The following is a 288,358-nucleotide window of genomic DNA, read 5'->3' as shown; positions in this document are numbered from 1 at the left end:
CTTTGTAAGAGACGGCCCCAGCCGGTCAGTTTGATTCTGGATGCTTGGCACCAAATAAAGCTTTGCTTGACTTAAGCTTTTTGTTGGTCTCGTTCCTTTGATCACGGACCCTAACACTGCCTACTTGTGATCTCTGTCTGTCAAATAAATAAATGAAATCTTCAAAGGAGAGTACATTTTCTAGAGTAAAAATATAAAAAACAAAAAACAAAACAAAACAAAACAAAACCTTACTGGAAGCTTAAATTTATCCAAACACAAGTGTATAATTTGTTGTTCTCACTTATGCTCATTCAGAATATTACAATGGACATCAAGATAGAAAGAGATATTATAACAGTCACTGAGTCCACATCTTAATGGACATTTCTCTACCCTCACACCCTGGCTTTAACATATATAAAAAATTTCCCCAAATGGTCCAGACATATCACAGCCAAAGTCTACAGGTAAGAAACAGCAACCCTCTGTGCAAAGCTTGATGTCATAACAACACCATGGCAACAAAATCCCTGTAGAGAGGAGATGCAAATTTTGTCCTGAAAATTAATCAGCTGCAGTAACAATCTTATTTACTGTCTCTGGCAAGTGGTGCAAATCTACATAAGACCTGTGACAATCTTTCAGCACTCATTCCTATTAAATAAGAACACAGATCTTAATAAGAAAATAATTTTCCCCAAACCAAAATCACAAAACTATTCCTAGGGCATCTTGTGGAAAGTACCCAGCTATCACAGGTACTATAAACTTTTTAAAATTAAATACAGTAGGTAAACTTTCCACATACTGGTTCTCAGCTATCTTATTTTTTGACCTGACTTTTTAAACGTCTATTAGTTGCCTCCAGATTTATGCATAATAAAAAATGAGAAATAGGATGTGAAGTGAGTACAGAATAAGAAAATCCATCCACAATATATTTTAAAGAAAGAAAAATGCATGTTTTCCAGTCTAACCATGGTTGGAGCTGTCAAGACCCAGTTGAAAAGAACAGGAGTTCATTTCACTGAGAGATGATGATAGAAAGGCTGTAGTGAAAAAAGCAGATGCTGTGGTAAAATAAACTAGTATTTAAACCCAAGTTCTACTGATGGATAGATGTAAAATGATCAAGTCTCTTAAGCTTTTTCAGTTTCTTCATATAGAATAGGGATTGGAAATACCCCAGTTTCCTAAGATTCTTGAGCACATTAGAAATAATATATATGAATTACTTGGCATGCACTAGGTCGTCAAAAAAAGGCAATGGAAAGCAAACCATCTATACTTTTCACCAACACCTGAGCTCCTGGATTTCTTGCATACTTCTGATGGCTTGACCCTGGACTGACCCTCTGAATCTCACACTTAAGATTATTGCACTGGAATACTGGCATCTAGAAATACATTTTGCTGGACCAGGCTATGCCCCCTACTCTACTCTGCTCACAGATTATGGATCCTGCTCATTCAAATCTGTTCCTCCTTGTCCTCCCATCTCAGCCTTGAGGGCTCACACTGATATTTCCTTAACGCCTTGATCCATAGCCAAAATGGGACCCATAAGGCAGATGGAAGAATCACACAAGCACTGTAAGACCTGGTCATCAAGGCAGAATGAGGTTATGTTAACCATTTGCTTCTCACCACCATTTTGAATCCTGTCCTCAGGGTCCACCTCTGGTGCCCAGTACTTTGAGTTACGGCTGTTCAAGTCTCACAGGTTTCTATTCCTGGCTTTCTCTTCTCCATGCTGCTTCTCAGTGTGACTCTAGATCGACAGTTCACTTGGTCAGAAGCAGATCTCACTTTATGGCTTTCCATAGAATACTGATAAACTCCTTCACAGCAAGCTATCAATGAATTACTTAGTTCAACACATCATCTTTCTTTGGTGGAGCTGAAATTCTAATGAGAGAATTCTCTGAAATTTAGAGTAACAGGAAAATGTTCTCAGCATATTGTTGGTATAGCTAAAATACTGAACATGCATTCTCTTTCCTCTGAGTATAATTTCATTAGGCAAAACCAATTCTGTATGCCTAATAATAAAAATAATAATATCAATTACTGGTTTTTACATAGTGTTGAGGGAGTGGGATCTTAGCTGAGACACCCAATTTGCGAAGTTGGACAAGCTGCTCTTTCATACTTTAAAAGTTCATATGGTTGCAAGAAACAAATCATAGGAAATACTTCAAATTTTCATAAACCTAGAGATATGAGTCTTAATGGGTGGGAGAAAACAGTGAAAGACAGGGCAGAAATAAAATACTTGCTAGCAATACCATTTTAGAATGAGAAGCTCCTGGGGAGCCTGGGTGGCTCAGTGGGTTAAAGCCTCTGCCTTCAGCTCAGGTCATGATCCCAGGGTCCTGGGATCGAGCCCCGCATCGGGCTCTCTGCTCAGCAGGGAACCTGCTTCCCTTCCTCTCTCTGCCTGCCTTTCTGCCTACTTGTGATCTCTGTCTTTCAAATAAATAAATAAATTCTTTAAAAAAAAAAAAAAGAATGAAAAGCTCCTGATTAGAGTTAAGTGTTCTGAAGTTCTCATATAGGGTTATTAATTAATATTAGATATTAATAAACTACATATGTATATCAAAATTTACTAGTAGTCTTTAAAAAACAAAATTTAAAAAAACATAATACATATTTAACTTCCAAACAAGAAAGCAAAAAATGTATCAATTCAATGAAGGCAAGATAGGAGTGGGAGAAGTGAAAGAAAGAAAAAAAAATAGGCATCATCATAAGCACTATATAATTACTAGAAATATTAGAAATAATCCCAAATACCTGACCCAATAATCATAATGAATTAAATGAGGTAAAATAACAGGTTCAAAAGAGAGACTGTCACAACAGATAAAATTCAAAAGCTATTCATAGGAGTCAAAGCTAAAACATAGACACTGAAAGGGTGAGGGGAAAAGGATAAAAGAAAAGCTGGTGAATCTATATTTTTGTCAGACAAAACCATATTTTTAATATTGTATTTATTTGAGAGAAAGAGAGAGAGAGAGAGAATGAGCAGGAGTGCAGGGGCAGAGCGAGAGGGAGAAGCAGACTCAAGGCTGAGCAGGAAGACTGATGCTGGACTTGATCCCAGGGCCCTGGGATCATGAACTGAGCTGAAGGCAAATGCTTAACCAACTGAGCCACACAGGCACCCCCAGACAAAACCAACTTTAGGAACAAAAGCATTCTTACTAATAAGAATAATTGTCACTGGAGAGTATAGTGAAGCAGTTCTAATATTACTTTAGATGTATTATAGAATTGAACAAATAGGTAAATGTGGTATTGTTGAGAGCCAGGTTTTTCAAGTAAAAGAAGACATATCATTTTAACTGGTGTAAGGTGGTATCTTAGTGTGGTTTTGATCTGAACTCTCCTTGATGGCTAGTGATGATGAATGAACATTTTTTCATGCATCTGTTAGCCATTTGTAGGTCTTCATTGGAGAAGTGTCTGTTCATGTACTGCGTTTGAGGAGTTCTTTATAGATCTTGGATATCAGCCCTTTGTCTGTACTGTCATTTGCGAATATCTTCTCCCATTGCGTGGGTTGCCTCTTTGTTTTATTGACTGTTTCCTTTGCTGTGCAGAAGCTTTTGATCTTGATGAAGATGGTAAACAACATGTGTTGGAGAGGATGTGGAGAAAGGGGAACCCTCTTATACTGTTGGTGGGAATGCAAGTTGGTGCAGCCACGTTGGAAAACAGTGTGGAGATCCCTTAAGAAATTAAAAATAGAACTTCCCTATGACCCTGCAATTGCACTCCTGGGTATTTACCCCAAAGATACAGATGTCGTGAAAAGAAGGGCCATCTGTACCCCAATGTTTATAGCAGCAATGGCCATGGTCGCCAAACTGTGGAAAGAACCAAGATGCTCTTCAACAGATAAATGGATAAGGAAAATGTGGTCCATATACACTATGGAGTATTATGCCTCCATCAGAAAGGATGACTACCCAACTTTTGTAGCAACATGGACAGGACTGGAAGAGATTATGCTGAGTGAAATAAGTCAAGCAGAGAGAGTCAATTATCATATGGTTTCACTTATTTGTGGAGCATAACAAATAGCATGGAGGACATGGGGGGTTAGACAGGAGAAGGGAGTTGGGGGAAATTGGAAGGGGAGGTGAATCATGAGAGACTATGGACTCTGAAAAACAATCTGAGGGGTTTGAAGTGGTGGGGGGGTGGGAGGTTGGGGTAACAGGTGGTGGGTATTATAGAGGGCACAGATTGCATGGCGCACTGGGTGTGGTGAAAAAATAATGAATACTGTTATGCTGAAAATAAATAAAAATAAATAAATTAATTAATTAAATTTAAAAAAAAAAAGAAATTAAAAATAGAGCTTCCCTATAACCTTGCAATTGCACTGCACAGTATTTACCCCAAGGATGTAGTGAAAAGAAGGGCCATCTGTACCCCAATGTTCATAGCAGCAATGGCCACAGTTGCCAAACTGTGGAAAGAACCAATATGTACTTCAATGGACAAATGGATAAGGAAGATGTGGTCCATATATATTATGGAGTATTATGCTTCCATCAGAAAGGATGAATACCCAACTTTTGTATCAACATGGATGGGACTGGAAGAGATTATGCTGAGTGAAATAAGTCAAGTAGAGAGAGTCAATTATATGGTTTTGCTTATTTGTGGAAAATAAGGAATAACACGGAGGACATGGGGAGATGGAGAGGAGAAGGGAGTTGGGGAAAATTGGAGGGAAAGACAGACCATGAGAGACTGTGGACTCTGAAGAACTAACTGAGAGTTTTGGGGGGGTGGGCGGGAGGTTCAGTGAGCCTGGTGGTAGGTATTGTCGAGGGCAGTATTGCATGGAGCACTGGATGTGTATAAACAATGAATTCTGGAACACTGAAAAGAAATTAAAAAAAATAAAAATTAAAAAAATAATCCCGCATACCCCCACACAGAAACCATACACACATACACAACTATACATATACATATGCCCATATATACATGCATATATACATATCATACATATTTTAGAAATCATGGAAAAAAGAGAGGACACATATAAAATACTTGGAATTAAAAAAGGTCATAGCAGAGATATAATCAGGTTTTTAAGATAGCAAGAGGATGTTTTTAATTACTATGCCAATGAATTTGAAAACCTAGACAACTTTAAAGTTCCTATAAATTACTTACTAGTAATTTATACCAAATGTTCAAATGTTTTTATAAACTTTTCCAAAGAACAAAGAATGAGCAAATCTTTATTAAATTATTTTATTTATAATTTATAATTTATTAAATTATTCTATGAGGGTAGCAAAACTTGACCTAAAATCAGATAAGAACAGTATGAAAATGAAAAAGTACAGACTAATCCCTCTCACAAAGTAATGCACATATCTGAAATAAAATATCAAGACAAACATAAATATATAAAAACAGTTCATCATCATCAACTTAAATGTATATTAGAGATGTCAGAATAGTTTTTTAGAAAATCAGTTATTAAGGATGCCTGGGTGGCTCAGTCGTTAAGCGTCTGCCTTCAGCTTGGGTCATGATCCCAGGGTCCTGGGATGGAGCCCCACATCTGGTTCTATGCTCAGCGGGAAGCCTGCTTCTCCCTCTCCCATTCCCCCTGCCTGTGTTCCCTCTCTCACTGTGTCTCTCTCTGTCAAATAAATTTAAAAAAAAAAATCTTAAAAACAATCAGTTATTAGCCTAATTTCCAAATGATGAAGAAAACCATACAGCCAACTCAATAGATGAATTAAAGCATTCAATAACATTTAACATCTATCCATAGTAAAAATTAAGTCTAAAAGGGAACTTTACTTAACCTATTAAAACATACCTTAAAAAACCTAGAGTAAACATCACTAGTAATGACTTAAAAAAAAAAACCCACATTTCTTTAAAATCAAAAATGATACAAGTATGCTAGCAAATATTGTAGCTTGAAAAATAAGCCTTCTTAAAAAAATAAGTAAATGAATGAATGACATATGTGGATAATTTTACAAAAATTATAAAAATTTTGAAAGTATTGAAAAAGACAAATGATGGATAAATATATCATGCTTATATTAAGAAGATACTGTAAGGCTATTGAGATTTTCAATAAATGTGTGTAATTTGATGAAAAGCCTAAAACTATTTTTCATGGAAAATTATAAGCCAATTTAATAATTCTTTAGAACAGCCCAAAAAATGAAAAAATGTTACAAAAACCTGATGATTAAAGGAGGAAACATTACCTAACAAAATAGCAAGGTTTATTAAGCTAAATTAGTTTAGAGAGCTAATAGGAATGCATTGATGTAGAAATAAAATGACCAGTAGAACAGAGTCCAGAGCTCAGAATCTTACCAGCAAATATAAAGAAAAGTGATCCCTAAAAAGTGGCACTGCAAATCCATGTGAAAGGTGCTGAGGGAAATTTTCATATAAAAGAAAATGAAATAAGATCCCTACCTCACATTGTACACAAAGCCCAGTGACATTAAGTAAATTTTCTTTTATAAAAGTAAAATGTTAAAACTTTCAGCAGAGATTGTCACCTCCTTCTCCCACGGTCTCCTAATGGTCTCTGTGTGCTAGGTGGTGTTGCCTCGCACCTCTTTTGTAGAACAGGGCAGCTAAAACTACAGCATCCACCTCAGCCAGTGAAAATCCCAGACTTAGGACTGAGAACAAGAATGAGGTTCATTTGGGGCGCCTGGGTGGTTCAGTGGGTTGAAGCCTCTGCCTTCGGCTCAGGTCATGATCTCAGGGTCCTGGGATCGAGCCCCACATCGGGCTCTCTGCTCAGCGGGGAGCCTGCTTCCTCCTCTCTCTCTCTGCCTGCCTCTCTGCCTACTTGTCATCACTGTCTGTCAAATAAATAAATAAAATCTTTAAAAAAAAAAAAGAATGAGGTTCATTTGAAGTAGGAGGGCAGGCACAGTAGTGCTGTTTAAGATTAAAATGTTTATACTGCTTAGTAAACCAGTGAAAACTTACCATGAACAACTGGGTTTTTCAAGAAGGCACATCAGCTCCTGGCTGGGTGGGCAGCCAATCCATAAGGCAGACACATAGCTGAGCTGGAAACAGAGAATGAAGATGCCATTGGTGCTTTCCAGCAGTGGACAGGTGCGCATGGAGGCAGAAAGAACTTGCTGCTTTTCTCCAGAACTGTGCTCTCAGAGAAGGCACAGTATTCTAAACTGAAGAGCCACAATTTGGATTTGGTTACAAACACATGATGACTGCCATGATAGGTTTTCTTCAGTGTTTTCTACTCCTTGATTCATTTTTAATTGTATGTAAGATAACTGGCATATGCACACAGGTTCATTGCATTTTATGTTCCAAATAGACAATGATATGCAAAGCTGGGCATGAAAGGACTTACCAGCTCTTAGAAAATTCTATATGACTTTCAGTCCTTTGAACTTTGATAATTAGGCCCTCAAAAATAAACCCTTGTCAAATAATCCTAATTTGAATTGTGACTTCTGTTTTCTAGGACTCTGATTCATATACATTTTTCCCCCCCAGGCCTGACACCAAATCAGAATGTTTGATGGCAAAATCTCTGACTGTCCATTGGTTGGTATAACCTATTCTGGACAAGGTCTTAAATTCTGAATCCAAGAAGGGTCCAGAAGAATTAGATAGCCGGCAGGAGGGACCAGAATTAGATAGCCAGCAGTCTCACATCACAGTCAATATAAACCCAAATGTGTTTTCCTAGAAATTAGGATGACAGGTAATGAAATGAGTTCCTGGGAAGCACAGTTCTACACTCAGGAATATGTAACATGCAATCCATAGACCATGGAATGGAAGCAAGCATATTAAGCCCCTATCTATTTCAGTAACAGATTTCTTACTTCCTTGCACAAACTTGAAAGTTTATACAAATAAACTTCCGAAGCTCTTGGTGTATGAAGAAATGTGTTAATAATGAGGAATTTATTCATGAAGTCATGTTAAACACCTTACTGTTTATGTATTTTAAAAATAAAGATGCAAAAACTAACCACAAATCAAAAAATAAGATGCAATATTTCTCAGGTCTAAAGATCCCCTTTATATTCACCCACTGAAGATGATATTAACTCTGGGATCATGGGAGTTTTAGTTCCTGAGGGGCTTGTGAAGTTCAAGATCCTCAAGCATGCTAGTGACCGTTGGGAGGATTTGTTTTGCTCTGTTATTTTTCTATGCGGTCAGATAATTAGCAGTACTTAAATTCTATCTTTTTAAAGCTCTCCGCTTTTCTCTACCCTGTTATTTAAAAAACTGTTTCTGATATTAATGACAGAAGGCATTTCAGAACTCAGCTCCAACTACTTTTCCAGTGTTATCTTCTATTGATCTATCTAACAGACTCTCCCCAGCCTCTCCCTGCTCCTGGCACAGCCGTAAAGTGATACTCCTATTGCAGACAATGTTGTACATCCTTTCTTCCCTATGTACTTCACGTATTCTCTTCCCATCTGGAATTCCCTCTCCACCTTTCTCACTGAACCCTTTCTAGCAGCTGCCTCTTCATAGTGTCCTTCTACTCCTTTTCACACTGAATTGTCTTAGGGCTCTATTATATTCAGGGACCAGAAGTCCCTTCTCTCCTCCCTACATCTTCCTGAGCAGGTGTGGTCTTTCCTGCCCTGAAATATTACATTAGATTTAAGTCAACCTGCTCTGCATGTGGTGAGAAACTATTGTGTGTCAGGTACCCTGCAAAGCCCTGGCTATACAAAGACTGCCAGGGCGGCACACTGAAGAAGTTGGAAGACAACAGACCTTGGTCAAAGGAGCATATTAACAATGGTCCACCCTGGAGGCACATGCTATGTGAGGCAAAGGCTAGGTGAGCACAAATGCTATACACTGGAGAGATGATGAAAGGCTGGTGTGCCTGGGTGGCTCAGTTGTTAAATGTCTGCCTTCGGCTCAGGTCAGGATCCACAAGATCCCCGCATTGTGCTCCCTATTTAGGGGGAAGCCTGCTTCTCCCTCTCCCACTCTCCCTGCTTGTGTCTCCTCTCTCGCTGTGTTTTTCTCTGTCAAATAATACATAAAATCTTTTAAAAACAATCATAAAAGGCTATGCACAGTGGGCAGGAAAGAGTTAAAGACATGTCCCATGGCTTCCGGTCTGCAGCGTTTCATTGCAAAGTCACATTCATTGAGTTTCTGTTCCTGTGAGAGTGAAGACCAAAAAAAAAAAAAAAAAAAATCATAGACCAGCTACTGTGTCTTCCAACCTTCCTGCAGCACCCTCTTCTTGTCCAGAATCACAGGGCAAAGACTAAAACGCCTTTGAGAACACAAGGCCCCTCTCTGACTACATCGAATCCCCTCGGACAGGTACTCATTGCACCAATTCTCTCTCTCTCTATCTGGGCATTTGGCATAGCAGCAATTTTGAATTTTTAAAAATATGCCCATTTGGTGATTTTCTATGATGCAATAGTGTAAAGCCACAGGCCAGGGCTCCCTCATTTCTCCCATCCTTGCATCTTCAGTACCTATCACAATGCCTGCCACATTAAAACACTCAATAAAGAAATGTCAAAGAAGAGCCAATAAATGATAATACTATTATCAACTAAGCAACTCCGTAAGTTCAGATCCAATGTCTCACGTAATTCTTCTAGTAACCCTATTTTCAATATAAGATAACTGAGTCTTTGAGAGCTAAAAAATAGGTTTATGATTTGAACCTGGTCCAACTGTCCACCTGTCCTTGCTGCAGCCACACTCTTAGCTACACTGCCATATAGTAAGGTCTATGCCCTAATGGACAAACGGGAGGAGGCTGTCTACAGCAAGTTTCCAGAAACAGCAAGGGCTGGAAGCAACAGACAGAATGCAAAGTCATTCTTAGCAAGTTCATCTGACACTGAATGTGGAAGTGCCAAATTCCTGCTGATTTCCACTCCACAAAGACAAACTGGAAATCACTTAAATATCCAGAATAAGAAAATGGTTAAATCAGTTAGGGCACACCTATGTGGTAGAATACAATTTAATCATCAAGTTATATTTTATAAGAATATGGGGAAATGTTCAACGTACAGCATTAGATAGAAAAGGCAGATTATAAAAAAGCCAACATACCATAAATGAATTTTATTTTGTTTTTATATATTCTTTTTAATTTTTATTTTTGGAAGTAATATATGTATAGAACTTAAAAAGTAATATACTAGTACAAGATCTGTTATGAAAACCAGTGATCCTTCCTCCCTAGCTCTTCTCTAAGTATAAATTAGAAATAAAGAATACTCACATTCCTTAACTGTTTCTTCTTGCATTTGCCTTCATGTTTCAGAACACTGCCACCATTAGACCAGGCATGGATCTAGTTCCAGGACAGTGGCCTAATATCAGATCATTCTTGCTAGACAACACAAGTATTTCTTTCTTGGGATCTTCTAAGACTGAACCATCAGGATGGTACTTACTTGCTGATTTGGGGGTGACTCTTTCATTTCTTTCAGATACAGGATGAGTTCAGACCCTGGACTACCAACTTTCTACTGTTGAACTTTGGCCTAGAGCCACAAACACAGGTTCATGCCAGGGATCTCAGCCATCCATGTTCTGATTATCCAACCCTTCAGGAATATAGCATGAATATGGGGTGTGTGGTGTTGGTGGTGATGGCAGGAATTCTTTAGCCTGGATGCCCTTGCCACTGGTGCTGTCCACTGTCAGGCAGCCCTGCAGAACTGCTGGGCCATCTCCTTCAGAGTTCCTGAGTCTCTTGCTCCACACTACCATCAGGCCCCTCTCATCCCTTTTCACTAATTGTGTCCAGTGGATGAAGAGGTAGCATGCTCCAGGGTCAGGCTTCAGCTGTGCCAGACAAGAGGCAGACAGTCCTTTTATGAATGGGGCTATTCTTCGTCCTCCATGTAACTTCCCTTATTTACTTTTGCTGGTGATGGTGGATAGAAAATAGAGATGTGGCCGTCAAAATAGATCACATCCTAGGAAGAGGGGCACTGTAGTTTAAAGCATTCCAGAGAAGACAGGTGGAAGGATGTTGTTAAACCGTTATATTATGAAATTCTGATTTGTAAATTTAACAAGACCAGAAAACTACTTTTCATTCCCATATTCCTGTGTACTTTAGGTAAGACTTGCATTTGTGATCATTATCAATATAAGACACTAGCAGCTTCTCAGAGTCTCTGGAAACCAGTATTCACAGAGGTAACAATTTAACCGTCATTAAATAAGTGGAATTAGAGAACTGCAGAGCAAGATTTATATTATTTCAATACAAATAGATTTTGAAGAAATAATTGCATTACGAGTAATAAAACCCTTGCTATCTTTTTTTCTCAGGGGGGTGGGGAGATCTAAAATTAGGCAAGGATGTCATGGTTGACAATAAAGAACACAATACTAAATGTAAAGCTCTCTTTTCTCTACATCTGCAGTTAATCAAATCCAGATGTTTTACATGGGCCCGTGAACTTTATCACATGTTTTAAATTGAATTATTTATGTAAAAAAAAAAGACACCATGGAAGTATTATCCTGCATTCTACATACCTTAGGGGAGGCTCTATTTATAACTCACAGTGCCGCTACTTCTTGATTTCATAATTTTGGACATTATCTATTGAGCTCCTTCCCTAGAAGATCAGAAATTATCTTTCTTAAACTTCTTTGACTTCATATATATATAAACTTATGCGTGTGTGTGTGTGTGTGTGTGTTTGTATATATACACATACATAAATTCAGACCCCAAAATAAATAACGGGTTTGTTTCTATAACACTGTTAACATACTAGAGTCCCCAGGGAAGTACTAGGTTTATTTTCACGGCCAATTTTTGCCTTTTTTTGGATGTCCTAGGTCCTGATTTCATTCCCAGGTTAGGTCTTGGCTCCTTCTAGGAGTCAACCAACTGCTGAAAATGCAGAGACTTAGAAGCCAAAGGACTGGAAGAGAAGAGCTTGAAGAATGAGCCAGCCTGTCAGCTATCCAACAGGCTGTATCGGGTAGAGGGGGGCTCCTGCCAACCATCACAGGGATTCCAAGGTAGACCACAGAACATCTGGGACAAGCTCCAGGGAGTTCAAGGGTGGAACTGTTCTAAACCTAAGTCCCAACATAACCTAACTCCGTTCAATTATGTTCCATGAGGGTCTTGCTTTTTATCTCTTCCTGTCATAATGTTTTCTCCTTTTCTACACCTTTCAACAATAACTCCCACTATTAACAGATAATAAAATTCCTTTCTGCCTTCTTTAAAAGCCCCAGTAGAACGTGAGTTCGCCTTATTAGTTACGCCTTATGAGTTGCCCAAAAAGTCTATATCCAGGGTACAGTGTGAGCCTGAGAAGTTTATAGGTCCTCATAAGATTAGCAGGTGGTGCTCAACCTTTCTATAAACTCTATAGAAAGCAGGGCTCCCAGGAAGCCCAAGAGCTTAGCTGAAATATGAGGGTTCTACAGTGTCAGCTTTCATGTGTTCATGGACAAAAGTACTGAGCAATAAAGAACAAGAGGGGGGCGCCTGGGTGGCTCAGTAGGTTAAGCTTCTGGCTTTGTCTCAGGTCGTGATCTCAGGATCCTGGGATCCAGCCCTGCGTTGGGCTCTCTGTTCAGCAGGGAGCCTGCTTCCCCCTCTCTTTCTGTCTACTTGTGATCTGTCTCTCTCTGAAAATAAATAAATAAAATCTTAAAAAAAAAAAAAAAGAACAAATGGAATGTTGAGCAAACAATATGCAGATAGGGGTTGTTAAGCAATAAGGAATTGAGAAAGAGCCTGGCCTAAGAATCAGAGGCAGCAGTTTCAAGCACATCTTTCTCACAATTCCATTCTAAATGCAGGTGGGAGAAAAACCTCTCCTAATGGAATGATGGGGTTAATAGTAGCATTTTGTCTCAGGAAGCGTTTTCCTTTTCAGAAGTGTTCTCCATTGTGATCTATTACATATTCTTACTTTAGCCTAGACCAAATATTTAATTTTAATACACTTCCCCTCATTTGTTGGGACATTCTACCTGTTTTTATATTTAGAAGTAATAAATCCACAAGGAGTCCTTGTGATATGACAAGTGTATTGACTATGGTAGCAAATACATAGACCTAGGTAAGTGATAAAATGTATAGAACCTAATACACACACACATAACAATGAGTACAGGTAAATCTGGGGAAATCAAAATACGATCTTTGGATTGTATAAATGCTAATATCTTGGTTGTGGTGATAACATGCTATGTTTTGCAAAATGTTACCTTTTGGGGGAAACTAGGCAAAGTGTACAAGAGATCCCTCTGTATTATCTCTCTCTTTTAAAAAAAATTTATTTATTTATTTTTAATTTATTTTTAAATAAATAAATTATTTATTTATTGCTACAAAAGTTGGGTATTCATCCCTTCTGATGGAGGCATAATACTCCATAGTGTATATGGACCACATCTTCCTTATCCATTCGTCCATTAAAGGGCATCTTGGTTCTTTCCACAGTTTGGCTACCATGGCCATTGCTGCTATAAACACTGGGATACAGATGGCTCTTCTTTTCACGACATCTGTATCTTTGGGGTAAATACCCAGTAATGCAATTGCAGGGTCATAGGGAAGTTCTATTTTTAATTTCTTGAGGAATCTCCACACTGTTCTCCAACGAGGATACACCAACTTGCATTCCCACCAACAGTGTAAGAGGGTTCCCCTTTCTCCACATCCTCTCCAACACATGTTGTTTCCTGTCTTGCTAATTTTGGTCATTCTAACTGGTATAAGGTGATATCTCAATGTGGTTTTAATTTGAATCTCCCTGATGGCTAGTAATAATGAACATTTTTTCATGTGTCTGATAGCCATTTGTATGTCTTCACTGGAGAAGTGTCTGTTCATATCTTCAGCCCATTTGTTTTATATGATTTTCTGTTTTGTGTGTGTTGAGTTTGAGTTCTTTATAGATCCTGGATATCAACGTTTTGTCTGTACTGTCATTTGCAAATATCTTCTCCCATTCCATGGGTTGCCTCTTTGTTTTGTTGACTGTTTCCTTTGCTGTGCAGAAGCTTTTGATTTTGATGAAGTCCCAGAAGTTTATTTTGGCTTTGGTTTCCTTTGCCTTTGGAGACATATCTTGAAAGAAGTTGCTGTGGCTGATATCAAAGAGATTACTGCCTATGTTCTCCTCTAAGATTCTGATGGATTCCTGTCTCACGTTGAGGTCTTTTATCCATTTTGAGTTTATCTTTGTGTACGGTGTAAGAGAATGGTCAAGTTTCATTCTTCTACATATAGCTGTCCAGTTTTCCCAGCACCATTTATTGAAGAGACTGTCTTTTTTCCACTGTATATTTTTTCCTATTTTGTCGAAGATTATTTGACCATAGAGTTGAGGGTCCATATCTGGGCTCTCTACTCTGTTCCACTGTCTATGTGTCTGTTTTTATGCCAGTACCATGCTGTCTTGGTGATCACAGTGTTCTAGTAAATAAAAGGTATCCAAATTGGCAATGACGAAGCCAAACCCTTTCTCTTCGTAGATGACATGATTATAGGAAAACCCAAAAGACTCCACCTCCAAACTACTAGAACTCATACAGCAATTCAGCAATGTGGCAGGATACAAAGTCAATGCACATTCTTATACACTAACAATGAAAATACAGAAAGGGAAATTAGAGAATTGATTCCATTTACTAGATAGAGCACCAAGAACCATAAGATACCTGGGAAGGAACTGTACTCGAAGAACTACAGAACTCATGAAAGAAATTGAAGAAGACACAAAAAGATGGAAGACCATTCCATGCTCTTGGATCAGAAGAATAAACATTGTTAAAATGTCTATACTGCCTAGAGCAACCTATACTTTTAATGCCATTCCAATAAGAATTCCACCAGTATTTTTCAAAGAGCTGGAGCAAATAATCCTAAAATTTGTATGGAATCAGAAGACACCCCGAATCGCTAAAGAAATGTTGAAAAACAAAAATAAAATTGGGGGCATCATGTTACTCTTGGGGTTTTTTACCCTAGAGTACCCATGCCAGGTACACCCCTCTTTTCGTACCTCAGGCTCCACATACCCTGCACAAGACACCTGAAATGCACATTGTGGATCCCCAGTAGAACATATCTCTTCCACCTCTGAAGCAGCCCCTCCTTAGTCATCTCAGGCAGGCTCAGAGCCCCACAAGCCTAAAATTCTGGAGGCCTCAATGCTCAGGGCTGGGCTATGGGAAAGAGCTGCAGCACTGCAGCCTCTTATCTCCTTGGCCCTGCTAACTCTTCACACTTTGTGGAGGGCCATAGTCAGAAAAGGACCAGGGTAGCACTTAGGCCAGGGATCTCTCTTGTCAAAGTGTGACAGGGGTGCCAATCATTATAACTATTTTATAGATAAAATAGAGACTTAGGAAAATTATGCCTCATGCAGCTGATAACTGGTAATAGCAAGTTTCAAGCCAGATCTCTCCAAGTTTAGGGGTCTCTGTATTGTTTGCATGGAGGTTTCTGTGATTTCTCCTGTATAACCGACCACCTAAACCTGCACTTGTGAGGCTTAAGAATGTTGTTTGTGAGACTTCTGCTGCATAAGGGATGTTGGGAGCTGTTAGTTGACATTAGCTGGCCTCCTGGTCAGAATTGGCCCTTCTGGTCTGGATGCTAAGAGCAGTAAATTTTGCCTTGCATCCTCCTGGCTCCAGGTTGGGCTGGCCCCCTGAATGGAATCTGGGAGGAGAGGAAAGACCACCTAGCCCAGGCTTGCATATGTAAAAAGACATGATAACATAGGAATGCAGCTTGCTCCAAACTGCACATAGGCAAATAAATGTTTAACTTCAGACCCCCATCCCTGGCCCTATAAATATGGCCCTTATGGGGATGGTCAGTTGGAAATCTCACTTGAGGTGAGGACACTGCCCAGTCCTCTCAAATGGGACTCCAACCAGGTTGCCTTCATCGGGCTTCCCTAGCTAATGAGGCTGCATGTTATAAGTACAACAATTTGATGTAACTCTGACTTCCTGTCCCTCAGTGCTTACTGTGGCCTTCACCTACATGCAGATTTCCTTTTCTTCTTCCTGTTTCTGTTGGCTTTTTATATCAATAAAGTGCCCCCCCCCCCCCCCCCCCCGCTTCAAAACTGACAGTAGAGACTTGAATCTTTTGTTTGGAACAGCCTCTTGGAAACCTGAGTAAAAGATCCATTTCACTGTTTTTAAGGAGTCAACCAAGTCCTTCCTATGTTTTCATAGCTGACATAATTATGAGCTGGGTTTACAAGTTGTCTTTCTCCGGATTTATATATTCATTTAATGGGACGGATTAGTATTGAAATTGCAACTCTTTTCAGGAGACATTCATTGAAAACCTATTTCATAGCTGTTTAGACACTGCTCATTATTTTCAGGGCCAGCTCATTATTCTTGAATTAACTCAAGTACTAACTCTACAACACAAGAAATAGATGCCAAACTTAAATAAATGTATTATGCAATCGCCATTAAAAAGACTAATGCGGGGAGCCTGGGTGGCTCAGTGGGTTAAGCCGCTGCCTTCGGCTCAGGTCATGATCTCGGGGTCCTGGGATCGAGTTCCGCACACAGAGAAAGCTGCACAGTCATGCTAGGTCACAGATAAGTGATCAATTGAATAACAATTTACCCTATAGTAGATATTTGAACTAGCCTATCACCTTCGTCAGAATTGGCGTCCAAAAGGCACCCAAAGGGTGGGGCCCATACTCCTTGGGTGTCTCCATCTGGCCGGACCCACCCTTGTATTTGGGCTTTGTTACCTGGGACTGGTTTCCGGGACTTGTTTTTAAGTAAGTCCCCTGGGGGGAAAGAGGGGCAGCGACAGTTTGAGTTTTACTGTATAAACAACAAAGTCATTGTTTAACTGGATGGAATTGCTCTGGCTAAATAGGCCCTTACAGTAGGAAACTGTTGGATCACTATATTGTACAATCCAAACTAATATTATGTTGTATGTGAACTAACAGGAATTTAAATAAAAACTTTTTTAAAAAGGGAATTAATTTAAGTGCAATGGAAAGCTCTTAAAAGTTTATCATAAAATTACCAAAGTAATAAGACCACGCTCAAAAGATCATGGTGGCTGATATATGGGAGAAGAGGTTAAACCAGTTTTTCATTCTTTCCTGAGAAAGGATGGTACATGAACTGGGGTTGGAGGCTATAGGAATTGAGAGAGGAAGTGAATATAAAATGTATTTTATTTTATTATTATTTTAAAAATATTTTATTATTTATTTGACAGAGAGATAGAGAGTACAAGTAGAGTGGCAGGCAGAGAGGGCAAACCAAGCTCCCCACTGAGCAGGGAGCCTGATGTGGGGCTTGATCCCAGCACCCAGAGGTCATGACCCCCAAGCCAAAGGAAGCTGCTCAACTGGCTGAGCCACCCAGACCACCCTAAAACGTATTTTAGAAGTATAATTAACAAAGCTTAGGATAAATCATGTAGGTCAGTGGACTGACTCTTAGGTCTTTGTTTTGTTTTTTGTTTTGCTTGACCAGTTGAATGAAAATTGGTGTTTGTTATTGAATTAAGAAGGCCAGAGGAATGGAGAAATCAAGATTCTACTTCTACATATAAAGTCTGGGCTGCTTTTCAGCTATTTGATCAAGTTTTCAAGTACTCTATTGGGTATAAAGCTTTGGAACTAATAGGAAATATAAAAGTTGGAGATATAAACTTAGACTCATCAATATCAGATGAATTAAACCCATGAGTTGAGAAGAAACCACCTATGGAGTGAACAAAGAGAACATGAGACTCTATTCAGATGCTCTCCTTCGTTTGGGGGTCAAGTAGAGAAAAAATAGCCTGTAAGGAGACCAAGAAGTTGTAGCCAGTGACACAAGAGGAAAACCAGAAGAGTGCAACATTGCAGGATGAAGAGAAGAAAGCTTTTTCAAACACATTCACTAACATGACTATCTGATCCATGCCTTTTAGCGGCTCATACCACCAATGCAAACAAGTTTTAAATAAGCAATATAAAGAATGATTTTGTAAAAGGAGGGCAAAATGGAAAAAAAAAAAGAGAGAAATAATCTGGATAATGATAAGAGACAATTTAATCTTTTTATTTACTAAGCTGGCTATTATTAACCACAGGTTGATTTGGGGGCTTCAAAATCTGAGACCAAGGAAGAGGAAGTTGAGAAAGCTGTTCCCAAAAATGTCAGCATGCCAGGATCTTGAGGAGAAAACTTAGAGAAACCTTTTTCATTTGCAGGGCTATAATTACTTCAAGTCATGGCTTGGTCAAAAAGTGCAAAGTTTAACACTCCAAACATGAGAAAAAGGACAAGCAAACAAGCAAAAGCAAACAAAGCAAGATATGAGAGAGACGAGGATAGTGTTCCTTCCCTCTCTTCACCACCCCACTCACCTGCCATAAACACCTGCATCAAATAGCCAGAGAGTAAGTATTAGACGGACAAATACAAATGAAAAATAGAGGCTTAATTCTCTCTGTTGAGAATAAAGGAAGAGATTTCCCTCTCCTCTTTTTTCTTTGAGCATTTACTTTAGAAAATTATGACTTTAAGTACCATCTACTTTGAAAGGTATAAATCCGTTTTAACTTTACATCACCATTTGCCAGCTTTATGATCTAGGAATGCCTTTCTCGAAGACTTGGAGCCATCTGTTTGAAATGTAAAAATCAAGGAAGATAGCACCAGCATCTGGTGAGTTTCTGTAGAAGGGTAACATCCCTGTAGGGGATGCTTCACATTGCAAAACTCTCTCTTGCTATAAAGACATGAAAAGTTTGGTTTTCCTCTGGATAAGGCTAAGCAGTTATCACAAATGGTCACCCCAACACCATGTAAGGTTAGGATGAATTGTGTGTGACAAATTGCATTGTCAAGTTCGCCTACTTGAGGATTAGCTATTGTTTATCCTGAGAACTTGTATGTAATGGGTTGTGCCTGCTTAGCTGTATAAAGGTGGGGTGGGGATGCAGGTTTCCCATCTTTGCAGCCTCTTACTTGATCACCTAAGATGCACATCACATTCTGTTTTAACGTTTACTCAACAGTAAATTATCTTCTTTTTCAACTAACTCTATGAAGAGGATTTCTGGGTTGGAGGAGACTGTGTTTATATTACCACTTAAATTAACCACCTTCCTTAATTAAAATTAGTAACAAAAATGCTCCTGTTCTTACCAAAGGATAAAGGGAAAAAAAATTTAAAACTGTTAGAAAAAGTGGATTATCTACAAGGAAACTCTGTGGATTTGTAATGCATCAATCCTGACGAGATAGCTATCTTATTTTTCCCCCAAATAATACATTATGTAACATGTTAATTAATATCTATTCTATATAATGAAATAAATTATATAGCAGAATAAAGGTTTTTAAATTAGAGGAAAAGTACATTTTAAATAAAGTCAATTTTACTCTACAATTAAACAAATAGTACTTTCTGTGTTTCACTTGCTGAGTAGGCAACGGGCTAATAAAACATAATGACAGCTACCATTTCAAAGATCCTCAGAGTCCAGCTAGGAAGACTCTTCCATCTTTAATCAATTTTGTATACACAAATAGCAAGAAGTGGAAATGTCTTAATTCCAAGTAAAAATGTCTTAATTAATTCTTAAATAGATAATTTCTAATTCTGATAGCTTCATTATGTTTTCCTTTCATATTCTATGTATTTTTCCAATTATGATAAGGGAAGTCAAACACTAAGCTGTGTTTCAGTTTAATATATAAAAAGAATTTAAAATATAAAAGTTGCTTTGTATCTAAGTTTTGGAGGAGAATATTTTTTTAATATGTGACAACCCTGGGTAAGAGTCAGAAAGGTTGTCCTATGGAAAGAATGAAAAAAAATTAATTCCAAGGCAAGTCAAATTCAATCTGTAGCCCATAAATTATGGTTAGAAATGAAAGGAAATAAAACAAAAGTACTATCTGGTTCTTTTATTTGTCCTCCTGGCCCCAAAATGTAACCAACCAAGTTGAATTCCTATTCCGAACAGGATTTTCTTGGCGGGGAGAAGGGTAGAGGGAGAAGGAGGGAGAGAATCTTAAGCAGGCTCAACATCCAGCACAGAGGCCCAGGTGGGACTCAGTCTCACGACACTGACATAATGACCTGAGCCCAAACCAAGAGTTGGATGATTAACAAACTGAGCCACCCACATGCTGCTCCAACAAGATTTTTTTTAACTCAAGAATGCAAACTGGTGCAGCCACTCTGGAAAACAGTATGGAGGTTCCTCAAAAAGATAAAAAATATAACTACCCTATCATCCAACAATTGTACTACTTGGTAATTACCCAAAGGATACAAAAATATGGATTTGAAGAGATTCATACACCCCAATGTTTATAGCAGCATTATCAACAATAGCCAAATTACAGAAAGAACCCAGATGTCCACTGACTGATACATGGAATAAGAAGATAAAACACACACACACACACACACACACAGAGAGGAATATTATTCAGCCATAAAAAAGAATGAAATCTTGTTATTTGCAATGACATGGATGGAGCTAGAGTGTACTATGCTAAGTGAAATAAGTCAGAGAAAGACAAATACCCCATGATTTCCCTGATATGTGGAATTTAAGAGATAAAACAAATGAATATAGGGGGCAAAAAAAAGAGAGCCAAACCAGAAAGCAGACTCTTAACTATCGAGAAAAAACTGAAGGTTACTGAGGAGAGGAGGATTGGGGGGATGGGTTGAATGTGTGAGTATTGGTATTGGTATTGGGTATTGGGCAGGTCACTTGTTGTGATGGGCACTGGGTAGTGTATGTAACTGATAAATCACTAAATTCTATACCTGAAACTAAAATTACACTGTATGTTAACTAACTGGTATTTATTTATTTATTTATTTTTAAACTAACTGGAATTTAAATAAAAACTAGAAAAAGAAAAAAAGAATAGAGGCATATGTGAAAATATGTCAGCTTTCAGAGAGTCATTATTTTTTGACTGCTGGAAAACCCTATTTCAATATTGATGGCTGCTGACTGATTAGGGTCTGGTTGCTGAAGATCAAGAGGGCTGTAGCAATTTGTTAAAGTAAAACAAAAATGAACTTCATTGTGTGGATTGACTTTTCCTTTCATGAACAATTTCTCTGTGGCATATGGCACTGTTTCATGACATTTTATCCACAGTAGAACTTTCAATATTGGAGTTAATTCCATCAACCTTGCTGCTATTTTATTGACTAAGTTTATATAATATTCTAAATCCTCTGGTGTCATTTCAACAATCTTCACAGCAGCTTTACCAGGAATAGCTGCCATCTCAAGAAACCACTTTCCTTGTCCAGCTGTTAAGTAAGAGTTCCTTATTCATTTAAGTTATCATAAGCTTGTAGCAATTTGATCCCATCTTCTGCCTCCATTTATAATTCTAGTTCTCCAGCTATTTCCTCCAAATCTGCAAACCAAGGCCATGCATTTTTGAAAACTTAAATGGAAATGAAACAAATATCCTTTGGCCTGCCTTTCTAGGTGATAGTAATGCAGCCTTTCTTCTTTAATGCCCATTGTGTTTCTGTGCTATTAGCAATGAGGAAAAAAAAGTCAAGTTCTTGATATTTTATTTTATTTTAAGTCTCGATCCCAGGACCCTGAGATCATGACCTTAGCCGAAGGGAGAGGCTTAAACCACTGAGCAACCCAGGTGCCTCCAAAATTGACATTTTATTATACAATAAAACAAACCATATTTGTTATAGAAAAGGATCTCATTAAAGAAAAAAACTAGATTATGGGAAGCTGTCAAGTTCATGTGACACATGTCACAAAGTACTAGTACAGATTAATAAACTAAAGATCTATAGAAACATATTACTTTATGTGTTGAGGTCTACTAATGTTAGATCTAGTACTTAGATGCATCCATTTTATAATAATAGGAATAACAGGAATAGCTATAATAGCTATAGCTATATATATATAGCTATAAAGATCCTAATAATATATAAGCTAACTTTAAATGATGTCTGTGATTTGCTTCAAAAAATTCAGAGTAGGGGACATGGAGGTCAGTATAGATAAAACAAATTAGACATGGGTTGAAAATTATTATTCATATTATTCCCTTTACTTGTACACATGTTTGAAATTTACCATAATAAATATTAATATATTATTTGAACTCTTCAATGGCCTTACTGGCTCTCTCCTTTCTGGATGCTAAATATGGTTAAGAACCAAATTTTTTAATTTGATGGATTAGATAACTAAAAATGATCTGTCTTATGATGTTCAGGGATTGCACAGGAGTACTTAACACACTGATTTCTCACACTCTCCTAAAAGAGCAATTTTCTTCCACAAATATCATCTAACAAATTTGTCCTTACCTCAAGTTACAGGCAAAAATATCAGGTAATACCGTCTGCAGTTTAACAAACAAATAATACATGCTCAAATTATTTTCCAGTAATGGATTTTAACTTCCAACTTTACATAGAAACACATTTTTTTCACTTGAGGAAAGTAAAAAAACGTTTGCAGGTACTTTCCTTAAAGTAACTAATGTGTTGTTTCCTACAACCCAGGCACCTCTTTTCTCAGTTTAAGCAATAATTCCAATATGATTTTTACGTTTAGCTGAAGCGAAGTGCCTTATAAAAATTAGGTTAATCTACTGAATTTCAAAGATTTGAGATCAAATTTGAAAAGAGGACATGATGCATCTCACAGCAATAGGAAGCTTTTTTTTCCTTCTTTTTTATATTGGAGGATTATTTTCCATGTCTTCTAATTATTACAGAACTGATGACTACTCAAAAGTATCAAAATGAGGTGGGACAGAGAAGGTTACAGATGCTCCTTCACAGTGTTCTCTGGAGGCGTCATAGAGGCTGAAGACTTTTAAAGTTGAAGTTTCACTTAAGTGCAAACATCAAAAGTGCTTGGCTTTTCGTTATAACTCCTGCACTTAAAAAAAAAAAAAAGTTATTTAGTTTCCTTTAAGCTAGAATAGTTCCCCAACTATTTTTGTCTCTTATGACATTACTATTTTTACAGGCCAGAGCAATTGTTTTGCAAAAATTTGGTCAAAGGCCAAAACTATATTAAAAAAAGGGGGGGGGGTAACAGAGAGAAGTTTCATCCTGTTCCCACTCTACCCATTTAAGTAACCATTTTTCAAGAGTTTCTGGTTCATAATTCCTGTATTATTATTCCTACCCCCTTAACAAAAAATAGTTGTATTTATCTTTATATCCCCTTCTTTCTTATACAACAGTTAGTATGTTGTATATACTCTTTTATACCTCCTTTTCCAACTTAAAAATATATCTGGAAACACTCCATATCAGAGATCTTCCATTTCGAAGTATCCTCCCCGTTTTATTTTTTGGCCACAAATTTTTTGGCATTGTGTGGATGTGCTATACTTTATTTAGTCATTCTCCTGAGGAGGGACATTAAAGTTATTTCCAATCTCTGTGCTTAGAAGTAAAAATGCTGCAACAAGTAGCCATGGGTCTGTTTTGTTTCGTATTAATAGATAGGCACTTCAGGGTAAATTTCTTCAGGGTAGTTTTCTACCTACTATTTTATTCTAACTTAAACTTTCCTTCTAAGCTATATGATATTTTTACATTGATACCTTTGATCCATTTGGAGTTCATTCTTGGTATTATCTAGGGTGATCCAATGACTTTCAAGTTGCCAAGCTGTCATTTATTTAAAAGCTCATCTTTCCCCCCCAGGGATTTGAGAAGCCACATGTAATACATAATATACTTCTACATATACTTTGGTATATTTCTAGACTTGTTATTTATCCACTAGTCTCTCTTATCCACCAATACCATGCTGCCTTAATTACAGAGGGTTTATAGTATGTTTTAATATCTGGTGGGGCTAGACCTACTTTTTCCTCCTCATTTTATTTAAACCAGACTTTTACAACTATTCTTGCAAACTTATTTTCTTATATGAACCTTAAAATCAATTTCTCTTGCTTTAGAAATACTTGTGATATTTTATTTGGGACAGCACTAAATTTAAGTGCTAACTTGAGGAAAATTGACGTCTACATGTCACTGACACATCCTATCCAGAAAGAAGGGATGCCTTTGAGCAAACTTGAGCAAGTCTTTTGACTTGCTCAAACTTTGCTCAAGTCTATTGTGTCTTTCAAGACTGCTATAAAGTTTTTCTCATATAGGTTTTGCACACTGTTGTCAGGTTTACTCCTTAGTGTACTGTATTTTTTGTTACTACTCTAAAAGAGATTTTTCTTTATTATTACACCTGTTAGGACTAACCCTACTTTGACTATCAAAAGCTACTATTACATTTCTTTTGGCAATAAAATAATTTTACTTCAGTGAAATAATTTTAATCTTTCCCTAGCACAGATGGATATCCAGGGTTGAGTGGACATAAAATTCATGTACCATACTTGAAAGGGCAAAATAGAGCATCTTTCTACCTTGCAAGTGAGCTCATTTTTTTCTGAGGGCCTTTTAGATCATTTCTGTGCCAGAATGACACCTAGTGGCCCATTCGGGTATAGTCACTGGTAGAGAGGTGACAGGTTCTTATAGAATTAGGGAATGCAGAATTTCTTTGCACATGTTAGAATGTTAGATTATTTCATATATAATTAACTATTACAAAACCTATGGTAAGAATAACCACACCAATTAATGAATACTGATATAAGAATCATTGCCTTAAACAACAGAAATTTTCCTTCCAAATTAAAATTTATATGGGTGCTTGGGTAGCTCACTCAGCTAAGCATCTGACACTTGATTCTCAGAGTCAGGAGTTCAAGTCCCATGTAGGACTACATGCTAGATATGGAACCCACTTAAAAAATAAATACATATGTAAATCTCATCATTTCATGAGGCTTCCTATCTAACGATAAGTCAAATACACTTTATGTTAGTAGTTTCCCTGCCCACCGTATGTAGTTGGCAAATATTACAGAAAGAAAAGTAAACAGAAATAGCTCTGGTTTTGAAGGCAAACAACCTTGAAGATATGTCTCTGTGCTATTACTGTATGTTAAGCAAATTATTAAACTTTCTGAATTTCTGTATGACTAGCATTTGAAGGGAAATAAAAGGAAACATTTTATATTTCATACTGGGTCTTTAAACAGCATAGAGAAGGATAATCCTAGAAAGAAAAATACAAGGAAGGTCAAGAATTCAGGAACATTTGGTGTTGTATCTAAGTGTTGAATACATTATACACAATATTACACTGTATGTTAACTAACTGTAACTCAAATAAAAGTGTAACTTAAGAAAAAAAAAAAAGAGAGAGAAAAAGAATTGAGGATGATAGATCCAGAGATAAAGAAACGAAAAATGAGACACCTTGGACCCTCCCCCACCAAGGTGGTATGGCACAGGGTTTTCTAACATCTTACGCAAATCTCAAAAAACTCTAGAGAGGGGTGCCTGGGTGACTCAGTGGGTTAAGCCTCTGCCTTCAGCTCAGGTCATGGTCGCAGGGTCCCAAGATCGAGCCCCGCATCAGGCTTTTTTGCTCAGCAGGGAGCCTGCTTCCCCCCTCCCCCCTCTTGCCTCTCTGGCTACTTGTGATCTCTCTCTCTGTCAAATAAATAAATAAAATCTTAAAAAAAAAAAACCTCCAGAGAATTTAACTAACATATAACTTACACATGTAAAGTTTCTGACATATAGTAAATGCTAAAGAAATTTTGGTTCTCTGTCCTTGTGTACTTCCTTTTTTCCTAATAAATGAATCCTAATAAATAAATGGATTAGTTGTCTTTGGTATCATTTGCCTTGAAAAGCCAGAAAATTAATGTAAAAAATTAAAATGCTGAAATGCAAATTTTGGAAGATGATGGAAAGTGTCTGATGAGTAAGGCCCATCGTAGGTTCTCATTACAGACCACACACATTTTTTTTTTTAAAGATTTTATTTATTTATTTGACAGAGAGAAATCACAAGTAGACGGAGAGGCAGGCAGAGAGAGAGAGGGAAGCAGGCTCCCTGCCAAGCAGAGAGCCCGATGCGGGACTCGATCCCAGGACCCTGAGATCATGACCTGAGCCGAAGGCAGCGGCTTAACCCACTAAGCCACCCAGGCGCCCCAAGACCACACACATTTTTAACAAGATTTCACTCAGCACTATTGCAATAGGTGTCAACACTGTAACAAAATGGGAGATTGGGCTCTACTCCAAATATAGCAAAGAAAACTGGAAATTTATAGCAAAGTAGGAGAGTGAGGTGTCAGTGGGTAAAAAATTACAAAAAGGAGGCATCATGGGTAGAGAGATTTTTGCTAAACCAACTAAGAGGATTCTTGCTGAAGGCAAGTCAAGGTGATCAGATATAAAGGGTGGGGGATTCTCGCTGAACTGAGTTTGCAAGATTCTTTTTTTTTTTTTTTTAAAGGATTTTATTTATTTATTTGTCAAAGAAAAGAGAGAGAGAAAGCACAAGCAGAAAGATTGGCAGGCAGAGGGAGAAGCAGGCTCATTGCTGAGTAAGGGGCCCAATGCAGGACTCAATCCCAGGACCCTGGGATCATGACCAGAGCTGAAGACAGATGCTTAACCAACTGAGTCACCCAGGCATCCCAAGTTTGCAGGATTCTTACTACAAATGGACTAGATGGGACAAAGACAAAACCCCAGGACAAGACCTAAGTGAAAAGATGGCTCAGAGGAGTCTGACTAACATTTGATCCAGAAGAGAGTCTTTGTCATAATCCTCAAAGACTGTTACTATGGATGATGTTTGAATGGATACCACTCTAGAATTAAGAGAACTCTTACATGATCCAGAAAGTAACCATGAATTTTAGGCTTATTTGTAAATAACCACATGTTAATTATTGAAAGATTATATCTTTTTATATAATTATATATTTTATATAATTATAAAAAGGTATATCATAGCTAAGTAGTGAGAGAAAAATTTGCAATGTTATATGGGAAAGTGTCTGTCAGGTAAGCAGGAATGTGGAGAAGCATGAAGACGGGAATTTTGTCTCCAATCCTGCCCATCTCAGCCATCAGTATATTAGAAAATTAAATACCACCAGTTTATATATGCACTATCAAAAAAATAACCTACTTGGGAAAGTTAGCTTTTGTTTTCTATGGAGCCCAAGACGTAAGGGTGACATCTGGTGGACAGAGTCCTAACATGTTTAGCAAGGTAGTATAAATTTCTATCGGGACTCCCTACTTGTTTAAAAATTGTGGAAGGGCTAAAATTTAAAAAGGGCGTGCCTCAACTAGGCAAAAACACAATGCTTAACCCCAAACAAACTACTCAAGGTGGGTCCTCATAATTGAATGAGTGGATCTAGAGATATCAAAAACTATTTCTCATTTCTAAGAAGAAATGTGGCTGTGAATGAAAACAAAACAAAACAAAAACAAAAACAAAAAGCAAATTGTGTGTTTTGTCTTGTTAAAGGATAGTTGCTAAAAGAGGGTATAATTATGACTCATAAACAGATATAAAATGACCCTGTGCCAAAGATCTTACTTAACTCATTAATTAAGAGAAGACCAGTTAAGTTCTTGTAACCTGTACAAAGGAAAATTCAAAGAACAAATGTGTATAGTCAGATAAGGAATGCCAAAATAAAATGGATCAACACTTAATTACATTCCACCAGATACAACTAATTTTCATTTCTATGGACAAAATAATTTGTATTACTATTAATTTTATATAACTCATTGAGTTGTAAAATAGCCAAATAACATTGAAAGGCAGAGACAACTGGAATGAGTGCCCATTTCAAAGTCTTTCATTAATTTTTCTGACACTGCAGACAGTCAATAATTACTTATTAAACACTGATTATAGACAGTGCCAGAATAACTGAGAGGAAAAGAAAGTCATACACACATAAGAAACTTAAAATACACTTGAAAAAATGAGGGTAATGCCTAAAATAGATCTTTTGGAATTCTGATAGATCCTTTGAAGTTCCTTTCTTCCTTACTTCTTTCCATAAATATTTATGGAGCACCTACTATTGATATATTGTTCGTAGGTACTTTCTAGGCATTAGGTATGACATGTGAAAGAGAGATAGGTTCTTCTCTCCAGGGTGATTTCCCTCTAGCAGGGAATGTAGACAATTAACAGGCAATTACAAAATCCAGGCTAAAGGGTGCCTGGGTGACTCAGTCCGTTAAGTATCTGCCTTTGGCTCAGGTCATGATCTCAGGGTCCTGGGATCAAGCCCCAAGTTGGGCTCCTTAATCAGTGGGGAGCCTGCTTCTCCCTTTCTCTCTGCCTGCTATTCTCCCTGCTTCTCTTTCTCTGTCAAACAGATAAGCAAAATCTTTTTTAAAAAAAATTCCACGTGAGGGGCGCCTGGGTGGCTCAGTGGGTTAAGCCACTGCCTTCGGCTCGGGTCATGATCCCAGGGTCCTGGGATCGAGTCCCGCATCGGGCTCTCTGCTCAGCGGGGAGCCTGCTTCCTCCTTTCTCTCTCTGCCTGCCTCTCTGCCTACTTGTGATCTCTCTCTGTCAAATAAATAAATAAATTCTTAAAAAAAAAAATTCCACGTGATTGGGGCGCCTGGGTGGCTCAGTGGGTTAAAGCCTCTGCCTTCAGCTCAGGTCCTAATCCCAGGGATCAAGCCCTGCATCCAGCTCCTTGCTCAGCGGGGAGCCTGCTTCATCTCCTTCTCTCTCTGCCTGCCTCTCTGCCTGCTTGTGATCTCCGTCCGTCAAATAAATAAATAAAAATCTTTAAAAAAAAAATTCCACGTGAATATTCCTTTTATCACCTTGACATTACAATTCTTCAAAATTCTCAAAACCAATGACCTTTACCTTCATGCCACAGAAGTTCTACACCTATGGTATACTCCAGAGTAGTATACCATGCAGGTTCTGGTGTCAGGTGGATGACACTGTCTTCCGATCTTTTGGGATACACTGCTAGCGTTAAATTTACTACCACTCCACTTTATAGATAAGAAAACTGGGGCTGAGAGATAAGAAACATGATATATCAAAGTCATGTGTAAAATTAATGCAAGAACCAGCCCCTACAATCAGGGTATCTTGATATAGGCTTCTATTTTATTTACGCCCATAAATTATAAAGGGCAGCATGATAGCATGATTTGAGGGGCATTCAGAATCCCTGCATCAACCTTTTTTTTTTTTTTTTTTTAACCTTTGTTTTTTTTAAAGGAGAAGAAGAATGAGCTCTGGCTAAATAGTGGGCTGGGTTCAGCAATTAGCCCATTTGCCAGCTGGGTAAACATTGGCAAGTAACAACCTCTCTTTACTTCAATTTTTCTGTTGGTGAATGGGAATAATAGCAGTTTCCACAGGGCTGGTCTATAAGAAATAAATGAGTTCGTATTTGCAAAGAACTCAGAAAAGTTCCTGGTACTTAACACTAAATAAATACTTACGGAATAAAAATAAGCAAGAAATAGGGCAGACAGAGTTCTCATTTTAAAGTTAGCTAAACTTTGCTGAACCTCCAAAAGGAGTTCATGGACTGGTTCTTCAATCTGATAATGATAGAGCAGCTTGGACCGAATGGACCACATACTAAAGTTTTAAAATTTGAACAAAATTATTTAAGAAGAAAATCCATTTGGAGACACTAAAGACCAACCAAAAGCAGGTAGAAACTGGAAGAAAATCTACTCCGGTAAAACAGGAATTGCACCTGGTGACAATGGGGAATTTGCAGTTTCTTGCCTGAGGAAAATTCCCAAATTGCACAGCAGCTTAAGGCAGCAGAATGCCAAAGCCTTAGGGCTCTGAAGGACAGGAGATCAGTGTTCAGGGACGGAGGAGCAAACAAAAAGCTATAGAAGAGAGTTTGAAAGGGAAGAACCATATAGGGAATGAGTCCCCAGATATGCACCCAATATTAACCTGAAAGTGTTGGCCAACCACTAAACTAACATTCACAGGAGAGACCACAGAGGAACTAATAAAAACAAAAACTCCCCTGAAACAAAACAAAACCAGAGTCTGAAAATCACAGATCTGAGGGAAATGTCAGCTACTGACTGCAGAGAGGAAAGAGTATGAGTTTGAGTCTGGAGCCAAGGTTAAGTGTTGACTAGAACAAAAATCACTCTATGTCTACTAGAGAAGGAATCCAGTCAAAACCTGGTAGACATGCAAAGAAACAGAAACATGTGACCTATACTTAAGAACAAAAGTCAAGTCCAAATTGAAATGACATGAACAGTTTCATTAGGAGAAATAATTTTTTTGAAGTAACACATATAAATAAAAGGCAACACTTAACAAAAATTGCTCCCTGTTTCTCAGGCTTTCCTTGTTTTTAAAATTTTGCTAATTTTGAGGAGTACTGGTCAGATATTGCAGGATGCCCCTCTATTAGAAATTAAGTTTTAGGGGCACCTGGTTGGCTCAGTGGATTAAGCCTCTGCCTTCGGCTCAGGTCATGATCTCAGGGTCCTGGGATAGAGCCCTGCGTCGGGCTCTCTGCTTGGCTGGGAGGGAGCCTGCTTCCCCCTCTCTCTCTGCCTGCCTCTCTGCCTACTTGTGATCTCTCTCTCTGTGTCAAATAAATAAAATAATAAAAAATCTTAAAAAAAAAAGAAATTAAGTTTTAATCATGATAAGGCAAGGGTTATGGGCTTTGAGGAGAAAAACTGCCCAGACATTTTCTAGTTTTGTTTTACATTTAGGTCTATGATCCATTTTGAAATGTGCAAGGTCTGTGTCTAGATTATTTTGCATGTGAATGTCTACTTGTCCCACTACCATTTTTTGAAAAGACTACCCTTTATCCCTTGAATTGTCTTTGCCCCTTTGTAAAAGATCAGCTGACAACATTTGTGTGGGTCTATTTCTTGGCTGTCTATACTCACCCATTGATCTATTTATGCTTTCACTGATACTATACATAGTCTTGATTATTGTCGGTTTATAGTAAGTCTTCATGTTGGATGGTATCAGTTCTCCAATTTTATTCTTCTTTGGTACTATAGTGGCTATTCTGGGTCTTTGTCTTTCAATATAAACTTTAGAATCATTTTGCCAGTGTCCACAAAATAACATACTAATACTTCAATTGGGATTAAATTCAATCTATAGATCAAGTTGAGAACTGACATCTTAACAGTATTAAGCCTTCTTATTCATAAACATGAAATATCTCTCCATTTATTTAGATCTTTGATATCTTTCTTTCTTTCTTTCTTTTTAAATTTTATTTGTCAGAGAGAAAGAGAGCACATGAGCACAAGCAGGGGGAGCGGCAGGTAGAGCAGGCAGAGGGAGAAGCAGGTTCCCTGCTGAGCAGTGACAGCCTGATGCAGGACTCCATCCCAGGACCCTGAGATCATGACCAGAGTCAAAGGCAGATGCTTAATCAACTGAGTCACCCTGGCATCCCCGAATTCTTTCTTAAGAGTTTTGTAGTTTTTCTCATTTAGACATTTTGTTATCACATATTTTGTTATTTGTATGCCAAGTACTTCATTTTATTTATTTATTTTGGTGCTAATGGAAATGGAACTGTTTTTAAATTTCAAAGTCCACCTATTTGTTGCTGGTATATAGGACAGCAACTGGCTTCATGATTAGCCTTATGTCCTATGATCTTGTTATAATCACTTAGTTCCAGGATTGTTTGATTTTTAATTGTTTTTTAATTCATTGTGACTTTTTAGGCAGACAATTATATTATCTGCAAACCAGAACTGTTTTTATTCCCTCCTTCTAATCTATATAGTGCCTATCTCCTTTCCTTTTCTTATTGTACTTGTTATGACAAGGTAGTTGTCTGTCAACTAGGGTTGAGGGAGTTTTTTAATGAATGGGTTTAAGATTTTGTCAATTGTTTCTTCTGCATCATCAATATAACATTTTTCTTCCTTTGCCTAATGATGTGGTGGACTACATTAACTGATATTTGAGTTGAGCTGGCCTTAAATAACTAGAATACATTCTGCTTAGTTACGGTGTACAATTCTTTTTAAACACTGTTAGATCCCTTTTGCTAATACTTTGTTGAGAATTTTTGCATCTATGTTTATGAGAGATATTGGTCAGCAATCTTCTTTTTGTAATGCCATTATGTGGTTTTGATATCAGGATAATGCTGGCCTTTAGAATAAACTAAGAACTATTCCTTCTGCTGCTTATTTCTAAAAGAGAATGTAGAGCCTTGGTATCCTTTCTCCCTTAAATAGTTGGCAGAATTCATCAGTGAAACCAACTGGGCCTGGTACTTTCCTTTTTGAAGGTTATAAATTCTTGATACAATTTCTTTAACATAGGCCTATTTAGATGATCTATTCTCCTTGTAACGCATTTTGATAGTTTGTATTGAAGACAATTAGAATATGTCACCCTAAAACACGCCTCTTTGACATACAGATTATTTTGAGATGAAGGCAAATAAGAAGCAGTAAACATAGGAAAAGCTCTCTCTATGCTTTTTTCTCCCTAAAGGCAGGGTATATATCTGCCTTTTTTGAAGATGAACCTAGACTCTGATCAGCCCAAAATGGCACCATAGGAGTCAGAAGAAAAACCCTACTCCATTAGTTTCCTCCCATGTCTTTACCTTCCCACAGTTTGCCACATGGGAAGCCTAAAACTGTTTTCCTTTGTCTTACCACTCCTCTAAAGATGTATTGTTCTTTGGTTATGGTGCTATATAAGTCAGAGCTATATTAACTACTTCTTTAAGTTACTGATCTCTGAATTTTTCCCCTGTAAATATGAGGTACACATGTGAAAAAACTTACTGCTTTTCTCTTATTAATCTGTGTTTTTGTTACAGTTGAGAAGCTAAAATGAGTAAATGTTTTTCCTCCCCTACAGTATTTTTCAAGTGATTGGTCAATTTTATCTACGTTATCAAAATTAGGGCACAGAGTTGTTCATTATATTTGTTTATTATCCATGTAATGTCCATGATATCAGTAGTGATACCCCCTCTTTCATTGTGTTATTAGTAATTTTCATCATCTCTCTTTTCATGTTTACTCTGGCTAGAGGTTTATCAATCTTATTGCTCTTTTCAAAGAATCAGCTTTTATTTTATTTACAAGAACCTTCTTTATTAAACCACCATTTTCAATTTCAATTTGATATCTCCTTTAATTTTGATTATTTCTGGTCCTTATTTGGATTAGGCTGATTATTATTATTCTTTCTATATCTTCCTAATGTGGAAGTTTAAAATGATTTTAGATGTATCTTATTTTCAAAAATACATGCATTCAGTGCTATAAATTTCCTTTTATGCACTGTTTTTCCTATAACCACAAATTTTGAAAAGATGTATTTTTATTTTCATTTAGTTTAAGATATTTTAATATCTCTAAGTCACTTCTTTGATATGTTATTTATTTAGAAATATGTTGTTGAATATATTTGTATTGCTTTGATTGATTTCCAGTTTGATTCCATTTGGTCTGAGAACATAATTTGAATGACTTCAATTGTTTAAAAATTTAAGGTGTGGTTTATGGTCTAGAACATGACCTATTATGATGGATGTTCCATCAGATTGAGAACATGTACAATGCTGTTATTGGAGAAAATATTCTATAAATATCAATTAGATGCAGTTCAATCTATTAGATGCAATCAATTAGATTGATGGTGCTGTTCAGTTCAATTATATCCTTATCGATTTTCTATAGGATCTATCAATTACTGAAAAAGGGATGTTGACGTTTCCAATCATAATTATGGATATCTATATTTCCTTGCAATCGTGTCAGTTTTGCTTTATGTATTTTAATGTTCTAAGAAGCAAACATGTTAAGCATTATTATGTCTTCTTAGAGAACTGAATGATTTATCATTATGTAATATCCTCTTTATTTCTGGTAATTTTCCATGTTCTTAAGTCTGAATTGTCTGAAATTAACAATAACTACTCCATCTTTTTTTTTTTTTTTTGGATTAGTGTTATCATGGTATGTCCTTTCATGTTCTTTAACTTATCTGTGTCTCTAATCAAAGTTGAGTTTCTTGTAGACAACATGGTTGGGCCTCGTGCTTTTATCTATTATAACAATCTCCATCATTTATTTGGTGTATTAAGTGACTACTGATATAGGTGAATTAATACATACCAGGTTTTTAACTGTTTTCTATATATTACATCTGTTCTTTGCTCCTTTCTTAAAAATCTTTTTCTTCCTTCTGCTTTTAATTGAGCATTTCACATGATTTCATTTTTCTCTCTGTTAGCAAATAAATTACACTACTTTTCCCCCCGTTTTTTGTGGTTCCCCTACAGTGTACACTATTTACAGCTCATCTAATTTTACTTTTCAAATAACACTATTCCACTTCACAGGTTGCAGAGGTACCTTACAAGAATATTTCTGAATCCTCCCTCCCATGCCTTAGAACACTGCTGTGATTCACTTTACTTATCCACTTGCCATAATCATCTGTTACAATTACTATGTTGAATAATAGAAAAAGAGAAAAAATTATATATTTTCATTTATTTCTTCTCTGTTGCACAGGCCCTTCATGTAGATCTGAGTTTCTGTCCTATATCCTATTTCCTTTCCTCTTAAGGACTTCCTTAACAGTTCTTGCTGGGCAAATGTGTTGTTGATAAATTTCCTCAGCTTTTAGTTTTCTAAGTACTTATTTCTCTTTCACTTTTGAAGGAAAAGTTTGATGAATACGGTATTTTAAGTTGGTGTTTTTTATTCACTCAACATGTTAAATATTTTACTCCAATCTCTTTTTTCCTTGTATGGTTCCTGGTTTATGCCACTGTAATTCTTATCACTGTTTATTTAGTGGTAACGTGTTTTGCTTTCCTCTGACTTCTTTCAAAATGTTCTCATTTTTTTTAATTAATTTTTTATTTTTTATAAACATATATTTTTATCCCCAGGGGTACAGGTCTGTGAATAACCAGGTTTACACACTTCACAGCACTCACCAAAGCACATACCCTCCCCAATGTCCATAATCCCACCCTCTTCTCCCAAATCCCCTTCCCCCAGCAACCCTGTTTGTTTTGTGAGATTAAGAGTCACTTATGGTTTGTCTCCCTCCCAATCCCATCTTGTTTCATTGATTCTTCTCCTACCCACTTAAGCCCCCATGTTGCATCACCACTTCCTCATATCAGGGAGATCATATGATAGTTGTCTTTCTCTGCGTGACTTATTTCACTAAGCATGATACGCTCTAGTTCCATCCATGTTGTCGCAAATGGCAAGATTTCGTTTCTTTTGATGGCTGCATAGTATTCCATTGTGTATATGTACCACATCTTCTTGATCCATTCATCTGTTGATGGACATCTAGGTTCTTTCCATAGTTTGGCTATTGTGGACATTGCTGCTATAAACATTCGGGTGCACGTGCCCCTTTGGATCACTACGTTTGTATCTTTAGGGTAAATACCCAATAGTGCAATTGCTGGGTCATAGGGCAGTTCTATTTTCAACATTTTGAGGAACCTCCATGCTGTTTTCCAGAGTGGCTGCACCAGTTTGCATTCCCACCAACAGTGTAGGAGGGTTCCCCTTTCTCCGCATCCTCGCCAGCATCTGTCATTTCCTGACTTGTTGATTTTAGCCATTCTGACTGGTGTGAGGTGATATCTCATTGTGGTTTTGATTTGTATTTCCCTGATGCCGAGTGATATGGAGCACTTTTTCATGTGTCTGTTGGCCATCTGGATGTCTTCTTTGCAGAAATGTCTGTTCATGTCCTCTGCCCATTTCTTGATTGGATTATTTGTTCTTTGGGTGTTGAGTTTGCTAAGTTCTTTATAGATTCTGGACACTAGTCCTTTATCTGATATGTCGTTTGCAAATATCTTCTCCCATTCTGTCAGTTGTCTTTTGATTTTGTGAACTGTTTCCTTTGCTGTGCAAAAGCTTTTGATCTTGATGAAATCCCAATAGTTTATTTTTGCCCTTGCTTCCCTTGCCTTTGGCGTTGTTCCTAGGAAGATGTTTCTGCGGCTGAGGTCGAAGAGGTTGCTGCCTGTGTTCTCCTCAAGGATTTTGATGGATTCCTTTCTCACATTGAGGTCCTTCATCCATTTTGAGTCTATTTTTGTGTGTGGTGTAAGGAAAATTTCATTTTTCTGCATGTGGCTGTCCAATTTTCCCAGCACCATTTATTGAAGTGGCTGTCTTTTTTCCATTGGACATTCTTTCCTGCTTTGTCGAAGATTAGTTGACTGCAGAGTTGAGGGTCTATTTCTGGGCTCTCTATTCTGTTCCATTGATCTATGTGTCTGTTTTTGTGCCAGTACCATGCTGTCTTGATGATGACAGCTTTGTAATAGAGCTTGAAGTCCGGAATTGTGATGCCACCAACGTTGGCTTTCTTTGTCAATATCCCTTTGGCTATTCGAGGTCTTTTCTGGTTCCATATAAATTTTAGAATTATTTGTTCCATTTCTTTGAAAAAGATGGATGGTACTTTGATAGGAATTGCATTAAATGTGTAGATTGCTTTAGGTAGCATAGACATTTTCACAATATTTATTCTTCCAATCCAGGAGCATGGAACATTTTTCCATTTCTTTGTGTCTTCCTCAATTTCTTTCATGAGTACTTTATAGTTTTCTGAGTATAGATTCTGTGCCTCTTTGGTTAGGTTTATTCCTAGGTATCTTATGGTTTGGGGTGCAATTGTAAATGGGATTGACTCCTTAATTTCTCTTTCTTCTGTCTTGCTGTTGGTGTAGAGAAATGCAACTGATTTCTGTGCATTGATTTTATATCCTATGTTCTCATCTTTGATTTCATGTCACTTGATATGTCTTTTGTGTCTGTGTGTGTGTGTGTGTGTGCGCGCGCGCACGCATCCTGCTTATTGTTCTCTAAGTTTCCTGGATCTATAGTGGTTTTTCTGTCATTAATGTCAAAAATTTCAAAAACAAAACAAAACAAAAAATACCTCACGAGAAGTGAATTGGGGGAAACCGGAGGGGGAGACAAACCATAAGAGACTTTGGACTTAGAGAAACAAACTGAGGGTTTTGGAGGGGAGAGGAGTGGGGGGTTATGTGAGGCTGGTGGTGGATATTATGGAGGGCACGTATTGTATGGGGCACTGGGTGTGGTACATAAACAATGAATTTTGGAACATTGAAAAAGATTAAATTAAATTAAAACAAACAAACAAACAAAAAAACCTCAGCCATTACTTCAAATATTTCTTCCGCTCTTTTATCTCTTCTTTTTAAGTATTCCAATTAGGCATATGTTCTATAACTTGTAATTGTCCCATAGTTCTTTGATATTCTGTTCTTTTATTACTCTTTTCTTATTTGTATTTTAATTTGGGAAATTTTACTGATTTATCTCCAAGGACACTGATTCTTTCCTTGGCTATGCCCACTCTGATGAGCACAGATGGGTATTCTTCATTTCTCTCATTGTTTTTGATTTCTAACATACCCTTTCAATTTTTACTTAGAGTTTCTATCTCTCAATTTACATTACTTATCTTTTCTTTCATGCTATCTTCTGCTCCCACTGGATCACTTCATATATTAATCAATGAATCATAGTTATTTTAAATTCCCTGTCTGATATTTCTAACATCTGTGCCGTATGAGTCTAGTTCTGAAGCTTGCTTTGTTTCTTCAGACCGTTCTTTTTCTTGCCTTTTAGAATACCTTGCAATTCCTTGCTGAAAACAGGTCACGATATACTGAGAAACAGGAATTGTGAAATAAACAGGCCTGTAGTGTGAGGCTTTATGTTGATCTAACAAGGAATTGGACTGTGCTGAAAGTTTACTATTGCTGTAGGTGACAAAGGCTTTGGTTTCTTCTAGTGTCTTCTAAGATACTCTCTTCTCTTTTTTGAGTGGGGGGTGGTTCTTTAAATGCAATTTATTTCTTTTTTTAAAATTATGTTTTATTATGTTATGTTAGTCACCATACAGTACATCATTAGTTTCTGATGTAGTGTTGCAAGATTCATTGTTTATGTATAACACCCAGTGCTCCATGCAATACATGCCCTCTTAATACCCATTTCTTAAATTAAGTCTGTGTCTTTCAGCTTTCTCATTTGTAATCCACTGTTAATATACCAATGCCCTGTTGATGTGATGGTAAGGTATGGGAAGGGGAAGTGTTCTATAATCTTCTGATTTTATCTCAGGCTTTTAGTCCTTCTAGGGTCTTTTTAGAATATATGTCCCTGGGCTGTGACCTTCATAAATGTTTCTTAGTCTCTTTTTTCTTGTTTTAGGTAAGACAAGAAAGCTAGAGAGGCTAAAGTTGGCTTATTGCTTTGTCTCTGGGTCAAATGAGGGTCTGATAAAGTATTTTCACTTAAGGTAAGTAAGAACGACAGCCCTTTGTCATGGAGTCCACTCTGGGAGTATTTCAAGTGGTTACTTTTCCCATGGGCATAATTCAAAATCATTAATTTTCCCTCTTCCTACACCCCAAATTTTTTTTTTCCCAGATCTATACCTAGAAAACCTGGTAGATTTCTGGAACTAAAACTCCCAAATTTGGGGGACTCCCTAAACCTGTACCAGTAGTTTCTCACTCTGGACCTTGTCCACAATAAGCCTCCAGGAATTCATCAAAATTACCATTTAAGTGCTTTTATCATTGGATCCAGTGGCTTCTGCTCCATGTAAGCTGCTTCTGGCCAAGATTCTCTGGTTCACCTGTTTCTCCAGATTTGGGGGTGTAACCTCAGTTCTCTAATGGGTCTTTTTTCAGCATTTTTGTCTTGTTGTAAGAATGAAAGTGATGATTTCTCAGTTCTCTGCTTGTCAGAACTGGAACCCAAAATGTACGACTTATATATATTTTAATCTGTACATTCTCCCTCAGTTTTTCTTCTTTCATAAATTTGTTGAAGGAAGTAGACTTCCACCTTCTATACTTTGCTGATTGTCTCCCTCTGGGGTTTTTTCATACATTTTTCTGGCTCTTATATTTTCTGAGAATCTAAAGGCTTGATCAGATTCAGCCTGGACTTATGGCAAGACTATTTTAGAGGAGTGTTGTGTAGTTCCATTAGGAGACACATAATACCTAGTAGTTTTTTAATTTTGTGACATTAGGACTGGACAGTGGGTTTGCAGTTATCAGCCCGCTCCACCATTACAAAGCTCCCCATAAGCAAATCACCGAATAGTTTTAATAGCCACTGATGATCATGGCCCAAATCCATTATTTCTTTAGAAGTTCAATGGTAATATTCTAATTCTGCCACTGCTTCCATATTCAATGAAATTCTTTCAGAAAGTCCTTCCTTAATTAATTATTTGGCACCTTTAAATACTATTTTACAAGAAATGTGATATAAATGCTTGTTTCACTTCATTTACCAGTTTTCAGAATAAAGTGTTGATTCCATAGCATATTCAAAGGTGACTAATGAGAGTTTTTGTGTACAAATACCATTAAGAACTAATGGATTTTAAGATACTTGATGTGTCTCAATCCATTATCATTATTATTCTTTTCATTGCAAATACCATCCCATCTTGGGCAACTGCAACCCTCTATTAGACATGAACCCACCTGTTACAATAATCCACTTGTCTTTCAATATGACAAGATATTCCAGACATATTTTATGCATTTCCTGGCCCAAAATTGGGCCATTTCTCCAAGGATCTCTACACTCTGTAAGCTCTACACTCTCACTACAAACCACAGTTTGAAATATCAGTGATGATGGACTGAAATTTGCTAATATTTGATACCATTCTGCTGGCTGTCTGTCCTTAACTATATATATAGGATGTTTATAAAGATAATAAATGTCATTACTGAAGATATTTCTGTAAAACAAAGGTTATGCCTCACTCAGTAACCTACTTGCTTCAAGTAACATTTCATATAACACAATTTCAGTGCACCAAAATAATATTTATCTATCTCTGAAAACTAACTTGGTATCTTCCCTTTCTGGCTGCCATTTATTTAAGTTAACACTATTTATACTTCTGCAACAGTATTTCAGCTTTCATCCTCCATAACTGCACCCCTCTTTCCCCAATCCATTTAGATCTTATTCCCGTTTCAGTTCCACCCAAATACCTAACATTCACCCTACACACAATGGTCAATGAATGTGTGGAATTCTCAAATATGACTTCTATTTAGTACTTTTTTATCCCACTCATATTCTATTATTGTCCCACTAAGGATGATGCACAGCCCACTCTTAGTATGTACACAGGAATAACCTGTGCTCCCCATGACCCAACGATTCTACTGGACCTCTTGAGCAGTACTTTTCAAACTTTACTCTAGGGGCGCCTGGGTGACTCAGTGGGTTAAAGCCTCTGCCTTCCAATTGGGGTTGTGATCCCAGAGTCCTGGGATCAAGTCCCGCATAGGGCTCTCTTCTCAGCAGGGAGCCTGCTTCCCCCTCTCTCTTTCTGCCTACCTCTCTGTCTACTTGTGATCTTTGTCAAATAAATAAATAAAATCTTTAAAAAAACAAAATAAAACAAAACACAACAACTTTATCCCCTGCATCTTGTTCAGATGCAATTCTGGTTCAGTAGGTCTGAGGTAGGGGCCAAGATTCTGCATTTCAAACAAGTTCTAGGTGTGCGGATGCTACTGGTCCTAGACCATGCTCTGAGAAGCAAGGTACTACTATGCTGGGGTCACATGCTCCTACATAGAGAAATTCCAAACACACACCTTTCTCCTTAATGTTACTCTTTGTTCATCTCTACTCTTAACCACTGGTGATCTTCCCCCTTACTTTGTCTAAAACAGACTGACAACATCAGGTGTGAACTTGGATAACTGACACACTACTGCTTTTTGAACAATGAGAAGCTGTTGCATCACGTGGTAGTTTTAAAACACACTACAAATTATTTGGCGTTTCCTCTCTTCACAAAGGTAAGTCTAACTTCCCCCTACTCAAGCATGGATCAGCTTTAGATGCTTGCTTCTAAAGAACTGCAGAGAAAGTGACACTGAGTGACTTCCAGTGCTAGGTCACAAAGGAAATAAATACAGCTTCTGCTTGCCTTTTTTTGGACCACGTACCTTTGGAAGTATCCTGAAGCTGCCATGCTAGAGAGACCACATAAATATGAAGACACCTGAGGAGCCTTAGCTATTCCATCCTAACTGTTTGAGTCTTCCAGCTCAGGTACCAGACATGTGAACAAGCAAGTCTTCAGATTATGCAAACCCCAGGCCACTGACTACAACTGCATGAGAGACCAAAAGCCAGAAACTCCATGCTGAACTACAAGCAACCCACAGAACTATAAGAGATAATCATAAATGATCATTAATGTTATAAGTCACTGATGTGAGGTAGCTTGTTATATGTAACTGGAAGCATATCACTTTTGCCTTTTCTTCAACTGCCAAAAACTTCAAAGCCAAATATGATACTCAATTGCTTGAACTATATTAAACCTCATGATATCATACTTGTTTCTTCCTCCTTTCTGAGTCCTCAGTTTTTTTTTTAATTTGTTAACTTTATTATTCCCATGTCCTTTTTTTATAAGCTGCCTCAAAATCAAATTCTTTTAGAAAACAGAGGAGGCTATTAATAAACAATAATTTTCTGTTTCTCACCCATTTCCCTGTATGTTCTTGTGTCTCAATTCATTTTCTTTCATTCCTTTATGTTGTCTTAGAGAAAAACAAATGTCCCATTTCTTTTCCTTTCTCTAGTATCTTTAATCTCTTGCCACCTGTCTTCTTGCTGTCTGATTTTAAGTGAATACAAGTCTTCAATCTTGAGAAAACCTTTTGTCTTTCACTCCTACCATGTTAATTACTTTTTTCACAGTCAATCTTCTGAAGAATGTTTTACTTAAATTTTATTGCCATTTAAACTGAATTTTCACTTGTATATCAGCATGTGAAATTTAGTAACTTCTACAAAGTAAACATGTGAGTAAGGTTGGGGCTTTAATTTCATGTAGAAAAAAGTCAATAAAGTGCTACTATTGTTGCACTTAAAAAAAAGTTTCTTGGTCAACATTCAAATTACTTCTGTCATTACTGCATTTATATATAGTGGACACTTTTTGCCTACCTATTCTTTAGCGATTTGTGAAAACACATTTTTTAAAAGAAATTGTTAATTACATCTCCAACATTCATTCAGATAGAAGTAATTCTATATATCTTCCACCTTTTGATCTAGTAGATTATCTTTGCAAAACAAAAGCCTGGTAATGACAGGAAACGTACCGTTTTTCATTAATATTTAATTGCATTGTATGTACAATAATGTAATTCTCCCTCTTTGACACTGTTTTTGTGCACTCTGTACTAACGTCTCCTCATTCTTTACTGTGACATTTGTCCCCAGCACTAATGTGCACTAATTAGGAGTTCTGGTTGGGAACAGAGACTTGTTACTTAGCGTAGAAGATAGGATCTGAGCCAAACTTACTCCAGGATCGGAAATGTTTTACAACATCAATGAGAGTGGTGAAGATGATTTCCACAAGAATGTCAACAAGAATATATCATATCTAATAAGTGTATCCTATGAACCTCTGACTTTTAGAAGCTAATGATTTTTTGAAAATTCTATTTTTATAATTATCAATTCTCTTTTTAAAACCATTCAGTGGTTACTTATTTCCCTCAAAATAGAACCCAAACTCCTTGGCTTGGTTTATCTGTCCCATCCAGTCTCATCTTTGCCTCTTTATCCCTTTCATTCCATTTCTCAACTGACAGACAAGCTTATCTATGTTTCTGCCAAAGTAAGCTATTTGCTTTTCTACAGTTGCAACACATTGTTTAACCCTTTCCAGATGCTATTCTTTGTCTAGATTTCCATCTTCTATTCTTCCTACTCCAACCCTCTTCTTCCTACCACTTGTCTGATTATCATCTGCTACCACTCATTTCTCAACTGGGACATCAACCCTCCAGAAGGCCTATCTGACTGCCAACATCGGGCTTCAAGTGCCCTTTCTCAACATTCATACAGCATCCCATGACGTCACTATAACCACTATATTAAACTCATCTTCTCACATGTCTGAGGGAGAAATTATGCTTTTCTTTTCTGCTCACAGTGTATCTCCTGCACCCACAGAAACTAACATAACATCTGGGAATGCTACTCTTGTAATGAATGCCATGTGCTGAATGAAAACTGAACGTTCATTCCTTTCAATGTTTAAAAACAACACATTATATATACATTTGAAGATAGGTTTGATTTCCTAAACTGGTCAAAATTTACCTGGACTAAGTAGAGAAAAAAGCAAATAATCAAGTTTTAATAAAAGCACTTTTGAGGATATAAACAATGTAACTTACCTTCCCTCTCCAAAAATGTATTTTTTTAAAAAGTCACTACAACAGAATGAGATTGGTTTTCTTATGTAGTTTTTGAAATGTCACTGAAAAATCATCCCAAAGGATTTAGAGTGGGAGGAATACATCTAAGGAGAATGAGATTACACCTTAAAGAAATTCTTTTGGGGGTGTCTAGGTGGCTCAGTGGGTTAAGCCTCTGACTTCGACTCAGGTCATGATCTCGGGGTCCTGGGATCGAGGCCCGCCTAGAGCTCTCTGCTCGGCCGGGGAGCCTGTTCCCCACCCTCTCTACCTGCCTCTCTGCCTACTTGTGATCTCTCTATCAAATAAATAAATAAAAATCTTTAAAAAAAGGGGCACCTGGGTGGCTCAGTGGGTTAGGCCGTTGCCTTCGGCTCAGGTCATGATCTCAGGGTCCTGGGATCAAGTCCCGCATCGGGCTCTCTGCTCAGCAGGGAGCCTGCTTCCTCCTCTCTCTCTGCCTGCCTCTATGCCTACTTGTGATCTCTCTCTCTCTCTCTGTCAAATAAATAAATAAATAAAATCTTTAAAAAAAAAAAGATTTAAAAAAAAAATAAACTCTTTGAATGGAACAATTTTCCTTTGGCTGTATAGAGAACAGTCATGTACAAAAGTTGGTCTAGTGGGAAAAATCCCAGAATGGAGTTCTAAGCTATCTGTAGCTATGCACTAGCTGGGTATATGACCTTGGGGCAACTATTCCACCATGTATTTCCTTCCCCTTGGCAAAGAAATGAACTAACAGTGTTGCTTATATTCTGGGTAAGCAATGTGCTGCGGGCATTCTGGGCCCCTGGCACTAAGCGCCAGAAGCAACCCCAGGCATGGGGGGTCGCAACTAAAAATGTCCCCAAGTGGCGTTACTGCTCCCAGCAGAGGACTACTGCTGCCTTATGATCTTTCCAGGTCCTTTGCTGTGTTATCATCGTATAAAAGAAGCAGAGGCTTCTTAACTTCTCTAGTCTTTTATAGCCACTACTTTTATTTGTTTCCAGGAAAGGTTTTAGGAGGTTAAGCCAACTGGATTCCTTTTCTGAACATGAATCTTTCTCATTATTTGGCTCTGTTAGGATATCTGAAATTTTACCAATGCATTCTTAACCTAGTTTTAAAAAATGACATTTTAGGACTCTTGCACATACACTAGGTCCCTGAGACACACAAAATGTCTTAAGTAAGGTTTAGCTGTTATCTGGAAATGAGTGGAGAAGAAAGGACTAATCAATAATGAATATAGGCTAAATTGGGAAGATCTTGATAAGGTTTTGGGAATTAAAATATTTCCCTCTAAGGAAGAGAGATAAAGGTAGTAAGCACAGTGATCAATTAGTGTACAAGCTAAAAATACCTTAATCCACTGCTAAGGGAGACAAAAAACTTCAATACCTCTGGCCTTTCCTATGACACACAACGGAGAATTAATAATAAAAAGAGAGGGAGGGAGAGCAACTACTGGGGAGAAAAAAAAAGAAGCACTAGAATCAAGAAGTTGATGGAGGAGAAATTCTTCCTAGGTGTTCACAATGCCTATCTGAAAAAATGCATCAAAGTCTACAACATAGCACTAAAGTCTTATGGATTGCTCATTGCTTTTTTCCCCCCCAAGAACCTAAAGTATAATAGATGTTCACTGCATATTTACTGAATGAACAATAAGAGCCTAAACATTTCCTGATTGTTTTATTTGAATGCACAACGACATGAGATAGCCCATTAGCACCATTGACTCATCAGCACAGGTTAATTTGATAAACTTGGTCACAATACCCTTTCCAATGAAATGAGGTTTAGGCGAGGGAAGATGAGGAGTAAGTATGCTCTGAGGGAGTTAACAAGTTGATGTGAACAAATAAACTGGCCAAAAGCTCCCAAATTAGGCTCCCCAACTTTACCCACTTGATAAGTCTATCAGCAGCCAGACCTGTTAGTAAACCATTTTGGGCAGCATCACTTTGCAGTAACCAAGGAGATCTGAGATGCTCATTAATGTTATCTTCGGAATTCTAAATCAACAGGAGCAATGCATTTTAACAGAAGAAAAAGCCTATAAATCAATGGACTAAGCATAAACTTTAGAGTTAGGCAGATGAGATATTAAATGAGATATTAAATCCCGCAGGAGGAGTATACATCACCATGTTTCCTTCCCCATTTTAAATTCATCCCTCCTCCCCCCACTTCAGGAATAGACACATTCCATTGGAACGAGCGAATCAGATAGATTAGGTAAAACACTTCAGGATACAGAACACTTAGTTTATCTTTGTACTTAGTTTTCACTTTGATGAAAAATAAATAATATATACAATCATCTCAAAAAAGCAGAACTCCACTCATGTCTTATATATCTTCCCATACCTGGAATCAAGTACCGTCATGACTTGTAAGTACCGTCATGACTTATTATCACATCTTTAACATAGCTGCTTTCCCTTTGGGATACTAATTAGTGATGTAGAGAGCCATACTATAACCCCGGGAACATGTGATCATTCCACCTCATCATCAACTGAAGTTACACCACTACTGCAAAATTACAGTTGTATGGTCTTGAGCAAGTTATTTATTTATTTATTTATAAAGATTTTAGTTATTTATTTGACAGAGAGAGATCACAAGTAGGCAGAGAGGCAGGCGGAGTGAGAGAGGGAAGCAAGCTCCCTGCTGAGCAGAGAGCCTGTTGTGGGACTGGATCCTAGACCCTGAGATCATGACCTGAGCAGAAGGCAGTGGCTTAACCCACTGAGCCACCCAGGCACCCGAGCAAGTTATTTAATTTCTGCAAGTCTCCTTATTTTAAAAGTCAGGGGTGGGGTGGGAGGTTACAGTAGTATATAGAGCTTAGTAGGTGTTAAGTCCTACTCTGAACACTTTCTAATGTATTACTTAATCTTCATAACCTTCCTGGGAGATAATCACTATTATCCTCATTCTATAGAAGAGGAAACCTGGGGTCTAGAGGGATTAAATCTATTGTCCAAAGCTACATGGCTTTTAAGTGGGGTAGCTTGGATTCAACTCCAGACTGTCTTGTTGCGGGGTCGAAGTTCTTAGTCACTGAGTTACAGCTGTTTTTTTGTTTTTTGGGTTTTTGGGATTTTTTTGTTTTGTTTTGTTTGGGTTTTTTTTTTTTGCTTACTTCCAATATTCCATACAACAACCTTTATAACCAGATCTGTTAATGTGCTTTAAAATCTTAACAATGGCTCCATCCTGCTGTTGGGAAAGTAACCAAATTTGTATTAGCAACTAAAAGCTCTGAATGATACCTGCATGCTTCTCCAGCCTCACTTACACTGCACAGTCTACTTGTTAACACTCCCTCAGATGCTTTCTCTGACTTTTTTCACATATATGATATATGGAATATATCACATATCATAATATGTATCACATACATGAAGTCATATATATGACATATGGTATCTATCTCATATGTATGAAAAATTTTAAATTATATGTTTTATATTATATATTATATAATCTTTCAGTAATAATCAAATCATACCAAACCCTTCATTTATGTGACCTGCTTTTTTTAAACTCAGAAATGTATCATGAGGAATGCCTGAGTGGCTTAGTCAGTTGAGGGGCTGACTCTTGGCTTCAGCTCAGGTTATGATCTAAGGGTCCTAGGACAGAGCCCTGAATCAGGCTCCGTGCTCAGCAGGGATTCTGTTTAAGGATTCTCTCCCTGTCTCCCTTTGCTCCTCCCCTCACTCATGCTTTTTCTCCTTCTCCAAAAGAAATAAATAAGTCTTTAAGGGGAAAAAAAAATGTATCATGAACAGCTTTTCAAGCCAATAATATAATTTTGCAATATCATTTTTGCTACACCACAATTTACTTCATCTCAAGTCAGAGAGTCATAAACAAATTTTTATTATGATAAAAAATGCTGCATTGAGATGTTTATGGTTAAAGCTTTGTACAATTCTTAGTCTCTTAGGAAATTTTAAAAAATTAAGTTGGTGGTTCAAAGAGCATATGCATTTTTGAAGCATACTGTGCCTATTGCTAACTGCTCTCCAAAAATACACATCAATATCTGCTAACACTACAAATATAAGAGCACATGTCTTCCTAGTATAATATATTTTATTTTGGTCAGGTTGATTGGCAAAACAAACACCCAGCTAGAATACTATTCCAACTTGCATATCTTTAAATATTAATGGAATTGAGGAAGTTTTCATGTACCTACTGGATATCTGTACTCTGGGTAAAATGCCTATTTATTCACTTTGCCCATTTTTAAAATTGGAGTATTTGTTTTACTTGTTTATAGCCCCTCATTTGTTTACCATCAGATGTATGTTTAGCAACTATACAATTTTCTGAACACTATGCTATATGTGGGAATATAATTCAGTTTATGATCAACCAACTTTTATAATCTCCTTGAGGTCAATCCAGCTTTGGTCTCTAATCCAGGCTCAAGGCCAATATTACACATTTTAGATTTTTTTCATTCAGTAGCATTTTTAGCTACTGCTACGGACTACACGTTTGTTTCCTTTACAAATTCATATGTTGATACCTAATGCCCAAATCAATGGTCTCTGGGATGTGATTAAGTCATAAGGGTGCAGCTCATGAACAGAATTTGTACTCATAAAGGAGACCCAGTAGAAATTCCTAACACTTTCTACCATGTGAGGTTACAGCTAAAAGGCAAGGCTTTTAGGAAGTGAGCCCTCACATGGCACTGAATGTGCCAACACCATGATCTTGGATCTTCCAATCTCCTGAACTGTGAGAAATAAATGTCTGTTGTTTATAAGCCACATAGTCATGGGTATTTCTTATAGGAGCCCAAGTAGACTAAGAGAGATACCAACAACATTTCTGTTGTTTATTGCTGCCTTAAATATCAATCATTTTATTATGGTCCTGAATTTAGGGTTGACTGGGCTCGGAAGGATAATTCTACTGCTTTTGCTTGTGATCCCTCACAAGGATGCCATCAGATGTTGTGTCCAGTTGGAGTCATTTAGAGAGTGGAATTGGCCCTCTCTTCCTCTCACTATAGCATCAGATCTCAGAGCCTCTCCTTTCCACATGGCTTCTCCAGGTGGTCTCTTCATGTAGCTCTCCAGAAAAGTAATTATACTGCTTCCACAGAAGCTCAGTATTCTCCAAAGCACAGTAAGTGGAAGTTTCTTAAGGCTTGGTGGGCTTCCTCTTAAGGTTTAGGTCAAAACTGACACAGCAGCACTTCTGCCACCTTCTATTAGTTAAAAAATCAGAGTTGGGCCATATTCAAGAGGGTGGGAAATATATATACTCTGGCTCAAAGGAGGAGTGACAGAATGTGCTGCCATATTTAGTCCATTGTAGATCATAATGGTTTTAACATGACTTGAAAGTACTTTTCCAAGTTTGCATTTGCCTTTTAAGTTTGCTTATAAAAGGTTTGATGCATAGTTGATTTTAAATTTTATACACAGTAAAATTTAGCAGTATTTTTCATCAGTATGATTTCAGCTTCTGGTCCATTTACAGAATGCTTTTCTCAAATGAAAAACAAATAAAAATATTATCTTGGTTTGTGTGGGGCATGGAAGTAAATGGGTAGATGGAATACAAATGAACTTTCATTGTTTGGACAGTATTTTTGTATTCTTTAAAAATACTAAATGAGGGGCGCCTGGGTGGCTCAGTGGGTTAAGCCGCTGCCTTCGGCTCAGGTCATGATCTCAGGGTCCTGGGATCGAGTCCCGCATCAGGCTCTCTGCTCAGCAGGGAGCCTGCTTCCTTCTTTCTCTCTGCCTGCCTCTCTGCCTATTTGTGATCTCTCTCTGTCAAATAAATAAAAATCTTAAAAAAAAAAAAGATACTAAATGAGTATGATTTTAATGTCTCCATCCTAAAAATAGAACAAAAAGAAGAAGGTATATAAAGAGAAGGAGGAGAAGATGAAAAAGTAGAAGAGGTGGAAGAGGAAGAAATCTGACAAAGAAAAGCCACACCAAAGTTTTTAAATATTTACTACTATCTAACTCAGAAAATTCTGCAGCTACATTGTTCTAACTTCTAAATTTTTAGTTCACTGAGAATTTACTTTGTAAGATGTGAGTTAGGATCCATCTTTAATATTTCTACAAGTGGCTAACTAGTAATATATGTTTATTTATTCATTTTATTATTCAATAGATTTTATTAAGTACCTACTATGTGCTAAGTACTCTGGTTGTAACTGAATGTGTTGTTAGTGAAAGAAACTGATTGAGTTACTACCATTATAGATCTTATAATAACCCAACGAGGAGAAACAAGTAAATAAAGAAATGGATGTATAATTACAGTTTTGGCATGTGCCATTAAGGAAAAAAATGGGACAACCATGTCTTAACTAAATAGAATTTAAATAAGAAGAAGAAGAAGAAAAAAAAAAAAAACCTAGCCATGGAATAAATAGTAGATTAGAGGAAAAGAAGAGCAGATAGGTGACCTGGAGGAAAAAGTAATGGAAAGCCATCAAGATGAACAGAAGGAAGAAAAAAAAATAAAAAATAAATGAAAATAGACCTAAAGACACTATCAAGTGTCGTAATATTTGCATTATAGTGTTCCCAGAAGGAGAAGAGAGAGAAAAGGTAGAAGAAAGTTTATTTGAAGAAATAATAACTGAAAACTGCCTGAATCTGGGGAAGGAAACAGAAATCTAGATCCAGGAAGCACAGACAGCCCCCAAACAAAATCAACTGAAGGAGGTCCACACCAAGCCATACAGTTATTAAAATGGCAGAAAGTAGTGATAAAGAGAGAATTTTAAAAGCAACAGGGGTGCCTGGGTGGCTTAGTTGGTTAAGTGTCTGCCTTCAGCTCTGGTCTTGATCCCCCAGTCCTGGGATTGAGTTCAGAGTCAGACTCTCTGCTCAGCAGAGTCTGCTTTTCCCACTCCCTCTGTCTCTCTCCCGCCTCTGCTCTCTTTCCCTCTCCGTCATGCACTCAAATAAATAAATAAAATCTTTTAAAAAATCAACAAAAGAAAAGGAAACACTATACGCTAACTATGTTCAAATTAGAACTTTTAAAATATACACTTTTTAACATTGGTTTAATTTAAACAAACTTTTTCATTCTCTCTTTGTTTCTTTATTAAATATAGTATCTTAAAGGTCACCTGAGCAGCTCAGTTGATTGAGCAGCTGGCTCTTGACTTTGGCTCGGATCATAATCTCAAGGTCCTGGGATAAAGCCTTGGGTCGGGGTCCACACTCAGTAGGGAAGGAGTCTGCCTAAGGTTTCTATCTCCCTCTCCCTCTGCCCCTCCCTCCACTTGTGTTCTCTATCTCTCTCTCTCTCAAATAAATAAATCTTTAAAAATAAATTAATTAAATAAATAAATATAGTATCTCAATCTTCCTTAATGGATTCAGTTCCTCCTCCCCCGAGAATATTTTATTTGAAATTTTATTCTATCCCCTGAATTGTCTGTTTCTTCCTTTTCCCTTTTCCATTTGGTATGTTTTAATCTCTTTCATGTTCAAGGCTTTCTATAGAACTCTGATGATCTTTTGTTTTCCATTAAAAAGTGAAAGATACTAAAATCTAACTGGACACGGTGCATAAGGTTTGGATTTGTCAAGTCCTGACGTTAATAGTCAGATGGGTACTCACTGATTTACTTGAGAAACTTGCACGTGTCATTTTCTTACAGTCTTTTTATAGAATCATTCAATTTTATTTCGAGACAATGTTTCTAGTGTTCTGCATGAAGTTACATACCTAACAGTCACCATTCTTACCCTTGATGGCATTAAAGCACTGGGATCCCATTCAATAAGCAGATTTTGTCCTAAGCCCCTTATTTTTCAGGACTCGTCTTTTAGTTGGGCAGAGTCTGGAATCGTTCTTTTTCTTGTGTTTGGATGGGGTTGGGTTGTTCAGACAGGTAAACAAACTTAATGAGAAATTTATCATGGATAGAAACAGAACCCTGGGAAAACATTAAAAGTGGGTGAGGAGAATAACCTCTTCTTGAGGGCTCAGATGAGGGTGCAAAGAGGAATAATCACTAAATCTGGGTTTCGAAGTAAGAAGAGGCAAATTGATCGAAATGTGTGGAGGCAGGGATGGACAGAAAAGTATTTACAAGAAGTGTCTGTACAATATCAAGGAAATTTGGAAGAACATGATCCATTTGTATAGAGGTTCAACACTATAATGTTGGGTCAGGGTGGAGAGCCAGCTTTTCATCTGGTTTAAAGAAAAACTTTTTTTTTTTTTTTTTTTTTTAGTATCTAAGCCCTTTATCTTTTAAATGCTAAATTTAAATGTTTGTTTGCTTAACTCGATCTGTACTAACCAATTTATTTCACTGGTTATTTATTCAACTCCTCATATCTAATGACATATCATTTAATGACTCTGCTCCTCAATGTTCTCATCTATAAAGTAGATACAGTATCTGCCTGCATCAGTCAGGGTTTTCTGTTGTGTGTAAGAGAGCAATAACTGGTAATCCACACAGAAAAGGATTTTTTTTTCCAAAGATTTTATTTATTTATTTAACAGACAGAGATCACAAGTAGGCAGAGAGGCAGGCAGAGAGAGAGAGGAGGAAGCAGCCTCCCCGCAGAGCAGAGAGCCCGATGTGGGGCTCAATCCCAGGACCTTGAGATCATGACCTGAGCCGAAGGCAGAGGCTTTAACCCACTGAGCCACCCAGGTGCCCCCAGAAAAGGATTTTGTAAAAGGATATCAGCTCTCTCTCAGAAAATGAAAAACTAAGGTTAGATATTATGTAGTCCTGATAAAACCCAAAGTCACACTGCAGCACTTTCCCATGAAAGCATCACTGCCACCAGCACTAGGCACAGACCTTGATGACTGCATCGCTGGTCACTGGATGGTACTGTGAGAAGCCCTGCCCTGCTGCCACCTCCTGCATCAGGATGTATCTTGTCTGGGCCATGAATCTGTCTGGCCCAGCCAAAGGCATGTGTCCATGCCAATGTATAATGGAGAACCAAATGGTATGGAATGGCCCTGTTTTACAGCTTCTTCAGAAAGACATAGGCTCAGGGCACCTGGGTGGCTCAGTCAGTTAAGTGTCTGCCTTCGGCTGAGCTCATGATCCCAGGGTTCTGGGATAGAGCCCCACATTGGGTTCCATGCTCAGCTGGGAGCCTGCTTCTCTCTCTGCCCTCTCCCCTGCTGGTGCTCTCTCTCTCTCTCTTTCTCCGTCTGTCTGAAATAAATAAATAAAATCTAAAAAATAGAAAAAGAAAGATATAGGCTCTGCCTCATAAGGAGGGTGGGATTCTTCAAACATAGGAAACAGGACAAATACTAGATAGGTAAGAAGAAACACAAATGTTCACATAGTTTAGGCTATCAAATGGTTTTGGAAGATGTACACATTATAATGAAAAAAAATCACACAACTCTAAATAAATGCCTGATCTAAAGATGCTAACTCTAAAAATGGCTTCAGCTCTTCAATGGCTATTTGCAGAAGACCTTAGTCCTTAACCACATGGACCTTTCTATAGAGTTGCTTGAATATCCTAACAAAATGTTAGCTGGCTTCTTCCAGAAAGTGATCCAAGGGACTATGAGAATAAGGTGAAAATTACAACATCATTTTGTGATTTACATTTGACATTTACTCTCCATCATTCCTAGCACGTTCTATTTGTTAGAAGCCTGTCACTAAATACAGCCAAAACTCAAGCGGAGGGTAATTAGGATCCACCAAAGAGAGGAATATCATAGAAGTTTCAAACATGTATTAAAGCCATCACAGGTATTTTTTATTACTTCACAGACTTAGCCAAACAAATTTCTTTACACATTCTTTCTATTTATATTCATATTCATATTATAATATGTCAGAGAATCTATTCTGATCTGAAGTTAAATTACCACAGACCCACCAGGGACATTCATTTTACCTAGTAAAAAATCTTTCAGTGCTTAAAAAAGAGAGAGTGTTGCACTAGATAGCATCTTATCACCAAAGAAACACATTTCAACTGTAAATGAAATATTTTTCCTTTCATTCAAACACCTAAATCCTACAGTATAAAGATTAACAGACATTAGTGCCTGGCTATTCTTACTGATGTGGTGGGAGAAAAGGGAATTTTGTAATTCTCACTTTTCTGAGGGCACAAAAATCTTCTAGGGACACAAATTTAAATGTTTTTGGTGGGCAAACAGTTAATTAAAAGGAGAAGTCTATAGGGAATAGTGAGGACCAAGACATTAAAATTCAGCTAAAAACAAACAAAACAACAACAATATCAGGCTAGCTGAAGAAAATACCTTAAGTCCTCAGTATGGCTCTTCCTCTTCCTGCTGATTCTATAAGGTCTGACTTACTTTTTTTTTTTTTTTTTTTTTTTTTTTTTTTTAAGAAATTCTCCTTCTGAATTCATTAGTTTTGGGGCCGAAAAAGATCTTGGTCTATCTAATCCAACTTCTCCATTCTACAGACAGAAAGCTAAGGAAGGGCACTTTTACTTTTAGGACCCCTTTCTTCATAAACAATATTAAAAATTATATTTTACAAGATCAAATAAAAAATTAGACTGAGGTAAGGAGACTTCATCCAAAATGATGTTATAAGGGACAACTGCAATAGGGAGAAATGCTTTAACCCTTAGATTGGCAAGCCTTTCCAAAGTTAGATGAAAAATGTCTTTTTTGTTCTCCTAAGAGAGGGATGAATAATGCTGGAAAGAACAGGAAGTGGGGAAGTGGGATGAGCCAGAGTGGCATGATCTTGTAGTGAAAAAGAGAAAGTTTTACCCAGAAGTCGGCATATTTTCAAGCGGGTAAGCAGAATTTTATGCTGGTTCAGGCTGAGAGTAGGTCAAAGTTTAGGGCCTGGGAGAAAAAGAGAAGACTAACCGAAACTTGATCAAATCAAGGTAGTAGGTAGTTTGCCCAGACTGGTTAGTGAACACAAACAGTGCAGCAAATCACTTGCAATGCAAAGAATGGGAATTTGGAGGACCTGCGTCCAGCCTCGTCATAGATAAACAAGGAAGTCTTATCAGTAAGGTAAGTCTTAAAAGTCATTGGGAAAGGAAGAGTTTTTGCAGTAAACCATCTCCCATTTTCTGGAAAATAAAGACGTGGGGAAGGGTACTTGTACTTTTTTCCAGGGTTATAGATTTTGAGAAGTTCAACACTGTCAATGATAACATTGGCCTGAAGATCAATAAATTAATATTATAGGGAGCCTGGGTGGCTCAGTGGGTTAAGCCGCTGCCTTCGGCTCAGGTCATGATCTCAGGGTCCTGGGATCGAGTCCCGCATCGGGCTCTCTGCTCAGCAGGGAGCCTGCTTCCCCCTCTCTCTCTCTGCCTGCCTCTATGCCTACTTGTGATCTCTCTCTGTCAAATAAAAAAAAAAAAAAAAAAAAATCTAATAAAAAAAAAATAAATAAATAAATTAATATTATATATTCTTAGAACTTTATTTAAAGTTATTTTTTCCTTTTTTTTTTTTTTTTCCATTTTCACAGGTCCTAAAAATATCAAGTGCCCTTATTTGAGACTTAGCATGGTTGAGGGCCTTTTAAAACCACTGAGCTAGTTACAGCAGAGCTGATAAGAGGAACCATACCTGCACCTCTATGAAAACTGCAGAAGGTTCCCTTCAAGAGAGAAAATGAAAGACTCTTGGATAGTGATAAGGATGGGGATATTAACTCTGAAGTAGAATCCTGCAGACTTAGAAGGTAAGGATAGGGAAGAAAAGTTTAAGAACTGGGGTGTCGGGGTGCCTGGGTGGCTCAGTGGGTTAAAGCCTCTGCAGGGAGCCTGCTTCCTCCTCTCTCTCTGCCTGCCTCTCTGCCTACTTGTGATCTCTGTCAAATAAATAAATAAAATCTTAAAAAAAAAAAAAAAAGAACTGGGGTCTGCGGGCACCTTAACATTCAACTATTAGATGCATGTCATCAGCCCCCAATATTTATTTATTTTAAAAAATTAAAGTATAATTGCCATACTAGTGTCTTATTAGCTTCAGGTGTACATACAGTGATTTGATATTTTTATACATTACAAAATGATGTCCACAAGTCCAGTCACCAAGTGCATCATACACAGTTATTGCAATATTACGGACTATATTCTCTATGGGGCACATTACATCCCCACGACTTATTAATTTTATAACACAAGTTTGTACCTTTAAATCCCTTTCATCTATTTCTTTCAACACCTAATCCCTCCCTGCTCTGGTAACCAAGAGTTTCCTGTATCTATGACCTGTTCGTTTATGTTTGATCATTGGTTTTTAAGATTCCACGTACAAGTGAAAGCAAACAGTATTTGCCTCTGACTTACTTTACTTATAATGTATTAACCATACCGCCTTTCCTGTCCCCACCGACCGTCCCCATCTTTATTGAGCTTACAGTCAAGCAGGGGAGGCCAACACAGCCAACAATCCCAGTAAGTTGGGCCACGTGTTGTGACAGCGGAAGTGAGGTGTCTTGGGAAGGAACAGCTGGAACACCTAACCTGCACGCGGGAAGGGACACTCCAGATGAACCAAGAATAGGAACCAACCGGGCACAGATGACGGAGGGGAGAGGACCGCCCCAGGCACAGGCGCTTCACACAGGAAGATCCAGGGAATGTGCAGTTTGCCCTCCAAGAAGGCCTCCCACCTGTGGTCTCAAGAAATCCTCTCAGTTCTTGGGAAGCCAGTATCAGTGAAAAGGGAGTGTGTTCAAAATCTCTCCCCGCCTGCTTCCAGGAGTCTTAGAATCCAGGGGATTTCGTAAGGAAAATCAAATCACTGAGACACCTCAGAAAAACAAAACGCCCCTCCCAATTTTCCAAACCATCCAGTCCGTTGCGGTACTTGGTCCACTCCCAGCAGGTTAGAACGCTGGTTTCATGTTTAACTGCTGATTTTCAATGAAAAAGTGGATCTTCCCCCCCATTCTCGACACCTGGACTGTCTCTCCCCTGCTGGGAGGGGACTTCCTCTCACCGCTCCTCAAAGGTCTTGCGGCTCCCAGTCCCGGCCAGGGCAGGGGCTCAGGGTCCACGCCACGTGACCTACCTTAATTTTCCTCGCTTCAGCTGAACTCCCTCCAGCCCTGGAAGGACTGGGCCCGTCGGAGGCTGCGGGCGGGCCTGTTCCAGCCGCCGCCGCCAGTGAGCTGGGGAGGGGCGGCGGGACCACAAGGCGGGAGCGCGGCACTGGCGGGGCAGCCGCGGCCGGAGGGATCCGGAGCCCGGCGGGAGCGGGGCGGGGACCCGGAGGCCGGGGCGGGGCCGGGGCCGGGGCCGGGGCGGGGCCGGGCAGTCTCCCGGGCCGCCCAGCGGTTCCACCGCTCGGCTACCTGGCTACCCCGACACCTGCGGCTTCGCCACCCGGCGGCTCTGGTAGGTTGGGCGTCCCCCGGGCTCGGCTCAGGCTCCCTTGTCCTACGCGGTGGGTGTCTGACTGCTGTTGTGGGGTTGTACTGCCGCTAGGCTTCCCGCCCTAAGAGTCCGCGCGACGTAAGCTTGGATCCTGAGGGGCTGGGAAGGAAGGTGAGCGCGCGAAGTTGCTAAAACCTCTTCTTTTGCTCCAAGTTCTTGCACGTGGAAAATTCTCTGTTCAAACTTTAGTCCAGATGGCGCATCAGTAGTGACCGAAGCCACGCAACTGTCAGATTGGTCCTTTCGGGGGTGTGTGTGTGTGTGTGTATGTGTTTGTGTAGGGGAGCAGGGGAGGCGGGAAGGTTGGTGAGGGCCTTCCTTGTACAAGTGGCCCTGGGAGAGACGTCTGCTCCCAGAGACCTGAAGGGGCCCACCGTTCACTAAGAGTTTCTTGGGACTTGCAAGTCGGACTTGCATGGAACAGCAGTTGGTCGGAGCAATTTAAAACACACACACACACCCCACACGCCCCCGAGTCTGGGATCTGGGGAAAAGCCGGTAGACTCGGGCCAACGCCAGAACGACCCCTTAGAGGCTACCGGGAACGGGACATCCGCCAAAAACTTCCTTGCTATGCACCTACTGCTGAGCTAGTAGTAAAGACTGAAGGCACAAGACTTTGCCACTTGTGGAGTTGGACAAGGGGCAGGAAAATAAAGGGGCGAAGGAAGGTGTCCGCACTGACAAGAATCTGGAAAAGTTGAAGTAGTAGGAATACTTCCTTTAGGGACAGGTGCTTCCTCATTGAGCCCTCCTCATTCATGATAGCATTATAGCATTATAGCATTCATTATTAGCATTTTTGTGTGCATTTTTAAACAGTTAACTAAATGCAGACAGAACACTGTGGTACAGTAGCGTGGACTTTTCTTCCTTCCCCTCCCAGTTTTATTCTAAATGAGTTCAAGGTCACCTTTTGGAGACTAGGTACCTGAAGAAAGGGTTAGAAAGTTTTTTTCCTTTCACACTCCTTACCCCTCCATCCCTACCTACAATTCCCAGCCCCCACCTTTCCCCCCAAAACATAATGCACTCACTAACTCTCTACTCTCCTTAATTCTTACCACCTAAACACCAGGGGAGAAGAAAGCAACCACATTCGTCATGCAAGTACTTGTGGTTAATTTGGTCTTGTGACTGATTCCTTGTTCCTTTGCCCTCTAGTTCCTTCAGTATTAAAATGCACCAATGGTGTTTTCTGTAAAGAATACAAAGGACTGGAGGAGAAAAGGAAACTGTCCCTGAAGTGATCTAGTAAAGTAATTATTATTTTTTCAAACCACAAAAATTATGTGTTGAGTTCCAGTATTTTTACCTCCAGTATTTTTTTAAGCTATAATTATTTTGTCAATAAAAATATGTTGTTAAGCCTCTCCCTACATGGAAAATCTTACATTAAACAATCTCCACCCAACAGAGTGAATACTTTAGAAATCTGAAGTTCCAGTTTATAGGGGCAGACTGGAATGGAAGTGTATTTAGGTTATGAAATAATATCATGGGACCTTGAAAATAATGGTATTGCAAATATTTCAAGATTGCTACATTCAGCTATCTTCATGGCTTGACAACTCACTATTCTTTCTCTTATTTAATGTTACTCACAATATATGGCATCTCTTACTAGTAATTTCATCAGTGCATTATAAAGGACACTTCTGGAGCACCGTTCTGAATGTATAGTTGTAATTTCCCAGTTGTTAACATTTTTAGATTCAGGTCTGCTCTAGACTCGAATGGAGGCTGGGAAATGAGATGGGGATCAGGAATGAAAGAATCTGTGCACTGATTTCTAGCAACAGATCATCTCTGAAGTCCTGGCAGACCCTCAAATTAACTCTGGGGTCTCATCAAACCCTATCAAACCCTATCACTGTTATCTTCCAAATAAGATTGTCTTTGGTCTTAAAAGATATTCAGGTCTCTGAACTCTTCTATAAAAGGCAAATCCTCATTCTTAGAGCAAGGTATCACTGTTCTTAGAGGAGTATCTCTTCTAGAGTTTACTTACATTTCCAGAAAGTGTCCTAATCTGCTAGGCACCCTGCCTGCCCCACTTGAGCAGTGTAGTATAGTGGTCAAGGGCGTGAGTTTTGGAGACTGATTTATCTGTTTCTGTTTTCTAGCTCTGATCTTGAGCGAGCTACTTCTGTTCTCCCAGCCTCATTTTCTTCATGTTTAGAATAAAAATAATAGTAAGGCTTGAGTCATTATGAAGAACAGATGAAGTGATGCATATCATAGAAGTAGCAAAGTGTCTACAATTTAAGACACTGACTTCCCTCCTCTTTCTTTCTTTCATTCTTTCTTTCTTTCTTTTTTTTTTTTTAGTGAAATGAAATTTAACCTGGGGAAAATCTGAAGTCCTACACACGGGTGTTTAACAAGTAAGAAAGTATATAGGATGAGGGAGTCATAATTAATTGAACCAGTCAACCTCAAGTTAGTTGACTGTATGTTTTCTCTGAGTCAGTGGTGAGTCGTGAGGGCCCAGAAAACTGATGTGATTTTAGGCTGCTTTGGGTAGAAGTTGGAATGAACATCTATAGTCATGGATATTTTTGTACATCTGCCTTTTGCTTTTTGTACAGGCTTTAGAGTTATACAAGATGATAATTTACACACTGACTTGTCTGGGGGAACAAAGGGAGAAAAGAGGGACAACACTTGAATCCATAAGTTATGAATCCATTCATTCATAACCAAATAACATTAATTCTTTGACCTCCCCTTTGACATTTTTTTGATCTTGTGTTATATGTAAAGCTTCTTGCCAAGTAGATTGCATGGGGGGAAAAAGACAATTTTCTGCCTTCCAAGCATTCACAATATAGCTTAGGGTAAGAGACACAGCAGTAATTGTAGCAGAGTAATAAATGGTCTGATAAAGGTAGAAAAGGGAATGCTGGGGGAAGGGGTGTGCTAAAAGGCAGCCAAAGGATGCTCAAAGAAGTTAAAATTTAGTTCCAGTTCAGAAGAGTCCAGTTTTGTGCAAGTTTGCCAGGTAGAAATGCTGAGGAAGAGTTTTTTGGGCCAAGGGAAAATTGTGTTTGAAAGTAGGACAGGGTGAGAGAGCATGACAAACACAAATCATGGCACACTGTTCCCATGTTCCCCATCCTCTCCTGGCTACAGGACACTGGCAAATTATTTTGTCTATCTGAGCTTTAGTTTCCTCAAATGTGAGATAAAGATCATGTATTATTTTACACAATTGGGCACTGATTTAATCTTCAAGTCTCTCCTACAGGGTGTCTATCTTAACAACTTTGTTGGAAGACTTAGTTGTGTATAAAACATAAGCCTGTCTGATGTACAGGTGACAGTCAATCATTGTGGTTCTGTCTACCATCTCATTCTCTAGAAAATACTACTCTAATCTAGCCTTGAGTGTAGATGGGATTTATGACTTTCACGCATATTCTAACTGTGCTTACTGTTCAGAATAAAGTATGAAGTCCTGTGTACTTCCACTACCCCTAACTAACCCATTCCCCAACCACTGTAGGCTTTTCTTCATCACATCAATCTGTGTTGCTAGCCTACTTTTAGGGTCTGGCTCTGTAAAAGGAGTTCCGCCCATTGAGAGTTCTTTGCTGGCAAAGGTTAGCATTCCCACGTTTACAGGATAGGATCTCTGACCATGCGCTTTATTTAGCCCTTCCTTGAGGCTCATTATTTCCCTCCAAGCTATTGCAATGCATCTTAACAAAAATTTACATGGGGAGGGGATTTTGAAAATTGGTTATTTATTTAGAAGTACCCAAATGCAAACTGATCATTTTGAGAGGAATTCTTTTTAGGATTTTATCCTCCTGTGACTTTTCCTTGGTATTGTTAGCTTTAAAATCCTTTTAAATTTGGTAGACTTTGGTTCAAAATCCAAGTTGATCATGCATGAGTTATCCCTCTTGCAAAAGTACAAATTTGCTGAACAATTGAATATCTAGAGTGAACCCATTTAGACCCTTTCAAAAGGAAAACTTGAGGCTATTTTGTTGCAAAGCCTTGCAAAGCAGGCAAAATTTCCACAAGCCATTTAGACAACAGAAGAATTTAAGTACTTTCAGTCATTATGGGGAAAAATAGTTGCCAGGCACAGGCCAAGCCTGTTTGCTATGGAAGGCCTACATCAGGCCAGGGACTGGCATTCTGTCTAGGCCAAGCAGACTAGGCCCTAAATAAGACCTTTTTGAGGGAATTGTTGTTTCTGGTCATTCATTTAACGAATATTACTTTAATTCATCGGTTATTTTCAGAATTTCATTATCTGTGCTCTGCATGCAGAATGCTGAGTTTGATTCAAGATCCTTAGCCTTAAGCATAATAAGAACATGTTGGAGAGCTAGTTAAAATGTGAATTTCTGGGTGGTGCCTGGGTGGCTCAGTTAAGTAAGGTCTGCCTTTGGCTTAGGTCATGATCCCAGGGTTCTGGGATCTAGCCCCAGATGGGGCTCTCTGTTCAGCAGGGAGTCTCCTTCTCCCTTTCCCCTGTTGCCCTCTCCTGCTCATGCTTGTGCGCGCTCTCTCTCTCTGAAATAAATAAAATCTTTAAAAAAATTCAAATTTCTGGACCCCATGCCTTAGAGATTCTGATGTATTACATTCATCCCGAAGCCCAGGAATCTGCATTTTATTAAGTCCCATGGTGCTGCTGATGTTGATGGATGTTTTTTCTTTTTTAATCAATGTTTTTTCCAACATTGGTATACATACACATCTGTATACACTCTTTGGTGAATGATGTAGTCTGTCTAGGCCTTATCATTATTGTTCAAGTGTCTAAGCAAATCCAAACTCTTTTCCACTCCCTGCTTTTAACCAAGTGAACTTACCTTTTTGTTGTTGTTTTTAGATCACAAAATAGGGACTTGCATTTCTATAGATTTCTACTCTGTTCCTTAATTTGATGCTTTTCTCTCTTTGGATGTGACATCCAAATTAAGAGCATGATGGATAAAGATATTTTTTAGCAGAAATGGATTGAGTGAGATCTACCCCAAGTCCTCTGAAATCCTTAGACTCCTTGGAGTATCAGTATATCCACTCTCTAGGTTAAGTATAATGGATTGGTGATTTCAAGAGTATGAAGGTGAGAAGATTTGGATTAGAGAAAGCTGGTTAGATACTAAGCTTCCTTTTTAAAAAATTATTAAACTATGGATGTTAATTATCAGCTGAATATTTCAGTAATTGAACTTCTCTTTGAGAAGCCTTCCTGGATTCCTTCCCCAGACAGGGTTAACTTTAGCCTTTCCTGTGAAAGGGAATATGCCTGTGAAACACAGGGACTATTTCCTGTGAAAGGGAATATGCCTGGTGGGAACCAGGCCTCAGCCCTACTCAGTCTATGGTGATGGAGGTTCCATGGTCTGTCCACATGGCAGGCCAGAAGTAAAGCCTTCTTCCCAGTCTCAAGTGGTGACCAGTAGGTGTTTCATAAATATTTGTTAAGTGAACTAACTACAACTTGCAAAACTACTGTCAAAACAGTTCATTTATTTTCTATAACCCATTTCATAATTTTCTTCCCTTTTTTAAATGTGAAAACATTTATGCTAATTCTGTATGTTTATTTTTGAGAAATACAATGTAGTCAGTTGTGATCATTATTTAGAAATTGAAAATAAAAGTAAATGTTCATAGCATTGTATTTATTTATATTTTTATTTATGTATTTGTTTTTAGTTAGGAGAAGCAGTGACTGTGATTCCTAGTAACCCATCATTCCACATGGGCACACAGACACTTATTTTTCTACTACTTGAGGTAATGAAAGGTGTGCATGTGAAGCAACATTTTCATGTGTATTTTGATTTCCTTTTGAACAAAAAATGCAAACAGGAAGAGTTTCAATTTTTTTTTTTTCCAGTGAGATCATAGAGATAAACCAAGTCTGTGCAACTCTCTTGAATAGCTAATGTGTGTCGCCTGGAGAAAGAGAAAATTATTTTCTGCCCTCTATGTTGATGTGTATAGAACATGTGTTCTGAGTAGCTGCTATTTTCACTGCCTCTTTTTCCAGTTGAAGTGCAACATAAACTATTTTAATTAATATTGTGTCACCAAAAGGGATTGAAATAGCCAATTGAATTCTACCAAGATAGAGTCTTTTGATGAAAACATATCTTTATTGATTGCGGATGAAAAAAAAATCATTCTTAAAATGAAATCCAGAGAAAAATCATATCCCTCAGAGAAAATTTCTGAGTGGCAGGCTGAGATTAACATCATAAAATTGAATTTGTGCTGCAAGCCTTTGATGTAATCAGCAGCTGGGAGATGGTGTTGCCCTTGCTGTGCTCCCTCTGATTGTGGTGAATTATTGTGTAGAATGAAATAAGTGTTTCTGGTGTCCCTCCTCCAAGAAATACAAACAAGGTATTACTAGGTAGTTTCTTGCTAGTTAAAATAGGTTGGATCGATTCCAGGCCTCTTGGGCTCTCATACACCCATGAACTATAGGAGTTGGGCATTTATTTATGGCCTAGGGACAGAATTTCTTGATGCCCCTGGACAGTGACTTCTTTGGTCAGTAAAAACCCAGCAGAGCAGAGACCATGAGAGGAATCCCCCTTGCCAAGGATTTTTTTTTAGAGTAAGCAGAGGTTGGAAAGTGCTGTAGCTGCATGGAGATCCAGCCTAACCCTTCCCTGTCTCCCTCAGCTACCTCTTTTAACATACACTACATTGAAATAATTGCAGTATGGTAATCTCGCTGTGTACTAAGAGTCCTTTTCCATGATACCAGGGTTACAGTGGGCTTTTATTTTGCTTTTGTATTAAGTCCTCATGCTTAGAAAACATGCTTGCCTGTGCATGTACCCCCACACATGTAATGAATAGGTTTTGCAGATTAAGCAGAGAAACTGTACTCATGTATTTACCTCTGGATTAAGGAGTGATTTGGCCCCTTAACCACTCCTGTGGTTGAACCTAAGTTGTTTTTGTTTTGTTTTGTCTTCAAAAAAAAAAAAAAAGGAGGACTGGTTTGTCTATAAACAGAAGCCATAAACTAAACCATCAGTAAGTAGTGGTGCCTTTGTGTGTCAGCTCACTCTCAAGCCCTATGAGAAGTGAGATAGGCCTTGCAGTCAGACAGATCCAGTGATGTAATCCTAGCCTAGGGATTTAGATTCACCGGGCCTCCTTATCCTAATAACATCAATGGTGAGTGTGACAGAAAATCTTCAAAAATGAGAAGACTGGCTACAAATGGCTCACCTCCTGTGTCTTGAATTAATGCTAGAATGGGCTGGGAGTCCCAGGAAATAGCTGTTTTTAAAAACTGAATCTTTCAGTAAGGCTAAAGTCCCTTTGTATAATGAGCCTCAACTTGGGTCCCTCCTCAACCACTCTCTCCAAACCACCATGGAATTCTGCTTTCGTAAGCCTTTTTAAAAAATCTATCCATCCATCTATCCATCCTAAGCCTTTTTGATGTCATTCTGTTTTGCCTGAGCTTCTGCTGGGATTCTGGAATGCAAAAGGATGGGTTTGCAGTCTTCCCTAGCTGAGGCATTCTTGTTTTGTGGGCAAAGTCAAAAAACACCAGAATCATGGGCCTTAGGGAGGCTTCTCCAAACTGGATTCAACTATAAAGCTCATGTTCCTGCCAGTGGAAGTGCCTTCCATCTGTTTTTCTGGGACGAAAGGATCGTCATAATGGCAGTGGACTGACTTCTGATGTCAGCTTGTGCTGAAGTTGGGAGAAGCAAAGTAAATATCAGGACCAAAGAAGGAGGCAACTGGCCCGCAGGAAAACACACAATTTTTCCAAGAGAGAACTCTTTGCCGTCGACTGCTATGGGATTAAGGTGTGGTTTGGTCTTGTACCTGGGGAATACTTGTCCCAGTAAACTTTGCATCAGTTATTTACATGTGTATGACTTGACTCATAGGTTGTGAATTTTTAGAGGTCAGGAATCTGTTTTGTTTTGTTTTGTTTCTTTTTAAATTTATTTGGGCTTTCAGTAAATACGTGTGGAATGAATAAAATGAATATATGACTTTCTCAGGGAACCTATAATATGAATCGAAAGGTGATCCTTTTCTAATTCTTACAAGAGAATTAGAAAAGAAAATTTGGTGTATGACCGATTATGTGATTTAGACTGAAATTTAAGAGTTTAAGAGAATAGTTGTGTGTAAGTTTAAGAGTTTAAGAGAATAGTTGTATGTATTGTTATGAATTATTATATGTATTGTTAAGATCTATGTTTTGACTTGAAAGAAACAAAATCGGGGGCTCCTGGATGGCTCAGTTGGTTAAGCGTCTGCCTTGGGTTCAGGTCATGATCTTGGGGTCCTAGGATCGAGCCCCATGTCAGCTCTCTGCTCAGCAGAGAGCCTGCTTCTCCATCTCCCTCTGCTCCTACCCCTGCTGTGCTCTCCTCTCTCTCTCTCTCAAATAAATAAAATCCTAAAAAAAAAGAAAAGAAACAAAATCTATCAGTCAGATGGTATATTAGTTGCTAAGACAGTCATAACACAGTACCACAAATTAAGTGGTTTAAGTGACAGAAATTTATTATCTCACAGTTTAAGAGGCTGAGTGTCTGAAATAAGGTGTCGGCAGAGTTTTTTCCTTCTGAGGGCTGTGAGGAACAATTTCCTCACTTAAGACCTCCACAGTAGCTTCTGATGGTTTGCTGGCAATCATTGCCATTCCTTAGCTTGTAGAAGTATCACCCCATTTCTGCACTCATCTTCACGTCTCTCTCCCTGTGTGTGTCTGACACCAAAGGTCCTAGTGTTATGGATGCCAGTCTTACTGGATTCTGTCTCCACCCTAATCCAGTATGACCTCATTCTTCACTTAAGTAATTGTATCTGTAATGACCCCGTTTCCAAATAAGGTCACATTCTCAGGTACTGGAGATTATGTACTTCAATGTGTAAATGTTGGGGTGGGCTCAATTCAACTTATAATGGATGGAAAGATGATAGATTTTGTTCTACTTTGACAATTTGGTACCTTTAGAGTTTTATCTTCATCTTTCCTGCTTAGTTCACTTACTAGATGGAATCTACTGTAAATTATGAATAATAAAATAAAGGATTATAAATGACAAGGATTTTGCTTATCATTTTACTATTTACTTAGCAAGATTTACACACAGATTTTGAGGTTGGAAAAAGTCTTTTAATAATAGCAGCTAACATATATTGAATGCTTACAATGGAATGTAATGATTTCCATGGATCATTCCATTTTACTTTCATATCAACCCTATTATTTATTTATTTATTTATTTTTATAGATTTTATTTATTTACTTGAGAGAGAGAGAGAGAGCAAGCAGAAGCAGGGAGAGCATCAGGCAGAGGGAGAGGGAGAGGGAGAAGCAGGCCCCCCGAGGAGCAGGGAGCCTGATTCAGGGCTCAATCCCAGGACCCCAGGGTCATGACCTGAGCCAAAGGCAGAGGCTTAACCAACTGAGCCACTCAGGCTCAGCCTATTAGATTGATATTATTATTTTCATTTTACTGGTGAAGACTCCAATACCAACAGGTGTAAAGTAGCTTACCCGAGGACATAACGGTAGTAGAGTCAGCATTCAAATCTAGGCTGACTACTTCTAGAGCCTCAGTGCTTGGCGAATGCTGTCCCCTTAGTCTCACTACAACCAGGCAAGGTAGGTATTATTCCCATTTCATGGATGAGGAAAGTTTAAAGTAACTAAGAACTTGCCCAGCGCACAAAACCAGCGAGTGTATAACATTTAGGATTTGAACTTAGGTGTTATTTCCCTGGGGAAATCCTTCCCACAGTTGATTTCAAGCTCCACTTGTATTTCCTCTACAAACACACTTGCATTTACCTTACATAGCACTCATTATACTGTTGATGATGCCAAACATGCCTGTGTCCTCAGACGCCCTTGAGCGTCTTGAGATACGTGACTTTGTCTTTTTGGTCTATATCCCTAGAATCTTACATAGTCTCTGACACAGAGCAGACATTCAATAAATATTTGTTAACTCAGTGTATATTAAGTAAATGCCAAGGGGCCAAGAAAAAAGGAAACCAGTTGAGGATATAAGAAATAAGGGTTAATGAAAGGAGTAACTGAGGTGACAGAAGATGAAAATTGGAATAGGGATTAAAATGTTGGGTGCCTGGGTGGCTCAGTTGGTTAAGCGACTGCCTCGGGCTCAGGTCATGATCCTGGAGTCCCGGGATGGAGTTCTGCATGGGGCTCTCTGCTCCGCAGGGAGACTTCTTCTCCCTCCCCGCTCTCATGTTCTCTCTCTCTCTCAAATAAATAAATAAAATCTTTAAAAAAATAAAAAAATGAAAAAAAAATGTTATTATAGGAGCTTAGTACGGATATCTTAGAAAAGTTAGCTAAAACTAAGGAAAAGATGCAAGATGTTAACATGATGAAAGGAAGCTCATGTTTAAGTGCCTTGATTTTCTTGGTTAATTGGAAGGAAAGACCAAGCTCACAGTATTGGGGTCTAAACAATTGCCTCTGTGAGTGTGAGGTTTTGAAGGGGTAGAAGATAAAACTACAGTATGATAATGGATAGGAGATATATTTCCCAATATGAGTTTAGGTAGTACAGGGCAAATATTTATGTTCATGGACAAGTATCTGTTTTCATGTGCATCATGCCAAAAAAGAAAAAAAAATCTAACCAGCACATCAAACTCCTTGATTTTATGTATACTAGTGATAAAATAATTTTAGAGGGACTCTTAAATCACTTGATTTATTCCTAAATAAGTTAATTTGATACTAAAAATGAAGTGAATTAACTTAAAGAAATATATTAGTCAAATAGTTTTACAGATTGTATTTAGCAAAACAAACAAAAAACCGCTCACGATTGGAAATAGGTTTTCAGAATTTGCACACTGACACATACACACAAATTATTCTATCTAATAGCAGAAATAGTTAAAATTAACCACAAGATGTCTCAGTGAAAAATACTTTGAGGTCAAGGACTGTGTTTTTCTATCTTTGTGTTCTCTGCAGTCCAACCCATCACTTAACCACATACAGTTCTCAATAAATATTTGTTGAATTTATTTAATAGTACAGTGGCATTTCTTTTTCTTCATGTTAGGTACTCATAGGTGTAAAATAAGAGAGTTTGACTGTAAATATTCAGAGAGTTAAATATAGAATAAACTAAAGGGGGGAAAAATCCACTTCGTTTAGCCTAGAACTAAGGTTTTAGACAGGAGTATTGGAATTCCATGAAGTTGTTACTGATTGAATATAAATAAAAGTGAAGGAGTCACCAGGAAAGAAATGAGTTGTCTTTCTCATGTTTATTTTACCAGCCTAATGCTCACCTCTCTGACAATGACTATAAATGGAACACTCGTGGCATTAATTTGGCTGTGTTAGCTCTGTTTCATTACAGCTAAATGAGCAAGCAGGTGAAGATGGAAGGTAATATTTTGTGAAAACCTTTGACCCACAAGGCTGAGAGAGTCTAAGCTATGATGGAAACTTCGTCAGTATAGTGATAGGAATGTGATTTCTTGGCTGGTTTGTTTTTCAAAAGTTCTAGATCATGCGTGCTTAAAGTTCAGAGATTTTGCATTATCTATTTACTTCATTCCTTGATCCCTGGGTTATTTTACTGTTGACTTTATCTGCTAAGGCATTCCCAACTAGAACACATTACTTTCTAGAATTTCCTAGGTAGCTGTTAATCACTCAATAATAACATTTTTGGAGGAACTTGGCTTTGATGTTGGTTAGGGGTTAATTCTGAAATAGTCAAGCTCCACTGGGTAGACCAAGTAGAATTTTATGTGTTATTTAAATACGCCTGGGGCAGTCTTTGACTTAGTAGAAACATTTTTTTTAACCTTTTCTAAGGAGTGATCTGATTACAGTCTGTTGATAAAATAAGACCTTTTGCTTCAGGAACATCTGCAAACAGACAGGTTTTGGCAGACAAGGCTTCTGCTGAGACCAGCTGTGCAGGAACCCTTTGGTTCCTGTGGACTCCTGAGCTGCTTGCTTCATGTTCCTGGGGGTCAAAGTAGCTCTAACTGTGGCCTACCATGACACCCAGATATTTTCTCTCTAGTCTACATTTACTCCTTGTCCCTTCTTAAAGCCCTGTTTTCCCTCCCCCATTTATTGTCACTTACTAGCTGTCTGTGTGATGTTGGCCAAACTACTTTATTTTGATCTCTAAGCTCTCTATTTTTTTTTTAAACTTTATTAGGGTAAAAATTTGCATACAATAAATTGCATTCACTTCAAGTGTACAATTTGATGGATTTTCAAGTACTATTCCAAGTACTTTAATTCAAGCCCTAAAATTAGAAGCAAAACTCCCTCTGGCCTAAAATGAAGGAAAGAATCATGAAATAATTTATTTAAGTTCTTTAGCTCCCATATATTGAGTTTTGAAGGAAGCCATTGGGCTCTCCCTCTGCTTTGGAGATGGGATTCTGGGAGGTCATAAAACTGTATAAGCAGCAGATCTGAGATTCAAACCCACATCTGCTTTATCCCAAAGCTTAGATTGCTAACTACTATACTATTTTTATTTTCTTCACATATGTTTACTTTGGTCAGGAGATTATTTTCAGAATTCATGCATGGTAACTGAGGACTTTAAAATTTGTATATTTTGGGTTGGCAATCCTCAGTCAAGTGGTTCGAGATTTGCATCTATCTTTGAGGCTAGTGAGGCAGAGACTCAGTATCTGGGCGTGTCTCTGAAGTTATTTATGACAAGGTAAACAATTCCAGTGTCCAGAAGACACCAGCCACAAAACCACATTTGCATCATACTCATTATCTTGCTAGCCCCAGAGAAGTCAGAGAAATAAAAACAAATTGTTACGGGGAAGAAGATGATGGTGAGAAGGAAGGGGGATATAATAGTGTGTTGTCTTTTCTTACACTTGCTAGGTATCATATTTATGGAGAAAAGCCCAGCTTTGAAAGGCGGTCGAGGCCAAGATTTATCTGACTTTATTTTCTTGCCTCTTTTCTTCACAATAAACCATTTTAAACTAAGTTAATGGAGATAATGGTGTGCTAAATATAACCTAACGATGAACCTGTACTGAGGAATTGTATTATTTCCATCCATTTGGTAGTGAAGAAAGAGGGATGCCAGGGTGATTACTTTCCCCAAAATATAAGTTCTACCAGAATAAGAAGACTGGTTCTAAGAAAGTCACGTCACCTTTCCTCTGCTTCCTCATCAGCAAAATACTCCACATCCTTTAATTTTCTTCTAGTTACAGTAAAATATTGCTCCAGTTTTTTTTTTTAATATTTTATTTATTTGACAGAGAGAGATCACAAGTGGGCAGAGAGGCAAGCAGAGAGAAAGAGAGAGGAGGAAGCAGGCTCCCTGCAGAGCAGAGAGCCCGATGTGGGGCTCGATCCCAGGACCCTGAGATCATGACCTGAGCCGAAGGCAGAGGCTTAACCCACAGAGCCACCCAGGTGCCCCAAATCTTGCTCCAGTTTTAAGATGAAACACAGTCATTTAAGGATTATTTATTTGTTGAATGTCACATATGAGACCAGCATTGTGCCAGGGACTAGGGATCAAACAATGAAAAGACATACCCTTCCTTTGTCATCTTTAATTTGTACATTTGCAGATGTTCTACCCCCTGGTGATTTAAGAGCCCCAGTGCGTTTGGGAGCTGTTTAGGAAGCTCATGTTGTTGGAGTGAGAATGTGAAAAAAATAGCACCCTTTGCTATTTTTACCTAAAACGATATCACTTAAAAACATTTTCCCTTGAAAAATGAAACAACTTGGGAGTTCCCAGGTACTTAAGCATCATGTGAATTCGTGCCATGGTTAGTGGCCATCAGCATGGCTTCATCCATCAAATAGGCTTATTTCTTAATTATGAGTATGGCTTTCCAAACTCTGTAATGCCTTGGACCTTCTACAGCTTTAAATCATTTATGTTATTTGACAAATTTTCCTTAATTCAGTGTTTCTCACCCTTTTTCATGTCAAAGCATAAACACAGAAAATGATTATCTTTGTACACATACTGGGTTGAGGGTTTCAATTTCCCTTGCCCCTCCTTATCAAATATTCACAACCCAGTATGGGTCATCATATATAGCTGGAAAGTTCTGATTTATTTAGTTTCTGTCATGGTTACAGAAAAGAAGCACAGAGAATTCTACTATTGAAATCCTGTGTCAATAAGAATGAAAACAGTAGCAATTCTGCATATTCACTACAAAGTATTCCTTGACTCTGCTGGGTGCATTCATCTGATAAAGATTCTTCTCTAAAACATCCCCTGTTAGTAGGACTTTAAAAATCAGTATTATGTTAATATTAATTGATATTAAAGGTGGTAACAAATATAAAAGGAGGAAATTACAATGATTTCACTGAGTATGTTTTTTTTTTCTAGAAATAACATAGTCACAAACATCATGTGTTTCCAATGACTAAAAACCATTTATAAGTAACAGTCTGAAATCTCTCTTATTTAGAAATAAAATGTTCTTGAAATTATAAAAAACAAACAGTTTGACTTTATTAACCATACAAGGTAGGAAATCTAAATATGTCACAAAAGTAGTTTTGGTCTTGTTTGACATATACCTAGAGTTTAATGTATTAAATATTATATATGTAAATAACATGTTTAAATTTAATATTATGTTCTTTTTCAGTTAGCTATAAATTGAATGTGTCTTTGTATATATTTAAACTGTATCAAAACCAGCTTTATAATACACATTTTGATAATTACTAGATTCCTCAAAATTATGTTTTTCATTATACTATTCAGAAATGACAATATTTTATATATATATATACATATACACACATACACACACATATATATATAAAACAGGGGTTTTGAGAGACTATATGTTATTGAAGAAGGGGACAAAAATCAAAAGGAAGGGGAAGTTGAAACATCAACTCTGTCTATAGGTCACGACTCAGGCTCTGTGTTCTCATAAGGGGAAGTTGAAACATCAACTCTGTCTATAGGTCACGACTCAGGCTCTGTGTTCTCATAAGCAATTGGATGTGTCTAGAGTGCTTGTTACAAAGTATTGAAGCCACTTTATGACATTGGTGGGATATATATATACATATATATATATATATACACACATATATATATACACACACATATATATATCACATATATATATACACACATATATATAAAGAGAAAGAGAGAGTCATTTACATGTGTTTTGTTTTTCCAAAGAATTTAAAACTGTGGGTTGTGAACTTCTTAAAGGCCATTCATCTTCTCATCCTGAAAATCCATTGTGATAACTGGGTAGGCTGCTGTTAAAATTTGTGTAGAAATTATTTGAGATCACTGGAGATTAGAGTTTGGTGTACGTTTGTGTGTGTGTGTGTGTGTGTGTGTTTATGTGATTATTTTCATACTATACTGATTATAGATGAAATATTGATCATATGGCTTTATATGCATTGAAAATACAGTGTCAAAATATAAAATGTTGTACTTGGTACTGTGACTAGATCCAAATGAAGGACATTTATTTACCCTTTAGAACAGTCTGTAACTTAATCCCTGACAGTGGAAGTGTTTTTTGTTCTGTTTTGTTTTGTTTTTGAAGTCACTTTTTTTTTCTTCCAATGGAATTGTTTATTTTAAATTGCTTTTAAATAGATCAGATCAGATTTAAAAGTCATTAAATGCTTGTAAACATCTTTACGTAGTCATGATTTAGACATTCCGAACTATCATTCAGGCACTCAAATTTGGAATATGACAGTTATAAATTGAGGGCTGTGATAGAGATTTGTAATCCCTTTTCAAAGCTTTTAAAAACTCATGTAGACACGTAATTATTTGCAATAGGGCAATATTGTCCTCTATAGCAGAGTATCCCTTAGAGACTCTACAATATACTGTTTTTTTCCTTTGAGGTTTATTTTTGATTACCAATTTCTGGGGAATTGCAGAGGGTCTCAAGTTGTGGATTTGCTCTCCCTCCTGTTGATAACAAGGCACTAAGTTTCTGGAGTTACTTTTTAAATTTTTTTTTTCAAAAAAAAAAAAAATTTGGGAAAAAGTGACTTCTGAGATACACAACCTTTAATCAGTTACTTACTCTCACTGTACAATTTGCTTAGACTCAGAATCTCTGGGTTAGAAGTGATCTGAAGAGTTATCTAGACCACATTTCTCATTGCTGACTTGTAAATGAGAGGGATTAGATGAATGATCCATAAGACCCATATGCTTTTATTTATATCACTGAATTTATTCTTTATAAGAATACTGAAACAGGGGGTGCCTGGGTGGCTCAGTCGCTTAAACGTCTGCCTTCAGCTCAGGTCATGATCCTAGGGTCCTGGGATTGAGTCCCACATTGCGCTCTCTGCTCAGTGGGGAGCCTGCTTCTCCTTCTCCCTCTGCCTGCTGCTCTACCTACTCATGCTCTCTCTGTCAAATAAATAAATAAAATCTTTAAAAAAAAATAAGAATACTGAAATGTAGGCAGTGCAAGTGATAGTGTCATTTTACTACATATTAACTTTATAATCTGGAAATAAAGATAATTACCTATTCTAAATCCTTTTCTGGGCCCTGAAAATATGGCAATGGATAAAGCAGACAGAGGTCCTAGCCTTGGGAGGATTTAGAATCTAGTGAATTTGAAATGAATTTAATTTGAATAAAAGTAAAACAAAAGTGTAATGGTGAAAAAGTTTGATACATGGGTAACTCTGCCATGATCCAGATGTGTGGTGCTAAAGTAACAATAATAGTAATTTACTGAATACCACTCTGTTGTCCACATTATAAACATGATCTCATTTCACCCTGACAATAACCCTGATTGAGGCATCATTGTCATTTTTCCAGGTTAGAGATGAGAAAACAGGAGCCAGAGTGATTAAGTGACTCACATTTAAGTCTAACCTGACTTGAAGTTTTTTAAAAACTTCTTAATAAAGTTTAATATCTTAATAAACTTAATCTTAATAAACTCTGCTTTTGAAATATAAAGCTGAAAAATGATAAAGAAAATAATTTATTCAAGCAAGATTTATTGTTTTCTGATGTTCAAAGCACTGTGATTCAGGCACTGCAGGGATTGAGGGATGATTGAGGAATGATTCCCATGTTCACAAAGAGTATCGGAGAAAGAAGCATCAAAATCATATAATACAATATAATATTATTTAAATTTAAAAAATGACATTTTTCGAGTACCCACTATGGGTTAGGCACTGTACTAACAAGGCCTGCTCTGCCTCCTTGCAGTAGTATTTCATTTCATTAGGGAGACATCACTGCACAGCAGATAATGTTAGGGGAAATTAGGAAACCAGACTAATACAATGTGACTGGTTATTGAGTAGACAACATTGCAATGATTCAAGTAAGAGAAGCTAATTTTCCAGAGTTAACTGAGGTATAAATAACTCACCCCAGGAATTATTTATTGTCAGCATAATGATGGTTAATCATTACAAATGTATTAATTCCCTGGCTAATATTACCCAAATTTGTTTCTGCTACAGTTCTGCTTAGCAGTCAAGACAGATTTCCTTGACTCCAGTTTTGCAAGTGAGATTGAAAAGGTGACAAGAGAGTCCTTTAGACAAGAGCTTAGCACACATTGTCTGTGGACACAAAATGCCCAGTTTCCTTTGGAACAGTGTGACCCTGAGGACTCCCTCTTCTACCACTTCTTAGTTCTCGGAAGCACATGATAGTAAGCTAAGAGTGAGGCCAAAGGGCAAATGATTTTCAGAGGGTGATTTTTGTTGTAATACTAGAAGCCATGCCGCAAATACTAACACAGAGTTAGGAGTAGTGTTTCTTAGGAACAGAATGTTAAAACACACCCCTGCAGTTCTTCTCACTACTAGCTTTGTGATTGTCATGTGTATCACATTTACCTCCTGTTCAGGGGAATGAGCTGTGCTCCCACAGTGAATTTCCCTGATAGGTGAAACTTATTATTTAACCCTTTGTCTTCAAATTATTAAAACTACTCTTTCCTGCTTTTCTGCCTTTTTAAAAAAGATTTATTTATCTGAGAGAAAGTCTTGGTGGGGGGACAGAGGGAGAGAGAGTCTCATGCAGCCTCCATGCTGAGCAAAGAGCCCGACCTGGGGCTCGATGTCACGACCCTGAGACCATGACTAGTGCTCAACCCATGCACCATCCAGGCACCCTGCTCTTCTGCCTTCTTAAGCAGAGTATATTGACCATCTCATCATCTTTTATTCAGCCAGTCATTGCCATGATGGGTAATAACTGTCCTGGGAGTGATGGAGATTTGGGCCCATGATTTTGCAGCTTGAATAACAGGTTTTGGGGGGGGATTTGGTCTTCTTTATCTTTGCTGTGATCTTTTTTTCTGTGCCTTTTTTTTTTTTTTAAGTTGGGAATCATTATGCTCCCACTTTCTTTGCTTCTTGCTCACTCATTCTCTAATCTGCTGATGTGAACACAAGTGAGCTGTTAGGTGATCTGTCATTTTACTCAGGAGAATTTAGAGAGCTTAGACGATGTACCCTCTGTGTTTTCATATGTATGAATGTGCCTTCTAATTCCCGAAGATTACAGTCTAATAAAAAGTTTTTGCTAAAATCGGTAAGTGTGTGTGTGTGTGTGTGTGTGTGTGTGTGTGTAATTTAACCCCTCCCCTGCCATTTCTAAGGTCATGGATTTATTTGTGTTTTCTGTTTCATGTCCATTTAGTTCCAGTGATCTATATTTCTATAAAAATTATTTGACTTAATCTTTCTAAATTTTTAGTATATAGTTATACTTTCATTTAAAATATTAATTTTACTATAATCATTTTCTCTTTACTTTATATATATATATATTTTTGGAGTTTTTAATTTCTTCTTTATCAAATGTGCCATAGATTTATTCATATTATTTCGCCTTTCATAGAACTGTGTTTTGCTTTTGTAGATTATTTCCTTTTACAAAAAATATTATTATAGGGGCACCTGGGTGGCTCAGTGGGTTAAGCCTCTGCCTTCAGCTCAGGTCATGATCCCAGGGTCCTGAGATCTAGCCCTGCATTGGGCTCTCTGCTCAGCGGGAAGCCTGCTTCCTCTTCTCTCTCTCTCTGCCTGCCTCTCTGCCTACTTGTAATCTCTGTCAAATAAATAAATAAAATCTTAAAAAATATATTATTATATTATGTATGGTATTGTCTGTCTTGCTTTCTTTGTATTTACCTTGATCTTTTATATAAAATTTTAATTTGGATGTTTAGCTCATTAATTTTTCATACTAATATATGCATTTAAGGCTATAATTTCACTTCAAATCTAAAACATATATCTGGAAAGATTTACTATACAAAGTTTTCTCTGTGTTTGGGTCTTAATAATATTTAATTTGTATTGGGGCACCTGGGTGACTCAACTGATTAAAGCCTCTGCCTTCGGCTCGGGTCATGATCTCAGGGTCCTGGAGCCCTGCATCAGGCTCTCACTCAGCGGGGAGCCTGCTTGCCCCCCCGCCCTGCCTGCCTCTCTGCCTACTTGTGATCTCTCTCTGTCAAATAAATAAATAAAATCTTAAAAAATAATAATATTTAATTTGTATTATGTTTTCTTGGTAGCCCAATGTACATTTAGAATATATATGGATATAAATGTATGGAGCAGGGACGCCTGGGTGGCTCAGTTGGTTGGACGACTGCCTTCGGCTCAGGTCATGATCCTGGAGTCCCGGGATCGAGTCCCACATCGGGCTCCCAGCTCCACCGGGAGACTGCTTCTCTCTCTGACCTTCTCCTCGCTCATGATCTCTCTCACTGTCTCTCTCTCAAATAAATAAATTAAAAATCTTAAAAATAAATAAATAAATGTATGGAGCATATATATGTGAACATATATACAAACATATATGAACATATATATGGAAATATATATGAACATATATAATATAATTTAGTTCCCAAATATTTAGAAAGGGAGCATTTGAAACATTTGTCTGTATGTGTATGTGTTGAGGAGGGAAGGTTCAGATTTGTATTCATTTTGGTCAGGTAATGTTGCCTATATAATATTAATCATTTGGGATTTGTTGACATGTTTCATGGTCTGACATGAGGAGTTTTGTAAATGTCATGTGCATAATTTAATAAAATATGCTTTTATTTAATATCTGGGTACAGGAATCTATATATGTCCATGATGTTACAAATGCAAATTCAAGTATTTTATACCCTTTCTCTTTTTTTTTTGTCTGCTTGATCTGTTTGTTACTGATGGTGATATATGACATCTTCCTCTTTGATAGTAAATCTATCTGATTTTTCTTTGTAGTTTGGCAAGATTGTGTTTTATGTATTTTGGCATCAACCGGTTTCCCAAGAAAGACTGGTTCCTTTCAATAAAGAATAGTATTTAGAAGATGCTAAGTGAGCTTGTTGCTATGGGAGTGTTGGTGCCCCTAAGCCATCAGGGAACAGAGATTAGAAGTGTGTACAGGGTGTGTGTATGTGTGTGTTCATACCAATACCTGATTCCATTGCGACACAACAGGGATTGTTCTAATTTTCTTCCTTTCTATATTTCCAACTCTCTTTTTTGATAGTAAGAAACCTGGTTCCTGTTATCCTATTCACATAGTAATTATTTAATCAATTACTCTGAATGGAACCAATTTTCTATCAATGCTGCTGCCCTACCCTCTGTTTGGATGTCCTTCTGATCCTTACATGGCTTCCTCATCCCTCATAGAGCTGTCTACTGACCCTAGCTGTGAATACTCTGCTCAGCCACCGTATTGCCTGTGCTTGGTCACACTTTCCGGTAGTACCCCTCCTCATACCACCAGGACATGCTGAACGTCCCCTGAAGGCATGCCTTCCTTATCCTTCCTGGGCTCCCACACTCTATTCCAAGGCATCCCTGTAAATGTATGTTCACCTTACCTGGTCCATCCTCTGACTCCTCTATGCCAGTACCTCATTATCCAACCTAAACTCCACTGTTACCCTGCTTGGGCTCTAGCCCTCCACACTGGCTCTCCCTTCCATACAAACACACTTCTCACCTTGCACTGGTTTCTGATTTGCCACACCAGGCCACTTCCATTATCATCCTCATGGTGTGAACTCCTTCCTTCTTGTTCAGGCTCCAATACCCAGTATGTGACAGCCTTGCACGGGTTGTCCTTTTTCTCTCTGCTTGGGCTGTGCATCTCCCACGGGGATGTCCACATTTGGGCATCTTATTCATCCTCTCTGGGCTCCAGCTCCACGTGTTCTCCTCTACAGAGGCCCTCCTCACATTACTGAGCTCTGACACTGCAGTCATATTTTCTCTGCCTAATGGTTTTAGGACTGAACTAACCAGGAAGGGAAAGGGCACTACCTTTTTTGCAGCTTGTGTTAGATAAATGTTGGATGTTCTCATTCTATCATCTCTAGCCCTTAATATGTCTCATTGGTCTTAACTCTGATTTTTTCACTCAGCATATATTTCTTAATCACTCCTTACTTTTTTAATTCTGTGTAATTTCTTTTTTTTTAAGGTTTTATTTATTTATTTGACAGAGAGAGAGAGAGATCACAAGTAGGCAGAGAGGCAGGCAGAGAGTAAGGGGGAAGCAGGCTCCCTGCTGAGCAGAGAACCCGATGTGAGGACCCTGAGATCCCAGGACCCTGAGACCATGACCTGAACTGAAGGCAGAGGCTTAACCCACTAAGCCACCCAGGTGCCCCCTAATTCTGTGTAATTTTTTGAGAATTATCTATTAAGTCCATTGATTCTCTCTTCACTTGAGTCTCTTTTGATCTATTCCCTTGACATTTGTTATAGTCCAATGATTATATTTTATTTTAGAAGTAGTACTTGTTTCTTTTAAAATTCTACCTGTTTATATTTCTATAGACTTTCCTTTCTCCTAAGATTTCAAGTTTCTTCTTCTGTCTCTTTAATAGTGGTTTGTTTGTTTTTTTTTAAGATTTTATTTATTTATTTGACAGAAGGAGAGAGAGAGAGCACATACAGTGGGAGTGGCAGGCAGAGGGAGAGGGAGAAGTAGGCTCCCTGCTGAGCAGAGAGCCTGACATGAAACTTGATTCCAGGACCTGGGATCATGACTTGAGCCGAAGTCAGACGCTTAACCGACTAAGACACCCAGGTGCCCCTCTTTCATAGTTTATCGCAATTTAGAATATTTGTTCTTCTTTCACAGTAAGTTTTATACTGTTCTCTTATTTATTAGTTCTGGCAGAACTGATTGTTCTGTTTGTAATGGTTTGTCATCTTCTTGAATGATTTGTAATTTCTTTTTTAAAAATTTTTTTATTTATTTCTTTTCAGCATAACAGAATTCATTGTTTATGTACCACACCCAGTGCTCCATGCAATACGTGTCCTCCATAATACCCACGATCTGACTCCCCCCAACCTCCCACTCCACCCCCCAGCCCCTTTAAACCCCTCAGATTGTTTATCAGAGTCCATAGTCTCTCATGGTTCACCTCCCCTTCCAATTTCCCTCAACTCCCTCCTCTCCTCTCCATCTCCCCATGTCCTCCATGATATTTGTTATGCTCCACAAATAAGTGAAACCATATGAAAATTGACTCTCTCTGCTTGACTGATTTCACTCAGCATAATCTCTTCCAGTCCCGTCCATGTTGCTACAAAAGTTGGGTATTCATCCTTTCTGATGGAGGCATAATACTCCATAGTGTATATGGACCACATCTTCCTTACCCATTTGTCCGTTGAAGGGCATCTTGGTTCTTTCCACAGTTTGGCGACTGTGGCCATTGCTGCTATAAACATTGGGGTACAGATGGCCCTTCTTTTCACTACATCTGTATCTTTGGAGTAAATACCCAGTAGTGCAATGGCAGGGTCATAGGGAAGCTCTATTTTTAATTGCTTGAGGAATCTCCACACTGTTCTCCAACAACAGTGTAAGAGGGTTCCCCTTTCTCCACATCCCCTCCAACACATGTTGTTTCCTGTCTTGCTAATTTTGGCCATTCTAACTGGTGTAAGGTGGTATCTCAATGTGGTTTTAATTTGAATCTCCCTGATGGCTAGAGATGATGAACATTTTTTCATGTGTCTGATAGCCATTTGTACGTCTTCATTGGAGAAGTGTCTGTTCATGTCTTCAGCCCATTTTTTGACATGATTATCTGTTTTGTGTGTGTTGAGTTTGAGGAGTTCTTTATAGATCCTGGATATCAACGTTTTGTCTGTACTGTCATTTGCAAATATCTTCTCCCATTCCATGGGTTGCCTCTTTGTTTTGTTGACTGTTTCCTTTGCTGTGCAGAAGCTTTAGATCTTGATGAAGTCCCAAAGGTTCATTTTTGCTTTTGTTTCCTTTGCCTTTGGAGACATATCTTGAAAGAAGTTGCTGTGGCTGATAGCGAAGAGATTACTGCCTATGTTCTCCTCCAGGATTCTGATGGATTCCTATCTCATGTTGAGGTCTTTATCCATTTCTAGTTTATCTTTGTGTACGGTGTAAGAGAATGGTCGAGTTTCATTCTTCTATACATAGCTGTCCAATTTTCCCAGCACCATTTATTGAAGAGACTGTCTTTTTTCAACTGTATATTTTTTCCTGCTTTTTCAAAGATTATTTGACCATAGAGTTGAGGGTCCATATCTGGGCTCTCTACTCTGTTCCACTGGTCTGTGTGTCTGTTTTTATGGCAGTACCATGCTGATTTGTAATTTCTTATTGCAAGCTTAATTGCCATTGTAGTTGTTTCTATGAAAACCATATTCAATCTTGGTTGTGAAAGTATCTTCCAAATGCCTTTAAAAAATATTTATTAAAGTGTAATAGACATGCAGTGTATTTATATGTGTACACGTATGTATTGAAAGTATACTGTTGTATGTGTTTTAACGGATGTGTTCATTTGTGAGACAATCACAGCAGTCAAAATAATGAACGTGTCTACCATCCTCAGAAGTTTCTTTATTCTCCTTTGCAATCTCTGTGATCCCTGTCCCTTTCTCCTGTCCACAGACAATTACTAACCTGCTTCCTGTTGTCCTAAAGTAATTTGAATTTCCTAGAATTTTATACAAATGAAGTCGTACTATATTTATTCCTTTTAGCTACTGTTTTCATTCAGTATAATTGTTTTCAGTTTCATCTATATTGTGCAAATTAAGAGTTTATTCCTTTTTATAGCTGAATTGTATCCAAATGTGAGGCTATACCACAATTTATCCATTCACCCCATGGGATGGACATGAGTTTTTTTTTCTAGTTTTTAGCTATTGTAAATGTTATAAATATTTTATTTATAGTAAATAAATAATTTATTTTATTATATATTATATATTTTTTGTAAATAAAATATTTCATATTTTATTATAAATAAAACCTTACATGTAGAAATCTTTGTATAAATATTTGCTTTCTTTTCTCTTGGGTGAGACCTAGGAGTGGATTGACTGGGTAATGTACTGAGTACATGTTTTCACTTTATGAAAAAACTGCAAAACTATTTTTCATTGTGCATTTCCAACAGCTGTGTATGAATTCTAATCATTTTATATTCTTAACACTTAGTATGATTTTTTAAAAAATTTGAAATTCTAGATATTTCAGTATTTAAAATATTAGAAAATATTCTAATAGGCATGTAGTTTTTTTGAGAGGTCTCCCACTGGTATCATTGACCTGAGAACAATTATTTACTTGTATTTCTGCATGTAGGGATTCTGGCAATATATAAAAATATAGAACAATATTTTTTATTCCAAACCTGTTTTGTGTTTGAGATTTGGCATATTTTTCTGGGGAGATTGGGAAATGGTCTTCCTTATCTTTCTGAGTAGTGTTGGAGTTGTTCTAGATTCCTTTTCATTGAGTAAGGAAGGCTTCGTGTCTATAAGTGGGGATTAACATGTAAACTGACTCAGCTCCTATTTCAGATTTTTCTTAGATTCGTATTGCTTGGAATTCCCTAGACCTATTTACAAGCATGGCATGAGGCAACAATTAAAATACACACACACACATGCATAAATGTGCATACACAGTATTGATTCTCTGTGTTTGAAGTAGAAGTCCGAGTTATTGAAACCACCATTCTTTGGTTAGCTTAGTAATGTGATTAATATGTGTGGTCCTGATAGTCTGAAGTGCAAAGCTCCAAATAGTTCTCATAGAAATCTTGGTTTCGTGGTACCTGGGGACCACTTGTGTACTGAGCCAAGAAATGAAACATAGGAACTGGTACTGAATACCAAACAATGGAATGACAAATAAAATTTTGAAAGCAACCAGTTTATGGGTTAAGCTCTGCCTACATCGAATTTGGTCTAATAGTGTCAATGCATATTCGTGTGTGTGTGTGTGTGTGTGTGTATAATCAAACCTTATAAATAATACGTACCATAAAATTTAATAACTTATTTTGGTACTTTGGTGTTTATCCTTTTTATGCTTCAGAACGAGAAGTCCCTTAGGACAGAAGTTTTTCATTTTGTTAACTTTCTCAAGCCAAATGTGGGAAGTAAGCTAAATGTGGGAAGTAAGCTTGGTATCTTCCCCCCTCTCTTATCTTTTGACATTTTTTTTTTAAAGATTTTATTTATTTATTTGACAGACAGAGATCTCACGTTGGGGCAGAGAGAGAGAGAGGAGGAAGCAGGCTCCCTGCTGAGCAGAGAGCCCGATGTGGGGCTCTATCCCAGGACCCTGGGATCATGACCTGAGCCAAAGGCAGAGGCTTTAACCCACTGAGCCACCCAGGCGCCCCTCTTTTGACATTTTTAATGAGACTAAATATATACCCTTAAGTCATAAAAGGAAATTTAATAATCTACTCTAAAGACTTAAAGCATTATTCATCACAGAATTATTTTTATTTCAGAAAAGAATGGGGGAAATATTTAACTTAGTGTGTCACAGACTGTAACCCACATGTCACTAGGTGTGTTTCAGATCATTGTGGGTGGGACACAGGCAAGCATTTTTTGACAGGTATGTATTCATCTTCACCCTTGTAACTAACACATGAAGGTAGTAATTTCATGAAAATTCGTGTTCAGGAAGAGATCAAATACAAACACAGGTGAAACAAAAATTATTACTAGAAGTAGTTTGGGTGGTGGGGTGCTTGGGTGGCTCAGTGAGTTGAGCCTCTACCTTTGGCTCAGGTCTTGATCTCGGGGTCCTGGGATGGAGCTCTCCCGCATGGGGCTCTCTGCTCGGCAGGAAGCCTGCTTCTCCCTCTCTCTTTGCCTGTCTCTCTGCCTACTTGTGATCTCTCTGACAAATAAATAAAATCTTTAAAGAAAAAAAGAAAAGGTAGTATGGGTGGAACAAGAGTATGGCAGATATCAGGAGAGTCCCACGTGGATCTTTCAAGACTAGGAAACATGGTTTTTATGGAAAAGATTTATTTCTTCACCACAAAGTTTACATATTTGCTACTCAGGTGAGGTGATGACATTTTTTGGGAGAGAGAGTATGCAGAGCTGTCTTCAGATTATAGTGTGTAGCTAGCTCTGTTGTTCTTGAGAGGCCTCGCTGGACTTTGGAGCAAGTCAGGACCACCTGTAGTCACAGCTGTGCATGCAGTGGGTATACTGTTCCTACCCTTGCCTTTGTCAGCATGAATAATCACAAATTGGGCTAAAAGTCATTGCCGTTGGATGGATTAACACTGGGTGTGATAATTTCAACGTCTCCTGATTGCCTTCTCCTCTAATTGGCAGGGAAGCATCCTTTTCCCCTTCTCTGAGAGGATACATCCCAGCGTTTAGATCTTGGCAGATCTATCTGTGACATGATCAGTACCCCCACATTTATGAATGATGTCCACTTCCTTCTCTGTTCTTTTCTGTGTCCACTTTCTTCTTTGTTCAGGATCCTCTCAGCATGAGGTCCTCCTTGCAGGCAGTAGCGCTCTGGGGGAAGAAGGCCCCTCCGCACAGCATCACTGCCATCATGATCACTGATGACCAGCAAACCATTGTGACTGGAAGTCAAGAAGGTCAGCTCTGCCTTTGGAATCTCTCACCTGAGCTAAAGGTTAGTGAAAATGATTCATACCGAAGCAGACAGCACTCACAAAATAAGCACGACTTGGTTCTACCTGCCATGATGGTGGGAGTTTTGCATGATTGTTAAAAAGGTACTCACTGAAGCAATAAATTGGTTTTACTTCTGAATCTGGAGAAAATGAAGTACTATATGATGGATCAAGATCATATTTAAAAATCAGATTATGAATATTGCTAATCTTAGCTACCAACTAAGTGTTATCACCTTTTAAGCTATGCTGAGTTTTACCATTTTACATCCTGAATTATATGTTTAAGTAACTGAACTACAGACATGTAAGTATAATTCTAAAAATTATGGCTCATTAATCTAAACAAAGGGCACCCTTGAAAACTGCTATTAGCTAAATGAGTAATATCTTAATTATCTGGGTGTTTCTGTCAGTTTGGCCTTCTTGCTATTCTTTTGGTCTCTGCTTGCACGTGATTTTTAAAGATCACATCAAAAAGCTCTAAATCCAATTTACTATTGTCGTCTTCCTATCTCAGAACCTGACCTCACCTAGGATTTGGCCCATTGATTAGCAATTACTTGTCCCTGTCCCAAGTCATAAACATTTAACATATTGGAATAGATATTTGCTTAGTGCTAGCAGCCTCTGGACCCAATTTGAACATTTAAACTAATGATGTACTTAAAGTATACTGCCCTCATTAAGAAGCCTTTTAAAGATCAAAGACTATTTTTAGCCTTTAAAGTTTGTCACTTTAAAACCTAAATTAACAATTAATTGTAATTCTATTTTATAGTGTAATTAATTAACATCTCCCATCACAGAAGAGTTACACTACAGGACTGCCAAGAACTGCCTAGCAGACTGGCTCAGCTCAGTGTTTATGAACATTCCTGAAAGAAGGCACTGGTATTATTGCAAGAGCTGAGCTTTGAAAAGTGGCCCTCACATTTATTATCTCTTAGAGTTTAAACTCAGGCTTCTAAATGGCTTAAGTGGTCTTGCTACTCTTTTTAATGTTTCAAATATGTGTTTTCCCAGCTGGAGTAGTTGTATTATACTATGTAGGTTGCAATAAGCTTAAGAAATTTGGATCCTAGCATCTGTATCTTTTTACATATGTTCCTACTGTTTATTTGCATTTGTTCAACATGCATTTATTGACCAAATATTATAAGTTAAGGCAGAATGCTAGGTACCTGCATTCAAACACAGATGAGAAGACTTGGTGCTGGCTGTCCCAAGGACTGCACCATAGTAGAGGAAGGGCATAGGCTGATGCAGTGCACTGATCATACAAGGTATTCCGAGTACCTGAGGTGCTGAGGGATTTAGATTAAAAAACAAAAGAATTAACTAGCAAGAGCTAATGTCACATGCTAATTAAAAGCAGTGACAGTATCAAGGGATTTTGAGATGATTTATGCAAGGAGATGACATAATCTTATATTAGTATATTTGTGACTGAGACTATCATTTGGTATTAATGTTAAGGGCTTACCGAAGGGAGGGGGAGAAGAGATAAGGGCCAGTGACTATGGTAGGAGCTTCTACATTAGTTTAGTCAGGAAAGATTTTGAGTACAAACCAAATCATTGACAGAAGGGGTTAAAAGGAGATGAAAAATGAAAAGATGTTAAGAAGAAAGTATGTATAGAACTGAGCAACTGATTGGAGTATGGGTAGAGGGGCAGGAATAGTTAAGGATACCTTACAGATTTGGGGTTTGGGTGATGGATGAGGCTGGTGGTATGATGGTGTCACGATCTGTAGAAGTAATAGAGGGAAAAGACTAGGAAGGGAACAGAGGCGATTTAAGTTCCGGACATCTCAGAGTACCCAAGTATTTATCAGGGGATTGGGAACACAATCTCATTTTTTCCCTGTCCATGGGGCGTGGGACTGCAGGCTGCAAGGGAGTGGAGCATAAGCTTCTCATCAATGCCCAGTGTTATGCATGCTGCTTCCAGTCTCAGGCTCTGACACCCCAAAGACCTCTCAGTGAGGTCTGCCAGTGAGGAGCTTCTCCAAGTTTCAGGATAGGAACTACCTCACTTGTCTTTCCTGGTATTGATTGCTGGTATTTCTAACACCTTTAAGCATAGCAAAAGCTGAGCTGAATAACCTCCCAGATATATACCCTTAGTATTGCTATGTTCTGTCTTTCTTCCTATTTAATACTCAGAGGGAAACACAACAATGGCAAGATGAAGAATAGCAAGAAGAGCAATATTGTGCACAGGAAAAGAATGGAGAGCTTGGTCAATTCTAACTTTGATATTTACCAAACTTTCCTATGGAGCAAATGACATATTATTTGAGCCTCAGTTTCTTCATCTGTGAAATAGGCATTAAACCCTGTTCACGGTTGCACCAGTGCCTGGAGATGGTAAATGCTCATCAAGTTGCATGCTCCCATTTGTGCTATTGGAAGTTCCTGAAGTAGTGGTGGTGGGGGGCGGGGATGAGTCATAGAGGTAGAGCCATTGAACAGAGATAAAGATCTGGATCTCATCATGACTTCATGACAGCAAGTAGGTGTGATTATGGATTTTTTTGTTTTCTTTATTCCTTCCAGCAGTTCCAAAATATGATAAAATGAAGAGATTATAATGAATTGTCACAGTTTATTTAAGTACATGTAGGGATTTAGTAGTAGAATGAGGATTCCATTTGCAAAGCAATGGAGTACCATTATGATATTTTGTCCATAGCATATTTTCTCCAGGGGAAGACATCTGCTTGATTAGCCCTGACTTCTTTCTTAATTTAGCCTGTAATATATGGAAAGGTATTAAATTCATAGGGGTATATATTTCATAATGTAATGTTGAGGAAAGATAGTATGTTGTTTCCTGAGATGGAACCATCTGGATTTCCCAGAAAAAAGGTAGAATAAGGTAAATGGTTCTAATTAACCACAAAACTTCTTTGTAGCACTGGAAATTTAGTCTAACAACAGATCTTTAGAGAAGCATTTCTGATTGTGATAGAAATAAGATGAAGGCAGAGAATGATTATAATTTGTCCTCATCGGTATGACTTGATTATCATGTATGGATATGTTTGCATAGTTCAGAAAAAGCATAATGCATATTAGTTCATTTGAAAATAGATTTTTATTACCTTCAAGACAAGTTTTATTACTTATAAATTGTCTAGTCATTCAAATTAATTTTTTTAAAAAGATTTTATTTATTTATTTGACAGAGATCATAAGTAGGCAGAGAGGCAGGCAGAGAGAGAGGTGGGAAAGCAGGCTCCCCACTGAGCGAAGAGCCTGATGGAGAGCTCGATTCCAGGACCTCGGGATCATGACCCGAGCTGAAGGCAGAGGCTTTAACCTACTGAGCCACCCAGGTGCCCCTCAAATTAAATTTTTAGTCCCTATTGACAACCTCTCCTCCATTTGAGGGGATCCTGCTTATCTTTTGTTTTATAGTTTGATTTTCATAATCTTGTTATGAAATAAAATATTGTTTTATAAAATAATGAGCAATACATGTCTTTCACACATGAGATAATGGAAGAATTAGTCCTTAGTGCCATATTTTTAAATTCATGTACAGGAGAAAGACATTGGCATTTTCAGTAAGTTTAGTTAAAATTTTATTTTTAATGTGGAAAAATTAATTTTTACTATTTCTGAAGCAGGAAGCCAAATAAGGTCACTATAAGGTTATAATGGTTACCAAAAAGGTAATTTTTCCTTGTATTATTTTGTAAATTCATTTCTGAATTCTGAAATTTGCTCATTAATATGCTACTATCCATTGAGGCACATTTTGTGCATGATAAACATCAACACTGACTTATTTGTGTTCAAAACCTAAATGTTGTAAAACAGGTCTGGTGATTATTTAGGTTTCATGATGGATACAAAACCAAAAGCAAGAAAAATGTGTACAGCATGTCTACTGTATCTAGATGTTCATTACGTTTTTTTTCTTTTTTTTAAATTTATTTGAGAGAGAGAGAGAAAGCGAGCATGAATGGTGGGGAGAGGCCAAGGGAGAGGGAGAATCAGACTCCCCGCTGAGCCAGGAGCCAGATGCCAGGACCCCAAGACCATGACCTGAGCTGAAGCAGACACTTAACCAACTGAGCCACCCAAGCGCCCCTGTATCTATATGGTTATTATTCTGTGAATTTTGATATGGCACAGATAGTTTTTCTGAAAGCTACGTAGAACAAAAACATAATGGAATAGGATTTTCTAATAAGAATTATAAATACTGCATAATGTGATGTTCGTTTTCTTCAAAAATTTATAGCTGTTTAAAAGCTTATCCTCGTCATTTTCAGATTTCAGCTAAAGAACTTCTGTTTGGTCATTCGGCTTCAGTAACATGTTTGGCAAGAGCGAGGGATTTCTCGAAACAGCCCTACATTGTTAGCGCTGCTGAAAATGGGTACGTAAGATGTGCGCAACTTGGTGACCATCTCTGTTGCCTCTCCCTTTTTAAAACCAATGATGGGGTACAGAATTCTGGGGCTGAAGGAAATCTTAGTGATTATCATGTTCCTTTTAAGTAGAGGAAAATTTGGACTGTGGATGGTAGAGTAATTTGTATGATGATCCCAAGGAATGTGATCAGTGCTATGTCTCCCAATTTTACCCTTTTTTTTTCCCTTTCTGGATTAAGACCATAAACACACCAACTGTGTATTGGGGCTTGTGTCAGCCTCACTGTGTAAAGGATAATGACAAATGCCACCTGTTGTAGAATTGAAAACGGAAAATTCTAGGCGCTTGTCTTTTTTCATGTAATAACTCACTTTGAGCTCTTCAGCAAACCTATCCAAGCCTTCATTGTTGTAGGACAACTCAGCAGTTATAATCTTCATATTATACACTTGTCTGATATCATTATCGGAGAAACAGAGGAGAGGGCTCAAAGGTAAGAGGGATGGCAGGGGGTGGCAGAGAGAAGGGAAAACATAGGCTGTGATTTGGACGCAGTTTCATGGAAGCAAGGTTTATTCCAATGAAATAGGACTAAACTGTAAGAAAAAGCCTGGCCGATGGAAGAAGTACTATGAACCAGACTGTGCTGATGAGTTCTTTGCCAAAGGAGACTCAGGAATGCGGAATTGATGCGGCCGTGCATTTGTGAATCAGGGATCGGATTACTGGTTGAAACAAGAGAACCCCCTCCTTTTTTTTTTTTGTTTTTAACCTGAGGAGAAAGTACCTGGCCCTGAACTCTGAGAACCAAAAGAATAATGAGTGTCCAACCTGGAGAAACTGAATAGTTTAACAAAATGCTAATGAAATGGATATCAAAGAGGTACCTATTCTCATGGCTTTCAGCAAAGCCATGATTGTACTGTACTGTGGATGAGGCTAGAGTGAGATGCCCTGGTACATTCTTTTCTTAACAATTGCTAGGTGTGCTGGGGGTGCTGTAGCTCTTGCTACACAAGCTGAGATATTTACTGCCAGTCTAGAGAATTTGGAAGATGGTGATTTTTTTTTTCCCCTGAGACTATCTGGAGAACTGAGCAAAATTAATTGCTAAATGAGAAGTAGCTCTGGAAAGTAACTGAATTCCAACCTGAGGATTTTACCCATGGTAGTGTAGCTCCGAGGTTAATGGACATGTTCTTGATGATCAATGAATTAAACTGTATGACCCTGCATATATGATTATTAAAGAGCCAAGGAGTCTAGTTTGAATTCTGATTATTTGAATTTTCTAGAATTCTGTTCCTTCAAGATGCAAAACTTGCCCTGCATCTCTAAGATACTTTTAAGGCAACATCTACATTTTAGCTACTGCGTATTTAACACATCCTAGTTTAGTCTACTGGAAGTTATTAAACTTACTAGGCTTGGTCCATTATGTCCCAAATAATAATGATTTTTTAGCTTTGAAAAGACTCAGGAAGTGACTGTAGACTTAACATTTCTGCTTCTAAAATGTTCAGAGGAGACCCAAAATTACTGTGATTCAGGTTTTCTTTCTTTTTTTTTTTTTTTTTAAGATTTTATTTATTTATTTGACAGACCGAGACCACAAGTAGGCAAAGAGGCAGGCAGAGAGAGAGGGGAAGCAGGCTCCCTGCTGAGCAGAGAGCCTGATGTGGGGCCTGATCCCAGGACCCCGAGATCATGACCTGAGCCAAAGACAGAGGCTCAACCCACTGAGCCATCCAGATGCCCCTCAGGTTTTCATTTTTTTTCTCTAAGTATTAGTTCATCAGTAGGCATAAGTCATAAATTCAGGAATCCTAGTGAATTCCAGGATGACTGAAAGGAAATGCATACCTGGAAACCTGAGGTTGAAGCAACAGAACACCAAAGAAAAAGAAGATCCTGAAAGTGGTTAGTGGGGAAAAAGCAGATTATTTATAATGGAATATAATTAAGCTGCCTTCTCAGCAGTAAAATGAAAACTGGACAGCAATGAAATATTTTCAAAAAGTTGAGAGAAAATATCTGTCAACTTTCTAACAAAAATATGTTTCTAAAAACGAGGTCAAAATAATAATGTTTAAGACAAACACTGAGAATGCTCAGTCCCAATAGATACTCTATTAGCAGCAGAATTCTGAATGATATTCTTCATTAAGAAAAGCAGTGATTTGAGAAGGAAGAGCAGAGATGGAAAAAGGAATATTGAACAAAACCAGCAAATTTTTAGAAAGTGTAAATAAATACAGACTAGTAGGCAACAAGGTTTATATTTCTCCCATGCCCTGCTCCCATGCATATACACACAATCCTCGTCAGCAATTGCATAGGATAGGGTAGTGACTAGATTCCACATGTTCTGGTGTTCTCGAGGTGGGTAAAGCTGTTAATTAACTTTAGACTTTAAGCTTGATGTGCACGTTGCTATTTCCAGGGTAGCTGCTAAAAGAACAGACAGAAGAAATAAATATAACAGAAATAGAATACAGAACTTCCAACTTGGAAAAGAAAAAAGATAATGTTATTTAATCCAAAGGAGACAAAAATAAATGGGGTAATGGAAAGTGAAAAATAAGGTAGTTGAGCTAAACCTGACTAAAACCATAATCTTCCCAATTATGTAGAGGGACTGAGCCCTCTAGTTAAATCACAAAGATTGTCATACAATTTAAAAAACAAGGGGCGCCTGGGTGGCTCAGTGGGTTAAGCCGCTGCCTTCGGCTCAGGTCATGATCTCAGGGTCCTGGGATCAAGTCCCGCATCGGGCTCTCTGCTCAGCAGGGAGCCTGCTTCCTCCTCTCTCTCTGCCTGCCTCTCTGCCTACTTGTGATCTCTGTCTGTCAAATAAATAAATAAAAATCTTTAAAAAAAAAAAAAACAAAACAGCAAAAGGACATAAAAAGGTTAAAAGTAAATGGATGGAAAAAGATTTATCAGATGAATACTGACCAAAATAATGTTGATATGGCTCTATAAATATTTTATATTAATAAATACACATAGTTAATAAAACCTTAAGGCACAAAAGCCTTGGCATTGATAAAGAGGGTTATTACTTATTAATAAAACTTTCAATCAGCAGCAGGAGATGAGACCAGAGAGTTAGGCAGGCACCCAGTCTCAGAGTCTTCTAGAACAGTGTTCCTCCAACCTGAGCTTGCGTCAGGACCACCTATAGAGCTTGTGCGAACACAGATTTCTGGGCCCCACTCCCAGAGGTTTGGGTTCAGTAGATCCTGGTTGGGTTTAAGAACCTGCATTTCTAACACGCTCCTTGACAAAGCTGAGACTGATTGTTCAGAGAACATACCTGGGGTAGTGAGTATCCTACAATGGGGGCCAGGAGAGAAAGTGTGATGTGAAGAATGACTTGGGAAACTCATTGGTGATGATACCAGTTATGAGGATAGGAAACTAAGGTGGACAGGTGTTAGGCTTTATTATGAATATGAGGAATGTGGAGACTCCCACATCACCCACACAGAGAGATATCTATTAGCTAGTTACATATGGAAGTCTAGAGCTCAGTGAACAGGTCTGGGCTTCCAACATCACATACATGGTACCTGAAGTGATGGATAATTCACCCAGAGGGAGTATGGAATATGAGAATGTAAGAAAGCCTAAGACAAAAGTCTTAAGGAAAATCAGCATTGAACGAAGCAGAAAAATGGAGCCTGAGAAGGCTGATGAAATCCCAAAAGTATAATGGAAGATCGGAGAAAAGAGAGTTTGAAGAATATAAGGGACTTGGAATTAAAGATGACAAACCATGTTTATCCTCTCTCCTTCTAGATATTGCATTAAAAGAGAAATCATAACAGTTTTCTTAAGCACACGAATATAAGAATAGGAAGGGGGCCAAGAGGAAATAGTGTATTTCTGAAAGTAGAAAAATAGACGGAAGAATGGTGACTGATCTGTTTATCCACTGGATGAATTTTTTATTGAGGTGCCAAGGTGGGGATGTAGAATTGAATAAGGGGGAAAAAAGGGGAATTGAATAAGGGGAAATTTAGTGGAATTTTAAAATTTTGTAACTCTATATGTTGTAGGTATTTTCTCCTGTGTTCTTAAGGAAATTAAAAAATCAAGAATTTAAAATTTTGGAAATTGTTAAAATTTTTTATAATTAAGGGTGACAATCTCTGTAGAAATGTTGGGAATAGCATTTCAAAAGGAAAAGAAGAATGTACATTTTAATAGTCAACTTTCCTGTGTTCTTATTAAGTATGTATCTTGCCAGTTTCAGCTAAAATGTCAGTGCTACTTTTGATACACAACACATTTGCTTTCTTTCCTTAAAAAGAATTGATAGGCAGGATCAGTTTTTGCTTTTTATATTTCTTTGTCTTGTCTTGTCTTGTCTTTTCTTTCTTTACTTTAAGATAGAAAATAAGATGATAAGAAAACAAATAGGGAAAGCATTAGAATCCAAGAGAATTTAGAAACATAAGCATCACCAAGAGAGCTTTTACTGATGCCCAGGCTCCAACCTTTGAAAATGTGATTTAATTAGCAGGACTTAATGTCTGGGTTGGGTCCCAGATGTCAGTATTTTTCAAAAGTTCACAGATAATTCTTATGTATAGCCAGTTTAGAACCACTGGTTTAGAGATAGACTTATCTAGCTAACCAACCAAGAGCTTTGCAAAACCCATATCCCATGTCCCAGGACCTTAACACAGAGCTGTGGAATTAATCTCTCTATGGACTATTTTTGAAATACACACAGGTGATACACAGCTAGAGTTGAGAATCATGCTAATAAACTCCAGTTCCTTGTGAAGCTAAAATTTTATATTAAGATCAAATTAAGGTTCTTTTTTTTTTTTTTACCTTTGACACTATTTTCTTACCTTTGAGATATAGTATTTCAATTTCTACGTCTTCCCAGTTTTATTTTTTATACACACACACATACACACACATCTCCCCCTTGTTTTATTGAGTTTTCATATTACCTCAAATCCTTTTTTGGAATACGGTCAGATATAAACAGAGAAAAAAAATCATGAATACTTTGTTTTTATATCCAGAATAGGGTTTCTCAACCTGAGTACTAATGACACTTTAGAGCACCAGAGAATTCTTTGTTGAGCATTTGAGGTTATTAGCAGCATTCCTGTCCTTTCCCCACTAGATGCCAGTAGTGTGTTCCTGGTTGTGACAATCAAAAATAACTCTTGTCATTGTCGAATGTTCTTTGGGAGGCAAAATCGCCCCAGGTTGAGAACTACTGATTTAAAGATTGGTTTCCAGTGCTTGACCAGAAAAACAATAAAAGTCCAGCAAACACTAAGTCCATCCAGCATTTACTATCATTAATTCATATCTTTTGCTGCTTAATAGGAGATTCTCCCTTAAAGCCATTAAAGCTCTCACTTATTCTTTCATGGGAAGTTTTGCTTATTTGTTGAAAGTGACAAAACTGAAAGATATTATTACCAAACAACTCTGAAACAGCCATTCTGGTTTTTGAGAACTGAAATCATGTAGGTTTAAATTGCCGTATGCTGGACAAAGTATTTTGTTACTGTATTTCATAATTTTATGTACATCCTTGTAACATATGGGAAAGCAAGCCAGAGTTGTCTAAACAATGAGAATTTTCTATACATGTAGTGACAAGGGTGATTCCAGCATTTCAGGGTAAGCAAAGAAATAAACCCTATCAATGATAGACCAAACGTAGCCTCTTGGTGGCACTGTTTATTTTTATAAAAATGATACCTCAGCTCCAGAAGAGGCAGCCCTCGATGCATTATGCTTTTCAGAATATGTAGTTTAAGTTCAGTGAAATAAGCCATTTTCAAGAGGATGCGGTTTCCATAGAAAGATCGTGGCACTGTTTCTCTAACAGACTGTGATAACTGGATCCACACAATTTGTTTTAGGTCAGGTTGGCGCTAAAGTAAGGTTTGTAGGCGGGCAGCAGGGTGTAATTACCCAAACAAAAAGACACAGATACAGTATGTCATCCCTGTTAATGACCACAACATTTTCTTGCTCAGTAATCTGTAACAAAAAGCCACATAAACGATCAGGTTGCATTTAAGTGCAGCACTAAAGAAAAACTTGGTGACACAAAAATTATTTCAGCCAATTGAGTAGAAATGACAGAGAATAATACAAAGTTATCTCTCCTAGGGAGATGTGTGTTTGGAATGTCACCAACGGACAGTGCGTGGAGAAGGCCATACTTCCTTACAGGCACACTGCAATTTGTGTAAGTACCTTCACTTCCTTCAGAGCATTTTTGGACTTTCAGGAATTCATTTAGAGCATTTGCTACGCACACATTTAAAGAAATGACTTTTCTTTGATTTTTATTTTGTCCCTGGAGTAGAATAGTGTCAGTTATCATCTGTTATTTTGTCATTTTTCTTCCCCAAAAGTTACTGTTCAAGATTGGTTTTTTGTGTTTTTTGTGGTTTTTTTTTTTTTTTTTTTCCTGATTCGTTCTTTATTTCAGTATCTTTCTAACAGGGACAAATTTGAAAGACAATTTTTAATTTTTTCTTAGTTATACTCACAACACACACACAGAGACACACCCATAGAAAGATTTGCTTTAATGACATGCTATTTAATAAAGCAAAAAAGTTTTTTTTCTTTAATTTTAACCTTTTTTGAGTGGATACTTTCTTAATTCCTGTATTTCTTATTTATGAAAAGATAACAGAGAGTATCACTGTACCTTTATAATCATTTCCCAATATTTAGAACAGATTCTGGCTTTTGGTAGATGGACTCCAAGCATATGGGTGAGGCAGTTGTGTTTTACCAATGGTGCTCACAGTGTTTTATTTGTTTGTTTGTTTGTTTGTTTTTATTTTACTCATTGCTTTTGGCATTGATGACTTGCCCTGCAATATTCACAAACTCCTTTCTGGAACCAGAACTTGCCCAGTGAGATAATTTGTCAAGGGCACAATATATTACTCAATCTTTGATAAAAGCTATTCTTAAAACTTATTTGGCACAAGAATTCCTCACACTTCAAACACTTTTATTTCTTTTTAACGTATAATAATGTTGCTAGGAGAAGGAACCTGATTTTTTTGTTGTTATTGTTTAATTCTACATAGCATTCTGGAAATTAAACAATTTTGAACTTTCCATAACTGGGAATAAGATTCTTTCTTCCTAAAAGATCCCCCTTCCTCCAGAAAAATGGTGAATTACAAACAAGATTAAAGTCCTGAATCAATGCTTCAAAAATATGGAATAACTGAACTAAAAGAAATTTTATTGCTATTCAGTAGCAAGTAAATGCTTTAACTGAATAGATGCTAAAACTGAAATCTAGAGAAGTCTTCACCGTAGCCCAAATTATATTAATTGCTAGTGATAATTAACTTTTTGCTTTGAATTCCATTTTCATAGTATTACCACTGCTCATTCCGGATGACAGGGGAAGGCTGGCTTTTGTGTTGTGGAGAATATCAGGATGTTCTTATCATTGATGCCAAAAGTTTGGCTGTTATTCACACTTTCATATCATCTCAGTCTCCTGATTGGATCAACTGCATGTGCATTGTTCACTCCATGAGAATTCAAGGTAATACTTGGGTGTTATATAATGCTAAGAGAGTGTCTATAAAAATACCACCTTTGAACGATTTTTTAAACAAATGGGCAAGAATTCAGAATACTTCTTTAAGTTTACCTGTTCGTGGGGACAGTTCTCTAAGCCAGACCAAGTAAACTGAGAACACCCATGACAGTGGTTCAAGTCATTAGAGAGTCAGCAAGAGGTCAAGATGAAATGAAAAGAGGAGACTATTTCCATGACCGAGTTCATTGGTACATTTCAAGAGTGACAAGAAGGCATCTGTTGTGGATTAATAAGACTCTTGGAACTGTTGCCTTGCTGTGTCTTCCCGCGTGTAGTAGAGAATTCAGATTCTTTTGAGGGAAAGCTGGCTCCTTACTTGTTTCTGAAACAGGAAGGTGTGATATTGACAACATAATGATTTTCAATGTAGTTCTGCTCTTAGTGGTGTTCTTCTAATACATCTGGGTCACTTTGATATTTTAAAACAAATTTAAAACATGATCTAAAGTGTTTATTTATAAAAATGTGTTTTTTATAAAAATAAAAAACCCAAGGCTGAATAATTTCAACCTATGTAATCTTGCATAATCCTTAAATGATTTTGCTACAATCTTTACAACAACCAGTTACAACAGCAGTCAGCTTTTATAGTACTTTTCTTGTTTTTACAGAAGATTCTCTCTTGGTGGTATCAGTAGCTGGTGAGCTCAAAGTCTGGGATCTCTCTTCATCGATCAACAGCATTCAGGTTGGCTTTTGAAACTATTTTTTATTCTCTGAATTCAAACATATTTATTGAAACTTTTTTAATTATAAGGAGGTTACCCATTCATTGTTAAGAGTTCAAATAATATTGAGGCACCTGGGTGGCTCAGTTGGTTAAGCATTTGCCTTCAACTCAGGTCATGATCCTAAGTCCTGGGATGGAGCCCCAAGTAGGGCTCCCCACTCATCAGGGAGTCTGCTTCTCCCTCTCTCCGCCTCCCCTCTGCATCACCCCTGCCACCTCGTGGTGTGTGCATGTGCTCTCTCTCTCCTTCTCTCTCAAATAAATAAATAAAATTTTTTAAAAAATTCAAATAATGTAGAAGTCTATAAATTTTATCTCCATTTACTTCCCCATCACTCCTCCAAGGGGTGGGCATTGGTAATAATTAGAGTGTGTCTTTCCAGTCTGTTGTCAGGGCATATACCAATATTTTTATTTACACACACACACACACACACACAAACACACACACACACACACACATCACACACACGTTTTGCAGGCACCTGGGTGCACACACACATTGGTTATGTTTTAAAAGAAATAAATAAATCTGTCATAGAGGAATATCTTCCTGACCCTGACAGCAGAAAGAAAGATGCCTTTCTGCTGAGTGTATGTGAATGGTTGTTGGGAGATGACTTTGAATGTCTGGCGGGTCATGTGCACTGAGAGTCCAGTACGTTTACCTGCCTCCACCTTCAGCATCAGGCTACAAGTTGAGGTGGGGGATGAGAAAACAGTCATAGTATTTATGCTATTGATAACATTGTTTCAGCTGCCCCATGCTCTGAACTGTCTTTTGGAATGTCTTGGTTGGGGAAGCCTAGGAATTGTGGTAGCATAATGAACCCAAAAAGTACACACCAGCACTATCAGAAACTTAATACGAATATAGTATTCTAGGTGGCCACTCTTTTGTGTTTTGTTCTGTTTTTTTTTTTCAAAGCATTTTATTCATCTTTCTGTTTTAGCAATTAAGGTACTGCAGGTTTTCTCTTCAATATATATTTTTTTGTTTTGTTTTATCTTTCTGCCATGTCTGAAAATTAGAAACTTAACTCGTATCTTTACATTCTCAGAACCCAACTCAATCTCCACTGAATGTTTGTTGAATGATTATATGAGGAATCCTGCTCATAGTTTCCTTTCCAAGTAACTTCTTAGTTCAGAAAACTCGAAACTGGGGTAGTTTTTATAAAAATGATGTAGTCTATTTTAGGTGTATATTGGGGCAAGTCTTCTCATAACAGTCATGAATAAATTACCTAGAACTAGTACTAAAATGTTCTCACTCCTTTTGAAGGAAAAACAAGATGTCTACGAAAAGGAATCCAAATTTCTCGACTCCTTGAACTGCCGGACAATACGATTTTGCACATATACGGAGAGACTTTTACTGGTGGTATTTTCTAAATGTTGGAAGGTATTACAAAATAACAAAATAAATACCAGTGATATACAAATGTATATACAAAAGTAATTTTTTTTTGCTCAATGTAATAATTTTAAGAATTTGATTTAATATGATACAAACTCTGTCGTAATATCAGAGCATTTTTTTTTATCAATTTTCTTCTTGCACTCAGCTGTTTTGCTACTCAGGAGATTATATATCTAAAATATATCCTAATTTTATTAAGAACAAACTATTACGATAGTGATCATTTATCTTTAGATTATTTGTAAAATTAGAACTTTAGAAGTAAAAGTTTAGAACTTTTGGACTAAAGAGAACTGCACTTTAGAACTAAAAAGAAAACTAATACTTTTCACCTACATACATTGATTTTATTTTTAGACTTTTTTTCTTTTTCCATTTAGTCACTCCATTCATCTTTAAGGAATAGAGAGTCCTTTCTTGTGAATATAGTCACTGATATCTCCAATAAGAAAGAAAAACTGAGTCATTATATCATCCAATGGCATCCCTTTTTTCTCTAATGTTCCATATTAAAGAAACCGACCTTAATATAAATAAAAAAAATAGGTACCAGTAAAATATCTTGATACAGGAGTCCAGTGTGTCCTGTTATTAATATTTAATATATTGTTGCGTTAATACTACCATCTATATGATCATGATAAGCATACTTTAACTTTCATCTCATTGGCAGGTTAGATTAGGAGTTTTTGTTAATGTGTGTCATTAATTTTGTATTTTAGGTTTATGATTATTGTGATTTTTCCCTCCTGCGGACAGAAGTTAGCAGAAGTGGGCAGTTTTTTGCTGGAGGAGAAGTGCTTGCTGCTCACAGAATCATCATCTGGACAGAAGATGGTCACAGTTACATCTATCAGCTGCTGAACAGGTGGGCTCAGATGGGAGCGGCATACAAAACATTCAGGTAGAAAATGAACTTTGGGAGGTTTATTATGGAAAACTCCCCGCATGCCGCCCATGATCAAAAACCAGAACAAAACAACTTTGGCACTCGAAGATTTACTCTGGGCTTGGTAGGCTTCAGCCTTTGTATAAAACAGCAGGGGACGAAGGAATGAGATTAACCATGTATAACTTGTACAGCTGGTGCTGGGTTTTCAAAAAGTCACTTGTAATTATTAACCCAACAATTTCTAACTAGAGTTTAGAAACTTGAATGGTACCATCCGGCTTTTGAAAGTGGGAGGAGGAAAAAAAAACAACAACAACAACAAAAAAAACGAATAAAGAACCCCAAAGTTCTAAACTCTGCTTTTTATTTTTCTCCATGCAGTGGGCTTTCCAAAAGCATATCTCCTGCTGATGGAAGAGTGCTTAAAGAGACCATTTATCCTCATTTACTGTGCTCTACTTCTGTGCAGGAAAATAAGGTAATGCAAGGGGAGAGTAACTGTCTCAAAACTGTTTCAGTCCGCATCTTAGATAAGTGTTGCTTTGTAACAGAGTCGGACTTGAAAAAGTTGAATTGAAGAATCACAGCAAGTATCAACGAGAAAATCAAATCTGTTAATGGTACTGAAGAGAAAATGTTGCCTTTGAGAAATGTATTTTTTAAAGTCTGATTAAACAATATATATTTATTATAGAAAAAATTACCAACGTTAACAAAGGAGGAATGTAAATTCTTAATTTTGCCACCATAAATATTCACAAGGGGTATTTTTATGTGTTTATGTATTTTAATCAGGAAAATTTCAAATATTTAAAAAGTGACAAGAATAATACAATGATCACTTATCTACCCTCTCCCTAGATTCCCGAATTATCAACATTTTGCTGTATTTATTCTCTCTCTTTCTACACACACACACACACACACACACACACATTTTTCACTGACCTTTGGATAAATGGCTTGATACAAAGTTATTATCATTTTCATTTGTCTATTCCAATTTTTAAACTTTATCAAATGGTTTATATCCTGCTTTTTTTAAACTCAATATTATCATTTTTTGCATATATTTAGCTCTTCTTCTGAATAAATTTTCTTGCTCAAACAATATATTTGTGATTCCTGGCAGAGCTGAGGTTATAATTGTGTGTATTCTAAATTTTATATATATATATATAGATAGATTCAATATATATATATAATTTTATATATATATATATATATAAATTATATATCTATGAAGGCTGAAGATTTAAAGTTATTTTATTTTAGTAATGCTAACCAAAATGAGATTTTTGTTGTTATTGTTGTTGTTGTTTTTGTTGTTAACCTATGGACTTGGTCATCAGTTAATTATCCAAAGAACTATTTTGTGGAGAATGGAGGAGTTTTGGATTACTGATGTGTCAACCAAGGAAGCATGTTATTTTTTACAAGTGAGGGTTTGTTTAATTAGGTAGCATTGCTGTTGGAGATCCTGTGGTTCCGTGATTGTCCCTTTAATATATCTGTAAGGTTTTGTTGCAAAAACTTGATTAAGCAGGTGCCCGCCAGAAAGCAAAACTCTAAGTGACACCGAGGTATAGGCAAACTTTAGAATTGTGGCATCCGGGTGCTATTTCTAAAGTCATTTGTCAGTGGCAATCAAGTCTTGTTTTGCTTTGGTCATAAAAGCAGTATTGTGGCTTACTCAGAGAAGCATTTTTAGTTATTTTTTAAAGGACCTGCCTGCCCATTCTTTTAGTTCCAGAATGCATTTCTTATAAGGCAGTTTTCCCTAAAAGCTAAAATATGAGTAGTGTCCTTTAAGAGCTTCTAGTTGACTCCAAATATCAATGCTATACATAGCTATGCAGAAAAAGTACAGCAATAACAAAATAACTTAAAAATACTAATCTTAGGGGAAGCCATCTTATTTACGTCTTTGTAAAGACGTAGATTTATGGGTCTTCTATCAACAATTCTGTGAAAATTGAAAATTAGAAAACCTTTCTTTATCTTAAAAGTGATAAGTACTTAAAAGCCAATGAAATGTGAGACTAGAATAATCAGAATCTTAAAGAAGCTGGTCTGGGGGCTCCTGGGTGACTCAGTGGGTTAAAGCCTGTGCCTTTGGCTTACGTACGTCATGGTCTCAGGGTCCTGGGATTGAGCCCAGCATCGGGCTCTCTGCTCAGTGGGGAGCCTGCGTCCCCCTCCTCTCTGTCTGCCTCTCTGCCTGCTTGTGATCTCTGTTAAATAAATAAAAAAAATCTTAAAAAAATAAAAAAAGAAGAAGCTGGTCTGCCCATCCTTCTGCCCTTGCTTGCCCTTTGTCTAGCCAAGAAACTGAAGTCTGCCATTATTCTCCTTATTCAAAGTATCCCCAAGTTTCACTAAATATAAAACTTCTGAGTCTCTCCTGCAGTTAGAAGGTTAACAATTTGGTGGAGGGGTGGGGGGAGTTGAGTTTGATAAGTACAATGAGCTTAGAAAAGGGGATTCTATAAATATATAGTATTAACCAGACTCTTCTTTTGGAAATGATACCAGAGAATTAAATCTCAATGTTTGACAGTAACGGGTTTTCAGAGTTAACATTGGTGGTGCTAGGAACCTGTCTGCTGATGGGTTTGTAGTAACAAAATGAGACTTCCCCTTCCTTTCAGTAGTTTGTAAGAGTCTCCGTAGCTTCAAACCACAGCTGACGATCCCTGAGACCCATGACAGGCGTCCAGGTTGTTGAGATGAGGTACTGGGCTTTCCAGGGTCTTGACTATGGAGTTACTCTGCAGTGCTGAGGTGGGAGTAGCTGGGATAGAAACAGCGGAGGCTTGCAGAAAAGGAATATGGGTGCATGAACTAATAGTAATAACAACGATAACGATGTTGGGTAACTTTTTGTCCGAGGCCTTATTATTGTCAAACAGCAGACTCCTTCATTTACATGCATTCCCACCATGACCTCACTCTGAAACGGATGTTCAGAGAGGATAATTCCTAGGATTTGAACCTGTTTTGTCCAGAGTCTGGCAATGGGACTTTGGAGCAAGTTTCTCGGTTGTCCTGAAAAGTGGGTAATAAGAATGGTTAATATTCACTGAGTATGTACCAAAGGCATGGCACCATTCTAAGTGCCTCACCTTTAGCCACTCATTAATCCTGACAGCAATCCCATATAATAGGTGCTTTTATTAGCCTTCTTTCACAGTTAAGGAGAATGAGACACAGAGAGGTTAAGTGAATTGTCTAAATCAAGTAATTGGCTCTTTTAATAGAGTTAGTATGTGCTAAACCGGGATTTGAATCCAGGCAGTTAACTCAAGAGAACACACTCTTTTTTTTTTTTTTTTTTTTTTTTAAGATTTATTTATTTATTTGACAGACAGAGATCACAAGTAGGCAGAGAGGCAGACAGAGAGAGAGGAGGAAGCAGGCTCCCTGAGGAGCAGAGAGCCCGATGTGGGGCTCAATCCCAGGACGATGGGATCATGACCTGAGCCGAAAGCAGAGGCTTTAACCCACTGAGCCACCCAGGCGCCCCAAGAGAACTTACTCTTAAAGACTATTTTATTACCTCTTGGAGGTACTCCCTCTCAGACTATGAGTGTTTCTTGGGATGTGCATGGGGTACTGTGATGAAAAATTGGAATTCATATGGTAAGGGGCTCTGAAGAGGTTTTCAGGTGAATAGCAGAACTGGAGAAAGAAACTCTGGGAAGGTTGAGAGCGGAAGTGATAAGGAATGGGTGTGATCATGTGAGGGCAGAGGGGGTGACAACAGCCCGGGAGTGTGAGCCACAGGGGCAGTGCCCCGAGCTGGGAAGGCAGATGCCTGCTGCCTGCGACCAACCTGAGTAACTGGGCTCCCTCTCTGGAACTTCTTTCTCATATCAAAAGCCTGAGGGAGTTGGACTAGTCATTGCTAAGGTTCCTCAAGGTCAAGGGCGCCTAAGAAGCCAGTTTACCCAAATTTTATCAACAGCGTTTCTAACACCCACAAAAGTGATAGCCTGAGAGGTAAAAGATTCCAAAGTGCCTTCTGAATCTTAAAAAAAAAGACATTAGGAAAGAAAGAAAGAAAAAGGAAGAAAGAAAGAAAGAAAAAGAAAGAAAAGAAAAGGAAAAAGAAAAAGATTTATTCAGAGAACTGATTTCATAGGAACCCTTTTCTCTTGCGCAGGACATTCATTTGGGTAGACAATAGAGGATTACAATTCTTGCTTGCATGGTCTTGGATTCCTTTCTTTTCCTCTTCCCGCCTTGGTTTTCTTATCTCCACAACAGGAGTAATAATAATGTTTACTTACTTTGTAGCTTTGTTGTGAGGATTAAATAGAGCAGTGTTATGACCTTTATTATTCTCTACAGATATATTATAGAATTTTTCCAATAATACTTCAAAGTCCTGACCTTCAAGCCTATTTTTTGACTAGGAACTATCACTTTCCTAGACTTCTTTAATTCTAGCACCAGCAGTTGGCTTTCTTTCTAGGGTGCCTTTTATACGTAGATCAAAAGAAGGGTTTGTTTTGTTTTTATTACTTAATCATTTTGATCCCTGGTGCAGAATCTTTGTATGCAAGTCTGCCCAAAGACATGTATACTGCACCAAACTACTAGAAAGATTCTAGACTCCTTCACTAGTAAATGCATATCTTCAAGAACTCTAGAGCCGACACTATTCATACTATGCCTCAGCAAAGTTATAATTCTATGTGCATAAATATACAACATATATTAATATAAACTATGACTATATTTATTTATATTAATATAATAATTATTTCTTTGTTTACTTATTTATTTATATGTTATGGACTCATTTTTATGTGTGCCCACTTAGTTAGGTATTTACAATCAAATATATTAAATCTGAAAAATAGCCAAAATAAGACAAAATTACCATACAAGCATTAGTTGTTGCTATTTTAATTGACAACTGGAACACAAGGGGCCATGAAGAAATCAGGCCTCCTTAGTGGGCAGTAGAATATGGTCATGAAGATGTGGACTCTTGAGTCAAAATTACTGGCTTCAAAGCAAGATGCCATCTGTATCACTTTGAGTAAATCAACGTCTTCACTCCCAGTTTATTCATCTGTGAACTGGAGACAATGATAGTACCAACTTCACAGTATTATTGCAAGGATTATTAGTAACTGAATGGATGGAAAGGCCCTAACAGTATGGGTCATACATACACAGAATATGTTCAGTAAATGTTAAATATTCTTATTAACAATCTGAAGTCTAGCTGATGATTTTGCTTCTATTTTATAAAAACTTTTTGTCTTGAGTAAGAGATTATTTCACTTAAGTTACTTAGAATTCTTGAAAGACCAGGAAACAAATGGAGACAGTTTTGTTACTCTATGAAGTCTTATCCCTCCATGTTAAACCAGTGGTTGTCATTTTATGTTTAAATGATTTTTCTACAAAAAAGCTAACTTTTTTTTTTTTTTTTTGGACCAGAGTCTTTCCTTTGTTATGGGCTACGTGAATGAACGGAAAGAACCTTTTTATAAGGTACTTTTCTCTGGAGAAGTCTCAGGAAGGATTACTTTGTGGCATATCCCTGATGTTCCTGTATCCAAGTTTGATGGTTCTCCTAGAGGTAAGGCAATTTCCCATCTACTTCTAATCTCATGTCTTCTGAGAACGAGTTCATAATTAATTCAATGTTTTTCTCATTTGAGAAATAAGACAAATTTTCTCATGTACTGCTATGCATTAGAGTCAACACAAAGGTAGGTATAAACGCTTTTTGTTTTTGCTTTTAGAAAGAGAGTGGGAGGGGCAGAGGGAGACTGATAGAGAGAGAGAGGGAGAATCCCAAACAGGCTCCACACCGAGTGCAGAGCCCAACTAGAGCTTCATCTCAGACCTTGATCTCAGACCTTGATCTCATGACCCTGAGACCATGACTGGAGCCAAAATCAAGAGTCAGGCACTTAACCCACTGAGCAGTTAAGAGTTGGATGCTTAACTGACTGAGGCACCCAAAACATGATGTTCAAAGATCTTGTACAATACTACAACCAATATAATTCAAATTAACATCAACTTCACAGGAATTATGTTTTACTGAAATGAAATGAATGCTTGCAATATCACTGTAGGACAGGCTGATACACTATACTCGTTTTTGAATTTGTCAAGCCCATATCCTATACATTTTCAACCAATTTCTCTATTGGTATTATTATAGCTGCTTGGAATTATAGGCACAGATATAAACATGGCCACTAAAACATTTAACATTTGCTTATTTTAATTTTTCTTAGAATACAAAATGGAGATTATTCGAGTAAACATTATTGTGGAGAACCTTCAAACTCCTGAGACCATCTATCCCAAATTGAGGAAGCCTCTCTTACTCTTTTTCCCTTTTTCCCCAAATCATTAAGTCATGTCTGTGAATGCTTGACTGGGGCACGGCAGAAACAAGGTCCTCAATACTTGAATTTCTAAGTGCAAGTTTCCACTGTTTAACAAATTCACTGGTATAACTTTTAGTGTCTTTGTCCCAAATGCTTTCAACATGGTTCATGTTAGTCCTAGGTTAATAAGAAATGGATCAAAAAATAGATGTAGAACTTGGTACAATGTATGCAGAAGTTTCTTACAAGTTCAATTTTAAGAGTTAAAATAATACCACACCCCCGCTAAGGTCACCTGAGGGTGAGCCTAGGATTTCTCACATAGGTTCCACTGCCAGCAGCAGAATTAAGTAAGCATCTACTTAATCTTCTTTATAATTAGAACCACAGATATCTATGACAGCACTCGGTGCTTGTCTCATGTTTGGGCTCTAGGTTTTCACAGTCACTGTAGCATGTGTGCTGCAAGGCCAGGGGTCTCTTTCATAGAGAGATAAATTGGCTTTGACCTGCCCTCTTTGCTCCTGAATCCAAGCTTCTCTCCCTATCTGAGCCTACATGAGGCCCAGTTCAAATGGTTGGGTGGCAAGGTATACAAAAATGATAACCCATGTTCTTGGTACTAATAGATAATTTCCTGGGGGTCTAGTATGATTTTGTGATATTCATACTCTTGATATTTAAAGAATACATTTCTTCCATTTTCCTCACATAACTAAGAGACCCCCAGTTTTCCTTCTTAATGTTGCTGAGACACATAGAGAACCTGTGACATTGGATCACCACTTTACATCACTGCAAGACTTTCTCAGTTCTGTTCAGTTGACCTAAGTCTAAAATGAATGCACCTAAAATGAATACACACCTATTCTTCTGAGGCTCCTTGAAGGACAGACGACCAGTGAAATAGCATTTGGAATAAAGGCGGCAGATGACGGGAGACCTCTTCTGTGGATGGCCAAGTCACTGTTAGGATGGAGAAAGAACCTCTAGGTACCCCCAAGGGATGATACCTTGAGAACATTTTCATAATCAGTGTTGAGTTTATAAACCCAAATTTCCCTTTTTTGTGTGTTTTCCTTTTAGAAATACCCATCTCGGCCACCTGGACCCTTCAAGATAATTTTGATAAGCATCATATCATGTCACAAAGTATTATTGACCGTGTCTCTGGGACTGGAACAGTGGGAGTCACTTCATCAGAGTATGTTCCAAGTCTTGATAAACTAATATGTGGCTGTGAAGACGGGACAATTTTCATTATACAGGCTTTGAATGCTGCCAAAGCAGGACTTCTAGAAGGCGGTTCTTTATTAAAAGGTCGTTGAATTTTATTTAACCCTATTTATTTAATTTACTTAAGATTCAACTTTAACAAGCTGTACTAAGAAGATTGCCAAGCTTAAAAAATTTGCTGACATTTGCTAATTAATGTGTACATATTTTAATATTTAAGTAAAAACATCTAGTTTTTTAAGTCAAGGTTATACAACAAGAAATAATGTTTCTCTTCTTCCTTGATCTTCCAGCTCCCTTCAACAAAGACAACTGCTAATAAGTTTCTTTATACCCTCCTTGAAATTTTCTATGCATAGACAAATATATACCAACATAGCAATATGCATTCTTTTAATGATACTATACAAATGGAGGCATAGTTTATACACTTCACTGAAATCTCCTAAAACGTATCTTAATAAAATATTTTGGAACACATTCTCTATGAGTTCCATATTCCACACCCACATTCTCTATGAGTACCCTTTAAATAACTAATAATGATCAAATTTTAATTTTTAAAACATCTCCGTTAATGGGTATTTCATTTTTTCCTAGTCTTTGGCTACTGGAGGCAATGCTGAATTTACCATCTTTGCACATATATACATGTGGGAATATCTATAGTATTAATTCTCAGGAGTAGAATTACTGGATCGACAATGAGTATTTTTAATTTTGAAAATATATCTAACATTGTTTTCTGCATATGTGTGTCCAGTAACAGCCTACAAAAATGCCTTTTTCCCTCACACCTGAGCCAACTTTATGTGCTATTAAACTTTTTAGTTTTTGCCAATTAGGAGAAAATGGTATCTTCCTGTTCTAATTTTTTATTTTTTTATTAATGAAATGTAAATATGCTCTTATACATTTTTGTGCATTGCATCAGTGAATACCTATTAAATAAATACTGTTGTGCAGTAAGTTGTCTCATGTAAATGAAGGAATGTACAGGAAGCGATTGAGATTTGGGGATGTGTAGATACGTCTAGTATTTTTCAATGCATGGATCCTACTAGACTGCAAGGTCCTTAAGAGTAAAAGCCAAATCTCACTTTTTAAGACACATCTTGTTATTGTTCTCAGCTTACTTTGGCTACTTACTAAATGTTACTCTCTTATATTCAGTGATTACCTAAGAGAGAGGAGTGAATGGCAAAGAACAGAGGACAGGTCATATACTGCTACACAGCTCAATGGCTGCTATTAAAAGTTAGTGAAAAGCTTAAGGCTGTAGTACTTTTTATCTAGGCCAATTTTTTCTTATCTGTAAAACTAGCACCAACGTACATTTGACTGGAGCATTTTAATTAATATTCATCTTGGTTTGCTTAGGGATGTAAAGTGAGGATGTGCCTCTCTGAATAGAAATAACTAATGATTCTTTAAAGGAAGTAATAATGATTCTTTGGGACTCTTTTTCAATTTGAGTAAAGGTTTGTGGTCTATGGTTTTCTTTTCCTTTTTTTTTTTTTTTAAGTTTTAGCTAATGATAATATAAGAAGCAGTATGGGAACTGGGCATCAGTAGCCCTGTGTTCTAGTACAAGTATGGTATGCAATGCCCACATTCCCACCAAGTTCCACACACCAGTCTTGTGTGAAGTGCTATTATTATTCCAAGTTTTTCATGCACAGTACCTGTGACTTAGAGGGGAAAAGCAATTTGTCATGGTGACCCACCTGGTAAGGGACATACCTAGAAGACCAAAGCTGGATTCATGTAAGAGCAGAACTCTGCTCTCAAACATTATGCTGTGCTTTTTTACACTTGTATTCCGGTTGCTTAACTTTTCTGCACCTCCGGTACTTTTTCTGTAAAACACAGAGATCGAACAAAGTGATCTCTAATATTTTCAAGGCAGAAAGTGTTCTGTGAAACTTTGCTTTTCTTTTATACTAGCCTTGGTTATGTGTATTGAAAGGGCAGCAGTGAAGTCCTGAGATGAATTTTTGTAGATGCAAAATGTATGAATTGTTTGTTCTTTTAAAGTAGCCTTTGCTGTTTGATGGCACTGGAATTGGTGCTAGCTAATTTTGGTGCTTGTTAACTTGCTAGCTAAACTAACATTGGTGCTAGCTAACTTGCTAACATCCTTAAAGAATGGGCAGACTTCGAACAACCAGTCTTCATCAAAAGCTTGACCTAGCTTATGAGGATGTTCTTGCCTTTTGAGATGGCCCAAGGGTTGTTCATTCGTTTTTGTTTTTGTTTTTAAACCAACTGCCTAGCTTTAATTATTTATATATTTTCTTTGCATTTATATTTTATAAAAGAAAATGTTAGCGCTATTTCTTGAGCACAACATTTTTTTTATTAGTTGCTGTTTGATTGTTTTCCAGAGTCCCTTCCTTACAAAGTTCTCAAAGGCCATCACCAAAGTGTTACTTCATTACTTTACCCACATGGTCTCTCTTCAAAATTAGACCAAAGCTGGCTTGTGTCTGGGGACCAGGACTCATGTGTCATCTTATGGAACATCTTTACTGAAGAAATTTTGCATAAATTCTTTTTGGAAGCTGGTCCAGTAACAAGTCTTTTGATGTCGCCAGATAATTTCAGAGTAAGTTAAGACAAAGAGTAAAACATACCATAAATTGAAGTTATATAACATTACAGAATGTTTTTTAAAAATTGGGGAAATTAACCCATATTCCCACAGAAAAAAGTTCTATGTATGCATAATACAACTGGATAATTTTTATGAATTCCTTTCTAATTTTTATATGCATTACTATTATTATAATTTATGCAAGCAAGTTGATTCTCAGTCAAAGATTTTGTGTTTTCAAAAACCAGTTAATTCTTTTACTTTTTTTCCCCCTAATTTTATATCTTAATCTTAATGGAATTTTCTTTTTTATTTTTTGAATAATATTTTAATAAAAATAATAAACAGTGTAAGAAGAATTTAAATTTATAGGAATCTATAAATTAGAAAATAACATTTGTCTTGAATAATTTACTTTTACTTGAATAATATACTTTTATAATAATAGTTTATATTTTCTTTTTCTTAAATTGATGTTTGTTTGCTCTTTCATTTGTTTAACATATTTCTGAGCATCTACCTTGTGCAAGACAAAAGGAAATACTTTCAGATATAATTTTCGCATGTCATATAAACTTAATTTCAGCTTCCACAAAGCTGACATCTTTGTTTAAAATATGAACAATCAACTTCTGATTTTCCTGAGTTTGTCAGTCAGTTGATTGACTTGTCAAAAGTATTTCTCTGTAATAGCAACATAAAAATAAATCAGTTGCAAGGTAAACTCAGAGAAAACTTACACTGTATTTTTGTAATAAGACATAATGAAAGAAATACTTCAGTAACACAAATGATGAAACAAATCAGCCTTTAAAAAAAGGCTTCCATATGGTGATTTGGGATACTTTGATATGTCTTTTATTCCTGATTTTTTAAATCATTTCTCCCCCCCAAAGCTCCAGGACAATAGTTAAATCCTGACCCATTTTCCTTCTGCCTCGGTTATAAATGACTTAACTCCAAACCAAACCAAATAAAAAAGGAGTTTATTGAAAGGGCATAAGAAGCAATATTTTAGACATACAAAACAAAACACTACAGCAAAGGCCCCGTGGAATTTGAACTTAAATTCAGGAACGAAGGTTACTTACTCTTCAAGTCCCTACATCAAGAGTCTGTTTTCTGTGATTTCTCCTTTCTCTTGCTTCTACCTATGACCTCTTTTAGCTTTTCAGTTTTCAAATGCATGGAAAAGAGAATCTGATTGACCGAGTGTTGATCTCTACTATATGTCAACCTCTGGCTGTAGGTTCTGTGTTCACGTGTTACGTGTATGTTCACAAGTTGTATGTATGCATATGTTTCCTTAAGTACATTGGGCTTTCTGTTCCAGAGGCTGTGGGTTGTGCATGTTCTCTAAGAGGTAATAATGGGGAGGCAACGCCATCTGCCCGATTCTACAAGTGCAGGCTCCCCGTATAGCACACCTGCCATTTTGTGATTTTTTTTTCTTCCCTCAGGATTTCTGTAGTCTTCTTAGAATGAATTAGGAAAAATAACTTGCTCCCCAGCACCCCATAGAAAGAGGTCAGTAATGGGCACAGGGAGATTCTCAAGGGATCCCAACTGATGCTTTAAACACAGCAGCTGAAATTCTGGCTCACTGCCTTTGTGAAAGTAGGAACATCCACATAGGGAAGGGGTTAGAAAAGAAACAAAGAGGTGGAAAAGCCACTACCCAGCCAACCCTCCTCCCTTCAGCCACCCCAGCCACCCCCTTCACCAGCTGACTAACACAGGGTCCTCTTGGTGAGGCACAGACCTGCCCTGTAAACTCCTCCCAGATTAGCCTCTCAGCACCCAGCGTGGATGGTCTTTGTCCTAAACTGTGTTCAAGGTAACCACATGCTGACTTTTTAAAAAAGTATCTTAATCTTTGTCCTGAGAGCCTATTTTTGGTCCTTGTATCTTTGAAGCTGTGCATTCAGTCAGAACTATCTAATGCTTACCTCTTTTAGATTGTGTCTACACTGGGTTTCCTGTTTGGATTAGAATCTGAATAGTTCTGGGAACAGCACCAAATCACATTCTGAGGCTCTAAGTGGAAAATATCAGCTCATGATACCCTTGGGCCTAAGCTTGTGTCTACAAATAGCTTCTTTTTGTGGCAACAAATTAGTTCTGGGGTTTATTTTATTCTGCATTATTTCCGATGGCTGCCTCACTGCCTGAATTTGCTGAGTGACGGTGAAGTCCTTCATTTATCTTATAAGTAGATTTGGCTTGGAATTCTCCTTTTTCACTTGTTGTCTCTTGACTTTTCCTAATAAGTTGTTGAATTTCAAATCTACGCTGTATTTAAAGCTCGTGTTCACAGTGTTCTGTGAAGAGATCCTGTAGAAAGCAAAAATGTCCTTTTGTAAATGCTGTTTAAACAAAATATTTTTATGTTACTAGGGGGAAAAAATCAGACTTAGTGTTAAGGAAAGCATTTGATTATTTACTTACAAATAATGCCAATTTTGTGTTTTTTTTTTTTTCCCCCAACAGCTAAGAACTGATCAGGTAATTTGCTGTGTGTGCAGTGACCATTCCGTGGCTCTCCTTCACCTTGAGGGAAAGAAGTGTCTCCTTCATGCCCGCAAGCACCTTTTCCCTGTGAGGCTGATAAAATGGCACCCAGTTGAGAATTTTTTAATTGTTGGATGTGCAGATGACTCCGTTTACATCTGGGAAATTGAAACAGGTAAATTGGAATTTTACCCCTTTCATTCTTTCTATACTTATGCATCAAAGCATTTGGCTAGGCAGAGGGTTCCAGAGAACTCTGTTTTAACCTTTGGTTGGGCTGCATTTAATGGCTTCGGTTGAAGGTGTGTGTGGAAAACAAAACACAACAGCCCAAGTCAGATCTTGACCAACTGATGGTTCGCTGACAGAGCAGTGTGCAGGAATGAGCCGGATATTTCTGGAAGCTATAAATAAAAACATAAGTTATCTACGTTAATTATTAACAAGAGAGAAATTTAGTGTCCTACCAGTCTCAAATTATCATTAAATTCTGCCTTCTTCAGCATACTCACCATCTCAGCAACATTTTGAGCTAATTGATGATCAGTAATAATGGAATATAATTAATTACCAAACTCCAAAAAGTTGAGTCAGGGAAACTGAAAACTGAGTGGCTCAATTGAACTTTTGATGTCATAGTGTAGACAATGTACAGTGTGAACCTTAAGGTTTTCAAAAAAGTTTTACTCTATAACTTAAGATTGAGAGTAACACATTTCAGGCAGATGCTTGGAACTTATCAAATACAGCAAGGTAATTAATGAATGTGAGTCGGGAGTGCACCTAAGAGTACATTTTACTGAACCCATTGCATGATTTTTATTGATTAATTAGTGGTGGTTTTATGTTGGATATTATTAACAGACTGGATTGTTTATAGTATGCTAGTTTAGAGTCATACTTCACCAAAATAATTGCTATTTTCTTACATTTGACTTTGGTGTATTAATGTGCTGGTGGATGGAGGGTACAGTGTAATTCTGCCTTACATTTGTACCTTGCTTTACAGCTTAGATGGCCTCCCATGTTCATTTCCCATTAGATTATCACAACTGCTAGGGTGGTGGAGGAGACTTTATTCCCCATCTTATTGATGAGGAATTTGTAACTGATTTGTAGGTGCACAAGATTACATTGCTAATAAGCAGTGAACCAATCTGAGGGTCCCATCTTTCTTTGCAAAATGTGCACAAAATTAGGAGAGTTTTAGAATTCTTAGTTAATCTATCAACCTGAGTGACACTTGAGTATAATAGATAAAATGAGCTCTAAAGCCTGGGCTTGTTTCCAGGACCTGCTAACAAAGACTGGCCTCAGGCAAGCAACTTGACTTCACAGCATGTCCATCTCTTCATCTATAAAATGGGAATAATGATACCACCTTCCTGTCAGAATTAAATTAACTAATACTGACCATGCTTGTAAACAGTACCTATAGGTGCTATACCTTTAATAATAGTAAACTATTATTAATATGATCAAAGAACACAGCAAAATCTTGACTTCTTCTTGTGAAATCTAAGCCTGTAGAACAGGTAAATGTGTGCTGTTGCATTGTTTTCAATTGTGAAATTGTGAAGGCTTGGTAATCAAGCATTTTTTTCCTAGAAAGTAGAATCTAGTGAGAATAAAGAAATAGCTGAGAACTGACAAGTGTTTACAGTTCCATTTTCCCATCAGGACACATTTCAGCCCATGCATCTTTTTACTTACATAGTTTTTGGTGGGGTGGGCAGTAAAGGAGGGAAGCCAAAACACAGTACTTTTTTTTTTTTTTAAGTTTATTTATTTGGGAGAGAGAGCAAGAGTGTACAAATGGTGGGGAGGGGCAGGGGGAGAGGAAGAAGGAGAGTCCTCTGAGCAGGGAGTCTGACACAGGGCCGAATCCCAGGACCCTGGGATTGTGACCTGAGCCGGAGGCAGACACTTAACCGACTGAGCCATCTAAGAGCCCCAACTTCTAGTACTTCTTGAAACTGTATTTATTCCCACATTTTGTTTTAATTTTATCATTTTTTTATACTCCCCAATCCATAACCGAATATTATAGAACATTTGAAAAATACAGAGAAAAATAAAGAAAAACCAATAATCCGGTCCCACTTCCTAAAGATAACTGCTATTAATATTTTAATCTACTTTCTGCCAGACATCTTTCTATGTCAATAAATAGATGCCAAAATTGTGTTTCAGCCATGGTCATGGCAGAAAATTGAATTTAACCCAGATGGGTCAAATGAGGAGACTTCAATGAAAGGGCTATTTATAAGGGTGTGGATAGGACTTCGGGAACTGAGAAGGAATGGATAGTGAGGCCCCCATCACCCAGATGCTGGAAGAATCAGGAAGCTCCTACCACTTGCCCAGGGCTGAAGCAACAAGAGGAGAAAATAGTGTCAGTGGCCCCGTGTGAGAGTGGAAACCATGGAGGAATGGTCACTCTCTGAAGTCATGGAAGAGTAACAGCTCCTCCCAAAGATGCAGGACTGAGACAAAGAAAGAGTTGGAAGAAATAGTTTTCTCTGTCCTTCTGCAATCACCTTTCTTAGTTTGATCCAAGTAGTAGTCAAAGAGGGAGGACATTCAGTTCTAGGCATTAGCCCGGGGCCCAATAACAGGTGCAGAGGAGCAGGGAAGGGGTGGAGGGAGTGGTCAAATGGCCAATAATTGATATCCCGGCCATTATGAACACATCATACTTAAACTCAGGGATCTTCTATGGCTGGTTCTACATATTTTTTCCTATAAGAAAGTGTTTTTTTAGAATTTTCATATCAAATGTGTCCACATTTAGTGCTAAATATAAAATATTTATTTCAAATGAGGCTGTGAGGTTGTTTATCTCATGGTCATCTACATTAATACTTTATAAACAACCTTACTTCAACCTAAGATGGAACTTAAAATGGTGAAAATATTACTAATAATTATGGAAATGCCTTCCCATTTGTGATGTGGCTCTTCAGTTTTTCAAAACGTCATCCCATTAACAATTTTACTTGAGCCCCCACAACACTATGCCCATGGCTGATACCCTGGCTTCCCTCATCATTTACCATGCTTATCCTGTTTGGATAAATTTATGCTGTTCCTTTTAGTTTGTGTCTGTCAGCCGCTGCTTAGATTTAGTTTGCTTTGTTTTGGGTTGCCATTAACCTCTGCAATTCCATTTTTTTTTTTAAGATTTTTATTATTTATTTGACAGACAGAGATCACAAGTAGGCAGAGAGGCAGGCAGAGAGAGAGGAGGAAGCAGGCTCCCCGCCGAGAAGAGAGCCCGATGTGGGGCTCGATCCCAGGACCCTGAGATCATGACCTGAGCCAAAAGCAGAGGCCTAAACCACTGAGCCACCCAGGCGCCCCTGCAATTCCAATTTTGTTTGAAATTGAATGAACCACTTTCTTTTGCCCTAGTTGGATTTCATCTGGCTAAGATACTTCCATCTCATTTACTGTGCTAGATTTTGGTTTTATCCTCTTCTTGTAAAAGTGGGAAAGTCTTTTCCATTTGTAGTTTCATACAGTTAGAGGAAAAATACCAACAAAGACCAAAACGATTGGACTGAAAAGAGGCTGTGAGGCTCTAGCATGTCTTGCTCCCTGACGTACCTGACACGTGGACCAATAAATGAATGAATGAATGAAGACTAATTTTCTTGGACCTTAGTAGACTCAGTTCGAATGAGTTGACCTTAATATTGGCCCATGTTGTGGCTCTTAGATCATGGCTGGCCACCTGTAGGTAGAGCCTTACTTTCTCCTCCAAGTCTACCCTAGGATTTCTAGAGTTCATGTGACCTGCCTCATTTCCTCGGGTATGAGTCTGTGGATTTTCTACTCCAAGCAATTTTTCTGGGGTTTTTCCTTTTAGCTTTGCTAGAAGGTTCAAACCTCAATCCATATGTGAACAGACCCACTCCCTGCTCTGTTTCTCCAGTACTCTGCTTCCTCTAAATATCTGAAGGAGGGATAAGTTGACACAAAGGCATCTTTTAGCACCAGAGCAACCCCAGAGCTCATACAGAGAAAACAGGAGGAGTGAGTGGGATCCCGATTTGTGGGAAAGGAGCCTAGAAAGAAAAGGCGAAGGAAGGAAAATGAAGCTAAAAAGCAATTAATTCTCAATTGTGCCAGAAACCCCGCTTTGCTTCAAGGTGGGGGATTAGGGTATAAGTCAGTCCCTGCGCCACCTTCTCCGAGTGTGGAAGATAGGAGACTTCATCAGTTTTCCACCACACTTTAAAGCACCCCGTTTTCACTTTATTGATGAGATTTATTTACTCATTTTTTTATTCTTTTGGGTAGAATGTACAGCATATTCTAGAGCCACGTACCCCCTTGCCTATTTTATCTTGAAGTTGTAGGAAGTGTTTCTCATGGTGACAGGTGGCACGGTCAGATGCATGCTAGCATAAAGTCTGGGGTCACTGGTGGGCATGTTCCTCTCCTGGGAGAGGTGGACAATCAAAGCAGAGAAGTATTTATGTAACAGCAAAGGCCTTCGTCTTCGGCTAAAAATGCAGCACTGCCAGGTTGGGAATGATGAGGGCATCTAGTTTCTCTTATTGATTTGCCGGATGTCCCATGATGTCTAGGCCTGATTAGGAAGGGAAAAAATTGGAGATGTCATTTTGATTAATATTTGAGTTCCCGCAATGTGTTTGGCACTGACAACTTTGGGCAGCTTTGTCACCCTCCTTGCTGTTGAGACACAATAGGGATAATGTAATACTGATTTTTTCCCCCCTAAAATACACACCAGAAATAAATCTCAGCTCTGAGCTCATTATTCTTTTAAGAATTGAATTTAAAATAATTCTGAGGACTTTTCTGTTCACTCTGCCAGATTTACATAGCAGAAAACTCATGTAATGAATTTCTCATGTGTTACTGATATAACAGTTGTTAATACTGAAGGTCTTCTGTTAAGCTTAGGACCTGCGTTGTGAAATATGCCATATTAAGCAATTTGTGTGTGTGGTTTGTGTGTGTGCACGCATACGTGTGTGTATGTAAAAATGAAACCTTACTTGCTTGAAATGAAACTCTTGATAAGATAGATCAGAAAAACTTCTTCTATAAAGAACTGGAGACTAAAGTTTTTAAGCTTTGCAGGCCACGTGATCTCTTTTGCAGCTACGGAGCTCTGCCCTTCGTGGCACAGGAGAAGCCATAGATAATATAGAAAGGAGTTAGTGAGGCTGTGTTTCAATAAAACTTTATTTACAAAAGCAGGGAGCTGGCTGGGTTTGCCCTGCAGTATGCTTTACAGACTTCTAAGAAGGATGGCAGTTCTTTCTAAAGATCATGATTTTCATAATAAGTCATACTACAGCAGTGTACAATTTTTAATCCGTTACACCATCCTGACTGTATAGTTATACCCAGTTTGCTAGTGAGGAGATGTTTTTGAGTCTGAAGGCGCCCAGGTTAGGTAGAAGGTGCCCTCACTAGGATGCATGTGTCTTTCTGGTTTGTTCTCCGCATTGTACACAGGAATACTTCTTGTAGATGGAGGTCATCTTTTTGAGACTGTCAAACAGGGAATTAGATAAGGAAAGCTCTGAGAAGAAAAGAAATGGCTGCTAATGCTCTCCTGAAGGAGAGGGCCTCGGGCTATCTCTCAGAGCTTGGCTCTCAGTTTACCCACAGTTCTGGGCATCTGATTTCTCAGATGACAGATTTGAAACAGCAGATGGCAAGGAAGGAGACTGTTATTGGCAGGCACTCCCGACAACAGTAGCAATAGCTGATGGAAAGGAAGGAGAGGCGAACCTGTGAATCACTGCTTCAGACAGTCTTTCCTGAGCCCCTGGAGATGCTGAAATGGTTTCCCCTGTTTAGGAAGCTCTTAGATGTGCCTGCACAGGTTATGGGCAGCTGCCAGTCCATTTCCCACACCTCCTACCTGGGAGGGGGGCACTCCTTACTTCAGGAAGACTATTGAAAGGTATTACATCTATGGTGGGGTTGTGGTCCTCAGGAAATCTAAGCAGCGGCTGACAGCCTGGAGTTTAAGGGGAACCAAAGTCTTTGGCCAATAACTGGGTAGAACTCAGGATCCATGTGAGTCTATTTTTATTCATTTCTTCCTGTTTCTGCTCAGGTAATGTGAGCTGTGTGACCTTGAGCAGGAAGCTTCACTCCAGTAGCCTGGCCTGAGGACCTAGCCTCTGGTCATGACTTGGTTTCTGTGGGAAAACAAATTCTGCATTTTAAAACAACTCTCTTATAAACAGACCATTGGAACAAAGCCTCTGCATATGAAATTAAGGAAGTCAGGAAGAAGAAAAATACATTCCAGAGTTATTTTTGCCACAGGTGTTGAATTTTCTCTCTTAATTTTATTTTCTTACTGCAATTAGTACCAGTTAGTTAGAAAATTATTTAGTCTATATGGTACCATGTAAATGAAGCATTTATTCTTTTGTGGCTTTAAAATACATAGTCTTAAAAAGAAAATTTTAAAAATAAAACTATTAAGAAAGGTAAGATAAGGTTTTTGCCGAGTAATAGCCATATAATAGGTCATATTTTTAGAAAATCTAGCATTTAATCCTCTACTATAGATTGGAGTTTGCTTTAATTGTTTAGGGTGAGGGATATATAGATTAATGCTAGACACAGCTTCTCAGAAATGTGCAGTCAAATTTTACCCAAGAGAATAGAATCATGTGATTAAATTCTTATTTTGCTATGCCAAAATATCACACAAGGTCACTACCTGGAGAAGTCATTTTCCAGGCCACAAGTATTATCTTGTTGCCTTTATTTGTAGTATATACTGTATAAAATAAAAAATTTTTAGTTCCTCTGGTTACCAACCACACCATTCTGAAGGACAGCTTTGCTTGATTTTCTCATCAAGGTCACCCCTCTGTAGGTACAGGTGCCTTGTCAGCACAACCAGAGGATGACCTTCATTATGTGCGTGTCAAAGGTAGATTTTGGGTATGCAGCATCCGCAAGTAATTGTCTTCCCAGTATGTTATTTTCTCAAAGCCACGTTATTTTGTTGTGGGAGATTACAGATGGAACCCTCTTGGGATGATTGTTTTTAGAAAAGAAAAATAGGGTACATTAAAGCACAGGATGGGATTTTTCCTACATCACCTTTTCCAAGCCCTTTTCTTCTTTATTATAATAATTACTGGTGTTATTACTCAACACGTATTCTCAGTTTGCTGCCTATTTTTTGAATTCTTCCTCTTTGGCCCTGTTATCACAGCTACACTGTAATTTGAGATTTTGATTCATGTGATACTGTGTGTGTGTATGTGCATGGGTATGTACATGTGTATTTACACATTTGTGTAGATGAACTTTGTTTGCAGGTTAACTACTAAATATTTGCTCAGTTATCAACGTTTAATGTCTCAAGTGGGAATTAGCATCCAGGGCGGTTAGGATCATGAACCCTGGGATTCAGACTGCTACATTTGAATCCTTGTTCTACTCTCTCCAATCTCTATTATCTCAGTTCACTTTGAATTCCTCAAAGACTCACCATCTCTTCTCCACAGTTAACACTTGATAAATATTATCTGTACTTATTACAGATCCTTAATATATTACCACAGCAGTTTATGTTAATAACTCATTATTCACTCCTAATGTATCAAATGGATGTTATTGCCTAATATTTAGAGACAATAGATTCTGCCTCTATTCATTTGTTCACTGTTCGGCAAATCACTAAATTAAATTGATCAGAGCCTTAGTTTCCTCATGGTGGTGGTGATGATGATGATGAAGATGGTGATGACACTTAACACAATGTTGCAGGAAAGAGGTAAGACATTCCTTATGAGAGAATATTGGCTTTATTTTTATTAATTTTATTTATTATTTTCATTAATTATATATATGTTAATATATTAACACATATATCTGCATACATATGTATGTATATACATATACAAATATATGTGCCTCTCTATAACCATATATGTATATATACATGTACAAATATATATGCATACATGTAAGCATATATGTGTGTATGCATACACACCTACATACACACATGCCACATGGTTGCTCTAATAAAAAAAAACTACAGCAACAAATGAAAAATAATAAATGAGACTTCATTAAAATTAAAACTTTTGTGCATCAAAGGACATTATCAAGAATGTGAAAAGATAGTGACTCATCGGTGGTTCAGTCGGTTAAGTATTTGCCTTTGGCTCAGGTCATGAGGTCGAGTCCCTCATTGGCTCCTTGCTCAGCAGAGAGCCTGCTTCTCCCTCTGCCTACTGCTCCTCTGCTTGTGCTCTCTCTCTTTCTCTGACAAATAAATAAATAAAATCTTAAAAATAAAAAAGAATGTGAAAAGACAGCCTGTAGAATGGGGAAAATTATTTTCAAATTATATTTGATAAAGGTTTAATATCCAGAATATTAAAAGAACTCTTAAAACAAAACAAAAAGACAAGCAGCCCAATTTTAAAAAGGAAAAAGAACCCGAATAAATATTTCTTTAAAGAAGCTATACGAATGATTGACAAGCACATACAAAGATTTCAACATCATTAGCTATCAGGGAAATGCAAATCAAAATCACAATGAGGTATCACTTTAACTTACAAGGATACCTATAATTTTAAAAAAAGGAAATGAAAAAGAACAAGGTTTCCCAAGGTGGGAATATAAAATGGTGCAACCCCTGTAGAAAACAGTTGGGCAGTATTTTGAAAAGTTCAACATAGAATTACTATATGAACCAGAAATCCCACTCCTGGGTATACCCCCAAGAGAAATGAAAATATATGTTCACACAGAAACTTGAGCATAAATGTTCATAAGATCAGTATTTGTAATGGCCAAAAAGGTGGAAATAACCCACATGTCCATCAATGGATGAATGGATAAACAAATTATGGTGTACACATATAATGAAATATTATTCCACCCTAAGAAGGAATGAAGTCCTGACACATGCCACAATTTGGATGAACCTCAGAAACATTATGCTAAGTGAAAGAAGCCAGACACAAAAGATCACATATTATGTGGTTCATTTTATATGAAATATCCTGAATAAGCAAATCCATAGAGATAGAAAGCAGATTAATGATTGCCAGGAGTTGAAGGGGAGGGGCTCCTGGGGAGGGAAGGATTACATAATGGGTAGGCGATATTTCTCAGAGGTGATGAAAAGTCTTGAAACTCGAGGGAGTCGCTGTTTGCACAACATTGGGAATGCACTAAATGCGACCGACTTGTATGCTTTGAAACTTTTCACTGTATGTGACGTCAATTTCAACTCAATCGAAAGAAAAAACAAAGAATGTCTGAAGAAGACATCTTGAAAAAGCAATAGAATCCCAACACTTACAGATAATCATTCTGAATGGCTAATATATTATACTTCCAGTATTCTATTCCTTCACATATTAATATATACTGAGACATACTCATATTTATTTGTATATCATGTAAGTCTCTTGGAAGGCCTAATCCACTTCTTAGTTCATTATTTTCATTTTTAATGTTAACACTCTGAGAGGTGTAGCAGGGAGCTTCAGAAATCCACAAATCCCTTTTTTAAAGGAATGCTAAATGAAGTGAAGCATTTCTTTCCACTTTGAATGGAGGAAACGCTTCACAGCAGTATTAGCAGTACCTGTGACATTGTCAACAATAGACATGACAGATATTTTCATATCACATCACAATTGTCCCCAGTATCTCAAAGTTCCATCTATGTTTACCACTGCGATAAACTTTAGGCATATCACTAGCTCTTGTCATTATATGCATGAATAAATAAGCATATAAGCTTGGTTTTTAATATATTTTGCTAATTGTATTTCAATGTAATCGATATCCTTGATAATCCTATGTATTTTATTTTTGACATTATAAACCAATATTGTAAAAAAGGTTTGGCTCACTGGTTTTCCCCAGACTGCTGAAAAGGTTCATGGCATGTAAAAAGTTAAGGCTTTCTGTTAGTTTGAAAGATTTTTAATGTGGGGTGCACTGAAGTTACTCAATGGTAGCAGTACAATTGGGAAGCATAGGTCGATATCTATTTATATACTTATATAAGATAAATATATATCTTAAATATATAATATGTCTGATATATTTATATATCATATTTACATAATATAAAATATATATTAAATATATGCATGCACACACATCAGAACAAAAGTATAATAATTTAATTTAACCTTATTACATTAAATCTGACAACACTGTATCACTGAAGAGAGGCATAGGAGTCTCATTGTATATATTTTTTTACATTGATATAAAGCCTCATTAAACACCCTTACATGCATGTGTGTGGATACACAAATACACACAGAGTAGTCTTCTAGAATTCCATCTAGTGAACGTAGACCTCTAGTTTGGTCAAATCATATCAATGTTAATATGCTCTTGTAAGTGCACAATCTTTTCAAAGTGAGGCAATTCCACGATGTAGAAAATTTCAAGAGTAAAATTATCTACATGAGGTAGTTTCTGCTGTGCCCTTTAAAATCTGAATATCACATTGAAAGGCTACTAACAAAAGAACACAAGTATTTTTCCCCAAATTTGGATTTGCTTCTTTCTCAATCCTAATTAGCTATAAATGTTTGAACAATTATCTAATTTTATTACAGAATTATACTTCACATGAACATGGTCCTATATTATTTTGAGACATCCTGACTTATTTTTTAAATTCTACATTATATAATTAATGGTTATCTGATGAAACACATACACAGGTGTTTGTGTGAATGTGTGTGTGTGTGTGTCTGCGCGCGTGTGTGTGGCGTGTGTGTGTGTGTGTGTGTGTATTTTAATTAAGGTATTACCCCACTTTTTAAAAAAATCTGGCATGTTAATATGTATTAGGCATATTGTGATATTTGAAGGATAACTTTAGAACATTATGTATGCTCAGAAACAAATATGAAAATCAATAGATACTCATCCAAATGATAAAACTAAATATTTTTTTCTTTTAAAGTTACTTTCACCAGTTGGGTCCCACCCTTATTGTCTTATTGTTTCCCTTGTCAATTACTATCTTCCTGGATTTTACTTAAATAAAGGAAGTACTTGCTGTCATCACTTTTAACTGATTCCTGCAGTCTGATTACACTGTTAGATCACATGCTCATTGGATATGTTTGTTACATATCTGAATTAAATCTCAGGAGCTTATTCAATAGCAGCAGAAAGAGGAACATCCCAGGATGACTGCTCTGTGGTCCCTCGTTAGCTAGGCCCCTTTTTATATGGACACTTGGAACGTTAGTGGATTTCACAGCTCCCATATTTGGCAAAATAAACCCAAAGGAGCCATCTGCCCCTCCTCACGCTGCCTCTTTTCAATTCCCTAGTAACTTCCCAGTAGCCAGCTGCCACAGAAATGATTGGAAAAGCGAGACTCAGTGGACTGTAATGATTGTTATTCTCTGGGAAAGTAGGTTCTCTGATTTGGCTGACAGATAAAAGATATCAGATGCACTTTATTCATCTGACTGTATCAATAATATCCAACTTCTACCACTAACTTACTTGGTAGGATTTGATGGGATGGGTCTTTCATGTTTCTAGGGATGAATCAGATGAAAACAAATTCAAAGGTCAAGTCCTTGGCCAGGAGTGGCGAGCAGAGATTTTGACTGCAGGAATGTCAGATCTTATATCCTGTGCTACAAAAAAGGTTGGTTGATAATGTCAGCCTGTCGAAAACGCCCTGGCGTGGATTGGTCCACTATTTTCCCCAGTCCTGTTCACATTCACGTGCCTGTGGATTCCATTCCCCTCTAGGTCTCTGTGCTGAGAAGACAAAGGGCTTTTTGCAGCCACTTGGAAGCTTCAGAGTAACAGAAGTTCCACTGAGGGACACAGGATGTCATCTTAGAGTTAGTTCATCATTTAAGTGGATAGCAAATTGTTTTTGTAAATTTAGTTAAATGATTTGGATAAAGTCTTTTATTTATCCATTTGGATAAAGACTTTATCCAAATCATTTAACTAAATGATAGATCAGAACTGAGAACATTTATGGGCTGGGAGTTCAGGAAAATAATGCGAATAAGAAAATTTAAGAAAACAATTTACTTTTAATCCATGATTTGCAGTGGAGGTTTAACTTTTTTAATCACCACATTTTTCTTACTTTCAGAAGCATCATTTTTAAGTCTAGTTTGAAAACCCCATTGTTATACTGTTTCTTATTTTATGTTTGTCATTTAAAATAAAATTTTATTATCTTCATTTCTTACAACCATGATCATTTTCCCAAGATTGCTTTATTAGTGAAGCTATCCATCATTAATGATTTTATAAAGGAAGTTGTGTTTTCTTTAAAGCACTGTTTTTAAAGGAATCCTTAGCACCTTACAATTTAATTATAGATGGCATAAACAAAACAATCAGTACAACTTGGGGTTTGGAAATAGGTGACTTAACTTACCTGTGTAGATATAAGGAGAAGTTAAATTCATGATGTGATATAATATCTTATATTAGCAATGCTCTCTAGAAACTCATCTCAGAGATTATCACTTTTATTACTTCTGACCTCCTAGCTACCAATTATTTTGAATACAGCTCCCTATAATTTTTGCCACAATTTAAAATCTAAAAAGCTCTGAAAACAAAAGGGATTTTTTTATTAGTTTGTGGTAAAGCAACAAAACCAAAACTTGACTCATATGAGGTTATTTACTCCACTGAGTATAAATATTCTTTATTTTTAACCTGCAGTTAAATGACTTATTTGATCACTGTCTGTTCTCCTAGGCTCTCCTATAGCTGTTGTACAATATACATATGTGCATTATCTTCTCTCTCCAAAATATGAAAAATCCTGAATTGTAAAGCCTTGTGGACCCCAATTTTTGGATAAGGAATTTTGAGCTTCTATTATCTTCTATTATCTTTGTCATTCTGCCCAAAGTAATTGATAGTTTTCTACAAAATTCCTTCTATACGCTTTGTTTTCTTGTCTCCCATTTACTGAATATATTTTAATCCGTGCAATCTGGGTTTTGTCTACAATAGTCCAATGAAACTGTTTTTCCTGAGGTCCCCTACCTCCTAAGATGAGTTGTCTTCCTTTGGGTGGCAGGTACTTGGCTTGTCTGCAGTCACTGTCACCAATGGCCTTCTTGTCTCTCCTTCAGCCTTACATGGCATGCTCGTCCCCCGATGGCCAACAGCCCCTCTTTCTCATTGTGCTCATTCTGCAATCCCTCTTTATATTAATCCCTGGGTCTCTTCTCAGAGTACTTCTCTTTTTGTTTGTATTTTCCTTGGGCTATCGTATCAACACAGATGCCTTTTTGTGTGTGGTAAATTCTTGTAACATAAAATTTGCCATCTTAACAGTTTTTCAGTGCAAGGTTTAGTGGGATGAAGTACATACATGTTATTGTGAGACTATGACCACCATCTATTTCCAGAACTTTTTCATCTTCCCCAAATGAAACTCTGTACCCATGAAAAAATTACGTTCCCATTCCTTTCTCCCCTCAGCTCTTGGCAACCATCATTATACTTTCTGCTTTGTAAATTTAACTATTCATATAAGTGGAATCATACAATATTTGTGTTTTTTTGTGTGTGTGACTGGGTAATGTCACTTAGCATGGTGTCCTCAGGGTTCGCCCATGCTATCTATACCACCTGTCAGAACACTCTCTTTTTTTAAGGCTGCATAATGTTCCATCATTGTTTTTTAATTTAGACTCTAATAGCTAATGCCAGAAGACCTATCTATATTCTGTAAGACTCCTTCCATGGTTTATATATATAACGGAATACTACAAAACCATAAAAAGGATGAGATCAAGCTATTTGTCACAACATGGATGGACACAGAAGGTATTATGCTAAGTGAAATAAGTCAGACTGAGAAAAACAAATACCACACGATTTCACTCATATGTGGAATCTGAAAAAAATTCAACCAACAAAAAGCAGAATCAGGTGTATAAATACACAGAACAAACTGATAGTTGCCTCGGAGAGGGAGGTGGGGAGATGAGCAAAATGGGCAAAAGGAAATGGGAGGTCCAGGCCTCCAGTTATGGAATAAATAAGTCATGGAATAAAAGGCACAACACGGAGAATATAGTCAATGATATTGTAATAGTGCTGTATGGTGTCGGACGGTAGCTACACTTGTAGTGAGCTTAGCCTAATGTATACTGTTGTCTAATCACTATGCTATAGACCTGAAACTAATGTAACATTGTAGGTAAAATCTAGTCAAATTAAAAAAAAAATGCTCTGGCTAAAGAAGGAGAAGGAATTGGTTCTCAAGAGTTAGGAACCAACCAAAGACCCCTGGCTACATAAGAAACCTAAACAACCTATTCTATAAAAGTCCTAGTCAGTCATCCCAGATGGTAGTACTGTTTTCTGGGCCCAATACTATTGACAGTGCCTAGTGATGAACTTGGGTCATTGAAAGATAAACTATGTACTGCATTTATAAGCCTCCACTAAGACATGGAATTATATATTTCAGAGGTGCCAAAAACATTTAAAAATATGGGGCACCTGCGGGTTAAGCCTCTGCCTTCCACTCATGTCATGATCTCAGGGTCCTGGGATTGAGCCCCGCATACGGCTCTCTGCTCAGCAGGGAGCCTGTTTTCTCCTGTCTTTCTGCCTGCTCTGCCTGCTTGTGATCTCTCTCTCTCTCTGTCGAATAAATAAAATCTTTTAAAAAAATTAAAAATAAAATGGTTTAGAAACAGATTGGTTGGTATCTTTATTATCGTTTACATAAACTGTTGAAAATTTCTTAACTGATTACCTTGCCAGACTCTTCAGTTCTCTCCTCCATATTGCCAGCCAAACATTATCTACTTTAAACTCAACACTGAACAAACCAGTCCTCTGGGTCTGTGGTGGAAATGTAACTGCACTCCCTAGCATTACTGGTCCTTCCTAGCTTTTAGTTCAAGTGCCTGTCCTAACTCATCCTCCCAACCAGGGGACACAAATAGCCTGAGACATACAGGGCATTTGATACACACAAATATCCTTTCTGAGTCTCAGAGGTTTTTTGTTTGTTTGTTTGTTTGTTTTATAATCCTCCGAATTGTTTTAAAAACTAAATAAGATGTAAGCTAAGTGCTAAACAAAGCACTTCAACACTTAAACTTAACATTAGCTAATGAAAATTTTGCTAATGACGAAGATGATAAAGAGGAAGGGAAAAATATGAATCTTACATACAATTTTTCCCAAAATAATTGAGTGCTTTAGAAGTCTTGTGTGTGTGTGTGTGTGTGTGTGTGTGTGTGTGTGTGTGGTTGTGGTATATGACTGCTTAATCACCAGCTCTGTAGCACATATCTTTATGGCTCCTAATAGAGCACGAGGTTGGGAAAAGGGCTATTAAAAAACAATTAAGGGGCCAGTGCCGGGGTGGCTCAGTTGGTTCAGCCTCTGCCTTCAGCTCAGGTCATGATCCCAGGGTCCTGGGATTGAGTCCAAGAGCAGGGAGATTGCTTCTCCTTCTGCTATTCCCTCTGCTTGTCTTCTCTCTGTCAAATAAATAAATAGAATCTTTATAGAAGAATTAAGGGGCATCTGGGTGGCTCAGTCATTAGGCATCTGTCTTTGGCTCAGGTCATGATACCAGAGTCCTGGGATTGAGCCCTACATTGGACTCTTTCCTTGGCAGGAAGCCTGCTTCTCCCTCTCCCACTCCTCCTGTTTGTGCCCCCTCTCTCGCTGTGTCTCTCTCTGTCAAATAAATAAATAAAATCTCTTAAAAAAAAAGAAAGAAAGAAAGAAAGAAAGAAAGAAAGAAAGAAAGAAAAAATTAAATATCTAACCAGTCCTCACATTTGTTTTTATGACTTTATGCATCTATGTAATTAGTTACTTTATGGGGCAGGAATCTCATATATAAAATAATGAAAAAAATATATAAAAATTGAGGTCTAAAATTGGTTCAAAGTAAAAATGCTTCTACAAGTCCTAATTGTATTAGTTTTCTGTTGTTGTGTAGCAAATCACCACAAATTGCCCCCTTAAAGCAACATCCATTTACTTTCTCAGTTCTGTAAGAAGTCTAAGTGAGCTAACTAGGTTCACTGCTTAGTCTCGTTCTTAGAGAACGAATTCATGGTTTTGCCCACTGAGCTCTCAACTGGAGGCTCTGGGAAACAATTCACTTCCAAGCATATTCAGGTCCTTGGCAGGGTCTAGTTCTTTGTGGTTGTAGGTCTGAGGTCCTTGCTAGCTGTTCACCAGCTGTCACTCTCAGCTACAAGAGGCCACTCTTACACTTGTATGTGGCCTTCTCCATCTTCAAAGCCATTAGTGACACTTTGGATCCTTGTGCTTTAAATCTATCTGACTTCGCCTTGTTCCACGAGCTAGAAAAAAATGTTCTGCTTTTTTTTATTTTTTAAGTTTATTTATTTGAGAGAGAAAAAAAGAGTGAGCACAAAGGGGTACAGAGAGAAAGGGAGAGAGAATCTGAAGGAGACTCCATGCTGAGCACAGAGCCTGAAGTAGACCCAGAGATCACAACCTAAGCCAAAACCAAGAGTTGGTTGCTTAACTGACTGTACCACCCAGGTGCCCCCAAAGCTCTCTGCTTTTAACAGGCTCACCTAATTAGGCCTGACCCACTTGAATGATCTCCCTATTTTAAGGTCAGCTAAGTTATAAACCTTGATTTAACTGCCAGGTCCCTTTTTTGGACATATAACAACATAATCATTGTAGTGCTGTTCCATCATATCCACTAGGGAAGGCATCCCATGAAGATGACGGCTATTGGGGATCTTAGAATTCTGCCTGTTGTATTGGCGTGCAGGTAGGATCCTTTCTGGAGGCTCTTATTTCTGAGTAAGTCCGTGGGATAGAAGATTAAAGAAATTGGAAAGGATTTTTGGGTCACTGGCTGCAGAAACATGGAATGAAATTTTATAGATAACTTGGGGAGCCACAACTACAGTGAGGGTACACAGAGCATTGGTGCTTTCAGACTAAACCCTGACATGTCTGCTGGAGCTTTGATCACTTATTATGTGCCTGAGGGAAAGACTGTCATGTCCCAAAAGGGAAATTGATTGTAATTAAAGTGTCTGGGGGCGCCTGGGTGGCTCAGTGGGTTGAGCCTCTGCCTTCAGCTCAGATCATGATCTCAGGGTCCTGGGATCAAGCCCCACATCGGGCTCTCTGCACAGCGGGGAGCCTGCTTTCCCTCTCTCTCTGCTTGCCTCTCTCCCTACTTGTGATCTCTCTCTGTCAAATAAATAAATACAATCATAAATAAACAAACAAACAAATAAATAAATAAATAAAGTGTCTGTGCCCTGCGCACTCCACTGTACCCACCCCCAAAAAGGAGACTTTGGATATGCCCTCAGCTGTTATCCAGAACCTTATTTCAGGAGACTGTGTCCTATGTTTTTCTTTCCCAATACCATTCCTCTATGCAGGCAAAATTCGAGACCAACTCAGCAAGATATTTACCTAAGTGAATAAATGATAGCGTCACATTTTATTGAGGATATTGTAACCTCCAACTAATTTAACCTTCAACCTAAAGCATGAGGGGAAATAAAGGACTATTCTTGAAATATTTTAAATTGACAGCATGAGCCTATCTGGTGTAAAAAAAATCAAACAGTACAAAATGAATGACATTTCGCGGTGCTCAGAAGCAGTATAATTTTAATGTTTTGTATATAATAGGTCATTATATAATTAATTAGATATATTCTTCACATCATAATACAGAAACACTTTTTCCTGTGTTCACCCCTTCAATTGATTGTAAATTGTATTAAAGTTTTAGAGTGAGGTGAAAAATTAATTCCTAGTGGATTCTATGGTGTTCGCACGTGTTTAAGAAGATGGAATATTTAATGAGTACATACCTTGTAAAAAGAAACTTAGTTTAAAATTTATTTAAAATGAATGCATTATTTGTATTCCTTTTACATCTCAGCAACTATAAACCTTTAGGTATTTCGATCCCTTTTTTTCTTTAACCCCACCCCGGCCCCTTTATTCTGTTTTTCTGGAGGTCAGCGGTCAGAATTAGATGTGAGGGTTGAGTGTGGCCCAGCTGATAAGTCCCAAGGTTGCTCTGAATGTGCTGGAGGCAGTGGCAGAACTGGGGTTAAGGTCGTGGTGGTCAGGGACTTTGTAAAAATGTATTCTATATGCCCTAAAGGAATAGAAGGTGATGTGAAGCCAATCACGAGTTTGTTATCATATTAGAACCTTTGTATAGAACAAAATGAGCCACATCCTTGACAATCTGTTTTACAGCTGAATATACTATATTCAAACGTATTAAGGAATGAAGGCATGTACCTTCATGCCTGATTTAATATTTTCGGAACCATTCCCCTTCCTTCAATTACTTTCTAGTTAGCTAGGTTTGATAACTCCAGTTTCCCTCCCTCTGGTCAGAACCCCCGTCAGTTATACATTTTCTGGAGTAAGATGCAGTAAATGTGATGGTTTTGTTAGGAAGGGGGCACTAGGTCAATCTCCATACACTTCTGTGCACAAGGCAATGAATTTCATGTGTAGCTGAAGGTAAATGATCAATCTTACAACAGACCCAGTGGTCAAATGCCTTGATTTGTGGAGTTTAATGACAGCTGTCAGTCAGCTGTTTTGCTGAAACCTGTTTCATGAATTTGACTACAAAATTTAATAGTGAGGCCATTTTTTTTTTAAGCCTATTCTGTTTTAGAGATAGTCACTCTGAAACATAACTGTCCACTCTCTCACAGCCCATTACTGTGCTGGAATCAGTTAGAAAATGGCCACCTGAAAAAAAAAGATGTAATTCTAAAAGGTATACACTTACATGTTTTTGTTGTTGTTAAGCTTTGTTCAAATAAGTATAGTTTCTTTTCATTACCAATTATGTAATTGGAATTACTTACCAAATTTTGATTTTTTATAATCCCACAATAAGCAGAATCCTTAATTGAAAATGCTTTTAGCTTTTGATAAAACAAATTGTTTAAAATTTGTAAGTCTAACTACAAATTTACCAGAGGGGGGTAGTGAACGGGGTATGGGTGAAGTAGATGAAGGGGATTAAGAACACTCCTATTCTGATGAGCCCTGAGAAATATACAGAATTGTTGAATCACTATGTTGTACACCTGAAACTAATATAACATGTGTGTTAATTATGCTGGTATTAAAATAAGAGATAAAAAATATTGTAGGCTTACAATATATGTGATTTTAGTGGCCTGGGAGGATTTATGTTCCTATGGTAATGTTTTTCTAAGGAAGATCTACATTCTTCTGAGGAAAAGCACCGTGAGTGATAGTAAGTCAATCACTGTGTCATATTTATTTATTTGTAATTTTAAATAAAAATGTTACTCAAGCTGGATATTTTTGAATCTTATTGTTTCTTATCATTTGCAGATGGATTCATCAAGTGACTACGATTTCTTTTTTAACCATTTCTGTCCCTTTTGGGATAGTAACTATTCCTTTCCCCACAGATTTAGCAGACCTAATTATTGAGTATTAGGATAGGATTGGTCTGGCTGGGGATTTAACATAAGCAATTTAAGGAGCACCTGGATGGTGCCATTGGTTAAGCGTCCCACTCTTGGTTTTGGCTCAGGCTGTGATCCTATGGTCTTGATACTGAGCCCCACATCAGGCTCTGTGCTCTCCCTCCCTCTCCCTCTCTTCTTTCTCTCTCCTTCTCCTTCTTCCCCTCCCGCTTGTGTGCTCTCTTTCTCTCTCTCTCTCTCATAAATAAATCATTTTAAAAATATTTTTTTAATTAATTAAATTTTTTTTAAATTTATTTGACAGACAGAGATCACAAGTAGGCAGAGAGGCAGGCAGAGAGAGAGGAGGGGAAGCAGACTCCCCAACAAGCAGAGAGCCCGATGCAGGGCACGATCCCAGGACCCTGGGATCATGACCTGAGCTGAAGGCAGAGGCTTTAACCTACTGAGCCACCCAGGCACCCCAATAAATAATTTCTTAATTAAAAAAAATAAAATAAGCAATTTAAAACTATTCATTAATTGATAATGGGCCATGATAATTTTGTTGATTTTGGAAATTAAATATTAGTGGGAGTTGAAAAAAATTTTAGATAGAAGATAGCAAATACTAAAAATATGAGCCAATTACAAGAGACATAAAATCAAGGGAGCAAGCTTTTGCTATTTGGAAGGGAATTAAAGTGTGGAATATTACTACTCCTTCTTTCCTTTCTTTACGTAGACATTCAGGTCTCTTTTATCTGTAAGGCATATTTGATCACCTGAGCGGGTGCTCTTTACTGTGCCTTGCTCTTCTACCGCAACTGAAACAGCATCCTTCATGGTAATATGTCTTGCTTTAGGATAACTTGATACTTCAAAATTAGATTTCATAACAGGCACATCACAAAGTGATTATTTGCCCTATTTAAAAACAAAACAAGCAAAAAGCTGTAAATATCCTATAAATATTGACAATCCTAATGCATTTAAAATACAGCTATATTTTAGCAACATACCAATTTACAACAGTTTCTGAATCTTTCTCTTTTCCTTCCCTTTCCTCTTTATGTGCAGAAATTGCTAAAAGGTTTTGTGCTGGTGGTGTCTTGACACTTGCTCTCACTCCAAACTCTCCTGGAGATGGCATTCTTTCCTTAGGATTTAGTCCCCACCCATCTGCTGCTAAAGCCCAAGCCTTTGTCTCCATGCTTCTACCTCTACCTGGAACTCTACATTGTTAACTTTGCCTATCTGTTTGGCTGTTCTGAAACTTGGCTTTTTCGACAATGGAAACATCTCTGTCCCTTCTTTGTTAGCCCCTTCGGGTAGCTAAGAAACAGAAGATAAATTAAAGTGGTTTCAGGGGCCCCTGGGTGGCTCAGTCGGTTAAGTATCCGACTCTGGATTTCGGGTCAGGCCAAGATCTCAGGGTCGTGAGATCGAGTCCCTCTAAGGCTTTGAGCTCACAGCACAGTCGGCTTGCCCCTCTCTTTCTGCTCCTCTCTCTCAAATATATAAATAAATAAATAAAATCTAAAAAGTTAAAATTAAAAAAAGATAAGTTGGTTTATCAGAAAGAAGTACTTATTGTAAGGACTCAGTGAGACATTGCAGAGACTTCAGGAGCAGTAGTCCTTAGAAAGGGACTAAAAACAGAACTAGAAAGTTAAAGGTCTGTCTCTTTCCCTCCCTTCCTCTGTCTCTATCTTCTTCCTTCTTTGTGCATTTTCTGTGTCTCTGTGCATTTTCCTTTTCTTTTCTCTCTGTAGACTAACATATCCTGCTCCCTAGTTCTTGGAGCAAGAAATGACTACTCCAGAAGTCAACATGTTTTATTCAGAGGCTGATTTGCTGTTTCCAGTTCCAAATTCTTGGGGCATCAGGACGACCCAGCAGCATAGTGGTGAGGTAGGACAGGCACCTGTCACGTGAATGTACCATTCCCAGTGTTGGCAGCCTGCTGACTTGGAGGTTGAAGTTTGTAATGAGTATACTTTGGTGTTAACACGTGTCACACTGAGACCCCGGTATGCTCTGATGCCTTCATAGACTTCTCCCTTCACTGCTACAGGGAAAAAGGTAACATTTAATTTACTCATTCAGTGAACAAGTAGGTGTTGAGCCCTGCTTTGTTCCAAGCTCATAGAATACATACTTACAATTAAAAAAAAAGAAAAAGCATCTGGAAGGGAGGCAGCCCTAGAATTTAAGCAAGCAAATCAAATATACCGATTATAAATGTGTTAAGTTCTATAAAATTAAGGAAAGAAGTTAAGGTAGAAAATAATTCAAGAGAGGATAAGAATTTGCTTTAGAAAGTCCTCTCTGAGGCGGTGAGATATTAAGCTAATACTTAAAGAGTGAGACAGAGCTAGCAGGAAAGGATGTGTTTATTTCAAGGATTTTTTTTTTTAAATCTGATTTGTGAGCAAGGGGAGGATGACATGAGAGGAAGCAGAGGCAAGAATAGGACTTGTAGGTCAAGGAGTTTGGATTTAATCCCAAGTGTAGCCCCAGTAAAAAAAAAAAAAAAAAAAAAAAAATCATTAGCCAGGTTGCTGATGTCATATAATCCATTAAGAAGTATTTATCTAGCCTTTAATTTATGCCAGACTTCAGCCTGGTTTACTAAAGAGGATTAAAAAATAAGTCAAATATATAATCCTACTGATTCTGATTATAACAAGCCTGAGAGTCAAGGCTGATTGAGAAGATTTGAGTCTCAGGTAGGAGACGGCAGGGGCTCACTCTGGTTCTATGTGTAGTGACCCCAGGCCCGGGTGTCAGACAGACCCCAGAGCCACAGAGCCAAGGAGGTTTGTTAAACTGTTCACAAGGGGCTGAGTGAGGACTTGTCATGTGGTGCTGTCATATAGCACAGCACATACTGCGTGCCAGAAGCTTCTAAGCCTTTTAAAATACCTACTCAGTGCAATCCACATAGTAACCCGGTGAGGTCAGAGTTATTATTAACACCATTGCACGCACAGATGAGGACACGGAGGCACAGAAATGTAAAATGACCTGTCCAGAGCCCCACGACAGGTCAGGGTAAAACCAGGGTTCATGCACAGGGCAGCCTGGTGTCAGGTCTCCTCTTAGCCACCATCCAGTGATGTCTGCAGGCTGTCATCCCTGGAAAGTAGAGAGGGTGATAGCTAGACACAGTTGCAAAGACGGAACATAGGGAACATTTTGGTGGGGGAAAAATGTGATTAGGTATGCAATGTTGACTTGGCGGTGAAAGCAGGGTATACAGTGGAAATACTGTCAATACGGGCCTGGGCTCTGCACAGAGGATCTTGCTACTCCTTATATTTCTGTGCACTGGCTTTTTGAGGAATAAGCAGTTAGTTTGGGATCAGTGAAAAGTGCTTCTGATGCTTGCCGGTGTCATCTTTCCTTCAGTCTGTTAGGACACTAATTGTTCCAAGCTCTCTTTTCTCAGGATTGATTCCATCCCTCTTCAGAAGGATAATAATTAGTTTATGATTAAACAAATTGTATTAAAACTCATGTCAATGAAAAAGCAATAGGAAAACAGCAAGATATTTACATAGAAGGCATTTTTATACAATACAATTTTCCACATAATATCTACTTTGAGGGAGGAAATAGTATTATCACATAAAATCATAAGTAATTCACACATATGTTTCCTTATCAGGTTCAAGTGGATTCAAATCAAGAGTTAAATGTGAGTTAGCTTGTGTTCTTGATTTAGCACAGAGCAAAAGAAAAAAAAAAAGATCTAATTATCATGGAGTTCACTTTGGAAAGCAAAAGTTCTCTTGAAATTGGATGTTGAATTAAGCAAGTTTGTAAACCCTCAGTTTCTAGTATTTCTATAATATCAGGAAGCAGTGATTATTCTGTCTGCTGCCAAAGACTATTATTAGCATTACAAAGACACTGCTTGTTGGACCTCCTGGGAGTCATGCCATCCCTCTTAGTTTACTGTTTTTGCTATAGGCTCTTCTAACAATTTAACTATATCCCTGAAGTTATATGAATCCCTTAATTTCAGGATATATTTAAAAGAACATTTTGCATCAGAGGTGTTTCATTGTATATCAATCTGTCTAATCAGGAGAGAGAAATGACAAGGTCATTTCACCAGAGAAGATTGAAAATAAACAACTATTAACCATCACAAAGAATTTGATACGAGGAACTAGTTGGTGAGAACTAAAGAAAACTCTGGAGAATACAGGAATAGCAGATTTAAGGAGCAGCCACTGCCCGTAGAGCTGAGATAGGCTCCCCAAGGGTGAGACACACCACCCCTAGGGCTAAGATCGTGACTTTACAGGAAGCCTCCTAGCTGTGGTCACTGGATGGTAGCGAAGCTGCTATGGTGTGGTGTGGTGTAGTGTGGTGTGGCGTGATGTGGTGGAACTTGCCAGAAATATGCTCCCTGAGCTGCTACAGAAAATCATTCTGCTACAGAAAACCATTCACAGAGAGATGTCTCACTAGAAGTCTCTGTCCTACAACCACACAGAAAGTGTGCGCACACTAGCTGCTACCTGCTGGGTGCTGCCAGCTGCCCCACATTGCAGGACCATTGTGCTGGAGAAGCCCCCCCCGCCCCCACGCTGCTGCAACAGAACACACCAGAACTGAGAAGGAAGTCTTCTACTACACTTTTCTTTTTTTAAAGATTTTATTTATTTATTTGAGAGAGAGAGATAGTAGGAGTGCATGAGCAGGGGGAGGAGGTGAGGGAGAAACAGACCCCCTGCTGAGCAGGAGCACGACAGGGGGCTAGGATCATACCCTGAGCTCAAGGTCAGCTTAACCAACTGAGCCACCCAGGTGTCCTTTTTTTTTTTTAATCACCTTTTATCCACAAAAGTTAACATTGTACCATCTATTGAACGAAAAATATTTAAAGAGCATGGATCTATTTTCATAGAGCCGGCAATGAAGGGTGAATTTGGAACTAAGCAACAATGAATTGTGACCGGCATACCTGGGATTCGCTATTTATCCACTCTTAGCGTTTTGACCAAGGCCTTTTAAAAGCTGTTGTCCTAAACTCATAATGAAATCACATCTTTGTTTTGAACATGTAATTTACTTGTCTATGATAACTTTAAATGGACTCACTTTAATGATTCCTTAATGTCACATTTGTGATTCACCCAGTTCTTTAAACAAAATAATTATTTTCACATATTTTACAGCTAATCATGATGGAAATTATTGTTCACAAAACCAGATGTCCGACATTCTGTAAGAATGGGAGATTTTTAGGTTGGAGTACAAATAACTTTGTGTTACTTTATATATTACAGCAGATTAGTTTTCAGACACTTCTTGCCTCTACACAACCAGGAGAAGTTAAGCTCAAGAGGGACAGAATTGAGTTATTCTTGTTTAGCATAAATTTCCAGCATCTGGTACTGTGAATGAGTGTCCCATAGTAGATGCTAAGTTGATTATCTATGTGTGAATAAAAGTAGATTACAGCTGCCCAAGTTCATGGGTAAACTATTTTCATCACTGAGAAATGCAAGAAATACTTATGTCTGCATAAGACATTAGGTATAGAATAACATATGTGTATATGTAAAGGTATATACATATATACAACGTATAGTATGACACATATTGTACTGCATTAAAGTACAGTAAGTTTTTTCCCAGTAATTCTCAAAATCTTTTTAAAAAATCACAGTTTGGGGAACCACAGAAAACCTATGAGAAAAAAATATCCATGGTGATACCATATTCAAAGAGAGATATTTCAGAAAGTCAGTGAGGTTTGCTAGGGGACACAGTTACAAGTTCTGGAATGCAGTCGTTTTCAGAAAGGAGTCATAACTATTATCTTTGGTTTGAGAAACTTTTGTTATTATCGTCCTTGAGAAAAGGGCTTTTCTTGCTGCTGCCAGCTTTATTTTTTCAAGACATATCAATCTTGGCGGGGAAAAAATAAGCCTAGAGAAATAACATGTTTATGAGTTTATATGCTAAAGGTGTTAAATTATGAATGCAGAAATGTTAGAATGGAAAAATATATATATGTCATTGTTCAGAGATTAGAGACAAAACTTCCACCAAATATTTTAGCATAGTAGCTGTTGCTGATTTAGAATCCGAAGTGCCAACTAATGCTGGTTTATTTGCTGTAAAGAAATGATATGGAAGAGAAGGGGAAAATTGAGAAAAAACTGGAGAGTCTTAATCTTTGAATCTACTTATCTAAAGACAGTAGTATAAAATTCTTTTTATTTCCTTACTGTAATTCCTTTAAATTTATATTTTCTTAATACTGTTAATAAGAGGGGCACCTGGGTGGCTCAGTCAGTTGAGCATCCGGCTCTTGGTTCTGGCTGAGGTGCTAATCTCAGTGTCCTGAGATCAGTTTCCGAGCTCAGCTGAGAGTCTGCTTGGGTTCCTCTCCCTTTCTCTCTCCCTCCCCTACTTTCCTTCCCCTTGCTCGTGCACACTCTGTCTCTCTCTCTCTCTTTCTCTCTCTCAAATAAATAAATGAAATCTTAAAAAAAAAACACTACTAGTAAGAATTACCTTTCTCCTTAACAATTGTACAATTACTTTCTCACCGATGGGGAAGGATTAATATGATATGAAATCTGTATTAAGTTTAAATGGCAAGTTAATTTTCCTCAGCATCTTTACTTAGTAGGATATAGGTTTTATATTTAATATAGTATGAATAATGTAAATGAACTCATAAGAGACAATGGTCATAATTAATTCATATTTATTAAGATTTCAGTTGGAGTTTGGACTCATATTTTATAAAAGCATTGACTCCTTGTGAGTTGTTCCCTGATACTTTTTCTCTATTTTGTACTTGTTTCTTTTAAGTTGGAATTGAACTTACAAGGATCTTGAAATTGTGGAACTGAAGGGATGGCAGAGAAGAGGGCAAAGGATTGTTTGTGGGCTTTTTTTCCCCTTCTTCTGATAACATAAATAAAAACCAGAGGCTATAATTGCAACAATAACAAAATTCTAGAGTGGTTTGCATTCCTGAAGCAGTGAGGGCTCTTGGGGAAAGGAGGTAGCAATACAAAGTATGTGTATTCTTACTTGTCTTATCCACTTAAATTATGTACATAGATTGCCAACAGAAACTTCTCTTTTTTTTAGCAAAAAGCACTGCTGTTCTCTGTTGTTTGTGAGTTGAAACACTAGGGGACAGCACTAAAATATTCCATAGTTGGTTGTTATTGATCACTTGCATACTGTATAATAAGTAAGAGATTTTACTGTTAAAGACTATTGAATGCCCTGTTGATTTCAGTGGATAAAAAAGCACAAAGAGGAAGATGAGGTTTTCAAGCCCATAATGTCAGCCTTTGTAAGACGATGATTTGAATAATTTAGAGAAAGCTCCCAGGCTGCTTTTTCAGTTGTAAGAAGGCATGTTCATTTAAAGAATTGTGATTTTTCTGATGATAAAAGTGTTTTGTTCTTTTCATTCTTTTGGAGTAAATAGTGTGCGTAATTTTTTTTTTTTTTAAATTTCTAATCTTGTTTTCCAGGCACTTTGGAAAGACATGAAACAGGCGAAAGAGCAAGAACTATTCTCAATTGTTGTGATGATTCACAGCTTCTAAAGCCTGAATCTGTTCTTCCACTTGCTTCAGAGACACATAAACACAAAAGTGTAGAACAGAGATCCTCCAGCTCCTATCAGTTTGGGCCAATACCTTGCCCTGGTCTGCAGGTGGAGTCTTCATGTAAGGTAAGTTCAAACCAAGTTGCTGCTCCCAGAGAACATGATCAACATCGAGTAAGAGGTGATATACCTTCATGGATACGTGACAATTTAATGTCAGCGCAGAAACAGAACTGAGAGGTGACTGCGTCTCCAGACATATCTACCAAGTGATCTTGAGTGAATCAGGATAATTTCTTAAGTGATTATTATTACAGCATTCTTTTTGATAAGATAGGTTCTGGCTGTCGTAATTGGGTCAATCTTATATTAACTTTTGAGTTCTGGATGGTGGGGGAGGGCATATACTCTGTATTCTGAATCCATTTTTGTTTTTCAGTTGAGTGTATATGACCTCTTCTTTAAAATGCTTATTATAGATAAACCAAAAAGGTATCACAAAAACTGGATCATGGTATGGACAGGTCTTTAGGATTCCAAATCTTATTTAATACACAGTGATGGAGATTGCATTTAGTTTCATAAACCAAGTCAACCACCTTCATAGAGATTTGGATAAGCTTTCCTATTTTTGGTTGTAAAATAATATGGTAATTTAATCTGATTTCTTTAAGGGACTCTTCCATCATTTTGTCATCTATATTTCTAAGTTATCCCCTCATCATGTTGTTGTAACTATGCCATTTATATGTATATATCTAATGGAGTATTTTCTATGTAAACCTATTTTCACAGTACTATATGACTTTTTAATGACTACATCACACTCTATGCTTTGCATATACTATTTCTGATTAAATTATTCTCCCAAGGCTTAATATGGGGATTTTTTTTTTATGTTTCACTTTCATGAATAACATATCTATGAACCTTAAAGGCTTTTTTTTCCATATTCAGTATTATTTAATGGGCTGTATTTCCAAAAGTGGGATTTCTAAATCAAAATTTCATTAATGTGGTAACATTTTCCGTTATTTTAATGGTAGTACAAAGACTTAAAATACCATCAGTAAGGACTTTAAATAATTATCTCGTGTGCATGTATATGGTTTGAGGCAAAAGGATACGTCATCTTGAAGAAAGCTTCATGAGCTGTTTAAGCTGTGCCTCAGAGCTTCAGGGTGGGGAAAAAAAAGGGGTTGTGGGGCACCTGACTGGCTCAGTGAGTAGGGCATGTGACTCTTGATCTCAGGGTCATGAGTTCCAGCTTCACATTGGATATGGAGCCTACTTAATAAATTTAAAAAACAAAAACAAAAACAAAACAAACAGACAAAAACCACAAAAAACTGCAGGTTGGGGTTGGAGGCACCAGTGTGCAATCTTTAGCTTTTTGGGTTTAAAGACTTGATTGAGATTATATCAGTGAGGCCAAGCTTCATCAAACTTTTGAGAACTGGGCCACACTAACCAAACACCCAGGATATGCAGGTATAATGCTCTAGTTTGACTAGATATTATCTAGTTTGACTAGAGCATTATACCTAAATTGACATGCTAGAATGACAATGCTCTAGTTCACGATGACAGATTCATCACTCAACACATTGTCACTGTAGTGAAGCCACAGGTCAGAGGTTGGGGGGTGGTGTTGGGGGCAAGGGAGGTGGAGTTGAGGGAGGTGAAGTTTTCACAGAGGGAGTTGGGGCAGGGGGTACTCATTCTCCGAGCTCTGAGAGCCCAATGCAAGGTACTGCATTTCTTGGTCAAGGCTGATCTACTTTGACAAATCCCTAAATTTTGAATCTTTATTTTTTTTTAATTTTATTTATTTATTTGACAGACAGAGATTCCAAGCAGGCAGAGAGGCAGTCAGAGAGAGGAAGAAGCAGGCTCCCTGCTGAGCAGCGAGCCTGATGTGGGGTTCAATCCCACGACCCTGGTATCATGACCTGAGCCGAAGGCAGAGGCTTTAACCCACTGAGCCATCCAGGCGCCCCGAATCTTTATTTTTTAAGACTGCATTTGAGCCACTCACTTCTGTTCATACTCTCCTTCAGATGTTAAAACCGGTCATTGGGCTACAGCTTGTTGTTACTGTTTGTTGTTTTTCCTTTCTCATTTAGTCCAATTGGTTTTAGATTCCGCAAACTGCTTTTCACGTTCTTGAAATAGGTCCTATTTTATAAAGGAAAATTATGTTAGTATGATGAAACTTGAACACTCACAACCAAAAATGGCAGTCATAAGGTCTTGGACTCTACAGGTGGTAAGTCAAATCATGTGTGTTATAAGATTGAGGGGAATAAAGCCCGGTGAGTGAGCCCCGATGCCTACCACCCACTCCCACCTTAATGTGGCTTTGCGGTTCTCTGTGCATAATCGAGTATGCTTCTTATCGCGGGAATTATATGCTAGAATAGCAGACGAGAACTTGGAGATGTGTCTTGACTCGTGCATGTCAGATGCCTAGGGTCTGCAGGAGCAAATCTCATTCATCAAATGCCTATTTTACTACTTTAATTCCCAGAAGGTAAACTGATTACTATTTCTTTCAGTTTCTTGGAGGACCTCAGAGCTACCCTTTAGGTAGTGGTAATAGTATATATAGATTTCATTTTCTTTATGTAATTTTGTTTCTTTCTTGACTCCAGGAAGCAATAAAATGCCAGGGTCTTGTTTTCCTACTCTTAGGCTTATTCCAGCTTTATTTCCTTACTAGTGCCTTTTGCCTTAGATGACTATGATTTCTAACCTTTGCTCTCTTCAAAGCTAGTGAGTTTAATCAAACAGGACTATGACCTCGTTTGTTCTAGACACCATACTTCTATTATTATTGAACTTACTGCTAATTAGAGCTATTTTTAATCTGTGCTCCCCTAAGTTCTCTCTTCTTCAGTTATGTGCTACATATCTTCCTTTCATCCTCTTTGATTTAAGCTCTTGAGATTGTTTTATCTTAATCTTTTATTTACAAATTTAATATGCATGAAATTTCAAGATGCTTGGAAATTCTCCATTCTCTTTATTGTTAATATAATAAAATGCTTCATAGGTTTTTGTTTTTGTTTTTAAAGATTTTATTTATTTGAGAGAGAGGGAGAATAAGAGAGAGAGAGCATGAGAAGAGAGAGGTCAGCGGGAGAAGCAGACTCCCTGCCCAGCAGGGAGCCCAATGTGGGACTCAATCCTGGGACTCCAGGATCATGACCTGAGCTGAAGGCAGTTGCTTAACGAACTGAGCCACACAGGCACCTGCTTCATGGGTTTTTGTAAGGAAAAAAAAAAAAAAAAGTTTTAAAGAAGAGGTTTTGAATCACACTCATTTTAGAGGTAGGAAAATGAGGGACAGTAACCCTATAAACTGTAGAAATGTCTAAAGTTACTTTGTGTCTCAGAACTCTTTTATGTGGAATTTAGTGACATGTAGTGAAATAGTTTCAAAGGGTAGAGTGAATTGTTTAAACGGAACAAAAGCATGTTATATCTGTGTGGTGAGCCACTTGTGTTTCAAAATATTTGGAATTTATTTGAATGCTATCTTCAAGTTTTCTTCTTGCATTTGAAGAGTGCATATAGCTTTGGGAACAGATTCTACAGAGAATGGCAAATACAATACGACACTTTCAAAATGGGCCCAATTTGAAATGCTAGAGTTGTTGAATTTGTGCAGCTAGACAAAGAAAAATCTTTGGAGTAGCAGAGGGCCAGAGTCTTAAAGGATTTAAAGGAATACGATATCATATTAGTGATGGGGAACTGCTTTTCTCAGATTCTGCTGAGGATAAAACAAGTTAGAAACTGTTTAAATTGCAGTGGGAGGAATTTAGCTCCAAAGTAGGAAATAAACAACCTTACTAAAATCATCTCTACATGGCAGAAATCTTTGTAGCTGCATCTTATTTTAAAGAGAAAAGTCCTGTTTTGTCTGTTGCTTGGTTGCTTGGTTTTAAACTCTTTTTTTTTCTTTTTCTGCATTTCTTGTCTATAAATGAGTAATAAACAGAATTATTTTAACTGTCACAATTTAGACTCATTGTAGCGTCCTGTACAAGCCCTCTCTTTTTCTATGGGGTGGGGCCCCTATAGCCCCTCCCCCCCCACAGGTTGATTGTTTAGTGCTGCTCTGTTTAATATAGTAGATGCTGTTTATATATGGCTATTGAATACTTGAAATGTGGCTATCACCACATGTTAAAATGATCTTTTTACATATAGGGTTAAATAAAATATGTCATTAAAATGAACTTTACCTGCTTCTTTTTATGTTTTTTTTAATTATTATTATGACTACTAGGCAGTTTAAAATTTCTATGTGGTTTGCATTTTATTTGTATTGGTCAAGGTTGAACGCAGCCAGATAAGCAAACTGTTTTTGTAAGGAATTCAATGAGAAACATTTTACACTTTAAGTGCCAGATTTCCGCTATTATAACTATTCAACTCTGCTGTTGGAGCACAGGAGTTTCCATAAACAATTCTTAAGCAAACAAATGTCGTTGTGCTCCAATAAAACTTTATTTACAAACACAGACAGTGGACCAGAATTGATGTTCACTGGCTATTGTTTGCAGATTTCTGATCTAAACAGTCCTCTGTAGACTTCAAGATCATAAGGCACTAGGAGGACCTGGCAAAAGAGCCAACACCTCTTCTCTCCCTAGATATCTGAATTTTTAGTAAAACAACATACTCCAACTTCTTCTGCACTATGTGGAATGCAATCCCAAAGACCTTGTATCAAGTCTGTTCCCTGACAGAAATCATGAAATGCATATGTGTTTGGAAATCTTCCTTTTGATGAAAATAAATGTACACATGATAGCTCCTAGTCCAAGCAAGATTTTTTAATGACATTTCCTTTAAATAATGTACTTCGTTTTCCAAACATATGAATACCTACATATACATACATCTTTTTCCAAACATATAAAATTGATTATAAAGAATTCATTTACATTTATCTATATTCCAGTGAGCTTTCTAGAAATATGTATTTTTTTTAACCTTCACTTCACCATGAGTGACGTCTATTTGGTACCATTTGCTGAAAAATCTTACTAGGGCTTTATTCCTGCTACCTCTTGTAAAACACAGATGGTGCACTGGTAGGCCACCAGTAAAGAATTGGACCCCACTACTAATTACTTTATCAAAATGAAATGTTAGTTCTTTCATATTTCATGACACAAAAACATAACCAGAATAGAATTAGAGTAGTTTCTAAATGATAATGCTTTAAAATGTCACCTGTAAATTTATATGTATAAATATGAAATAACAATTCATGTGGCAACATTACATTTTGTACCTTAACTCAGTCTGAGTTATTTATATTTTACTACCAAAATTTAATCACTGTAGGAAAGAACTAATAACATTATTTGAAAACAATTAATTGCATTATGTAGGGATAAATCCTTAATAAAGAATGATAATTTTCACCTTCTTGATGAGTAGTTAATTTTTAGTATATTTTTTAAATGTAATGAAGAGCATATAGCTATTTTGCCTCAGTTTTGTGTAATTTTAAAAGATAATAAATCTTTGTTATTAGACACTCAAGCACCTCACTGAAATATAAGTATTTCTCTCTGTATACATTGGATTAAGATTTTTGTTCTGAGTATTTTGATCTAGTGAATGTCAGTTTAAAACCTGAGTTCCTAAATTACAGCTCTCTTCCTAATAAGATAGAGAAATGTAGGATAACAGAGAAATATGCAAGCCAATTTGCTTTTTTGAGCAAGCAAAGTGATACAACTTTTCAACAGAGTATATGTAACCACTCCTATGACATATAATAGTTAAACATCTCCATAATACTTAATTAATACCTTTTTTGATGGCTCTCCTTTATGAAGAATGTTTCTTTCTCACTTTGTGGCATAAATTTAAACTTTGTGATGCAGTCACCTTAGTGTTGAGGAAAAGTATGAAAAGCATATCACAGCTTTCTTTCAAAACTGATTCAGGTCTCAGAGTCACTGTGGAAAGTACGAAACACACCGTTAAATGACTCCAGCTGTCCCTCTGCACACAGAGCAACCATGAATTTCCTCACAGGACTTCAAAGCACTGCTTATATCTAAACACTCGTTGGCCATGTAAATTCGAGGCACAAAAGGAGAATGCTCATATGTCATGGTGCGTGGCCGGTTGAAGTCCCGCATTGTGCTGCACGTGTCGGTGGGGAGTGCCAGGAACAGAAGGGCACTGTTCTGACTCGTGTGACAAATGTAGTTAACACCAGATCCATATTAATGTTGTCAAGTTCCCTTGATGTATTTAAACAGATTTTAATTATTTTCAGCTTCCAAAGGCCTGAAATATATAGCCTAATAGTTCTTCAAAGAAAGCTTACTTAATGTGTGAATGTAAAGCCTCTCATAAAAATGAAACTTTTATATTGGCCTTAGTCATTGACATAGGTTATTCATCAAGTCAGCAATTTGTGTGGCAAAGTGCCATTTGAATAGTGTATTGTTAGGATACTTATGGTCCACTTGACAAGGGCTCTTGCTGTAAATAGTGCAATTTGACTCCAGCTGTTAAAGAGTGGCTTTGACAGCAGCCAGATAGAATGGAGATGCCTTACTGCACTGCCGAAAAATCAATATTGGGTTCTTGTTCATGGTAACCTGTTCTTTTCTCTTCTGTAGATTTATAAACGACTATCAAGGGTTTATAAGTGGAAGTTTAAATATTATTTTAAATGCAATTCACTTCGAGTTTTAAATTAAGACTTGCGATAAATGGTATGAGTGCAGAGTTTCAGGATATTATCTCCACCCCCTGGTTCATGTTTAGTCACAATTACAGTTACGTTGAATTTGGATTCCCTAGCTTCATTTGGAAGAGAATTAGTGTAAAACGTAGTCCTAAAATGGTGTGCCTATTGTATATTGCCAGCGCGATTGTTTCTTCTTTTTGTTTTTTCTTATCAATTTATCTGTGTCCCTCCCACCTTCTCTGCCTGTATACGTTTTTGTGTAGATGGCGGGGTTCTTTGTGAATGTGCCCATAGCAACACCCACAGACGCTGACAGCCGGTAATGTCCCCAGTGCTGTCAAAGATTTCCCTAAAGCAGAGTCTGGCTGGTTTTGAAGAGTTTTCTAGCAGTTTTCAGCAATCCAAGGTTGCTATGATACCTGGCTGGTGGTAAAATGTACTGAATCGCTTAATATCGGTAACTACACACGCAGGCTATTTTGCTTTAGGTCTCTGTGCTGTTGCTGACTGTTAGGTTTAAGATTACAGAAGAGGAAGTGAAATTATAAACTCAAGATGAGGAAAAAAAATGTTTCAGGAATTTACTTTGAATGCTAATATTGCATCAAAGAAAAATTTTCTAGGTTTAAAAACCATTTAGCTGACTCTTGATTTCCTAGGATTCCAGATATTACTTACTTAAATCATTTCTGTTTTTGTTTTTGTCTGAATATGATTTTAATTTTTATTGTTCTTTACCTGTGATGTCGTAAGTCTGTCGTAAGTCTTCATCAAAGGTGTGCTGAGCAGGACTTGAAAGAGCTGTCAATTTTTAACGGGAAAAAATGCTGGTATAACGCCTACTTTCTCAAATGCCTTTTTCAGTGAAGGCTATTAAAATAGCCATCTTCCTATTACTGACCAACTCTGCATTTATTGAATTTGTGGCTGAGATAGCAACTGAAAATTCATAAAGCTGATAATATAATTGTATACAAAGACCTTTAAGGTTGATTCAAGGTCAGCATTATTGTTTTTATAATTGCTGATAGACGTGATTTCTAGAGAAAGGGTTTGCTCTGCATTGGTGTTGCCTGGTTCCAAAAAAGGTTATTTCTTTTGTTAATTCTAAAGTAAACCCATTCAGTGAATAAATGTTTATATTATCTCTTTCGTGCTAGACTTTTTCATAGATTTAGCTCAGTTTCTTTCCGTCCCCTCCCTCAAGTATTCATCAACCCTGTAAGAAACACCGAAATCTAAGATTATGATTCTTTTTGGTTAAATAGTCTGGTTATCATCATTAGTTCACTTGTAGGGTGGATATGCTAGCATAGAAACCTGAGTAAAAGTTAAACATACCAGGCATTTTACTTTTTAGTTTAACCTAGGGAATGTAGCATAATTATTATAGCATGGCTATAAATTGCCTCCATTTACATCAATAATTTCATAGATATTGTAGAAACTCTGAATTCTGTAATCTTGTCCATATCGTAGATATTACTGCCCAAGACTGTTTAGGGACTTTGTCCTCCCTCATTTCTTCTTTCCTTTCTTATATTCTTCTCAGTTGTAAATTGCTTTTGCTTTTTAAAAACCTGTGATTTCCCAAATTTGTTAAGAGCCTGCTTCTTGTAGGACTCAAAGGCCTTGAGCCTACTGAAAGAGGTCTATACGTGCTGGAATGCAAATTCACTTCAGTGGATTTGGGTGTTCTGTTGTTAGACAGTTTGCTAGTTCTGATGACAAAGCAATGGTAAATGTTACCTTTTGGTAAGAACCTTGGAGCTTCCTCAATGACCAAGGTATCATCCTGTATCAGGAGTATCTTGTGTTTATATCCTATTGTTTATGACTACCACAGTGGGTGATATTTTCAGGTGTAAAAAATGATGTTTCTAGAAATTCAGATGTTGAGTTAACTAAAAGGGTTAGTGGCTTGTAACAGGAAAGAAAAGAAGGAGAATAAAATCTTTCTTCTTGAAAGCTGGTAATATCACTTATTGACTGGGAGTACCATCTGAACCCATTTAAAGGAGTCCCAACAGGAACACTACTTCTGTACCAATGACTTATGTTGAAACTGGTCCTAAGAGAGCTGCAAATGCAAAACTGTAACAGGAAGCAATTCTCAGAAAAGAAAGCATTTATCCTCATGGAATGTTTCCCCTATGTTGGTAAAAACAAAATGTATTAAGACTTTAGCTTTATTCATTGGAACTAAAAGAGCATGAACTTATTGAAGAATATATCCAGTTAATACCCATCTGTTTTTCTGAATTGCATTTTAATAGTGACATCCTGGAGGCACAACTAGTTCTCTGCATCCCTAAATGGCATTCATGACCTTAAACGCAAATAATGATATAAATGACATTATTTGCAATTCTCTATATACAGTGAAACTCGTATTACTCTGGAAACAGATGTTTTGGTCCTAAATTAAAATATCCTGCATAAGCTTTGGGTCCAAGTATGATCATTCCACCAGATACAAAAAAGGGTCATAAGAAACTATGTGAACGGCAGGCACTTCTTATGCACATACTTAACTCCATGCAAATTCACATAGGAATGAAAATTTTAGGTTTGGGGATTTTCTTCTGGTCTTCACATGTTGTCTGAGACCGGATGGTGTCTAGAAAGCTGATATGAAAGCTCACAAAATACAAAGTCGTACTCACCTTTATTACTTTATTTCTGCTTACACGAGAGCTCTCTGGTCATTACAGAGAAGTTGGTCTTTTCTGTTTACTCTCTGGTAGCAAATGTTTTGTTTTCCATTTTTCTCCTTGAAGTAAAATTTTAATCTGGATGCATAAAGAGTGATCATAGGGGAGCACGAGGTCACCAGAGCCTTTTATTTCCACTTCCGGCACTGTGGTGCATTAAAACTGAAAATGATCGGGTTACCTGTTTTCTCCTCTCCTTTTTTTCAATAGGGGGATTTTAGAGCTTAGTCTTGATTGAATCATCCAGTAAATTAGGTTTCGATTCAGTACTGGGCCTGTTGGTTCCTGTCTCTCCCCTCTCAGTCCCAGTGTAGCTGCATGCACTGACGCACTGACGGATGGAGCCTGCAGCCAGGCTCTGACCTGCCGAATTCTGCTCGCTTCTGGGCTCCCACGTTGTCCTGTCTTCACTTGCCGACCCGTTTCCTTCAATAAACATTCATGGCTAAATGAGGAGGGGATCCAGTAGACTAAAAGTCAGTTTGGAGTTGGTCTTCTAGTCCTAGAATTCCAGAATTCCCTGATTTGCTGTGATTGGATTTAATTTAGCTGATAGGATTTAATTTTTCCTTAGATCTCTGATTTTTCTTTTCTTTAATCAATGCTGCTTAGTGTACCGCTTTCTTCCAGGTTGACTTTCCAGGAACCAGAAGCCTCGATCTCCACTCTCCTGGATGGCCACTCTGGCTTTTTCTGCCCGAACCCTTCAAAATGATGATGTTTTAATTTTTTATTGCTATGTAACAAATTATTATGATGGTAAAGGCTTAGGGCTGTACACATCTATTATAGACCAACTTCTCATGTCCCAAGAGTCTGGCATGGCCAGGTTGGATTCTCTGTGCACGGTCTCCCATGGCTGAAATCTAGGTAGCCTGAGGTTGCTGTGTCATATGAGGCTGGGGGCCCTTTGCCAAGCTTATTCAGGTTATTGGCAGAGTTCAGTTACCTGTGGTTGTAGGACTGGGGTCCTTGTTTTCTTGCCGGCTCTCAACCCCAGACCACTCATAGCTTGCCAAGTAGCCCTCTTAATTTTGAAGCCAGCAGCAGAGAAATTGTTTTGTATCAAGTCCCCATATACTTTGAATCTCTGACTTCTTCCTGTGCCAACGACTATTTTAAAACTCTCTCCTTTTAGAAATCTATGTGAATAAATCAGGATGACTCAAATACTCTGTCCATTTTAAAGTTAACTGATTTGAAACCTTAATTACATTGGTACAGTACCTAGATTTGTGTTTGGTTGAATAACTGGAAGAAGGTACATTTCACAAGGGGCTAAGAATCTTGAGGGGCATTTGTACAATGCTGCCTACAGATAGGAAGTTGTTCTAACTCAGAGTGGCTGCTGTTTTAGAACTATTACTTCTTCCACTTCTGGAACATTTAACTCTGCTAAGTGCCCTGATTAGCTGTCCTCGTTCTAATCTGAAATTTGAATCAAGACTCTTGGGACCTCTTATCCTGTCTGTTCCTTAGGAGGATCTGTCTCTATAGTCTTTTAAGTCTAATCCTGTTTTGCCAAAACCATAGCATGGCATCGATCATCATATGGCGGAGTATGGAAGGTGTAACGTGGGTCCTGTCTTCCTACATGGTCATGATGAGGCTTAACCAAGAAAATAATTTGACAGTCGGTATGGCTCTTCAAACCTAAGAAGTTACCTAAATCTGGAACTTTCACAAAATTCTAGAACTTTATCATATCATCAGCAGTCTAACATCTTAAATTACCAAAGACCTATCTTTTCTTCAACTTTGTCATTTATAATTAAAGTCAAGTTTATAGATAATAAATTGTTTATCTTTTTCCTTTTTTCTCTTGATCTTCAGTTATGTAAACAACTAGCTTAACCAATCTTTAGAATATATTTTTTATCTTAGGTATGAAATTTCTGGCATTATCAAGGATGCATAGAATTAGGTTGACAGTAGTAGAAAGAGATCAGTTTTGAGTATATTTCAGTCAAAAATTTGTTTTCCTTTTTATGATAATTCTATTAATCATAATAAATTCCTGCTATGAAATATACATCCAAATTAAGTGATCAACTCTCTGTGTTACTCAAGGGAAAAATCGGGATCAAATATAGCAGATCCAAAGAGTTGCACCAGAAATAAGTTTTGGGACAACCCGCAATGCCCCAGATGATGGTTTGCTTTACTGTTCTTCTGGCCCAGTTATGGGATCACAGCTTGATATTTTGGTTTTGTTTTGCTTTAACCTAATACTCTATGTCCATTGATTCTCAGACTAAGCTCTTGAATTTTAAAACATTATTTGTTTATCAGAGTTCAGTTTCATAACAGTAAATAATTATCAATCTGTTTATCCTTTACAAATGGATTAAACCTGAGGATTTTTTGTCCTTATTTTATTTTTTTTTGCAAAGAAAGCATTGTAAGTGGTGCTTACTTCATAGACAGATCATGAAATATAACAGAACCAAACAATATTATCTACAAGATACTCAGTACTTTGTTATGTATAAATCAAATATTATGTCCCCTTACACTTTTACAGCCCTCTCCTCCAGTTTCCTGATATCTTTTTGATAAATCATTTAATGTGGTTACTTTTAATTTCTATTTTCAGGGTATGCTGAATTTTATTCAGAGTAAACATTCAACACCATACTCTTATGAAAAGTCTCCTCATTTCACAATTAGAGCATGTATAGTTGGTGGTTCTTAAGTGATACTTGGGAAAGAATTTAAATTGGAGTTTTCCCTATCCTCTTTGTTTCCAAGTTCTAGATACCTTGCTTATTTGTTTCCAAGTTCTAGATACCTTGATGCATAATTGAAACCTACAAAGTATCTCCTTTAATATTTGAATTAATAAAATTCAAACTGCTAATCAGTATTATTATGTAATTTTTATTGTCTTTCTTAAGCTGGGAATTATACAGTTTCTTAGCAAAAATACATTCTGAGTTTTAAATTTGATTTTGACACTTGTCTCGGAGGTAGTATAAATGTCCTATAATGATTACACATATTCTTCAGCTATATGACGTTCCAATCTGTTGAACCTGCAACATGGTTTATGAATTAGTCTTTTCAGCTTCCACCAACATGACCTGAATGGGAAGAAAAGAGCCTTGGAAATGGACATTCAAGTAATATTAATCTGAGTTGTATTCATCCTCAGAATAAAATCCAAAATTATGAAGCATATGTGAAAAAGATATAGAAGAATGTCAACGGAAGATTTGGGACCATAACACCAATATTTAATTCCCAGCTACTTGGCCTTATTTTAAAAACTCTTATTTCCCCAACTGCTAGTCTTTTGCCAGAATCTTTTCTCTCAGGTTCTTCACCTTGAAGTCTAAGCTTCAATGTCACTTCCCTTAAGGAAAGTAGCAGGCTACGTTCCATTATTCTCTTTCTCAGCATCCTTTTTATTTCATTTTTTATCTTCTCCACTCTCCATGACAGTATAAGCTCAAAGAGGGCAGTGACCTGTTCTGCTAGTTTATCACAGTATCCTCATCACCTAATACATGTCTGACACAAGGCAGACATTCAGAAATATTTGTTGAATAAACACCTGGACTGAAAGCCGAGAAGGTATAAACATGAAAAATAGATGGTAAGAAGGTGGAGGATACAGCCTTTCCTGAGTTATAGAGAAATAAATAAATGACTTCTAGAAATAAAATATGTAAATAAAATATGTATTTATTTTGCTAGACAACTGCTTTAAGTCCAAATTGGGTTTACATGTGACTTGATCTTACAGAGGGATGACCTAGCAAAAAAAAAAAAAAAAAAAAAAAAGTCAATAACAGCAAAGAAAAGAAGCTGTTGAACACAACTGCTACCACACCAATGTTTAAACACCAGTCCCAATCAATTCAAAAGTTTATAAGGCATATTGATATTTAGACCAGTCCAAATCAATTCAGAAGTTTATAAGAAAAAATTTATTAAACACTGGCGATGAAATGTAGGATGTTTAGCACACTGGGAGGAATGATTCACTGAGGGAACAATGGGCACACTGGTGAGCTGTTATAGATTCAGAAAGATGAAAAGGCAGTGTGGTGAGATGGTTTCTTGCACCAACAAAGTTTATATTATTGCCCCGTTCACTTGCCCTTAAATCTCAGCCTCTTTTTTCTAGTAACAAAGTTATCTAAAATAAGCACTCAAAAATAGCCTGAGGATTATAGTGTATATCATAGGCCCTCTGCTTCCTTCAAATAATTACTTTACTTAGCCCTCCCCTCAATACAAAACCCCTGAAGCCAGCAACAATCTAATCAACAGGTTTGTAATAACTTTTAGAAATGTAAGTGTAATAAATATGAAGAGGCCTGATTTATGTTTCATTTCCCAATGCAGAGTCTCTGGCACAACCCTGCAACCCTCAAGTGGCACCCTTGCCTTCCTCCTTCACTTGCAAATTGCTGAACTCTGATGAGAGGCTGGTGAGGAGGGCTGATTCCGCTTGTGATGTGTTCTCACAGTCAATGCTTTTTGTTAACTCTTTCGCGGGGGAGCGTTGTTGGGTAGCGTGCTGCCTGAACGGTCCCGGGCGATACCAAAGCCTCCTGGGATTAGCTCTTCTTTCCCATCTCCTTGCCTCCAGGGAGGAAGCATCTCAGTCATTTCGGACAAACCAGCGCTCCTCTACATGGCTGCCTTACTGACTCTGCTCCCTGTGCGTCTTCTCCTGTCTTAACTTATGTACTGATGTTCCTCTCTCCACCTAGTTCAGTCCTCCCCGGAGCATCTGCGGGTACTGTTTAACACGCACCTACTAGTTAAACACTTGTAATTAACTGTGGATTACCTAGTTACTTTTCAAGTATTCATTTTTCTTACCTTGTCAAGTAGGCCTCAAGTTCCTTAAAAGCAAGGAACTGCTATGTCTGTATGTTATGTTAAGTGTTGTGGCATGGAGTACAGAAGAAAATATTTATTCAGTAAATATTCACTGAACACCTACCATGCGCCAGACACTTTTCTTGATAAGGGGAATTTCAACCAAGTCCTGGTTGTCATGACACGTCTGATTTCTGTTTTGTAAAGATCACTTTGGTTGCTATGTGGAAAATTGGATTGAGGGCCTGGGGGGTGAAAAGAGGAAAGTATTGTATGGGTGCAGCAGGACAAGGAAATTACTGATGAGTGTTGGGTTTTTGAACATTGAATTGGAAAAAGCCATGATACAATACGTGTGTTTTGTAGACCTGTATCCCAAAGTGCTCCTGGAGCCCCCTGCAGGTGGTGAGGTCAAGGCTGGCCACAGGATACAGAAGGGACATTAGGTCAAAATCTTGACAGATGAGACTTTGCTGTAGGCAACAGCAGATCCAAACCCCAGAATATAAAGAGGGGTGGTGAATAGGAGACTGATGAGAGATTGACACAACCGGAGACAGAATATATAGTGGGAATGGTGGAAGACGACCACGTCTTTCCTACAGGAAAATTTTAAAAAGTCTCTGAAACTGGCCTTGGACTTCTGAGAACAACTTATAAATGAATGGCATGGAAAATCACATAAGTGACATAAAAATAACCAGTACAAGCTTTAGAATTCTCTGTTAAAATATAACTAACTGAATCAAGGATATTTAACACCTTAAATATTCATACTGTGATATTGGATATTGCCTTTAAAAATTATTTTTGTATATATTTAAAATTCCTGTTAATTTAGGACAGGCCAGGGCTTAGCAAACTTTTTCTATAAAGGACTGGCTAATAAATATTTTTTGCTTTGTGATCCATACAGTCTCTCATAACCACTCAGTTCTGCCTCCGCAAACCCAACAGCTGTAGATGATCTATGGATCATCTATATGGATATATATGGATCATCTAACAAATGAACATTTCTCCAAATATATTTCATTTACAAAAAAGAGTTGGTAGGCAATATTTGGCCTGTTGACTGTGATTTTCTCACCCCTGTGGCAGGCAATATTGTGATAAGATTACATTATAATTCAGTGTCATAGTCTACAAGAGGAGTGGATGCTTTCCACTGGAAAACCTGTATTCAGTTATAGTCATTAACAGATATTCTTATAATGCTTCCTCTTTGCTAAAAGTTACAACTATTTTAAATCAGTTTGGGGGCCCTGGTTTGTGAAATCCATTTTGGCTTTTGGGACAATTTTGTCATTTTGCCCCCAATACTTATTTCTTTAAGGTAGCCTACAGGCTTGATCTTGTCAGTCAGTTACTGGATATGTGGTTATTTATTATCAAGTGATCATCTGAAAGAACTTTTTTCCATAAACTTTAATTTAAATTATATACTTTCAAGTGAGTGTATTCACTAGCTGTTGACTTCAATTTAATAAGTATATGTTAGATTAACTATCTAGTGGCCACAGAGAGATATATACCCAAAATACGTGTTCAACTGGTTGTCCTTTATGTAAATACATGTAAGAATCATTCCAAAGAGAAAGCACCTTTTTTTTTCCTTTTGCCCTTTGGTTTACTTCGTAATAAACCAATTCCAACTGTAAGTTGCTTTTCCTTCAAGCTGCATCCTTTCTGACCTCTGGCCAATTAGAAGCTTATTAGTATGATGTTTGGAAGACATCAATGTGGTAGCAGTGACTTGCATGTCATAGTTGGGAAGCAAAGGTGTTTGGAGTAAGTCAGATCAGCGTAATCTACAGCACATCTCTTTTAATTAGTTATCATCTCTAGGGAGAACATATAGAGAAATTTAGCAACACATACTTGTCTTAATTGACAGGTATATACACAGAGAAGTATAAAAATTGAAGGAAATAGTTGCTATTTAAAGAGAGCATGTAGGACATATGGGAGCATATCTTTCCTGAATCATACTTAGTTTTTTAATAAAATTGCTTAAATTCATGTCCTCTGCCCATTTCTTGATTGGATTATTTGTTCTTTGGGTGTTGAGTTTGATAAGTTCTTTATAGATTCTGGACACTAGTCCTTTATCTGATATGTCATTTGCAAATATCTTCTCCCATTCTGTCAGTTGTCTTTTGATTTTGTTAACTGTTTCCTTTGCTGTGCAAAAGCTTTTGATCTTGATGAAATCCCAATAGTTCATTTTTTCCCTTGCTTCCCTTGCCTTTTGCGTTGTTCCTAGGAAGATGTTGCTGCGGCAGAGGTCGAAGAGGTTGCTGCCCGTGTTCTCCTCAAGGATTTTGATGGATTCCTTTCGCACATTGAGGTCCTTCATCCATTTTGAGTCTATTTTTGTGTGTGGTGTAAGGGAATGGTCCAATTTCATTTTTCTGCATGTGGCTGTCCAATTTTCCCAGCACCATTTATTGAAGAGGCTGTCTTTTTTCCATTGGACATTCTTTCCTGCTTTGTCGAAGATTAGTTGACCATAGATTTGAGGGTCTATTTCTGGGCTCTCTATTCTGTTCCATTGATCTATGTGTCTGTTTTTGTGCCAGTACCATGCTGTCTTGATGATGACAGCTTTGTAATAGAGCTTGAAGTCCGGAATTGTGATGCCACCAACGTTGGCTTTCTTTTTCAAAATCCCTTTGGCTATTCGAGGTCTTTTCTGGTTCCATATAAATTTTAGCATTATTTGTTCCATTTCTTTGAAAAAGATGGATGGTACTTTGATAGGAATTGCATTAAATGTGTAGATTGCTTTAGGTAGCATAGACATTTTCACAATATTTATTCTTCCAATCCAGGAGCATGGAACATTTTTCCATTTCTTTGTGTCTTCCTCAATTTCTTTCATGAGTACTTTATAGTTTTCTGAGTATAGATTCTGTGTCTCTTTGGTTAGGTTTATTCCTAGGTATCTTATGGTTTTGGATGCAATTGTAAATGGGATTGACTCCTTAATATCTCTTTCTTCTGTCTTGCTGTTGGTGTAGAGAAATGCAACTGATTTCTGTGCATTGATTTTATATCCTGACACTTTACTGAATTCCTGTATAAGTTCTAGCAGTTTTGGAGTGGAGTCTTTTGGGTTTTCCACATATAGTATCATATCATCTGCGAAGAGTGATAATTTGACTTCTTCTTTGCCGATTTGGATGCCTTTAATTTCCTTTTGTTGTCTGATTGCTGAGGCTAGGACCTCTAGTACTATGTTGAATAGCAGTGGTGATAATGGACATCCCTGCCGTGTTCCTGACCTTAGCGGAAAAGCTTTCAGTTTTTCTCCATTGAGAATGATATTTGCGGTGGGTTTTTCATAGATGGCTTTGATGATATTGAGGTATGTGCCCTCTATCCCTACACTTTGAAGAGTTTTGATCAGGAAGGGATGCTGTACTTTGTCAAATGCTTTTTCAGCATCTATTGAGAGTATCATATGGTTCTTGTTCTTTCTTTTATTGATGTGTTGTATCACATTGACTGATTTGCGGATGTTGAACCAACCTTGCAGCCCTGGAATAAATCCCACTTGGTCGTGGTGAATAATCTTTTTAATGTACTGTTGAATCCTATTGGCTAGTATTTTGTTGAGTATTTTCGCATCTGTGTTCATCAAGGATATCGGTCTATAGCTCTCTTTTTTGGTGGGATCCTTGTCTGGTTTTGGGATCAAGGTGATGCTGGCCTCATAAAATGAGTTTGGAAGTTTTCCTTCCATTTCTATTTTTTGGAACAGTTTCAGGAGAATAGGAATTAGTTCTTCTTTAAATGTTTGGTAGAATTCCCCTGGAAAGCCGTCTGGCCCTGGGCTTTTGTTTGTTTGGAGATTTTTAATGACTGTTTCAATCTCCTTACTGGTTATGGGTCTGTTCAGGCTTTCTATTTCTTCCTGGTTCAGTTGTGGGCAGAGGACATGAACAGACATTTCTGCAAAGAAGACATCCAGATGGCCAACAGACACATGAAAAAGTGCTCCATATCACTCGGCATCAGGGAAATACAAATCAAAACCACAATGAGATATCACCTCACACCAATCAGAATGGCTAAAATCAACAAGTCAGGAAATGACAGATGCTGGCGAGGATGCGGAGAAAGGGGAACCCTCCTACACTGTTGGTGGGAATGCAAGCTGGTGCAGCCACTCTGGAAAACAGCATGGAGGTTCCTCAAAATGTTGAAAATAGAACTGCCCTATGACCCAACAATTGCACTATTGGGTATTTACCCTAAAGATACAAATGTAGTGATCCAAAGGGACACATGCACCCGAATGTTTATAGCAGCAATGTCCACAATAGCCAAACTATGGAAAGAACCTAGATGTTCATCATCAACAGATGAATGGATCAAGAAGATGTGGTATATATACACAATGGAATACTATGCAGCCATCAAAAGAAATGAAATCTTGCCATTTGCGACAACATGGATGGAACTAGAGCGTATCATGCTTAGCGAAATAAGTCAAGCAGAGAAAGACAACTATCATATGATCTCCCTGATATGAGGAAGTGGTGATGCAACATGGGGGCTTAAGTGGGTAGGAGAAGAATCAATGAAACAAGATGGGATTGGGAGGGAGACAAACCATAAGTGACTCTTAATCTCACAAAACAAACTGAGGGTTGCTGGGGGGAGGGGGTTTGGGAGAACGGAGTGGGATTATGGACATTGGGGAGGGTATGTGCTTTGGTGAGTGCTGTGAAGTGTGTAAACCTGGTAATTCACAGACCTGTACCCCTGGGGATAAAAATATATGTTTATAAAAAATAAAAAATTTTAAAAAAAATTGCTTAAATTGCTTTTAAATTTGAAAATATCTTTTTTTTTCTATCAGTGTCATTATATGTTTCTAGAATGCAGATCACACAAAAATTGAATTATGAAGTATTTATTCAAATAGTTGTTAGCTCCTTTCAGAACCGGAGGGGAAAAAATTGTTGTGTCTTAGAGTAGTTTCTAAGAAAAACAGAAAGCACATAAGCAAGTGAGACCACATTTATGTGGTGAAAAGGACACTGGAAGGGAATAGTCGATTTGTATTCTGATTTCAACATTGGCATTTCAGTAGTTAGGTTGATTACATGGTTCCTGGCACAGAGCTCCCCAAACCGTTAGAATTTCCTTCAAGGAGAGCCAGAGCCATAAAGCTATCTTTTGTTCTTCATAACAAACCTTCCCACCACATCAGAGTTTATGTTAATGAGGTCAGTTTTGGAAAGCACGAACCAGGTGCTTAGATGGTTGGAACCTTCAGTCCCATCTGCTCATCTCAGGGCACAGGAGAGGGCCTAAAGGTTGAATTAATTACCAATGGCCAATGATTTAATCAACCATACCTATGCAATGAAGTCTCCATAAAAACCCAACAGACACGCTTCAGAAAACTTCTGGGTTGTTGAACAGATTTATGGGAGGGCAGTGCTCTTAGAGAGGGCATGGAAGCACACTGCTCCTTCCTGCATACCTTGCCGTATGTAGTTCTACAAGTTGATGCTTCATTTGTATCCTCTAATATCCTTTGTAGCAAACTGGCAATCAAGTAAGCAAACTATTTTCCAGAGTTCTGTGAGTCATACTAGCCAGTCACCAAATCCAGGGAGACGTCATGGGAACCCCCCATCTACAGCCAGTTGTTCAGAAATACAGGTGACAACCTGGACTTCCAACAAACATCTGAGGTGGGGTGGTCTCATGGGACCAATCCCTTAACCTGTAGTGATGTTATCCGCAGATAGGTAGTGTCAGCATTGACTTAAATTATACTATAATTATGTCCCACTTGGTGTCTGAGAATTGCCTGGTGTGGGGAAAACTTCCCTCCCATCTGGTGTCAGAAGTATTGAGAGTAGAGAAGTTTGAGTCTGATGGTAGTAGAGAGGAGTAGAGAAGAAACACAGGAGTATTTTTCCTTTGTAATTACCTGTCTTGCTCTTCACTCATCTACTGATAAATCAAGTTGTGTGTGGTCTGGAGCTGGATAGACTAGCAACAAGCAATGCCCTAAATCTCATTAACTAAAAGCAAAGCGAGTTTATTTCTTGTTAACTCCATGCACCAATCCGAAGTGAGAACAGGTCTCTGATCTTCATGGTCACAAAAACCAAAGTAATGAATCCAAAGCCATGTGCTTGGGAAAGACTGGAAGCATTTAGTAGATATCCTAATGGCTACACAAATATTAACTTCTTTTTCTTTTAAAGATTTTATTTATTTATTTCAGAGAGAGATCACAAATAGGCAGAGAGGCAGGTGGCAGGGTGGGGGAAGCAGGCGCCCTGCTGAGCAGAGAGCCCGATGTGGGGCTCGATTCCAGGACCCTGAGACCATGACCTGAGCCGAAGGCAGAGGCTTAACCCACTGAGCCACCCAGGCACCCCCCCCTTTTAGTTTTTATTTAAATTCCAATTAATTAACACACAGTGTGATATTTTCTGGTGTAGAATTTAGTGGTTCATCACTTACATACAATACCTGGCGCTGATTACAACACGTGCACTTCTTAATCTTTCACCCATTCCCCTCTCCATTGCTTCTCCAGCAATGCTCAGATTGTTCTCCATGGTTAAGAGTCTATTTTCTGGTTTCCCTTTTTCTCCCCTCTGTTTATCTGTTTTGTTTCTTAAATTCCACATATGAGTGAAATCGTATGGTATTTGTCTTTCTGTGACTTATTTGCTTAGCATAAAATTCTAACTCCCTCCACATCATTGCAAATGACAAGATTTCATTCTTTTTCATGGTTGAGTAATATTCCATCATATATCACAAGTTCTTTCTCCATTCATCAGTCAGTAGACATTTGGGCTCTTTCTGTAATTTGGCTATAATGCTGCTATAAACATCAGGGTGCATGTATCCCTTCAAATCAGTAGTTTAGCCATTCTAAAAGTTATGAGGTGATATCTCATTGTAATTTTGATTTGTATTTCCCTGGTAATGAGAGATGTTGAACATCTTTTCATGTGTCTATTAGCCATTTGTATTTCTTCTTTGGGAAAATGTCTATTCATGTCTCCTGCCCATTTTTTAACTGAATTAATTGTTTTTTCAGTGTTGAGTTTGGTAAGTTCTTTATAGGTTTTGGATACTAATCCTTTATCATATAGGTCATTTGCAAATACCTTGTCCCATTCTGTAGGGTGTCTTTTAATTTTCTTGATTGTTTCCTTTGCTGTGCAGAAGATTTTTGTCTTGATTAAGTCCTGATAGTTTATTTTTGCTTTTGTTTTCCTTGCCTCAGGAGACATGTCTAGTAAGAAGTTGCTGCCTATGTTCTCCTCTGGGATTTTGATGATTTCCTGTCTCACATTTAGGTCTTTCATCCATTTTGAATTTATTTTTGTGTATATATAAGTGTAAGAAAGTAGTCCAGTTTCATTCTTCTGTATGTTGTTGTCCATTTTCCCCAACGCCATTTGTTGAAAAGACTTTTTTCCAACCATTTGTTGAAGAGACTGTCGTTTTTCCATTCTTTCCTGCTTTGTCAAAGATTAATTGAACTAAGAGTTGTGGATTTATTTCTGGATTATCTATTGTGTTCCATTGATCTATGTGTCTATTTTTGTGCCAGTACCATACTGATGTGATTACTAGAGCTTTGTAATATAACTTCAAGTCTGGAATGGTGATGCTTCCAGCTTTTCTTTTCTTTTCTTTTCTTTTTAAAAAAGATTATTTATTTACTTAGTTGAGAAAGAAAGTGTGAGCGACAGAGAATGAGAGTGCAAATGGGAGGAGCAGCAGAGTGACAAACAGGGAGCCTGACTCGGGGCTTGATGCCAGGACCCTGGCATCATGACCTGAGCCAAAAGCAGACCTTCAACCCACTGAACCACCCAGGTACCCCAGCTTTGCTTTTCTTCTTCAAGACTGCTTTGGCCATTTGAGGTCTTTTGTGATTCCATACAACTTTTAGGATTGTTTGTTCTAGCTCTTTGAAAAATGCTGGTGGTATTTTGATAGGGATTGCATTAAATGTGTAGATTGTTTTGGATAGTATTGACATTTTAACAGTATTTGTTCTTCTAATCCGTGAACATGAAATAGAAAAGTATGATTTCTTTCCAGATTTCTACTTCGAAAAGTTAAGACTCTCCTTGGATGGTGTGATTATTGATAAGGTTGATTTTTTTTTTGTTTATGTATAGTTTTAATAGTATGTAAGTGGTATTACTATTGTTCATCAAAGGCAGAAACAATACAGCAAACATTATTTTTCTAAAGTTAAGCTTTCATTCAAATGCCCCTTACTTACCTTACTAAGTTTTAAAAAATCTATAATTATATATAAATATCTTCAGTCTCTTCAATAATTCAGAATTTGGTGCCTGAGTTGACATTTTGCTTTCTGTATTATTATGGTTTTATAATAATGAAATATATCTTTTCAAGTTTTCAGAGTGAGTCATATTATTTTTAAATCTTTCTGTGTGCAGAAATAATTCCACTCCTTCATGTTCTGTTCCTGAAATCTAGTCGCAGTTATTCGGCATTCTAATGGAGTCCTTCCCATAGCTTTGCACCAGTATAAGCAATTCTTTCTCTTTTGTCTCTAGTACTGGGATGCTCTATATTTTGCAGGAATTTGGGGGCTTCAGTAGAATGATAAATAGGTTTATCAGCAAAGATCCTTAATTATTACTAGATATTTATTTATTTATTTATTTTTGGTGTTTTAGCTTTGGCTGCTATCACAAAATACCCTTGACTAGGTGGCTTGTAAAAAACAGAAATTTATTCTTCATAGTTCTGGAAGTTGGGAAGTCTGAGATCAAGTTAACCAGCTGATATGGTGTTTGGCGAAGGCCCTTTCCTTGGTGGCAGATGGCTGTTTTTTTTTTATTGTATTCTCACATGATGGAAGCAGAGCTAACTGGCTCTCTGACCTCTTCCTATAAGGACATTAATCCCATACAGGAGGGCTCCACCTCATGATCTATTTCTCTCTCTACATCCCCCCCTCCCAATAGCATGGTATTGAGATTAGCATTTCAACATGTGAATTTTGGGATGACACATTCAGTCCAGAGTATTTGGTTAATGTGAATTAGTTTCCGTAATTCCTATGCAGCCCTACCTCAGCTTGCCTTTTCTTTTACCCCCAAACTCTCTGAGAGCTTTTCCCGGAAGTTTATTTCTGTCATTAAAGCATCTTATTGTCTAGAAAGGAAACTGCGTTGTACATTTGCTTTTTAGAATTACTTAGAAACCCCTGAGACTTCAAAGCTGGTATTTGGTTTTTATCCCTTTGCAGAAGGTGGGGACACACCTGTGATTATGGTTCCTGATAGAGAAGAATGCATTTGTCCCTAACTTTGTCTCTAGTCTAATAGCCAGTTCCCAGGCTAGAGTGCCCTGAAACATTTTTTCTCACCCCAGGTGATTTTGTTTTTCTCTTTTTCTCTGAAATTGTTAGCTCCTCAAACATGATGAATGGTTTAACTCTAAATCTATTATACCTATCCTTTCTCACTTGCCTGCAACCAAATCTGTTTGCCTGATAGAAATTTAGTTGATTGCTGAGAGGTTATTTTGGAAATACCATGACAGAATACTGTTTCATGGACTTTCGAAGCACAAAATATAGAAATAAAAAGCCTTGAACAATTTGGTAATATTCTTATCATTGGGGCTTTGGTTATTATTTTTTGTTGTTGTTTACTGCAGTTAAGAAGCTGTTAAGAATTGGAATAAATTAAACATGAAATTTAAAAAACAAAAACAAAAACTTCCCTTTTTTTAGTTATTTAAATAGACTTACAGAATAATTTTGATTTACAGAAAATAGTCACATTTCAAGAGTGATACAGAAATGTAGATTTTTTTAAAAATATGCATATTTGTTGCCTTTTTCCTTTGAGAGTATATTACCATAAGGCTTCTTAGTACATGCCTATTTTTTCAATGTAATTATTAATAGTGCAGTATTTCACTCTCAAAAGTAACTTTAGTAGTATAAACAATAAATTAAATGGTCACTTTAAAGGAGACCAGGCTTCAGTTTCAGTGAGGAAAATTTTATACATCTTCTACTTGAGGTTAAACTAAAAATTTCTAAATATTCAAATAACCATGATGATATACTAACACAAATGGATTAAAGAAATATAAAGCTGTTGCTTAATCATTTCCCTTTCACATCCAGATATGTAAACTACTAGATTGTCCTTCCAACAAGTGAATGATGGAGTTTAAGAGAAAAAAATTATGTCTAAGGAAAATTAAAATCTTCATTTTTACTTTATCCAACATTTATAGTCTTAGTTTTTTTTTCTGTGTACAGTGTAACTTTCTTGATGCATCATTTATTTAAAAGAGAAAACAAGCATAATACCATTGCACAGTAATAAAAGTAAAATCTGCCTTTTTAAATGGGCTGTGATTATAGTGATTGAAATGTAACCAAGTAACCCTTAATCATGCTTTACAAAATTCTGCTATTCCTCAAGTGAAAAAATTAAATCTACAGTTTAAAAAGAAGCAAGCAATTCTATCCATTAGCCAGAGTCAAAGTGTGCACTTTAAAACTGGAGATTTTGTAGGTTACACTAACAATATTTCACACTCATAAACCAGTTTGAAGCCTGAAACACAATTTCATTTATCTTTATATTCTAAGCTTTATAGTGTCACAGAAAATGTCCATCTGTTCAGCTGAGATTGCTTCAAATAGTGAGTGGTCAGAAAGACTTAGATGATACAGGTCAAAGGAGCCTCTTGACCCTGTGATACTTGCCAAAGCAATTGGAGCATCGGGACTGATATACCGTTAGATACAGTTCGCTAAAGCAGGCTGCACTTTAATTGGTAATGATAGCAAGAATACACAGTAAAGTCATTGCTGAAAGAAAACAAAAAGTATCCAATATAGTAATTTATTACCAGTCAGTGTGTTTCCCCCACCAGGTTGTTTTACCCCTGCAGTGGTGAGAGAAAGCAAAAAGGTACTCTAACACTTAGCTGAAAATGGATGCCCTGCTGATACCCGGGATGTGTGGTGGCCCCATGATTGCCCATGCCATTAGCTTGGTAATGTTGTCTCTGTTGTAAACTCAGCTCCCCATGTTCTTCCTGTGCATCAGCTGCAGATTGAAGGCTTTCTCCTTTGTCTTCTATTTGCGCTGCCAATCACTCTGCTCTCCACCGACCCTTTGTAGGGAGACAGTTTTTACTGCCAACAACTATCTCCAGCAACCAAGGGCTCAACAGATCTAAAAATGAGTGGCTGGCGCTTTCATTTACACTTTGGTGTTTGATTTATGCATTGTTGGGAGGCATGTTCATTCCTGTCGTTCCACCAATGGTTTTTCATATCGTTGTAAGATCTCTGCTTTTGTAGCTGGTATATCCCTACCTGCTTATGGTTTTCTGTAAAATTAAGTCATTTGTTATAAATGTTGAAGAAATGTATTTGGTGCAATAGGAGCAAAGCCCTCTGTAGATCTTTTTCATTTAGTCAATCAATAAAAAAAAATCCTTTTAAAAATAGTTACTGGTTTCTGTCAATGAAGATAAAACTCCCATGAAGAAATATAAATGAGCTCTTGTGAACATCTAGATATTTTTCCATAAAAATATCTTAAGATAAACTATATATAGCACTGAGAAAGGATAGATTAAAGAAGAAAAATTTCTAATTGCTAGCACAAACATAGTAAAATAAATCTTATTTCACAATTCCAATTGTTTTGGGGACATGCAGTTTGTGTTTTAGTTTTGTGTGTGTGTGTGTGTGTGTGTGTGTGTGTGTCTGCTTTAAAGTTTCTACCCCACCCTTACTGAATGAATAAAGATCTGTAAGCATATGGCTGCTTTTACCTCAATCAAATATTTGATTTTACTTCAAGGCTAACTTCTTGTCATGACTGAGAGATGCCCCATTTTTCTCAAGTCATGAGAGAGAATTTATTCCTGAAATAACTATATAGAAAGCAATATTAGCATTTATAATTAAACACAATACTTACACTTGGTTATGTTTTTATAACTGAAAGTCCAAGTAGTGCTTTAAAAGTTTGTTACTGTATGCATTTTTAATGAATGAAGTAGACTTTCATACATTGAGTTTCCATATATAAAATTCAATGGCATGTTCTTATAATTCTCGATGGAAATATCTTTCCAGTTAAAGTCAAGACATTTTAGGTTAAATCATGGAAATTACTAAATTGTTGAAGTGTTACTTTCTCTCTTTATACACACAAACATACACACATTTCAGCTTTTAATTTAAGCAAACATCCTTTAGGATTATTCTGGATTAAAACGAGACACGTGAAGAGTTAGAATGCTCTAGACCAGATTCAGCCTCTCCTCTACCAGCTGCATTCACTTTGACCAGGTTCTCAGCACTGCATTTGATTACCCCAAAGGCAGTTTGGTGGAAGCATGTCCTACAGCAGCTCCTGTCTATTTTAGAAACTATAATGCTTTGTGCTTCAATACAACTAGGGACTTTAGCTTTGAAGGCTGGAATGGAGCTTTATCATATTTTCGAGGCCAGACTGGGGAAGGCGTTTCAGGGGGGGAAAAATAATCTAATATCCTGTTTCTGCACTTAAAGGATTATTGGACTTACTGAATTAAAGTCTTCTACTCAGTAAGCATTGAGTCACTATTACATTAATTAATTAATTTGCTGGTGATATGGAGACCAAGCACTCATGCCCCATTCGTAAATATTCATAAACCAAAGAATTTTTAAGTCAATGTCTAGCTTTGCACTGAATTCTGTTTTTTTAGACCAAGGAAGTCTAAAGTGAAAATTGTGTGAAAGCTTTTTAATACTAGACAAGTGTTAATTTACATAACATTTATTAACAGTTCCTTTATTTTTCTTTCTAATTTGTATTTTCCACTTTTGAATCAGCCAAAGGACAAGGCAGCAGGCAAAGGGAGGAGCCCACTCATCAGGCATGTGTGTCTTGTTAAGAAAATAACTAGTGTGTTAGGGAAGAGGGTAAACCAGTGTGGGACTCTCCATCAGCTAATGGAAATGCGTATTTTAAGGGAGGGAGCAGAGTTCCCAGAATAAGCTGAATCCCAATGGTAAACAGCCTTCAGAGACAAGAACATAGGTAAAATAGCATTTAAATTGTACTTTCCATGAAATTTTTATGTGGTAATGTGTATTAAATCAGTTAAAGTAGATGGCATGTCTTGATATATTTGAAGGGGGGGGGGGGAATAAAAGCATTTTCTTTTCCTGGATTTCATGTCAGTAATATATACAGTAATTTGACTTTTCAGGTACGGTTTATTTTGTAATTTAAGACTTTCCAAAATACAGTGTGGCAGTATTGGCTTTCATGTATCACTAATGGATCAAGGCTGAATTTTAGGAAATGAATGCTTGACAGTCCAGGGAGGACCCTGACATTTATGGATCATGAAGAATCCTCTCTCACTCTTCAAGCCACAGCCCTTGTGTTAGCCTCCATACCATAATGCTGTTGTGTTCCTTTCTATACCATAAAATGAAAACACGTGTGTAGGTCTGTGTTCATGTGTATAAGTTGTTCTTTCACACAGAAATGAGATTGATTATATTAGAGGGTATTCTGCAAGTTGCTTTGTTATGTTAAAAATATTTGGCAGGCATTCTTCTATATTAATACATACAGACCTGGTTACATTTTTACTGATCTCCCAATAAACATTGTTTTAGATTTTTCTTTCATAAAGTATTTGATGAGGGAAGTATTTGGGATTATAAATTAATATGCAATCTTTACTAGTTGATGTTGTTAAAATGACCTGGTATTCTTTCAATTACCTATTATTACTGAATAAATCAAATTTAATGACAGGGGTTAAAGAGAGGTGGTTACTCACATAAATGGACCTAGGAAAACCATCCCAACTTAGCCAACATTGAGAAAATAAGTGAATCATTTTTTTTAAAAAAATCAATGATTGGGTGTTTCAGTCAGTTAAGTATCCAACCCTTAGTCTCAGCTTGGGTCATGATCTCAGGGTTGTGAGATCCAGCCCTGCATCGGGCTCCATGCATGGTGCAGAGGCAGCTTGGGGTTTTCTCTCTCCCTCTCCTTCTGCCCCTCCCTGCTCATGCTCTGTCTCTCTCTAAAATAAAGAAATAAATCTTTAAAAAGCAATAATAATAGCAATTTGGTTATAGTAATATTATTACTTAACTTTTTTTTTCCCTTTCCTGGAAGTATTAGCAAGTACCAAAGTTTAAGAAAAAGAAATAAAAAGAGTAGGAATGGGAAGAATGAAATGAATTCCCCTTATTCAAGTATAATAGTGGATAATCTATATAAAAGTGAATAGAACAGAAGACCTAACAACACAAAAAATAAAGTTAAGGATGGTAATGCTAAAGAAAATTTATGTGCTAATACAAAAAACCACAAGTTAGTATCAAAATTCCATTGATAAAAACAGTATAAAATATAAAATAATAGGGATAAATTTAATAAGAAATATGTAAAAGCCATATGAACACATGCTTTAAAAATCACTCAAAGACATAAAAAATAACTTGATTTAATAACATCATTGTTATGTGGAATCCCATAAGGAAAGCTCAGTATTTTAAAGATTCCCATAGTCCCAAATCTATACATTTAATAAAAATAACTTTCAAAATCTCCTAGATGAGTTTTTTGGGACTTTGATGATTTGATTATAGAATTATTCTGGAAAAATAAATGTATAAAATGAGATAAGAAAAATGAGCAAATGAGGAATGATGGAAATGAGGTTTCCTTCTCAGATGTTAAGTGTATCTATCATCTACCTATCTACCTATCTATCTATCATCTGCAGTAGAGTTCAGAAGTGACTTAAGAAGAGGCAAAACGATAAATGGAAAGGACAAAAGAGTCTAGGAATAAGCATGTATATAAATCATAATTTGATCTTTGGAAAGAATGGCACTTAAAATCATAAGGGAAAGTTTATAAGTGGCCTTTGTACAATTGAGTATATTTTTAGATAAAACATAAAATGATGTCCCTATTCTCTGCCTTTCACAAAAGTAAATTTCAAATGAATAGAAATTTTAATATAGGAAGATAGATTACTAGGGGAAAATAGGTAATATTTTTAGTAATTGCATTGTGAAAGTCCTAAGACTGGCAAAATTCCCAAAAGATACATGAAACAAAAATTATAGTTTTACTATTTACATTTAAAAAATATTGTAGAGATTCTCAAACTCTATAAATGTAAAACCTAATGACTCTTGAAAAATATTTGCAGTATATTTGAAGGTTAATATCTTTACATCAAAAAAGCTCTTACAAATTGATAAGGGAAAGATAAATGGTAAATTAGGAAACAGGGCAAAAATGAACATTTAAATTGCAGAACTATACTGACTGAAAATCATCAATGCAAATTTCCTATCAGATTAATAAACATTAAAAGAAGTACTGAACTCTTTAATGGTATGACAAAGTAACTTATATGCATTCACCTTTGGTTGAAGTGTGTTTTAAAAGAAACTTGCTGGAGCATAGTCTAACAATTTAACAAACATTTTAAAGGTCTGTATCTTTTCCATCTGAAATTTCACTTCAAAGAATTTTTTTTTTTTTTTTTTTTTTTTACTTCAAAGAATTTTTTAAAAGACCTGGAAAACTATCCTATGACTTAAAGTACAAACATGTTGAGAGAAGCGATAGAAAACAGTGGTTTCCATTTGTAATCGGTAGAGAAATGGCTTACTTAAGGAACACTTTTGTCCTTTCCCAAATTACCCCAGATTCCGCATCAGTAAAATTTTGAAGAGACGTAGTCCAAAGTCAGGGCAAGGACATCCAAGTACACCAGGATCCAGGAGTGAAGGCACGATAGCCGGGTAGACAGGACCCCACTGATGAAGGCAATCTGTTATGGAGCAGGTTGACTCTGGACTGACCCTGTAATTAGGTGCTTAAATGGGCTAGTGTTGTGAGGCACTTATTTTTCACTTAGGCGACAGTTTCTTAAGTGAATTGCTCTGGTCACATGAAGGTTAGAGATGGGTTTACAGAAATGTGCATCACTAACACCCAACAGCTGAATCCCAAGTTACCATAAACAAAAGCATACCTAATGTACTTTTTTATGTGCTGGATTTTCTTCGTTATTTTTCAAAAGACCCGGAATAACATCTTCAACTATCGTGTTTCAGTATTGAACAGTTAGTAGGAGGAGGATGCCATGAAGTCAGTACATTTACCCTCCACGGTGATAGGACTCAGTTTGTCTGACTCTTAAAAGCTCAAAGAAGTCCTCTGTAATAGACCTCATGTTTTATGAACTCTTAAGAGATTCCTGCCGGTGGAATGCACTGAGGCCGAGGCATGGTCAGCTTTTTAAAGATTGGGATGGATGAAAATAGTGATGTGTGTGTGTGCGCGCGCGTGCACACGGTGGAAAAGAAATAATAATGTCGTGAAATACCCAAGGACAGCGAGATGATGACTAGAAGAGATGAGAAAAGGGGAAGTCTCTTGGGGAAGTGAGTTTTCTTTTGGGGGTAGATTTTCTGTAGATGGGTGATGGGGCATTCTCAGCATAAAGACAAACACAAGAGGCGGAGAAATCAGAAAAGGCTGGAAGGCCAAGATAGAGCAGAAGAATCAGGCAACAGTGACAAGCACCCACTGTAGCTAGGAGAAGAGAAGGAAAAGATGGTGTTCAGATGTAAGCCTGGCTTACCAGGAGCATGTTGCCACAGGTGTCTTAGGAGATGGAGAAACTTTCTTAGTGAGGAGGCTGGTGTTGCTATAACCATGATTTAATGTGCATTTTAGAGCACAAATAATACCTCTGTGATATTTGAAAGTAAGAAAAAAGGTCTGACTTTTTAGTATGCTTCCCTGAAATTTGGTGAAATGTATGTGCCCAAAAATGTGATTAGGAGGAAGTATACAATCCTGGTTAGAAATCTAGAATGATATTTTATCTGATAAAATTCCAGTGAGTAAATAAATGTCTTTTTTTTTTTTTTTAACTTCTGAGACCACGTACAAATAAGACTTGGCCTCATAGCCATGGAGTAGAAATCCATCGTTGTTTCTTCTGGTGTGACTTTTCTATTCCAGGGATCCCTCTGTTGTATGACCAGAAGGAAAGGAAGGCCCTGTTAGGTTGAAAGCAAACCTGAGCTTCTCTGGCTTTGCTGAGGCACCACGGGTATCTCGCAGTGATGGGCCTGTCTTTAGGAAGTGCCCACTGAGGCAGCAATGGACTTTCCTTTAACCCCCGAAAACAGACTCTGTCTCCTTTTACAGTAAGAGACGCACACACAGAGCTGGGACCTTTTCCTGGCTCTTCAGTGGTGAACTATCCTTAGTAAAGTTGAAGTTACTTTTGTTGACTTAGAGTGAAAGGGGAATAACCTGCTTTCCTTGGTCAGTCCATCCCATTTCATGAGTAATTCTTCTGATTGTGTAGGAGATCGACACTTCTTCCATTCTGTGAATATTCTTGAATACTGCTGTTTGAAAACTATTGATTTGGGAAGTAGAAAATGAAGAAGGGGAAGGAGGAAGAGAAGGAGAAGAAAAAGAAGAAGAGGGGGGAGGAGGAGGAGGATTTTTTTTCTAATTTAATTGTATGGTACACAATCTGTTACTTTTTACTTCATTTGTGAATTTCATGATTCGCAGCTATTTTAGAAAAGTATTGAAAAGAGAATTTATATTAAAAGTTTTGTCATTTGAAAAACTGAATTAGTTTTCTCTTCTTCAGTTGTTAATTGGTCTCCCCTGCTGGATCCTTGGTTGTCATTGGCATTGGGTAAGACTCAGCTCTGGCATTCAGCGTAATCCTTCATTTTCATTTTTTACAGCGTTTGCTATCTACTTTGTGATGGGAACACATCATTTAATAATCAGTCAAAGCCTGACTAATGGGTGGGGTGGGACTTAATGTTAAAAAGGGAGGCACTAGTTTTATAAATGATCAGTTCATTAGTGAATGTTTTCCTATAATGATGGCTTTTTCATTTTTTTTTTTAAAGATTTTCTTTATTTATTTGACAGACAGAGGTCACAAGTAGGCAGAGAGGCAGGCAGAGAGAGAGGAAGGGAAGCAGACTCCCTGCTGATCAGAGAGCCAGATGTGGGGCTCGATCCCAGGACCCTGGGATCACGACCTGGGCCGAAGGCAGAGGCTTTAACCCACTGAGCCACCCAGGTGCCCCGGTTTTTTCATTTTTATACATCTGTGAATATGGTATTTCCTGCAATGAATGCTTAGCTAATGAGGCTCCTTCAGACATCTTAGAAATAATAAATAAGAAACACTATTTTATTCTTGGAGAAATATAAGTCATAGAATGTCATCCAAAGAATAGTCAGGGGAAAAAAAAATGGACTTGGGATCACTGACTTGGCTGTTTACCAAATGAGGAACCCAACAAGTCACGTTACTTCTCTGTTCCTCATTTTCCCTTAAGATCAGCTAATTTCTAAATTCTTCCTGCTCTCACGTAACCAAATACCTAGAATAATTCTTCAGCTAGCATCTATGTCTTTTCACATAGTATTTAAATACTTGTATTAAGTCTTATTGCACACAGCCACAAAAGTGAGAAGAGAAGGTAGTTTTAAGCATCAGTTTTATCAAACTTATTTTGTGGTTGTAGATTGGGCAGGTCAGTTCCTTTCACAACAAACTCAGTGGGGGATCCAATATGTTTTCAGAGAGAAGTTTTATCAGAACATGTTGTCAGACAGTGCATTTCCACCTTCAAAGGCAGGGGGTAAAACCAGTCTTGTTTAACCATTTTGTCTTTCTGAATCAGATAGAAAAACGAAGAGGCACCAGCTGAACACAGCAGGATAAAGGAAAAATAAGTAAATGAATAGACTTCTTAAAATAAAGATGTTAGACTTACACCTTCACATCTATCACATTTTTTCTTCTAAAGTTTTGGGTCCTTCTGGTGCTTCTTTTTTATGTGTTTATTGGGTTGTTCAGAGTTTGAGTTTTGAGTAGTTGACTTTAGTTTTACTTGTCATTTATTTTGAGTTCTTGCAGGGAGTGGAGGAATAATTTCTGTTCCGCTGGCCATCTGGGATTCACTTGCAGACTTTCTGACTCAGTAGCTTTTCCTGAAGTCTGTGTACTCAGACAAAGAGCTCATTTCTATGTGCCTCTTCCTACTCTGCACCTGCTGTTGAGAGCATTCACATGTAGATGTATCAGAACCGTTTTACTCCCCAGGCTCCCAAAGTTCAGAGGTTGGAATGGACCATTGTCCCTTAGTGCTACCTCTTGCCGTCCAGATTGTAAACATACCTCCTCTCTTGCTTCAACCTGGAACTTCAGAGAGTGGTTGTAACCGTGATGGGATATTGGGGAAAAGACCAGCAGCTTTTCTATTTGTGCAAAGCCTGGACAGCACATTTTGGGGAGCTGTCAGGCAATCAGAGAGCATTCTGTCAGCAACACATGGACTAATAACTTAAAATTTATATTTAGCCCTCACACTTTTGCAGTGACATAGATTCAGTGAAATTCTTCTTTGTCTTCAATTACTTGTTCTTGACTTTTTAATTGTAATCAGATTGGTGAATGTTTCTAAAATACTTGTGTTAAAATGATGGTTTACATATACTTTATCATTCCAGAAGTAATATATTTATATTTTTTGCACAACGTTATTCAGTCATGATTTAGGAAAACACTTCTATTTTTTAATTTCTTTTAGCAGGCTGTTTTTCATAGAATTCTTGTCGGCAGAATATATTGTGTATAGTACCATATAAATATAAATAAGGTTAACATTTACTATAGCCTTTGCTCAACATTACTAAATATTGTGCATGTCCGGTCTATAATGTGAAAGCTCAGTAATTACTATTATTGACATTTGTTGTTATTCTATATTACTTATGTTCAAAATGATGGTAATACTGTTTTTAAAGTCCATTGATGACATGACTTTAAAAATATACTTTTTACAGAGTTAAACATTTTTAACTAGAATTATAATATTCATTTTAGGACATTAAGATATAACAGTGGTTTATATTTATAATCTAAATTGACTTGTTTCCAAATGAAAAACAACTTTATTATATGTTTAAAAAAAAAAATAATAACCTTTGCGGGCTCCTTGGTGATGCAGTTGGTTAAGCTTCTGATTCTTGGTTTAGGCTCAGGTTGTGACATAGGGTCTTGAGATCAAGCCCTGCATCTAGCTCTTTTCCTTCTCCCTCTATCCCTCCCATCCACCCTCCCCCTCACTCTCTCTCTCCCTCAGATAAATAAATAAATCTTGAAAAGGAAAAAAAAAACTTGGAATAATATTTATGATTTGAAAATATTCTAAAGTGTTCAGTTGCTCCTGAGGCTTAAAGTGATTATGGTTAGGGAGGGAAATTTGGGATTTTTGTTTACAACACTGCAATGGGTCTATTTTGGCTGTGTGATCACAAAATAAGAGGATGAGACCAGACCAGGGAGTGTGTCATATTGCCAGAATCATTGCTATGATTTTTGTCTGGCCCAGTAATGCCCAGTAATTGAGAAATCTAGATACTGTGGCCAGAGATTACAGTTTGGGGAAGTGGAAGTGCATAGGAGAGTGGAACTCTGTCTTAGCCTGGTTGATTAGCCTGCAGTTCAGAAGTAATCATAGCTAGAGTTTGGGAATCGGTGACTTCCTTACTTACATACCCCTTCAAGGGTCACAGCAGAATAAATTTGAAACTCAACAGAGTTTGCAAGGCTTTAACACAATGTGGCTCCTGTCCTGTCTGGCTCCTCTGCATTTCCATATTCTGCTCTCCATCCATACTAAAATTGTCCTTGTACATGGTCTCTATATATGTCCTCACCCCAACTCCAGCCAACACTTCTTGGGTCTTCTCATGTTGTTCTCTTTGCCTCGAGTACTTGGTCTTGCCCATTCCTTTAGTTCATTTTTCCTTAATCTTTCAGATTGTGGTTTGTTGTCACTTCTGCTTAGACTTCGTGGGTGATCAAGATCGAATATGAGATGGCTGCTTCAGGCCTTCATAGCTTTCTACATTGGCCCTTACTCTGCCCTTGTCCTGGCTATGAGGTCCTTGCTGGGCACCTATCTCTCTCCTCTTCTGAGTGTAAAGGGTGGGAGCTGTAACTATGCCAGTGCTGAGTCTTGTTCCATATTCTGTGGACAGCTACTCATACCATGCTCTACTTAAGAGGTCCCCCTCAAAGACCTCTTCAGTGTCTGCTGAATGAATGAAAACAGATAAACCCACAGCATAGATCTGGGTATATTATCCTCCAAGAACATGAAGTAGCATCTCAATTAGAGACAATGATAGTGAATTTTTTTTTTTAGTAGCTTAGAGATTTTTTTTATTATGTTCAATTAGCCAACATATAATACATCATTAGTTTTTGATGTAGTATTCAATGATTCATTAGTTGCATATGACACTCAGTGCTTATTATATCACACAGATAGTGAATATTTGTTAAAGACTGATTGATTGATTGATTGATTTGAGAGAGAGGCAGGCAGAGAGAGGGAGTATGGAGCAGGGGGACAAAGGGAGAGGGAGAGAGAGAATCTCAAGCAGACTTCCCACTGAGTGTGGAGCCTAGCTGGGTGCTAGATCACAGGACTCTGAGATCATGACCCAAGCTGAAATCAAAGAGTCAAATGTTTATTTTACTGAGCCACCCAAGTACCCTGAAAGAATGACAGTGTATATTTTTAAGACTCTTAATACATATAACCGTGATGTTCCTGAGAAAAGATAAGGCCATCTAGATGTCATCAGAGTCCTTTAAAATGAGCACTCAACAGCATGGGATCCTTTTTGTTTTCTGTAAGTTTGAAAAAATTTTAGCAAATATAAGTGCTCAAAACCAGTGTGGTATGTAAAATTTTATACTTGTTTTATTTTTATTGAGACAAATGGATTAAAAACTATGCTCCTCGGTGGTATTTTTGTCTCTTTTGCTCATTTTATTTCTTGAGATACAAGTATTTTGCTAATTAATTTTTGTGAGCTGCTTATATATCTAAAATATTGGCCTTCGATTTACTAGCAAATCTTCTTACACTTTTAAATTTAATCTGATTAACGTATTTTGGGGGCAGGAGGCACAATGTTAAAACCATCTAGATAGCCGTATCTATTATTGACATTTTCCTTGGCAATTCTTATTACCTGGCTGGCTCAGTCAATAGAGCACATGACTTTTAATCTCAGGGTTGTGAGTTCAAGCCCCATGCTGGGTGTAGAGATTACTTAAAAATAAAACTTTAAGAAATAGATATAGTTAAAAGGAGATGTTGAGAAATCTCTGCAATTTTATAAAAATGGGATTACACTTTTTAATCTAGGTATTTTCCATAGACACTGTGTGAATTTCTTGCTGTGGTATTATATATTTTGCCAAAAAAATCCCCACAAACCTCTTCTTAATATCCGCTTAGTATTTTAATATGTGCACATATTATAATCTATTTAGCCAAATCTATATTGCGGGACATTCAAGTTATTTTCAGCTTACTGATATAAAAATTTCTATAACAAACATTCTTTTTCATATAATTTTGGGTATCTTTGTAATTTTACCCTTAGGAAAGCCATTTCTATATCCAAGGTTATAGAATATTTTAAGGTTGTCGATATATTTTGCCAATTACCTTTTATAATGATGCCAATTTACACTCATCGTGAAATGTAAGAGAGCGCCCATTTCCTCTCTTCCTTATCAAACCTAAATACAGTAGTCCCCCCTTATCAACAGTTTCACTTACCCATGGGTCAGAAGCCAATGACCCTCCTCCTGACATATCATCAGACCAGTAGTAACCTAAAGCTGCACCACAATGCCTATGTCATTTAGCTCATTTCATCTCATCACCACAGTGCCTATGTCATTTAGCTCATTTCATCTCATCACTAGACATTTTATCATCTCACATTATCACAAAAAGTAGGGTGAGTACAGTACAATAAGATATTTTGAGAGAGAGAGAGAGAGAAAGAGAGAGACCACATTCATATAGCTTTTATTACACTATATTCTTCTAAGTGTTCTCTTTTATTATTAGTTATTATTGTTAATCTCTTCCTGTGCTTAACTTATAAATTAAACTTTATCATAGGTATGTATGCATAGGGGGAAATATAGTAAATGTATAATTCAGAGCTATCTGCCATCTAAGGTGTCTACTAGGAATCTTTGGGACATATAACCCATGGATTGGGGGAGCTACTGAATTTTAATTTTCAATTCTATATACAAACCTAATTTTTAACTATTAGTGAGCTAGTAAAATAAACATCTGTACCCCTTGGGTACCTGGCAGTCACAAACACAGATTCTCTCTTGAATAATGCATTTTCAACCCATGACTCGAAGGCTTCTCACTGCTAGCAAATGCACACACATGCACACACCCATGCATATATACAGTCACAAAACATAAGGAAACAGAAAAGCACCACCAAAATAAAAAAGCAGAGTCATACTCACAAGGATTTTAAAAATTGGAATTATAGATGTATTATACAAAATAAGTACCTTTAGAAGAATAATGGTTTAAAAAATAAGGAAAAAATATCTGACTGTAAAATGAACAGTTTGTTTTTTAAAGGGACCAAATGGAACTGATAGAGATTAAAAATGTAAAACTCAAAATTAAAAAACTCAGTGGGTAAGTTAAATGTTATAGGAGAGACAGGTGAGAAGAAAATAGGCAAGCTAAAGGAGAATTCCAAAGTGATGCCCAGCATGAGGCACAGAGAGACAAAGAAATTAAAAAAAAAAAAAAAGAGAGAGAGAGAGAGAGAAAATAGTTTATCTGACAAATGGGCTCACCAGAGTTCTGTATGGGGTGAAAGGGATGCAGAGGGAAAACATTCAAAAAGGTAGGTCTGAGAACTGAACAAAATTAAGGAGACCTAGAAATACTCAGATACAATGTAGGATTGGGGGGAAACATCCACACCTAAAAGAATTCTAGTGAGTCTATGATTTTATGCAGAATAGTAAAGACAAAATGATCTAAAGAGCAGCATAGAGAAAAGACAGAGTGACAGAGTACTAGCTAACATCTCAAATGCATCAAAGGAAACCCGAAGACTGGAGAATTATGCCTTCAAAAATGCTGTGAGAAAATAAATGAAATTAAAATAGTTTACTCAAGGAAATGGTCTTCCAAGGAAAACATTATTCCATGAGAGGACCTACAAAGTAAAAATTTGATTCTTTGAAGAGAATATCAAAATCGATAAACTTCTGGCAAGAAAAAAAGCAAAAGCAATAATATCAAAAATGAAAAAGGACCCATAGCTACAGGAAGTTTAAAAAATTGATAAGCAAATAATATAAACATCCCTCTGAACAACCATTAAACGATCAAAAGAAATTAAGCATGGTCTAAGTAAGTGGGAGATACAGTCTGGAACTTGACAAACATCCTCAAACTTACGTGAAAGAATAAAAGACTGTATAAACAACTGGATAGGGGAACCTCACTACCAGATCTGAAGTCTCTTTGTAAAGCTATTATACTATGGAATAGATTAATTGAATAATGTCCCAGACAGCAGATCAGTGAGAAAAGAACAAGCTTGCAAATGATACTGGAACAACTGATATCAAGATTAAAACAAACAAACAAACAAACATGAAAAGTATGTTCTATTGCAAACCAAACACAAAAATGAAAAAAGAAAGGTATTAAACAATTAAAAAATTGTGTGAACCTGGGGCGCCTGGGTGGCTCAGTCATTAAGCGTCTACTTTCAGCTCAGGGCGTGATCCCAAGGACCTGGGATCGAGCCCGAACTTGGGCTCCCTGCTCAGTGGGAACCCTGATGCAAGGCTTGATCCCAGGACCTTGGGATCATGACCTGAGCCAAAGGCAGACACTGAACTGAATGAACCACCCAGGCATATCAATGTTCTCCTCCTTAATTTTCAAACTCACTTTTTCCCCTTTGTGGGTCTTCATGGCTATGTTGATAGGAAAATAAGAAATCAGATAAGAAAAGATATTGATCTGATGCTATCTTACTTCCTAGGCCTAATTCATTTTTTTTTTTCAAAGAAAAATAAAGGTTTTAGGAAGGAAAAAAAAAGTTTTTAAGGAGTATAGACTGTTTAATTTAGAGGGAAGTTTTCCTAACAGACAAAATAATTGAAATGGCTTTAGTTGTACTGCTACTTAATGCTTTCATTTTATGCCATTTTAATATGGAACTTTTAATAAAAATCACTTGAAAAATAAAAACCCTGACACATAATTATTTTTTCTCCTTAATCTCCTTTAGGTTGCTGATGCCAAGTCTTTCTCAGGACCTTTTAATGTCTTGCCTGTGAAGACAAAATGGAGTAACATTGGCTTTCATATCCTTCTATTTGATCTGGAAAATCTTGTTGAACTTTTGCTGCCAACTCCAATCTGTGACGTTGACCCTTCTAATTCATTCTATGGTAGTGAGATCCTAAGAAGAGCCAAAAGCACAGTGGAGAAGAAAACACTGACGCTGAAAAGAAATAAAACTGCCTGTGGTTCTCTCTCAGCAGAAGTGCAAGCCAAGCCTTTTGGTGAGAACCCAGCCCAAGGAGATAATGCTGTCAAATTCTTAGAAGAAAGTGATGGCATTAAAAGGCAGAAGAAAACAAAGAACTCCAAAAAGATGCACCCGGAACCATCAAGAAAAATGGATGCCAGCATCACAATAGATGCAGCTAAATTGTTCCTATCTTGCTTTTTGCCATGGGGACTGGATAAAGAATTAGATAATCTCTGCATTAAGCATCTCAATATTTTAAAGCTTCAGGGTTCTGTTTCTTTAGGACTTGCTGCAAATGAAGACCGCTTCTCATTGATGCTGCCGGGGTGGGATGTATGCAGTGCTGAAACGAAAACAGACTATTCAAAAGTTAATTTATTTTCCAAAAAAGTTTTGGACTTGTCAAACAAGTACACGTCCACTCTTCCAAATCAGGTTGGAATGCCAAGAGGATTGGAGAATAATTGTAATTCTTTGCAAGAGTCGGACACTATAGTTTATTTACTGAGCAGACTATTTGTAGTTAATAAGTTAGTTAACATGCCTTTAGAGCTGGCATGTGGAACTGACAGGTAAGATATGCGTAAATATTTTGACTACTATTATTTGGGACATTAAAAGAATCATAATTACTTGCTGTATTTGGCTCTTTACCCTCCCTCCCTCCTCTTCTTCCTTCCTTTCTTCCTTTTTTCAGATCAAGAGTAAATATGCAACAGCTCCTTCAGCTCAAAAAACATTTAAGAAAAACTTCCTCTTAATTCTTTGGAATCAGAGAATAATTTGGGCAATTAATCTATATATTTAAAAATGTATTCATTCAAAAAATATCCATTGCTCTCATAATATGTACCAGGAAAATCCTAGTGCTGGGCGCTGAATGATTTAATAGATAGGTAGACCGAGAGATAGACGATAGTTTGATTCATACACACCTTGAAATCCATTTTACTTGCTGTGAATTAAATATGAACAAAGAACATTTAAGTAAATGCCAGTGATATTTCATATATCATCGGAGAAAGTTTTACAGTTTCATAGCCCAAGTCCCACCATTTAATTTATACTTTGTTGTACTAAGCTAGAGGTGGCAATCAGTAATTCATTTACAAAAAGTACAGTTGAATAAAAATAGCTCTTGTTTTTTGAATATTTAATATCTATTAGTCACCATGTAAGTACTTTACTTACCTGATATCACTTAATATGCAAGGCTGGCATATAGGTACTATTATTTTGCTCTTTTAAAGATGAGGATATTGAGTCTTATGGCGAAAAGGTATCAACTCCAAGATTAATTCAGCTTCTTAGAGGCTGATTCAAAGCTGAGCACCAGTCTAATTCCAGAGCCTGATTCATTACTAACCTTAACTCTGTGTGTCTGCCTTCTTCTATTGCTAAAATTCAGTATAGTTTTTCAGTCTGACATTAGAGGATTGAATTTACAATTTACAATTTATAGCATGTGCCCTTAGTCTACAGAAGAAATTTCTCATTTGATTCAAATGATTAAAAAAAAAAAAGAAAGAAAGAAAAAGACACATGAAATAAATAGAAAACACCAAAAGTAGGGTAAAGAAATGCGGAAAAATCTTGGTAGTATAGGTAAGTATTTTGGTGTTCAGAGTAAAGAGAGTAATTAGTGTGAGTGGAAACCATGGGAACGCTTTTACAGAAAGCACTTCCCACTATGTGGTGGTAAATGGTCCTTGACGTTTCTGTTCTGTGATAGGAGCTCAGTTCCAGGCACTGAACGGTCAGCACCATTCCTGCCCTCGGTGGGCCTACCCTTTGGTAGGAAGGCTCTGTGGATTATTTAGGATCTGATGTTATGCTTCCTTCCATTATAATGCAAGGTTTCCCATTTTCTGTTCTGTGACCCTATTATGGAGACATAGACTGGTAAAATTCTGTGGTTTTATACTAAATTTTTCTCTGTTTTCTTTTCATACATAATATGTATATGTAATACATATTATATATACACACACATATATATATACACATGTTTAAGTTTCATATAGCCTTCTTTTACTTTTCTCTTCTTCCTGTAACTAAGAAGATTACGAAGCACTGAACGTATGATAAGCAAAAAAATGCAGTCAGCCTGGAGCCTGAAAACCTGGGAATAAATCCTGCTTTTGATGTTTAACTAGCCATGTGTAGCTCTGGACAAGTCACTTACCCGCTCTGAGCCTTGCTTTCCTCATTTAGAAAATGAGGTTTGTGGGCTAGGCGGCCACTAAGATTTCTTCAAATTCTTGAAAACGTGGGTTGTTAACAAATTGTATCTGCCTAATCATGATCCCACAGAGCCAGTGAGGGACTTGGTTAATGTGTGATGGAGGTTTTCATTCTGAGTTGGCTGCAGATAGGGAGTTCAGGATGTGCAGGGTGTGTCTGGTGCCCTGAGGGGGGATCACAGGCTGTCAGCCTGCCTTCCGCTAAAAATTGCCACCATACATTAGTTAACTCTTTACGAAATTCTTCATTAAAAAAAAATTATTGAAAGAGTTGTCCGGATTAGAAACTGCTTCCAGAAATCAGTCACTTCAACTTGGATTTGCTGTTGGACAGCATGGCAATTTTTGGGAAATCAAAATAATGTGCATTGGATTTGTCCATTTCACTAACATTTCACTGTGGTTGTGAATGTGGAGAAATCCTTGTGGGCTTCACAATGGGGTGCATGACGTAACTACATTTTAAGGAAAGAGCCATCTGCCTATGACAATATCCCTGAACAGTACCTGAAAGTTGCTATGATTAAATCACTGGTCTGGAGTAGAACTCACCTTCCTCAGGTCCTTAGAGGACCTGTGGAGAACTGTGGCAGATGTCAACATATTAAGATTCAGAATATATTGCACTTACCACAAATTACATGACCTATCGTAGTGGAGCTCCTCCTGGAAAAGTGAGTCACAAAATAATTCTGGTAACCTAAAATTCAAAACTGGGATTAAGGTTTTAGGTAGGAACAAAGTGGGGAAATTTACCAAAGAGATTACTGTTGGAGAACATTGCTTAAAAAATAACCTATGTTCAGTTCCCAAATTTTTTAAAAGTGGTCATACACTCAAATCTTCAATTTATTTCTAAAAATACTTTTCATATATCTTTAATGATATCCTCTATTTTTCCTCCGACAGGTCTTTCAAAATGGAATCTGTGCACAACAAGGCAAAAAGTCCTGGGAATGAAGTTTTTACTATTTCAAGCTTCTGTGGTTACTTACGAAATGGTAAAGGACTTAGAGATACAAGTCTGATTTTTTTTTTTTTTCTCTATGAAATAGAATAACTGGCCCATCTACAACTGGGTCTCCTGCTACAGTTTGGAATGAGCAGTGTTTGCATTTATTGTTTGATTTAGTCTGCATTTCACATGGCTATACTTTTGTATTATATTTGAAATACATGTGATTTTTTATTAAAATGAATAGTGTTACAAGACATGTAATGTGATGAATTTTATCAAATGATCTTTGAAATGCCTGAAAGTCTGAAACTTTTTGGCAAAAGAAATATTTAGATATTAAATTAAGGTCACCTGTGATTTATGGGGAAGTTTATTACATCAGTATCTTTATTACCAAATAAGTGATTATTATATTAGAGAATTTTATAGCTTTTTCAGAAGGTTATATAATGATCCTTGAATTCTTCTGAGTAATAGTCTTGGTGTTTTGATTTTCTTTTGATGCCAGATAGCCAATTTATCCTCAAAACCTGCTTCTCTAAATCTTTGACATCTCAGTAAAGCAAATCTGCCCTTCTCGTGATTCAAGCCAAGAATTTTGGTGTCATTTTGACTCACCCCCCGACCTTTTTTTTTTTTTTTTTTTTTTTTTGTGCACCCACATCCAATCTTTTAGTAAATATATTGGTTCTCCCTTCAGAATATATCCCAGATTCTGTTTCTATTTACCCAGAGACCACACCCCAGAGCCTTCATCTCTCCTTGCCTCCTAACCTAACCACCCTTCGGCTCCTATTTCTCCTTCCTGTACTTTATTCACCATCAAGCAGTCAGAATGACCCATTGGAAACTAAGTCAGAACCTTATGCTTCTGCTTAAAACCTTTCACCTGCTTCTGTTCCGCTCTGAATAAAAGGCACAGTCTTTAGGAGAGCGTACAAGGCCCAGTATAATCTGGTTGTTCTGCCTTTTTTTTTTTTTAATATTTTATTTATTTATTTGACAGAGCAAGGGATCACAAGTAGGCAGAGAGACAGGCAGAGACGGAGAGGGAAGCAGGCTCCCCGCTGAGCAGAGAGCCTGAGGTGGGGCTTGATCCCAGGACCCTTGGATCATGACCTGAGCTGAAGGCAGAGGCTCAACCCAGTGAGCCACCGAGGCGCACCCTGTTCTGCTTCTGTCATTGCAACGACCACAACTCCCATCTGACGCCATCTCTTTGTACTTACTTACCCCTTGCTTCACGTGATCCAGCTACACCGGACCTTTTACTCTGACCCAAACAAGATGGGCAGGTCTTAGGGCCTTTGTGCTAGCTCTTCTCCTGCCTGGAATGCTCTTTCCTCAGATCACAGAGGTCAACCGGCTGCCTCCTGCCTCCATCTTACATCCTTGGTTCTTGCTTGGACCCCATTTTATCAATGAAGGTGCCCTCCTTTCTCCCCAGCACGCTCTGTCCCATTCCCTCCTTTACTGTTTTCCATAATTCTTTTCACTCTAATGTAATATATATCTTTTTTTTTTCATTTGCCATCTGTGTCCTGCTACTAAAGTGTAAGCTCCATGGGGGTTATTATTTTTTTATGACAGTTTTATTTACTGCTGTATCCCCAATTCCCAGAACAAAGCCTTCAAGGAATTAAGCAAATACCTTTGGATCCATGTGTGAATAGTAAATAGAATAATGGTTTTGGAAACAGATGGCTGAGGTTTAAGATCTAGTTCTAACACTTACCACTTGTACAGCTTTGGGCATGTCTTTTACTCCTTTAAACCTGTATTTACTACACTTGTAAAATGGGAATGAGATTTTAGACTTGATGAAGTTATGCATTATGCCATCGACACATTGAGATGCCCTGAATAATGGTCCATAGGGGCCTTCTCAAGGCTACTAAAAAGAATATTTGGAATATTTTAAACTGAGAGTTATTAATAGCTTCCAATTTTTGCGTGTCTAGTATATTCAAAGAATTATGCCATTGGCTTTACACATATTCTCTCTATATAGAAACAACCTTGCACAGTAGGAAGAACTATCTTGTTTTACCCTTCGGAAAACTGGGGCTCATGGAAATTAGATGATTCCACTCAGAGACAAAGAGCTGCTGAGCAGAGGGGCCAGGATTCCAGGCCAACTCTGGTCCCAAACCACTTGCTCTTTGCATTACATCAGCACACTTCTCAGGATCCCAACTAGTATTTTCTCTAAAAGGTCCCAGTCTGGGCTGCCTGCCTTCTCTTCAAGCCATAGCCCTTATTAGGGCATTTCTCCTTGTTTTTATTTTTTATAACATTGAGAAAAGGATTAGAGTTTAAAGCAGAATGTAAGTGATTTCTGCAGAGATGGAGAGAATTGCTAACCAGAGCCGTGGACTCCCCAGCATTTCCTCTGGCAGCCCCAACCAAAGTAGCAGGAGCAAGTTTACTACTGAATAGTCTCTCCTGTGTTTAGAGGCAAGGCTTGCAGCATTTAAGATTCACATAGATCCTAAGGAGCATGGTTTTGTGTTTTAGTAATTGGAAGACGGGAGGTGAAGGGAAAGGAGGGGTTCGCTTTATGCTATTAATTCAGTAAAGTCAAAGCCTGAATAAAATAATACTCTGAGGTGCTCATTCTAAAGAGTGGAGGAACCACTGCCCACTTTTGTCAGCAAAAATGGTGACTCAGTACTATTGGTAAGCCTGGGGTGTTTTCTTTTTATCTTTCTCTCTGATGTTGCAATTAATTCTTTAGTTCACTGACATGGCCAAGAAAAGTTGGCTCTCATTTCTACCTCATATTAAAATTTTAACATCACATTAAAGTGCACTGTGAAGTACCCCATGATGCCAGTAAGTAGCTAAAGTTAAGACCAATACTTAGCTTTGATGGTAGAGTCACAAGGTCAACAGAATGAGAGAGGAGGGGAAGGACAGAGATCAAAGGAAAATTTTCTCTTACCTGCTGTGCTCACAAAGAAATGGAAAATATGACTTCAAAATCGTAGTGCTCTATCATACTTACATGTTTTATGCACTGATCTTGGTCATTTCAAATTCACATCATATGTTCCATCAGGGAAAAATAACGATATTAATGAGTCAGAAGTTTCATATGTCTCTTTAATATTCTTAGTTCACATTATGTTTAATACTTTCTATCACATTTCCTTTGACCACTAATACATAAAATATATATATATAACATATAATATTTATAAAATATATATTTGTGCATATATATACACATATACTTATCTTTTAATATATAAAATGAAATTCAATGAAAAGCATACCGAACTAATACTAATTTAAAGAGTTGATGCCAGAATTTCGAACACATATTAATACATTCATTTAAATAGATGATTAGAGTAATTTTCCCTCCAATGCAAGCCGTCATCATTTTTCCTTATCTTAACTCCCACGATCTGGCACCTAGATAATATACTTTAGCCATCAGAAAGCCTTAATTGATCAATTTTTCATTTGGATGATTATATGTACATTTTCAATTAATGAAAAGGCACTTATTAAGTGCTTTTTTGAGTAGGGGGCTGCTGGACACTCTGTGGATCAATTTAAATAAACCAAGCCCTAGCTCACTCTTAAAATTTCACACTGAACATTAAGGCAAATAGATAGAAAGGACATTCAAAAGGGCAAATTTAAAAGAAACAATACATAACAAAATGAGTCAGATTAAAACATAAGTGCTAGATCTATTGATCAGAGTAGTATAATTGGGTAAGGACAAATCCAAGGAAGTCTTTATATGATTGCTGTGTGATAAATGCTAATTCATGGCAAGATAGTATGTCAGGATCTATTTGCATGAGGAAGGAATTGTAAAATTTGGCCATCTGTTTTGGGTGGGAACATTATTCATTGCACACTCTGTTGGCAAAAGTTATGAAGATGGGTTTAGGGTATAAAGATGAATTTGATTTGATGTGAATATATATTCGTATAATCATTAGAAATATAAATAAATTACTAAATGGTTCTTGGCTGGTTACACATGAAAATCATTGGGTATCACAGGGTATTCATTCCTGCCCTACCTTCTCCCGGGACCGATTAAATCAGAACCTCTGGTGTTTGTGGAGAAAATACCCCCCAGGTGACTCTAACATGGAGCCAGGGTTGAGGATCATTGGGTTGCATGCATGTTAATATTCTCAAGAACAAATGTGTTCTCTGTATTTCTAGGTAAGAATGAAGCCCATATACCTGAAGCTGACATTTCACTTTTGAAGCTCATTTCCTGTTGGAGAGACCAGTCTGTGCAGGTATGACATAGTATGTTCTTGAAGTTATTAGAACAGTTCCCTGCTGTGCCTTTCTATTCTGTGAGTGGTTCAGTCATACTCTCCTTATCCCGAGAGTACCCACAAGTGGCTACTGTTGTCCTCACAGAAAATTTCCTCCCCGGGCATTTCATTTAACAGGACAAATGCAGAGACTAATAATGAGGGGAAAAGTAGAGATGGACATATGCAAGGATGCACAGGATAGGGGGGATGAACCGGGGGCCTGAGGAAGGGATGTTTTCGTTGTTACCATACCTTATTGCCTATTGATGTTCCAGTTTGTGGCAGAATTGTCTATTATTTGATTTTAAAATACACCATGACATAAAAGGCCCTAGGCCTGGGAATTTGGTATGTGGACTTAGGAATTATTTTTCTGTCTCGAAAGTACCTCATCTATAAGCTGTTTGAGAGAATGGGTTTCTTTAAGGCCAAATTTAAGTCCTTCTATCTCTTTTAAAGCTTTTGTGGATCTTAAAAGCTTACTAGGTAGCTTTGTATATTGTACAATAAATATCTGTGTGTTGATTAGATGAATATTTATCGGGACTTTATTCTTTTTCATGAGCTTAATAAATGTCAAATTTTGCAAGACCAGCATAGCAATAATTCCAATTACAAATGCTTATTGAAAACAAAGAAAGTTAAGTCAGAACACACTGTGGGGCTGACACCACAAAACCAAATAAACACAGTTGGAATGGTTATTGAAACATGTTTCCATGGCCTGTGAGTTTCTACATGGTTTGCCACTAGCCTAGCCTCTTTATTCATCATTCTCCCTCCTGCTCTAACTAGCCACACTGACCTTTTTATTTCCAAAATACACAGTGCTCATTTCCACCTCAGGGCCTTACTGCTCTCTTGGGCTGGAATTCTAATTTTTCCATTCATTGTTTGAGTTTTACCTCAAAGGTCAACTCCTCCAAGAAGTCTTCCCTGATTACCCACCTCATGTTGTCACTACTCCATGCCTCCAGTCACTATGGCATTACCCAGTTTTATTTTCTTTGTTGCAGTTGCTTTTAATGGAAATGATAGTATTTGCTTTTTTGCTTGCTTATCTTCTGTCTTCTTGCTGTCATTGAAACTTGCTGAGAGCAGGGACTCAGTCCGTCTCACTCACCCCTCAATCACCAATGCCCAGAAAAGTAGTAATCATGGCAGCCTGTCAATAAATATTTAACAAATGAATGACTAGCTATGCAAAAGCCTCTGGGACTATCAAATAAACATTAGTACATTTTTATTTTTACCAGCGTGTTAGCAAACATCCTAAGAGTCTCTATTAAAGGTAAGATTTTTTTTTTCCCCCAGTAGCCTAAGAATTCCTCACCAAGGGAAAAAATCCTGAAGGAAAAGAATTCAACAGAAAATTTATCCTGAATTGCTCTAACTAAAGGCATTTTGCAGTTGTTCATTTGGCCTTCAAATAAATTTTAATGTGATTTGGACATGTTTGGACTAATGGACCTTTAAGGTTCTATGATTCTATGACCTTGTGTAAAAGTCTGGCAGGACGACAAATGTGACCAGAGCATTTATTACTCACTTTGTAGGAAGTCCAAGCATCAAAGTTCTCTCTTCTCTGCTGCTAACCGGATGAATAACTCTGGAAGATAGGTGTAGCTTGTTGATTCTTTTCCTCACTTGTAAAATGGGAATGAAAATTCCTTGGTCCTCTGGGAGCAACAGAGCCTCTTGTATTTTAATGCTTCATTAACCAATCCTCAAATTCCTTATAAAGCTGTTCATCTAAGCAGTTAGTCAAATCATGTTAAGCTGAATCTACTTCTTAATGTATTTTAGGTGGTAATGGAATGTTTCTGTCAAGTAGCAGAATCCTACCTCACAAAGTGAAGGGGGCTGGGGATAAGAATGTGTTAATTTTGCAGATGAATGAGTTCGTCTGGAGATTGCCTCTTTTGCTTCTAATGCATGTAATATGTCCCACAGAGAAATAAATGCTGAAAAAGCAACAGTAAGATTTTGGGGTTGCTCATTTGCGTGTTTCTGAAGCTTCATTAAAATTCCTTGGATTTTATAATCTAACACCAGTGGGTGAAATCATGACATCCAGGCCTCCAGGGACAAGTATTGCTTTCCCAGGAGATGCTGCAAAGATGTGAAAAGTCATTGTGGACCAAGTGTTGAGAAAATACTTTTCTTCTGGAAATTCTGGACACTGGAACCACAAGCAGTCCACAGGGGCTCTCGTGGAGTCTTCATAACGCTCTGTGCTATTTTACAGAACTTTGCTATGTCAAGGTTTTAGTAGAAAACCATTAAAATGTTTAGCTTGCCTATGGCATAGTAATACTTCTAGTAATAAGAATATGGCCCAGATTTGTGGCCGTCTCTTTCCAGCCAATGGATTTGTAAATCTTCACTTAAATCTCTGCACATTCTCTCATAAGAGTGTAATGCTTTGCACATCTGTCTTTTCAAAGAAAATTATTTCTGTGCATTTGGGAGACAGCTTTACAGCTGCACTGCTTTCAATTCTAGCTCATTATTAAATTCAAAAAGTTATATAATATATTGTCTAAAAATTTTATATTTTGTTGGGGAAAATTCTATCCCTACTAACTATCGCAAAATTTATCTACTGTATTTATATACTAAAGAGATTAAAGTATTGATAGTCAGAAATTATCAATAAATTCTACTTTCTACACTTTATTTTTTTAAGTACAGAATCTATTTCAATTCCATTAGCATTTATTTAGTACCCACTGTATACCAGATATTGTGATAGCATTATTACATGCTTATAAGATGTACCATCTGCTGGTGGATTGGAGCCATGCTGAGTATTGATTTCACACTGAGCACAAAGTGTGGGTTTGAGTTTGTTTCTAATTGAGTGAATGCCATTCAGTATTCGCTTTTAAGTTTTATGACTGAGTATCCTACTCATTATGGCTAATGTGTTTTATTCAGTTATTTCTGCTTCCTCTTATTTTTTTGATGATACTCATATTATTTACTCTTATAATATTAGTGACAAATATGTGAACAAGCTAGGAAGAGTAAAGGTACGTCGTCACTGACTTTACTAAGGGATGAGGATATAGAAACTTGGGAGGACATATACTAAAAAGGACATAGAATCAGCGGTCGGAAGGCCTGTTCATCACATCTATGAGATGTCCTGTCCCGGCTTCTTGATTTAAAAAAATGAAGATATTGGATTAGATGTCTATGACAAGCATTCCCTTCCCCCTCGACCCAATCATAGATCCTTGACTGAATGTGTACAATAATTGGAAGTCAAGCTTTGCAATATTTTTAAACTGTGTACAACCATGTACACATACACACAATTTATTTTTTTTAAATATATATATTTTATTTATTTATTTGGCAGACAGAGATCACAAGTAGGCAGAGAGGCAGGGGTGTGGGGGGGTAGGAACAGCTCCCCACAGAGCAGAGAGTCTGATGCTGTGCTCAATCCCAAGATGCTGGGATCATGACCCGAGCCAAAGGCAGAGGCTTTAACCCATTGAGTCACCCAGGTGCCCCAACATCCACACAATTTAGTGAGATTTATTGTTAAAGTCTTGTCTTCAGCTTTCTGTATTAAACCTGAATTTAAATCAAGTGTTTTTAGCTAAATAGTGCTTTCAAGCTAGACATTATTTGAGGAGCTAAACTTGACTTTAAGAAACAGTATAATATCTTCAAATTCATTTCCTTTATCTTCTGGCAGAAATGAAAGTACCTTAGGTGAAAGAATTAAGAACTCCTTTCAACTTTCCTTTTAGAATCTCTTGCGTTAGCAAAAGAACAGTGTGTTGGTCTGGGTTCCAGTGTTCAGTATCTGCATTTCAATTGTTTCAGATGCTAATTCTAGTGGATGGGAGTGGTACACTTTATGTGAAACCTATTTAAGTCCAAATTCCAGGCTCTCAACTTGATGGAAGACCCCAAGCATTTGTAATAATCTCCCCCCGCCCCCTGCCAAAATGATTAAAAAAAAAAAATCTTTATAGGTAACTGAAGCAATACAAGCTGTTCTTTTGGCGGAAGTTCAACAGCATATGAAGACGTTGAGTAAAACACTAGTAAACAGTCAACCAGTGTCCATGACAGAGGACGTTCACTGTGAGATGAAGCAGATCCTGCAGAAGACAGAAAGGACCAGGGGGAAGGAGATAGACTTACAGTGTACTACAGACTCCTGGCCTCTGCAAAGTAAGTACAAAATTTATTGACATGCACTTTCATCAGATCTTTTTCTACTACTTAGAGTACGTTCAGAATATGAGTTCACAATATATCATTTCTGCAAAAACTGAGCCAGGGCCCTGTTTCTGACCTATTTGGCTATCAATTTCTTCTTCTAATTCTCAAGTTTCTGATAAACCTTCTAAGTTCTATTATAATCAATGAATATTTTTTCTAGAACAAAAATCTGTATTGTTTACAAAAATATTTTTAAATTAAGTGAAGGAAAATGAAAACAAAATTGGGGCGCCTAGGTGGCTCAGTCGGTTAAGCATCTGCCTTTGGCTCAGATCATGATCCCAGGGTCCCAGGATCAAGCCCCAAGTCAGACTCCCTGATCTGCAGAAGCCTGCTCCTCCCTCTCTCACTCCCCCTGCTTGTGTTTCCTCTCTCACTGCCTCCTCTTTGTCAAATAAATAAAATTTTCTAAAAAAAAAAAAAATGAAAACAGGATTAACAGTAGCAGCTTAATGAGATATTTTAAGAATATCTTGATAATGATGGATCCTAAATTTGTTTCCACTTGATACCTTGGTAATAGCCATGTGCTGGATTTTTTTTTTTTTCTCTCCTAAAAATAAGAAATGTAGTAGAGACTAAAACTAAATTGATTTATAGGTGGACCACTTGATTTTGTAACAAATAAAATTTTATCATTGTAACTTCATAATGATAATGTTTATGGTCATGGCTAGCAGGTGAATCTCAATTTCTGCTATAAAATGTTATCTGATTTTTCAACCCATTAGCTGTGACTTAAAAAATAAAAAGGAGTAAGTACAAATTTGGTATTCAGCCTCACTAGGAAGCTTTTGATGAACAAGTTACTTTATGATTAAATATATATTTTCCTCAGAAAAACATGTTACAAATTTACATGTTCCAGGGTGTGAAAAGTTATTAGGTATTTCTTTTAGCTCTCAGAGAGAGATTTTCTTTTTTTTATTTGGGACTCAGAAAAATGTTGCTATATTTAAAATGTTAAATCCTAGAACAGAGGTCAATCTTAAAGATCTATTATATTTATTTCTTACTGTTTTTATAAGATCGTTTATTGGACAATACTATGTAGTGAGAGAGGATACGTTGCAGGGAAAGGCTTCATCGGTGAAGGCCAAAGATCAAAGTAGTTAGAATATTTCCTAATTCCAAGACAATCACTGAAGATGATAAATTCAATAAGCAATTTGATAAAGCTTAATGGCAATTTCAAGTCATTTGTTTGTCTGTTGTCCAGAAATTAGCTTTAATTATCTGGTAAATTCAACTGCCTGAAGGAGCTCCTTTTTGATCATATCACATAATTGTAGTTGTATTACACCTTTCAAGCAAGAAGAGAAAAATTCCTTTTTAAATGAATTTTCAGAGAGTGCATGTGGGTTCTTGATTCATTCGGTGAGGCACTGGTAGTGTCATTAATATGTTTCTTCCAGATCCCCAAAGACAGCTAGTGTCATTCATCATGTGTTAACTGTCATTAGGTGGCATTTATATGCTTTATCCCTAAGCTTGGGTGTCTACCTTATCCTTTGGCCCATAGCCTTCTTTTCTGGGTGAGAAATTCATGGCAGGTTATCAAGGTGAAACTTTTGATAACTTTTGCTATCACATGGCTTATCCGTTATTTGAAGTTTCACCAGATTGAGCCTTGTTCTGTTCCCAAATAATTTGTGGGTATAAGAAATATACTCTGGAATTTGGTCTTACTATGACTAAAGACATCTGGATTTTTAAGTTAGATATTAACTATCTTCAGATCATTACTGAATGGTCCTTGGCCAATGTTTAAAAAAAAATAGGGTTAATTTGTGATAACAGTTAGGATACAAAAATATTAAAGTCACTTTTATATATTAGTGGATATAATTTAGAATATTTTATTTAAAAGAAATGAAGATTCACAAAATTCTGAGCACATATTTTCATCAGAAATACTACCTGTAGGAAAATACTAACTACAATTACAATTAAGTGGAAACACATAATGTGCATTGAAAAGGAAAATTCCCGGGGCGCCTGGGTGGCTCAGTGGTTTGGGCTGCTGCCTTCGGCTCGGGTCATGATCTCAGGGTCCTGGGATCGAGCCCCGCATCGGGCTCTCTGCTCTGCAGGAAGCCTGCTTCTCTCTCTCTCTCTCTCTCTCTCTCTCTGCCTGCCTCTCTGCCTACTTGTGATCTCTGTCTGTCAAATAAATAAATAAAATCTTAAAAAAAAAAAAAAAAAGAAAAGGAAAATTCCCAAGAAATATTATGCTGGAAATTAACATTGTCTTTCTTTCCTTCTTTTTGGAAAAAAGCAAAAAAGCTAAACAAACAAAATCATTTTTTGAACTATTCGGAGAAACTTTATAAAATTGCAGGAAAAGTTTTGGACCTTTATTGAGTGGAATGTACTATATTACTTATTGGATTTTTAAAAAAATAAGCAAAAAGCCATTGTATTTATTTCACATGTCCTGATTCAAAAGTTAAGGGGACAGTAGAGATACTGTTCACTAGGTATGATTATTCCTCAAACTTTAAAAGCAGATTTACTTAGATCCAGTGTCACTGCAACCTATTGCCGAATATTCTTATGATAAATGGTTTATGTTCTTTTATTTTCAGGTCCTTGCTCATTTGTCCTCTGTGAGCACTCCTCCACCATTCTCCCCTCTAATTTCTTTTATTCTTTCTTGATTTCCTAGTGTCTTTTTTTTTTTAAAGATTGTATTTATTTATTCATTCGAGAGAGAGGCCATGAGTGGGCTCTTGCCACATGGGTTGGGGGGGGAGGGTAAGGATGGGGAAGGGGCAAAGGGAGAGAGAGAATCACAAGCCCAGTGAGCCTGAGATCATGACCTGACCCAAAATCAAAAGTTGGAAGCTTAACCCACTGAGCCACCCAGGTGCCCCTTGGTATCTTAGTTTCTTAATGCATCTTATTTGTAAATCGTTTGGAAAGTAACAGATGATGGCTTTATTATGTATGGATACTCATAAGCTTCTTTAATGCCAGAATGGAGTATATTTGGTTTATTAGCATTATTGTAATATGGCAGTAATAGGTTATAAGGAAAAATAGTAACAATAATTATTGCACTCTTAATACACTCCAGCTATAATAAATATATACTAAATATTTTATGATATACTAAATATTTTATGAATGTTTTCTCACTTTTTCCTTTAATTCTCACGTAATTCACATAAACCCTAACTCTCTTCCCAACATTTGAGTCATTTGTGTAAACAATTTTAGCTTTTTAAATGTCCATGTTTATGGAAATGAAGTTTCAGAGGAACACTGAAAATAACTACTTTCTGAAAAAGAGATTCCCATAGTGATACCTAGGCTTATCCTGAGAAATTGCCTCTGTACGCTTTTTGACATACTTTCTCAGACACATTAAAATAAACAGTATTTTTTTTTTTTTTTAATTTACTTGACAGGGAACACAAGTAGGCAGAGAGGCAGGCAGAGAGAGAGAAAGAGAGAGGAAGAAGCTGGCTCCCTGCTGAGCAGAGAGCCCGATGTGGGGCTTGATCCCAGGACCCTGGGATCATGACCAGAGCTGAAGGCAGGGGCTTTAACCAACTGAGCCACCCACGCACCCCAATAAACAGTATTTTTTAAAAAAGTCTATCCTTGTGCCAGCTATCTTCAGTGTCACTAGTGTGTCTATCTTGTACTTTGAGGCATTGTTTCCATTATTTTTTTCTTTTATTATTTATTATTACCTATTTCATATGGGTCATAGTGTTTTACAGTTTTGTTTTTGCTTTCTATTTATTTTTATTTTTTTATTATGTTCAATTAGCCCACATATAGCATTGTCCCATTTTTCAAAAATAAATGACGTGGGACTTGAAAGAGTTGACATGCTTTGTCTAGAGTCGCAAAATTAATAAAAACAGGGAGGCAAACCCAGATATTCTCTTAAGCACTGTGTTCTAATCCAGTAAACTGCATTTTCCATAGTGGCAGCATGGAGGAAATTTGCTCTAAGTCAGCATGATCTGAAAATTGAATAATTTATCGAGTGGTTTTCTTAGATTTTTATTCTCCTCTCATAAATCATACTTTCTATTACCAAAGAAAATGCAGAGTGTTCAATCATTGCCATCTCCGCCCTTATAATAAAGAAAATCACCAGGTTTCTTCAACTATTTGAACATGAGATGCATTTAGAAAGCAATGGAAGGAAATCAAGTGAAGTGAGAAAAGTAGTATAATGTGTGTTTGAAGTTTATAATTTTATATCTTACTTATTTTCAATGTTTTCACTTGTTACATTTCACAGCATGTATTTTATTTGAGGTCTTAATATCTGTGTATTGGTATTTTACAGCAGAGTGCTGATTTTTCTGACAGTTACATTGCTCTCTTCCTTCATTTCTTTAATAATAAATTGTAGAATTAACATTCACATTTGAAGCTAAGAGTCATTGCTTTAAAAATCAGCAGTGGTTTCTGTTATTAAAATGCATTTGAAAGTTACTTCCCCCTTTTTTTTTATGTTATTTGGATCAGTTTAAACAAGTGCTCTAAATTGTTCCATTAAATGAATTGGTTGAAATAGAAATGGAGGCTTTGTAGATAAAACTGTCACTTTGAAATTATTAGCTGAATTTAAATTCACGTTAAACTGTGTAGTTGTGAAGATGATGCATCATATGTGGGTATTGCAAATAATCTTTATTACATGAATCGTTTTCAAAGACTTATCTACAAAATTCAATAATGAAAATGTGCTCTTTGTTTAAGTAAAACCATGCATTTGCGGTAAATAAGGGAAATAAACATCCACTCAACAGAAAAATTTTCTGGTCCTGGTGCCCATTGGCAGAAGGACTGCATCGGGACAGGCTTCCATTGCCTGTTGAATTTCTTGGAAGGAAATCTGTCTAGTTGTGGAAAGGCTTTGAAACAGTTGACTACCTCGGAGGGAAACTTTCTTGATTATATTTATCTATAGTAAATGCATCTTCTACCCTCTGTGAGCTCTCCAGGTTAAATGAGAAGGCCAATGCATTCTTCTTTGTGGAAGCAGGAAAGTAGTGGGAGACACATCATTGAAAGCCTTGAGAGTCATAGCAAGGTCTTAGGCTTCTCTCTGAGCAAGATAGAAAATCATTTGCACAAACAGCAGGCACATATTTTAATGAGATATGTTGCCTACAGTTCAGAGGCCAAGGGTAGACAGAAGGAGATCAGTTGGGAGGCCATTATGCTAACTCAGATGATAGCAGCTTGGTACGGATATGGTGCTTTGGATGAAGTGATCAGAATCTGAATGTATTTTGAAGGTGTAACTTACACTATTTGTTGATTGATTAGATATGGATGAATAAGATAATGAAAATCTATACTTCTGTTTTTTCAAACAAAAGATAGTTGATACATGGGTCGACCCTGGTACCCTGACTTGATTCCTATGTCGAGTAGTGCAGTGTCACTCACGTATGATATTCCAGGAATGCCAAAGGAAAAGTGGAAAACCCATTTTACAGACAGCTGTCCCTGCTGTGTTCAGTTTTAAGTGTCTCTGCCTAGATGACCTACAGATTTTCATTTTTAATTTTAGCTAACCCTCAGAAAATGGACTAGGATTTTTTGCCAAGAAACCATGGATTGAAGATAATACTGGCAATGCAAGCTTAAGCAAATAAGATGTAAGTGGCATTGCCAAACTTATCTTAAGTTACATTAGGAGGTGTGCGTGTGCGTGTATTAAGGACTTTTTTTTGAAATTTCTATTTTTTCTATATATTTTATAAAGGGCCTCATGTTGGTATACTAATAAAATACATGTTTCAGAGAACCTTTCTGTTATTTTCTACAAGAAAGGATCCCAACCATAGCCCTTGGGTAGATTAAGCTAAGAGGACAGGTGTGATAAGCTTTCAGTTATTCAGGGTGGGTAAGTTGATATTGTCCATGGCACACTGTTCTTTCTCCAAGACTTTGAATAAATCTTCATGCATCTCTCCTCTATACTACTCCTCTGCCTCTATGTACTGGTCCAAGAGTTAGGGGTGCCACAGGGAATGAATTGGAAATCTCCAAATTAGCATTGGGGTAGCCATGAAGTGTGTCAGATGCCACAGAAGAGGCTGCAGGAGCACATCAAAGAGGCACCTGAGCCAGTCTTGAGGTCATAAAGTCTTCTTAGAAAAAAAAATGCCTAATCCAAGACCTGAAAGATGGACATGATTTAGCCAAGCAAAAAGTTGAAGTGGGAGAAGATAATTCTTTGCTAGGAGTACTAAAGCCAGTTATGCTTTTTCTTCCTCCCAAGAATCATCTGGTAAATACATGTATGAATGAGGAAACTGGACATTAGACAGAAACCCATGGGCCCTTAATTTCTTCTCTAGAAAACATCTGTGTCCTCTTTGAATCCCCTTGCTCCAATGCCTTCCTTTCCTAAGCCTCAGCCTTCCAGAATAAGGACAGTAATAATGACAAGAATACAGTTTAAACTGATATGGCTTAGTATGTTTATTTCCTTAAAGATTTTATTTTTTTATTTGAGAGAGAGAGAGCACGAGTGCGTGAGAAGGGGGGGGCAGAGGGGCAGGAAGACTCCTGCCAAGCAGTGTTCAGTCCCACCACCCTGAGATCATGACCTGAGAGGAAGTTAGACACTTAACTGACTGAGCCAGCTACCCAGGCTCCTCAAACTTAGTATGTTCTTTTTTTTTTTAATTTTTTAATTAACATATAATGTATTGTTAGCCCCAAGGGTACAGGTCTGTGAATCGCCAGCACTCACCATAGCACATACTCTCCCCAATGTCCATAACCCCACTACCCTCTCCCTACCCTCTCCCCCCGGCAGCCCTCAGTTTGTTTTGTGAGATTAAGAGTCTCTTATGGTTTGTCTCCCTCCCGATCCCATCTTGTTTCATTTATTCTTTTCCTACCCCCAAACCCCCAACCTTGCATCTCCACTTCCTCATATCAGGGAGATCATATGATAGTTGTCTTTCTCCGACTGACTTATTTCTCTAAGGCTTAGTATGTTCTAAGTGCTTCACATACCTCAAATTATTTAACCAAGACAACAGTTCCATGGGGATAGGTATTATTCTTATACCCATTTCCCTGATGGGAAAATAGACACGAAGAAGTGAAGTACCTTGCCCAAGATCTCCATACCAACAAACAGCAGAACCAGGAATCAAAAAAAGGCAGTCTAGCTTCAGAATTTGTGTTTTTTATCCCTACTTGGCTTTGCCTCCCACTTAACCACAATTCTCCCTCATTGTCTGTAAATTTGGCACATATTTACCAAGTGCTTCCTGTGTGACAGGGAGTCACAAGGCAGCAAAGATCCAGATATTTGGCAAAACAATGGAGAAAAGATTCTCATGAAGAAGTTAATCAGAAAATATCAAATAACTAAGTTCTACTAACCTTTGGGGTGTCACTGTAAGTTATTCTACTAAGATGTACTTAATACTAAAGACTTTTATTTGCAATATAAATTTATATAAATATAAGTTTTAGTGGTTAAAAAACAGAAGGTTTTACACCTGGAAACTAGAAATGCCAAATGGTAAATGCTAGAAATAAAAAGATTTCGTATAGATAGGAGCCCCTGACTGGCTCAGTCAGTGACTCTTGATCTCATGGTTGGGAGTTCGAGATCCATGTTGGGTGAAGATTTTACCTAAAAGTAAAATCTTTAAAAAAAATAAAAAGAAGAAGAAGAAGGAGATTTGGCATATACATATAGATTGAAAGGCGTAGAAGTTGGCAGCTAAGGGAGAAGAGAAGAGGACATACAGAATTTCATTGTTACAGATTAATTTGAATTACATACTTAGACAATCTTATGTAAATACCAAGGCATTCACATGTTAGATGAAGATGAATTTATTTATGATAAGCAAATCAATGATCTAACACCTAGAATACATTACATACCTTTCAAAAAACACAGTTGTCATTTGGGTGGACTATATGTCTTGTATTATTTTTAGCTTCCTATAAAATTGATGGAGAAATTTCATCATTTCCCTTTCCCCCGTATAAATTCTTGTGAACTTCCCCACTGCCTCTGCCCTCTCTGTATCATCCTCAAGATTGCATTGCCTTAGAAAGACTGATAGAGTTCACTGTTCTTTTTCCAAAAGTAGTTTCATCTTTCACGGAGATTGAGATTGATGCTTTTCATCTTGGCATATGAACTAGAGTATTTCGTTGTCTTTTTTCCTCATGAGCAATCAGAATGCCAACCTGGCCCGATTGCACACAGACGGTAGCATCAAGGAATTGAGTTAAATATTTCCTTGGTAACAGTTGTGCAGGCACCACTTTATTGATTATTGTCTGCATACCCATTTAAATTTATTGACAAAGAGAAAGTGATCTAGATTCTGTTGCTGAAATCGATGTGTTTTCTACTATTGTTCTCCCAAGCTCAGACTGGCCTGCCAACACTGACCCCCTCAAGGACAGGGGTCGGGTCTATTTATCTTTTTCCTCCCATCCCCTAGGATTGGTGCTTTACCTAGTAGCTGGTAATAAGTGTTTATTGAGTGGATGGATGTATGGATGGACCGCGGGATAGCTTGTACTAAAGATTCAGCCAACTCCTAATTAGTAAGAGAAAGAGAGGACAAGGAAAATCAGCTGATTGCATTTCTTTAGCAGCTGGACATATATAGTCTTGAATATCCACTGAAATTGTGGCTCACAAGAAATTAAAAATAGAAACATGAACGAATCTAATTTGTAACCACCCAGAACTCTGCTCTTTCCTGCTGGTTGATTGCTTGAGTCTCCACTACTCATTTTGTCATAATCTGATTTCAGTCTGATGTTTTTAGAGGGCCCCAAGCCTCGCCTGAAACGTGTTGGCTTGTTCCTCATTCTGCTACAGCTTCTCCATGGGAGGATTTAAGGAACTGCCTCAAACACTATTTCCTCTATATTTGGATTCACACCCTGGGTTCTGACTTGCCTGCCTCTCTTGGGACTTCTGGCTCACTCCTGTTCACTTGGAGCCAGTGCCCTTTGCTGCTAAATGGGGGCCCTTTTGACAACCTGTTGAGCTGGGTCAGCCTCCTCCCTATTGATTCCATTCCTGAGCCTGGGATGTGGTATTATAGGAGTTTCTCCATCAAATCCAATCCCCCTACACCCAATATGGATATGCATCCCTAGTTCTGGGGGGGAAAAATGGTACTACTAAATTCTTTGAGATAAAAACAAAACAAAACAGGGATTTAGTCAGCCTTGTATTCTCAGCAGATAGCATGATATCTGGCCCATGCCAAGGCAATCTTCCTAGAGTGGTGGTTGAAGAAAAAATTAACCATTCTTCTCTTCATGCCATTGGAATATCCCATTCAATCAGAATGTCATTCACTTTAGGGGGTATAGCTCAGTGGTAAAGCATTTGACTGCAGAATGTCATTCATTTTGCTGGCAGGAGCCTTATTTTTCCTTATTATTTTTATTTATTTATTTATTTTGGACCTGTACTTTTTTAAAGATTTTTTTTTTTTAATTTATCTGACACACAGTGAGAAAGAGAGATGTAGGCAGAGAGGCAGGTAGAGAGAGAGGAGGAAGCAAGCTCCCTGCTGAGCAGAGAGCCCAATGTGGGGCTCCATCCCAGGACCCCAAGATTATGACCTGGGCTGAAGGCAGAGGCTTAACCTACTGAGCCACCCAGGTGCCCCTGGACCTGTACTTTCTAAAAATTTTTTAAATTTTTTATTAACATATAATGTATTATTAGCCCCAGGGTTATAGGTCTATGAATCGTCAGGCTTACACACTTACCAGCATTCACCATAGCACACACCCTCCCCAATGTCCATAACCCAACTACCCTTTCTCTACCCTCCTCCCCCACTTATTTTTCCATTTTAACTCATCAATGTATCTGCCCAATTTTCAATCTTGGAACAACTTGCATAATTTTAAAACATCTCTTATTAAGCACTTATTATGTCTAAGGTTCAATGGAAGGTACTGAAATTTTCAATTACATTGCCTTTTTATACTTCTTGTATATCCTTCTTAAATATTGTATATCATCTGGCGCTCTAATTGTTTGTTATTTGCCTTTCTTTCCCACCTCTGTGAACTCCTTGAGGGCAAAAGTTGGAACTTATTAATCTTGTGTGCCAAGCTGCTAATGTACCACGTGGGGCATGATGGGTGCTCATTAAATGTTTGTTGCCTGAGTGAGCAGATGAATGATAAATGACAGTGACAGACATGTATTAAAGAACTAGTCTGGGCAGAATGGAAGAAATGCTAAATAATATGTAAATATCTGTAGGTAGGAAGAGAATGAAAAAGATCATTATAGGGCTGATTTTTTTTCTAAAGTGTTAATTCAGAGGCATTTCTTCAAGTTTACCTATTTAAAATAGTTAAGGAATAATTTATCTGTCTAGGAAGCTCCTGGAAAAATTAATGCTGACAGATGTTTGAAGGCAACAACAACAAGTCAGAATACTTCGTTTTCAACCCATGAGGATAAGCTACAAGAAATGAAAGAAGAGCTGTTACCTTTTTTGCCACTCTTTTACCCATTATAGGTGAACATGGATTTTTTATGTCTATGCAGGAACACCAGTCTTACTCAGGAATATATGTTTGGTAGTGTTATCAGTGACATGGGGGTCTGAATGGATTTTCATGGCAAAGATATCGACAACGACAGCAGCCAGATTTGTCCATTTCTTGATATACAGGGTTAGTGGCCATCCTAGAATATTCAGGGTATATTGAAAATTTTGAAGATCTCTATGTGTAAAATAAAGTTAAGATTCTGGGCTCAGGAAATTATAAACAGGGCTTTAGTTTCATGAATGTCCAGTTGAATATGTGGAAATCATGCGAAATGTCGGGATAATTTTTCATGGTGAAGGACTGTCCTGAGCACGGCAAGACTTCTGGCATTTCTGGTCCCTTCCCACTAAATGCCAGTATCTTCACAGCGGGAAACCAGATGTTCCTTGACTCAACAATTTCCAAAGCCTTCCCCTAGGGGGCAGTACCAACCCTGCTGAGATCCATTGCCTTCTGGAAAGGGATTCTTAGACATTCTGAGGCTTTTCTTGTTTTTGTCCTTCCCCTCTTATAAAAGTGCACAGAGAGATAAAACCAAATAAGTAAACCTAAACTAATTAAAGATGTTCCTTTCTTGGATTCCTCATGTTTGTTCCTTCCTTTCCTCCATCCATGTCGTTTATACTTCTCAGTCTCTGTAGTAAATCATCTGATTGCAGTTCTGTCTCCTCCATTAGAAAAAAAAAGCTTCTTGTCCAATTCTTTCACTTTTATCTGTGTGTCCTCCAAGCTTGGCTCTGGGCCTGGCATAGAGTCAATTTGTTGACTGATTAAATGAAGAATGTGTCTTACTGAGCTACTAAGCATTCTCCAAAGAAGTCATCAAAGAAAAATCCAAAAATTTACATTGAAATTATTTCACAATACAAAATAAACAGAGTTTATCTCAGAATTTAAAAATTAGGTAAACTAGGGGAACCTGGCTGGCTCAGTTGATGGAGCATGTGACTCTTGATCTTGAGGTTGTAAATTTGGACCCCATGTTGGGTATAGAGATTACTTAAAAATTAGGAGGGAAAAAAAAAAGAAGAAGTAAATGAACTCTTTCCCCAAACTGTAAATTGTGAAAACTGGAAATGAGAATAATGGTTAAAAGGAGATACATAGGTTCATTTAAATGTGTAGGAATATAATTCCAAAACCTTGGCTTAGGACGTATTAATTTTTGATGTATCTTCCCCATACAATTAATACTTAAAGTATATTGAAATTACATTTTGAGGTGTTCATAATATCTCTTGACATATGCAAGATATTTCCCTTGGTGTCTCTGCACCAGAGTAGGGAATAACCAATTGGATCTATCAATCATCCCACTGCTAGGTCCATCCTTCCGTTCATCAATTCATTCTGCCTCTTTTGAATATGTTGTATGATCGGTGCTGTGTTTCCCAAGCTATCTATTAGGAATCTGAGCAGAATATGATGTGGTTTCTACTTTTCAAAAGGCAGAGCCCTGTAAACATAATGAGATTACAATGCAGTATCCGATACTAAAGTTCTCATTGTTGTGCAAACAGAGAGTCACCTGAGGATGATTTTTTTGTAGGTTTTGCATAGGAGTCAACATTCACATGCGCTTTGGAGAACAGCATTGTGGCAGACATGGGGAGTTGCACTGCTTACATCACTCTCCTAAAAAGGTCTACTTGCCCAGCTGTGAGGAGTGTGGCTAGCTGACAGCTTCCAGCTGTTGGCAACTCCAGAGCCTATCCCCAAATCAGAACAGAGATCATACTCTTCTTGGGACAAGAAGCAAGGTGGTGGTGGGTACAAGGGCCTAGCTTGTTTGGTCCATACAGACCTCCTCTAGCAGCCATTCTCTGCTCTGGAGTTTCCACTGGGCTAAGAGAGACTTTCTTAGATCTGCATTGTCAATAGAGAGGTTCTTACCCAACTGTGCTTTTTGCTTTTCTTTTTTTTCTTTTCTTCCTTTCACAAGTGTTAATCTCCAGTAAACCTTTTGCTCTTCTAACTCCATCTTAACATCTGCTTCTGGAAGGATGCAAGTAATACAATGAGAAAGAGCTTGGTGCGAGAAGGGTATTTCCGGCAAGAGGATTAATGTGAGGACAGATACAGAGTGATTCTTGTGGCCTGGTCGGGAAATGGAGATGAATTTGGTGTGGGCAAGATAGAGGAAGTGAGGATGCTGTAGTCTGGATGCACCTAGATTGTAAAGGTTCTGGTCAGGGCATTTTTTTCCTGAAAGATAAAGGGAACCATTAAGAATTATTTTAAGAGGAGAAGTGAGGCATTTTAGCACAAAGCAGAGAGTGAATAAAACAGAGAGAAAGAAACCCTTGTGTTCAAGTTTTGACAGAGTTAGCTGGTTAGTATTTTATTTGTAAAGCAGAACTTACTTTTCTTAGTTTTTTGTTTTTTGGGGTTTTTTTAATTGCCTCTTTATGAACTTAGGATATTTAGATGGAAGAGTAGTGGTTCATTTCTCACATGGAGAAGGAAGGTGTGTTGATATTACATAGAGAAATTTTGCCTCCCTGCTTTTAGACTAAACACCAAATGTCAATCAGGACCTGTCAGAGTTGAGATCACGTTAGTAACACCTCCTGAGTTGCTCTGGTTTTTGTTGCTAATTTGAATTTATTTATCTTCCTTTATATATGACCATTATCATAATCTCTACCCTCCTTGGATTGTTCTTAATTTTTTCTCAACTTGTATGTATTAATATTTGGCCCAATTTCTCATCTCCTTTGGATGTATTTGTATCATTACCATTTATTGACAAGTTTGGGTTTCACTATCCATTTTTTTTCTTTTTTGTATGTGAATTTATGTAGACATTATTGACCTCCTTTTCTACAAACATCCTTAACTGAAACATTAAGTTAGACCAGGCTTAAGTGTTTGCTATTAGTTTCCAGGAATAGGATATATTATTTCTCTTTACCATTTAAAAACTCCTGATTTAATGAATAGAATTTTAGCAAAGCAAGGTAACTTTGAAATGTGCTTTTCCATGTGTTTATATTAATATCCAATGAATAATTCCAAAGGTTAAGCGTCGTGATCCATCTCTTCAAGCCATCTACTTAAGTCGAGTCATTACATCACCTGCTTCTCTTACGCCATTGATTTATGTTTCTTTCAAACTGCTGAGATTGGGAAGTATCATTTATTTCTTACATGACATCCCCTACGGTATGAAACAGTGTTTCAGAAGGTAATAGCAAAATATCTGTAACGTGGTACAGCCTTGCCTCCTCACCTGTGTCAATCAGTAACATACCTGTTAATATCTGTTTGTTCTGGTAATACTGTAAGGGAAAGTTTTTAGTCATTCTTTTTTCCATAGTAAAGATGTCAGAAGAATCTCCAAATAATAGTAGTACTCAAATACCATAATATGTCTGTGTAATTCTTTTTTTTTAAAGATTTTATTTATTTATTTGACAGACAGAGATCACAAGTAGGCAGAGAGGCAGCCAGAGAGTGAAAGGAGGAAGCAGGCTCCCCACTGAGCAGAGAGCCCGATGCAAGGCTCAATCCCAGGACCCTGGGACTGTGACCTGAGCCAGAGGCACAGACCTTAACCCACTGAGCCACCCAGGCACCCCTCCAATGGCTCTTTTTTTTTTTTTTTTTAAAGATTTTATTTATTTATTTGACAGAGAGAAATCACAAGTAGGCAGAGAGGCAGGCAGAGAGAGAGAGAGGAGGAAGCAGGCTCCCCGCCGAGCAGAGAGCCCGATGCGGGACTCGATCCCAGGACCCTGAGATCATGACCTGAGCCGAAGGCAGCGGCCCAACCCACTGAGCCACCCAGGCGCCCTCCAATGGCTCTTTTTAAAGGAAAATGTATTACACAAATTTTAGAAGTGAGTTAAATAATTTCTACTGTTAATGGTAATCCACTGTTATGATATTCATATTATAAAAGCCAACTATTATTCAAAAATATAGGTTGATGAATGTAGTATGTTTATAAATTGGAGATAGTCATTTCATTTCTTCCATAGTAAATTTGCTTTAAATATTAGTTTATCACATATGTTCACTTGTATTACAAATATTTCCAGTAAGCAAACACAAATCATTTTTATATTTAGCATTTAAGATGTATCTTAACTTGACCATTAAATCATCTATTAAATATTCAATTAAAGTGGGTTTTGATCCATTTTTTAAAATTAGTGGTCAGGTATTCGGGGAAACAAGCTTGCAAGATATTTCTAAAACACAATTCACTTCATTTCTTGTTCTGTGTATTTTGTCAGAGAACGCCTTAATGTAACAGAAATCAGATTTGGTGTGTATTTTTACACCAAATCAAATTGTGCAGGCGCCACCCTTGGCTTTCTCCAAAACATTATAAAGGATAAGATTCCACCATGATATACTTAAGAAAGCAGCACCGCCCTGGACAAAGTCCATACGTGAAAAGTGAAGCTACTTTTCTGAGTCTGCTTTACTGGAAAACCAAGTGTCCAATGACACCATTCAGAATGGGATTTACAAGTTTACTTAGCTGAGTTCTGTCTTCTTCTGGAATCTATATGTAAGGGATGTATGGCTTCTGTACTTACTCTGTAGGCATAAATCATAAGTATAAATGGTACTGGGAAAAAAATGTAAAAATGGAACTGCTAAGTAGTGACTAATGGTATAAAACACTGAGATGCTCCAGTTAGAACTATATGAAGAGGGTGAAGGCATCGTAAATCATCTTATTTATTACAATTGGCAGGTTTCCCTTCCTGGTTGTCTTGCATATAGTCTCATTTTGCCTGTCCTCTCCATGCCCAATCTTCATTTCCCCAAATTTATAAGCCGTAATTACAAAGTTTAATGTTGTTAATCTATTCTTTTAAAGTGTAGCGGTAATCCAAAATTATTAATTCCATTTATCAAGTCAGAAATGGAAAAAGTCAAGTAAACCCCTACAGATTTTTCCTAGTATGAAGTGCTTTTTTTAAAACACAAGTTGTGAAGTTTTCCATTTTTGAATCCTAGAGAAAGAAATTTATGCTCTCCCCATATACAAAATTGTTTAATCAGAAAGTTACTACAAAATAGTTTCTACACTACAAAGTAAATTAGGTTCTTTTCATCTTTGTATGGAATTGTCTATATTTGAAAATTTGCCAAATATTAGAAAAACAAAGCCAACTTCACCAATAACTTCTATCTTATATGTAAAGTATGAACATGTGTAAAGAGTTTTACCCGTTACTAGTTTCTTTTTGTTCTTAGAGAAAAGGTCTACATTTGTGTTTTAAAACGTTCCTAAGCATCTGGACCTTTTGTAAAAATGAAGCAATCAGTCAAATAGACAAACTATATCTTATTAGTTTAATTTGTAATAATTTATATAATACAGAGTTAAACACTTTGTTCAAAGATATTTCAATGAATTATGAGATTTGAAATTAAGAAAGTTGGATGCCAGTCATATAAAATTTCATTTCGCCATCCAGCTCATTTAGTGTATTGCTTTGGATACGCTGCATTGCAAAAATGATGGTTCATGCTGGTAAGCAGAATAGCACTCCGATACCACTTGTTCATGTATTTTTAGAAGTAAAACTGCCCACTACTAACACTAAAACACACATACAACCTCCTTAATCAGTGATCACTTATAAATTTAAGTATAAGTACAGAGATTAATCTTGGCTCAATGCAGAAACAGTTACTTGGCAGCATAAATCAATGTGTTTATAGTTTCCAAGTTTATTGAAAATTAGTATAAAAATTTGTTTTTTAAATTCCCAGTTCTTTCCCAATAGCTAGAGTACTTTAGAGTATTTTAAGAAAACAGTTTGAAGCAGATGATGATGTAATTCCCTCAGAGAAATGCTGAGGTTCCATGGAATGCAGGTTTGAAGCCGCTGGTCTGGGTCCTGAAGAGAGGCTGTGGTCCTTTCTTCACACCCTGTACCTGGTCCGTTCAGTCGGTCATGGCAATGCAGCAGACACCTGCCTCATGACCCTCGTTCTGTTCTTTTTTAATGGCCACTTTTAGTTGTATGTTTTAGTAAGAGAAATAAGGCTGATCTTGTTATTCGTCTAGCTGGCGCTGCTGTCTAGCTGCCTTGTTTCAAGACTCAAGGTATAAATCACAATCCGTGTCACCTCAGAGGGCACCCGTACGCTTCCCTGTGCCGTGGTGTAGTGCCCCGCTGGTGCCAAGCAAGCTGCTGACTTGCACAGAGACGAATTCCAGGAAGTCGTCAGCGTGGCCATTTTCCAATAATGCTCCCTGGCAGGGACTCAGTTCGGGGCTCTTTTACAAATGGCTATTACCCTGAGATCATGATGAGATTTCCTAGAAGTACACGCAACGCTTTGCACTAAAATTCCTAATTTGAAACTTTTTGTAAAAACAAAGGTTTCCCTTGCATTTTTAGTGTCACATAACCATATGTCAGTACGTTTTAGTGTCCCTTTCAGGTATGGGAGTGATTAGATCCTTTGGAGACCTGCTGTGTAAAATTAATTATTTTCACTTCGTATCACTTCGTTTTAGATGTCAGTCTTTAATTTTATGGGGTTTTTATGTCTTTCTTCAAGATGGTTGAAGAGCATGGTTGAAGAGCACTGTAGTACAAAGTTATTAACAATTCCTATTCATTCTATCAGTCCTCAGCAGTCACTGAGGGTTTATGACAAACAAATGTTGCAGTAAGTACTCGGGACATTGGGCAGCTAGCTTGGGCAATCTCGGCTTAGATTGGCCTGTCAGAAGCTACCACAGCCCCCACCACTTGAGGAATCTAAAGCACATAATAAAGTTCTTCAGTTACAGATGCAATCCTCATGCTACACAGGGTGAAATTTGGGTGCAGAAGATAATAGTCTTCACTTCCATCTTGAACTAAGGACTGTCTCCAGCTGTTGGCCCCTACTTCTTGATCTTTTTGTTACAGGCATTTGGTATTTGCTTGATTTTGAATGTCTTTATTGGGGGAAGGAGGTGGGCTAGAGATTGGTATAGACATGGTATACGAAGGGTACTCAAATACTAAGATTCCCAGGACCTTCAAATCAAGATCCTTTGTAGGTCACTGAGTCTAAACCCTTTGTTTTTCTGTCCAGAAACCTGAAATTTAGAGAGTCCCAGTGACTTACTTAAGATCCTATTATAGCTAGGTAAGGAGTGAGACAGTATTCAAACCTAACTCTTTGTATTATTTGCTGATTTTTTAAAAAATGGTGCCATTTAGTATTTTCTTTTCCCCTCTCGTTGTTCTTATTTGCCAGTCATGTTTGATGATTCTCCAGTAAGTGGCAGAGGAGCCACACACAAAAAGATAAGGAAACCACTTTGCATTCCTGTAAGTCCCAATTGATGGGCGTTAGAGCCTCAAGGTCTAGATGAAACTTGGAAGGAGCATGCTTTTCTCTTTCACCCCTTCATGTAAGCTTCCATCTTACTCCAGCAAGACTGTTACTGATTTTGGTTAATGTATTCTTAGAGTAACCTGTCCTAGAGACAATTGCTTCCAATAGCTAAAGTGATCCTATGAACACAAATCTGTTTATATTGACATTTCTATCACCCTCCAGTGGTGCAGTAACCCCCTTCTTCTTTAGGCTCAACCAGACATTGAGACTCACGACAGGACTACATACTAAACCTCATCCTGTCTACTGAGAAGGACAAAGACCGGGAACCACAGCTGTCTGTAGGGCAGCAGTGGGCCTTTCTCATCCAGGGCCCTTAGGGCTGTCCAGTAGCTCATCTGTGGGAGTCACCTTGCAGAACAGCCTTATAACTCTGGCAATGATTCCTTAGGCATGGCTTGCCAGGTCCACTCACAAGAAAGCCTCAGGCTATGATGACGAACATTTCTGTGGTTTGTATATATTTCCTTGTGGTCCAGATACAATTTACCAATGAGGGTACATTTTTACCATTAGTAATGTCACCTTGAGATGTAGTTAACATTCTGCCTTTCTCAGGTTGCCAAGGGAATCCAGCTAGAGTTAATCAAAGGTCAAGTTCTTATGAAGAAGAGGAAATATATTTATTTAATTATTTTTAAAATTTTAGTTTCTAAAAAAATTCTTTTTTTTTTAGATTATTTATTTATTTATTTATTTTTTTATGAACATATATTTTTATCCCCAGGGGTACAGGTCTGTGAATCACCAGGTTTACACACTTCACAGCACTCACCAAAGCACATACCCTCCCCAATGTCCACCCCCCTTCTCCCAACCCCCCTCCCCCCAGCAACCTTCAGTTTGTTTTGTGAGATTAAGAGTCACTTATGGTTTGTCTCCCTCCTAATCCTATCTTGTTTCATTTATTCTTCTCCTACCCCCTTAACCCCCCATGTTGCATCTCTACTTCCTCATATCAGGGAGATCCTATGATAGTTGTCTTTCTCCGATTGACTTATTTCGCTAAGCATGATATCCTCTAGTTCCATCCACGTCATTGTAAATGGCAAGATTTCATTTCTTTTGATGGCTGCATAGTATTATATATATATATAGATAGATAGATAGATAGATATAGATATAGATATAGATATAGATATATCACATCTTCTTTATCCATTCATCTGTTGATGGACATCTAGGTTCTTTCCATAGTTTGGCTATTGTAGACATTGCTACTATAAACATTTGGGTGCACATGCCCCTTCAGATCAGTATGTTTGTATCTTTGGGGTAAATACCCAGTAAGTAGTGCAATTGCTGGGTCATAGGGTAGTTCTATTTTCAACATTTTGAGGAATCTCCATGCTCTTATCCAGAGTGGTTGCACCAGCTTGCATTCCCACCAACAGTGTAGGAGGGTTCCCCTTTCTCCACATCCTCGCCAGCATCTGTCATTTCCTGACTTGTTAATTTTAGCCATTCTGACTGGTGTGAGGTGGTATCTCATTGTGGTTTTGATTTGTTTTTCCCTGATGCCGAGTGATGTGGAACACTTTTTCATGTGTCTGTTGGCCATCTGGATGTCTTCTTTGCAGAAATGTCTGTTCATGTCCTCTGCCCATTTCTTGATTGGATCATTTGTTCTTTGGGTGTTGAGTTTGCTAGGTCCTTTATAGATTTTGGACACTAGCCCTTTATCTGATATGTCCTTTGCAAATATCTTTCTCCCATTCTGTCAGTTGTCTTTTGGTTTTGTTAACTGTTTCCTTTGCTGTGCAACTAAAAAAAATTCTTTAAGCGCACATGGCTTCCCTTTTTTCTAGAATAAAGTGCATCCTATTTAAATGATTCCCAAGGATTATTCCTACCTGGCTGCTGTCTATCTCTCTAGTCCCACCTTGTATACTCCCACCCACCTTGAACTCTACAATTTAGCCACACCGAACCATTTCAGTTTCTCTAAAGGCCCTGTCCCCACTTGGCTCTCATCCTTCACACATGCTATTCCATCACTCATTTATTTATTTAAAAGTTTCTGAGTGCCTCTCATGAGCCAAGCAGTGAGCAAGGCTTTGAGGATACAATGAAAAAGACAGCTGCATGGAGTCTACAGCCCCTGCCTGAAAACCTGTCCCCCCACCTTTGCCTGAGACCTTCATGTTTCAAATGGAACATTATATTCTCTGTGATGCCATTTCTCTTTCCCCAAAATAGGATAGGTGGCCTGCCCTGTACTTCTGTCACCACACTGACTGCCCTGTAATTGTCCACTGCCTGATTTCTCGTCTGCTCCCCATGAGACGGTGAGCTCCATATGGGAAAGGAATATGTATGACCTGCTCACTATTATATTTTCAATGCTTAGGTCAGTGCAAGGCATCCAACAGATCCTCAGAAATATATGATAAGCAAACATGAAACTTCTAGGAATTCTAGAATTACAAACTGCACTTAAAACCACAAATAATATATACCTAGAGTCAAAAATTCAGGCCCAAATTTCAGATATTTTGGAAGCAAATGCCCGCTAAAATCTATGATTGAGGTGGAATATTTTTATTTTTAGAAAATTGTATTCATAAATTTAAAAAAGCAGTAATATTATGTAAAATTTAGTAGATACATTTTTCAAAAAATGTCAGCCACCCAGAATCAAATCACTCAAATAAGGCAAACTATTACAACTAGATTATCCTAAACCCTAAAGCCAATGTTAACATTAATGGAAAAATAAAGGGATAGGAAGGACTTCAAAAATTCAGAAACAAACCCAGGATTCTTATTTTCATTTAATGTAGTCTTTGAAGTTTGTACTGGCAACTAAAGAAATTATTTCCCACTAAGACATCATATACAAATGCAAATTTGAGGATAAACATCCTTTCCTGGAACTATTTTTCCTGGAATTTATTACATGAATTCCAATATAAAGCAGTATTCCATCACAGGGTAGACTATACCTCCAACCAGTTTTCCAAAAGTTCTGAAAAGACACTTTTAATATGGTAATTTGTTTTATCAGCTGTCTATAAAATCAAAGAACATGATATTGAGTCATAGCTCAGAAGCCATATCATTGATTGACTGAGATAATGTAGTCTAAGACATTATATTCTGATGGTCTGAGAGTGCAGGGATAGAATTTGGAATAGGATAGGTCAATGGATAGTTAACATGCCCGTTCTAGGCTTTTTCTCTCAAATATCAAATATCTTAAATGAGCTTTGGAGAGGTACTGGACTACATTCAATTTGCAATCAAATTCCCTTAATAAGATTTTATAGTGAAGAAATTCTTCCTTGCTGATTAAAATGAGAGCCATAATTTTGTGAGTCAGGTACTGACCAAAGTCCTTACATAAGAAAAGACAGCACGTTGGAACCCAGCCATGAACGGCCCGGGTGCTTACAAGTAGCATCCTAGTCTTTGGGAAAGCACAGTGGATCTTTCATGCTCAGATGCATAGTTATGATTTCTAGAAACTGCCAAGTCTTAGAGATCTGGAGCACAAGTTCCAACTGCTCCCCTGTATGTATAGTCTGTTTAATTTATACAGTACTTCATAGGGGAAGATGGAAAAAGCACTTAATTGCCAACATTTACAAACCAGGAGATTTATAATAATAATATTATAATAATTTATAATACTATCCAAATATTCTGGATTTCTGGCTTCTCCTGAAAAATAGCAAGAAAGGCCACAATGAGTTGTCATTTGAGGGTATAAGAAGCAGAGGGTTAGGAGTGACAACCTTTTCTGAGTGACTGTGTGCTCTTTAGTCATCTCAGTACCCACCCAACCCGTTATATTCAGTTTTCACCAGGTTCTTCTAGGAATTGAGTTTTTGGCTTGCTCAATACTATGAAGAGGTAGCTTTAGCTTGAAAAATTCAGTGTGTTTGAATTTGTAAGGTGGGGAGGAAGGGAAGAGGAAAGGAGTCGTCATTTAATGGGTATCTAAATTTTACCCAGTAAGTAATAGGCGCTGCTGAAGTTGTTACATATACAAAAAGGAATGAGACAGGGAGTAGGTCAAGTGTGCCCTTTGCTTAGGGCAATGGGATTGGCTGCCTTGAACCCACTAGAGTGAGGATCTAGAGGCCTTATACCTCACTTCTCTTCTCTGAATATCCTTATAATTTCATTGTAAAATGTTCATCTTACTGATAGTTCAAGGAATCTGTGAAAGATGCTAGCAACGGGGATTCCATTCCAGTGTGATTATCTTGGCAGCTGTGGGGAGGCATGCACTGATCGACTTGACCCCAGCCAAACTACTGTACTGTGAGGTACGGCCGTTGGTGCACAGTCTGACACATTAGTAATCCACAAGGTCAGAAGAGCTATCTGAGGGGTGTGACTGGAATGCAGGCTCATGGGTGAGAAGAGCAGGCTTCATGCTGGGGTGGGGCCAGTTTGTGAATGGTTTTGAATGCCATAGTATAGGAGGTTTTCAGATTTATAATTTAGATATTTCTCAGTATGATGGGTGGATCAAAGATCAAAGGGGCTAAAGCAGGGAGACTAATTGTCTCTGTGGGCTCCAGAAATGTCTTCTTTCCACCCTGCTGAAGTGGTTGACTGTCAGTTCCACTCTCTGAGATAGTTGAATGGACTAAATGATTGCGTGGGCCTAATGTTAGCAATTAAATATCTGTGTCTCATGGGTATTGACAGCAGCTGTTGAAATGCAATGGGTTAATGCGAATCCAATTATGGGCAACAATATTCAAATTCAAATTTTTCCCATTCTGTAATTTTAGTAGCAGCCCAAAAATTCTTTGTGCTTTGCCCACATTATCTAATTTAATTCTGGTAAGAAACTTTGTGAGCTAATACCATCATCTTCCTTTTACAGATGAGGAAACTGAGTTCAGTCTCCCTTCTGAAATAGATGACCTGTTTGCATAAACAAAGCAATACACAGGCTCAGGCTATACCTTTCAATATTCAGTGTTTAAGACTTTTAAACTCTAGGTGTTTTTTTTTTAATTTTTTATTTTTTATAAACATATATTTTTATCCCCAGGGGTACAGGTCTGTGAATCACCAGGTTTACACACTTCACAGCACTCACCAAAGCACATACCCTCCCCAATGTCCATAATCCCACCCCCTTCTCCCAAAACCCCTCCCCCCAGATTTTTATGCCTGGTAATAAAGCTGTGTTAGAGAATATACAGGGTTACTGTATTTCAAAACTAAGATGTTTGTGTTAGTAATTAAAACTTTATTTGCAGAACAAGCACAGTTTTATTTCAATGACAGAGAATGTAACAAATACTATTGATTATAGCCTTATACATATAAAGTGTCAGTACCCAGAGATAAAACATCTCTTTGGCATATTGAAGAAACTGGCCATGAATCACTTCCTGTGAACATCAAAGATTAAGTTCACATTTACACATGGAGGTATGTGTTCTCTTGACAGTTTTCAAACACAGTTGGTAGTGAATCTCCTGTTGAATTTGGAACATAGAGGTTACTACTCACATTAAAAAAATTTACTAATTTCCTTCTATTCCTTTTCGAAATATGTATGTATCAAAGCATAACACACGCATATATATATATAAATTATATACAGACATAGGTACATATGAATTTAAATATATATTAGGTTTAATTTTTTATGCTTAATTTTTAACAGCCTGTTTAAATGCATTTTAAGACAGTGTCTAATGGAAGTCTTCCTTGCATTGAAGTGAGGGCTTAATGTATGAATTGTTGTATTTTTTTTTTTAAGATTTTATTTACTTATTTGACAGACAGAGATCACAAGTAGGCAGAGAGGCAGGCAGAGAGAGAGAGAGAGGAGGAAGCAGGCCCCCTGCTGAGCAGAGAGCCCAACTTGGCGCTTGATCCTGGAACCCCGGGATCATGACCGGAGCCTAAGGGAGAGGCTTTAACCCACTGAGCCACCCAGGTGCCCCATGAATTGTTTTAATCATACCCAGCACACCATCATGATTACCTATGTTCTCCTTCTCCCTCTTTATATATACTTTTCCATATCTAAGCATAGAAAAAAATAAATGGAATATATCCTATGGAAATTTTCTTTTAATTTGTTTTATAGAATTTTTTTAAAAAGGAGGAGGAGAAAAAGGTCTGGGTTTTATCTTATTTGTTATATAAAATTGCAATAGGGGGCGCCTGGATGGCTCAGTGGGTTAAAGCCTCTGCCTTCGGCTCGGGTCATGATCCCAGGGTCATGGGATTGAGCCCCGCATCAGGCTCTTTGCTGGGCAGGGAACCTGCTTCCTCCTCTCTCTGCCTGCCTCTCTGCCTACTTGTGATCTCTGTCTGTCAAATAAATAAATAAAATCTTAAAACTGCAATAGTTTTCATTAAAGATTATATAATGAAAGAAGCATCTTTCCAAGGAAAATATGTAAATATTAAAGCCGTTTCTTTTGGAGAAGTTTTAATAAACTTAAACTAAGCACTAGAAACAGCCAAATTAACAAATCTGAAAGACACTAAAGCAACATCATTTTCCCCCTCTATTCCGAGAGAGATGTCTTACATACTTTATCCACATTTTATCATTTCTGAAATCTGGTATCTCTTATTAACTGAAGAGCATAAGCTCAGTGAAAGTACAGATTTTATCTATGTTATTTACTCTTTTCCCTAGTACCTAGGTCAATGCTTGTCAATGTTAGGCTATAAATAAGTGTTTGTTGAATGCATACATGAATCTAAGTTAAAGACATCGCCAGTCACCTACAGAATGAGTGTCATTGCTTGTGCATGCATGTAGTTGTACACAGAAAGCACCTCCTCACTTCGTTTTCACCTTGGTTGAATTATTTGCATTGGCAGCCCCACTGTGGCTAAATTTTAAATTAAGTTTGGATTTTTAGTTGTCACTTAAAAATCTTTTCGGGAAGAAGTAACACTTTGATGTAAAACTGCAACAATATGGCCTGTATTCAGAGGACTGCCTGTCACACTAAGCGATATGATTGAAGACAGTAGAAATAGGTAAATCTTTTATATCATCAAATTTTCAATCTGGAGCTATCCTTATAACCAACTCCTGCATTATAAAGGACAAAGAAGCTTCCAGATGGCTTTCAAGAGGATCTGTCTAACACCTGGGATATGCCAATTAAAGATATTTTAAAAATATAAAATGATGACATTAACACATAGAAGATGCAAATGAAACAGCTGATTGTTAAAATTGATGAAGCACTTAAAATTACAAGCAAGGATCACGAAAAGCAGTTCATCAAATGGCACTATACAGAAAGACAATAGCCAAGAGTGAATCAGAAGAATCCTAGCCCCTGAACACACACAGTATTAGACTCCAACATTATTAGGATATTGGAAAAGAAAGGGAATTGTATTATATGAATAGTAGTACATTGTGAGATACAAAATGTGGACAGTTAATGTAGAATTTCCTTCAGCCTAACAACAGTTATAAAGTTGATAACCCATTTGGAATTGAGGGTATTTTGGAATAAAGGAAATACACACACAATCACATACACATCTACGGGTGTCATTTGGACAAAATGAGATACTTAGCAAAAATGAGGTACTTAGCAAAGTTAATTCAGTTAATGTTTGAATGTCCCAGGAAGAAAAAAAATGAACAGTTTTCTAACACATTTGCTCTCAGAGTTGGCTGGCAGAGTTTGAAAGCCATGACCAATGGGAGAGAGTCTCCTGATCAAAAATTTGCCTCTATCTCTTCCCTGCCCCAAGTCTATGGGCACTGGTGTTCCATAGAGCAACTTAATGCTGCTTTCCATTAGTTGGGTTTTCAATTAATAACAATAAAAAAAGTTGTATTTATAGTGAAATGATAAAGATGTGGTTCTCCAGTGAGGAGAGACTTACTTGCTGGTGAGGGTCAGAAGCATCTCCAGAAGAGCAACACCTGAGTACAGCATGGATAGGGATAAAAGAACCAGGCTTTTCTTTACCCCAGTATCAGTCATTGGCCACAGGATATGCAACTTTCTGAACATTTCTCATCAAGTTGGCTCCTCTGCTCAGGAGAGGTTCCAGAGAAAGGTCAAGAGTTTCAGGCAACAGTGCACCCATTCTCTCCTACAGAATTTTTTGATGAAGTCTAATTTACCATTTTTTTCTTTGATGAGTTGTGCCTTTGGAGTCAAATCTTAGAAAAACTGCCTAGCCCTAGATCCTGAAAATTGTCTCCTGATTTTTTTTAATATTAATATAAGCTTTTTAAAAATGGAATCCTTCAGTGTGAGAGAAAAAGATCGTAAGAAGAAAGAGAAAAAGAGAGATGGTGTACTTCCAGAAATATATCATCCTTGGTGGAAGACCAACTCATTTCTACCGTATTACTAAGTATGAATCACTTTCACACAGCTTTCATTGAAGATCACAAAGTCCGCCTACTTTAAATGTTTTCTTATTATTGTTAATAATTTTTTATTGGTTCGCTTTTTGGTAATTCATCATTACTGTAAAGATAAACAAGGAAACCAAAACAAAAAGTAAAGACATCTGAAACAACCCGAATTATGGCCACTCACTCACATAATGACATCCTGGGGCAGGGGGCACATGATAAATGAGATCATTACTCTTGTGAGAGCGAACCTGAGTACTTTGTGAGGAGGGGCTTAATTAAAGCTACAGAAACTATATTTCTTTAAAATGTCCAGGTGGCTCATTCCCTGTACTCACATCCTACATTTGGTGTTCTGAATGCAAATAAATGCCTCATAAGCCAACGCACAGATGGAATTCCTGACATATGGAATTCTCATGACTCAAGTGAGTGATTCAGAGTATAACTGGGCTGGTATCAGTCTTGGTCTGTATTTAATATAGAATTTTAGCCAATAGACACATGCTTCAATAATACTATAGTAGACAGCACTCAGGATGCCTGTTGATGCTTCCTTTTCTTTATAGGCTGCTTATGACCTTTCAGAGAAGCCTGTACCTACAGTGCAGATGCATGAGCTACTGGTCATGTAACCTTGTGACCCTACTCATGTCTAATTGGACCAGCAGTGAGTAGAGACCTGGGACAAAATGAGATTTTCTGTCCCCAAAATTGGAAGCTAGGAATGTAGAAGCCCAATACTGTTTCTATGTGCTATAAATCAGAATGACTGCATAAAGACAGGGATGGGATGGCTATAGTAATTCAAAGCATAGAAGGCTCACCTGCAAAGATAGAGAAAGAAGAATGATCACACGTGCAGAAGGGAGCAGGCCGTAAGTCCCATAAGGAGGAAAGTAAACCTTGGACTTACGTGTATGTTTCAGTGAACTCCCTACTGTGCTTAAATACTCTTTTGAGTTCTTCTAATTACCCTAAGACAAATTGGTAAAACGAACGTCATTTTACAGTTTAAATATATTGTAGTTAAAAACATCCTCTTATCTTTGTGTTAGACCCCAAAAGACAATGACGAATTTGTATGTGCCAACAGTATCTTTGAGTTATATATGCTTATAACATAGGTTGCCTCGACAGAAGCAAAGTGCCCAGCTCCTGGGAAATAGTGCTACATATGGAGCTGTGAGATATTTGAGTGAGATGGTCTACAGTCCTGCTACAAATGATTGCTAGTGCTTTTAGGTTGGGAAGTGATGAGGACTTTCTAAGCTATGAAATGAAATAGTGACTAGGCAAAATAGGAATATTTTGCCTCAAAAGATAAAATGTTAGCATGAGGGACATGATTAGTGAGCACCCTAGTGAAAAGGGGGAATGTTCCAGAAGCCACAGCAAGGACCATTGCTAGACATATAGGCAGGTTTGTGTATAGTACTTAAGGAAAAATATTCAACCTTAGATCTGTTGAATGACGAACCAGTCTGCCTCACCGTGTAACAAGCTCCTTGCTGTTCAAATAGTGACAGTCAAGAAGTCTGAGTCACCATTTGAGTGTGAGGTTGGTTAGAAAAATCCCTATTTTCTACTCTATAGAAATTGGTTTCACTCTTCAGAATGTCTTAAGAATCTGCAAAAACAAGTTTACATGCTTAAGAGGGGATGCCCTCTAAAGCTGCTGCTGTTGGTCTCAGGGTGTCGGCACCGAAAAAATCAGGAAATAAATAAAGTGGCTGCTTCCAGATGCATACACATGTGTGTGATTCATACATTAAGTGGGAAACAATTCTTTTACACCTGATATAAATAAGCCCACCTGTTTTTAAAAATCAGGCATTTATTGTCTAATATTTAGAATTATAAGTAGAGTTTACTTAAAGAAAATAAACTTGGGAGAAAAAATTGTCTAAAATCAAAGCTTGATTTGGAACATTCTAAATAATCAACAGTTTTTCTGTTTAAGGTAATTAAGTTTGCTATGTTCAGGATAATGAACAATTGACATTGAAGATAAAAGTTGATAGAATGGAGAAATATTGAAGTTAAGATATTCCTAATAAAGCTTAGAAATAATTATTTCAGTGTTTTATTGATTTATAAAATGGGAAATATGGCCTAATAACTTAAAATTATTTATTAAAAATTTAGCTATTATTTTTACTTAACTATTAATAGTATTATTAGATATTTATTTCTTTCAGAATGTTTTTAATAGGAGTACAATTTTATTTATTAATTTTCAGGGCCTCTGTTCCAGTAACAATCAGTTTAAACACATAAAAAAAGTGTTTATGTTCTATATTTCAGTCTAATCATTAATTCTCAACTTTGGTGTATTCGGAAGTAGAATGTGATTTGCTAACACATGACATATTATTTGTAATTTACAAGACAGATGGTAGGAACTGTTAAACAAGAAAATCATTGTCATCTCCCCAGGTCATGCCCCACACTAGATATGCTTCCGACATTGTTCAGCCACTTTCAGAGAATATATTCCCTTTGAAAAAAGGTCTTTCTTTCTTTCTTTCTTTCTTTCTTTCCTTCCTTCTTTCTTTCTTTCTTTCCTTCCTTTTCTTTCCCCCCTTTAGGAGGGAATTGGGGAGAATGGGCAGGTTGGAATTTCTTGAGACTGAATCCATCAATTGACTGACAGCACCTACATATTCTCCCCCCCAAATATATCGTATGAACTGCATATTACACAATCCAGGCAGTCTCAGAAAATCTATACTCATTTCTCGATTCCAAATGTGAAGGTCCCCCTTAAACCTCGAAGACTCCTGGAAGGATTTACAGGGAAAATATAACGAGACTGATTTTCTAACACGTGTTGGACACACAGCTCACATAAACCTTCGGGTAGCCCTCCGCAGATTTATATGAGGTGGTGCAGGAGAATTCTCCCAGCCATTGAGTGCAACTCTCCTGCTTCTGAGTTATGTCAGGTACATAGGAATCACTCCCAGACGTTCTCCTGGGACTACAGCCTTGCCTTTAAATCCTCAATTTGACACTTTTCTGCATGGTTATTAGAGCTTTAAAGAAATGTATCAGGACTCCCAGCTAGCTTAGGGAAAGCGATTTTCCCCTAGACTTTCACCGCCACAAGACAGTACTGGAGGAGACATGTTAGTAACCTATTTTTCCCTTGTGTTCCTGGAACATTTTCTGAACATTACTTTCATAATACATGAGAGATCCTAGAAATGAAAAAGAATCTTAATAATTTCTTTGTAAAGTAATTCAAAGTGTTTTTGTTTTAGTGTGCCTTTATTTGGCCTGGGGATAACATTTTCTTTGGGTTTTCCTTCCTTTTTATCTCTTGTTTTATTCTTTGTTTCTTTCGTGTTCTTCTCATCTCCAACCTGTTCCTTAAAGACTGCTCCTGAATGAACTCATCCCTGCTGGAGACCCCCTAGCACAGTGGTCGTATGCCCCCCACTATCTTTCCAGACCAGACCAGACCGCTCTCTTCGTTCTCAGACAGTAGAGATATCTTGGACTTTACCTCCCACTGGCACCTCAAACTAAAAATCAGTTTTACCGCCTACATCCCTCTCTTGCTTCCCAATTGTAAATCTTCTTGGTTCCCCCGTCTTGGCAGATGATGCTGATCTGATCCTTTTCTTTATGCTTGGCATACAATCACTTGCCAGCTTCTGTCAATTATGCCTTTTTGGTAAATTACAATTGTATCAACTTTTGTCCATCATGAACAGGATATTATAGTGGTTTGAAGCTCTTGTTCTGAACCAATACTTCAATGGATTTCAATCCCAGTTCTGCATGTACTACCTGCATTAACATAGACCACTAATTAACTTACGAGCCTCAGCTTTACGTGTTTGGTTTTCCCTCTGAAACCAGAAATAAAAATAGCTGTCCACCCGTGTTGTTGCAAGTAATAAATGTGATAATGCAGCTTACGTGCTCAGCACGGAGTGTGGTCTATAACATATGCTCAATAAAGGTCCTTATTTTTCCACATGATCTGTAGCAGGTTATCTCTTAGCTAAATTGCTGAGCTTCTAGTTACCCTTCTTTCTTCCTATCTCACCTACTCCAGTGCATTCATTCTCCACATTGCAGTGAGGGATATCTTTCTAAACGTAAGTCTAAGCAGGTCATTCCTTCTCTTAAGACCCTTGATTTACTCCCTGGGTTTCTCAAGATAAAGGTCAGATTTCTTTATGGAGAGTAAGAAGATGATCCTCTCATAACTTGCCAAGGGAACTGCAAATTAGTACTGCTTTCATGAAGAACAATTTGGCAAAATCTACCAACGTGTGAAGTGCTAATGCCCTTGACTCCAAAATTCTAGTTTTTGGAGTTTAGATAAATACACATGTTTGAAAGGACTCTGGTACAAGTTTATTCTTTACCGTATTGCTTATAAGAGCCAAAGACTGGGGCGCCTGGGTGGCTCAGTGGTTTAAAGCCTCTGCCTTCGGCTCAGGTCATGATCCCAGGATCCTGGGATCGAGCTCCACATTGGGCTCTCGGCTCCATGGGGAGCCTGCTTCCTCCTCTCTCTCTGCCTGCCTCTCCACCTACTTGTAATCTCTGTCTGTCAAATAAATAAATAAAATCTTAAAAAAAAAAAAGAGCCAAAGACTAGAAAAAAGCTAGATGAATGATAAAATAAAGCATGATGTATGTATATATCACATACTATATGCAGTGTTTACAGAGAGTCCGATGTGGTTCAATCTCCAAAATAACAGCATGCCAAAAACGCAAGGTTCTATGCATAATATAGAACTATGCATAATACAGCTTATTTGTTCATTTCTTAGAACAGGGTGTTAGGAATATATGTTAATACATTATCATTTATGCATTTGACATCTATGAAACTGTTAATGGTGGCTTCCTTCCGGAAAGAGAAATGGATAAGTGGAGAAGGGATGGAAGAAGAACTTTTCATTGTATATCCTTTTTACACATCTCATTCAATGCACGTGTTCAAAGAATAAATTATTAAAAAGAGAAACAGATGTCCTTCATGATAGGCTTCTTCCAACTTCTGCAGATGGAACTCTTGTCTTGGCCTCGCATTTTCTCACTTATCTTGAGTCCCCAAGAGCTCTCCTTCTCATGCAGCTCCATTGCTGGGAACACTTTCCCTCTCCTCCCTCCATTGTGACCAGATGAGGCCTGTAATGCTTTCCTTTCTCTACCACCTTTTTCCAAAACTTTTTCTGGGCTTTGAAGATGGAATCAATTGGGCTGTTTTTTGTTTGTTTGTTTGTTTTCCTATATACTCCAAAGCACCTACACTTACTCTGCACTTAGGAAATTATCTTGTAGACCACTGGTTTACCTGTGTTAGAATCATCTGGAGTGCATGTTAAAAAGTTGCATATCTGGGGGCGCCTGGGTGGCTCAGTGGGTTAAGGCCTCTGCTTTTGGCTTGGGTCATTGATTCCAGGGTCCTGGGATCGAGCCCCACATCGGGCTCTCTGCTCAGTGGGGAGCCTGCCTCCTCCTCTCTCTCTCTGCCTGCCTCTCTAACTACTTGTGATCTCTGTCTTTCAAATAAATAATTTAAAAAAAATGTTGCATATCTGAGGGACGCCCAGGTGGCTCAGTTGGTTAATACGCTGCCTTCGGCTCAGGTCATGATCCCTGGGTCCTGGAATCGAGTCCCACATCGGGATCCTTGCTTGGCAGGGAGCCTGCTTCTCTCTCCCCTCTGCCTGCTTGTGCTCTCTCTCTCTCTCTCTCTTTCTCACAAATAAATAAATACAATCTGGAAAAAAAAATTGCATATCTGAGCCCAGCTAGATCTGTTGACTCAAAATCTGGGCTTGTGGGGCGCCTGGGTGGCTCAGTGGGTTGGGGCCTCTGCCTTCAGCTCAGGGCGTCGTCCCAGGGTCCTGGGATCAGGCCCCGTGTTGGGCTCTCTGCTCAGCGGGGAGCCTGCTTCCTCTTCTCTCTGCCTGCCTCTCTGCCTACTTGTGATCTCTGTCTGTCAAATGAATAAATAAAATCTTAAAAAAAAAAATCTGGGCTTGTGGGCTCTCAGGATTTTCATTTTTCATTAAGTGCCTGGCTGATTTTTTTGCGCACTAAGCTTTCCATTGCACTTACCTATTTTCTAGCCTGTCTCTTTCTACTGGGCCATCAGCAGGACCTGGCCTTCCTCATTGTGTGCACTTAACAATGTGACCGAACAATGGGGATGTGCCGTAAATGAAAGAATGAATGCCAACCTCCTGAATAAGACTTTGGCTATTCCAGCAGAAATCATTCTTGTAATACCGATTGTAACTGCTGGTGGTGAGGGCAGCCAAGTCGCTTATCTAAGGCCATATACAACAAATTCAGACCCAGAATCCAGAAGGCAAAAGCAGGCCTCCTATCTCCTGCACCAATCTTCTTTTAGGGCTGTGTGGTAGATCTGGAGATAATGTCTTTGAGGTTCAATTTTAAATTCTACCTATTTGATCTTAAGAAGAAGAGGATATAATACATAGCCTGCCTACCAAGTAATTTACATGGTATCTTTAGACATAGTTTGAGGTATGAGAGCATAGCACACAACTAGAAATTTTAGATAGCCATTTGGACAGATTTAAACATTTTTAAATGTGTAAATTTAAATTATAAGCAAGATCTCATATCTCTAATAGTATATACCCCTAATAGTATATATAGTATATTTATTTTTATATCCCTAATAGTATATAACTACTCCCGTGTGAATTTAACTTCAAAGAAATGAATTATCATATTGGGCAATGCTAGCCATGCCAAGGTGGTAGCCATTAGACACCATGCTTATTAAATTCTGTTGCAGATAAAGGTGCCAGAAATAAATTAATGACCATTATAACAGGTCGGCTTTCTTGGTTACAAGAAAAATACCTTGACATATTTTTTGACTCTGTGATTGGTCTACATTTCAAGGGTATAAATTAATCTTCAGAAGATCCTAAAGAAGATCTCCCTGGCCACTTCACTTATACATCAAGTTGGCCATGTTAGCAATCTAATCACAAACCTGTAATTCAGTGGACAACAATTTCTTATTGTGAACAGCATAGCGGCTTTTACTATCATTTAGGTCAGCCCAAGATTGCTGATGCGCCATATGTTTCAGGCCAGGGATGATGGATGGCGAGCTCTGAGGCCCATCCCTAAGTGATTGGAAAGACGGAAGACACATAGTTCACTTAAGCTTGCTTACTATTACATCAAGTAATCAGTGTGATAGGCAAGCCCATGCTCTTTATGTCATCCAACCAACTTTCTCCAGGAACAGTGTTTCACATTTAAAAAAAAAAAAAAAAAAAAACTTAAGAATTGTGTTCTGGCTAACATTCCTATTATCAGATCAAATAGATTCATCTCAGATATGGGTGTTAATGAACATTTTCAAAATGCCTCTGTTAAAACACACAGATCTTGCTTTTCTTTATCTTACAGTTCAGAGCACACGTGCCACTGAAGTTATAAGTAAAAGATGCATATTTGTTTCTTTTAAACTTTACTCAGGCTGTGAAGAGAACGAGGCTGTTAAAATAGTTCCATAGTTTCTACATGATTTCCAACTTAATAAATTACTTTTGTTAGCTTTGAATCATAAAGATGTGTCTTCGCTGAGACGGATTCATGTAAATACTATTTTCTGAAACTCATCTGACCAATATCCAACACAATAATTAGGGGCATCTTTCCAGCTACTATTCCATTTTGTGGAAAATTTCTTTTCAAAAGTGATAAAGAAAAACCAAGTGAATATCTTAAATTGTCAGTTTTGTGCTAAGAGCATAAATCACTGAGATAAACTCAACAATATTCCTTTGCTTTAATTGTTTCAGACGCTATAATTTATAACTTCAGGCAAAACATTTCATGGAATAATTAGATGTATCCGGATATGATTTAAGTAACTTAGGGAACACAAAGCATAGAAGACCTTAAAATTGTTCATAATTGCTCTTTTATTTCCTAAATAATGTCATAATGTAAGCTTTTTTGACTTTTAGAGGGCTGGCTGTGCCTGCCATCCCATACCAGGTCTAATTTCAGCTTTGTAGAGAAAAGGATGCTGAAGTCCATTTATCTCTTGGAAAGAATCTGCAACAGGGGATAGGAAATCACTTCTTACTTGAAGCTTTATTTTATTATCAATTCTAATTAGCATAGTTTATATATCATCATCCTTCTTTCCCCTCTTTCCTATTTGTGTTTATATGTACCCTGTTTACATAAATGATTTGAAGAAGCCCATAATAAAGACAGGTACTATAACAACATCCATTACAATTAATTCAGCCCCGTGATTGTTAAAGCATAGACCAGCAGCATCAGCATCTCCTTAGAAATAAAAAATTCTTGGGGCCCTTCCAAGACCTACTGAATCTCAGTGACCCATGTTTTAACAACCCCCCAAACTGATTCTAATTCATGCTGAAGTTTGAGGCCCACGTGTTACTCTAGAGTCTAAACTAGGAACTATAAAAGAAATAGGGTGTGTGCATATGTGTGGAACAGAGGGGGTAATTAAGAGAAAATTCTTTTATAGGTGGAAAGAAGCTGTAAGAATTGAATACACAGAGATTTAAGAGCATAAGCTCGTAGTCAGACACAAGTGCTTTTGATTCCTGGATGTTTTGCTACTAACGAGCTCCCTGACCTTGGTCAATTTATTCAACCCCTCCTAATCTCAGTTTGCTTATATGTAAAATGGGAAAAATAATATTCCTCTGAGAGTTAAATGAAAAACATATATAAGGAAAAGTTTTAGTGTAGGGACTAGCATGAGATACATGTACATTACTTTTAAAGTTATTGTTTGTTTCTCTTAATAGAAAATGATAGTAGTGATAATTACTATTATAATACTCCCACTTGTGAACAATATAGGTGGAATTTGAGGGCATTGTGCTAAATGAAATAAGCCAGAGAGAGAGACAAATACTGCATGGTATATGTGAAGTCTTCAAAAAAATTAAAGTTGAAATTTGCTAAGAGAGTAGAACTGAAATGTTTTCACAAAAAGAAAGAGGAAGGGGGGATAGAAAGGAAGGAAGGAAGGTAACTACTTGAGGTAATAGATGTGTTAATTAACTAGATTGAGGAGCCCTTTTTGAGTGCATGCACTCAATGCAAACCACCAGCATACACTGTAAATATCTTTCTATTGTACTTGTCAGTTATATCTCAATGAAGCTGGTATTAGAAAATACATATGTATTATAATTTACCTAAAAGATTTGTAGAACTCCTGAGTTTCCTAGAGGCTGCCATAAAAAGTACCTGTCTTTATTATGGGTTTCTTCAAAGCCCTTCTTCAAATCCTTCCTAGAGGATGCAGGCAGGTTACATCTCTGATAGGAATGGTGGTGGATAACTCCAGCCACATATGGGAATCACCTGGGAGCTTTAAAAAAAATACCAGTGGTTAGACCCAACTGTCAGAAATTCCGATTTAATTGCTCTATCATAGAGTGCTGGCATCTCAATTTTTTTTTTTTTAAGATTTTATTTATTTGACAGACAGAGATCACAAGTAGGCAGAGAGGCAGGCAGAGAGAGAGAGGAGGAAGCAGGCTCCCTGCTGAGCAGAGAGCCCGATGCGGGGCTCGATCCCAGGACCCCGGGATCATGACCTGAGCCGAAGGCAGAGGCTTTAACCCACTGAGCCACCCAGGCGCCCCGGCATCTCAATTTTTTAAGAGGTTGTCTGGTGGACCTAAAATGCAGGCAGGACCCAGCACGACTGCATTAAAGCAGGCCTTTTCACACTTGATCACCCGGGGAACTTGTTAAAATGCACAGTTCATTCTTTTGTGGGGTAAGGTCTTAGATGGTCTAAGAATCTAGTAGGCAAGAGTTACTTCAATTAACAAGAAATTGAGGTATTGAGAAATATGTGAGTTCCTAGAGAGATGCAAACTGTTTTCCGCCTTTTAGCTGGGAGACAAAATAGAGCCAGAAGGCAGGACTACATGTGCTTGTTTTATGTAGAGGAATATTCTCAAGGCAGAATGCCTTAAACAAAGTAACACTATTATATTTGACTTTCTTTCTTTCCTTCTTCTTTTTTTTTTTTTAAGATTGATTTATTTTAGAGAGAGCATGCACAGGGTATAGGACCTGAGGGAGAGGGAGTCTTAAGCAGAATCCCTGCTGAGTGTGGAGCCTGACTCAGGGCTTAGTCTCCACCACCCTGAGATCATGGCCTGAGCAGAAACCCAGAGTCGGACGCTAAACTGACTGTGCCACCCAAGCGCCCCTATTTTTTTTAACTACTTTGCTTTGTATTTTTACATTTGGGATATGAATTTGGGTTCTGGATGGATTAATAGCTTTCAGTGATTTTGTTTCCTTTCTCAGGAAAATTTTTAAAACTAGAATACAATTCCTAATCTTTTTGCGGGGGAGGGGGAAAGAAGGTCTAATATTAGGTTTTGGTTATGTGTTACGTTTTAGAAATAAAAATATCCTGAGAATGAATTTTAGATGAAGCCCTTTTGTTTAATGTACTATATGGGTTTACTCATTTACAAAAAATAGAAATCCACGTGTTCTGAACAATACAGTTTATGATACTCAAAATAAAAGTCTAAATGTCAATAAAATGCCCTTAAAATGTCAATAAAGGAGTAGAACTTGAAGACTGCTAATCTTCTAATCTCAGGCAAAGGATTATGTTAAGAATATCTTCAGAGCATGAACTCTGTTTGGAAATAATGTATAAAAAGATAGTGTGGAAGTCTCTAACCTTTAAAAATTATTCTAAAGCAAGTCTTTCTCCTTGTTTATCATCTCTCTGTCCCTCTTTGGAGGACATATAAATAAGAGTAATTTTAGGAGAATGGAAAGTAGTTATTTTGAGATTAATAAATTTGGTTAAGAAGCTAAAAATTGATCAATGCATTTTACTATTTCATGTTATTCATATTTCATATTCATATTTCAGGTTTCAGTTCTTGAAACCTACTAAAAGCAGCCGCAAAGTTGATGGCGTTTTTCTTAAACAGCACTCAGAAGGGTGTCCTTGCCCTGTCTCAAATGTACGCACTATTTTAAAGCACAAAATTAAAATAAGAATAAATACAGCATCTTGATTCTCGGGGGTGGGGGGAGGAGGCACTCTCTTGCCTATTAGGGTCATGATACTGAGCATCCTTGCTTGGACTCTTCAGAGTTAGAACACGCGCCGAAAGGAAGAAGTCGATCAGCCTGGGAAAGCGGCTGTAACACACTTCATTGCGGTTAACATAGTTGCTGGTAAGGACAAGTAAAGAAGCCGAGCTTTTACCCAGTACAGTCTTCCATCCTTTATAGTAAACCTCTAAAAAACTATGTCAAGATGGCAGCCCCTTACGTTAAACGCAATGGCTGGTTGGTCAGTCAACCGTGTGCATCAGAAAGTGGCAGAATCTGGAGCAAGGTGCAACCTCAATCTGGGCCATAATAAAGTAGCTGTTCATCTGTGGTCAGAGAGCACCATGAAGGACCTTGAGTTCCTTCACTTTATTTTGCAGAAAGCCATCGGACAGCTTTGCATCATCTAGCTCTATCAATCAAGGACCTCAACCGCTGCTCGCTGCTGAAAGCTTTCCTGTTTGGCTCTGTTTTTTCACAGACAGCTCAATAACTTGTCTGTGGAGCTGTGATAAATGTGCCATGTGCTTCTAAACTGTCTCTTTAACACTGGACTGCATTTCAACTTGTAATGCTTGTGACTAATTGCTTGTATCAAAGGCTTTTTATTTATCTGTAATGATTATCCAATAGGCTTATCATTTATGTTTCTCACTTCTCCCATAAAGTGGTTTTATTTTAAAGTTGCATACAGCAGACTGTCAGCTAACTTCTAATGTAGCAGCGTTTGCTCAATGAATAAGCTGTCAAGTTAAGAGAACGTAATTGGCAAACCCCAGTATATAACCAGAGCAAGTGCAAACTCCTAATGATTTTTCTTTCTCTTTTTGTGATCGCTGCACATCAGCCATAGTTTTAAACACCAACTTTATGGCCACCTACTGTGGCTGTCAGAACGGAAATTTCCTAGTGGTTTTGTCCTCTTGTGTAAGAACAGTAGTCAGGATCACAAAACCTTCTTATTTGGGCACAATTGCCAGTTTCTGCTAAGGAGGCCCAGATTAGAGCTATTATAGTGAATGAATAACTTCTCACTTTGAAAGAAGGTGGTTCTTTCAGGTCAGGTTGGAGGTCAATGACAGGGCAAGGAAAGGAAGCTCATATTGCAGCTGTCTGCAAATGAGCTTTCCCTACAGCTACTGTAAGGGAAAATAAGAGTCTACCGGGGAAGTGGGTCTTCCCTTAATCTTTAAAAATGTATTTTCAAAAGAAAGGAAAATCTGCATCGTTTTCTTAAACTGTCATTGTACTTCAAAAAATCCATACATTTATCATCATTAAAGGTCGTTCATATTGAGAAAGAAGAGTATTTCTTCTTTCTAACCCTGGCTAAAAAAAAAAAAAAAAAATGGAAATACTGTAGCAATAGCCGAGTCCATGTCTCCCAATCCTTAAAAAAACAAAAACAAAAACAAAAAACTAGCTCTCAAGCAAAGAACATCCTAGCAAGTTATAACTAAATAACCCATTTAAGGTTGCTATTCCTTTTTAATTTTTTTTTCTGTTGACCAAATGCTTGTGTTGCTTCATACATGAATAAACTGAAGAGATAACTGCTTGAGATTCTAACTCTCCAAAAAAGTGTATTTAATTTTTAAAATACACATTTCAAGTATACAAATAGAGTAAGTTAAGAAATATAGTGCCCCGTTGTTTGAAAAGTCAAAGAGAAGAAAAAAATTCAATAAGAGACTTTTATTCTGAAGCCATTTTCTTGTGTCACCATAAAAACTCCTATCAAACTAATGAAACCAAAAGGCAGGTGCCATTGACTGCTGTGACTCAGAATAAGTCAGCCCCACTCATTGGCTCAACTGGATGGAAGTTGCACATAAAATCAAGAAATCATCTACATAAGGTTTGGGAATACATTATAGGGTCCTCTCTTACACAACAACCTAGTGGGTTGACTTTTAAGTTTTTTGAATTTATAAATTAGGAAATCAATTCAACATTGCATTAAACATACTGTAATGGAATGTTGAGTTGCTAAATCATCATTTTGAGAGTTAATCAAATAATCCTTGTTCCTCCTTTGCTCCACCCCTAAGCCATTTCCCTAAAGACCAAAGATAGAGGGTCGTATCTACAGAATAATATTTAATGAAGTTTCAGTTGCCTAAGGAAATTTGATATATAGAATTTATAGATAATTTTTTCTTTAAAATGTCAGGACTACCTTAAGCTGCACCTCTAATTTAGTTTGTCTTAAACAGATGAGTCTACTGGAGCAATCCCCCAAAACACTGCTGGGTGATAGGAAGAGGTGTTCTATAATCAAATATGTCACGGATAATGTTTAAAATGTGGCAGTTAAGGGTACACTATTTTTGCTATTAAGATTGGATAAGACATTAAAACTAATATGGAGGCTATAAATTTCTATTACAAGATGAGAAGTGGATTCCAAAACACCTTTAGGGTACAAGTGGATCTGTGTCAATCAGTGTCAGTGGAAAGAGAGTGGGCTGGGCTCTTGCCCCCCTTCTCTATGGTTACACCATTGCTACTATTTCAACATCAACAAGAAAAGCCAATTCTGTCCACTTTTCCATATAATCCAGATATAACCGTGAAGATACTGCATTTTCTTTCTTCAGGTTTATATACCAGGGTTGTTGATTTTTTCAAGTCCATTTCAGCAAAAGTAATAAACTAGTGCTTTTCACGGACAACAATATGGCTCATTTCAATTGTTTTTGTGACCCACAAAGCAGACTGCATGATCTGGAAGATCTGGAGGAAAGGATCTGTTGTTTTATTCTCTTCTGGGCCTCAGGGGTTGGCTGTGGCTGGAAACCTGTTTCATTGTGGAGGAAGTCTAGGAGGAGACAGGTCGCTCCTAAGTGAGAAACCCATCAACTGGTAGGGCTCCAGCAGTGGTGTGTGGAGGAGTCTCATACTACGTCAGGGCTCAGCGAGAAAGCCTGCCACGATACGTTAGTAATCTCTACCACAGGCAAGGAATGGGAACCCCAGGAGGCAGGAGGCAGGGGAGTGGCACTTGATGACAATTTAAAGTAGGAAATGTCGTTGGCCTGTCTCTAGAGAAGTACATTTGTTTATGTGTGAGGCAGTGTGTTAGTTGGATGGAAACGAACGTTTGACTCCTAGTACCACTGTAAGTGTCACTTTGCTCAGCCTCCTTGAGCTTTAGTTTCTTTATCTATAAATTAACAGTAATGATACAAGAAATTAAAATATGTAAAATACTTTTCTAATTGTAATTTCACTGTACACATATTAGGTGCTAGCAAATTATCTCAGGGCAAATGGGAACCTTGGAAACTTTGTAGTAGCAGCCCCCCTTATTAAAGGTGAAGAAATTGAGCCTCAGGATGGTTGGTGGTCATTTTCCCAATTTCATGGAGCTGGGTATCTCTTGACCTCACTCCAGATCTCATTATTGAAGATCACAAAAGGCGCCGTGAGAATTTCCTGGTTTTTATTCCTAGCTGATGGCAGACATTGCACATTGATCAAGGCATTGTTTCTTGTTGGATCCATGGAGAGCGTTAGAGATCTTCTGAATGTATTCTTGCAAGCAGTTACTATAATTGCTCGGGACATGGCATGTAAGATGAAACTCATAGCCAATTTAATGTCTAAGGGCCCCCGAAGTTCACACCAAAGTGTTACATATAGTGCTCCTTGCTGTAGGTACTCTTACTACCGTACTAAAGGCATCAGTCAACTTGTTTCTCCAAGATTATCTGACAGTTCAAGAAAATGGAATAAATGCTGAACACAAATGGGTCTGTCCACTTAGAAAACAGGAAAGAATGTCCTAACCTTAGAACACCGAGGGTAATGAGGCTGTAACTGTTCACTTTGCTCCACCGGCTGTAGCACTGTCTCTTGGCATCTAAGCTCTCTGGATAGCCTGATACACTAAGAGCTAATAAAGTAAATTACCTTCGAAAGTGCAGTTTCTTATTCCGGCCAAGGTAACCTTGGCAGTATCCATTGTTTAACCGTTGACGACAGATTCCTACTGTCAATAAACCTTTTATTCTTCTTTTCTGTTTTTGCCTGTTCAGAGTGAAACACCTTTCTGCCAGTGCTCTTCTTCATTCAGGTTATTGTGTGTGCACAGGAAATGTATGTGGATGCATCGTGTTGTATATGTAACGTGTGTTGTAGGACATTCATGAGCAAGTAACTTCTACACGTCGTCGGCATGCTTTACAATATAATTTGTACTTTTGTCAAGACCAGATTTATGCTATGTTTTGAACCAGGTTATAAAATACCTGTGATAGCAGTCTGTGTTTTTTGTCTTATTTTTGATGGTTGGGTTGGGCTGCTATTGTAAATTGCATCTAGTCAAGATATTGCATTTTGAATCATCAGAAAGGATTCTCGATGATTTCCCAGTGCAATTATATTTATTCTTTGAACTTTTATCAGTCTAGGCAGTTCACTGCACTGGGTTCACCAGATAATTGCCAGCTCCGTGCCAAGTCAGCCTTCTTCACATGGATGATTGGGTGATATAGGTGACAGTTGATAAGTCAGTTCCATCCATCCATGTACAGGAACACTGCTGGATGTCACCCTGCTGATTTCCAGACCCTACGAGAGGCAGTGCTTCTAGAAACACTTCTGTGGATTCCGTGAGGTAACAGATTAGAAAAAAAGTGACTTGTCTGCAACAGAATGAAAACTAAAGGGAACCTGAATCCTTAGTTTTAACACAGTACCTTATAGTTTTTACTTATGTTGAAAATCTTAAATGGTTTTCATCATCATAATGCATATCTTCATACTAATGTTAATTTACTCAATCTCATTATTTAACTGCTGGTAACGAGTTTCCTCCAAGGAATGGGTATTGTATGAGTCCCATTTATACACTTACCTTTTCATTATGCCTCTGTTAAACATTTGCATTGGCAAGTATAGGAGACCATTATTATTTGTTTATACCATAGGGAAATGTTAGAACATACTCTCACCCAAACATTTAAAGTCAAAGAAAAGGTGTTTAAAAATGTAGTATCTATTTTGATTTTGAAATACTGGAGCATGTCAGAAATTATCATAGAATAATAATGTACAAACACAGATTCAAGTCTCTATTTATTTTGCTATTTGCTTAAAAAAATTACTTCATTTCTTTTGTCTATTCTTGTTTTATAAAGTGAATATAATACCCCCTCCCTTTCTAATGGAGTACTATAAGACTTTTTAGGGAATGGATATGAGACCCTGTCTTCTTAGCAAAGTCATACTATCATGCAGGGCTGGGAGACTTTTGGGTCCCCCCCCCCATAACAAGCCACAGATCTAGCAGAGTAATCAAATAAGTGCTCTGAATTAAAAACAAAAACAAAAACAAAAAACAGGGGCACCTGGGTGGCTCAGGGGTTAAGCATTTGTCTCTTGGTTTCAACTCAGGTCATCTCAGGGTTGTGGTCAATCCCAAGTTAGGCTCCATGCTGGGCGTGGAGCCGTGCCTCAGATTCTCTCTCTCTCCCTGTCTCGCTGCCACCCACCCCCCTCTTCTCTTCTCTAGTAAAAATTTAAAAATAAATAAATTGATCAATTTTATTAAAGAAAAATAAAAATAAAACAAATAAACCAAACCTCATTTAGTTTGCACTGTGGGTGATGGGGGAGGAACAGATGAGCTGAGAGAAATACTAGATGGTTTGTTGCTAAATTAATAGAGATTAGAAAACTGCAAAGAATACCACAAATAAGAAATACATTTTTTACAGCATATGGAGAGAAGGGATGAAAGTGGGAAGGAAACAGGGACGCCTGGGTTGACTTAGTGGGTTAAGCGTCTGCCTTCGGCTTAGGTCATGATCTCCAGATCCTGGGATCGAGTCCTCCATCAGTCTCCTTGCTCAGCGAGGAGCCTGCTTCTCCCTCTGCCCCTCCCCCTGCTCCTGTGCTCTCGCTCTCTCCCTCTCAAATAAATAAATAAAATCTTAAAAAAAAAAAAAAGTGGGAAAGAAGCAAATGAACCAAATGGGAAAAACGAATATATGCCCCCAAAAGAGAGAAGATGAAAATGAAAGTTATAGAATGATAGCCCCAACTTGTGACATTTTAGTAGACTACAACTGAAAAAACCTCAACTAACATTTTGCCTTTTACTATTTGTAAGAATAAATCAGGATATTACCTTTAATCTGCCTCATTGCCTAGATGAAATAAAGTCAAAGGCCAGAGCCTCCTCACCCTCGCTCTGTACATTAAATACGGATTCTGTTTCACTTGTCTTTAAAATTTGAACAAAGATGTTTAGCAGTTCAAAATCTACCAGACAAAGCCATTTGGACCAGATTTGTCTTGCAATTCTGCCAGATGAAAACAAATTTAATTAATGTCTTGTTAAACTAGTTTTTTTCTGCTTTGCTTTTGAGTAAATGGACTAGACCATTTGCCTCCCCTATCACACACACCCCCCTCCAAAATGGTGCATTTGGTGTATAACCTCAGATGAAGAGTAGGAGAAAGGACTCCAGAAGAGAACAGACTTCATTTAAGGATGCACCATCCTATGGTTACTGGCCATCCTATGCCACTGGATGGCTGGGATGTCAAAGTACCCAAAGGCAGAGAAAGAGCAAGGCATCCTCAACACACACATTCTTGGGAGCCCCTGCTTAGAGAAGGGCAAAGCAATCTTTATTTAAGGAAAGGAAACAAATCTAGTCAAAGGGGTTTGAGGCAAATGATATCTTAGGCAGCAGGCTTTGTTCTTGTAAGACCTGCTTGTTCCATCTCTGATGCTCTTTCTGGTTTCGCCACAGAGAAAAGGGAGGAAAACCCAGAACCCGGTAGTAAAAGATATCTAGTATCAACCCTGCTTTCCTTACCTGTTCTTCATCTCAGGTCAGTTCCCTAATATCTCCATATCATTTTTCTCAACTCCACAATGAAGATACTATTATCTGCCTTATGTCCATCGTTCGCCTCTCCGCCCAGTTCCGTGTTCAGGGACATGACTTGGTAGCTTGACATTGGTCATGGTGGAAACATTCACACCAAGAAAATCAGCAAATGGTTCAAATTAGGGTTTGGGGGTTTTTTTGTTTTTGTTTTTGTTTTAAGAGCAGTTTGTTAAACATTCCCCAGAACACAACTGAGATTGTAGTGAGGTTAAAATGAAAATAAATGTGAAATGCTTAAAAGGAATTAAGAAATGCTCCAGAATGCCTATCAGGTGTTGTTTTATTCTCCTAATGCCTGTAATCGCACTCCCCCATATAGTAGGAGAATTCCATATTATTAATTAGTATGTGACCTAACATAGATCTAAGTCAAGTGCATTTAATTTAAAAATTTGTGGCTTAGTAGAAGAGTTCAGTATGTTTTCATATAACAGAATGATGCTTACCAGAAGTTCAATATGTATTTAGCTGAATCGAACCGAATAAGCTTGAAACTAGTTAACAGCTAGTAGTTGCCATTTTGCCTTTCTAGTTTTGGCTGATGTGGGAAACTCTGATGAAGGTGTGGTGAGGTTTTCTCCAAATCCTCCACGGTTAATTGTTGTTGTTGTTGTTGTTTTGTTGTTTTCCAATATGTGGTAAACACAAAAAGCTGGTTCAAAACATCCCCTACTCACCTGTGTTATATTATTGTAAGGGGAGATAATGTTACTTTTCTAAGTGACCCTTTTTGCAATTTGCTAATTGGCAATTTAACATGAAGAGTGAAGAAGAATATCATTTTCAGTTGAAAACTGAAAGGAGACCTAATAAGATAAATGCAATTTGCTAAACTGGAATTTGGCCAGACTCCTGACATTTTTTTTTAATTTAAAAGAATACCAAGTAAACACAAATTAAATGTACCATTCTTAATTAAAGATGTCAAAATGAGACATATTAAAGAATATTTATTTTAAAAAGTAAATATTTACCAAGCTAACTTTATAACAGCTGATTTTCTACAAAAACAATAATAAAAGTTTTAAAGATTGAAATTATAAGGAGAGTTTATCTTAAAGCCATTATTTCTGTCTGTATTTTTTTGAAAAATTTAAAAATTCTAGATTAGATCACTGTGTCATTCAAAAAGGTTAAACATTTTAACCAATTACTATATAAGAAATATCCATATCGCTTAATACTGTGTACACCTAAATCCCTTACCTAAATACAAGGACTATTTGCAGTAAAACAAAGGGCAAAAGTCACATCTTTAGAGATAAGTAGTCTCATTTCCATTTTGGAAAATTCTTATAAACCTCTCTGATAAACATCATAATATAAATGAAATAAGTATAGCAAAAGGCCTTTTTACTTTATGCCAGTGCTAAAATAATAAAGGAAGTCAGTATTAGAAGAGAGATATTGGCCAACACTGGGTTTCTACTAAATTCAACAACTAACTAGAAGCATTTAAGAAGCAAGGAACAGAGCCTTCATAAAAGAAAAGAAATATTTCTATGAATATCTCATTTCATCAGATAACAGCCTTAAAAATCTTTTCTGTCTTGTGCTCCATGACACCACAATACTACAGCACCTACAACCTGAGTTGAGGCAGCTCATTAGCTGAGCTGTCTGTGTGTGTGCGTCTGCCATCAGCATCTGGTGAAGGGGGAAACACTGACCCTGCCAGATTTGGGTCAGGAGGTCAACAGGTCTCATTTATTATTCAAAATTGCTTTCTGACCTTTTATCTACTAGGTCAAAGGACGTTGTATTCTAGTTGGGTGAATTTTTTAATGATGAAGCCACTACCTTGCCAGATAATAAAATTACTTCTCCTTTCTACGGGCATTAGATTTTCTCCTCCCTATCTAAAAACGTAATATTCTGAAGCATTGGTTGTGGTAAGATCCTCAAAAGAAAACCATTCATTTTTATTTCTTTTTATTAATTTTTCCTAAGATTTCTAGAGATGTAAATGCTGCTGACTGTTGACAATGGTTGAAATCATTTTATTGGCAGTAATTTGAAACTTTCAGCCCACATTTTAAATTCTCCTGCTTCCATTGTGCTTCTGAACTTTCCAGAAATGAGTACTCACCATGCTGACTCTTTCTGAGTTTGGGTAATCATAGGTTTCCAAAGCAAATGAGGATGGACTCAAATGGCATTAGATTTTTACTGGTTCGTGTCTGGTTTCAGAAAGGAAAATGAATGACAAGTACGTAACACATCCTCCAACTCAAAGGATGTCTGGGAACATTCTTCTGTATTAAACAGGTTTTTCATTAGCCAAGAAAAAGACCTTTCTAAATCATGTCTTTATTTTTCTATGTCTCCTATCATAAAATAGAAGGAAAGAGAAGCAGCTTAAGACACAGTCCAGTAGAGAACAGATTTGAAAATATTCAGACATGTAGTCTCATACTATAAAATTAGTTATAAACATTTAACAAGCAATATGGCAGAAGACTGGGCCTCCTTCAACAGCAGATTGCGTAGCTGTGCACATAGACAGTGTTCCTGAGGAATGATTTTATCTTTTGTAAAACAAAAAGTCAAAGGTCACATTGGCCCTGCCCTCGAAGCAGATATTTGAGATGTGACCATGTGCTTTGTGACACTACATATGATGAATAACTCTGACGAGCTAGTAAACAAATAGGGGAGAATATGTGGCATTCACAAGCCCAGTGAGGCATTACTGTACCTCACAGCCAACAGCTAACATTACAGCTCTAATCATGGGGGGACGGTTTTGTTGCCAATGTGAAATTATCTGACACTGAATCCCTGCATTTGTGTATTTATACATAATAGTACACACATGCACACGTGCACAGAGATAGAGGTACAACAGCTCATTAGGGCATCATCTAAAAATGTCAGGTGGCACGTAAGGGGCCTTCCAAACAACCACATTCTGTCTTTTCTCTGAAGAGGCTCAGCAGCAGATGGCCATATAGTGAAGTCCAGCAGACCCATGAACTTCACTTCCTCCCTCACTGACCCTGATCTGAAAGGACCGTGATCCTAAATGGAGACCAACTGCCAGACAGGGTCAGAAGCTTCCTGCCCAGCAGATTGTGTGTGTGTGCTTGTGTGTGTGGGCACATCTGTGTGTGTGTGCGCATTCTGAGTCTTCTGTACCTGCCTCATCCCTCTACATCTGTTTTCACTACCTACTTCTTTGATGCCTTCCATTAGCGGAATCCTCTTGGAGAGAGTTTTCACCTCTAGTTCCCTGCTTTTTGGTGCAGACCATAATGTTTGGATCTTAAAGTAATTGTTTCATATGGTGAATTTATGATTCATAAATGGGACTCTGATTTTCTTATTTGATTTGTATATAGCATTATCATCGTATGTTTGCACAGGGAAGCAAATTTATGGTAATAAATGTGTCCAGTTTATACCCTGGGGAAGGGCGAGATGACTTTCTCCCTTTACCCATCCTCTTACTCTGTACTTAAGATGCGTAAAGGCACTTTCTCCAGAGAAGGTGCTGGAAGGAGGAAGGTGGAGAGTGAGTTTGATCAAATTTCCCTTCCAAGCCATTTTTTTACACAGCAGTCAGAATGCTCTTTTAAAAATCGAAGTCTAATCATGCCACTCCCTGCATAAGTTATTCCAGTGTCTTCTCATTGCATTTAGGATACAGTACAAAATTCTTAACGAGTTCTATTAAGTTTATGATTTGATCCTTCTGCATCTCCGCGTCAGTCCCTGCCAGCTGCTTCTGCATTTTCTGGGCCCCAGCCACAGGGCCTTGCAGTCCCCAGACTGGGCGAAGCTTCTTCCCACTTCGGGACTTTCACGAGGCGCCCATTCAACCAGTGATCTTTTCCATCACCTACTCTTCGTGTGATTTCTTCCTATCCTTCAGATCTCACTGCACAGGCCACTGCTTTCCCTGACCTCCAAGCCCTCCATTATTTTTACTTTATTATTCATTCTCACAGCACCCTGTGATTTTTCCTTCAGATCACTTATTGTCATGTGTTGTTAGTGGCTAGGTATATTGTTTTATGTTTACATATGTATTGTGTGTCTCCTGGCAAGATTCTAAGTGTCATAAGTGATGGAGATCATGTGTGTTTCATGTGCCACTCCATCCCCAACACCTTTCCTCCAGGACCTGTCACATAGCAGGGGGCCCAGTAAATATTCCTTGAATTAATAGTGCTTTCATTCTCTCTTCGTCTTGATTTACAGCACTTCTGGAGTGGGTCCTATTTATCTGAGAGGCGATATATTTCCAGGACGTCTCTGACCCTTTCCCTAACCATTTCCTATGGAAGAAGCCAAAGCACATGTTTTTCCCTGCTGGACCATGGTGGTGGTTGAAGGGGAAGACGAAGTAAATATGTTTAATTTAGTGCTTAATAAATATATGGATGGAGAGAATTTAATGTTATTGTCCTAGGCTTAGGGACTCTGGTGAGCTCTCAATTAGTATTACTGCCATCGTTATGCTGTGGAAACTCAGCTGGTGGCCTGAGGAACCAACCAGGAATGTTCAAGACCAGGAGTCTGCAAGGTATAGCCTATAGACCAAGTCTAGCCTGCTGTCTGTTGTTGTAAATAAAATTTTATTGGAGCACAACCACACCCATTAGCTTATGTGTCTTCTGTGGCTGCTTTTTTGCCATAGCCGCAGAGCTGAAGAGTTAGAACAGAGACTGTATGGCCCACAAGCCTAAAATATTTAGTATTGGGCCCTTCAGGAAAAGGTTTCCTGATCCCTGGCCAAGACCCATGAGTCGGGGAAGCAGCTATAGAACACAGATTATGTCTCATCATGTCTGTTTCCTTGAGGCTTATCACACTACTTGCCACTAAGGAGTATTCCATAAACAGTGATTGCATTTAATTAAACTTGGATTTTTCTGGTTTAGCTGAACTTCTGATCTACAGAACTTGTATTACTAAAGGAAGACATGAGCAGTGTCACCCAGGAAGGTAATTCTGTATCTTCATGAATGAGAAGGACCTGCATGAATGAAAAGGAAAACAAATAATGACAGATGGCACAGATAACTCTGGGAAATCCTAGGACTTAAATCTGGGAACCAGGGTTTAAATACCTGAATTTGGGAATGTATTATGAAGTTGGGCATAAGAATAGAGCAAAAATCTGGGCAACAGATCACGGTTCAAGGCTAAAGCAGATTTGGTAGAAACAAACTGGCTTCTAGATCAGCAGCTCTGTGGTTGCCCATTATTGACTTTGAGAAGTGGGGGTAAGAGAATCGGATGATCACAGATATCGGGTCCTGAAAGGAAAGGGATTTTGAACCTTTGAACAGGAGACTCTTTTCATTCAAGGAATTTACAGCTGATTTGGGAAAAAAAAAAAAAAAGACATAAAAGGAGGAAACATTTAGACAATAGAATATGAGATATAATGAGTTTTAGAAACTCGTAGCAAAGTCAAAGTACCCTGAGAAGTCAGGAAGTAGAGAGGCACATGGACTCTAACTGCTTTGAAAACGGTGTTAACTGGTACCTTTACTTTCCACAACTTTTTTGTAGAGTAAGCAAAAGAGATAAAGGAGGGAACACTTATTAAATACCTGTGGCATATGCCCAGACCTGGGGCAGGTGCTCTAAATAGTTTATCTAGTTGAATCACCACGGAATGTCTACGGTCAATAGTTCCCGTTGCTGGCTGCTAATTGGAATCACCTGGACTTCACTCCCCTCCCCCAGCTCCCAATTCTGATTTAATTGCTGTGAATTGGGCTAGACAGGTAGGTTCATGAATCATTCTAGGTGATTCTAATGTACAGCCAGGTTTGCAGCCTCTGGTGCATATGATTCTTGCCATTGCTTCTCTGGAAACCCCAACACTGACCGTGGAGGAAAGAGAGAAGCTAGGGAGAAAAAGAGTATGTGTGGCCCTCAGATCAGAATTCAGGTGGCCTTAATAGAGTCATCAAAACTCTGCCATTCAGTTGTTAAGTTACAAAAGTAATCATCCCAGAATTTCTCCTAACCTCTTATTTAATTCCCTTGGGTCCAAATCACTACTCTTACTAACTCAGTTGCCCTCATGATAAGAAAGAAATGCAAATAACCTAATCCGTCAAGTGTTCCATGTGGAGATAAAATATAAACCGATCTTTTAAATGATCTCTGCCTTCATATGTCTTTACACTTACAGGTACAAAGCTAGATAAGCACTTAAAAATGGTTCAAAGAGTGTAGAGTGCCTCAGTGGTTCTCAGACTCAAGCTTGTGTCAGAATAACCCAAAAGGCTTGTTAAACTATATTCCTGTGCCCACACCCAGAGTTTGTGGTCAGCAGTTCTAGGATCAGGCTTGAGATCTGCATGTGTAACAAGTTCCGCCGCTGACTGCAGACACTGCTGGTCCAGACGTTACACCTGGAGGACCAGGGTAGAAGTCTAGGGGAGCAATGAAGTTTTGGGGGGAGCTCCTTCCCCATCTCATCTTTTCCCACTAACCACCTGAAGTGCATGCTTGTTCTGAGATCTTCTGATTTGCGACTGGGCCGTAGTTAGAATAGGAGCATATGCTCACCACCCCACCAGACAGGTGGGCTGTGCCCTTCCCTACCTGTGGGACTCGCATTACTAGGAATGATAGGCTAATATCATTCCTTTGGTAGGAAACGCATCAGATTCAAACTGGACATGGCTAAATTATAAAACAAAAGTCTAGGTGAATTTAGGAGTGAAACTCCACCTTAATAAAGGACTAATTAACCATTAATGTACTCTTGTCAAAAATGATCATTCTTCTCATATCCTCAACATCAACAAGAAAAAACTCTTCAAATAGGCTTGTTTTTGAAGCCAAATGTGTGGGAGTAGGACATGTTACTTTAATTATATGGAGTTTAAATTTTTCATTGATAAATGGGGAAATATCTATTTGGCTGGGTTGCATTAAGAATTAAAGAACATGATGTGTGTAAACATATATATCTAAGTACATGTTAACAATGAAAACTTCAGGGGCACCTGGGTGACTCAGTCATTAGGCATCTGTCTTCAGCTCAGGTCATGATTCCTGGGTCCTGGGATCGAGACCTGCATCGGGCTCCCTGTTTGATGGGAAGTCTGCTTCTCCCTCTCTCACTCCCCCTGCTTGTGTTCCTGCTCTCCCTCTCTGTGGAACAGATAAATAAAATCTTTAAAAAACAAAACAAAACAATGAGACCTTCTGAAGATTGACTTGATTTTTAAGGAGTCTGCTACCTTCTGGTTCTCTCAAGAAACAAAATAGTCTGAAGTCCCCTTGCTGCATGTTCCAAAAGTGCTATGTTGTCACCTTGCATGACATCCATCACATGGGATTCTAATTCCTTGTTCAATGTCTCTTCCCTGCTAAACTGTAAAAGCTACAAGGGCATCAACCATGCCTCTCTTTTATTGTTACTTCTCCTGGACCTGGGATAGGATATGATTTACTAGGGTCCCCGAAATACGTCTGTTGTTGAATTAATAAAATGTTGAATAAAGAGAATGTTCTTGAATGACATAAAAACCCATAAGAATAAATAATGCTGTCCATACGTAGCTGACACAAACCCTTCTAACTTAGTTGCTTGTGTTCTTTATACTGCAAGCATAGGTGTTAGTTCTCTTTCTTCTCTAAGTTTCCCTAAGTTCTTTCTAAAGCTTGTTCCCTGTCATTTAGAACCTTGTGAGTTTGGTTTGTTTGTTTGTTTGTTTTGTTTTAGAGATTTTATTTATCTGCTTGACAGAGAGATACAACAAGGGAGGGAATACAAGCACGGGGAGTGGGAGAGGGAGAAGCAGGCTCTCTGCTGAGCAGAGAGCCTGATGTGGGGCTCAGTCCCGGGACCCTGAGATGATGACCTGAGCCAAAGGCATAGGCTTAACCCACTGAGCCACCCAGCGCCCATTCAGAACCTTTTACATATGGGCATTAAGATGACCACACAAATGAGAGCACTATTTGCAGCACTGTCTATACTAACGTCTCTGCCGACTCTGGGTTCTAAAAATGTCTTCTTAACCACATATGACCTGCAAGTTCCTCCTAGCAAAATGGCTCTTCCACTTTTGAGTGGCCAGAGCTAGTTTTCAAAATCTTATAATCACTTAAAATACAAAGCTCTGTGTACTATTACGCGATTGAGCAATATAGTTTCCCACCCGGTAGCCCAGTTCAAGGCATGGTCAGAACATCATTGGCATTCACTACAAATAGTTCCCTGGTGCTTACTTTCTCACCTCACCCCAATTCCCGCCGCCTCTATAAATTAGTAAGTGGAGCTTATTAAAGATTAATGCCTACCTTTCTCCTTTTGGTGGCGGACTCTCTTTTCTCAAAATCACTTTCTTTGAAGTCAGCTGAGATTCTGCACGTGGTGCAGATGCACAACAGGAATGTCAAGGCCCATGTTTGATGGAGACGAAACTTGAGGCGTCTGAGCCTCCAAACTCTCACATCAGGCCCGCTTGATTAGCTGACAGGAGGAGGGTGGCGTTGGCTATTCTTCGATTTGTGAAGTCTTACCGCCAAAAGACATACACAATGGGTACATTTGGAAGAAGGAGGGTCAGGAATATGATCCAGTGCTAACATAGAGTCCTTAAAGGAAGGAACATTTAAGTAGGAGATGATCAGTAACTCTAAACCATTATCGGGAGGGAGCAGAGTGGATGGATGGCCTATGATTAATTTGATACTTGTTATTTTTTTCATTGGGTGAGATTGTCTCATGTTCAGCAGAGACTTAATACAGCAGACATATCCAAGTGTCAATACAAAGTCATGTAGCTTATCCTATCAACCTCTGGAAATCAGAGACATTTGCGGTGTTTTGCTGCCCAGCATCAGTTGCTGCCGTGAGAGCATGCCCATTCTCTTTGTGCATTGCTGCAGAGACAATTTAGTCATTTGTAACAGCTTCAGATGGTGTAAGCATACCTAAAGCACCTATTGCCAGATCAGTTCTCCTATCATTACCATAGTGTGGACAAGGGGTGGGCAGGTGCCTAATTGTTCAACTAACCCACTAATCTTCTGAGACTCAGAACATAAGGCCAGGTGAGGCAAGGGCAGAGTAAGTGGATGAAACCCATTCATTCCATGCATGGCATCCAGGAGAGACTAATGTAGTTCTTGCTGGGAAGACATTTTGGGCATTCCCAGTTCTTGTCTACTCTGGGCCTGGTTTCTTGGTCTGCCTTCTTACCCTATATTGAGTACAGTAAAGGGTCGGGTTTCGTGCTTAGAATCACTGAAAACTGAAATATAAAGATTATCACCTGAATATAGAGATTGATCACCACGTACCCCAAAACCTCACACAGTTCCGGGCCCCGAGTAGCACCCATTGCTCATAGGATTAATGATGTGATAACAGTAACACTTTAGTGATTCTGCAATATTACAGCATGAAAAACTTGTGCAGTTCATTTCTTTAAGATTTATTTTAAAAATTTTTATTTAGGGGCGCCTGGGTGGCTCAGTGGGTTAAGCCGCTGCCTTCGGCTCTGGTTATGATCTCAGGGTCCTGGGATCGAGCCCCGCATCGGGCTCTCTGCTCGGTGGGGAGCCTGCTTCCTCCTCTCTCTCTCTGCCTGCCTGTCATCTCTCTCTGTCAAATAAATAAATAAAATCTTAAAATAAATTTATTTATTTATTTGAGAGAGAGAATGAGAGAGAAAGAGAGAGAGAGAGCATGAGTGGGGTGGGAGGAGGGAGAGGGAGAAGCAGGCTTTCCAACCAGCAGGGAGTCTGATGTGGGGCTCCATCCCAGGACCCTGGGATCATGACCTGAGCCGAAGGCAGATGCTTAACCGACTACTGAGCCACCCAGGCGTCCCTCAGGCAATTCATTCCTAACAGAAATAATTCCCAGAAATTTCAGTAAAAATACCCATTCTATTTGTTTAAATTTTGTCCAAAAACTTTTTATTAAAATTGTTTTTTGTATATCTTCTCATTTTAATTACAATTCTTAGGAGACAGAGTGCAAGTCTATTGAATACCAAATTTTGAATTCAGATCTAAGGACATACTCTTCCTCTAAAACAGCATCTTTGTGACTTAATATCTCTGAACATTTTTTAAAATGATATGCCATAGGACTAGATTCATATAGTTAAATAATTCAATTACTGGCGCAAAGTTCTTTCTTACAAGAATAAGGTATATCGGATTTACTTTTGTGTCTTTTAAGAGTGCTTTAAATAAAGTTTTAATAAATTTTAGACATTTCCTATTTTTATTAATTATTATAAATAGAGCCTTCTTTTCTCTTATGTCTTCAACTGGTTTTGCTCATATTTTTGAAAACTATTAACTTATATGCCATATTACTTTACCAAATTCTCTTTTTGCTTGGAAACGGATTTTCCAGACTTCTTTGGGGTTTCCAGATATGAAAATATATCTTCCAATAAGTGATAGCTTTACTTCTTCCTTTCCAATTACTATGTCTCTAATTATTGTTTGACTAATTGCATTAATGAATACTTCCAACACAATGTTACATAGTAGATGGAAATAGTGAACATTCTGTTGTTTACTTTGGTGGAAAAGTCATCAGTGTATTTATGCTAAGTAGGATATTGACTTTGGGGTGGAGGCATGTATATTTTATTATAGCAAAGAAATAGCCAACAACCTTATTTTATTAAAATTTTTTTTCTCATATAAGTGAGTATTAAATTTGATCAAATGAGTTTTCTTTCCCCATTTTTGCTCTGGTAATTGTCTGCCTTTTGGTCACTAACAATTTTTCCATAGAATTACTTAATCTAGATTTTCAAATTAATTTGTATAGGGTTGAGCATCATCTCATCTCTTAGAACTTTTTTTTTTAAGTTTTTTAAAAAATGTATATGACAGAGAGAGAGAGATAACAAGTAGGCAGAGTGGCAGGCAGAGAGAGAGGGAGAAGCAGGCTCCCTGCTAAGCAGAAAGCCCAATGCAGGGCTCTATTCCAGGATCCTGGAATCATGACCTGAGCTGAAGGCAGAGGCTTTAACCCACTGACCCACCCAGGCGCCCCTCTCTTAGGACTTTTTAAAAATTCCCTCTATTGACAACTATTTCGCCTTTTCATTATTTATATTGTATGATCATGAATTTTCCCTTTATTTCCTGATTAGATTTGCTAGTGGCTCATTTTACTATTTTTTTTAAAGCAACTTTTGGATTTTTTCCTTGGTTTATCTGTTTTATTGTTCTCTAACGCATTACCTCTGCTAATCCTTTCTTGTTCGTTTCTTTTGGTTTCTTTTTCTTTCTCTACCTTTTTGAGTTGGGTATTTAATTCACTTTCACCTTTATTAATTGGGTTTTTAATGCTTAAAAACGCCCTTTCATAATGGCATTAATCATTGCATTAATTTCATTGATTCTGTTTTCTGGTATGCTTTCATTTTGTAATTTTGAAAAAGTTCTTTCCATTTTGTATTGCAATTTCATTTTGAGCCAAAAGTTACTTAGTAGTACATTTCTAAATGTCCAGGTGGAGAGTTTTGTTTTGTTCTGTTTTTTTTTGTTGTTGTTTTGGGGGTGTTTTTGGAGAGAGAGAGAAAGTATGCGCGCGCAAGTGTAAGCGTGGGAGTGAACAGCAGATGGGTAGAGGGAGAAGGAGAGAGAATATCAAGCAGACTTCACATTCAGTGCAGAGCACACTTGGGGCTCAATCTCACAACGAGATCATGACCTGAGCCAAAGTCAAGAGTCAGATACTTAACTGAGCCACCCACACAACCCAGTTTTTGGTTCTTTTTAATACTAATTTCCAGTTTCAATGTATCATGATCATAGAATATTATCTATGCTAATTCTATTCCTTAGAATAATGGGAGGTTACTTTGGAATATAAGATGTGGCCAATTTTCATGAATGTTTTACGTGCACTTAAAAACAGGTGTGCTGTCTATTATTAGCATTCAGAGTTTGATTATTAGACCTACCTTATCGATTTAGTTGTGTAAGTTTTCTATATACTTGTCAATATTTTGTCTCCACTGTTTTAGATTGAGAAAAATGTGTTAAAGTTATCTGTCACTAGTTAGTGTTTCACTTTGAACTTCTTGCAGTCTCTGTTTTATTACAGTGGCTGGGTTATTATGTGCCCATATATTAGTAATTGAAGTAACTTCATTGTGAATTGTAGCTTTAGTACCATAAAATATGCTTCTTTGGGTCCTTATTTAATGAGTTCTGGTTTATATTCAACCATGTTCAATACTATTGTGGCTTCTGCTTTCTTTTCATTTATTTACATCCTTTCCATCATTTTATTTTTACTCTTTCCTACTCTCTGTTTTTAGTATGTCTCTCTTACACAACACAGTGTTATATTTTACTTTGTTAACCAGTCTGATCATCTTTTCTTCTGATTGGTTAATTAACTCCATTAATATTTACTGATGATGTTGGTAAATTTGTGCATACATGCAAATATATGAAATTGTACATATTCTTTCACTAGATAGTCTGTTTTATTTTATTTTCTTCAAAAATCTCTCTCCTTTCTCTTTTTTTGGAAGGAAAAAGGGTGCAGGGAGGAGGGAGTAGTTGGGAAAGTTTATTTTTCCTCCTGATGCTTATCTTTAGGCTAATACCTTTATGTAATACTTTTTAAAAATTTTGTCATTGTTAATTGGTTCTCAACTGTGAGCAATATTGAAAGGAGTTTGCTAGTGACATTTCAGCTCCCTCTCTCCCAGCATCTGATTTGAAATAATATTTTTTTAAACTAAACAAATGACAAAACAGAAACAGTCTTGTAAATACAGAGAACAAACTGAGGGTTGCCAGAAGTGAAGGGATGTGGAGGGGTGGACGAAATAGGTGAAGGGGAGTAAGAGGTATAGACTTCCAGTTATAAAATAAAGAAGTCATGGAATGAAAAGTACCGCATAGGGAATAAAGTCAGTAATATCGTCATAACTTTGTAATGTGACAGATGGTAACCACAGTTATTGTGGTGGGCATTTAGTCATGTATATATTGTCAAATCACTATCTTGTACACCTGAAACTAATATAATATGTCAAACATGCTTTAATAAAAAAAGAAATAATATTCTTTTACTCTCAGATAATACCCATAATGTAATCAGTGAGTGTATCTTGCTTTTTATACACTCTCCATATTCTTCCAATTTTTTCCATTTTCATAGTTGATCTACCCCTGCATTGTCAGAGCATATAGTCATATTTTTAAAACAATTTTTAAAACAATTCATCCAGTGATGAATATGTATATATATATATATGTGTGTGTGTGTGTGTGTGTGTGTATGTGTGTGTGTGTGTGTAGATATATATGTGTGTGTGTGTGTGTCTATATTTGGTGATCATTTCTTGCTCTTATGCTGATGTCTGCTCAATTACGTTGGTTGTCTAAGACTCATTCTTTGTCTAAAACTCTTTCTTTTAGCAAAGGTTTATTTGAATAACATTCCTTAAACCATTGCGTGCTTATATCAGCTTATAGATTTATAGGTCACTTTTGCTGGATAGAGAACTTTAGCTCAAATTTTTCCTTCCTTGAATTTTTAAAACATGTTACTCCATTTTCTGGGGTAAAGAATTGTCATCACAATCTTATAACAATCTGATTTGTTTCCCCCTTATGAGTAATTTGAACCACTTCTTACTCTATTTTTATTTTGAACTTTGTTTAAATGTGCAATATTGCTGTTGTTGATAAATTCGTATTGATAGGCCTTCATGGAGTATGTTATAAAAAAACCAAAAGCAAGGCAATATGTAATATCTTAAGTATACTTGGCAAGATCTTGCCAATTGCCAAGACCGTGGTCCAGTTATTTCAGCTGCTTTTACAGAGGAATCAATCCTGTGCAGATCTGACCAATTTTGTGACCAACTACAGTTATGGAGATGGGAGAAACGGCATTAAAAATATCTGAATTAAACTAAGTATGTTTTTAGCCATGGCCCAAATTGGACCTAAATCCCAATTTATCCTATCTCACCTTTAAAAACAGAGCTGTATGATTTATGTTTATGAAACATATATGATAATGAACTGAAATTAATATATCTTTTTTTCAAATTTGTGATTAATTAAGATAGATGCTTTTCTCCCCCATGGTTTAACCTGATCTTCAAGGAAAAGAGCTGTTTTATTGTCCTTATTTGAGAAAAGGAATGTCAGTAACAATTAATCCACTATTTCTGTGTTTTGTTTCGTGTTCCATCCAGTGACCACCCTCCAGTAATGCTTTTGTCAGTGATGGGGCTGAGCTGGATTACACTTCCAATTTCAATCTTAGCACATTCTTAAAACATTATATGTAATGGAAACCAAAAAAAAAAAAAAAAAAAAAAAAACCAAAACCTGCAATCCAGGATCATATGTAAGTGATGGTAGATAACTGCTTAGAAAGCTTGCATTATCAGAAACCAGTTTTGCTTCTTTTCATATTCATCACTGGATAAGAAATAGGAGAATCACAGATGACTTGGTGCTGGATTTATTGGTTATAGATATCACCAAATGGATATGACCCACATGCCCTTTGAACTGTTTGTTTGTTTTGTTTTGTTTTGTTTTAAATGGGCCACTAACATTATCTTCTGGATTTCTACAATAAAATTCAAGATTATATAACTATTTAAAATATTTCCTTTATTATTAGGGTCAGAGAAATTTTAAGTATTACTATATTGCTAGGACAATAAAGAGCCTTGATCTGAAGGCTGGTCATCTTAGTGCCATTTACACACATTTCTAGACACGGACATATTTAGAAATAGTAATGATACTGAATTTATTCAGGCTCTCTGCTTCCTAGCCACTAGTCTAAGCACTTTGCCTGTTAACTCCTTTAATTGTAACAGTTCTATGTCTGGTAAAATTATTACTGCTAACCACATTACCATTATTACTATCTTGTAGATGAGGAAACTGAGACACAGAAAGATTAAGCAACTTGACCAATTACCCAGTTTGTGGATGAGCCAGGATTGTATTTGAATCGGCTATTTTAACAGCATATGGATAAATTTCCATAACAATCAGCTACTTGTCTTTTAGTTGTGAAAGTTGGCTTTGTAAGCAGTCCTAAAACTGAAGGGTGATCTTAAATAGTGTTCATTAAAGGAAACACTTATAAAAAGCTAGCCAATTACAAAAGAAAAGCAATATATGTAATTCCTTTAACATCTAATCACACTATATCTTTCAATTAAATTATCACTCTTAGAATCCCTGTATTGCCAAGTACAATCCTTGCCAAATATCCAGACACAATCATAGGCTTTAAGGATTACAAGTCACATAATAAAGGATAATGACCTAAAATTAAGCACACCAATATAGAAAGCGGGGACTGCCATGCTCAGTGGAAATCAGCAATCTATTAGATTTAATGTGAGATTAAGGATCTGTGTAACCCGCAATTATGCTGTTTTTCATTAAGAAAAAAATGTGATGATGGTGCTCAGTAAAATTCTTTCTTCTATTTACCTCTGTTTAATTGGATTGGGGACTGCTTAAACATCTTTGGGTTGGAGCTTATAAGAAGATGATCCCAGCTGTTCTTCAAAGCTTAAGGCAGCAGGCAGACAACACGATCATGTCAAGGCTCATGCAAAGGCCTTAATCCTACTTTTTTCCATCAACCAGCTACTGCAGCCCAGTGTTTAACCTTCTAAGTACTAAATGTGCTCTGTCACTGCTTTAGATTTGCCACTGAATTGTTATTGTTTAATGCTGTTAGCTTCGCTGCCATTAAAAGATCTTCTCAATTCCCTCTGCCTTTGGATACTGACCATGTTTCCCTTTAGGAGTCTCCGTATTTTATGCCTTCATTTAAAAGCAGTCACTGGTTCGCCACACTTCTGAAATGTCAAATAGACAACACTGACTTGTTTGTTCATACGTTCATCCACCCACCCATTCATTCATTCGATAAACAGCAAACCCTTCTGTGTCTTTTCCTTAGGATCCAGGGTAGATAGTGGAGGGCAAGCTTTGAGATGGTAACCAACTAGCTCCACAGTGTTGAAAGTAAATAAAACAATTTGGAATTATCTTTTCCTTTCTTTTTCTATCTTTTTTTTTTTTTTCTAGCAACATTTTGCCTAGCCCAAATATCCGGCACCGGCACCTTGGAACTGTCGCTGTAGTTGTACCGAGATCAGCAATATCATAGTATGTAACGAGTAAAGGTTAAATGGTCAAATTAGCTTTCCCTGCAGCTTCACGTGCTACTTGGATGGTGAGGCACGTTCTTGTCTCTTTTCCTTCGGAGCATGGGTAGTCAAGGAAGAAGGGAGTGGCTCTCTGATTTGTCCCAGTGGCAGTGAGCAGCCGGCAGAAAAGCAGACAGTTAATGCTCAGCTGCTCAGACCAGTCAAGCAAGCTCCCGAGTCCCAGCTGTGCTTCTTAATGTTTTCTGATTGCACCTACTCCTCAATCTGTGAACTGTTTTCTGGACTCAGATTCATCAAGCGCTGCCGCTTTAAAAACGCATGTAGGCAGGCATCCTAGGATATGCCATTATAAGCTGCTGCCAGGGGATCTTCTAGGAGATAAATGGAATCTGTGTGAAGTAAATTAGTGTGAACCAGTCAATCTGAGTGTCAGCCTTGAGCCACTTCCATGGATAACTAGCTGGCTGACTGGAGGCCAGGGTCTGCTGCCATATGTGGGTTGGAATCTCGGAGATTCCGTTCCTCAGGATGTGGGGGACGTGGGGCTGCTTATTCTTGGAAGAAGTCCAATTTGACCGGTGTTTTAGATTTGTCAATGAAATGGACTTCTGAAGCATTTTTGTTGACCTCCCTACCCTGACTCTACCAAATGCCTCTAAGTTGAACTTCTTCACTGTAGGGAAGAGAAGAGCACTGCCCCGGAGAGAACTGCTTCCTTCTTGCTTGAGCTGCCATTTTTCGGGACTCCAGCTATGTGGGGCTTGGTTAAACCTCCTTTCTAAGATCTTTAGGTTTTAGAACAAAGTAATAACCATAATTTGGCAAAATGAGTTTAATCCAAATCTCCTCTCCCTATTTGCTTTTTGAGGAATAAATCTATGTGATCTTTAATTCATGAAGAAAGGGAGATTCTATGCAAAGCCTGGTGATCATGGTTCCCTGTAGATACCCAGCATGGAAAATCAAATTTTGGCCATTAGAGGAGGGGGAGAACGCCTCTTAACACCAATAGAATGAGGAAACCTTTTTAAATAACTTAACTGTTCCATGGAAAGAATTTAGAGACAAAAAGCATGTGAACTAACAGACTCATAAGAATTAGTATTTAATATGATTAAAATGGTAAGTATAAATGGTTCTATGATGTAAAAATCATGTTTCCATAATTCAGTATAACTTTAGAGATCAGTTTGTTCTTACATTAAGATCAAAAGAATTCATTTTATCTAGTTAAATTATGACAAATCATCTTTATTTCATTTTCCTTTATTATATTAATAAAAATTTTTATTGCTTTTCTCTCTGTAGAATCAGGGACATGGTTAATCATAGAATGTAAACGTATAAAAGAATGAGAATAAATTTAGGCCCTGTATTTGAGGAATATTTTTTAAAGCTTTCTCTCCTCCATTTCCAGGGAAACATTTTGCTTTTCAGAGACAGGGTGAGAGAAGGGGCGGGGGGTAGGGATAGAGGGGTGGAGGGTGCAGGGATGAGAGAGAGAGAGAGAGAGAGAAAATACCTAGGAATAAGAACTTGGGCAAAACTAAATGTTTAAATATTCAACAAATAAGTGTATTTTTCTTTTTCTGGTCACCTTTCCCAAACTCATGTATCCATAAGGTAGCTTTTGAGTACTTTATGTGATAGAACCACCATTATGGGGTCCAGAGAGACACATTCCATATATAAGATGCATTTCAGTAGATAGAGTGCGTCTGTGGATGTTAGATAGCATGAATCATAGCAAAGATCAAACCAAATGCTTTAAAAATTGAGTGACCCTTTCCTTGAACTAATGAAACAAAAATGGGATGTCCTGTGAGAACAAAATTTGTTTTATGTCTGTACATTGAGTTCAGAGAAATGAAACCCCTAGTGTAAATTTACCTTTATGATTTATGGGTGTGAGGAAAAGAGAGTGGAAATCGGTGAATTTCTCTTCTGTTGTAGGGACTAGGTACAATATTTTGCAATGTATGACTTTTACTTTCCCTTTGAAGGGAAGGGAAATGAGTTGTTGTATAAATGATGCTTTGGCCTAGACATGGTCCCTCAACATGGTCTACCCAATGTCCACATAACCTTATTCTCTACAGAGCAAGTCAATTTCCCCAGCCATCGCTGCTCGTAGATGCATTAGACTCATCACATTTGTGGAACAACAATACTATCCATGAATTTCCAATTATATGAGACAAGCTAGTGAGGACAGAAAAAGGCACACTGAGTCAGGTCTGTGATTCTTCTAGCCCAGTCTTCTGACTATAGCACTAGAGCTCATTATAGAGAAGCAAAGTTGTCCTCATGACATCAGCCTAAAATTTTAAGATGTGTCTCAGAATCTCTCTTCCCTATTAATGTAGTCCAGTGATGTGGTCAGACGTAAGAACCAATGACTGGGATGAGAAGAATAACAGCAGCCAAATAAAGTGCTGAGAAACATAGAGGAGGGAGAAAAATTAATGTTATCTGGTAGGTTGATAAAGACTTCATGGAAAGGGTGGCATTTGAGCTCAGTCTTGAAGAAGGGGGAGCATTCTGGCAAGTAGGGAATTGCAGATGGGGTGAGAAAGGTTATCTCAAGCTGGGAATCTTCACATGGGCACTGATGTAGAAAATAAATGGCATACCCAGTCGACAATGAGTTGTCTCATCTGGCTCTACAGTATATATCAGAGTCTAAGAGACAGTCGAGTGGAGAAGGCCAGCATCCAGTGAGAAACCTCCAGATGTGAACTGAGACAGTATTATGAAAGGTTTTCAAACCCATGGCTCCAGAATTCCTCAGTGGTGACTGAGCAGAGGTGCTTGTAGGTTTTCCTACACAGCAGCTACATGATCAGACCTTGTTTTTAGGGATATGACTCACCTCAGTTTAAAGAGTTACTAGAGGGGGAGACATGTCTTGGCTATTAAAATAGAGAAGTGACTCTGGCAGTGGAAAGTAGGGTCAGAGTATAATGATCTTGAGGAGTTGAAAGAACTAGAGATGAGAAAAATGGCAGTAGTAGGTGTATATAACTTCTTGAAGAGTTTATAAATATTAGTCACATTCTTCTTCAGATTTACTTCCATGCTGGAGTCTTGGTCTAATTTCTTCTTGAGATATCTTGAGATATTCCACTTTGGTTGGCCTCTTAAATTCCACTGTGTCCTGTATTGGCTACATTCTCTGGAGGCACATAATGGGTTCCTGATCAGAGGCCTCCTGGGCTCACTTGTTGGTTTTCTCATGGTCAGTTTATTGTTTTGGCCATCCCCTTCCTAAAGTGCCAGCCTCCTGTTAAGCATTTGCCTACATTTTTACATTGGTCTAATGTCCTTGAGTCATAGTCAATGATAGCTCAGAGCCATGTTCTTGTTACACATACTTGTTACTTGGATCATGTTTCCTTTAAATGGTTTCCAGAATTTACTATAGTGACATGTGTACTCAGCATGTATTCCCAGTGATTCAGCCTTGCAATTGTTTTCTGTAGTTAATCTAATCAGTCTCACATTTCACAACTCAGGAACTCTTAGTGTTGTCTATAGTCCTGGACATTTTTCCGAGCAGTCGTCCAAATAATTTGTAAAAAGTCAGTAAGAGGAATATTTTACACTGATCTAGGACACTGTTTTATACTGTCTTATCTAGACATATCTGTCCCTGACCTTTTGCTACCTATTACTTTACTCTGTAATGATGATAACACCTTTTTTATATTGAACACAGTTTTCTGTGCTCTCATTACATTTCTCATTACATTATAGTTACTGGTTTTCCTTTATCCATGTGCAAGTTTGCTCTTTAGAACATTGCTTTCTTTAGGTATGTTTCTCTTATCCTTTATTTATAGATGCCACTGGTTTGCTTAGTGTCAAAATGGGAGTTTCTCCTACCTACCTAGCAAGGTCATTTCTATATTTTGGACAACCATCTCTTAGAAATATTAGTACAAATTGATGCAGTGACTCAGCTTGAGAATTTGAGAAAGCATCTTTCAATGATTTATCCCCCAGCAAAATTAATATTTTGAAACGAGAGGCTACATTTTATATGCATGACCATAAGAAGCAATCCACGCCAACAGACCACCTGTGCTTTCTCTATCTGGTGTGAGGGCATGTGTGAGAGAGTGATGCTTGCTACTGATTATAATACAGTGGCTACACACATTATTAACATCCTAGCATAGCTTCCATTCAATTTCAGTAGGTTCTCCAGTACACTAACACCATTTAATGACATTCAAATAAAAATAAATCACTTTTAGAGTAACCAAGCCTAACGATACAAAATGTGGTAACGTAGACCTTTTGTTCCTTGAATCCTTCTTAATGTTGACAAAGAACTAGAAAACTAAGGCATAGTCTAGATAATTTGATTTCCTTATTTTCCATTTCCTATCTAGGAGATGAAAGAGCTCTGACACTTGATTAACCATCTGAGACGAACGTTTTCCCCTGAGATAGAGACGACTATCAGCTGGGAATTTGAGACTGCCTGCCAAGCATTCTCCCCATGCTGATGGTGTCATCTGAGGTTCGGCCTATGGAAGGCTTGCTGCTCTTATGAATTCAAGTGGTCGGGCCATTTGACAGTTTCTCCTCCCACTGATTCAAGAGGAGGATGTTTTTGCTATTTTTCCTTATGGATAACTGTAGACTTTGCCCCATGCTGGGAATCCTTATCTTAAGTTCATATATAAATCACGTTTCTCTCTAGTCTCAGATGCTAGCCTGATGCGTTGTTGATTGAAGGGTCTCTTTTGTTTTCCTGACCTTCTAAATTTTCAAATGCAAGCTGAGAAGTTCACTATAAATTGCCTCTTAGAATTCTCCCTTTATTGACTGTTCTTCAATTTATCAATACATAGGGATATATTTGTTTTCATCTTTGAAATCTATTCCTGCTTTCAACTTCTTGAACTTCTGAACAGTAAAATTAATGCATCTGTGTATTTACCATAGGATTTGGTCCTTATGAGAAAAGCCAAATGACTTTTGTAGAACCTAAATGGCATGAAGAGTGTGAGAGTTAATTTCTATACATTCTCAGAACTCATCCATCACCTATACCTTTTAGTGATGACAGAGTCCTTTCAGATAAGATGCTCCCAATTCTCTTTGTCTTGAATAACGATCTCTCTGGTTTAACATAGAAAGCTGGGATTGAGCTTGCTGATTTGACCAGTTTATTTCTTGCATCTAGAAAGTGTCTTCTTTACCAAATGGGGCATATGAACAAATAAAAAATAATAATAGGTAATGTGTCCTTGAGTATTTCAACTCGGAATTTATTCAGTAACGTTCAAAGACCAAAGTTGAGGAAATTAGTTTGAAATGATGTTTAAAAAAAAAAAAAAAAAGTGCCTGCTCACCTGCTCACCTCCTCTCTCCTGGAAGCACTGCTCACCAAGGAAATGGTGGCTCTAAAGGAATACACAAAGAAATCCAGGCGAGACTGTCACTGATAACTCAAGATCTACCCTGTTGGGGACTGAGGAAATGCAGCAGAAAGAGAAGAAAGAGTTGCATCATTACCTGTTATTCTCCTTTCCTATTCCCCTTCTACCTTACCCATTTCCTTTGTGGCCCCTCCACAGCCTACCTCCAATCTGTCTCTATAGTCTGTTTCAGTCTGAGAGTTTAGATAATTTGATTAGGGTTGGTTTTCATGTCAGGCTTGACTAAGACAAATGACTATAAAGGCCCCATCCTTACATACAAAAGGAATAGAAATAGTTGCCCTTTAAGAGATTTAACTTGAGGAAAATACAATTCCACAGGAACACCACACCTCTGCATTCATTTGGCAAATAATAATTAAGAACCTCTTCTACAGCCCCAGGGCCAAGATGGCACCAGTCCTCCAGGCTCGTCCACTGCATCTGTACGTGGATCCAGTTAATTTGGTTTAGGATGATTTGTCTCATACTGAAGTTCATATCTGTCAAACTAATTAATGAAGAGGGTTTGTTTAAAGAAATTAATTGCATACATATGATTCTAAGAAGGATCATATAATTTATTTTTTAAAAGATTTGCTTTTGAAGATATGTTTTGCACCTTTGGTAAACATCTAACAGGTGCTTTTCTATGCCAAGGAATCAGTTTGTTCTGAGGAGTGGCCAGACTGTAGCCTCAGTCCTTTTGGTCATCTTTCCACAGGGCTGCCTCACCCTAGCAGTGCAGCTACCCAAATATCCCTCTGAAGTGGCCCTGATGTCCTCTGTCCCTCAGTCGGACTAGGCATTGCCACTCGTAGGAAAATACCAATCCTGCTTAATTCAGAAAGAGCTTCTGAAGTCCTCACTATTTCCAAGGCTAGTGTAGTGACCACTTACCATCTTGCTACCCTGTTCAGTGATACACAGAATGGTTGGTTGTCCTTGGATTTTTAACTGGAGGATATTTGAGTCTCCAGGCCAGAAGATGTCAAGGAAGTTGTCAAGTCCAACACTCTCATTTTATTAATAAAAGGACCTGAGTCCAGGAGAGTGAAGTGACATGCTCAAGGTCATGAGGTCACACTATTAGGACCAGAGGTGGAATTAAAAAGAACAGATCTTCTGTGTCCTATTAATTGAACCTTTGTCCAGAACAACATATTTCTCCCCGGAAATTCCAGAGTTCATCTCTGTAATGAAATTGTTGATATTTATTTTTTTCCAATTAATTCATATATTTGGGTGCTAAACAATGAGGAATTTTATTTTTTCATTCAAAAATAAGGCAGATAGGACCTCCTTCTTTTGGCAGACTTCCTGTTGATATTAATAATAGATTACAGGGTTGTATGGGTGTGTTTGAGCTGTAAACTCTAAGCCTGACCTTAAGATTTTTCCTTTAAACTACAAGTGAAAGTAATTATTGTTTTGGGGGGTGACATCTGGGTGGCTTATGCCATTTGGGATCTGCCTTCGGTTCAGTTGATGATCCCAGGGTCTTGGGATTGAGCCCCACATTGGGCTCCCTGCTTGGCAGGGAGCCTACTTCTCCTTCTCCCTCTGCCTCCCACTTGTGTTCTCTCTCTCTGATGCTCTCTCTTTCTCTCTCTCTCAAAAAAATAAAATAAATAAAATATTTAAAACACATCATTTTTTTTAATTTTTAGGAATGCTCATTACCAGTTTCCCTCAGTCATTTCACATGTACTCTAAGTACATGCCCTGTGTCTCACATTGGGCTAGAGATGTGCTCACTTGTTTATCAGCCCGGACATCTGGGAAATCTCTGTATCTGAGAGGAATAAAGCATTGTTTAAAAAGATTCGTTAAGGGGCACCAGGTGCTTCAGTTGGTTAAGTTCCCCATTCTTGGTTCCGGCTCAGGTCATAATCTCAGGGTCATGGGATCAAGCCCTGTGTTAGACACCAGGCTGGGCGTGAAGCCTGCTTAAAATTCCCTTTCTTCCTCTCCCTTTGCCCCTTCCCTTGCACTCACTCCCTCTAGAATAAATCTTTTAAAAAATAATAAATAAATCGATTCATTAATTATCTTTTTTATCACTCACATTTTCCTTCCTCCACATTTTCCTTTCTGGTCCAGCCATGGATTTCACCTATGGACAGATTTTTTCCCCCTTAGACTAAATAATCAACAGTTTGATCCGCTGTGTGTGTGTAATACACATATATCCCAAAACTATTTAAATAAAATAATAACTTTAATTCTATACATCTAGTAAGGATACCAAAATAATAGTTATCCTTCACAACGTTTTGGAAAATTCATTTCTTTACCAGTTGAAAATGTCTTCTTTGAAGCAGTTCATACTAGAAAATGTCATCCCAGAAAATAATATTCCATGTCAGATTACAATTGCAGAAAGACAGCAAACACACGTAAGTCTAATGCTAACTCGTCTTGCTGAACTTGTCCATAAAATAGTTACTACTTAGTTATAAAGAAGCATTAGATATTTTATTTAATTCTGGGCATCTTTATATGACATTTCCCCCTGTTTCCAGTCTATACTGACACAGAATCAGCCTGAAGCCTGACGCAGGATGCAGCTATTGCTATTCAAATATAATCAAGAAGTCCTATCACTTGATTATCTCAGGAGATACTCTGAAAGTAGGGGTAGTAAGTACAGCGCTCTTCAGCTAGATAAGTTTTCCTGATAAGACATCTGTCCAAGAGAACCACGTGAATTTGGGGTCTCTTCAAATGACATCCTCCTTGTTTACAAATTGGTGTTATCACTTCAAGTCTTTTCACTGACTTTGTCTCCCTCTAAATTAAAATATATTGCGGTCTTTGGTGATCTGTGAGTATTGCATTCCTATTTACTTCTTGAATTTAACGTCAGTTTTCTTTCTTCTAAGCCTGTAGAAAGTTTTTTTTTTTTTTTTTAGTTGATTCATAGTGATGCCTTAAGATGGAGAAGAGACTTAACTGATCAACCAAGAAAGTGATCAACTCTTCACCACACTATGGAGCTAGTACATTTATTTGAACTCAGGTGTTTGACTTCGTCACTGCTCATTCCACAAATGAGCGTTCTTTTAGTCTTCCCTGACTTCTGCAACGTTATGAGCTTGAATAAAATGTGATTAAGTTTTTTGCCTGAGTTTTATCTGTGACTATAGTGGTTTATTCTATTCAGACCAATGTTTCAAACTGTTATATCTTTTTATTAATGGTTTTCTATAAATATCTCCAGTACTCCAAAAAGTCCATACATACGATGAATGGGATGTATTTTTAAATCATTCATAAGTCATCATATTGAAAACATCATTTACAGTACAGATTTTATTCACACTGTAAATGACATGGCTTTTTAACAAGGGCTCTATTTATTCTATAGTACTGGGTTACTTGGAAGAACCAGCTGCTGTTTGTGGATGTAAGTGGACATTTTTCCAATGATCGTTCTCTTGTTGGGGTCAGGAGGAATAGTTCTTGGACCTGTTTGCTGCCTAGGTGTAGCCACCTTTAAAAACTAATACCATCTTTCTGCAAATGATGACAAAGGGAAGGTGGGAATTTTTAGAGGTTAACTGAAACCAAATTAGAGAACAGATGGAGATAAGGAGCATAACCACCAATGACCCTGTTATCACATTGTCCTATAGTAGATCTTTTTATAGTGTCTCTGTCACACAATCCTCCGGGTTTCTTCTGCTGTTGAACTATTCATTTCTTTAGGATCTAGAATTGTAGTCAAAGTTAAACACATCATTGTCAAACACAACCTTACAAAGTACATAGACTTTTCTATCTAATTATTAAAGATATTACAAAGATATTTAGAACACTGGCCCTTCCGTTGTCAATATTTTAAAGTGTGCGATGAGTAAATGGAATAGCCTTACATCTGTAAAACTGTCAAGAAGAGTTTGTCTTTTTTGTCCCTCATCCTCCAAATGTGGACTATTTCAGAATCCATTACAGAGGAAATAAACAGTTGATTTTAAGTTAAGGATGACCCTAACAATCATTTGCACTATATTGATGTCAGAAGTATCTCTCTGCCAAGCTTTAAAATGCATCTTCAAAAACTACTGGAAATATCCAAGAACTTTAGTGATGAGCTACAAATGGACTTTGGTATTGATAAATAAAAGTCAATATGTATAGTGAAAGAACAACTTACTGTGATAAATGGGCCCACCATCAGTAAAGATCAAATTATTGACTATTTAGGGCAAGGAAAAACCTGTCTATAGCGAACTTCTACAGGTGAGAAGAATTAGCCACAACAGCAATTTAGGAAAAGCTCAAAGAGACACGTTAAGAGAATTCATTAAAAATGCATACAAAAGTAGGCAGCAGCATTCTGTTAAATACATTTGTGGCACTAGGCTCATGCATTTTTTTGACCATGTCTGACTTCACACATTTTTTTCTCTTGCCTTGAATAAGCTCCCTTCAGGCTACCCATTTTCCTTTTTGGGAAGATCTAATTCAAAATTCACTTCCCAATCTCCCTATTACAGGAGAATTACTTCTGCATTCCTAAAAACTATGTCACTCTTGGAATATTGTTTCTAATGCTCCTACTACTTTTCATTAGATGAACCTCAACTAGATGACAAGTTGTATGAGGGCACATTAAAAGCGCCTTGTGGAGCATAACAAATAGCATGGAGGACATGGGGAGTTAGAGAGGAGAAGGGAGTTTGGGGAAACTGGAAGGGGAGGTGAACCATGAGAGACTATGGACTCTGAAAATCAATCTGAGGGTTTTGAAGGGGCAGGGGGGTGGGAGGTTGGGGTACCAGGTGGTGGGTATTATAGAGGGCACGGATTGCATGGAGCACTGGGTGTGGTGAAAAAATAATGAATACTGTTACGCTGAAAATAAAAAATAAATTTTTTTAAAAAGCGCCTTTAATGTTTTTACCCCAACATAGCCTAGCACAGAGCTCTACGCATAATAAACACTAAATCAGTATTTGTTGATTTCATTGCTTTTGAAATGATTTATTAGAGAAACTTTGGTCACACATCATGTCTGAGTTTAATGATGAAATATCACAGAAAACACCCAAAAGAACAATTGCAAAGATTAGCTTATCAAAAAAAAAAAAAAGAAAGAAAGAAAGAAAGAAAGAAAAGAAAAGAAAAGTGGAATGGCAATAATTAACCTCTCCGATGTTGGCTGTTCCCAATTGACAGAGGTAGGTATTTCTTTTATAGTAAATTTAACCAAATACTCTATAAATTAGCCAGTAAAAATGACAACTCTTGTACCATTGCAAATTTGGAAGCTAAAATGTAGGTAAGCAAACTATCTGAAGGTTAATCCTTTCTGCTCTCCTACGCCCTCACAAATGACACCCTCCAGAATCTGAGGTAGACATAAAAAGAGCCACATGGTACCTACCAGTGTGGGTCTAGTGAAGCTCATTGAGCAACTACAGCTAACTTTCTGAGTTTCTTGCAAGGCTTAGGATGTCAGTTCATCCTGGGAACCCTTTTTTTTTGGCACTGGAAATTGATACAGGCATTTACTTTGTTGTTCTAATGCCATGCTCTCTTCCTTCTTGAGGGCCCTGTGTCTAGGACAGGGTCTTGCTGGAAGAACAAGTAAACGAACGAGTGGCTGAAAGTTATAAGTGATAAAAGAACAATGTATGGGATGATAAGGGCAATGTATCTGCCCAAATAAACACAGGTGCTAACTCACTGGCTGTTAATAATAGATTCAGCTGTATGCTTCATTCCTTATGATAAATATCAATGTAAATATTTCAGAAAATTAATAAGATATAAAGAAATAAAAACATTATTAACACAGTCCGGTAAATCTTGACAGTATAATAGTTTTCTGCAACTTTGGTATATTTAGTTATCCACCTCAATGTGTTACAAAAATCAATGGATTCCAAAATAATCTGTAAGTATGATCTAAACTGAGGAAAATTAAATTAAAGGCAGCTACACCAATAACTACTTAGGCCATATGTGTCTCTCCTCCAAATTAGAAACTAACCCGCACCACCATTTTTACAAATAGACATCCTTTGTCTCAAGTGGGCCTAACCAAGGAACTGATGGGATCTAGTTGAAGATCATTCAAAGCACATATCCTCTCAGATCAGGAGGACATCTAGCAGGATACCTCTGCTTCATTCACTTGTTCACTCATTCATTCCACAAGTCCTTTAAGAATGCCTCCTCAGGCCTAGGGCAGACAAATGCATAAAGCAGACATGGTACCTACTTCCTTTTTTGGGGGGAAAATTTAAATGACAGCATTTCATATATTTTTCCCATGTTTTGTTCTCAAAACATTTCAGAGAAGTGAATTCAAACTCAATGCACACACTTTCACAGAACAGAGGAGAACTATTCATGTTCTGAGAAAACTGCTGAAGCTTAAGAGAATATTTGGACTGGAATTATGTTACTAGTCTCCTTTAAAGTGTGTATATATTGGGCGCCTGGGTGGCTCAGTGGGTTAAGCCACTGCCTTCGGCTCAGGTCATGATCTCAGGGTCCTGGGATCGAGTCCCGCGTCGGGCTCTCTGCTCAGCAGGGAGCCTGCTTCCCTCTCTCTCTCTGCCTGCCTCTCCATCTACTTGTGATTTCTCTCTGTCAAATAAATGAATGAAATCTTTAAAAAATAAATAAATAAAATAAAGTGTGTATATTGTGGGCTTCAGGTCACGCTCACCAATGCTTTACACACTCCATGAAAATAAGCTGAGGAATGTGAGAAGTGCGAGTTCTGCTCACGCTGCTTTGGATCTTGGGTGGCATTCCTTTGTGTCACTTACCGAGTATGTATGAAGTGACAAAGCCCCCAGCCTTTGCTCCATCATTTCCTAATGGGTGTTTAGGAACAGTGGCCAGACCTACTCCCCTGTGCCAACAAACATATCATTTCGTGTACGGCTTATATATTTTCTTGTTTGCATTTATGGCCTATAAATAATATGTTGTGTGTGTTATCAAGACCTGAAGAGACAGTAGTAGTGTTTACTGTAGCAATTCGCAATAGATAAAATTAGCAGTAGTCAATAATACACATATTTATGTAGTTTGGCTTCAGACAAGTATGATGTAATTTATGTTATTGTGGTCTTGCTTTGTTTTGTTATTCACTTAGTTTTTTTTCATGAAGACAATGTTCACTTTTCCCAACAAGTGATTCCTTGAATGAACAGAATATGGAAATATGTTGCTTACGGAGATAATTGAGACCAAGAATTACAACTTTTGCAAAAATGTGGAACTCGAGTCTCTTTCTCTAACGGAGCTAGAAGTGTTATGTGCTTATAGGAAATTGCAGATTTCTGTGCTCATTCCCGTTTCTGTTCGTAATTCCTACTCAGAAGATGATGACAAATTATCTGAGGTCACCATTCAAAACACTGGCCCTACTTATTAATCATTTGCCAACTATTTATTTTCTATCTTAAATTTTATTTACATAGGGCTTTTATTTTTTTTTTTTCTTTTTGACACTGGAGTTTCTCATTGGATGAAAAAGAAACAAAATGCATTTAAGTATTCATCAGCTGTGATTTGTGTGACAAAATGAACCACCGCACCCATGCAGAGCTGCTCTAACTGACCAGCCCCATGTTCTTCCGTCTGTGTCCTATGGCTGCTAACTGATGATATTGTTTTAGATTTATGCATTAAAAATACGATTTCTACTTTGGAGGGATTGCTTTGTTACTTTGTAGCTTTTAAGCTGATGCCATGAACTTATTTTTCTTGTAAGATAAAGTCTCATCTATAGATTTTTCAACTAATTACATGTCTGCCAATACATACTTAGAGGATACATTTTATTTCAACTTATTATTTGTGTTTACATAGTGTGTCCCTGGAAATATCTATGGAACTGAAAGGAAATATTTTAATGGTGTTTATTACTACTTTTTCATTGCTCTCTCTTTTCTTTCTCTCTCTCTTTTTAATAGCTCCAGTCAGTCCGGTCAAGCATGACAGCAACTCAAACTCGGCAAACTTCCAAGACACCGAGGACATGCCTGACAGATGCGTCTTGGAAGAGTCTGAGAGTCCAGGTGAAAGCCATTTAAAAATAGTCAAGTATAAAATGATAAATTTGACACAGCTTTGGGGTCCTTGGAAGGGGTGGCGGGGAGGACATTGTAATGCTGTTTTCTCGTAGCAGCTGTGCTGTCAAATTAATGGTCACCTCCAGGGGTCACGGTGTGGAGCTGTTACCTTTGCCTCTTTCATCAAGGATTCAGTTGGAGGAAGTACAAAGGCTTTATGACTGAGAAGGGAAGCTGACACTATTAGTTCATTATCATCAATTTTAGGCTAAACTGGTTAATAGAGGCCGAGATTGAAAACTGGAGAAATGGCAGCATTTTAAATATTTCAAGTAATGGGATGGAGCGGAAGTGCAGAGTTAAGAGAGTCTCAGATGATAGCCGTCATTACAGTCTACTCACCTGTCTGAATACAGCTCGCTAACGGGACCAAGGGGTTTTAGCATAGCAGTAATGGACTCTGGATGGATCAACTGTTGAGAACCAACAAAACAAAAGAAAGTAACAACCCTTCCTCATGCCATCAAATTTACCCACGTCCCAAGTTACTTAGGTTTGTATTTTCTTTGTAGAAGGAATAGACAGAAATGTAGCAGAAGGATAGAGCCAGAAGCCCTTAAGCATGGATTTTTGTTTCTGTTTGTGGCTTGTTTCAAAACATGCCTAGTCTTTAACAACTAATTAATCAAAAGAAAAAAAAAAAAAGTCCTGTGGAAGTCGAATGAGGTTCCCAGATCACTACAAAGCCCTAAGGTACTAGAAGGTACCTTATTACCATGAGTGAAAGGGTTAACTCTTTCCTCCCACCGTACATTTTCCCTTCCTGTTTTCTCCAGCTGCTGTGTACCCCCGACCCTCTTGCATCTTTGTGTGCTGATCCTTGTATCAGATTTTTGATTCATCCTCTCTGTGGCCTGTCAGCTTAGTTAAGAGATTTCCAAATCTTGTAGCCTTCGCTGACAGGGGGCAGCTGCAAACAGTCCCCTGATCCTTCCCCGAGGAGAGGTACTGAGATTTAATTTTCAGTGAAAGGTGCAGCCTGCAATCTATGTCAGGTCCCCTAAGTCATCTCGGAACCCCAATAGGCCCGGTGGCGATGGCATTGTATTTCAGTTCCCTCCACTAAGCCAAGATTCCTCAAAAGATGTACTGCTGCCGTGTGTCTGTTCGGAAGCGCACTTCTGCCTCAGCATCCCGTGGACCTGAGAAATGGCATCTTTCTCGCCCACAGAAATTTTTAATCAGAAACTGAACCCCACCTCCTGCCATAATATCTAAAACACAAATGTAGGTTAGTCCCACTCCGAAAGGGAGAGGCCGGTGGTAGCGTTAAATGTCTATCAGACTATTTTAAAATTGCTTTTAGTTTTGACAAAAATTACCTAATTTTGACTACGTTTTTAAACTGTCTTCATATTCCATATCAACCCGAGGCAGTTAAATCCCTGAGCCAAGTTTTCACCTAAGTGTTCATTGTTTTTGGCAAGAATAGATTGGCTTTATGTCATCTCAAAAGTAGAAAAGATTTCAGGCCTCCCTCTGTATGAGTGGAATTGTAAAATTCAAATATTGCATAGCTTATCTGACATAAACAAAAGGATATATCATAACAAAGATTAATTAGAAAAGATTGGTACTGATAAAGGATCTTAACTTAAAAAGTGAGTACTGTTCTATACATCGGACATCATTAAACTGGTAATAAAGAATGAATTACTCTGGCTTTTTCCTCTGTCCATTCCTGCATTTTAAGACATCTTGCCTTATAGGCCTAGAAACCTCTGGAGAGTTCACTACTGGTCTCACTGCCTTCCACTGAGAATTTGTGGCTTGGTTGTCATGGAGACATCGTATTTCTCCAAGAATTGCTCATATTGATCCGTGGCCAGGCGTAAATGGCCAAGCGAGTGTGAGGAATAAAGGGGGCTGGGCAGTCCTATAAAATGACCAGGGCTTGTGGGTTGGAAATAAGCTCATAGCAAACACTTAGGTAAAAAGAAAGAAGCAGTTTTATTTTGTTTCAGGATTTCTTTCTGCACTTTGGGCCATTGTCTTCTTTCACTATGAACTGAAAGAAACTTGTTAGTCACTTGTCATGTCAGATCTTTGGTGCTTGTCCTGACACAGCTGTCAGCCTTCCAGCTCTGTGCAGTTCAGGGACACACAACAAAGAGGCAATGACATGAATTATTTATTGCTCCTTGTGTGGATAAAATTCTGTGATAAGAAATTAAGACACTTCTGACAGAGGTGCTTGTTTAGTAAGAAAGATTTTGATGAGAGAGTGCATTTCCTTGAAGTATGAGCATTTGAGAAGGAAAATTCTTAAAACAGAACATGAAGGAAGAAGGTATGTGAAATTGGTGGCGTGGAGGGACTTTTCTGCACCGTGAAAATATGATTGTCCACTTCTCAGTGTCCAAAAATGAACTAAAAAAATACCAAGCCATTCAAGGCGGGGGGGCGGCTCCAAAACTATAAACATTACTTTGGTGGTTGAGTTCCCTCTGTTTACCAGGTGTGAGTGGGGCTCCTCTGGGAAGCACATTTAACCACCTTCGTTAGAAGAGAAGGCAAATTTGGGGCTTCTAAGGGAAAAGCTTTGGGAAGGTGTTGTCAGACCAATAGAGGTACTTCACTAGCTAAGCTTGTGATTGCATTGGTGTATTTGTTATTCCTTATATGGAGAGGAGTACATTGTTCTTACCATTTTCACCTGGCATATTATCGCTCACTTAAAAGTCCTTTTTAATATTTTCATGTCCACGAAAAATCCCCCATTACAAAGCTGAACGTAGTCAGTCTTCTAGCTTTAATGGATATTGACCTTACATGGTTTTATCTATGCAACTCTAAATGACTAATATATTTATTACATCACTTTTAAAGAAAAAACTAGTTGTTCAAACGGCATATGGAAAATGAAAACAAAAAATCATTTTCCCATCCAAGCACAGTTGAGGAATATTGCCTCATATATTGTTCTTTCCAAATAAAATCTTTTCTTTGCAAATCCCCTGAACATCATTTTCCTTTGCCCTTAGAGTTTCGTATCGTGGATACCAATTCCTTTCCATATGCAGAGAGCAAAGGGATGTTGAAGCACAGAAAAACTTTAATAGTTTACTTCTTTAAAGGGGAAGTTAAAGTTTTCTAAACATTGATGCAACATTTGAAAATGTCATTAATGAAATCAAATTTTTAAAGTTTATACACAAAATCAGATTGACTTTAAGCATTGATTATCTTTGAATGCAATGGGTTTTAAAGTCAGTCTGCAGATTGTTTATTTTTTCATTGACATCAATTCTCCAGCACTGAATTGACGAGGATGACCCATGTGTAAATGGGCCGTAGTGTGCATATAGGTCACAATTTAGAGGACTGGTGGAGTGGTTGTTCACCTGGTCTCTAGAGCACTCTACCTATTCATCATGCCATTGTGATCTCTTTATTGGTTCAAGCTGTATACCCAGGTGAGTGCCTGCAGTCCATTAAGGTTGGCAAAGCAACTTTAGACCAGAGCATTCTTGTTACTCTGACCCTGCTAGTGAACCTGGAGGTCTTGTCTGATAGGTTAAGGTCTCCCTCAGCAGTGTCTTTTCTCTGGAATAATTCATTAGAAAAGAGTTTTGACTCACAGGTGAATCCCAGATTGAAGTTTCTGGCTTAGCTTCTGTGAAGTCTGCTTACTTCTTCACTGGCATTTATACATCCCCAAAACCTGTGGGAATAACTTTGATGTCTAGTAATAGAAGCACCGAGACAACATTGTGAACTTACAGCTCCCCTTTTTCAGATTTTAGGGCCATTAGGCTTTCTTTCTTTGGTTCTTTCAAGCCTCATCACTTCTGAATCTGAAAGATGCTATCACAAAAATAGTTTAGTGCAGTCTTTTGCTGGTTAACTTCTTGTTAACTGCTTCATGCACAGTGAATAAAGCTCAATTCCTATTTTCCCAAATCATAAAAAGTATTCCTTTTCCCCCATCTTTGCACTCACGATGATAAAAAATTTAGTGTGACATTCACAATTTTTAGCTAACTGTTAATGAGAGACCTTGGGCTTTTATCACCTTATTGGCTTGGAAAATTAAGAATTTTACTTCCTAGTGCACTAGGGACAGTGCATTTAAACATAGCTTTGGCTGAAAATAGTAGTGACAAGAAAGAGTTTGAAAGTACAAAAAAAAAAGGCATTCAGTAGCATTTTCACATCATTCTGAAGTAGTTTATAATCAGTATGCATTCTGCCATTAATAGAACATTTTAGTGGTTTTTATATAGCACGTTATGTGTATAGATCTATATACATCATTGTCAATCAATATTGCATTTGCATGAATCTGATGAACAAAACTAGATTTCTCATAGTTTCCACGGGATGTACTACATTGCAAAAAAGCCAAGGTGGGGTTTTTCTTTTTTTCTTTTACTATTCTAGCTCATGAATCAACAGCAAAAATCAGGTAACAGAAAGTAGGACAGATTCAGGACTAGAGTGTTGGAGATGGCTGATGATGATGCATGAAGCAGAAAAAATGTGGAATGTGTGAGCAGCCCGTCAATCATAGCTATCGAGAACACACTTCTTCTTAGGGTTAGTGCTAAAAAAAAAAATGTCCTGGAAGGAGTAAGGACAATTTCTGTAGTAAAAACACATAAACCCTTTCTTCTATTTAACAATATCAACATTCTTAAAAAGTTGCCCATATGGAAAAATATAAGCATCAACCTAATAATTTTTAAAACATGTAAAATTCTAGGCTTATACACACACACATATGTTTAAGTAAAACAGATACCCAGCTTTTTGAGTCTTTGCCAGTAGGAGTGGGAGTTACCATGCATGGTCATGTTATTAATATAAATGTATTTAGAAATAGTTTGCTCAGGCACAGTTCTCCAGTATGTTTCACAGTCAAAGTAATTCAAATAAAGTGATATTTTTTAGCCTACATTAACAATCATTCAAGTAGTCTGAGAAATAAATGCTTTTCTGATTCTATAATTCGAACCATTTTCCAACTAACATTTATAACATTTGATCCTAAAATTGCAGTTGTGGGTTTCTCTGAGCAACTGAGATATTTGAAATTTATTCATTTCTAGCCCAAATCACCTTGTTGAAAACTTTCATCTTTGTTGGCCATTAAAAGAAAAAACAACCTATATTCATAATGTATGCAATTAAAATATATTTACCTGAAGCCTAGTTTATAAGAATATTTTTATTGTCTTAACATGTTGTATTTCAGGATAGAAAAGAAATCTAGAAATCCTAGGTAGTTCTCTCCTGCCTTCATCTCTTTTCTCAGTCCTTCCCTTCATCCTTCCATCTCTGTTTTCATTCCTCTCTCGCTTTCTTCCTCCTTCCCTCTTTCTTTCTTCTTTATTTCACCATATAACCTGATAATCTATTTCCTTTCTAGGTAAGCCAAGGCATCATTCATGGATAGCAAAGGTGTGCTCCTGCAAGCTGTGCTGAATGGAATCTTATCTATAGGAATTGGACTTGGACAAATGATGAAACCTAAACATGCCATTTGTTTATTGTTGTATAAAAACTGTGCTGTTATCAGTCAAGTTACTAGGTTGTAAGTAGATTTGCTAATACTTCGGAAAGAGTGGTTTGAAAATGTAATTACTGACCGAAAATATCTGAATTGATCTAATTTTAGAAAATCATTGTTGCAATCACCTTGTATTCCTGACTCTTACTTTCCTTTAAAATTTACAACAAGGAATGCTAGGCTGCAGACACAAATTTAATGCTGTCTTAGATTTTCTTCCATCTTTTCAGTTGGTTCATTATAGGAGCAATGTTAAAACCACATTGCTTTTAAATATTGTAACATCTAGCCCTTCCAAATTTAATGCTGCTTCAGTGTATTTAATCTAAAACTTTACCAGATTTATTCGATTTGTTAGGTTAGGGCATTTTGTTTTAGTATATGCTTTAATATGGATTAGTCACCCTGCAGTAAATCTCATCAAAGCATGAAATGTTGTCAACAAATAGCCAGGTCCATTGAGTCATCAATTAGCCCAAATAAGTGATAGACAGTATAACAGGGACCAATTTTGTGAGGTCAGACTCATTTGGACTCCTAATGATATAGAAGCTAATGTCTTTGTTGATCTTGTTAGCCATACATATGTGAACTATGTATTTATTTAGAGCACATAGCTGTTGATCCATATTAAGTATAAACTCCTGCAGTTCCTTCCCCAGAAAGTAATCTGACTGGCAGGAATTCTTAAACTAAAATATGCAAAGCAATATGAATAGGAACAAAGTGCTCATCTACTAAGCCCCTTAGTGAGTGATTTATTCATTGTGACCTACGTTGTATAATTCCTGGATTTACAGAAGATCATCAAAAGATTATTAGTGTGCCTATGGACACAAATATTGCCTAATTCATAAAAAATGGAAATGAACTGTTAAATATATGATCTATCTATCTATCTAATAGGGAAGTGCTAATCACGTCAATCTAACAAACATATTTGAGGACAGTAGCATCAGGTTGCTGGGTTGCGGTGGGGAGATTAGAGAAGTATACGTTGGAATAGCATGGTCTCCACCTTTAAGGAACTTATAATTAATGACTGACCTGGATGAATATATCAGGACATAGACACCCAGTGAGTGTGACTCCTTTAAAGCAGACATAAATCTGTGTTCTTTTTGTCCCCCCTAAAATATGATGTCATTGCTTGAAAATACTTTTGAGTTGTACTTCACAAAGTAAAATATTGTCAAAATGAATAATCATGGAAAATTGTCATCTTTTGAAAATCATCATATATAACGCCCCTCCCTCCCACCCACATACACACACATTGGAAATAGTCCAGAGCTACTTAGAACAAGTTTCAGAATAAAGGAAGGTAGCAGGGTAAGCAATGGAAAACATTTTCTTACATGCTGTGTATAGGTTCTGAAGCCCATCGCAAGAAGGAATACCAAGAACATTTTTGATGATGGCAATATCAAATATGTACATATTCTCTCAAGAGGGCAATTTTAATAGTTAAAACTTATTTGGATGTTCAAGTTCTGGTATACTTATTAAAAAATAAGCTTCTCTGTTTTTATAGCGGGGCTCTATTATTCCCTTTTCAGTGAAGATTAAAAATAAGTTTAAACAGTTGCCATATTTAGCATTTCCCAGGTCTAAGGAAACCAATATTGAATCCTTGATAAATATTTTATGATGTCACCAGATATAGGAAATTAGAACTGGCATAACCCTGACATTACTAAATGAGATTTTTAAGATTTGTTTTTTGGCATCACATTGTGCAATTGCTAAAGTTTAATAATTCATATTAAATGACTAATTATAATCTTCTTTTATCAATATGAATTCTGGAGGTCAGCACCATTAACTATTAAAATTTTTAATTCTTAAAATTAGAGTTTTAGAGAAAGACATTTAAATCACATTCTCAAATACCCATGTGCAAATGTAGACAAATCTGCTGGTCTGTTCTTGATATTGACTAATGTTCAGCATGTTTCAGCAATGTCTCTTGTCAGGAGAACTTAAAAAGCAAGTTGCCACCCAGTTACCTGGCTCAACGACATGGTGACCCTAACCTCTTGGTACTACAGCTAAACACCCAAAACTGCGGCTTCTTGAATAGTATTTATCCTTTCTTGGCCTAGCCTTAGGTAATAAGTGGAGTGATTTTCTTAGCAAGCAGCTCATTTGTTTGTATCCAGAGTCTTCCTTGCTGTTCTAATAAATAACTCATTTAAAAAATCGTCTTGTGTCCTCTTTTGGCATTAACCTTGGTGACATTTTTGATTATCTATTTTTCTCCCCAAGGAATGTCATATTTTCAAATTTGCAAGTAGGGATTCGGTTACTCACTGTGGAGTTTTATACTGGCTGTATTGCTGAGGAAAGACTCTGGAAAGAATGTGAAGTTAAAGGCCAAGCCCTCGCCACCCAGTTCTGATAGCGCAGCTAGAGCTCCCACCCAGGGCTTGGGCAAAGACACTCTACAGGATGGTTTATGGAAAGCAGTTTGAACACTGTAAAGCACTTCAAATATAAGGTAAAATTTATAATATTATAAACACACCAATAAGCAACTTCAGGCCTGAAACATTCTGATGCTATTTTAGAAACTAAATTAAGGCTACTTTGACTATGTCACTATTAGAAAAACGATACAAAAACATTTTGCTGTATATTAACATTCTATCTCTAGATGGTAGTATTTGGGGTGATTTTCATTTCCATTCCTTGCACATTTTCCTCCAATGTTCTATATTTTTTAAAAAGTTATAATTATTCAAGTGAACATTTTAGAAAAGATAGTGTTTCTCTTCAATCTTTAGAGGGCACATTATAATAATTGAATTTTTAAGAATAAAGTTTTATGCTATGTTTAAAATGCTCAGAATACATTAATTCCAATTGATCTTGAAATCTTATTTCCACAGAATGGGCTTATTCGTGTAATTTTTAAAATTTTATATTGCACACAATTTGATTCCACACTTATTTAAACACATGACTACATACACTTTGATTCCCCACAAAATCTTATTGTACATGTCAAGTACCCAAAGTTGCGTCTAATTAAATAGGAAAGTCATTGCTTTGTAAATATGTCCATAGTGAACATTTTAAAGTAATTTCAAAATAGCATGACCAAAAAAGTTGCGAAGTTAAAGCTGTCTTGGGTGCTTTGTGTACATTGTCCCCAGACCATTTTGTGCTTTGATTTCATCAGCAAGGAACCTACAGATAGCATGTATGGGAAGCGCACAAACAAGAAATGAATAAGTCTCCCAATATGGGCATAGGCCACTGGGGGTTTCCATCCAACCTGCGACCCTTGGAAGAAATGGCAGGTCACCTCATCTCATCTCACTGCAGGACAGGGACTTCCCTGGCATGACTCCCTCCTGTCACCCTCATCCCAGCCTTCTCAGACCCCATTTTATTGTAAATTTTGCTATCATGGCTTTGGGGTATGCTTCTGACTTATTACAATATTGTATTAAAATATGTTTATCCCGATTGCTGAGTTTTTTGCCATCCCCTGGTCTTGTGCCCTGTTCATTAAGTCTGGATCGATTCACCTTTATCCCAGAAAGTATACTGCAGGTAAAGAGACTGTGACAATTGCATCATTATGAGATTATAATGATACAGATGGTAAGAAATAATTATTTTAACATCCTGTGAAAACTAAAGCCATAGACCATTGAGAATGTTTGAAATGGCTTACTTCTAGCAGTATATAGGGGGAAATTCTGGGCGTCTAGGGTTCTTCCTTTTGACATTGTTTTTCCGAACTCCTGTTTCATTGGACAGAGCATGCCTTCCGATCATCAATTTTAGGGATCTTTTCTGTCTTCAGCACACTACTAATTGGAAAGGTATCAGTGATTTTTTCATTCAAGCATCTGAGGTTTTAAACACCAAAGGTAATTTGTACAGGATTAGTTTAACACTGCAAAGTACCAAATGCCGGCAGAAGACCAGTATTCATAACATTAGGCAATAGCAATAATTAGTTGGTACGTGCTTGCAAACCTATCATTTCTTCACTTCGTAGTTATTTTAATGGTAATTATCTGTAAGGTCCTAGTTAGTTTTTCAATCTTGCGTGTGCATTTTCTAGGGAGAAGTTGTTTTCACAAAGCCCCAGTAACTGAGCATTGTGTCCTCAGATTATGCCATCTAAGATAAAAGGACTGTCTATGATGTGTTCTTGACATATCACAAGTTTCCTTGAGACCTTTAAAGAAATTTTCTGTTAATTGCACAGTGGGGACTACATTTTCTAACAGAAATAATCTCTCTTATCTATATCAAAAGAATTCTCCCTTCTGTGTTATCTCCATTTGTATCAATTTGTAATCACAATCAACAGAGAAACGGTACTTTAATTTTTCCTTTTGTGTTTTATAAAGAGTGCCAGGAAAAAAAGAAAAGGAAAGAAAGAACGGAACTTAACACTGAGATTAAGAACCTCCATTCCATCCCTAGAGTAGTCATAGTCAGGGGATCAGGTTGCACTTAGGGTTGTTTTTATAATAAGGAAGATATCCGTGGATCCGCCTCTATTTCAAATAATGAGTATATTTCCACCAATCTAAGCAAAATCATTTGGTCCAATTTCTCTAAGAATTGGAGATAGGAAGTGAAACAAAAATATAAAATACTATAATTTCAATTATGTTTGGGATAGTAAAGTCAAAGAAAAAGACACATGAAAAAATATTCATCGTTTGGGGATTTCTAAAGTCCATTCCTGTGGAAAGCACACTTCCGCAGATTCCTGTCTGGAAAGGTGTTGGCTTTTGTTTGGAGTCTCCCTGCCATGTAGGTGGCAGCAACACTCAAGGCTAGGAATTTTCTTTCACATTCTCTTCGCTCTAGTCCAAAACATATTCTTACTCAAAATCCTTGTGGAAGAGAAAAGGTTTAAAGTGTAGAGACAAATTTCTCTATGTCCTCACACATCTTGAAAGCACTATTTTAAGGTTGTGCTAAAGCAGTTCCCATAATGTGAAAACATTCATCATTTCCCTTAATACAGAAGTCAGGTTCTGCCCTCACACATGTTGGTAGTATGATTCTTTTGTTTCTTTATTTACTAGGATCTTAATTCTTTACCTTCTCTCAAGCTCGAGTTTTCTCTGAAGAAAAAAGAACAAAACTCTGCTTTCTTCCACTACCACCTGAGCATTTCTGGGAAAAAGCAAAATTCTGTCCTGTCATTCTTAGCGAACCTCCAAGAAGCCGGGGTATTTAGGTAAATGTGGACAGAGTTTCCTTTTGTCTTCCAAATGAAGCAATTTCCTCTGATTGCTCTAAAGAGAGGAGCCAGCAGTCAAGCTAGTTCTGTGTGCCAATCAAAGGAACACTGTGTCCCAGCAGAGAGGCCCAGGGCCCCTGATCTGTGAGGCCTGAAGACAAGCAGAGGACACAGAGGTTGACAGGGAGGGTGTTGCGTCATTGCAGGGATGTGGCTCACCGCCTGGAGGAAGGTAGCAGCTCCTGGCCCCAGGCAGAAATGAAAGAGGGATGCCCACCTTCAGGCTCAGAAGTTTGTTCTTACTGGAAACTAATTAGCAGTGAGAAGTTCTTCCATTTCTGGCATTTGGCTAAAATTAGTACCTGTTAGAGCAAATACAGGTAGCTTTGGTGAAGGCAAAGCTTTGGGGAAGGTAGAGTCTTCTTTTTACACAGTGTCGGTCAACATGTCCAAAATCCCAGCCAAATACCTACCTTCCAGGCCCAGGGAAAGCGCATAACAGTTAAATCCCCAGGCTCTGAGGAAGTCACTGAAGGGTTTGGGAAGATGAGGAGAGGGTTCTATGTCTAATACATTTCAGTCTTGTTTATACCACTTCTAACTTCTTTTGCCCTTGATCACTTCCCCCAACTATCTATGTAATTCAGTGCCAGTATTTTTCATTGTAGCAGGAACTGAGCATGAAGTCTGCTGTGGACGCACTGTGGCTCAGCTCCTTTAGTTTCTCGCGCTAGCTGTGGCACTTTAGAAAAGGAATTCGTGTAATGCTCCGAAGCTCAATTTTCTCATCTCTGCACTGGGACTAATAATTTCAATTTCTCAAGCACCATCTGCCTGTACTATTGTTACTGAATATACTATTACAAATAACTGAAATCACTGTACATGCCCAAAATGCCTATTTTTATAATAATCTTAATTATGGTTCCATCATAATGGCACTCCAATGCATGAACAAGCTTTTTACTCAGACTGGGGGAGCATTTTGGCATAAACAAGCTAAATAGGCTAACAGAAGTTTCTTCTTTTAAAATGTTTCATGTTAACTGAGTACTCCCAGGATCAAGGGCTAGTTTCAGTTTTCAACAATTTATTTAAAGGTCAAGGCTTTCCCCAGCTCAGTGGGTAATAATAAATAGTAAATGGCACATAGTTTTTCTTCTGGGTCCTGAAAGATAATCCTCTGAGAATGCTTTATGTCAGAGTGGGACAGGCCATGGTCCATCTAAGGTTGTACAAAATGACAGGTAGCTTGTCTCTTTACTTCTATCAGTCTTCGTATTATCAGATGACACTAGCAAGCATGTTTCTATAGCTTTACATGAGTGTGATGAATAGACCAAACCAAAACATATAAGTACTTATAAAGAAGTAAACCACAACTTAGGAAGTCAATGAACTCCTGAAAAGATTGTGTCTAAAACAAAACAGTCTACATCAAATTCTACCTTCCCACTAAGGTTGGTATATATTAGAAATGTTTTCCTAATAAGTAAAAATCTGAAAATTAATGAATAGGTCAGAAAACCTCAGTCAAGGAAGGGTTGAAGTGGGGTGACCATGGCATCAGAAACATCAAACCACGATAGAATGTACCTGGAGAAGGATGCTTGTCTTTATTTTTACTTTAATAAAGTTTGGCGAAATGTCTTATTACATATTATTACTTTTGTTCCCTTCTTTCCTCCTCTTTAAGTGGAAAAAAAGAGTATTGGTTAGGAATAATAATAAAACGACTACTAGGATTTTCAATTAAAATGGCAAAATGAAGACACATTTATGTCTACCCTCTCCTAAAGCTGCATTGGAATACCGGGATAAAAGACAAAAATCCAAAGGAAAAATAGAGAAGGGGGAAAGGAATAACAACAGTAAAAATTTAAAAACTGGAAAGTAAATAAATGCTATAGAGGGTGATGCCAAGAAGTCAGAAGCTTGGTGCGGCAGAGCTCCTTAAAGCCTCAGAAACTGGGAGTCAGCTGTGATTCTTGCAAGTGGGGGTATAGGAAAACTATTCGAAAGAAAATTAATCTCCTTGATACCCACCCCCATTTCTCACTCCAGCTGACACCGAGAAGTTCCCTCCCTGCACAGGTTAAATAAGAAGATTCTGAATTCAGAATCCTAGGCCCAGCTGAGAGCCAGGATATCATCCTGAAAACAAGGGAGGGGTAAAAATCTGTACTCTTGGGAGGGTGTGGATGGCCACACCTTCACCCAGCTCCCTGCTGTTTTGCTGCAAAGATGTTGATAACCGTTCTTCTTAACACTGGACAAGAGACAGATGAGCCTTTTATGATAAAATAACAAGCCTGAGGCCCACAAGCACGTGAAAAGATGCGCAACATCACTAATCATTAGGGAAATGTAAATCAAACCCACAGTGAATTACTACCTCACACCCATTAGAATGGCCACTATCAAAAAACAAAACTAAACTAAAACAGAAAATGACAAGTATTGATGAGGAGATTGAGAAATTGGAACTCCTGTGCTATGTAGGTGAGACTGTAAAATGGTGCAGCTGTTGCAGAAAACAAGAGAAATAAAATTATCATATAATGCAGCAATTCTTCTAGAGAGTATAGTTTAGATATTCCAAAAGAATATCTAAAAGCAAGATCTCGGGGAGCCTCAGTGGCTCAGTGGGTTAAAGCCTCTGCCTTCGGCTCAGGTCATGATCCCAGGGTCCTAGGATCACGCCCCGCATCGGGCTCTCTGCTCAGCGGGGATCCTGCTTCCTTCTCCCTCTGTGCCAGCCTCTCTGCCTGCTTGTGATCTCTGTCAAATAAATAAATAAAAATCTTAAAAAAAAAATCAGGATCTTAACATTATATTTGTACACCCATGTTCATAGCAGCATTATTCCCAAAAGCCAAGGGGTGGAAGCAACCCATGTGTCCATCAGCAAATGAATGATAAACAAAATGTGTATTCATACAATGGAATATTATTCAACTTCAAAAAGGAAGGAAATTCTGACACATGCTACAACATGGATGAACCTTGAAGACACTATGCTAAATGAAAGTAACCAGTCACAAAATGACAAATACTGTATAATTCCACTTACTGAGGAACCTAGAGTAGTTAGAGTCATAACGACAGAAAGTAAAATGGTGGCTACTGGGAGAGGGAAGAGGAGGCGGGAAGGGAGACTGAGGAGTTGTTTAATAGGTACAGAGTTTCAGTTTTAGAAGATGAAGGTGTTCTGGAGATTGGTTGCACAACAAAGTGAACATACTTACCACTACCAAAGTGTACACGTAAAAATAGTTAAAATGGTAACGTTTACACTATGGATATTTTACCACAATTTTAAAAATTAAAAACAAAGCAAAACCAGCCTGAAGAAAAAAGACCTATAGAGTCTGACTACTTGAGCTCTTTCAATGAAACATCATAGCCAGAAAACCTCATAGTGTAGCCCCAGCACTCTAATCTATACCCAGCACTCTAATCTATACCCAAACAGAAAGTGTTTCTGTGCTTCACTAGTTGGAAAGCCAGTATCACCAGATACATAAAGAAAGTTTTTAATACAAAAGAGAGACACCAAAACAAACATGCTGAGACAGCAAAAACAAGCCATAGAGAATATTATAAGAAAACCCCAAACATTTATAACTGATGGGATCAGAGAGATAAGAGAGGAAATTACGTTCAAGAAATAAAGATAGGTTATTAAAAAATTCACAAATTTACAAATAAGTGCTAGCATTCAATTTTTCAATTCAACACACCTTTTCTTCAATTTCTACTGTGTGCCAGGCACTGTTCTAGGCATTGTGAATACAACAGTATATGAAACATACTCATTCAAAAGCTAGCAATTTTTTTCTAAAAAAAATGTTTGGAAGATATAATTGGGGAGATCTCACAGAAGGAAAATAGGAGAGTCAGTAAGAAAATTTCAAGATCAATTCAATGAGAGGTCCAATATAAAAAAAATATGAATGAGAGATCCAGAAAGAATAAACAGAGAAATTAGAGGGAAGAAAATTATGGGGAAAAAAAATCAAGCTAACTTTCCAGAAATGATGAAACAGATTCTAGATTGAGAGAAGCCATAGTGGTTTTGTTGAAATTGATTAAAATGACTCGTTGTGAAAGCATATTCTAGTGAAAGTTCACAACACTGGAGACACAGGGATGATCTCACAAACCTTAGAAAAACAAAGAGAACTTTTGCTCAATGTGAGTGATAGGAAATCAGAAGGGCATTAGATTTCTCAATCGCAATTCCAGACGCCAAAAAAAAAGGGAGCAGTGACTTAATATCCAGTGAAAACCATTTCCATCCTAGAATTTGGTGTTTTGCCACTTTATCTATTCTGTACGCCTTATTTCATAAAAAATACTGGAGGCTATAATCCACCTACAAAATGGAGTAAAGCAAGAAAGAACAGCACATGGAGCATGGGAAAGAAGGAAATTGCCCAGTGGACAGTGAAGCCGTGAAGCCGGATGGCATGTCAGCTGCGGCATACCTGCCTGGAGAGCAACCCGGACACTTGTAGCGAAAGTGAGGACTCCAGTAAGGAGGGCTCCAGAACAGTGCTGGGGCGCCTGACTGTACTGAGAACGATTTTAGGGTTCTATCGATAGGCTTGGTGAGGCACTTGGGACAGGGATTGTATATGACAGAAAACTAAGCAACTGAAGAGAAAGGGAGAAGAAATGTCATCACAGTGTATTGCATGGTCCAAGTGTGAATAATACCAATAATGATTATTACAAAGTGATTATTACTCTAATGAGAGAGAGAGAGAGAAGAGACATAGCTAAGGAATCACTAAAATTGAGAACTTTGATTAATCTGAAATAGCAGGTACATTCCCACGTTGCAAATTTAAATGTTGGTAGATTGAATTTATTCACAAGAAGAGTTCATCTCGGCTCCTTGAGGGTCTTAATCTCTGCTTGCCCTATCCGCAGTCCTATCTTTGCATCTCTTTGGTCCTCTGGGACTCAAAGACACACATGGGTCATGCGGTTCTTCTGAGCCCCAGCGATGTGACCCATTCCACGCTCTCTGACCACAGCTGGCTGTGAGTCCGTCTGCAGAGGGATCCAGCAGTCATGGCTTCCAGGCAGGGGATTTTCCTGCACATCTGGCCATAGTTGTTAATGATCCTCCTCGGTAACGTGATTAATGAGCGTAATGTGTGATTAATGAGCGTGAGATAGTGAAACTTTTAACAGCTGAAAATAATATTGAGTATGTAGCTCAATATTAAAGGGGTTTTTTTGGATGGCCTGTATGAATGTGGGTCAAAACAGTCCATGCTTCCTCATCATCCACTGGACTAGAAGGTCACCTACATTTGTGCTTCACAAAAATTTACCACAGCATTCTTAGACGGAAAGCACAATAGTACACAAAGTAGCCTTCAGATTTCTCTGGTGCAAGGTGAAATTCCTCTGGCCTCTCGAAGTGGATCTTTAAAGAGTCACTTAAATTTTGCACATACACATTTGTGTTTGCTAGATACAGGAAAGTTTAATAGCTAACATTTACTGCCCATTTTCTGTGTGTGTTATGCCTAACAGTTTACACGCAGTTTCTTAATTAATCTGTAAGCCACTTCATGAGATAGTTTCAATGCTCATCGTTTAGATGGGGAAACAGAAACACAGAAAGTAATCTCCCAAAGACCACACAGCTAATAAGCAGTGACAAAAGCATTTCAATATTACGGAGTGGTTTGTAGGCATGCAGGGGCCACATTCAGACTCTGGAATCATTTAGAGCACTTTAGTACTTTATCTGTGGTTCCCAGTCTTTCATTAGGCTTATGAGAAATACAATGTGAAAGGCATGAGTCTATTTTATCTACTCTTCATTCATTATGGTAGAAACTAGTAGAATCAAGAGCAAGAATGTCACCACTTTAAAAAAATACTAAGCAGCAAATTATTAATGTGATTAAAAAGAAACAAGACATATTCTCATCATTCCAGCACTGATACTACAAACACCTTTGTGTCAGTGACCTGGAAGCCCTTGGAGAAGGGCCGCGCTTTGGAAGCAGTGGGCTTGGTCTAGGTCTTCTTTTGTTCCACTACCAGTGAGCTTCCAAAGCCGCACAGATTCCATTTGTTGAGGATCTATCAGGCCTCAGTCACTCCTCTGAGCTCTGAGAGTGATATCTGATTTACCCTCCAACGGAACTCTTTGAGGCAGGTTTTAATCTAATCCCCATTTTACAGAAGAAAAACAGTGATAGAATAAATAATTTGCCTAAGATCGCACAACCAGTGAATCAAATGATGAGGGAACAGAAGGCTGGCTGAGGACAAAGAACAAGCTGACACCCTGCAACCTTCCCCCACCCCCACTCCTGGGTGGGACATATGTGATATTCTTTAGGAACCTCCCAACTATCTTAATGTTAACACCTTGCTAAGAATGAAAAAAGCGACCTTGACAATGGCAAGTCCTCTGGTATCAGGTACCCTGTGGGTCCTCTTCAGTATATGAAAGTTCTATTGAAACCTCCCTTCTTCCTTACCTCCCCCAACACCATCATACACAACCTCCCACACCTCACAGCCCCCAGGGTTGCAGCTCTTTCTGCCCACGGGTCCTGTCCCCGTGCTTTAATAAACCACCATTTTGCACCAAAGATGTCTCAAGAATTCTTTCTTGGTCATTGTCTCCAGATTCCCCCACTGAACCTCACCTATATTCTGAAACTTCATCAATAGGACCAAGAAAGAGGCTTGCAAGCTCAGAGGGTTGGTTTCATCAACCCATGCTCTTAACCACTATCTTACATTGTTAAGCACCTTCAATACCTTTGGTCCTCACATCCAACAATATAGTAGCCAAATTTAATAGCCATTTTCAACCTTCCATTTTTTTAGGTGTCTGTGGCGGTATATGCCTTACCACCCATTCCCACGTAGAACTTTGCAACAACTGCTTAACTATGTTGTAGGGTTCAGTGGGTAAACGTGCTCTTCTTGGAGCCCTCAATATGATGCGCACCCAGGAGCTCTCCTGCGCACACAAGAGGTTTTGACCAGATAAATGGTCTTTTGAGTTAGAAGAGTTAATTGGAATGGACTTCTCAGCCAAGATACCGAGATGCTTTTATGCATTACATCAATGTCTCTCTGTGGTGTTTTTTGATCAGAAAAACAATTTATGGATGATTTTAGCTCTTTCAACAAAATTCTTAGTTCAACTGTTGAAGGCAGAGATTTCTCACCCTCCACACTATTGACATTTCAAGCCAGCTAATTCCTTGTTCCGTGAGGGCTGTCCTGTGAATTGGAGGCTATCTAGTAGCCTCACTGGCTTCTGCCACGAGAGGCCAGTCAGAGGCCCCCAGGACCCCCTGCAGTTGTAACAACCGGAAGATCTCTAGACATTGCTCAATGTCCCCCAGGGGAATAAAATGCCCCCAGTAGAGAAACATTGGTTGAAGGCAAAATTCCTCCTATGTAAATTCCCAATAAAAAGTTCATGAAGTGTTTTATTGAGCTTTATTTTTATTTCTGAAAAATATGTGCTAGCCTAACTTCAACATACAATTTACTCGGATTATATTTACATCCACTGAGAGACCAAGAAAAACTAATCACTATATTTTTTCCTCTTTCCTTTTTCTTTTGTGTTTTTCAATGCTTACTACTTCACCTAACTCTTATCAGCTGGTACCTTCAAATCACGTGCTCCTCATACACATCTTCACGTCAAACTCCAGGAACCTCAAGCCAGTATATCCAATATTGAGCTCATTCTCTACCTCTACAAGTGTTCTCTTTGTTTCTCACTGCCAGTGTAAAATTGATCTCCAAATACTTTTTTTTCTTTGGTATTCTAAATGGCTCCCCAATCTGTCTTTTGGCACCCTCAGTTCAGACCTGTTTCTCATTCAAATTGCCACAGGAGCCTCCTAACTAGTCCTTCTGCCTCCAGTTCATCCTCCGCATTCTTGCTCAGGCAATGCTCTAAAATACAAATCTCATTCCTTCACTCCTTTATTTATTTTTTTAAAAGATTATTTATTTATTTATTTGACAGACAGAGATCACAAGCAGGCAGAGAGGCAGCCAGAGAGAAGGGAAGCAGGCTCCCTGTTGAGCAGAGAGCCCGATGCAGGGCTCGATCCCAGGACCCTGAGACCATGACCAGAGCCGAAGGCAGAGGCTTAACCCACTGAGCTACCCAGGTACCCCAATTCCTTTAAATATAGTGCAGACCCCCTTAGCAGGGCTGGTGAAACCCTTCACACAGCATCCCTTGCTTTCTACCATCTTAAAAAATAAATTAGTGGGGATTACATTTGCTGCTAGAATAAAGGCACTATGAGAACTTGAGCCAGAAACTAAATACATAAAATGTGTTTTAGATCCTCTCCTACTGAAGTAATGGCTCCTAAGTAATAGACTTAGGATGTCAGCTCCTTCAGGTGTCTTTTATATTAGAAAAGATGTGAATTTCAGTACAAACTCCCAGGTCTGCCGACAACCCAATTTTATTTTCTCTGTAAATGAACTTAATTTCTTTTTTTACATTTTCCAATTAATTTTTCCAGGTAGAAGAAACAATCTCAACTGGCTCAGCTTTTCCACCTTTTTAATGTTACCTCTACGTTTTGAGAACTTACTTGGATGACCACATAGCTTTTAGTGCAAAGTAGGACACTTTTTTTAGTGAGAAGAACCACTATTTAAGAGTTTTGCAACTACTATAAATCAGGAATATCCCAGGAAAATGGAAATACATAGTTGCCTTTGCCTTAGGTAAGGTTGATGTAGTAGCTAAAGGGTGTGTGAGTCTGTGAAATATTCAGTCATCATCTGTCTATATTAGATGGACAGATAATATTATATCCAGATACAACAATGTCCAGAGTGGGGGAAAACCTTTTGCCTTATAACTATCTGGTCTTTTGTCATCTGTTCATACATATCTCAGCCGTTTCCACCCTCTTCTAGCAATAGGCATCTTCTAGCAATAAGCATCTCTTTCTGTCTGGCTCACTTTCCGCTCCCTCCAAGCCCCACTGAGGTGAACAAAATGACTTCAATCTCCTGCACTTCATTGACATGGAACATGACTGTCTTAGGCTTTTCTACTCAACTGCGTCTATGTCCTGCCACATGCAAGAAACCTCTGTGGAGCTTGCAATCCTCCTGAGTTCTACCTCAAAATCCAGATAGAGCTCTCCAGTTCTTGAATTCTGAATTTTATCTCAAGTTTCTCCCCACCCCCAACTAGGAAATGGAGTATGGATGAGACACAGGATTGCTTTTTAGGAATCTATCTACTTCTGAGTTATTTGTCTTCTCTTTGCCCTTATCCATGTAATCTTTGCCCCTCCGCCATAGATAGCCTGACTTGTCTATTTTCTCTGATTTGTTTTTCGTGATATAAACATTATACCCTAGATATAAAAGCCTTATTGAAACTCAAAGGTGTTTCCTTTCCTTGTGTGTTTTGTCATCTTTCTCCTAAGACAATAGATGCTGTTGACAATAAGGGGAGGGGGAAGCAAAATGTGTAAGAAATGACAGAGAGTAATACAACTCAAATTCTTGATGAGTATAACACAGTTTGTTTGTTTTTTGTTTTTTCATTTACAGAAGGCAAATGATTTCTAGAGCATAGGAAAGGAGTAGGGGAATTGTGATGGTTACTTTTATTTGTCACCTTGGTTAGGCAATGGTGACCAGTTATTTGGTCAAAAATCAGTGTTGCTGTGAAGGTATGTTTTAGGTGTGATTAGTTTTTAAATAAGTAGACCTTGAGTAAATTTGATTACCCTCCAGAATGTGAGTGAGCACCACCTAATCAGTTGAAGACCTTAAGAATAAAGACTGTTTCCTGAAATAGAAGGAATTCTTCCCAAGACTGCAACATAGGAACCCTGCCTGAGTTAGCAGCCTGTTGCCCTTTCCTACAGATTTCAGTACTAAAAAAGAGAAAGAAGAGAATTTAATTTTAATAATAAACTTTAATTAACCCTGTGTATCCAGAATATCATTGCAACATGTAAACAACATAAAAATAAATGAGATTTTATACTCCTCTTTTCATACCAAATCTTCAAAACCCTATTCATATTTTATACATATAGGACATCTTAATATGGACTAGCTACATGTGGCTAATGGCTAACAGATGGGACAGCGCAGATCTAGACTAAAACATGTTATGAAAAAGAATTAAGGAGGGGAGCCTGGATGGCTCAGTCGATTAAGAGTCTGCCTTTAGCTCAGCTCATGTTTTTGGGGTCCTGGGATGGAGCCCCATATTGGGCTCCCTGCTCAGTGGGGAGTCTGCTTCTTCCTCTCCCTCTGCCCTTCCTCACTGCTGGTGCCCTTTCTCTCTCAAATAAATAAACAAAATCTTTCAAAAAAATGTGCAAAGTGTGAAAGGCACTGTCTCTTTTCATGTCTCCTTTGTAGGAGGGAGGACACTTTCCCAGAAGCCTCTATACAGCATAATTCCCCTCTCAATGACTGGGACTGCAAGACATGCATCTTCCTAAACTAATCACCGACAAGATAATAAGGGTTAACAGAATTCTCCTAGATTATTCGAAAGTACAATGGATTTGGGGGGACCAAACACAAAGGCTACCACACCTCTGATTAAAATCAATAGGTGAAATTCACTACCAACTGTAGTGAAAACATGGTAATATTCATAACCCCAGAATTCTATAAAAAGCTGCCATTTATTAGCCCCAAACTTCACTTGGGTGATATGAATTTATAGCTTGACACATACACATGAAATGATTTAACTGCCAATATGATCATATTTCCTTATCTAAGCCCCAGAATTATAAGAAAGAAAGTTTTAAAGTTATATTAAAATAACGATCTGACAGGTCTTCGGTGAGGGTGTACCATACAGCAGGTACTTGTTCAGTCACTACCACATGGACCATCTTTGATCCTTCTAACCAGTCAGTGAAACAACTGTTAAAATCATAGCTCTACTAGCTTGGGTCTCAGAGAAGTTAATGATTTCCTTAAAGTCATACCTGTCTAAGGTTATATGGAACCCATTTCGAATCTAAGTTTTGGACTCTAAGTCCAGTGCTATTTCTACTAGACTATTAAACTAGTAAATTTTGTTAGCCTAGTAGCTTAGGTTAGGGGACCCCACAGTTATTTTCTCTTTTTTTCTAATCATTGTAAATAAACTCTGTGAAAACTTAACCAGAAGAGATTCCATAAATAAGTCCCAAATGGAATAGAATTATGGGGGAAACAGACTATAAAGGAGAGGTTGGCAAACTACACAGACGAGCTATTGCCTGGTTTGTAAATAAAGTTTTATTGGAACACAGCTATTTGGTTACCTTTTTTTCCTAAGGCTGCTTTCTCTTTACACAGGCAAAACTGAACAGTTGCAATAGAACTGTAACCCACAAGGCTGGAAATATTTACTATCTGTCCCCTTACAGAAATTGCTCAACCTCTCATCTACAGGAAAGTTCTTAGAATTTGAAATCAAGAGACTTAAATTTGAAATCTAATTCTGACTAGATTTAGTGATTGTATACTCTCAGAAAAAATCTCATTTCTCTGCCATGTTGAGGTTTTCCTAACTCTAGAGTAGAAATCTAGGTTAGGTCAAGCAGGAATTAAAAAACAAAAAACAAAAAACAAGACTAGGGACGTTTTGCTTCCCAAGGTAGCACTACTTGTTTTGCTGAACAACCCCTCATTGTGAAGAGTTCACTAACACCAGGCATATCTTTCTAGTGGCTTCTTACAGATGTTTAAAGAAAAGACAGGAAGCCAATGGACACAGGAGGGTGGCAAAATTGGCCAAACTAAATAATTCAGAGCCCAGATGATTGCCCAAAAAGGAGATTTTAAAATTATTTTCTAAACATAAAGACACGGCATTATATTGTCTTTTCTACCAATAAAATGTACACAATTCCCAATTATAATGGACGCACTGGCAGAAGACAATAACATTTAGGTTGTGAGTTTTAAAAGTGAAAATGTCACATACAGCAATTTTTTAAAAAACTTCTTGTGGTCTAACTTCATTTATGATGCACTCAAGTAAACATCTTCCTTGCTGTTCACCTTGACCACAATAAGAAAAATAGTCATCTTTGTATTTTTAAGCCTTGTCAGCAAATATCTTCTTCCTTTGTTCTAGGCCACCCTGGATTATAGAACAAAATAACAGTAAGATATGGAGAAAATTATGGCCAAAAAAAAAAAGAAAAAAAAAAGGCCATTTACACTGCTATTCTGACTGCTATTACCAGCAATAACTATCATCTCTAAGCTTTTCAACAATGAGTCCACACCAGTAAGTGGAAACACTTTTTTATAAGTGCTGTCTAGTAATACCTGACATGTATATAGCACCTTTCATCTGTAAGGGTCCCAAAGTGCCACGTGGAGTATCCTGGAATCCCTTCATCTACTGGAGAAACACAACCATGTCTGGACTACAAAGCAGCAACCGCTCCATACTTACAATGTTCCACAGTCTTGGTACTCTTGGGGAGAAGGCAAGAGTACATCAGTTTTACTCCTCCACCCCTCCAGACCAATGTGCTTTATGTTCTTGGCTCATTTGCACAACCTGTGGACCCACAGACAACCTCTTCCATTTCTACTTGTTCTCCTTCAATGGGAAGGTTGACTCTTGAACAACCATGGGGACTTGAAGAAGCCTTATCTAAGGGCTGATTTGTTTTGATTGCTTCTTATTTGTAGCAGAGTATATGCAAATTAACTAAAACACCACAGTAGCAGAAATATATTTGAAAGATGAGCCCTTTTTATGGCTGATTCTGTTACTTTCTGGCTGTAGATGTTAATTTCTCTCAGCTTCATTGTTAAAAATGCAGATGCTAATACATACTCTGAAATGAGCTTATAAATTTAAAGTGACTATCAGAGTAGTCAGGATAGTGTAAGCACACAACCAATGTCTTTTTCTTCATTTCCACAATTTATATCTTTAGGAACCAGTCCGCATTTTGATTAAATCAAGTGGGTTAGAGAGTGAAGTTTCTGTTATTCCCTAACAGAGAAGTTAACTTTAGTAATGGTAATGCTACAGATTAGAAGTCAGAAATTTGCTTTAATAATCTTTGGGTATGTCAGTTGTTTGATGCCTTCAAATAACCGCGCCTACTAAAAAGAAAAACATGATAGCCCCAATTGCCCTCACTAAAACCTTCGGATAGATTGAATAGGGTTTGCAATACAGCTCTGCTTCCTCAGAAAATGGTGCCATGTAAAGATAAGTCAACATGACTGGTTATGATTGTTAACCAAAACCAGATTTGAAAGAAATGATGAGTGGAAAGGGAAAATTTAGAAAGGTTATATTAAAGTCACAGATGAAAGGAAGTACAAATGCTATCTTGAAATGATCTCCATCTCTCCCTTACCCCTCACTGTAAAATTTCAGAGGAATGTAGAAAAAGAAAACCAGTAGAGGGTAAACCACCTGTTTTCTCCAGACTATGTAGTGTCTTAATTTAGTAAACATTTATGAAGAGCCTACTATGTGCCAAGTATGGCAAT

At 37.7% G+C, this 288,358-nt stretch overlaps 1 protein-coding gene across 3 annotated transcripts; it reads left to right on the top strand.

Moving 5' to 3' along the window:
• The first annotated feature begins 54,186 nt into the window (after positions 1-54,186).
• On the top strand, positions 54,187-270,867 carry WDR72 (WD repeat domain 72). 3 transcript variants are annotated; one of them, XM_059181600.1, is made up of 21 exons: positions 54,187-54,312; positions 54,779-54,994; positions 83,528-83,692; positions 87,984-88,090; positions 94,246-94,324; positions 95,485-95,659; positions 96,328-96,404; positions 97,732-97,851; positions 98,592-98,737; positions 99,143-99,239; positions 104,219-104,360; positions 106,213-106,446; positions 108,750-108,970; positions 111,449-111,644; positions 138,474-138,676; positions 178,123-178,940; positions 181,521-181,612; positions 185,764-185,843; positions 189,863-190,064; positions 263,931-264,035; positions 269,461-270,867. In XM_059181600.1, exons 3-21 carry the CDS (start codon positions 83,540-83,542, stop codon positions 269,514-269,516), a joined length of 3,303 nt encoding a protein of 1,100 aa, XP_059037583.1. In that variant the 5' UTR covers positions 54,187-54,312; positions 54,779-54,994; positions 83,528-83,539; the 3' UTR covers positions 269,517-270,867. The 3 variants fall into 3 exon arrangements, with proteins under 3 accessions (XP_059037583.1, XP_059037582.1, XP_059037581.1); XM_059181599.1 differs by lacking the exons at positions 54,187-54,312; positions 54,779-54,994 and adding an exon at positions 56,578-56,657; XM_059181598.1 differs by lacking the exons at positions 54,187-54,312; positions 54,779-54,994 and adding an exon at positions 56,658-56,807.
• The last annotated feature ends 17,491 nt before the right edge of the window (positions 270,868-288,358 follow it).

This window comes from Mustela lutreola, chromosome 7, assembly GCF_030435805.1.
Source record: "Mustela lutreola isolate mMusLut2 chromosome 7, mMusLut2.pri, whole genome shotgun sequence".
Classification (NCBI taxonomy): Eukaryota; Metazoa; Chordata; class Mammalia; order Carnivora; family Mustelidae; genus Mustela; species Mustela lutreola.
This window is presented reverse-complemented; position numbering and strand designations above follow the sequence as displayed.

What these genes read in the sequence shown, in the direction of transcription:
- WDR72 (XM_059181600.1), top strand. Translation starts at nt 83,540, where the DNA reads ATGAGGTCCTCCTTGCAGGCAGTAGCGCTCTGGGGGAAGAAGGCCCCT. An exon ending in TCACTCCATGAGAATTCAAG is followed by an intron (nt 95,660 to 96,327) that starts GTAATACTTGGG and finishes TTGTTTTTACAG; the next exon opens with AAGATTCTCTCTTGGTGGTA. An exon ending in GGAGAGACCAGTCTGTGCAG is followed by an intron (nt 185,844 to 189,862) that starts GTATGACATAGT and finishes AAATCTTTATAG; the next exon opens with GTAACTGAAGCAATACAAGC.